The sequence below is a fragment of the Cydia pomonella genome, unplaced genomic scaffold (genome assembly GCF_033807575.1).
Source record: "Cydia pomonella isolate Wapato2018A unplaced genomic scaffold, ilCydPomo1 PGA_scaffold_161, whole genome shotgun sequence".
Taxonomy (NCBI): Eukaryota; Metazoa; Arthropoda; class Insecta; order Lepidoptera; family Tortricidae; genus Cydia; species Cydia pomonella.
This window is the reverse complement of record NW_026907803.1, coordinates 488,142-716,446: the sequence shown is the minus strand read 5'-3', so window position 1 is coordinate 716,446 and position 228,305 is coordinate 488,142. Positions and strand designations below refer to the sequence as shown.

General features: G+C 35.9%; 13 protein-coding genes and 1 long non-coding RNA gene across 19 annotated transcripts; 9 read left to right on the top strand and 5 right to left on the bottom strand.

Annotated features, from left to right (window-relative positions):
* The first annotated feature begins 27,348 nt into the window (after positions 1-27,348).
* LOC133533383 (uncharacterized) lies at positions 27,349-37,679 on the top strand. The gene is made up of 5 exons (XM_061872355.1): positions 27,349-27,753; positions 30,120-30,225; positions 34,410-34,570; positions 36,646-36,885; positions 37,417-37,679. The coding sequence occupies exons 1-5, from the start codon at positions 27,364-27,366 to the stop codon at positions 37,573-37,575; spliced, it is 1,056 nt and encodes a 351-aa protein (XP_061728339.1). The 5' UTR covers positions 27,349-27,363; the 3' UTR covers positions 37,576-37,679.
* Positions 37,680-42,916: 5,237 nt separating this feature from the next.
* On the bottom strand, positions 42,917-56,105 carry LOC133533392 (polycomb group protein Psc-like). The gene is made up of 11 exons (XM_061872362.1): positions 52,543-56,105; positions 52,407-52,413; positions 51,317-51,479; positions 50,416-50,509; positions 50,061-50,235; positions 48,779-48,945; positions 47,948-48,104; positions 46,785-46,923; positions 45,678-45,993; positions 44,926-45,012; positions 42,917-43,276 (listed from the first exon to the last, which is right to left on the bottom strand). Exons 1-11 carry the CDS (start codon positions 55,902-55,904, stop codon positions 43,144-43,146), a joined length of 4,800 nt encoding a protein of 1,599 aa, XP_061728346.1. The 5' UTR covers positions 55,905-56,105; the 3' UTR covers positions 42,917-43,143.
* A 2,242-nt stretch (positions 56,106-58,347) lies between these two features.
* LOC133533384 (uncharacterized) lies at positions 58,348-61,227 on the top strand. Its single transcript, XR_009801864.1, has 3 exons — positions 58,348-58,507; positions 58,614-58,684; positions 61,154-61,227. It is a non-coding gene; the product is annotated as an uncharacterized LOC133533384 (long non-coding RNA).
* A 2,755-nt stretch (positions 61,228-63,982) lies between these two features.
* LOC133533381 (uncharacterized) lies at positions 63,983-66,078 on the top strand. Its single transcript, XM_061872354.1, has 3 exons — positions 63,983-64,138; positions 65,067-65,266; positions 65,846-66,078. Exons 1-3 carry the CDS (start codon positions 64,028-64,030, stop codon positions 65,955-65,957), a joined length of 423 nt encoding a protein of 140 aa, XP_061728338.1. The 5' UTR covers positions 63,983-64,027; the 3' UTR covers positions 65,958-66,078.
* Positions 66,079-67,601: 1,523 nt separating this feature from the next.
* On the bottom strand, positions 67,602-79,121 carry LOC133533372 (dnaJ homolog subfamily C member 7-like). 2 transcript variants are annotated; one of them, XR_009801863.1, is made up of 8 exons: positions 78,959-79,121; positions 77,889-78,139; positions 75,734-75,932; positions 74,829-74,967; positions 74,189-74,306; positions 73,259-73,676; positions 71,214-71,480; positions 67,602-69,157 (listed from the first exon to the last, which is right to left on the bottom strand). XR_009801863.1 is itself a non-coding variant. In XM_061872340.1 (8 exons), the coding sequence occupies exons 1-8, from the start codon at positions 79,024-79,026 to the stop codon at positions 69,045-69,047; spliced, it is 1,485 nt and encodes a 494-aa protein (XP_061728324.1). In that variant the 5' UTR covers positions 79,027-79,119; the 3' UTR covers positions 67,602-69,044. The 2 variants fall into 2 exon arrangements, 1 of the variants encoding a protein (XP_061728324.1); XM_061872340.1 differs by having other exon boundaries at positions 71,302-71,480; positions 78,959-79,119.
* A 1,829-nt stretch (positions 79,122-80,950) lies between these two features.
* Positions 80,951-94,404, top strand: LOC133533378 (dolichyldiphosphatase 1-like). The gene is made up of 6 exons (XM_061872349.1): positions 80,951-81,171; positions 81,405-81,505; positions 82,002-82,180; positions 83,468-83,695; positions 85,157-85,291; positions 86,597-94,404. The coding sequence occupies exons 1-5, from the start codon at positions 81,075-81,077 to the stop codon at positions 85,287-85,289; spliced, it is 738 nt and encodes a 245-aa protein (XP_061728333.1). The 5' UTR covers positions 80,951-81,074; the 3' UTR covers positions 85,290-85,291; positions 86,597-94,404.
* LOC133533380 (uncharacterized) lies at positions 94,357-96,894 on the bottom strand. 3 transcript variants are annotated; one of them, XM_061872353.1, is made up of 6 exons: positions 96,760-96,894; positions 96,550-96,684; positions 95,644-95,844; positions 95,139-95,205; positions 94,742-94,812; positions 94,357-94,538 (listed from the first exon to the last, which is right to left on the bottom strand). In XM_061872353.1, the coding sequence occupies exons 1-5, from the start codon at positions 96,838-96,840 to the stop codon at positions 94,775-94,777; spliced, it is 522 nt and encodes a 173-aa protein (XP_061728337.1). In that variant the 5' UTR covers positions 96,841-96,894; the 3' UTR covers positions 94,357-94,538; positions 94,742-94,774. The 3 variants fall into 3 exon arrangements, with proteins under 3 accessions (XP_061728337.1, XP_061728335.1, XP_061728336.1); XM_061872351.1 differs by lacking the exon at positions 94,742-94,812; XM_061872352.1 differs by lacking the exon at positions 94,742-94,812 and having other exon boundaries at positions 96,766-96,893.
* Positions 96,895-96,934: 40 nt separating this feature from the next.
* LOC133533379 (protein Dr1-like) lies at positions 96,935-99,249 on the bottom strand. Its single transcript, XM_061872350.1, has 3 exons — positions 98,878-99,249; positions 98,501-98,664; positions 96,935-97,783 (listed from the first exon to the last, which is right to left on the bottom strand). The coding sequence occupies exons 1-3, from the start codon at positions 99,116-99,118 to the stop codon at positions 97,634-97,636; spliced, it is 555 nt and encodes a 184-aa protein (XP_061728334.1). The 5' UTR covers positions 99,119-99,249; the 3' UTR covers positions 96,935-97,633.
* A 157-nt stretch (positions 99,250-99,406) lies between these two features.
* LOC133533402 (coiled-coil domain-containing protein 25-like) lies at positions 99,407-104,073 on the top strand. Its single transcript, XM_061872373.1, has 4 exons — positions 99,407-99,575; positions 99,705-99,796; positions 99,898-100,044; positions 103,733-104,073. The coding sequence occupies exons 1-4, from the start codon at positions 99,503-99,505 to the stop codon at positions 104,042-104,044; spliced, it is 624 nt and encodes a 207-aa protein (XP_061728357.1). The 5' UTR covers positions 99,407-99,502; the 3' UTR covers positions 104,045-104,073.
* Positions 104,063-107,252, bottom strand: LOC133533400 (queuine tRNA-ribosyltransferase catalytic subunit-like). Its single transcript, XM_061872371.1, has 6 exons — positions 106,861-107,252; positions 105,971-106,268; positions 105,442-105,685; positions 105,037-105,205; positions 104,465-104,659; positions 104,063-104,241 (listed from the first exon to the last, which is right to left on the bottom strand). Exons 1-6 carry the CDS (start codon positions 106,984-106,986, stop codon positions 104,074-104,076), a joined length of 1,200 nt encoding a protein of 399 aa, XP_061728355.1. The 5' UTR covers positions 106,987-107,252; the 3' UTR covers positions 104,063-104,073.
* Positions 107,253-109,430: 2,178 nt separating this feature from the next.
* LOC133533399 (uncharacterized) lies at positions 109,431-151,763 on the top strand. Of its 3 annotated transcripts, none has more exons than XM_061872370.1 (34): positions 109,431-109,645; positions 115,823-115,948; positions 116,033-116,176; positions 116,514-116,822; positions 123,276-123,419; positions 123,782-123,979; positions 124,484-124,627; positions 125,102-125,320; positions 125,749-125,892; positions 127,080-127,292; positions 128,014-128,157; positions 129,118-129,330; positions 130,576-130,725; positions 131,425-131,607; positions 132,145-132,288; positions 132,566-132,724; positions 132,894-133,028; positions 133,355-133,528; positions 133,900-134,080; positions 136,024-136,133; positions 137,395-137,541; positions 137,757-137,932; positions 139,913-139,955; positions 140,058-140,310; positions 141,166-141,247; positions 141,330-141,505; positions 142,018-142,213; positions 143,198-143,389; positions 143,490-143,589; positions 143,686-143,842; positions 145,281-145,475; positions 145,791-145,954; positions 146,669-146,815; positions 148,103-151,763. In XM_061872370.1, exons 2-34 carry the CDS (start codon positions 115,871-115,873, stop codon positions 148,262-148,264), a joined length of 5,376 nt encoding a protein of 1,791 aa, XP_061728354.1. In that variant the 5' UTR covers positions 109,431-109,645; positions 115,823-115,870; the 3' UTR covers positions 148,265-151,763. The 3 variants fall into 3 exon arrangements, with proteins under 3 accessions (XP_061728354.1, XP_061728353.1, XP_061728351.1); XM_061872369.1 differs by lacking the exon at positions 109,431-109,645 and adding an exon at positions 114,258-115,625 and having other exon boundaries at positions 116,514-116,597; XM_061872367.1 differs by lacking the exons at positions 109,431-109,645; positions 124,484-124,627 and adding an exon at positions 114,258-115,625.
* A 139-nt stretch (positions 151,764-151,902) lies between these two features.
* LOC133533401 (cAMP-dependent protein kinase catalytic subunit 3-like) lies at positions 151,903-191,521 on the top strand. Its single transcript, XM_061872372.1, has 7 exons — positions 151,903-152,399; positions 174,757-174,925; positions 176,992-177,101; positions 183,075-183,320; positions 185,858-186,039; positions 188,383-188,460; positions 188,688-191,521. The coding sequence occupies exons 1-7, from the start codon at positions 152,225-152,227 to the stop codon at positions 188,811-188,813; spliced, it is 1,086 nt and encodes a 361-aa protein (XP_061728356.1). The 5' UTR covers positions 151,903-152,224; the 3' UTR covers positions 188,814-191,521.
* A 4,533-nt stretch (positions 191,522-196,054) lies between these two features.
* On the top strand, positions 196,055-200,452 carry LOC133533370 (alpha-tocopherol transfer protein-like). The gene is made up of 7 exons (XM_061872336.1): positions 196,055-196,845; positions 197,331-197,487; positions 197,889-198,018; positions 198,297-198,428; positions 199,249-199,359; positions 199,439-199,544; positions 200,120-200,452. The coding sequence occupies exons 1-7, from the start codon at positions 196,707-196,709 to the stop codon at positions 200,269-200,271; spliced, it is 927 nt and encodes a 308-aa protein (XP_061728320.1). The 5' UTR covers positions 196,055-196,706; the 3' UTR covers positions 200,272-200,452.
* Positions 200,453-200,564: 112 nt separating this feature from the next.
* LOC133533391 (uncharacterized) lies at positions 200,565-227,970 on the top strand. Its single transcript, XM_061872361.1, has 21 exons — positions 200,565-201,128; positions 201,630-201,786; positions 202,217-202,346; positions 202,579-202,710; positions 203,482-203,592; positions 211,279-211,423; positions 211,828-211,984; positions 212,484-212,613; positions 215,162-215,293; positions 216,060-216,170; positions 216,489-216,594; positions 217,367-217,515; positions 217,699-217,714; positions 220,369-220,388; positions 220,896-221,043; positions 221,789-221,948; positions 224,160-224,289; positions 225,079-225,210; positions 226,129-226,239; positions 226,340-226,442; positions 227,514-227,970. Exons 1-21 carry the CDS (start codon positions 200,990-200,992, stop codon positions 227,663-227,665), a joined length of 2,571 nt encoding a protein of 856 aa, XP_061728345.1. The 5' UTR covers positions 200,565-200,989; the 3' UTR covers positions 227,666-227,970.
* The last annotated feature ends 335 nt before the right edge of the window (positions 227,971-228,305 follow it).

Genomic DNA, 228,305 nt, shown 5'->3' with positions numbered 1-228,305 from the left:
GGGCCTTCGGCCCTACGCGGAGCTCGGCCTTCGGCCTTCGCAATATAGTTACTTTGGGGGTTGAAGGGAAGTTGGAGCGTAAACACGACCCAATAGTAAAAGTGTCTTGACAAGCTCACGTCGGGCCTACGGCCTTCGGCCTCCGGCCCGCCGTTTCGCTTGTCTAAGACACTTTTACTATTGGGTCGTGTTTAAGCTCCAACTTCCCCGCTGGCGAACTTCGAAGGGGACGCTTCGGGCCTTCGGCACTACGCGGAGCTCGGCCTTCGGCCTTCGCTAGCCTCGACGCTTCGCCGTCGGGCCTTCGGCCCGCCGGCTCCGCTTATTAAGACAGTTGACTTGTTGCCGGTTCGCTTTATAACTTTTCCCGTTATTTTTGTTGTTATTAATATAAAGAAGATTTGTTTTCCAAAGGGGAAAGTTAATGCGGTTGTACTTCCGCTTTGGGCCGCACTCTCGCAGCTCGGCCTTCGGCCTCGCGTGCTTGGGCGATCCATTGGGACGCTCCGTGCCTTCGGCCCTACGCGGAGCTCGGCCTTCGGCCTTCGCTGGGTTTCGAAGCTCAGCGTCGGGCCTTCGGCCCGCCGCTTCGCTTATTAAAACAGTTAACTTGTAACCGGTTCGCTCTATAAATGCATTTTTCCCGTTATTTTTAGTATAAAGAATATTTGTTTTCCAAAGGTGAAATGTAATGCGGTTGTACTTCCGCTTTGGGCCGCACTCTCGCAGCTCGGCCTTCGGCCTCGCGTGCTTGGCCGAACCAGTGGGACGCTCCGGGCCTTCGGCCCTACGCGGAGCTCGGCCTTCGGCCTTCGCTGGGTTTCGAAGCTCAGCGTCGGGCCTTCGGCCCGCCGCTTCGCTTATTAAGACACTCGGGGAGGGTTGGTTTCGCTTCGGGATTAGTGCGGGAAGTTGGAGCTTAAACACGACCCAATAGTAAAAGTGTCTTGACAAGCTCACGTCGGGCCTACGGCCTTTGGCCTTCGGCCCGCCGTTTCGCTTGTCTAAGACACTTTTCCTATTGGGTCGTGTTTAAGCTCCAACTTCCCCCTCTCAGGTGACGCTTCGGGCCTTCGGCCCTACGCGGAGCTCGGCCTTCGGCCTTCGCTGGCCTCGACGCGTCGCCGTCGGGCCTTCGGCCCGCCGGCTCCGCTTATCAAGACAGTCGACTTGGTAGAACGCTTGGGAGCACCGTACGCACGCAGCTCGGCCTTCGGCCTCGCTTTTAGTTACTGGGGGTTGCACGCTTGGGGGTCGGGGTGAAGGCTCCGGGCCTTCGGCCCTCCGCCGGGGTCGGCCTTCGGCCTCCCAGCCTGAAGCTCGCCCTTCGGGCTCGCTTAACCTACTTGGAAATTTTACTTTGCCCCTGTCCACCGCCATTTTGGATTTTTCCAAAAAACTTTTTTTCATATGGTAATCTTGGCCCCCCAGGCTCGCCGCATGCAAAATCTCAGCGCGCTCGGACCAACATTAAAAAAAGAAAAAAAAAAAGTCGGCCATTTTGAATTTTTTTTGATGCAGTTTTATTTGTCTCGGGGCCCTCTATGACATTTGGTCGAGCACCCCCCACCTATCACGCACCGTTTGAGAGTTGCCATACAAAAGTAAACTGGCCATTTTTCCGCCATCTTGGATTTTTTCCAAATTTTTTTTTTTTCCGTACGAGTCATTGGGGCTCCGAGATACCGCGACCAAAATTTCAGAGCGCTCGGACCTTTTTGAAGTTTTAGAAAAAAAAAAAGTCGGCCATTTTGAATTTTTTTTTTCTTATTCAGATTCCACTCGGAGCCCTCTATGATATTTGGTCGAGCTCCCCCGACCTATCTCTCACCGTTTAGCATGTGGGGGATTCGAAAAAAAATCCCATACAAATTTTTTTTCGAGCTAAAAAAAAATAAAAAATTTTTTTCGAACGCGGGGGCCCATATGTACCCACGTACCGGTTCTCGGCGCTCTCGGACCGTTTTGAAATTTCGGCGCCATTTTGAGTCGGCCATTTTGAATTTTTTTAAATGCCATTCCGTTTGTCTCGGGGCCCTCTATGACATTTGGTCGAGCACCCCCCACCTATCTGTCACCGTTTAAAAGTTGCCATACAAAATAAAAGTGGCCATGGTGTCCGCCATTTTGGATTTTTTCCAAATTTTTTTTTCCATACCGATCTAGAGGGCCCCGAGATTCCGTGACCGAAATTTGAGCGCGCCGGGACCGACTTGAAAATCGGCCGCCATTTTGAATCCGCCATTTTGAAAAAAAAATGGCGGCCTCCGAAACTGCCCGGGGTCCTCTGTGACATTTGGTCGAGCACCCCCCCACTATCTCCCACCGTTTAGCCGGGCCGTCAAACATTTTTCTGTCCCGATCCGGTAGACCGAATGTCGGATTTTTCCGGAGGTCACCGGACCGCCCCCTGTACGACCGTACCAAACTCGAATCCCCCCCGCGCCTCCTTCCGGGAGAACAATTCGTGTCGATTAATGTTCGGGCTGCAGCTTTATATAATATAGATTATTTAAACTAAGCATTTAAATGTTGTATTTCAAATTAGTATTAAATTATTTACTTACGTGCCTTCTTTCGCCAATAATATATTTACTATTTATGGAACGTTTTATTTTACTGGCGACACAGTGGTAGATTTGATGGAATTTAATTATAAATCAGGGTATAATATGATGCCAATTTTGAGTTGTTTCCACATGATGGCTGGTGGAATAGGATTTTCACTCGGAAGCAAAGTTTGTTTAACCCACATGCCTTGAAACCTTTTTCGCACCACTAGTTACGAGTATAGTCGTGAGTGGTTACTGGTTACGCTCTTACGCTCATAGTTCAATGTACAACGAAGATGCAATTGTACCTATGCAAACAAAGTCACGGACAACTAATAGACCGAACTGCTTTTGTATGAATATTTAACATTAGTAGGTATTATATCAATATTTCTTGCACAACCGGCGGCGGGTTAGGCGGTGCAACCTATGATCACATCAAATGCAATTCACATTAGTTTCGCAAAATATCGTAAACGACTACACCAGTTTCATTGAAATTTTTTGTGTGTATTCGAGTGGGTCCAAAGCAGCGGTGGTTTAGATTGGTTATCAACAGTGTGTCGTTCTCAAGCAAAAGGTGGTACCTTGTCGCTTGCTATAAGGATACTCTGACATAAAGATATGTATAAGACGTATAAATATACGAGCAAAGGGTGTAGCAGGATAGCCTAGGAAAAATTGCCCCCAGCGATTTTGGGCCGAAACTGTAATCAAACGATGCCTTTTGGGGAGGTTATACTCTGCACAAAGTTTCATCCCTCTGTTACCCCCTGGGGATGAAAAACACCCGATTAACCCCAAAACTGTTTTAATTATTTTTTCCTAAACTATGAAAGCGACGAATTTCAAATTTTGTATCCTGCTACACCCTTTCGTCCTTATGGCACTGACCTATCACACATAGACAGTTAGTCCTCATGAGGCTAATCTGCCAAAAGTGAAGCCGAAACTCGATCGATGTGTGCGTGCGACGCTCGTGTCTTACGCTCAGCGACACACACATATATACAAAAATGGGTTGCCAGAGTTCATTTATTCCCCTTAAAGTAGATGGATTTTAACCACATCCTTATACTTGGCTATCAATCATTTGGGAGTGTGTATGTAGATATTAAATTTGTAGCAAAAGCTTTCAAGGTTTCTTTTAAGGACTTTGCATTTCTGTACTTTGTGAAATAATGTTTAAATAAAAAAACGTTTATTTTTTTATTTTACAAATGTGCACAGATAATAGCTGGTAGAATTGACTTTGGAATAATGATTTTAAATGATAAATATTTAATGACGATCATTTGGATTTGATTTGGTTTGATTTTATTTGACTAATATTTTCTTCGGGTTGGTGTGGTGAAACGTTTTGTGTTTCACTTGGGGCAAAATTTGTTTAACTCTCGTAACTTGAAACCCTCGCAACGCTCAAGATTCCATTTTTCGACATTTTGGATCTTTATTTAGCTCGAGTAGCAATATTAGCACGAGCGGTTAAACAACAACTTTTCCACTTGTAAAACAAATAACTATTTATCGTCAGTACTAGTAATTGTACCTGCAGGCCTAGCCAAGGTGGCAATCGCTATTGCTTCGAACAACGAAACGCTTTGAGTCTCTCTATCAGTCTTCCATATAAGTGCGACAGTGACAGTTGCGTTTCGTTTTTACAGACCTTAACTGTAACACCTGTGTTCCGCAAATAAAATTTACTTTACTTGCTCATCAAAATGGCGAGAGCATATTCGACTATGTTTAGTCGGTTTCCATATTGCATCGTAACTATTTAATCTAATTTTTTCCGTCCATCTCGCAGACAGAAGCGGATCAGTCGGAAATCTAAAACGAATATCACACAAAATAAAAATATGAATTTAAACTGTAATTTTATAAAAGACAAAACATAATTTGAAATAAAAAAATGAAAAAATAAAAAAGAATATTTTCTATAGTCATACAAGGAACTTAAAGTAAGCATATTAATTGTATCAATGTAATCGTCATGCCTCATTTGGAGGAAAAAAGATTCATATCACCTGGCAACATTTATAAGTAATGGCGGCTGACCAAAATTTGGATTTTTGTATTTACAATTACGTAAAAATATCACATTAAACTGGATACTTACGCGTGAAATGTTATATCAGGCGGTTTGTTTTTATTCACTGATGTGTTGTGACACCAATTCACCGCACAAACAACCATCTTTCTTGTATTTTTTAATTTATATCCGGGAGGTGTACACAAACCAACTCGACCTTGAGTACTGCGAGGGCCGTTCGGATACGATGGCACGAGGGCGACATAATGTCGCCCTCGAAATGGCTTCACTAGGGATGTACAGACTAGGCATCTAGGCTAGTTATAAATCTATGCCTTATGGTAATAAGCGACGATGTGGTACCTTTTACTTGAGAACGTCAGTTATTAATTAGTTTTACAATAAACCGGCCAAGAGCATGTCGGGCCATGCTCAGAGTAGGGTTCCGTAGTTACTCTTCCGTCACAATAAGCTAAACTGGAACTTAAAGTATGGTAGATTGTTAACCAAGGGATGAACTGTGGGTGTACGTCTTTTTACTATGAAGGGGAAACTTTTTGCGATAACTCAAAAACAGCTAAACTGATCATATCCGCTATAGTTTTCATTTAATGTCTTTCTTAAGCTCTACTTCCAAGATTTTTCAATATTTTTTGGACCTATGGCTCAAAAGTTAGAGGGGGGCAGGGACACATTTTTTTTTTCTTTCGGAGCAATTATCTCCGAATATATTTACTTTATCAAGAAATGTTTGTTGAAGACCCCCATTGTTTTTGAAAGACCTTTCCAACGATATCCCACACTGTAGGGTTGAAGCAAAAAAAAAAATTCACCCCTACTTTACGTGTAGCGGAGGTACCCTAAAAAAAATTAAATTTTTACATTTTATTGTACGACTTTGTCGGCTTTATTGATTTATATATCCATGCCAAATTTCAGCTTTCTAGCACTAACGACCACGGAGCAAAGCCTCGGACAGACAGACAGACAGACAGACAGACGGACATGGCGAAACTATAAGGGTAGTTGACTACGGAACCCTAAAAACGTCAACTCCTCTAATAAACGGCATGATCTGTGCCCAATGTACAAAATATCCCAAAAGCTTATAACAAAATTCCTCGCACGCAATTGAAGATTCGCGACGCGTTCTCGTTAAAGTGAAGTTGTGAAATGTTTACCCTTAAAGGTCTTGCTTGTTACAGGCGTTACCGTGGTTACATAATGCCCACGCGTTCGGTGACCATTATAAACCACGCCCATTGCAAATTTTTACAGTCACGGATATGACGGCGGTTCATCAAACATTTGGTTTGCTGTCCATCCTGACCCCGTAGAGTGAATATTTATGACGGGTAAGGCATGGTGCCGAGAAAGCGTGTTGCGACGAACGTATCGTATCGCTCCGTACCGTACCGTACGGTACGCTAACGCGTTATCAACAAAGTGGTGTCTTTCCCATAACATTTTAATAACACTTGATTGAAAAAGATCTTATTTCGTGCAGGTGTACTAAAGGACAAAGGTCTATATTGTTATTATTGTTCCCGCGAGAGTTATGGATTGTGAAAAAAAAGCTTTAGCATTTTTAGGGTTCCGTAGCCAAATGGCAAAAAACGGAACCATTATAGATTCGTCATGTCCGTCTGTCTGTTCGTTTATGTCACAGCCACTTTTTCCCGAAATTATAAGAACTATACTGTTCAAACTTGGTAAGTAGATGTATTCTATGAACCGCATTATGATTTTCACACAAAAATATTAAAAATAACCGGCCAAGAGCATGTCGGGCCACGCTCAGTGTAGGGTTCCGTAGTTACTCTTCCGTCACAATAAGCTAAACTGGAGCTTAAAGTATAGTAAATTGTTAACCAAGGGATGAAACGGTACCTTTCGCCTGAGTTAAACAAATAGGCAAATTTGCATAATCAGTAGGTACCTAATTAAAATAAGTCTTTTTACTATGAAGGGAAAACTTTTTGCGATAACTCAAAAAAAAAACTAAACTGAATAGTTTGCGCGAGAGACACTTCCAAAGTGATAAAATGTGTGGTCCCCCCCCCTGTAACTTCTAAAATAACAGAATGATAAAGCTAAAAAAATATATATGATATACATTACAATGCAAACTTCCACCGAAAATTGGTTGGAACGAGATCAAGTAAGTAGTTTTTTTATCCGTCATAATTTTTTTTTCATCAAACCCATACGTGTGGGGTATCTATGGATAGGTCTTCAAAAATGATATTGAGGTTTTTTCTAAACTGAATAGTTTATGCGAGAGACACTTCCAAAGTGATAAAATGTGTGTGTCCCCCTGTAACTTCTAAAATAACAGAATGATAAAACTAAAAAAAATATATGATATACATTACCATGCAAACTTCCTCCGAAAATTGGTTTGAACGAGATCTAGTAAGTAGTTTTTTTTTTAATACGTCATAAATGGTACGGAACCCTTCATGGGCGAGTCCGACTCGCACTTGGCCGCTTTTTTATTCTGTCACTAATTCAAACGAACCATGTACGATTAATTTTAAAATAGAAGAAAAAACATGTTAGGGTGGTTCCCGTATACCAAAAGTGGGGATGTTTCTTTTGGTTCAACCCTATATTAGTGGAGTGCCGTTGGATAGGTCTCTCAAACCTATACAAACAAATACGGTCCTTTATTAACCATTTTTTGATAAACGTCATATTTTCGGAAATAATTGCTCTGAAAGAAAAAATAATGTTTCCCCGTCTACTTCCTTAACTTCTGAACCATGGATCCAAAAAAACCATGAATGTAAAGCTTACTAAGCTTAAGAAAGACTTTCAAGGAAAACTATAGCGAATCTAATCGGTCTAGCCGTTTTTGCAAAAAGTCTATGTTGACGGACGGGTAGTAGGGCGGATCATTTTTCTAAACTTAAGAAATCCTTTAACGATGGGTGTGGATTTGGTGCTCTATAGGGTGCAAATGACTTAAAAAAAAAAAACAAATAATGGGAAGTGCCTCCACAACGCTATCGAAAAATAAAAAAACTAACGATTTTCGCACCTGAAGCTATGATTTAAAAAATAAAAATTAAACTCTTAAAATAACAGTTAAATTTTTTTATATTTTAGAATAAGATTCAATGTTCAAATATAGCACATAATAACTCAGAAAACTTTTATAGTAGTTTTGGAAAAAAAGTAAAATATTGCGAAAAATTACTAAAATTATACCAATTTAAAGTCTTTTTTGCTCTCGAACTGAGGCATAATTTTTCGACTTTTCAAGCGATTTCTTATATACCCGTCTCTTCTTAATGGACTACATACTGAGGCCGACGCTTCGGTTACAATTTTCACGCATCTTTCGACGGCTTGAGTGTGGCATGGGATTTTATTTATAGTTGGTCAAACCAATTTGTCAGTAAATAAGAACAATAAAAACTATACTCATCCTTTTCTTTTGGATGCTAGTACTAGTGTAAGACAAAGATAGTATGACTCCCTCTGTCTATGTTTGAAATGAGATAGCCCTTTGACAAACTATATCTTGGATATCACAACCTCTTCTACCATCTCTGGATTATTTATTAACGTGTTTAACTGTTTATTTCATTCTCATCAAGAAATTTTAGCATCGGCGGGGTTGATATATCTTGAATTGGAACCATATCAATATAATCTTGGGCTGAAAAATTAAATTGGGGCAATTTAAATGTTCTTACTGCAGCAGATGGCTGTGACAGTGCCTTTAATTTTTTAAATCTTTATTTAAAGTTTTCTTAGAGCCAATATCTTAACATGTTGGCGATCATCAGCCTCATAACAATATATAATAATATCTAAATAGTTAGGTTCCAAAACACCTTTTTTAAATGTATTTTTCGCTTTGTGGAGGCACTTACCAGTACTTGATATTTTTTTCATTATTTTTCCAAGTATGGCCTCCACAAGAGGCATCAAAATCGCACCCATCGTTTTCGAAAACCGTGAAATTTTTTTTTTTCATACATTGAGCGATCCGCCCTAACGGGTAGAGTCTGTGCGGAAAGAGTTGTAGGATTTGAGGGCATGCCAGCTAGTGCTATTTTATGGTTTTTGTTATGCTGACACGAAATTATAGTACGACATTAAAAATCATGATACTTGAATCCCGTTATCTCGGCTTTTTGCCACAGCTCACTAAAGGGAGCCTGGTGTCGGCTCGGTAACCGAATCCTATAAATTAGCACAGGCACTAGTTTTCACGGTTGTGTCTGCCATTTCACCTTCTACCCAACTTTAGTTAATATGTTCCAGGTACTAAAGTGACAGATAATAATTCTGCCCAATCCAACTGCCAGTTTAGTACAAAACCAGATAGAATCAAATTTATATTCTGATCTGCCCAGTCCAATAAATCGTTATTGTGCAGTCGAACCATCAACTTAGTGTTTATGAGTGCAAGAGTATGTCATTTGGGATTCTCCCGGACCTCTCCGGTTCTCTCACGATATTTTATTTTGTCCAAAAGCTTCTGCTAAATACCTATAAATTAATATTTCGTAACTAACAGCATCACCATTTCGGTGTACCATGTCATTGCAGAAGAAGAAAAGATTTTTAGATATACTACTACTACTAAGGAACTACGGAATCAACTTTATATAACATTAGCACAACCTGTCATGAGCTAATGTATTACTTTTTGGAGGTTGAGAGAGGGCAACGCTGCCTGCTTAAGGTGAGTCAAGATTTGTGTGGGGTTTAGCACAAGCTTTCTCCTCAATAACCTGCCATATTGCATAATCCAGGGGGTTAAGGTCCGGGCTGGAGGACGGCCAGTCTTCGTGGGCAATAAAGTCAATTTTGTTCCCTCGAAACCAGGCATTGTTTTTGCCTTATGTGCAGGAGCTGAGTCCTGTTGAAAGACCCATGGCTGGTTTTGAAATAGGGTGTGGCTTAAGGGCTTCACTATTGGTTCGAGAACGGTTTCCTGGTAAACTTTGGCCCCAGTTTTCACAGAAATGAACCTGTGTTAGCCCTGAGTATGACACACCCAGTCAAATCATCACATAAGAGGGATGATGGTCTCGTTGCACTCTCGGAACAGCCGCAATCGCCTCTTGCTGTTTTTTGCACACTCCGTCAAAAAAATTTTCATCTGTAAATAGTATTTTTCGGTGGCCATTTTATGTTTACCGCTTCAATAGCACGCTACTTCTCTCTAGCCTCATAGTCTTTAATCGTCCATTAAGCAAATGACCTTTTTGTCTGCGGTAAGCGTGTAGTCCAAGGTCTTCATTGATAACTTTTTTTAGGGAGCTTCTCTTCACAGACATCTGTATTGCCAACAACTTTTGCTTCCGGACGGGGTTTCTTGCAATTCTCGCCTTCACTGCCTTTATTAGAGCTGAGGTCCGAACGGTGCGTGGTCTTCCAGACCTCTTGCGGTCGTCGAAGCTTTGAGTACTATTGTATCTATTAATTGTGCGATAAACAAATTGTTTGTCGATTTTTAGGTTTTCAAGCAACTTCAAAATCATGTTTGGCGGGTGCCCACATTTGTGCAACGCAATTACTGCGATACGATTCTCTTTTAGGCCCCAATTCATTATATGTACGACGAGATAAGCGTAATGTGTGGTATATAATTATAGCTCACAAATTCATCACATTATGTCATTTTTTATTTTTTCGGTAGTATTTGTTTTAACGGAAATAAAGAGGCTGCAAATCGAGTAACAGAACTTAGTAACCAACTAGGTACACTGAACATGACTAGACATGCTCTTGGCCGGTTTTTTTTTTATATTTGCTCAGCAGGTGACTAAGCTTGCTTATTCAAAACAGAAAAATTAAGTTATGATGAACAATGACGAAACAACGACGTTTTCTTAAATCGTCTATCTTAATGTCTCTTTGTTAACTTAAACAGCCTGTACCTATGTAGATCATAAAGTATTGACAGTAGAGAAAAAATAAACAAACCAAATATGAAGGGAATTTCATGTAAAACTTTTGTCCGCGTGTTTTCGAGATATGAGCAAAAATCTGAAAGAGGGATCTATACCCTCAACCTTACCCTCATGGACTTGTAGTATGTTTATCTGGAGACCACAAGGTATAAGTTTTCAAAACTACATGAATTATTTCCCCCTATTGCCCATATTCGGGTTAATTTTCTTGTGCTAACCATATTTCCTAATTTACTGATAAACATGTTTTCATTTCTCATGCTCTGAAAGTGGGTAGTTTTTGTTCCTAAAAGTGTGCAGAAAATGATACGTATACATATTTACCTCTTTTTTTACGATAAGCAGTAAAAATTTTCGTTTTCAATGGATTTGTTGTACATTTTCCATTCTGATAATTAACTCTCCAATCCATAAATAACGATTTTTTTACGTAAATTGTTAATTTAAAGTACTTACCCTCAAGAAATACTACTGAAGTTTATACTTAGCCGTGTGTTTTCAAATGTACATGTTCTTTACTTTCCTCGTATTCGAATTTGAAAAGTAGAGTATTTAACTCGGATCAAAGGCACCATTTCAGTCTCGGACTATTGGTGCTACTATACCTTGGCCAAACTGCCTCTATAACAATGGGCGCCTTTCATCCCTTGGATTACCATATATTTCATCACACTTTCTCATAAAGCGTGGTATTTCATGCAGGTTTAGCGAGAATAATACCCCATCGCAATCTTGGCCATACATCCCCTATTATTGCACAATGTACAATTTACAACGCTAACCACTAGATTTTGAGAAACTATAAAGTTTAATTTGTCCATCCTCGGTATGATGAAGAAATAACTTACGTTTAACATTGTATACAAATGTAACTCCCTAACCACACAAAGCCCATCGTAAACCTAGTTACTCTCAAATGTTGCCTTGAAGAAGCGCATTTGACAATACATAAGGATAGGTACAAATCATAATGATGCACTAGGTAGAGTAGGTAGGTAGGTATATAGTTATCTTATTTCGCAAGTGCTATGCAGACACCAGCCTGAAGCTCTTAAAAAGTCAGGGTCGCTCTACTTAATAGTTGGGAAGAAATACATATCTCGTGAATAATTAACAAAATGTTGCACAAATATGTGCAATACTTTGACTGCTGTTTTAGAGTCTCAAGCGAAAAACTTTCAATTTAGAACCTTGAGCCTCGTTTGAGCTGAGCTGTAAAAATATGTGCTCTTGTGTTGCACATACATATTAACAACTTATCATTCCAGCAGCTCTAAAACTAATTAAATAATAGAAGCAAATTTCACGTTCAAGATTAGAAGCTAAGTGGAAGTCACGCCTCGGAGTCCCCGACTTCCGATGTCACAGAATCCCGTAATCGCGAAAGCTACGAGTCCCGCAATTTCGAAATATTTAATTTGATTCATATAATAGCCAAATAATTAAAATATTATTATTATTAAGTATATAATTTTCAATCATGGCTGAAAGCCGAATGAGTCTGTGCATTCGATGCCTTAACCCGTCAAAAAATGTCAATATGCCGGACGAATGTTTGAAATGTCGCCGTATTTAAGAATTGACAACATTTCAATTTTCTGACCCTATCATTTTATTGGTTCTCTACATTTTAATTGAAACGAAGAATACGCTAATAGTTTATTTTTTCCACTAGGATTTGTATTTAATTTATTATAATTTTTTTAATGTTTACTTATTCTAAATTGTCGTAACTCCAGTTCTACACTAGAAGCTAGGTCTTATCTCGATAGAAAAAAAAACCGGGCAAGTGCGAGTCGGACTCGCGCACGACGGGTTCCGTACCATTATTTATAAATCGGCAAAAACAAATATGTTTGTTGTATGGGAGCCCCCCTTAAATATTTATTTTATTCTGTTAGTATTTGTTGTTATAGCGGCAACAGAAATATATAATCTGTGAAAATTTCAACTGTCTAGCTAAAAACATGACTTAATTAATCTGACGTTGTCTGTCAATTCTGTCATTGTCAATGTTTTAAACTGGTCCGTTGTTGTTTTAAAACAATTTTGATTAAATATCAGATTACTACGACGATTACAATATTATAACAGATACTGATACACGAATACGATACCAGGGGGCCTACCGGGAAAATCGAAATTCGCAAATTGCGGGGATCTTTCTCTTTTACTCTTACTAAGGCGTAATTAGAGTGACAGAGAAAAATGCCCGCAATTGACAAACTTAGATTTTCGCGGTAAGCCTCCAGGCTTTCATACGGATACGACGGATCGACGGATAAACACTACACGAATGTAAAGTAATTAAATGTTTGTACCGATATCTGCGACGAAACATTTATTTTGCTATTTTTGCAGTAGGTAAGGGACGAAACAGTATTTGGTATACTTTGGAGGAGTATATACCTCATCGATTCATATGGCTTTGCCCATTTTAAAAACGATTAGTAGATAGAAACTTAATTATAAAATAAAATTTTCTTTGTTTTGAAATTCAATCAATACGTCGTATTTAATTGACAATGTCAAATCCAATATTATGACAGCTAATTTTTTTTCGTGATGAATGATAATGGCATTTCACCTATTGTGCCGTAGAATTGGTAAAATCACAACATTTTTTAAATTATTTTGTATTTTTTGTATGTATGTATGTATATACTTTATTGTACATAGAAATAAAAACACGAAAAACACAGTTACAGAGTAAATTAAATACAACAAAGGCGAACTTATCCCTGTATGGGATCTCTTCCATTCTCATTCATTTTTTTTTTCTTCTTTTATGTAATAAGCCATATTAAGGCGCGGTGTATAGTAAAATGCGCTATTTTTAAATCGATATTTACAGGCTTGTACAAGGATTTCATCGATTAGGTATTTTCTAGTATGTATAACTTCAGTCTTTGAACTAGCCGTATGCTTGTCAGAAACACGATGGCTCATCTTTTTCTCGATAGATTTTTGCTTTGAAAATATGCTTAAAACTGTATTTATTTCGATATTTTAGAAGTACTATGATGAATATCAATATGAAATTTACTTCATTCAATAGCTTTTAAGTAACTCTAACATTTTGCTTGTCAGTTTATCGATGCGTTAAATTTTTCATTCATAATTATGAATTCAACATTTTGTCTACTAAACTTTACCCCGCGCGGCAATACCGTCAGTACGCCAGTACGCCCGTGACCACTGTCAGCGTCGGACCTGTGCTAGTTTAGCGGACGTTACATAAAATAGATAATCACACAATAAATACACAAATATGTTATACACACAATATTTTCATCACTCTTACGAAGAAAAAACTAATTTTTAAGCTAATTGATTCTTAAATACGGTTACATTTCAGACATCCATCCGTCATATTATATTTTTTGACAAGTTTTACACACGCACCTGTCCGGCATACAGCCACGATTAACCAAATGATGAAATGGTGCCTTGCACCCGAGTTAAACACTCTACTTTTCATTTTTAATACGAGGAAGGTAAAATACATGTACATTTTAAAAAACATTGCTAAGTATAAAATTCAGTAGTATTTATTTCGTGAGGGGTACCTACTTTTAATTATCAATTTAGGTAAAATAATATTTTAAATGGCTATTACAGTAATAATCAAATTGAATACCTATTTTTAAACGTAAACAAATAAAATTAATCCGCTTGTTTAATTTATATAAGTCACTCCTTATATTGGAACAGCTTCATTTTTAACACATACAGGATGCAGGAGATATACTGGATTTAAATATGTGGGATTTAAATAGTGCTTAGTGAAAGGTACCATTTCACGTTTTTGTAGAAGTGCTCAAATGGCTAATAGTTTATGTTATAAGTGTTGAATTTGTTTGGTATTTCTGGTTTATTAACTTTCATATGGTATACACTTAAGACTTTATTTACAACATTTATCAACTATTTTATTTTGTAAGGTGAGCAGGAGTGATATTTACCCTTCAAATTCCATTCAAAATTTTGCAAGTACTCGGTTCGGAAGTTCGTATATATTTGTACCTCTCGCCAATATTTTTATTTCACTGGTTAATTATTCTGTAAATTCAAGAATGTCACTAAATTCCATTTTTGATAATGCTAAACATAAAGTCCTTTGTAAAAGTTTGGTATAATACTTTTAAACCATGCTATTTCTGTTTTGTATGAAATGAAAACTGGTGACATTTTATTTCTTTTTTCAAGTATAAATTTCGATGACACTCTGCCGTCAATTTCAGGTCTCGGCCAATGTTACCTTCTTCTTTAAAACCTTGGACCTTGTTATGTCTTTGTGATATGCTTTTACTATTTTTCCTGCCAATACAAAATATAAGTGGAAAAATCGATCGAAAGTTTCGCAAAATATATTTTCTTCATTTTTGCATTAGGGTGCTTATGTATAATATGTATATATTAAAATAGTTTATTTTGAAATGAATCACTAGTCAAGGCCTATAGTATATCCCTTCAAGTGGCAGAAGCCAAAACGTAAAAAGTAGTCACGTGGCGGGGCCCCGTCGGGTGTTCAGCGCGGCTTTAGAGAATATTACAAATTCAACTATTTAAGCTTATCTATGTATAAAAGTATATATTGAAGCATATATCGTTAAAATAAGCACTAAATACACTATTCGAATAGAACAATTAAATTATTGTCTTCTTCTTCTTGGTCCCTCAATGCTGAGGATCGTGACATCATGTCCTTCTGTTGAAGTTGTCCTTGTTGTTGTTAAATTATTGTAATGTTTATGCATTTCGCCACATGCACCTAACTAATCAAACCTAGCAACAGTGACAGTTTTCCAGTTTCCTTATTAAAAATGACTACCACCACAAAACAAAGTTATGATTGGAGGTAATTGTTAATTAATTTTCTACGTAGGGCTTAAAATTCAAAGGTTAAGTCATAAAAAGTGTCCGTGAGGAAACGGATTTTTTTTTACCACGTATTCCTGAGGTCATAAGAACAATTTCATGTACAAGTTTAAGTCAATTCCGTAAAAAAAAATTGTTTTTTTTTTTACTTTTTGTATGTATTTAAACATATTAAGTTCATGTTCTTGGAAAATTTATGGATTAATATAAATTGGTACATTTTTTTTCGTAAAAATTAGTCTATTCAAATGGTACCTTGTGACTTTGATATCTGTCAAGAAGGTAGTCTAGACTAGGTCCCAAAGTGGCGACTGGCGACATAGCCATCAAAAAGGCGTTATGCACTAAAACACAACGAAAAATATTTTTTTAAATTGGTATTAACTCTGAAACCAGGCGAATTAAAAAAGTTTATATGACATTTTTGCCTCTAAATATGATCCGGAATATACTGTTAAAATCTTTCCGTTTCCTCGAGGGTACCGTGTATTTACAAAATAACCTCTTTAAAAATCAAGACAGAACTCGACCTGGACGTTCGATCCCGGATGAACGGTCCTTAGCAACCAAGCGTTAACAAGCGTGTGTATGTATGTTTTCCTTGTCTAACTTGCTAGCTACTTTTGGGCGCTAGAAGAGCGTAAATATACTTCAAAGCCTTTAATTTTGCCACTAAATATGGCAACACCTCACTAACCACCCTCTGTTGGCCGACAGCTTTCTGGCTATCGCATCGACCCGTGAGTGGTGTGCCACCACTTGAAGGGATAAATAACATAGTTGACGATAAAATAATTTTGTTCATCGGAAAGTTTTGTATGTTAATTAACTTTACGGAACAGGTCTTAACTGTACTTCTTTCCAAAGGAAAATAATACTCATTGAGACAAATCTAACAACCTCAAACGCAATTTGGTTGCGATATTTTGACACAGAGTTCCTATGGCCACCTCCTCTTTCATGCATCAGATCAGCTCGATGGTACCATAATATTTCATTGTCACCCTACTTACATATGTATGCAGATTTTCAACTTCATCTGAAACCTCAGTGGGTCAAATATACTTGTAATATTTGATTACAGACAGAGTAGACAGACAACAGACTGATTCTTTATTAGACATTAATTAAAGTCAGTCAATTATACTCATTACTATATAACTTCGAAGTAGTAGTAGTAGTATAAGTGCATTTTTGCCATTATAAACTTTAAATAATAAATAATAATAGCAGTTTTCTCGACTTTTGCATTTAAAATTTATAATCGTCTTCATTGTCGTCAATTCAAAAAATAATATAGAAATAGTCGTTACAGTTAGAGTCATGGTTCTTTTTTGAGAAGATAGCATAATTTATCTACTTTTTGGAGCTACATATGCTTGTGCATACCTTATGCTTATGTTTTCAGTTATCTCAATACCAGCAAAAACATGCTACCTTTTTACGTTCACTTCCACAAATTACTTAGCTTTGCTAGTATTCTTCCTTTTTTCACTACTTGCCCGAAATTGACTTCTATTGCATTTTTAAGGTCAACTAAGTTTTGAATAGGTATCTATATATGATTTAAAGCAGACAGTTGTAACTTTTGTCTGAATTAGTAAGTAATATTATTTCGACACAAAACGATTTGGTATCATTTTACTAGATTCTCAATTTGCCGCGGTATACTCTAGTATTATATATAATTATCTAATTTTTAATTTCATTAAGTTTAAATCATAATCAATATAAATTTCCGGAAAAGATCCCAGAACTAACAAACCAGAATACGGATGGCGTCAGAATAAGGACGTAGGCTTGCTGCGAGCGCGGCGCGCAGGGCGCCCGCCTGCCTGCTTTACCACTTCGTCTGCTTCACCCCCTCAAAAACCTAAAATCTGTCTATAAGAGCGCCTTAAATTTTATTAATATATTGCAGTGTTCAGGAAGCCAAATACTTCCAAGTCATATGTAAAATTTCAGGTTTTATAAAAATGAAATGTTGTTGTTAAAACTTGGGTTAGAATTTAGTTTTTTCTTGGCAAGTGTGATGAAAAACATTGTGTAACTCCAGGGGTAAGAAAATTGCAAATTCGGGTGTTTAATTCCCTCGTGAAGCGGTTCTTCAGCTTAATTGCTTTATGAATAAGTTTAGTACGTTTATACGTAACTTTAAACTATAGTGTATTCGTAGATTGCGAATGATTATAACTAAAGAAAACCTTATTTAACAGTGCTCACGATATAAGTTGGGGTGAGTCACTTGGCTTACTACCGCGTAGGGGCTGTTGCGTGGAAACTTTTCAACAAAACTTCTAGGTTTGATATTACTTAAATGAAAAAATTCACCCCTTTCGGTAGGACTTGAACCTCCGACTTTTGGAAACCGTCCAATCGCTCTTAACCAATTGAACTACGGAAGCCTATCAGATGCGCGCGAATCTTTCTATTCCTTCCTTTATTGCCTTTATCGCCTTGGGGTGGCGCCTAGCGACATCTACCGAAAAACTATTTCATCTTAACGGCACTGGCCGCGTAACCAACTATGCCAATCGCTTACGCTCCATGGTGATCGAAACGCGTCAGTCACTGTCGCACTAATATTGGAAGAGTGATAGAGACATAAAGCGTATCGTTGTCGTAGCGATAGCGTTTGTCACCTTGGCTAAAATTTCAGTCCGGCTGTCTGTCCGAAAAAGAAACTATAGCCGAAAGTTTATTTTTTGGCCGAAACTGGCCGAAACCGAATCTTCGGTCGGACACTAGCTGCTAACCCATGACACTAGTTAACAAATTGTTACTGGTGAATTCTCAATACAACTTGAGACACCGGTGCCGTTAAGATGCAACAGTCTTTCCATAGATGTCGCTAGGTGCCACCCCGTGACTGGTCGCGGTCGCAGGTTCAAGTCCTACCGGAAGCAGTGCTTTTTCCATTTTTCCTTTAATATTATTATTTTTTATTAATGTTATTAATCGCAGGCTGAATACGAACGAGATGCATGGGCGAGTGATGTCAAAATGAAACAATGAAACTCTCGGACCTTGGTAGCGGTAGATCTACCAACACCAGACACGATAAGTCTAATGGATCCTCTACACGATTGCCCAGCGCAGGCCACTCCAAGGGAAGCATTTATGCGTTAGAGGGAGTAAGTGATATTGCTATCTCATTCCACCGCATAGCTGCGTCTCTAAGACTAGCTTAGGCTAGGCCATCGTGTAGAGGAGCCCTGAAACCACAAAATAAAACTATCATCTGGTTGTTAGGGATGTTAGTGACTAGCGACACATTAGTGTTGACATGTTGAAAGTGTTGAAACGTCAGTCATTGTCATGACGATTATACATATAGGTACAGTTTTCGTCTCACTCAATAAAGTTCCATTAAGTACTGTCAGGGTTCAGCATCAGGTCTATCTTGGGTACTGCTCTCCCAACTGCTCATCAAGACAAGTTAGATGACCGAAACAGCGTGTGCCTAAGCTGCACCAAACCTGAGTTCCATTAGGTACTGCCAGGGTTCAGCATCAGCTCTATCTTGGGTACTGCTCTCCCAACTGCTCATCAAGACGAGTCGGATGACCAAAACAGCGTGTGCCTATGTTGCACCAAACTTGAGTTCCACTAGGTACTGCCAGGTTTCATAAGGAGGATGAGTAATATATACTCGAAACGAAACTTATATACGTTCAGTCTTGCAGACCTTTAATCCCTTGGACGCCTTTTATAAAATTACGATATTTATTCTTGTTAAATATTAATCACATTTTTAATTTTCATTAACAATTTATTTAATTCTTAATTGTTTCTGAAGCAATTGATGTTAATGCAAATTAATGTTAATTGCAATTAATAATTAATTTCCCTTAATTTTTAATGGTTTATTTTGATTAACCTTTTTAATGGTTAATGACATTAACGTTTGGCCAACACGGGTAATTAGCGCGCAACATGCACGCAACGAACTAAGATCTCGCGATTCACCAAAACCGTGCAAGTGAAAAAGTCTTTTGACCACAAAATTACATGTATAGAGAGTGGATTCATCACTTTCATCAGACATCTAATTAATTTTCAACGCGATTGAATAAAAAAATATTTGTTTAATTTTTTTTTCCAGTAGTTACCACCAAAATTTGGCTAGCATTCAATACTATTAAATACAGTATTAATATAGAGTGCTTTAATCGATAATTAATTAAAAGTCGAATTAATTAGAAGTAATTACTTATTAGTTTAATTATAAGTCGATAAAGTCGATTACTGTTTCAGTGAACTGTCTTAAAAGTGATCAAAAATAGCCTTAGCGTCCTGAAGATCCAAGTCAGTTTTCTAACCCTGCCGATGGTCAGGTCAATATGAGCATACCAGTTTAGGTGCGGTCTAAGGTACTTCCTAGATATTTTGTTTTGTTTGCAAACATCGTAGTGTTTTGATCCATTTGCACTCCAACGGAATCACTTTTCACATGTAAATACGATAAATACTATTTATTTGTAATAAAACTATGAATTTAACTTATTATAAAGATTTTCATCCATATAAACTGTCGCTTGATTCACTTCAACAATATTCAACATATTGCATTACATTGCTGTTGAACAAGGTACATTATTGCAAAGTCAACTGTTTACGCCGCAATAAATAGGGTACAAAACAAATAGGGTTGTTTCCATCTACAAATCTTAGGACAGAATTGTATCCCAATAAATTCTTTTGAATTATCTTGTACTTCTATCTGTACATATAATGCCAGTGACTACTTATTGGAGAATCGTTTTTTTTTTGACATGAAGCACGAACATTTGTGCAAATATTTTTATATGTATATGTAGTGGGAATTAGTGGCTACTCATGCATATTTTTTTTGGAGGTGTACCTCCGCGAAAAGTAAAAAAAAAATTGGAAGGGAAAAAATATTTTTATTTTTTGCAATGAAGTTTAAGGACAGGATGCTGGTAAAAAATATGCATTTTGTAGTTTTTTTATTGTTATCAAATATAATTTTGTTTGGTTCACGTAACTTGAATCGTTTATAAAATATGACACTTTCAATGATACCCTAATTATTTTACGTTATCCTGAATAACTCGCAAACAAAAGAGAATCGAGGTCTGATGTTAAGCATGGAGGGTCTTTAGGACCTAACAGTACACTACCAGAAATATCGACAAAATCCGTCGTTGGGGGCACTTCTTGTTCGCTTAGCCTGCTAGACCCTTTAGGGTACCACGGTTCACTTCGAGGGGTCCTAACTCTTAACTAGACGATGACAAGGCCAAATTTTGGTGGGGTAGAAGTAAGGGGGAGTTTTATCATAAGGTTTAGTTTATTAATTGGGAGTAGTGATAGTGACAAATGTGACTGTGTATTGAGTTTTGATGCAATTGTACCTCTGGTCATCATGCGCAGTCGCATACTTCTCACATACGAAAAGTGATTTACGTAGTCCGCAAGCTGACGCGCTGAGCAAAACCATGTCGTCTGCATAGCTTATGTTATTAACACACACTGAGTCAATATGGCAATATATTATTTACCTAGTAAGTACTCGTATCATGTTACACAAAAATGGCGTAACGATCATATTTGCTATGGTTTTAATAGGGAATATTACGCGAAATTTTGCGTAAAGGGCGCCACTACCACAATCCATCAAAATCTGAGGGTCTACCGCGAAACAAGAAAATCGAAATTTCGTTATCTAACTTCTCTATCACTCTTTCAATTCAGGCGATAAAGACGCAGATAACTAAATTCGATTTTAGCGTTTCCTGGTAGGCCCTTTATAAACAAACCGCCTTGATGCATCAATGTCATATTTTAATATCTGTGAAAACTTGTCAAAAAACAGTATGTTTAAGTTACTCTATGGTTTACCATAGGTAATAGTGCTACACTCCGGCGGCAGAACATTGCAGTAATACTCCCTATTGAAAGTGTTTATTAAACTTTCTTTTCAAGTTTTTTTTATTAATATTTTTTGGACCCATGGTTCAAAAGTTAAAGGGCCCCATATTCTTTCGAAGTGAAGTGAAGTATAAAAATAGTTTTAGAAAACCTGTATAAATAGCACATACTTGTTTTGAAAGATTTATACAACAACGAACCCCACACCATAGGGATAACGCAAAAAAAAATATTCTAACTTTACGTCTAGTGGATTTTATTTTACCACTTTGTCGTGAAACAAATTTCATTGAAAGACTTCAGTTTGTATTACTTAAAATAATTTAATTCTCATCCAATATGTATCGATACATAAAACATGAAAATTCGAGAATCAATAGTGAAAATCAACAGGACAACTTTTTTAAAACATCGAAATTGGCGCCAAAGCAAACCTTTAAAAAAAACTAAAACAATTCTCGCTGGCATATAAATTGCCTAAATATAATTAACAAACTTATAATAAAATTTAAATCTGCTGTAATAATATTATTAACAATATTTTGAACATTCTGATATTTATATCAATCTTATTTATCCAATCAATTAAATATTTTCCATTGTAACTTTTTTTTAAGTAAACCATCATTTACCTATGCCAGGATATTGAGATTTGGCTAAGAAAACATTGATCTCTATTTCTATGACATTAAGGTTGTTTTCACATTGATAACAATAATGGTTTAATAAGTTGGTTGTTACTCAAATATAATATGAATCATATACATTTGATTGACAAAACATGCAAGATTAATTAATCTAGAAAAGAAATACCATAAACTTTTAACAATTAATCTTAGAGTTGGCATCATTGATCAAATTGCAGCTTTCCAGTACTAACAATCACGGAGCAAATACGCGGACGGACATGGCGAAACTGTAAGGGTTCCCAGTTGACTACGGTGTCTGCTAAAGGTCTGTATTAATCGCGTAGTAGACCCAGTAGACCACCTTACGCCAGCATCTCCGCGCATCATGGCATGGCAATGACTGACATTGTCCATGGGCACTCGTGCGGCAACACTTTACAAGCCTATCGAACGATTTCTATGCCGTTGTACATAAGCCAGTTTCACTACGACACCGAACAAATGAGAAACGTAGGTAATTTCACAAAACAGCCAAAAAAGAATATCTGTAAGTATTTTTAGCACCTGAAGTTTAGGTTAGCATTCAATTATGCAATTTTAAAGAAAGAAAGCTTTACTTCCAAAATGTACGCAATAAAAAAAAAATATTGTTATTCGAATCGTTAAATTCGAAGTTTACGAGTATGTCAATGACACAACTATTTTTTAAACGTAATCTGTCTTTCCACGCATTCGCCAAACCAATATCAACGAACCAAGTAAATAAGTTGTTAGCAAAAAGCCGCTAAACAAATGTGTTGTTTGACTTTCACTTATATCCACAGTTATCTCACAGCGGTGGCCCGGTACCGCGACCCCATCAGTCCCAGTGACAATTCAATTGCATACAACTATTATTTTATGGTCTTACTTGATAAAACGCCCCTATATTCAGTTGAGGCGTTGAGGTAAACAAGTAGATGCCATTGACCCAAAGCATGCCTTTTTAACCGTTAAGAGTTAAGTAACGATCGTCTTAATGTCATAAACTGAAGTATTTGCCAAATATAAATACGAAGGAAAAAGTTGACCGAGGCCTCCAGTGTCCAAGACAGGAATCCACGTCGAACCTGCGACTTCCTTCACTACTTCAGCAGGCTTCTTCGCGGCTGACGCCATAACCTTTGGACTACCCAGGTCACGGCATCATCTCTTTCGCTAACAATATATTATGTAGACTTCGCCCGAGATTTCGTCCGCGTAAAAGGCGTAAAAAGTTCAAAAATAACTTTTTTAGAAAAAATAAATATGTGTGTGTTTTAATTTCAAGGTCTTACTTTTATCAGAATAGTGTGTGCGTGTCTGTACTCGTACTATTTAACGGAATTGTTATATGCAATACATATAGCCAGTGAATTTCCTCCTTGACATTCACTAGCTTAATTGTTTGGCATCTAAACGGGTCTGTTTATACCTACCTTCTTCGTAATCGAGAAACCTTAAACCTGGTGCGTGATTTTAGAATCTGGAACAGCAATTGGCAAGGTCACGGCGCAGCAGTGTTGTCACACCTACCAATTTTTCGGTAGATCTACCTATTTTGCCTGCGTTCTACCTATCTACCTCCCTCGGCCTGAAATCTACCTATTTTCAAAATGGTACAATTGCAAACAATTCTCAATACATGTGACGGAACATTACTTAATTTCTACCGAATTTAGATTAGATTTAATGAAAACTTGCCAAAGAAACAGATTATACAAGCAGGTTTATTACCTACAAACAATGGAAATCCTAACTTTTGTTTCAATTTCTTTAATAAACACGTGTACTAACGTCACGATATTAAACACTTATAAATAATTCAAAACATTTTATACACATTTTTAATCATAAAAATGTACTTCTAATGAGTGGTAGAGCTACCTATTTTTCATTTTAAACTCCACCCATTTCTACCTATTTTTGCACCCTGTTCTACCATTTCGCCAAAATTGTATGTGACAACACTGCGGCGCAGTCTACCTCTACACCCAAGCGCAAGAAAAAAGGGTCCTTTTTTATGACAGAGGGACCCTGAGTATGGAAGTGGCAGTATATACGTCAATGATGAGCATATACTACAAAGTGGGGGTCAACAAAACCGCTTTCACCGAATTCGAAAAAACCGGGTTTGCAGTCAATTGTCAAAACCGAGTATCAAGTTTGATCAACTTTTTCGAGTTTTTCGATTAATACAGATTTTTTACACAAAGTTTAATGATTTTGATGAGCAACAAGCAGTTTACAACAGTTTACTCTTGTATTTAGCAGATTACAAATATTACAATACTTACATTATTTATACGTATATACAACGTTTTTATATTTATAATAGCGCTCCCACACTTTGAGGGACTATGTAATTTCAGGAGATTTCATGCTCTCGGCAAATACATAAAAATAAGAAATTACAACATCAGTTTTTTTTAGAGTAGCAGAATATCATCTACTTCAGTTTTACATAAACAACCCGGTCCCTGCCGTTCCCAGCGGTGAAAAGGTGCACATGCTGCTGATGGCATTTCCCGAATGGACCTACAATTGTATACGATTTAATTTAAATACATATATGAATATAAATAAGAACCGTAAAACCACCCAACTATAGTCCAAAGCTCCCAACTATGGTCCACAAATAAACTCAATTTTTCTCGTTCAGGTGTGTATTTTACTAAATTTTTGTAGTTCTAAGGCAAAGCATGTTTATAAATGGAAGGTAAAACTAGGAGTAAACCAAAAAAACATTGGTATAGATACTTAATTTCCTTTTGAACTTGTGGACCATAGTTGCAGTATTGGACTATAATTGGGGAGTTTTACGGAACCCTTTATCGCCGATGTTTTTATTCAGTGAATTTCGACTTCTAATTACCAGCCATAATTCAGACAGCTACGCTCCGAATCAAGTAGGTAGGTACAGAACTATATGGAATCAAGCATATCTATAGGAAGTGAAATATCTCATTGCGACCGTCCGGAACCATCACGAACTGTAAACAAGTGAGCCGGCAGTCGTAATAGACGCCGCTTTATATATGATAAAAGAAGTGCGCATTCGAATATCGGAGCTTTGCTGAATCATGGTCAAAGTAACTAATCACTCCAGCTAGCCTCGCCGCCGCCGTACGGGTACTAACAACTGTCATCACGAGGTCAAGAATTCTGCTCATCTCCTAGTCATTCACTGACCTCAATTAAATCGAGTGGCTATTTTAGATTAGGTAGGTATGTTAGCATAAACAGAGTTACTAATAATAAGTACGTTAATTTAGAATTTTTCTAATGCACTTTTGTTACGGTTTACACAAGTGTTTTGCCTACAATTACTTATATATATATGCAATACGTTTAAGATCATTAAAACTCAAATTTTTACCTAAAAAGTAAGATTATAACACTTATACCTGCTGCTGGCAGACTAATAGCGTTATTCATCACAAACGCGATACAAACCTCAATTAGGTAATAATCGTTTGTCCTAATCGGTCATTTTGCTTTTGTATTTGTAAGAAAGGGATACTTACACAAAAATACACACTGTATAATAAAATAATTTAATTAATTAAGAAATAAAATAAAATAAATATGGCAAATAGAAATACTACTACTTTACTTACTGTTTGGCTCAGCGGTCCAAAAAGGATCTTGGCCTCCGAAACGAGAGACCGCCACCTGTCCCGATCCAGCGCGGTTTCCTGCCATGAATTGGCATTCAACCGACGCTGGTCCACCTCCACGACATCACACCAGCGGTACTAGGGCGCCCGATCGGTCGACGGCCGGTTGGTCGCCGATGAGCTACTTATTTCCGGAAAATATGCAGGTGTTGTAACAAGACGTATCATTTTTTTCTAAACTGAATAGTTTGCGCGAGAGACACTTCCAAAGTGGTAAAATGTGTCCCCCCCACTGTAACTTCTAAAATAAGAGAATGATAAACCTAAAAAATATATGATGTACATTACCATGAAAACTTCCACCGAAAATTGGTTTGAACGAGATCTAGTAAGTAGTTTTTTTTAATACGTTATAAAATAAAATAAAATAAAAACATGAAACCCATACGTGTAGGGTATCTATGGATAGGGCTTCAAAAATGATGTTTAGGTTTCTAATATCATTTTTTTCTAAACTGAATAGTTTGCGCGAGAGACACTTCCAAATTGGAAAAATGTGTCCCCCCCCCCCTGTAACTTCTAAAATAACAAAATGAAAAATCTAAAAAAAAATATGATATACATTACCGTGCAAACTTCCACCGAAAATTGGTTTGAACGAGATCTAGTAAGTAGTTTTTTTTTTAATACGTCATAAATGGTACGGAACCCTTGCAAACTTAGTAAGTTATACAAAAGTAGTTTTTTAATACGTCATACCCTTCATGGGCGAGTCCGACTCGCACTTGGCCGCTTTTTTTTATCATTTTCAACACCTACCTACTAATATACAAAAAAACTTTAGAATTATAGGTACACATAGGAGTAGGTGTGCTAAAGTTATTTGGCATCGTCAATTTTTTTTAGGGTTCCGTAGTCAACTAGGAACCCTTATAGTTTCGCCATGTCCATCCGTCCGCGGGTTTGCTCTGTAATTGTTAGTGCTGGAAAGCTACAATTTAGCATGGATATTTAAATCCGTCATGCCGACGAAAGAAAAAAAAACTAAGAAACGAAAATTAGTGTGGGTACCACCCCTATTTCGCTCTAACCCTGTGGTTTTTTTTAACTACGCCGGTGGCATACAAGCATACGGCTCGCCTGATGGTAAGTGGTCAGCGTAGACTGTCCATAGACTGCCTGCAACTCCAGAGGTGTTAACTTTATTTATTTAACTTTGCGCATTGCCGACCCTAACACCCCGCACCCTCGTTGAGGTGTGTTTGTAGTGACATACAAATATGCCCCCCCCCCCCCCCCCGGCCCCTCTCTGCCTTAGATAACTATTGAGCCGGTAATAGGTTAAGCCGTTTTTGTGTTATCGCAATTAATCTTCCCTACTTAGTAAAAAGACGTACCAAAGTGCTGCAAAGAGTGCGAAGGTTTTGATTGTAATGTTCAAATGATACTTACCTACTAATAGCACCCGTTCAAGCCAGCCTATTGTGGCCGATGCCTTGGTAAAGAGGATTCCTCTCATTAATAAAAATAAGGTTTTTTTGAGTACATTAAATACTACTGACAATGTAGTGATCTAGTGATGCAGGATATAAAATCATGTGAAAATCATTTTGACCACTTCTGAGTGCGCCGGATAACATAGAAGTCTACGTTGGCGAAAACCTACTTAAAAATATTAAAATAATCAAATAATTTTGCCCCATCATGTCCACTTTGTTGAAATACCTATTATCATTGTTTTTCCTACGCCTACTAAGGAACTTGTCCAATGCCCAACTTTACGCTTGCCTGCGTCATGCTATGGTGCCCATAGTCGCCCATAGTGAGGAAGTAATCATGCACGGTTACGCACTATGTCTATATGGATATCGAAGCCCAAATTGCAGTTTCAAAATTGGGTACAGGTTACAGGTTTGTTATGTAACCTCATTTGTTTCCGGCTGTGACCTCCGAAGGTCTCTGTGTCCCGAGCGACAGAGGCGCGGCGTTGCGGACGAGTCTTTTCTCATATTGGAAGTGAAAGTGAATGAATGGGGCGGAGGCTTAATTAGAGAAGAGACCTGCGCCTGCGCCAGTCCCTCCGACATCACCGCGCTTCGCACACGCGTGTTTACTGCACCTGCCGACCGCGCCGCGCATCAAGTCCCAGCTTCACCCACGTCGCCCGCACGCACACGTACCACCACCGAGGTATTGCTGCAGCGCCCGCGCGCAACTGCGCAGGCTTTATCACTCAAAATCGTGACATGAAAATAAGTTTAGTTTTTTTCCCTCAAAATAAGCATTGGACGTGTGTGTTAAACGGACGACACAAAGTGGTGCACGAATATTTTTAAAGGCATTTTTTTCTTGGTTGTGATAAGAATACGACAATGTTTATTTTGAATTGATCACCATAATTTGATTTACATACAATTTCATACGGGTATCTTTAGTTGATCTTTAATTCGCACGAAGTATAAAACCGTTAGTGTAGGTACTTTTACAAGTGTAATTTAAAAATATATATCTTAAGAACGTATGAAAGCCTGGTATAAACAATAATAAACAATTAAAAGAGTAGGTACAGATTTTTAGGATAATCATTTAATTGGCGCCTTAAACATAGTTTAAAATTAATGATGCAGTAGTGACTTTCCTACAAGAATTTTGGAGCCAGTGACATTTCTTATAATGGTCAATTATTTAGTAATTTAAAGTTAAGCCCACTATGTACTTATGTACCCCAGTTAAACACTAAATGCCTCGCAGCCAAATTTTTTTCGTAGCCATAGGTATTTAGCAAAACCACAAAACATAATAGGTAGGTAATGAGGTCCCGTTGCGATTGTTACCAACTGTCTATTACCTAATAGTTAGCGTCGCTGTAACACCACTCTGTAAACATTGTAACGAGAAGAATGAATCAGAGACGCAGCTTTCGGTTACCGTAAAATGCGTCCCAAATCGTCGATTTCTCGCGTTGGGCACCATTTCACGCAAACGTTTAACTCGCAGCAAGGAGGTCAGCAAGGCGGGTTTTGCTTTCACAAATACAACAAAATAAATTCATCTCACGTATCGATTGTCCTCGGGCAGTCGAAGTCTACATAAGTAAAAGAAAGCGAACTCGTAGGTTGATAAATACGGCCTGTTGGCTCACTAAGTAGCTACTTTCGTCAGTGCGGAATGCTTGGTGACACTATTGGGCGGCGTCAAGTGCGGTGCAAGCACCCCTTGGCCCGTGACACGGAGTGCAATAAAATAATAGGTATATTTTTTGTGGCTCGTACCACAGCCGATATTCGTTTTACTGGTCCCTTGGTTTGGTTTTTCCTTCAAAATTCTAAACTGAATTTAAGGCAAAATAAAACAGGCGGTCTTATCGTTAAGAAGCTATTTCTTCTAAATAACTTTCTCCATTTAGAGAGTAGGTATATTACCGTAATTTAATAATGTTGAATCTAAAATGAGAATAAATAACCTAAGAACCAATTCATCGAGTACCTATTTGCTCAAGAGCAAGATGTACTTAAACTTTCGTGGAGCAATTTGCATTGTAATGTTATTCGCAATTTAAGTACCTAAACTATTATCTTTAGATGTAAAAGGCAAGATTTTGCAGATGTAAAAGGCATTTAACATATTTACCTAGAAGTGCATTTGCATATCTAACTGCCCGCTGTCATTAGTTCGTACATATCTTGATGCCACATGCAGTCATGTTTGAATTGTTTAATAAGCTTTTCATTAACATGCTAAACCAAAATATTATGCAGCAAGAGAACGCAAAACACCAGGGGCATTTGATTTGATGAAGCTTTCCAGTCGGTACGCTATACGAATAGATAGATAAGAATTTAGATAGTCTTTACGTTATATGTAAGTATAAAGGTCAAAAGTGAACTCACAGTATAACTAACGTCTTAAGATTATATATATCTGCTGAAATCTGGATTAAGTTTAGCACGCTATGCCGCGTAATAGGATAGTCAATCGGTATTACCGGACCGGTATTACTAGAAATACTCGTACTAGGTAGTTAAATATTACAAGTAGTAAACGCTTTATGTAATTTAGGGCTTTTATGCACTAAGACCAATTTCGCGTGACGTTTAGACGTATTGCGTTTGACAGATTAATTTAAGATTTGCGCGGATACCAAAAACAAAGAAAAGATACTTATGCCTATTATATTATAGAGTCCGGTTTCATCGGTATGTTCATAATTTAATTGGAATGTTTTTTCCATGTACCTTAAATTATTTCATATCTGCTTAAGAATATATATTATATGACTGAAATGCCATAGGCTCGCATGGACGTTCGTATGTTCCGTGTTTTGTACGAATAAATTATCTTTTTAGTACGTCTAGTACTAGATAATTGAATATGTAAATTAATCTGTCCGGTAATTAAGCATCCGCGTGTCGGGCTTAACGGGCTGCCTAACACCCAATATCCCATTGCATCATTTCTCAACGTTTGAGGTCGTAGGTCGAACCTCGAGTATGTAATTTCTCCGCATGGACTATGAATGTAGGATAGCGTGTAACTAATGTTGTTGTTCTGTTCAGATGAGCCGGCACTCCTGCCTGGCAGCCGCGGCGCTGCTCGCCGTGCTATGTGTCGTCAATGCCCAGAGGAGGCTTGCTCTACCAGACCCCAGGAGTTGCGCGAATAGTAAGTACAATAATTGTACAATAAGTAGACCAGTTTGGCCTAGTGGGTAGTGACCCTGCCTACGAAGCCGATGGTCCCGGGTTCAAATTCTGGTAAGGGCATTTATTCGTGTGATGAGCATGGATATTTGTTCCTGAGTCATGGGTGTTTTCTATGTATTTAAGTATTTATAAAATATTTATATATTATATATATCGTTGTCTAAGTACCCTCAACACAAGCCTTATTGAGCTTACTGTGGGACTTAGTCAATTTGTGTAATAATGTCCTATAATATTTATAATGTTAAAATCTTTAGGTACTCACTTTAATTACCTACTTTGACGTAAAGTAGAACCGTATTTACACATAGGTAGTAAATGTATTTTAACATGATAGGTAAACTTGATATAGAGCTGCTAGCTGCCAAACCTTTCAAACTAACTAGGAATACGAAGATCGCTATGGGAATGCCAATGAAAAAAATTCCTTACTTCGGATAGCCTACTGGTTGGGAGTATTAGTTTCTTATCCTGGTCAGCTAAGCCGTCCTGTGTTCGATCCGGTCTCGAAAATTTTCAGCTTGGGCATACCCGTACCTAGGAACTATATGAAAAATATTTTGAAGCTCTAATTGTAAAAATACTGAAATCCAGTATTTATATATACCTTAGTCTATCTACTTATAAATACCTATTGTATAACTCGTGCAAGTGTACTTCGTGGTACGAAAACTATTCCCCTGATCACGGAACACGCGTACTATATGCCTGTACCCGTAAAGGAATACATAGATTCGTATAGGCCCGAGGCCGCCCTTCAATAACAAAAAAAACATATAGTAAACACCCCTATAATGGACGTACTGGACCCCTATAAATCCTTTGAAATAAATATTTATCATCAGTTTTTTAAAGCTGGCAAGATTTTACCATAAATAGGAGCCATAAGCTTAAGTTTTATTTTTTATTAATTTTTGCTAGTTTTAAAATTAACGGCGCCATACATTCCATGACTGGAGCAAAATACAGTTTTAATTTGTTAATAATATTAAAACCAATTGCAATATCAATAATTATGATCGATTACGCCTAATTTTATGATCGGCAGCCGGAAAATATTAGGACTAGGGAATGTAAGAAGTGTAAGTCCTGACTTGACATCGTAGCATTGAATCGTACAAATTGTAAAACCTTATACGTCTCATTGTCATGTGAGCTTATATCCAGACACTCCATCAGTCCAGACACAGCTGGTATTTACTTTAATAGCTGCTTGCTTGCAACATCTTCGGTCAATAATCTCATATAGACTATTCCCATCCCAGCAAAGTAACTAGCTGTTTACCTTGTCTTTAATTGCTTGAGGTAAAGCTGAGTCCTCTTTGATATGTAGTCACGAACTCTTCATACGGTATTATCGCTTACTTGTAATTAATATTTTTAATTTACGTACATAGTTGCGTCGCTTACTAATGCTTAAGCAAAAATTTTACTACCTACGACCGACGCTAAAAAGTAGTGCCTGCCTCTCGGGGTGATTTCCTCCTCATTTAAGCACTTTCTCTGTTGCATCCTAAAGGGAATCCATCCCTGGTGGCTAGAAGTCACAGACATATACAATATGAGGTACCTATAATTACTTCTAAAAGTTGTTTCTATATGCGATCAAGTACCTAAAGCCCCTTCAATTAAATTTTAATCGTAATAAATAACAGATCTTGTTAGTAATCTAAATGGGTTATCTTTTCGCGTACGGCTCTTCACAATTGCTAGAGTGACCTCTTGCCTTTGCCTCCATTCTATTTAATGTATTCATTGCAACAGTTGCTTAAAAGTGCCATTTATCCGCTTTGGTAATCGTAATTACGAATACTTTTTGTAACAAGCTTCAGATTCAACGTGTCAATGTAAAAACTTAAAAGTGTCTAGTGACTTTTGGTAACATCATAGGGAGTGCTTTACAGATTCAACGTCTCAACCACTCGACTACTCTTTTATGTTTATCCCGATGACCTTTGTATCTGTTGCTCTGTTATTTGGAAAGTTCGAATTTTAGCATCTCTGTGCGAACATGCTATTTGTAAATTCTCACTTGAAAATATTTGACCTTCAGTATTTATTTTTAAATAATTTTAGTTGCAAAATACAGATACCCGTACTTTGCAACGTAATATTTGTGGTTCGGTTCTTATGGGAAATAATAGCGTTTTCGCAATGTCGGAGGCATATGCGGGGCTCGGCTCCTGTACGTGACGACACGCCATGTGGGAGTGCACTTTGTGATTACAATCAGCATTGAACTCGTTTACAACGCAACAAAGGTCCTTTATGTGCACATTTATTGTTAAAAGTGTACGTGTACATGTACGTACTTCCATATGTAACGCACCGTTTAGCCCAGTGGTCTCCAAACTACGGGCCGCAGACCAGATCCAGAAAGGGAAACGGTACAGTCGAAGTCTGCGGGTCTGGGTGCCTAGCCAAGGTGACAATCGCTTGCTAGCGCAACGACAATGAAACGTTTTGTCTCTCTATCACTCTTCCATTAGTCGACAGTTGCGTTTCGCTTGCCACGAAGCATAAATGATTGGCATGTGGGCTAAACGCACCCAGGGGTTTGGAAACCCCTGGTGTATTTATAATTTCGCCTCCAACTAGTTAAGTATTGACAGGGAAATTTTTGAAAAATGACGATGTGAACGGCAAACAGTCTGCTATTCGAAATGCAAAGAAGTAAGTCATTGCGATTGGTGTCGGTAGGTATATGATTTATTTTATCACAACTAAGTCACAACATTTTCTATAACTAGTAAAGCAGCTCCCTAATGTAGATCTTGCAATATCCTGTGACCTTATGAAATAAGTAAACGAAGTCGTATAAACCACTCCTGTGTACGGTATATCTAAACTTTAAAGGTAGATGTCTCTAGTCTCTACATTAACTTTACTCGAACCGTTTAATTTTTTTTTTTAAATGATTAATAAATTGTTAACTAATGAAATAAACTCGATATCATGTGCATATTCTTTTGTCTGATATTGATAACATCAGAAGAACGTCTTCTTTTGTTCTATTCTTGAATATGTAGCAATAAAAAGCGAGAATTCTCTAATACGTAATACGTAACGCGCGGTAGTTTCTCACGACTTGACATGTCAATATCAATAAGCAATGACATCAATTCTCTTTCTCCTTAATTACATAATTTCTATGAAGAGATTATTAAATAATAACTTGAGTAACCGACTAGTTAGCACCAACTTCTTTGATGCCGAAAATAGCTACTAAGTGTTAGTGCTTTTTAGGATTCCGTGCCAAAAAGAGTAGAAAAGGAACCTTTATTGACAACTTGCAATAGCTATGTATAACACGTGTGAACAACCACTCAGCATAGCACCGGAGATGAGTTGGTGAGAGGCATGAAATAAGCACTTTCTAGTTACGAAAGACTGTCGCTCCTGTCGCTTCATTGAACGGCCTGACCATTACGTTTGTTTTGATTGCACGGCATTTCACGTACGATGTCCCCTATTACCACGACAGCCTTACATGAGTTATTTAGCCTATCGAACCAAAAAAATGATTGGATAATTTGTTAGACTGTGGATTACGTTTGCACACGTTAATGACAAGCGTATTTTATGCGTTTGCATGGGCAAGGGATATGTGATTTGTGTAATGGGTTGATAGCATTTACTTTTTGTAAAAATAATGTTATACAAATTACTGTATCTGCAGCTAATGGCCCAAACAATGGCACTATGAGAAACGACGAAAATGGGTAACCTTGAGCAAAGCTTTGAGCGGAGGATCGTTCGAATTTAAACTCTTGTTTCGAAACGTGACTATATCTAGGTGTCGTCACCGACGTTCAATAGATGTACCTGCTCTGTTGTATGAAGCTACACGGACTGGTAACATACTCACCCACATCCTATATGGCGTGTATGTCGTAATGTACGTCCCAACGTGTGTATGTATTAGTTGTTTGAAACTGTTTTGTTCCTTGTGGCACAATTTGCTAAGCCATGCCATTCTGCACTTCGTATTAATCTTAATGAATGTGAGCATGTCGTAATGGTGCTAAACTTATTCACACGGTTACAATTAAAATCTTCATTAGCCATTAATAAGAACGCGTGTTCCTGCGTATTGGTCCATGTAATGATGTCACGTATTCGCATTAATTACGTTGTTAACAGGGGTGCGGCACTCGACGTACCGCGACGCGCGCGGCGTGTTGCACTCGTACTTCTTCAGTTGGGAGCACGCGCCGACCCGCAGCCTGGAGGTGGACTGGCTGGACGCCAGGAACATCTGTCGGCGCCACTGCATGGACGCCGTGTCGCTGGAAACTCCTCAGGTACTTACTTATTTTTATGCCCTTATGCCACTGATTGAGGATCTGTAGATACCTGCATATATTTCTTCCAAACCCTTTAATCCCGTTATCTCGACACTGATTTTGTTTAAGTAGTATTCACATTGTTTGACATTCAACACCTGCATCTACACAATTTCATCACATTTTCCTTGGATTATCAATTCTAGAATTTATAATACGAATTTAGAATAATCTGCGACTGAAAATGGTTGTATGGGTACCTATATCTCATATAGGTACCAATGGTCCTTCGCAACGACATAGGTATCTAGCTTGAAGTTACCACCATAAGCAATTTAGCTATATTTATATTTATTTATATGGGTTATATTTATTCTGAAAAAATGATTATTTATTTTTATTTATTTACTTATATTATTAAGCGTTAATTACAATTACGGCCAGTTATTGATAGGTAGGCAACTCTATTAAGTATACGTACGTATCTATGATACATAGAACATTCCTATGTTTACGCAATTATTTCTTCTCAGAGCGTCGTCCTTTCAGTCATGATTTTGTCCGGGCCTTGAGATGGCTATATACGACTAGGTAATCCTCTCGCAAATTCGAATAAATCACGCAACAGGGTCAGTCGTGATGCTGATGCGTTCACTTTCCCAGGTATCAAACTGTATTTAACTTGTAGCAATTTAATCTGCAATTTGTATGTCGTAACCAAAAAATTACTAGAATCATCTCGCTTACAAGATGATGAACATCATGCATTCCGATTTAATGGCCGTGTCACGATGTAATATTTTTTTATCTATCTTCGATGACCTTAACTTACTTAAAAGATTTACTTAGAATGATTAAGAGTTGATGTCGAGGTACAGTTACGGACTTTAATTGTGGGTTCACTTTATATTGAGGATCTCATAGTGTTAGTATTGACAACCAAATTGGCGTCAACAATTAATGTCTGTCACTGTACCTAATACTACCAAATAGTAATAAAACCCGGACCTTTTTTAGTAAGTTAACTTACTCATTAAATTATAAGGTTGGGCTCTTTGACCATTAAATTTAGGCAAATTCAAGCAATATTATGAAGTTCGCATATAAAAACTAACACAGTGCTCATCAATGTAGATACATTTGCATAATGATTGTGGGAATACCAAGTTACCAGGCAACGACCATTCTGTCTGTAGTTACGTGCCAATCGTGTTTGTTAGTCGCGGATGTGCGCGGCCTGCCTATATCCTATTGTCAACAACAACATCACCATCCGGGTAGTGGGAAATAAATAGATGCCTAGTCGAAGACGCTGTTTTCTCTAAACATTTCCTGCAGCGGTTGCGGGATGTCAACGAACGCGTACAGCTCCGCTCGTCTATTGTTTATAGCTCTTGGATCCGGAATGGCGTGCCAGTAGATGCAAATGACGCCTTATTCTGCGAGTGAAGCTATAATAGCGACGAGGTATCAATATTTATAGAGCGCTTTATAGAGCGTTAAGGCGTCGCGTGAATGAGAGGGGTGCAATGGCCTAGAGCCAGTGCGTCACGACTTCACGAGTGTTGCCGTACGGCCGCTAGGACCGCTCGCCATGTGGAGTGGAGCACGACACACATTCCTGCTGCAGCCGGGCCGCCGCCCACTTTTGACGGCTATGGTGCCGGACACGCGCCGATACTAACTTCCCTTTCCAATTAGGTTGACATTCCGACTTACCTTATTCGACTATATTTTCTGTGTTTGTAGGCCCCGCGATTCTATTAAAGCAATTAATTATTAATGAGGCGTTGATCTTTATAAATTACGGAGCCCGTGGCATACTAACCTTGGAACCTTTGTTTGCATAAGCATGTTGTCTTGAGTGTTGAATCGATTTGATTATTGTAGTTTGTACCACAACTGCTTATTATAATGCCTAGTCGTTGACCGACCGAGACCGTGGAACGCCGAGGCATGCGGCAAATCGAATAGCGGATCAAGTCGTTGCCAGCGCAATTATACTAATTAGTAGAGCGTCGTACGTCACATTAGCTTACTTATTATAAATTTGACGTATTATGACGTTACTAATTACGTATTTTACGTTACAGGAGAACGAATTCATAAAGCAGAGGATCGCTCGCGGTAACGTGCGCTACATCTGGACGTCTGGCCGTAAATGCAACTTCGCGGGATGCGACAGGCCCGACCTGCAGCCCCCGAACGTGAACGGCTGGTTCTGGTCGGGCTCGGGCGCGAAGATTGGGCCCACCACGCAGCGCAACACCGGCGACTGGTCCTACACCGGCGGGTACGGACAGCCCCAACCTGACAATCGTGAAGCTGCCCAGGTAACCTTTATCATTTTACACAAGCATTTTTTTTTATAGAAATACCTCTTTTTTGGTAGTTTGTTTGAAATGTAGTCTAGGGCACATAAATAAATGACACAAATTGAGCAAAAACACGCAAGGTAATTTTAAAGGTGGATATCATGAAATGGATATATAACACATATACACAAGCTAAAATCATGGCTCGTAGTCATTGAATGTCGTATAAGTGAATTATAGCTTCTGTTTTATGGGACTTCATTCAGTCGTGTCATTGAAGTATCAGGCATATTTTTTGTCATTTCGGATTCAAAGTAAAATTCCGCCGTCAACTATTACACAATAGTCGGTATTTTCCTGCAATCTAAAAAAAATCCCGGAAGTTTGAATCGCAGAGATTGCACCACGAGAAAGTTGAAAGTTGTTTGTAGAAATTTACTTCGTGATTCATCTTTGGAGCGTGAGGAATTTATTACTCGCGTCTGTACTCTGTATCGGTTCAACGACTTGCGAGGTAACGTTTTGCATAATCGCGCGATTGTTTCGCAGGGCAACGACGAGTCATGCCTGGCAATCCTGAACAACTTCTACAACGACGGCATCAAGTGGCACGACGTGGCGTGTCACCACGTGAAGCCCTTCGTCTGCGAGGACAGCGACGAGCTCCTCAACTTCGTGCGCTCGCGCAACCCTCAGCTGCGCCTATGAGCCCCCCATTGAAGCCTCGCCCTCTAATTTAGATGGCTGACATTGTACAAAACTGAGTGGCTATCGATTTAAGTTATTTATTAAATTAACATACTTCAACATTATCTTTTGGGTACCTTTTTGCAGATAAATAGTATTTGTAATCCCCGACAGCCAGTGGCGGATTAACCGAACAGCAGAAAAAGCATATGCTAAGGGCCCCGCGCTTAGGGGGGCCCCGCGCTCCGACCCTGACCATGCGATTTCGGCACGCGGAACCGGCCAAGTTCAAGTAGAACTCGGACTCCGCGGATCCTGTACTACCACATTTTATTTATGATGTATTTTTTTTCGTAAGTCAGTTACAATATTGATCAATTATTATTATTTGTTATTATCCTGTCTATTTTTCTTTATGACGATACCAAATTTAAAGAATTTTTAGGCTTGCGCAAAGACCAAGAGCAGAGTTTAGCAGAAAACCGAAGGTGCAGAGTGTCTCAAACCTTTTGTGCATGGCTAAGCTGCAGGAAACAGAGCTGGAAACGAACAAAAGAATCTTCTTTTACAGTATCTACTGTGTTTATAACATATTAGTGAAAAGCAAGGAAGGATGATTTATTTATTAATTATTATTTCAAATAACAAATTGCACCTTACAGCTAATGCCTAATGATGATCAGCTTTGAACCCGTAGTAGGCCAAAGGACGCGCTCCTCTACGGCTGGCCGGGCGCCCAAAAATGCCGAGTTGCTGCATAGCCGTGATACATATGATCTAACTGTCAAAATGTTATAAAAAGAAAACAGCTGGCCCCCTATGCAGGCCTTTGTATTCGCATAGGCCGGATGTAAAGCCCTACACAGGCCTCACATTGGTTCAATTCTAAACTCTGTTCTCCTACAATTCAGCCTTTGCATGGTGGCGCGCCACGATAGAACGCTCCGGGCCTCAGCCCTTATACGGAGCTCGGCCTACGGCCTCGTTCACACTCTGGCATTGGTTTCATTCGAGGCTCTGCTTTCCTGCAGCTTGGTCTTCAGCTTCGCTCGGGAACGCTACGAAATCGGGTGGTCCGGATATTCAGCTCGTGGAGCTCAGCCTTCGGCCTTGTTTTTTGGCTCACTTTGCCATTTGTTCCCACTTCTTAGGTCCTACTCACTTTTCACCTATTTTTACAAGCTTTTATTAAACTTAATAATATTGATGTTGTTAAACAGTATCCCTACATGCTTTTATTTAACTTGCAATACTCGTAAGTTGTTTTTAAAATCTGCAAACCATCTGCAAAGTGCAAACCATTTTTTTGAACATTTGTCAAAATTTGGCAAAATCGACCTAATCTGATGATGAAAACTTGAAAACCGAAGGTAAGGAGGAAACATATATAGAAGAAAGGAACTGTGATAAAATAACACAACTCCATTAAGATTAGGCTCTTTTAAAATACGGAATAAAAAAACAGACTAAAAATACACTGCATAACATGTTAAAAACTAATCGAGAACGAGTCGAAAAAAATTAAGACATCGTAAAAATGTTGTGATGGTACTGAATCCTCGGGGTGCGAGTCCGACTCGCACTTAATCTTGTTTTTTCAAACCAGGGGGCCCCGCGAGCTATTGTGCTAAGGGCCCCGCGCCTTCTTAATCCGCCCCTGCCGACAGCACCCCTAAGTCGTTACTAAGCTCGCTATCCAAAGATCAGATCGTTTCGACGTTCGTCGCTGTCGCGCCTTGTGGTCAGTCATCTTGTCTTCTGTACAGAGGTACTTCACAAAAAAATGTAAAAAGTCTTGTTTTTGCACAAAATAGGATTAGTGTATAAATGTTTAAGAATAAATAAAAAATAATATTATATCAATGTTTATTTATTTCCCAAATCATTATCATTTAATAAAAATCCTATGTATAAAGTCAGTCCCGTGTAAAACTACAAATACAAATTGATATAAGTAAAAATAATTATTATACCTAAAACAAACGCCTTACAGATTAAAAATGGAATACTGATCAAGGCTCGGAACCGGTTTTTTCTTCATACAAAAAATTACGTTCTTTTTCGTTCTTTGGTTTATTATTAAATTTTTAATGGGATTATCTAATAATGCGAAGTTGTTACCTAAATACATGATCCAGTCCTACGTAAAGAGTATAAAATAATTAAAAACATTGGGCTATTTCGGGATTTAAAAATAAACCGGTTCCGAGCCCTGATACTGATAGACTAACAAAAGAACACATTTCTCTATAAATGTATTCCTAATAAACAAAATTGGAAAAACAATTTCATCTTTTTGTCAAAGTTTTTTTTTAATAAGAACACTGTAGTGCTTTGGCGTCATAAATACTCGTTATTTATAACGTTCTGCCAGACTAGTTGTCGGCTGGCTGTTATAGTAAATGAATTAAAAAAAATAATAGGTCTGGTACGAGATCTACCGGATTTTAAGAAAAAATAAAATAGAGGATTTTACAGTATTAGGCTTGAGTCGGTCAGGACCGAAGAACTAAAAGGAATGAAATCCCACCACAGACCGAAAGGAACTAGTTCATCTTAAGCGCTCTTAATCGGTCTCGGTCCTTTAGTTCAGTAGTCGGTATGTCAGCGGGCCACCGCGAACCACGTTCGACGGGTTGCCTCCCTGTCACACTTACGTACGAATTTACAAGTGCGACAGAGAGGCAACACGTCGAACGTGGTTCGCGGTAGGCCCTCAGTACCAAGTAACAAATCGGTCGGGAGCGAATGATCGGAATGAGTCAAGGTCAAGAAATTCGCTCTCTCACGCTCTCGCTCTGTTTATTTGCGAGCGAGAGCAAGATATAACCTAGTCATACTCATTCAGATCTCGAGATTTGCTCCTGAACTAAAGGAACTAAAGGACCTAAAAGAGCGAACTAGTTCGTTTGACCGATTGACCGAGATCGGAGCGCTCTTTTTAAAGACCGAGCGGGCACAACTCTATACAGTATAGATGTACTTTAGTAATTTAGTGGTTTTCCGCAGTCGTATTTTGTACATCGCGTTGTCGCATTCATCTGTATATTTTTTGGATTGCGCTTTAAACCAATGAGATCTGTTAGAATTAAAACAAATGCCAAAAAGCGTACAAATTAAGCCGTGGATGACCTCTATTCACAACACATTCATTATATTATCTAACTCAAAAGGTAAAGGTAAGGTAAGGTTCAATTACCATAATATCAGAAATAATTCATAGATTTGATATTAGATATTACACAACATGTATTAAGTATTAATAGATTCAAACATAATTACCTAACATTACAAAACACTAACTCACCTTAACAAACATCCATACAAAACATGTCAAGGCACTTCACGCTCCTTTCGTTAAATTAAACAATTTTGAAACAGGCTACGATTTATAAAGAACCGTTACATTTTTATGTTGAACAGTAGTTAATGTGAATACAATTCCATCCATGATCATGCGAGGTAACATTCAAGTCAGTGTAGGATAAAATGGCAGAGTAATACGTAACCTAAAATAAAATGTAACGAAACTTTATACTTGAAAGCCTAGGTAATATTATTGTGAATGTAAAAACAAGTAAATCGCCAGTATATGTAAACCACAAGCCACAAAACAGTAAGGGTACTTTTAAAAAACTAATGTTATGGTTGGAAGGGAAATGACCAGCGCAACGGCATCTCACAAACAACGCCATCGTCACGCTTCATCACTTAAGTTTTTTACTTTTTCGGAAATTTTAACTACTTCAGATTATGTAAAAAAAAAATTCAAAGATAAGCCAGATACAATTACTTATGACAATATCAGAATAAAAATTATGAAAAACCTGGCATACAATAACAAAATTTCATTATCAACGTGCGTTTTAATGCAAAAAGAAAATAGGATTCTTAATTAATCACAGCATACATCTTCCCAGGGTCAACATGTTATACCTACACAACTCACTCAGAAAAAAAACAATTATATATCTTACATTTAAATGCTAATCATTAGCAGCCCTATTAATGTAACGAAACGTAGCAGCAGGCCGACTTCCCGTTGTAATTACGGAACCAGGAAGGGTCTGAGCCTTTTAAAAGTGTAGTTTTAATTAATAAATACCTATACGAAAAAAAAAGTGTCACTAGGTAAAAATTGTTGTTGCCGTAGGGACTGTTGCCGAAGGGACGAACACAAGTCGGTTGTACCCTTAAGCCAAGGATAGACCTAGGACAATTTTCCCACGAAACGGGCCGCAAGCGACGTCGGGTGAAGTGCCGCCATGTTGCCGGACTTCGATCGACATGTCGGGCAACATATGTAAGGCGCGCAAGAAGTCCGGCAACGTCGCGGCACTTTAACCGACGTCCCTGGCGACACGTGTCGTGGGACAATTGTCCCTAATCTAACCCTGGCTTACCATGAGTTTCTCGCGGTCTTCGGTACGACTTGAACCAATGGGTAATGTCGAATTAGTGATTTAGATCACTCGTCAAGAATCTACGTACCTCAGATTACAGTTTTATTAATTTAATTTTGCACTAAGAAGATCCGTCTGTTAATTACCTATATCATAAATTTAATTAAATAACATAAAAATGGAAAAAAAAATCTTTAGTCTTGGTTGCTAGCAAACAACTATTACTTATGGAAGAGGTGTAAAAAAAAATCGTGCGCTCGAGTTTGACACCTGAACTAAATTGCATTATACATCGCCATACCTATAGGGAGAGTGGATAAACTATAGGGGGCAGCACAGGAAACGTCAAAATTTTTGGAGCGAGGCGTAAATGTGTACGGTTCATAAATATGTACATTGACACTTCACGCCAAAGCAAGTGCTGCCATCTACTCGTACGTTTTCTTGTGCATAGTAAGTTCTGCCATCTTGTGGGCTACATTGGAAGTATACATTTCATAATTACATCTCGCGCCAAAAATATGGTGTCTTCTGTGCTGCCCCCTACAGTTTACGCAAGCTATCTACACTTTGTGGCAATTGAATTGTCAAACGTCAACTTTTGACAGCCGCATAATGTATGAGGCCGTACAGCGATATATATTTCAGCTGTCAAATTCGAGACACATTTTTTTCTTGGACTATTCCTCTACCCAATAAGACCCAGTTTCCGTTTTAGGTTGCAAAGTCTGATGGCAGTCACTTTCGTAAAAACTAGTGCTGACACCCATTCTTAGAAATAGTTGCCAAGCGAGCCCCCGGTTCTCATGGGCCGTAGCAAAAAGGCGGGACAACGCTAGGATGACTATTAATAACCCAAGAGTCGCGAGTTAGAGACTCGTGCCGTATAATTATACTAGATTTGGATTTTTCCAGTTTTCGTTTTATTTAAACACTTTCGCTGTCAGTAACAGAGTCAGCGTTGTTAAGCTTACAAATAAATATTGTCGAGGTACTGTCAGCGAACGCATTAAGGCCAAAGCACACATGCTGCGTGTGTGTAGACGGGCACGGTGCCCTAATGTTGGAGCCGTGCGTGCACACGTCACGGAAGCGGTGGGCCATCTCTCATAAGGATCTGTATATTACGAGGCGTACGTGCAAGTCTACGCACACGCATGCAGTGTGCGCAGGGTGTCAATGAGTACTAACAGTTGGGGCGGCAGCCGGCTTCGGCGAGGATGGCGGCCATGAGCGGCTTGTCGCGCAGCGCGGCGCTCAGCTCCGCCTCGTCCCACTGCAGGCGTAGGCGCCGCGTGCGCCCCGCGGGGCCCGTGCATCTGATCAAATAAATACTACATTGTACAATCGTGATATAATAGAGAGCTTTTCAGTCGAGTGCCGTGTTTAGGCAGGCCACGAACCTTTAGTCGGTTCCCTGAACGGAAAAAAGGTGCCTTTGATGAAACCAGCACCATATTTTAGTATGTTGTTAAACGTGGTTAAGTCACCGGTTATGACTGCATCAAAATGGCCGCTGCCGGGTTCAGAATATTGCGTATACCACAGAAAGTATGTCACATGTAAGCTTGTGTGGGGAAAAATCCCAAAAAACAATCCGTTTTTTTGTTTATCAACTTTACGTAGTGTCCGACCGAAGTTTCGGTTTCGGTTTCGGCAGGTTTCGGCATAAAAATCGTGTTTCGGCCGAAGGTTCGGTTTCGGCACAAAAACTGCCGAACCTTTCGGTCGCACCGAAACTTATAATCTTGTACTTTCGTGTAAATTTTTAGTGTAAAGACTGTTCAATTTACCAAGTGGACACCCAAAATGGTAATATAAATCAATTAGTTGGTCTAGAAATGGAACCCAACGATATAGAAGAGAGAATATAACGTAACAAAATTGGTAAACTTTTCGAAATATTATCGGATGCGCCGCATAAATGCCTGTTTTCAAAATGTTAATGGAATTTTATAGCTTATTAATGTAGCATTCATACTTTGATACAATGTTTTACAATAAAGTTGATAAAAACAAAAAAACGGTTTTTTTTTGGGAAAATTTTAATAAAAGTTAAAATTTCTTGCAAACTATGGTATTCACAAGGACAAATGTATGAATAATATTGTAGCGCATTTATTTTTTCCTTTTTTTTACACCCTACACAAGCTTACATGTGACATACTCTCTGTGGTATACGCAATATTCAGAACGCGGCAGCGGCCATTTTGATGACGTCATAACTGGTGACTCAACCACGTTAGAAACTATCTCCCGATGGTTTTTTAGTCAGAATAACATGTTTAAATTGTTTAACAACATACTAAAATATGGTGCTGGTTTCATCAAAGGCACCTTTTGGGCCCTATATGACTCTAAGGGAAGCGACTACTTGCCGAGTGGCCTAAGTAAGGTACAAGGTCGGACCCGGGTACGTCCTTAAACTACGTCCACAAGAGAGGTATGTGCATTGTGAATGTCATCTCGCTCTGTGTGGTAGGGCACAGCACAGCGGATGTCATTCCAGATCAAGAGCAGAGCCCAACTGGGGAAGTACCTCCACCAGAAAATCGCAGCGAAATAACACTAGACCCTACTCATAGTGTTGTGTTCCTGCCGGTGAGTAAGGTTGCCAGAGCTCAACGAGGGGTGGGAGGGGGTTAGGGTCGGCAACGCGCATGTAACTCCTCTGGAGTTGCAGGCGTACATAGGCTACGGATACTGCTTACCACCAGGCGGGCCGTACGCTTGTTTGCCACCGACGTAGTATAAAAAAAGAAAGATTAAAAAGCTTGATTATATCACTATTGTATACAATACTTGATCACTTTTTATTTCGTATATGACATTTACATCAGTTTACAATGAATAGTATTTCTACTTAAATAACACCCAAGTTAAAATATTTTAATTAGAATAGTTTGTGTTTCGTAGAATCTAATATTTATTATTTGTCAAATAAATAATTCGCAAACATCCAACTCACCGTAAGGCACCGCGCGCTTCAAGTAGAGTACACGCGCTTGCCATCTCGCTCATGTCGAGCGGCGCGATGTTGCGAGCTGCTGCTACTCTGTATACAGAAAGATCACTGTCTTAATGTAAACCATTGAAAGGTAAAGGAATTTTCAAGCAGAAGGTGATAACCTCTTTTTTATAAATTTATAATGCAAACAATGTAACATCACCTAATACGATCAAATTCAAGGAGCCAATTGGGCTGCAAAAAGTGCGAAAGTAATAAACCCCTGTAATAATGTATATTTAATTCGTCAGAAAAAAAACAGAACGCCTTGCTTTGCCGCCAATTGAAAGTGAAATATTCTCTATATTCAAGTGAAGCTTGTAAGTTTCAATAATAACCAAACGTTTTCCTAACAAGGTCGGTCATTGGTCAATAGACTGCTATGACTTCATCCAGTCCTGTCATCAGACTAATCATGAGCGCCGGTAGCATAACTGGTTAGTAGCGCTGGTTGGGCGTTAAGAAGTGAAGCTTTCAAACTTATGTACGAAATTCAGTTAATTTTTATCCACCATCATCAAGGGAAACCGGCCTATTTCCAATAAGGCCTAGTTTCCCATGTGGATTTTAAGGTCACCAAACCCTTTCGTAAGATTTAGTGCCTGTGCCAATTCTTTGGAGTAGGTTTTCGGGTAGATCATAGGCTCCCTTAGTGAGTCTAATGATAAGTCGGCACAACAGATGATAAATAATTAGAAATAGAGTGTACTCACTTTTTATAAACATCGTGTAATTTCCCCATAACAATGTCCTTATTTTTTCCCTTGAGCATAAGCATAAGACTGCAAAGTATCAACTTCTGTTGCATCGGGAAACCTTCATCAACATCAGACTCGATTTTCTTGGAGCCTCCGTACACATCGTTCAGTACTTCCAGGACTTGCTTGAGTTCCACTGTGACCGTGCAGTCTTTCATCATGGTGTCCACGGACTGGTTCTCGGCAAATTTACTGCGTTTTGCAAGCTCGATCACTCTACGGCCTATGTCTAGGGCTCTTCGCATGTCTCCAGAAACGGCAGCAATTTTAGCTAAAAGATACAAAATAAAAATAGTAGAAAGGCTGATTTAGATATGATGAACGAATTAATTTGAAAATGTGTCTATATTGATAGCATGATTATTAATTGGATGGAAGAATCTTTCACTCCTGTGAAGTATCTGAGATGCATTTATATTAAATTTCGTTATCCCCTACTTATGGACACGTTAAATTTACTACTAGCAGTTTTGCAGGTTGAATGTTGACTTGGCAATTAAAAATTTCCATATCCACAATAAATAACAAATTGATAGTAAAAATCTAAGTTTTCTTTTATGATGTGAACAGATTTTATAGTCAATTATCTACTTATATACATTGCCTATTGTCTATTTCCCATTTACATTTGTCATTTATAATTTGAGTTTTGCAGTTCGCATCTACGATCATCTCACAATTCTCACAAGTACATATAGGTACAGTCGGTATCAAAAGTAGCGGATCAAATAACGCTTCATAAGTATCTACCATTCTGTAACAGCTTAACAAAATGTAATGTCTTTAATATATAACAACTAACACTGTAAAAGATATATTTTTGAACGCGAATTTTAGGAGATTATCTACATTTGGAAAAGTTATACGGAATATCAGATACTTTTGGCGCGTTGTTTCATCCGCTACTTTTGATGCTGACTGTACGAGACAAAGCCAAAATAAAAAAAATCATCTCATTCAGATTAATTAGTTTAAAATCGACAAATACATCTATTATTAATATAAATAAATGATAAAGAACGAATGGTTCCAAAATATTATTGAACATGTATAGATGTATACCTGCCAACATTTGTAAGGCGACAGGTGAAAACACGTTGGTTTTGTCAGCCTCGCCCAATATCTTGGAGAATATGTTGATGATCTGCTGCTTGGTGTACGGCGCGAAGTGCAGGGTGCGCGGCCGCAGCGAACAACGGGCCTGGAAGGGTAAATATATTATGGAATAAAATAGTACTTACAAGGAAGGGTACCCAACTGTCCGGCTCCGATTTGATTTATTTTATATATAGAAGTCTATAGTCTGTTGATAATTAAGGTTCAGGGAGCGGAGTTTTTGAAAAATCGTTCCGCTCTTTTAGATAACAATACGGTTGCCAAAAACAACAATCTTGAAAATTTTACTAGGGACTTCAACGATTCGAAAATTCAAAAACATGATTTCCGCGGTCACAAGCACACACATCCATCTCCCACTCCACGAACTATGGGATCTTAAATTATTCAGCAAGCAACCACAATAAGACATTGAATAAGTGGTCAGCATACTAAAATTTACATCATAGTTGGTATGACGTCTGTGGGTCATGCTAGCAATAAATACACGATGTTCACGAGGAACCCGAAAGATTTTAACAGTGTCGTGTTCCTGATTACATTTAAAGACTAATATGTCTTCATAAACTTTTCTGGAACTCTTTAGTTTCAGATAAACTTTTCTGGAACTCTAGTTTCAGAGTTAATACCAATAAAAATAAACATATTTTACTATTACTTAGTGCAAAACACCCTTTTTAATGGCGATGTTGCTAACTTGCCACTAATGGGACTGGAACCTAGTCTAAATATTCTTATTAATAGATGTCACCTTGAAAAACTAGGTTTTAGGAAAAAAAAGCGAAAATTTATTTAAGTGACAGTTTTACCAACATTTACTATTTATGAACAAACATGCATTCGAAATATAGAAAATAAAACAAAAACATTTTTGACATAATTGTCCTACGCTCATATATATTTTATTCCTTCTTTTGACCTCAGAAATGCGTAGTTAAAATCTTTCCGGTTCCTCGCGAGCATCGTGTATAAATCAAGTTGTAGTCGACTGATCTGATATGTAGATGGTCATTGGCCACGCCAACCAAGACCAGACGAGAGCCCGCCAGCGCCGGCCACTTAAAGATCGTATAAAGCTCTCAGTACTTAACCCATTACTAATATTTTACCTGCAATCGCGGAAGTGCGCGCTCTGTCAAATCCAGAGCATTGGCCACGCCGACCAAGACCAGACGAGAGCCAGCCAGCGCCGGCCACTCAAATATCGTGTACAAAACTGACTGGCGTTTGCTGTCTAACTGGTCGATCTCGTCCAACACTAGTAAGCTGGAAACACATACATGTTGAACACCAAACAACACACAGTGTTATAAACTAAGATGGCATAATATTAAAAAAAAAGTGACAAAGCCCCACAATGACCTAGACCGAACCGGCGTCTTCAGCTTACGCGGGTAATGCCATTACCTCTAGGCTACCCGGTCACGGCGGTAGTCGTCCCAATGTCTCGAGTAGGTATCTTTGAAAGGCTAGGCGCTTTCGTACACAAATAATAGTAGTTTATGTGACTGCTACATAATAAAAGGCATTCAGATTTTAAACGAACGAAGGGAGTTTCTTAAAAGGATTACACGAGTGTTTTAATGCCTAATTATGTACAGTTACATACACTATTTTATCTACACACATATAAACTTTCTATGATATATTCACTAACCCAACTATAGCCAACGTTGAGGCATCGTTGCTCTCTTGGCGGAACTCGCGGATATGTGGTGCCGTCACCGAAATATTTTTACCGCATAAATTTTTAGTGAAATCATTCCGAGACACTTTTGAAAGCTATAACTCACGAGTGAGCTATAACTTTTTTTTACAATCCAAAACTCCCGCGGGAACAATATAGGCCTTAGTCCTTCAGTACACCTCATACACCTGCATAAACGATAATTTTTCGAGCAAGTGTGATGAAAATGTATTAGTAACATTCAATTACTTACATCATCTTGTGTTTTCTATTCAAATATTTTTCTATGGCAGCCAAGCATGCCTTTTCTGTTGAACCTGAAGTAGACAGCTGCAATTCTTTGCAAATTCTGCTGTATATGCTCGTGGCGGACTTCATCATAGTGCAGTTCACGTATACTTGTTTGAAGCCTTCTTTGATCTGTAAATAATTTTTAAGTTCAAAATTAAAGTACCAATTAACAAAGTACCAATTTTATTTTTTAAATTTAAAAAAAAAATTGATTTAGGCAACAAGGCCCATATTAATAGTTATTTTTTTTAAGGTCGAGATTCGGCATTTTTGGGGAAGTCTTGGTAGCTCAGTTGGTAGAGCGGCGCACTTGTATCCCGGAGTCAGCACTTCGGGTCCCGCCTGATGCGGAGAATCTTTCATTTGAAATATAACGAGTTATTGAATAATAAATATAATAATAATAATGACATTAAAGCTCTCCAAGGGGCCTCTACGTGTTGGATCTATATCCCCACGCAAACCTATCAAAAGACCGGGATTTATAGGCCCGTGAAATCCAAGGAGATATAATAATAACAGTCGGACAAATCTTGTCTAGGAAAATATGTATCGTTTAAGCCTAAACTAATTGACAAAAGAGATCTTCGAATCAGCATTAAATTGTTTGCCCATGATGGGTTTTTGACCATATCCTCAGCCTAAGCTGAGAGTTGTAAACATGTAGCTTCATAAATTGAGCCACAGAGATTAGCAAAGCTCAGACTTTCCCTTAAAGTGGGGCGGGCCACTAGGGTCAGACCAACATAAGTTGGCAGTGATTTTGATAGCCTAGCCTGTGCAAGTGTTAAGTAAACGTCATAATTTAATAGAAGTTTGACGTTTAAAGTAATACTTGCACTGTCTAGGCAGCCAATATCGCTGCCAACTTATCTTGGTTTGACTCTAGCGTTAATAGCAAGGTGCGAAGTCGGTGGAGGGAGTGAATGCTAGCGGAAGTAATTTAACTCCATAAGATTAAACGTAGAAAAGCCCACAAAAGGGCAGCACCAGTCGTGCACCTAGCGAATAGACTCGTTTGCTCACATCGCGCATATAGTATTAATTACCTACCTTGATTGAGAAATATTATAATCTAAGATTTCAAAGGTAATAGGCCCGTTCATATAATGCCCAGCGAACATGCGAACCAGAGAACATGTGCACAAACGCGATTTGCGCACCAACGAACTGCTAGCCTACTTCGTAGTGACCGTAAGGCCCGTCTTTACGAAGTATGTAATATATAAGTCAATGAAGTATACCTTTGGCGAATTCAATAAGCATGATAAGGTTGCCGTTTTGCCTGTGCCAGGTTGCCCAGAAACATATAACGAAGCAGATTCTTCTTTGTCAAGGCTCTCTAATAGGAAGTTTTGCAACCATTCAAATTCTTCTTCTCGACTAGGAAGCGGGCCTGAAGTAACAGCATGTCGATTTCTGAAAAATTACAAAAACACATACGATTGTTAATCATCATCATCTGCTGGCCCTTGCCGATGTTAGCCATGGGGACTGGCTAAACGGTCAATGAAATGTTTTGTATGTACTCTATGTACGTCAATTCTTAACGATTTCTCGTTTGTCATAATTATACCATGTTTTTATTGTCATACAAACCTCTCGTCAAAGGATTCTTCACATTCATCTTTAGACTCGACGACTGAAATAGACTTCAAGGTTTTTCTGGATATTTTGGGAGCAGAACAAGAGTCTGAAACAATTAATCTAAATGAATATAAGATCTAAGTAGACGAATCAATCACAGCATAAATGTATTTTACTTAAGTTTAAATAATGCTGAAGCGCTGGTGGCCTAGCGGTAAGAGCGTGCGACTTGCAATCCGGAGGTCGTGCGTTCAAACCCCGGCTCGTACCAATGAGTTTTTGGGAACTTATGTACGTGTAATATCATTTGACATTTACCAGTCGCTTTTCGGTGAAGGAAAACATCGTGAGGAAACCGGACTAATCCCAACAAGGGCTAGTTTACCCTCTGGGTTTTTTTTAATCTTTATTTAACGAGCTTAGTCTAAAAGACGATGCCGCTCAATAGTACACATCGAGAAGTGTTCTTACACTAAAACATTTAAAACCTAAACAGATCATTATTTTCGTCTTCGGATCCCCACCATCACCATACTGAACAGAGCTCTAGCCTCCCTACCCTCTGGGTTGGAAGGTCAGATGGCAGTCGCTTTCGTAAAAACTAGTGCCTACGCCAAATCTTGGGATTAGTTGTCAAGCGGACCCCAGACTCCCATGAGCCGTGGCAAAATGCCGGGACAACGCGAGGAAGAAGAAGACTTAAGTTTAAATAATATGTACTCAATTCTGAGTCATTTTCCCCAGACAAGTCCTATAACATTTGGCGATTGTCAAACATTATTCGCAGTGTTGAAACTTATATTTACCTAATGTGCGATACTTGCACACCTGCAATATGGCTTTTGGCATGTCATCTGACCGGTTGCTGTCCCAATTTGAAGAAAATAATATTAGTAGACATTAAATATCTTACCATTAATACCATTGTCAAAATTATCTTTGAGATTTAAATTAATGTCTTCTGGTAACTTCATTTTGTTAAGAATATTTTCATTTTCATTACATTCTTTGTTCCTCTTATTCATGTAAGTCCTCTTACGGGATTTAAAGGGAATAGCAGTTTGAGCAGCCGACATCTGAAATGTAAAACCGAATTGAACGCCAAAAGAAGTTTCCAAATAATATTTGCAATCAAATATGTATTTAAATAAATTATATACCTTTTTAAATCTCCAATGTAAATACTAAAGGACAGGTAATAGAAAAATAATTACATAATTGCCACCATTTATTACAAATTACAATTCCCATCTTAAGGTCAAGATTTCTTAATCACAAGAATACAGTATGCAATGTATGTAAATTGAATACATAGGTTATGACAACCTAATATGTAAAAGATAAACTCAGTATTAAATAAACTACATATTGTAACATGCTGTTCAATAGTATGATGCACAAAATATAGAATTATAGACTTTAATATTATATATGTAGATAAGGTTGAAAATAAAACGTTGAGAAACAATATGTCAATCACAAACCATAATGTAAAGTATATAACTACCATTTAAAAAATTAAATTCATGATTTTAGATACAACAGTAAAGCGTTGGATTCATTTGACAAAAGTACCTACATGTTATTTGAAACAGAATTTGATATAAAAATATGTTTCTTCTATTATTCAAGTATGTTTATGAATCTTTGTAATACATTAATAATGTCTACTCTCAGCATCAAAATAAGTTTACAAATGAATTTAACACCCTTTTACAGCTGATCCTACGTACATACCTAAATTACAGTTATTCTTATGAATATCTTATTTACACACAACTTACTATGTTAATACAGTCAAAGAGAATTTGATATAGAGGTGGATTGTCAAAGAAAACTTTGTAGCCACAGTAAATCTACTGCCATCTTTCAACACATGATTAAAACTTTTAGAACACCATTCAACTTTGATCCTTATTGTTTCAAAGTTTTAATCATGTGTCAAAAGTCGGCAGTAAATTTTTCTTTGACAATCCACCTCTATTTCAAATTCTCTTTGATACAGTTAAGCTGAAAAAAGAAAAATGTAAAATATAGTTCCAAAAACAGGGAATATTATATTAGTAACTATATTATGATTTCATTAAATAAATACAATATGAATTAACAATTATTTATCTTACATTGATATTTCATTGCTTATCTTTGTTATTAAAATCATGTTGATTTTGATGTACGGCATTTGCCATACTTTTGAATAGATTAGCTTTGTACCAACTCATTTCCATTTGATGCCTTAAATGTGCCATTGGATGCTGTGCAATCAGCTGCTGAGATGTCATATAATCTGGAGGAAGATTCATACCAGAGTTGGACTTAATAGTAGGGGTTATGGGCTGGCGAATCCCAGACAGTTTTAGACCTGATGATAATGGTTTCATTGGTTTCGGACCTGGTTTAGAAGGCCCTGGGGATGCCTTTGGAGATTCATTTTTTAAAGTGTTAAGGTTGGGGAGTTGTGTGCTCGATATTTGATTAGATTGGTTAATATTCTGTTCTGATGAACTACTAGTTGCCTGTTTTTCTTCAGCAATTACTAATTTAGGAGAAGAACTAGGAGACCGTGTCTGAGATCTTGGAGAAGGCTGTGCTGGAGTGGGAGAATTATGTGACTGGGTTTGATAGCTAGGTGACATTATAGAATTGCCACTGCCTGCTTGATTCATATGAAAAGGTTTGTTACCTATGTCATGCCTAACAGGAGTCTGAGATCCACTGGGACTACCTTTTTCATGCTTTACTTGGTTCATACTCGAAGAAGGTATTCTCAATGGACTTGCACCCGTATTTGCAGGTCTATTAGAAATAGGTGAATAGACATTCCCTGGATTCATATTTGCAGGCAAAACTTTTCCTGGAGGGTTTTGTTTTGTTGCTGCCAAATTCGCAATAGACTGCATTTTTTCTAAAAGACGTGATTGATTAGGATGCTGTCCTATTTGACTTTGCATATTATGGGGAGTTGTTAAGTCTAGAGCAGCACTAGGCTTATTTTCTGGAGTCATAGTTACACTACTGGGGGACTTATTGTTTGGATTATTCAGTTTATTTATGGTATTGAATGTTTTTGGAGTAGCTGGAACAAGTTTCGGCACTTGAGCTTTATTTTTTGGGAGTTTCGTTTTTTTATCTGATGCTAAAGTTTGTAATTGCTTCTCAAATGTTTGCTGGAAAGTAATAGGTGAAGCAAAGTTGCCACTTTGCTTTCCTAATTTAGTGTCAGCTATAGGTTTTAAATTAGGTATTGGCCCTTTAGCGGATGACTCAGAAGATTTGCCTGGAGGCTTTGGTGATGCAGTTGAACTTTCAGATTTTGCTTGTGGACTTTGCTTGGTATCAGTATTGCCTTCAGCTTTCATCTGTTGTTTTTTAGGATTACTATCTGGTAACTTTAATATTTCGATGTAGTTGTGAACAGGTGGACTAGGTACTTTATGAGCTGTGCTACTATTTGCGGAAACTAAATTTTTATTAGTAATATTCTTTTTCGGATCACTTGTGGTTGGCTCACTAGGACTACGTGGATCTAATTTCTGGTCTGTTAAAGTAATTGATAATGATGAAGGGATGTTAATTTTACATGAATCTAACAACAAAGATTTCAGTGGGTCACCCGAGGTTTGGCCAGCATTATGAGTGGCACTAAGAGATGACTTCACCTGTGATAATATCTTACTTCTATCTATTGTAGGATCACTGTTATTGGCTAACAGATCCATCCTCACTTTATTCATTGGTTGTGCTTTGTTTTGGGTTGTTTGTGTTGTTGGCATGGTAGGTTTTAAGTCAGGCATTCTTTTTGGAGGAGGCTTTGGACCTTCTGCAGGCTTTGGGAGAGAAAATTGCTGTGATTCCATTTTGGGTACTTGTAGTTTAAGAGGAGAAACCGTTTTAGGCTGTGAAGCATGCTGTACTGATGCCACTGGCTCATTTGTTGCTTTTCGTTTTGGAGAAGAAACATTTGTTGTACTAGGAATGGTTCTTTTTATTCCAGTACTTTCTGAAGTTGGTTTAGAACCCACTGTAGGCATCTTTTGTTCCTTTGTTGGTGGAGATGATGATGGGGTGTTTTTGACAGGGTGAGGGCTAAGTTTGTTGTCAGTGGTGTCTTTTGTTTTTGTCAAATTATCAAATGCAGTCCCAGACTTGTTAAGAGGTTCTGACACTCCAGGAGATGAAGCAGAATTAGAGTTGGCTGGTTTAGTCAGACCTTGGGGTATTTTAGTTTTTTCTAACTCAATTTTGAGTCTTTTAACTTCTGGTGCTTTTGGTGGTGTCTGTGGTTTTCTCTTCAAAGTATCATCATCCTTTGGAGCTTCTTGACTTTTAACTGAATTATTAATAGATGATGATGATGTCTCTAGCACATTACCTTTTACAGGAGATGATTTAACTGACTGGCTATTACTTTTGGCTGTTAACTCAAAAGAGTTCAAAAACTGTGACTTTTCTACTTCATCATCATTTTTCTTAGCTGTAGAGTTACTGTTGGCGCCTGACCTATTTTGACTACTGTTATCCTTGTTGGACTGATTATTCTTGTCTGTAGTTGAGGAAGTGTGTGACTTTTTGCCACTGTTATCTTCTGGCATGGGACTGTCAGTACCAGATGATATTTCTGAACCCTGATCATTCAGATTATGTGCAGGGCTGCTAACATTTGTATCTTCTGTTGGTGTGGGGCTTGATTTTCTATCTCGAAAATGAGAACCTTTCCTATTGATATCAAACAATCTGTTTCTGATAGCTACATAATCTATAATCTGGTAGAAAAATCTCATTGGTTCATTCCTCTTCCAATTGTAAATATAAGCAATATCCATCAAAGTGTAGTAGTCTGGCAAAGGCACCCTTTTATATAAAATGTCAATAGCAAATTGAGTGCTATCAATATCAAATTTCATACTCAAGAATTTCTTCAAATGACTAATATTGACAACCGCAGGACACTGTAGAAACCTCCTCGTGGTACCAGTTGGTGGCTGAGGTTCATTGCTGTCTGATGATTTGCTCGATATGCTGTCAGTGTCTGTGGCATCTGCATATTCCAAAGAAAATGAGATAACATCTTCAGGACTGAAAATTATCCTCTCTGTATCTTCACCTCTTTGCTCTGGCGTCGCTGAAGCAGCCGGACCCGGTCTAGACGAGTAAAACTGTTGTCGCCTTTCCATTTCTTTTTGGAAAAGCCCTGGTACGAGTTTGTAAACAATATCTTGAAGTGCTTTGTCTAGCCTGAAATTTGGCTTAGCGACATTTATCTGCACGTCACAGACCGGGCAGTAACGACTAATTTGCAAATGCTTGATGATGCAGCTGCGACAAAATGAGTGCAAACATTCGACGATCGTGGTGGCGTCGATGTAGTAACCACGACATAGCGGACAAGTAATTTGCTCATTTACTTCTCCTAACAAAGTTCTTTGGGGCACAACCGTAGTATTGTTCTGTTCAGCCATTTTAACGACCTTTTTATCAAGTAATTTGTTGGAAGTTACCATCTTTACAGATGCATGTCCAGCGTCATTAACATGTATAACACAACTGTTGTTGTAGCATCTTAAACAAAATATTCACTGTACGTTACACTAACTTTCACGTCGCAATAATAGCGTTTTACATTAGTATTATTTGAAATGGCCTTTTATTAGCAAAATATAACAATCAATATTAAAACGAAGCCCCGTGCCGTGCCACAATGGAACTACAAACGACATTACACTTTTTTTGCAGAATGTTGGTAACACTGTCAAACTAAACGACAACATAGGTTATCCGTAAGCTAAATACATACAATTTACTTATAATACTAGTGAAAATACAGTCAAGTACATATTAAGGAAACTTACCTTCACTTATACTAGATCTTTCTCGATCAGTTTTCCAATAAACCTAATTATATTAACAATATCTCGATAAAAATAGATTTGGCGCGAATACGTCTACTGCAGTGATCGAATTGTGAAATTGATTGACAGACCATTTTTTTTTTCAAGGCAAGTGTCAATTTATAGTGTTACCAGAGCAGTCACAACTCACAACTGAATATCTAAAGTGACCCATACATTATCCAGTACAGGGATTTGGTCAATAGGGTTGTTTCCATCTACAAATCTCAGGGCAGAATAAAATTGTATCCCAATAAATACTAAAACGTAGTGATTATATGCTCTTTGATAAATACTTTTGGATTATAAGAACATGTTAAACTACTTTTAGGGGACCTGTAATGACCATATTTTTGTAAATATTAAATTTAAAATATCTTTTGGCACACGTCACGTGACCAAACTCGAAACGTCATTGAAGATTCTGGTGACGTCACAACTCTCGGATTGACACTGTTGAGAGTTAGGCGATAAACAACAAATGACAGATGTCAGTTGATAGTTCGTATCTTCTGCGTGTGTATGTAGTTATGTGTCAAAGCGTAAACTGTGACGTCACACAATTTTCAAAGAGCGTTTTGGGCGCGAAAGCATCTTTCAAAATATATTTTGTTAAATTAACATATTTAAAGCCGTTTTTAGTATAAAAGTTGAATTTTAGGGCAACTTTTAGTTAATATAGAACGTAATACAAGCGTTTCGAAAAATTAGAAACAACCCTATTGGCAGCTTGGCTAGACCCCCTGACCTGCGTGTTGGTCAAAAATGTCGACTGCTGAGATCGCTCAGCGAAATTTAATAATATCACACCTGTTATATAGCCTTCCTGGCCATTTCCGTCATTAGTATAAAGCGGAAAATTTAAAAAATGTAGGCATGAAGGGTTATCGTTACATAGATAATTTCATTATCGCACCTTTTTTACTGACACACTTGTTTGACTGACTATAATAACAAGGAGGTTAAAATTAAATACACAATATGCATATTATAACACAATAGAATACTATATAAGAAACTGTTGCTACGACAGCACTGCACTGATCTGGGCTCCTACCGGGAAAATCGAAGTTCGTCAATAGGGTTTGTTTCCATTTACAAATATTAGGGCAGAATTGTATCCCAATAAATTATTTTGAATTATAAGAACATGTTAAACTACTTTTAGGGGACCTGTAATGACCATATTTTTGTAAATATTGAATTTAAAATATCTTTTGGCACACGTCACGTGACCAAACTCGGAACGTCATTGAAGATTCTGATGATGTCACAACTCTCGGATTGACACTGTTGACAGTTAGGCGATAAAGAACAAATGACAAATGTCAGTTGACAATTCGTATCTTCTACGTGTGTATGTAATTATGTGTCAAACCAAAGTCGTAAAACCAAATAAAAGGCGAATTTTAGGACAACTTTTAGTTAATATAGAACGTAATACAAGCGTTTCAAAAAATTGGAAACATATTGCGGGCATTTTTCTCTGTTACTCTAATTACGTCTTAGTAAGAGTAAAAGAGAAAGATCCCCGCAATTTGCGAATTTCGGTTTTCGCGGTAAGCCCGCTGATCGGGCATTGGATCGGTACACGTACAAACTTGTCTAGAGCGTGTTCGTACCCTTTTTGATGATCGGGGAAAACCGACTCGAGATGGATCGCGGCGTATCACGCATCCGATCATAAACGCGTATCATGATACAATGTTAAAACACATCCAGACTTACCGATCATGACGCCTATCGAAAGAGAGTGTGTGGGGTACTGAATAACCGTGTAGCAACATGGATTGTGCGCGATCAAATACGGCGCGTTAAATAATCGCGATCTTTTTTCGTCCATACTAACGATTATGATGCGCGTCGGAGCTACGCGACAGAGATACAATACGGCATAATGATACCCAGCTTAATAGTGTTTTGGTTAGGCTGGTACGCCCGTCTGTAAGGGCTTTAGTAATGTGATTTCTGTTCATTGTCAAATACTAAAAATGCTTTAATTAATTTTATCGCCTGGCAATAAAAAAAAACAAATTATTTATGCATCTGGTAACTTCAGAGTTCAGTTCTTTACTTCTTTCTTTATAGATTTTGCACGGGCCCGCTCGCATGTCGTAGCCGGTCCTCATATTGTATCTTCAATTATTGCAACGATCATAAGGCTATAAGCGGTCTCTCCAAAGTAAACTTTTAATCTCTTCGGTATGAGAGCCAAGGTATTGTATATTTTTATATTTCTTGTGTTCAATGTACATTATTCTTACTTTAACACATCAACCTTACACATTCGACACATTTTATGATTTTTCTTTTCTGTTTCAGTGGCGTAAGAAGCGCATGCGAAGGCTAAAGCGTAAACGCAGGAAGATGCGTGCGAGGTCCAAATAATCTGGGTAAGCTAATTTTAATTTAATTTTCTTACACTTCGATAACCTTTAAAACAAACACGCCTTTCCTAACGCCGATTAATTATTGAAAAGGTCAGGTCTTGGTTTTGTGTTCTTATAATGAGTTGACTATTGATAACTGAAATATATTTCTTACATTATGTTTGATTAAGTAACGATCTACACAATTGACTAATGATGCCTGAACCAGTGATTAGATTGATTGGTAAATCGATTGTATTAAAAGACTAGACTAGATGGACTTCAGTCATACAAATGAAGATCTATATTTTGGTTACTTGTGTAAATTTGTACTAGTAACCACGTGTTCATGTTTAAATGAAAATATTATATCTAAAAGTAGTGAGGACTCCTCGACATGTCACTATTTTATCAGTTTTAATCTTGCTGACCTGCCTTTAGTTAGACACAGTTCTATTTAAGTATATTTACTTTCAATACCCATCATGGCTTGATGAATATTTGTTTGTTCACTCATTTCATTAGTTTTCTTGCAATGAGTTCAATGTAAAGTGTTTGTTATTAAACACTAATTGCTAATTTAATATTTGAGGTTAAGAGAAGAGTATCCATGATTCCTAATCACATCAATGACTGCTATGTGCAAATTCAAGAAAACTCATTTCTTGAGTCAAACCTTACAGGAAATAGCCATATACACTGAGCTAAACTTTAGAAACTATGTACAGTCAGCTGCAGAGAGAGAGGTGACCCCCCCCTGCAATAGACTGATTGTATGCAAACCCCCCCTCTGCAGCTGGCTGTACATTTTCATTTCAAGCAGACACTGGTAGTTCATGTATGTGTTGTAAAAGCAAGCATATGGTTATTTTTTTTCTCTGTGCCCACCAATAATGCTACAAGGACTTGACAGACAACCGAGGCACGCCTACTGGCCGGTTTGTGGCCTTTCACTGGAAAAGAATACTGTTTTTTAACATTTATTAGCACATTTGGAGCTTACTATGTTTAATTCATACTTTGGTAATTATTTTACAGTAAAGGAAATTAAGAATACACAAATTAATTCTCACACCAAAAACCCTTGTTGGTATATGCAATGCATTGTGCATGAAATTTTTGAGTATGACAAATAGCTGTCAAAAGTTCAAAACATTTTACTGATAATTGTGATTCTAAATAATTATAAATTTCCAATTATAATAGATCAAAGAATAAGTGTGTAGCTTTTTTTGTTCAATTAGGTTTATGGCGTTAGTCAGACCAAGCTAAGTCTGCACCGATTTTGATAGCCCAACCTGTGCAAGTGTTAAGTAAAGTGAATGTCATAATTTCATAGAAGTTCGACGAAACAAAATGGAAAACACCTTTTTTACGTGTAATCCAAAGAGTAGTATAATATATAGGTCAGTGATAATTTCATAGAAGTTTGATGTTTCAAATAACACTTGCACTGTCTGGGCTTTGAAAACCGCTACCAACTTATCTTTGTTTGACTATTCATAAATGCATGTTAAGTCTAACAAGCCTTTGATAATTGTTTGGTCTTAAGCCATTTTGACATTTATGTTTGTAAGAAAGGGACAAAATTTAACAAGGTTTGTTAAATTTTATGAATAAGGGGGTTAGTGTGATTCAATTGTTGATGTTGGCTAACTCTTTCCCTGTCCATTATTTCATAAATTTGAATGTCCTTAATTGTCAGTTAACACTACTTATCATTCAATTAATTCATCAAGTCCAATCTAATATCAATATGCCAATTGGGTACTTAACACATGTTGAAACATAACTACAAAACAAAACAAAATTTAGTTAAATGGATAGAAAATGAGCCATGAATTATAAAAAAATGGAATTAAAAAAATAATTATTGAGATTATAAAAAAATACAAGGCTCGGAAAATCTCAAAAAAAAAATTTTTTTTTGTCTTTTAAAAATAGAAAAGAAAATGGTACCATTCCATTCCTTACATTTTATTGAAAAATATATTGTATGACAACTATACACATAAACGCAATATTTCAGGATCAAAATGGTAATTTCCTTGATCTTCCATACATTTAGGACAGACTTATTATGATGTGACGTCACATCACCTTATCATTTTGTTAGAGGCGTTTCAATCATTTCTGATCTTTGTGTCGCATGTATACCATGAGTCCTATAAAAGACATTTGATCCTCAGGAAAATCAAGATCGTTTGACATTATTTACAAAAAACAGTCAAGTAGCCAATTGCCATTGGCACACACAAACTAAAGAGAACTCATCCTCATAGGTATATTTTTATCCCTCCCAGGCAGTCATGTTCTTTTTATAAGAATTATGCAAAGAATAGGAGGGTATATTATCTTGCTTACTCCACCCATTCAATACTGGATGCATTAGAATGGACTAATACGTGGCATACAAAAAAAATCTACCTGCTGTTTACATTCAAAATGTAAAATTAGGTATTTAAAACTAATTATTTTTTCTTATTGTTACAGGTGCATGGGTGCTGTAGAAGACTTAACATCTAAAACTCACTTGTGTATCAAATAAAAAAAATGCAAAAAGAATATCTTTTTGTTTTTGTAATCAAATTACCCGAAACGTAGGGTTTATTCCCACTAGTTTCCAGCAAGTTGTTGAAATAAAAATCTGGTTATTCCCACTAGTTACCACCAAGTTGTTACCAGTGGTAACTACTGGTAATTTTTTTACCACTGGTAAAAGGTGGGATTTTTTTTCCATTAGTTACCACCAAAATTTTGTTAAAGTTCAAAACTAATAAAAACGGTCTAAATAGAGAGAGTATTAATGTTTCAGTAATCTGAAAGTTATCAATATCATAGTGATCAAAAATAGTCTGTAATCATCCAGACGTTAATTTCTCTGATTATTGTTTTTGCACACTTTTTACACATACCAGTAAACCTGATTTTATTTTTATCATCCCTTTTAACCTTTGAACGCTTTGTCATAAACACACCAAGGTGAGAGTCAGAATCGCGGGTGTACCTAAATAAAATTAAATGAAAACCATACCATATTTTTGTACCTAATTTGTACTATTTAGTACCTCGTTTAAAAAAATTTGTACCTCACGGTACGTAAAGTTATCATCAAAAAACAGGTCACCCGCCATCCTGACAGTCAGAATGGCGGGTGTACTTTATTACGCTATGTTCCCGTGGTTATTGATAAATTCTATAAAAGCCAAATTTTTGTACCTTCATATTCAATTATAATATGAGTCATTTTATTTGTGCTTTCCCAGTTTTACTCATTTTATATTTTGCTTGCTATTACAATTTTGCAGGCGTTATAATTTTTCAAGTTATCGATTTAATTTTTAAGAAAAAACGCTAAGGTACAATTATTTTTATTACACACTATAATATAACAGATTAAACATTAAAGGTACTAAATCCTGGCGTAATAAAAATAATTGTACCTTAGCGTTAAAAAAGGCTAGGCGCCAATTCAAAGATATCTTCCTAAGAAAAATCATTTTTAAGACATGATTTTCTGAGTTATTTGAACTTAACAGATTAAACATTAAAGGTACTAAATCCTGGCGTAATAAAAATAATTGTACCTTAGCGTTAAAAAAGGCTAGGCGGCAATTCAAAGAAATCTTCCTAAAATCATTTTTAAGACATGATTTTCTGAGCTATTAGAACTTAACAGATTAAACATTAAAGGTACTAAATCCTGGCGTAATAAAAATAATTGTACCTTAGCGTTAAAAAAGGCTAGGCGCCAATTCAAAGATATCTTCCTAAGAAAAATCATTTTTAAGACATGATTTTCTGAGTTATTTGAACTTAACAGATTAAACATTAAAGGTACTAAATCCTGGCGTAATAAAAATAATTTTACCTTAGCGTTTTTTCTTAAAAATTAAATCAATAACTTGAAAAATTATAACGCCTGCAAAATTGTAATAGCAAGCAAAATATAAAATGAGTAAAACTTGGAAACCACAAATAAAATGACTCATATTATAATTGAATGTGAAGGTACAAAAATTTGGCTTTTATAGAATTTATCAATAACCACGGGAACATAGCGTAATAAAGTACACCCGCCATTCTGACTGTCAGGATGGCGGGTGACCTGTTTTTTTATGATAACTTTACGTACCGTGGGGTACAAATTTTTTTAAACGAGGTACTAAATAGTACAAATTGGGTACAAAAATATGGTATGCTTTTCATTTGATTTTATTTAGGTACACCCGCCATTCTGACTCTCACCACTAAAGCTACCGGGCACAAGCGAGCTACAAAGTCGGACCAAGATTAGTAGCTTTGGTTAGTAGGCAGTGATATAGCCCAGACTGTGCAAGTGTCAAGTAAATTTTATAGAATGCATTGCGTCTAGGCGCATTTACATTCGCGTGCGGTGGCGCGAGCCGAGCCACGAGACGCGTATGTAAACGACGGCTTGCCTCGCGGGGGACGCGCGCTTGCTGTTTACATTAGCGTTCGGCTTTTCATTCGGTTACAAACCCTATACCGTGCCGCTTTGTGCTTAAAATTGATAAGCTCGACGAGGCGAGAGAGATGGATGGTTATCCTTCGATAGCCGTGTCCGGCTGTCGCGGGTCGCTCTCCACCGACGTGGGGAGGTCAAACCTCGTCGTTTTGTAGACGATGTGGCTGCTGGTGGCCAGCTCATCATTACCCAACCCCACGATCCCTAGCCTGGTGATGCCATTTGAGCGGGGCCGCGGTGAAGGCGACCAATAGCTTAGGTGGCGTGCTGGTGAGGCTGTGGAGGCGAGTGTGTACATTAGCTCGAACAGCTCATGAGCTGTGGCCGAGCCGCGAATGTAAATCCGCGGTCTGGGCTATCAAAATCGCTGCCAACTTATTTTGGTTTGACTCTAATGTAAACCTTAGTGTGAAGTTTATTTTGACAGCGTACGTCATGACACTTATAGTAGTCGTTGGCGCTGTGGGCGCGACTAGTAACAACGACTTTAGGGGTTTTTGGCTTTCAAAGGGTTGATAAGGCCGTTTACTGAAACGAATGTAAAATTTGAGCTGATCACATGGGGCGGGGACAAATGGGAATACACCACTCGGTCGAACAGGCTTCTGATCGTATCAAGACTACCAAGATCAACAGCTTTTATTCCTCGCAGTAGGACTCTTGCTAAAGTACGGACAGCATATAAACCACTTTCATTACGCCCTGTGCAAGCTCAATAATAATTATAAAGCAGACCTATTATTAGGTAATAAGATTGCCGGCCGGTTTACGTAAATAAAAGCAAAATTAAAAAAATCATAGTATGCCACATTGACAGTTTACTGCCGTTTTTAGGGTTTTGTTCATTATAGTACCAGTATAATACAAATTATTTAAATATGGGGCGAATGGGTCAAATTAAATGGGAGAAAGCTCAACGATGTGCTCCAGTACATAATATTATTTCTTCCGATTTCCCCAGATATAATCCTCAACCCTGGAAATTTATGGTAAATGTAAAAAAAGCATACATATAGTTGCGGTCGGCCGAATCGATATTGTCTTTCCATTTCTCATGCTCTGAAAGAGGGTCATTGTTGTTCTAAAAAGTCTGCAGAAAGTGATACGTTTCTGTACTAGAGCATTTTACTTTCCAAGTACGATTTTTTAATGATAAGCAATTTATATTTGGTTTTAAATAGATTCTTCATACAAGTTCCATTCTGATATTTAACTCATCATTCAATAAATAACGATAAGTATCTACTTTTACCTAAATGATTAATTGAAGGTACCCTCAAGAAATGCTATAAAAATTATACTTACAATTAGTCATGTTAAACACATGTAATTTTCTTTTCTCGTACCTATTCGAAATGAAAAGTAGTGTCTAACTCGGGTGAAGGGCATCATTTCAGCCTCGGTCTAACTACCTTGGCAGAAATGAGAGCTTTTATCTTTTGATTTACAATCTACTATTGCTCTAGGTAGTTAAACGATACAATTAAATCGGATTTACCACCGGTTATATTTATATCCTTCACTATTCAAAGAGGGTAGAGTCAGACCAAGCTAAGTCGGCAGCGATTTTGATAGCCCAGCCTGTGCAAGTGTTAAGTAAAGTGAACGTCATAATTTCATAGAAGTTCAACGAAACAAAATGGAAAACACCTTTTGTATGTGTAATCCAAAGAGTATATAGGACAGTGTAATCACTGGATTATAGGCGTCCGTACCTATGTGTTGCCATCGTTGTTAACTGCAGTTACTTGCGGCCGGGGAGCACCCCAACAACACGAAATCCGGCAACCTGGTCAGAAGCGCAGGATACTTTGGATGCAGGCAGCGCCCGAACCAACGTTAGATCCTTTGGGAATGACTTTATCCTGCTTAAGCAGCATTTCGGATAATATGATAATTAAACCTCATGATTTATAGGAGGGTAAATCGCGCATAGGATGGCTGCTCTCATACGAATACCAAAGAATGTGGATTGCCGAAAGAGACCTCTGGAAGAAACGAATGTATCCTGAGAACATCGCTGTTAACGTCGACATAGTAAAAAGTTATGTCTTGAGCTTCAAGAATGCCCAGCAGCCCCCAAAACCTGAGAAAAAGAAAATGTTTAAAATGAAAAAGTAAGATTCATACTTAAATTTTACGTAAAGGTCGTAAAGGTAAAGACCATAATTCACAAACATCGTCGTTGTTGTAGATAAGCTCAAGACGGCCCATTTCCCTTTTCAAATTGATGGCTTTTTCTCTGCTTAGATAGACGGCTATTTCTCTGACTTTGAAAACTAATGTTGAGGTGCAAAATATGACTAAAATTTATTACGTCGTGTGGGAACTGACGTCTATTTCTGTACGGTGATTCTTTTGAGAGTAATTGTAATGTCGTATTCAGCGTATTCTCTTAAGAGAGAAGAATAGCTTTGCGATCCTTCCTATTTCGGGAGAAAACTGTTTCCACTAACTAAATCTTGATAAATCACTTTGATTTCGATGTCGATCGTTCAGTTGTGATTTTTTAAGATTTATTCAGTGGAAACCGTTTTCTCCTAAAACGTAAATTTTATCAAAAATGTACGTTTAGGATTGCAAAGCTATTCTTCCCTCTTAAAAGGAGTTGAGCTACTTTCATAAGAATCACCTACTGGTGAGAGGTACTTAAGAAATATTTTGCTAGGTCTTAATTAATTTTTATTTTTGGTCAGGTTTGAAGGTATCGGCAGTAAAACTACATCTAAACGCCCCAAAGATGACAAAGCGATGAACTACGAGAAAGATCCGAAGAATAAGAAGCCTGAGAAAAAAGAAGAGGCCTGAACATTTGATTAAATTTTGGCTAATTTCTGAGCGGTATTTTAACTACGATTTGTTAATCTAGTGAAAGCTGTTAATAAAGTCCATTGTGTGAAAACTAGTGAAACCATTTTCATATAACAACTGTTTAATTTTTATTCATTATTTTTATACGATTTTTTCGGATATTTTATATATTATTTTAAGTTTTCTATCATTAAAACCTTCAAACTGTATGTAGCTCGTTTCTTTTTAAAAATTCCCCGCACTGGCAAAACCATCTCTCAGTTATAAAGTCAAAGAAGTTAGGTGAGAAAATTCAATGTAAAAGTTAGGTGAAACAATTCAATGTAATTTGAACGCTTAATCAGGAAATATAAGGTTGAAAGTCGTAACAAACGTGTTCGAAACGTGTATAATAGAAATTGCAAATGTAAACAAATCCATTTACCCAAATTTAAATAGGTAGTATTACTGAAATGTTCTGCCGCCAGAGTGCAGCACTAGCACCTCTCCTAAACCATAGAGTAACTTATACATACTGTGCCTTAGACTGTTTTTAGGGTTCCGTACCCAAAGGGTAAAACGGGACCAAAGAATATAATACTCACTAGGAGGTTATCTCCCTCTTTATCGCTCGAATACCTATGCAAGAGTGATAAAGAGGTTAGATAACGAAATTTCGATTTTCTTGTTTCGCGGTAGAGCCTCAGATTGTGATGGATTGTGGTAGTGGTGCCCCCTATGCAGAGTTTCGCGTTATATTCCCTATTTTCGTGAGTCATACCACCCCCAAACGCAAAACCGCCCCCAAATGGTTATCTTATCGCACTGCCCGGCGGGCAATACGCGAGTTAAACCGTATAATTAGCTTAGTAATCCAATTTACCTTCATTCCTTCGTAATCTAGCACTTTTTATGGACAACTATGATTTTATATAACAGTGTATATAATATTTTATTTATATCAATAACTAACTAAAATATAGTTTTGATAATTTCAATTAAAACAACCATCGTAAAACTTCTAGGTGAAACGCCAGATGCTAACAAAATATGTTATATTTGTTTACATTTATTTTAATTTCTATTGCCCTTCACTTTACCTGGAAAAAGGGTTTTTATGACACCTCGGTGCTTCAGGTCACGCACATTGTCCGCCTTTGCAGTTTAATATTATCAAAATACCTTTTAATACTAACCCTTTTCCAGGTTGTACCTATCTAGAAGGTTTTCCCAACAAATCCAAATATACTTATTCCAAATAGTTACGTTTTGGTGATTCATATGAAGACAAGTCACATTTTCCGAACGACCAATCTAATTTGAACCTTGTGGGTGTTCTCTTTGTAATTAGGTTAATTTTGTAAATATTTTTATTATTTCTTTCTAATTTTGTACACTTAATTTTATTTTTAGGTTTAACTTTAGTTTTACATTTTATAATATAATAGTTAGTTTTAATTCCATAAAAATGAATTACTTAGTATAATTTTGTTAATAAACCTGGCAATTATTTTAACATAAAAAAAAGAAAAAAAAAATAACCTTAAATCAGATTGCTTAACCTTAAATTAAATGCACAGGTATGTGGTCGATAAATCGTACTATGCGTGGATAAGGGTTAACAATTTAAAATTGGTATGAAAACGATTAATACAATCCACATTTGGCGTAAACTTTATTTCTAAACCATACCGATAATAAAATGAAGTACAATTATCAGTTGGCAATCTTATATCCGGCAACAACAGCATAGATGTTAATTGTTTCGCGTATTATGTAGCTTATATTACAATATAAAATCCGAACAAGTAGTTTCAGATGGTAAATTATGACACCAACCAAGTTATAAAAGCGGTACTTTGTACTGTAGGTACTTGTAATTATTTGAAACAATCCCATATAACATGCTATAGTGTTAATCTTAGCAGAAATCTCACCAGCACATCTAGCACATGTTACCGCAAACCGCGACCAGACACATGTAGTCGCGCGAGTCTTCATAAAACGTGCTAGATGTGCTGCACAGTACAATCAGCTTCAAATACACAGTAACGGCCAAAGTGGCCAAATATATTGTAACACACCTTTTTATCATAAAATTAACGATGTGTGCCTACCGTATATTTGGCTACTTTAGGTGTCACTATTTATATGATACTTATACTACATCGTTTTCTTCTTTCATGTTAGACAAATACTTTCAATAAAATAAATCTATCACTACACAGATTTTCCGCCTAATTATATAATTTTAATATGAGAGGCCCATTTTACGAAGTTATGTGAATTGTAGCCAGACATATAAATATAACAATGTTATATTGGGCTTCATTAAATGAGAATAGAGTGAGACAAATTATACATGAAATTATTACAAAATAGTAAATTTATATTTTTCATCTAGTAACAGAGCTACACTATATGCATATCAAAAGGGTTGCAATAACTATCAAAGAAAACAAACATTATGTTTCTAAACAGTTACTGCTTCACTTGAAGAATGAAAAGTTACTTAACCAAATCAGTCGATAACATTACTATCTCTATAATATTAATTAATTATGCAATTAACATAAATTTGCCATTAACCATCTTGTTATTAAAAGGCGTTAATGCACCCCATACATTTAAGGGCATTGAATAGATTCGTCACTTCAAAATATTGCAGGTACTAAAATGCAACACTATTTTTGTAAGTATAAATATAAAATATCATTAATTTTATCAGAATGTTACACTCCTCACAGCATAATTTTAACATTGTAAATTTTCGGTTAGTGCTAAATCATGAGTAGGTACAAAAAAATCAGTAGAATCGTGGGTAGAGTCAGACCAAGCTAAGTTGGCAGCGATTTTGATAGTACAGACTGTGCAAGTGTCAAGTAAACGTCATAATTTCATAGAAGTTTGACGTTTAAAATAACACTTGCACAGTTTATGCTATTAAACACGCTGCCAAGTAAGCTTGGTCTAACTCTAGCACGCTACATGATCAAATAAAGTGCACTAATTTGGTTCATATAATTTGGAATGGCAATGAATTGAATTAGTAATTTTGTGTGTTCTACCTGGGACATTGTTTTGTTTTGTTAGTTTACCTATAGATTAACCGAACTGGAAGCTAAATGCGGATCCAGGGAAGCCACCTCCCGACTGGAAATCAAAGTGTTGGCCCCCGCGGTTGAAGAAAGTCTGGAACACTACGTTCGGGTCGATATCTGCAACAAACAAGTCAATGGTCAATTGCCGCTTACTTCCAAACTTAAATGAAAACACAAACTAACATATAACAGAACTATCTTGGAATTTCGAAGTGACCCTTTAGAGAAAACGGTCATGTGATACAGGTATTTTGTGAAACTAGTTTGTGATTAACAGACAGTTTAAACCCATTGTCTACCTTAACACAGACAAAATAAAGTCAATATTGAATACATACTGTACTATTTGTAATTTTAAAAGCCACCAAAGTTGCGTGGGCAAGCGGGCTACCATAATGATACGAGTATACAAAAATAATTTACTGTCATATTATAAAAGAAACAACAGTTTGAGTTTAAGAACGCAATTAACATCCCCATGCCAATTTTTGTGTAAGGTACTGGCAGAAGACCAGCGATGTGGCTTGCTGCATCATTATGCTGAGTCAGCGCCTTTTCTGTGCCACGACACATGGCGTATTAATTAACTAAAAAAAGTTTTTTATTAAATTAAGCTTGCATGTTTTTATTTTGCATTTTTCTTTTTTGTTTGTTTTGATGCCAATGCCATGTATGTTGTGGGTATGAATAAAGAATGTATCTATCTATCTATCTAATTTACTGTTCCGATGAATGGTTCGGGAAAGTACGTAACATTGGCACGATGTGATCGAAACTAGACCACCGCGGCCTCCGTCAAGGTTACGTTACGATCGACAGTATCACTTGTATTTTTCTGTATATCTTAGGCTCTGTTGCACCAATCATGTTAGACGAACATATAAGAGCAAGTCAGAACAGAATTATTTAATAAGTGAATTTTTTTTTTGGTCCACCTAGCCCTTTCAACCGTACAGTGGTTGCTAAATAAGTTTCTAACGAATATTTCAAGTTTCAACTAGGCGTGCGCCCCGCCATGAGGAACCAGCGCGCCGCTGCCGGTAGTCTAAAATTCGCGCCGAAACAAGGTTGTTTTGGCGGTCGCCAACCCCCGTTTCTCAACCTTTGTGCAGGCGTTATTAATGCATTCTAGCAACTAGTACTCCAATTGAAAGATCCAGGATCCACGTTTCTGATTCTATGATGTATAGATACACTCCGAGCATAGCTCTTTTCATTCCACGTTGAGTGCCTCTGAGCCTCTTTCTCTTTATAAGTCACATTGTGAACGACAACGTTTGTGATCCGTTAGGATATCACTGGCAACAATCACCGTTGGAAGACTTTGGTCTTCAGAGAGAGAAGCTATGTCGTATCTTCCCAATTGCTGCCCAATCGAGTTGGATTCGCCGATTGACGTCCTTTTTGAAGTTAGATTTGCCTAACTGGACTACTTGTCCCAAATATACATATTCGTCAACAAATTCGAGAGCAGAGTTCCCGAACGATTATCGGGTAAGGTACAACTGGAGATTCGCAATAATTTTCGTCTTGTCCGAGTTTATTTTTATACTTAGGTACTAGGTACCTGTTGTGAAACTGCTACCTTCTCACGAATAGCGCTTGTTGCTACAGTTGCTCCAGCGACTCCACCATCGAAAATTGTCGAATAGAGCTACGCTGAGCGACATCAGGTAAATGAAATGATTATATTGGTTCTAAAAAAGCATATTGCTCGCTACATATCGTTACGAAACGCAGAATTTGGGATCATAAAATAATATTTATTCATGACAGTCACAAATTAAAATTATTATTTTATCAAGAAAAAGTAATCGAATTGTCTTTTGTGTTATTATTTTTTTTCGTGGTGTTTCATTATATCTACGTGTTATTGAACCCCTTAGCGAAATTTAAAAAGTTGAAAAATCTCACTCGCGCATGTCTAATATCAACACAAGACCGTATCGTCAATTGCGCTTTTTATCGACAGTCCTACCTGATCAACAAACATCGGTGACTCGTGGCAATGGGGTTGGCAACTGTCAAAGGTTTGCATAGTTGCCATCATAGCTTGCGCCTTTCTCTAGCTTTGTTCTATGAAATTTCGCGTAAAGGGCTGGCATCCAAGCTATAAAATTCCAAAAAAGCTTTAAAGATTGCGCAGAGGGACATGATCGCCTTCCATACCGACCACCGAGACTGGGAGAGGTCGAGGCAGTATTGAGCCAGCAGAGTCCTGGGCCTCGCAGGGGCGGTGCACCGAGTGGGACAGCACTAACCGGCCATGCCGCCGCTGTCGTCGTCCATGTCGTGGCCGTGGTCGTAGCGCGCGCGCTTCTTGGGGTCGCTGAGCACGCCGTAGGCCTCGCCCACCTCCTTGAAGCGGCGCTCCTGCTCGCGCCGCTCGCCCTCCGGCGCGCCCGCGTGCCGGTCCGGGTGGTGCACCAGGGCGCGCTTCCTGCGGAAACAACGTTAACATGCCTACGAGTACATTCAAGGTAGAGGCAAGGAACAGAAACTCCTTAGGCAGAATTGTTGCAAAAGTGTCCAGCTGTCAGCTATAAATAATAGTTCCAAATCTCTCCAGAGTAGCGCTTGAGTAACTAAGAACCTAGGCGACCTAGGCGTTATTGACGGAGTGAAGTGCGCTGTCTATGTTTAGATTTTTTTCTCAAGTATTCTAGGTATTGTAGCGCCACCTATTTTTTTATTTATGGTTTTTTGTCGGACACTTCTTGGTATATGGAGATTCTGTTCCTTGCCTCTACCTTCCGTACTACATTTGTAACATTTCCAAGCAGAAGGCTACTTATTGTCGATAGTCAATAAGGCGCTCCTGTCATTAAAACGCTGAACACACCATACATAATCGTCTTAACTAGGATCTTTACAAAATATGCTCCTAGTTAGAAGCCAAACTCTTACTAAATGCGGTTACACCTTTAGGATTTAGGACTCCGAAGACCGGAGTATTTTTTTAACGGTAATGCTTTTCTAGATCACAATACGGTTGAAAAAAAAATAAGTCATCTTATCCTAATTTTTTGACATATTAAATATATTAAAACGGGTCACCCACGTATTTTAAGACGAAAATTGCTCGACACGTTTCACCCCGTTTTGACGAGCATCATCGGGAGTTGGAGTTGGCGGACCGGCGCAGACTGCGGGCTGATTTTTTGACTTACGCTCGATACAAAAAAAAATACGCACTTTAAAAATTTGTAATAATATGCACAAACGCTAAAAACAAGAAAATTGCTTCTAAAAATACATACCTAATTTGATTTTTGACTAACTCATCAACTAATTTTTTGTTACATATTAAAATGCTAAAACATGATATGATAAGATAACCGCGGTGCCGAGCACGCACATACATCTCGCTCACTCTTACGCTCAGTGAGAGTGAGAGAAGAACACGAACCTTCGGGGCCTTTAGTGAGATGTGTGAGGCGCCTTAGACTCGATTAGTGATCCACCTTATGGACGACCGACAATTTGGTACCTTCACATTCAGTGATGTTTTCGGTGTGTTTATTTGTTTCCAGTTTTTTCTCATCAAGATTTGTTCCGAGACATGTTGCTCTAATGAAAAATTATGTTGGTGTTTCGCTAATGTCCTCATAGTTAACCTTTTATAAAAAATAAAAGCTTTTAAAAAGTAAACAGTACTGAAGTCGAGTCCAATTTAATCAAAGTTGTTTTACGTATGTCGCACATGGATTGAACCGAGCGATTAAAACTCGCGAAGATTCTCATCATAACATGTAAAATGCGTAGTGCGCTATCGACCGCAGAAAACGACAGTCCTGTAGACAACCCCTAGCCAAGATAACAAAATGCTAATCAAAACTTAAATAATTTATGCAAATAATTGTCGATGTATAATTGTCAGTATAAACGCACCCTTATGTTATTCTACAGTTGTTTGTGAATTCGTGGCGTGGGAACTGATTCATATATATTGTAAATAAGTCAATTCTGTATTGAATTCTCGTATACTCGTCTGTTTCAATACAAATTCTAATGTTAGTGTCATTTTATGGGATCCCCATACCCGCGTACGAAATTCCCCTTAATCAAATTTTTACTCTGCAAGCAAGTTACTAAATTCGTATTTCAGAAAAAGTACCTACCTTATTATAGACAAATAAACATATATTTATTTAATTTTTATATCAAGTCAAATTATTTGCAACTATAATTTACATTATGATCCTAATCATTCCATACCTGTAAGCCTTCTTAATATCATCTTCAGATGCAGATTTCTCAACCCCAAGTATTTTATAATAGTCTTTGCGTTTGGACTTCTTAAGAGCAAGTTTGGCCTCTTGGAGTAATATTTTGTTTTCTTTGCTTTTATCAATCTTGTATAGTCTCTCATAGTCCTTGACTGCCTCCTCAAATTCTCCCAATTCTGTGTAGCATTTGGCTCGGCGGAGAAGGGCCTTCACATAATTTTCATCTAATTCAAGAGCAGCGGTGCAAGCTTCAGCAGCTTCTTTAATTTGGTTGAGCTTGGCGCATACTGTGGCCTTGTTGAAGTAGAGCTTAGCATTGACAGCTCTGTTGTTTTTGTCGATGGTGAGGGCTTCGTTGTACAGGGTGAGGGCTTGCTGCCAGCGGCCCATTTTGAACGCCTCATTTCCTGAAAGAGAAAAAATATAGACATAACAGTGTAACATCATCTTACATATTTGGGCACTCAACTTTTTATGAAAAATTAACAGTGCGCTTTATTTACGTGTCTTTGATATATAATAAACAAATTAACATCTCAATAGTTACTACTGTAACAAAAGTCATTGAGACCTCATATCCATACACGAGTTGTTAAGATGCTGAACTTGATTTCAGGTCAAAATCATTTCTATTCTAACTAATAACTGTACAACATATAGAAAATAGTTTTGAAAAAATACTCTTAAACATCTTACATCATCATCATCAGACAAAATGAAACACTTTGTGTCGTAAAAAATCCACGTGGTCTTGTGTCGAACGTTTTAGCAGCTACCGACGTCTGGACGCTACCCCGCACAAATAAAAAATGAAGCAAGAATCATGGCAGACGCCAGCTAGACCTTGAACGACCAGAAATAGTGAATGTATTACATCTGAAAAATAAAGTGACCAAATAGAATATATTAACCTTCTTACCTTCTTCCTTCTTTTGCTTGAGCAGTTTAGCTTTCTTATAAGTTTCCATTGCTTTCTTGTGGTCTGGTGCAAGACGCAACACTTGTTGGAAATGCTTGAATGCCTGGTCATCCTTGTCCTAAAAAAATAATTGTTTATGAATTGAGTCCTGATTTATGTTTTTCCAATTTTGTGAGGTAGCGAGCGTAATAATCAACTTTTATTATGGAACCAACCTGGAAATCACTAAAATAAAATTGGCTGTTCCACACGCTTTGGCTGATCAGATGTCAAAGTTTTGTATTGAAAAGCCGAAAATATGTTTTATAGTACATATGGTGCTACTTTACCGCACTAGTGCGAAAATTAGCATATTACGTTACTGTGTCGAACATATAAAGGGCCATATGTACTGTAAAACGTTGTACGATACATGTGCGAATAAGTAATTCGCAACTCGTGTAGATTTAAAACACTCCCTTCGGTCGTGTTTTAATTTATCGCCACTCGTTTCGAATTTTCTACTTTTCGCACTTGTATCGTAATGTACTAATGTTGGGTTAGTATGACCTATATATTTAACTCGCAATGTTTAGCTAAGCGTTGGAAAAACTCCCCAAACATAGACATAACACATATAATTTATGTATGTCGTACAAACCTCAAAATAAAGACAGAGGCCGCGCACAAATATGGCCTCTGCGTCCAAACTGTCATTTCTGATCAAGTCATTTGCAATTTCTTGTGCTTCTTGGCAGCGTCCAATCATAGCCAAGCATTCTGCTTTGGTCAATTTCGCCCTGCAATCATAATATAAAAATAAATTCGTTCATGAACGTAAACTCTTGACAACAATTCATGATAACTTGCGAAAGTCTTGGCCTACGTAAGGCTCAACTTATTTCTTGTCATAAATAGGTAAATATGAGAATTAATAAATATATCACCATAAATATATATTGAATGATCACAAAGGAAGAAGAAAGAAAGTTCTCTCGTCATAATGGGGATATTATTTTTTATTCAAATATTTAGCATATTTTTTAAAGAGTTTGAGTATTCATTAAGATTTTTAAAACCTTACGGTTTTCAAAGTCAGAATAAATTTATTAAGAAGCTTGCGTGGAATTGTATCAGCCGCGTTTTTTTTGACCACGAATTTTGATAGGCTCACCTCAGTCCAGTAGATGCTATAACAACTGCTATCATTTGTGGTGAGACTTATCAACACAGCTACATTAATTTGGCTAATATTAGGAGGGTTAGGTATTTAGACAGCCTTTATGGATTCCAATGCCTGGGATCTTACACCTACTTTATTCGAAATTTTAAAGATCATCAGGAAATAGATCTCATATTACTTGTAATTTTAATTAAACAAGACGCCAACAAATGCTGGAATTTAACTCATAATGAAATTAATCCCTTATCTTTGTTTTCTCAGCTGGAACCTAAACAATCTTCAGGATCTGCAAGTCGTTGGCAATTAAATCCCAACAGTGTTTACGAAAGTAAGACAGGTAAGTCTAAATACTCTAGATATTGTTAAAATGTGATATTAGTTACTTAGAGCTGGATGGACTGTAGTCAAGGCAGCGGTCCATGCAGAACACAGCGCGGCGGTAGTCTTCGGCCTCCATGGCGCGCTGGGCGTCCTCGTGCAGCCTGCGCAGGGACTCCAGCGCGCGGCGCTCGCTCGTGGCGCAGTCGGCGCCGCCCAGCTCCGTCGCTCTGCGCACTGCTTGCTCTCCACCAGAGATGTCCCCTGAAAATACAATACAATACTCTTTATTGCGCATCTCACACAATTTACAAAACAATACAGTAAAATGAACTATTAGACAACTAGTCACCCATAGGTATATAATACTTATAAAATATTATTATTATAGCCTTTATTGATGGACACTAAACTAAACTGCAAATCATTGTTTATTAGTTTTATCTGTTTTTCTTGATTTAGTGTCCAGTGTCTTGTGACACATAAGCCAGCAGCAGCTTCCAGCTTCTTCCATTTCTCTCTGTTCTTTTTCTATTTTGGGCCATTCTGTTCCTCCAATTGTATTGATGTCACTCTCCATCTTTTAAATTGGCCACCTTGCTTCCTTTTTCCGTCTGGTGGAGACCAATTTGTAATAATTTTTGTGCATTTTTTTCTGCTATCCCTTATCATATGTCCTGTCCATCGCCATTTTAGCTGCCTTACTTTCTTAAATATGTCTTCTACCTTTGTGATAAATCTTATGTCCTCTGCTCGTTTACAATCTAATAGCCTGACTCCTAGCATACTTCATTTGATTCCTCTCTGGCTAGTTCTAAGTTTTAAGAGGTGTTTCTGAGTCTGCACCCAAATCTGACATCCATATGTTAGGCAAGGTAGAATACATGAGTTGAATAGTTTTCTCTTGGCTGTCATAGGGAAATGTTGGCTTTTGAGTACTTCTTTACGGCGCAGGGTAGGGCAAGGCATTCTCCATACAAACCTTGTGTAAGTTTTATTCGTTAGTTTTGGCACTATAGCATTTAATTTCAATTTTTGCTTGTATATATTGGATATTTATTGAAATTAAAAAAAATTATACATTAAGCCCTAGCTAACAGAAAAATAAGCATATTTACCCAAAAATAATAACTGTAGCGCAAACACAAAAGAAGAATAACTCGCACAAAGTTTGCATGGAAAGAGCTTGCCCTAGCTTCGCCTTAAGGGACCAGAATCTATTCCATGCGGAGGCAACTGTTCTTTCTATTTCGATGCTTATTTGATTCCTAAAGGATATAAATTGCCCCAAGTACACATAACTTTCTACATATTCAATATCTTAATATCGAATATATATAAGAATATATATTCGATATTAAGATATATCGAAATTTATCGAGAATATATAACAAAAAAAAAAGAGTTATAAAATATACATTAACACTAAAACCCCACATTATCATTAGCAGTGCCATGGGCCTTGGAACTGCTGGAACTTGACACACTTCCGATAAAACTCCTTGTTGCTTGATGATGTTCAATCAGCAATGAAAACAATATTACATGTGAAGCAATAAAATGTGGAAAAGGGAGTCTGTGTCTGTTGTGTTTTTAGATAATGGCAGGTAGGGGGCACAACAGGCAAAACTAAACTGAAAACTTTTTGTTCCTTTTCAATGCTCTGCATGCAGGAAAGAAACAATACCATTTGCCAAATATAAAGCAGTAATCCTTCAATTTAATATCAAGCCAAAAAATTAAATAAGAGATATTTAAATAAAAAGTACTGCACAACATATATGAGTGTCTTTTTATAAGGGCTTATTTTTGTACAGATTCCATAGACAAATAAGCTCTTAGAGCTTATTTATCACATAAGTTTTGTAAAAAAGACTTTAGCAATTTTGTTTCATTACTTTTAATATACTGGAAAATATATAAATCTAATATACTACCTACTAGGCGAACGGTCTGGCTTAGTGGATAGTAACCCTGCCTATGAAGCCGATGGTTCTGGGTTCAATCCCCAGTTAGGCCATTTATTTTTTCCTGGGTCATGTCATGTCATGTCATGGGTGTTTTCTATATATTTAAGTATTTATAGGTATATTTATAAATTCTTGTCTGAGTACCCACAACACAAGTCTTCTTGAGCTTACCATGAGGCTTAGTCAATTTGCGTAATCATGTCCTATAATATTTATTTATTTATTTATATATTAATATCATTCTTCTTACCAAGAGCAATGCAGCATTTTGCAATTCTGATGTATCCCTTAGTGAAAGTTGGATCCAGCACAACAGATTTTTGAGCATCCTCTAGGGCCTTCTTGTACATGCCCAGCATCATGTAGCAAGCAGATCTGTTGCCGTAGTAAGAGGCATTCTCCGGGCATAGCTGGATGGCCTCATCATACATAACAAGGGCACCCTTATAATTTTTAAATTTGTACAAGTGGTTGCCACTCTCTTTCTTCTCCTCAGCCAGACTGAAATGTGTAAGATCAATAAATATTTCATATTCATTTTCATTTAAATAATGAACAAGTGCTTTTGATGTAACTATTATAATAGCTTTACAGTAATTTTGAAAATTATAAGACTGTATATAGGCCATGCATTGTATTCAATAGTAACTCCTTAGCTATAACATAATGAATGATAGAGGAAAGCAAAGGAGATGTTAAAAATGTTTCCAGAGTGTAAGAGTAAAAAAAGGGTAAGATTAAAAATAATATTACTATACAATATATTACACAATTATTCAAACTAAAAGGCAATGTGTCAAAAGAAGTGGTTATTAATTTCTGCATTATTATTTTACCTTGTGCAACAAAGAAAAATTATTAATAACTTATTATTGATAAAAGGTAATAAAAAAATAACTTGTACTTATTTAATTCACTTAAAATCAGTCATGATAAGTGTTTGTGTGTGAGTATAATATCATCAAAATATACATTAGTAAGCATTGTTATTTTCTCAGCTGTTGATGAATTACTAAGTCAGTAAGACATTGCTATCAGCTGTACAAGTTGTTTATATTTAACAGAGACTTTGTTCCTTGTAAAAAATTGATCGACGGTATATTTTGATCCATACAAGTAGGTCAAATGTCAAGGTACTATAGCTACTTACTCCTACGTTATTGGCACGTTGCAATCTAATGCACGTGCTCAAAGAAAATCTAGCTAAATAAAGAACGCTAGCGCTCTGCAAATAATCCATTCATTAATCAATACCTAATTCTGTGCATTTTAGTTCACGAATTCAATGCAACTTATATGTATAGATTGCATTTACTTTACCTTTCTGGACTTTTAGGAAGTAAATCATCAATTGTAAGGTCCGCATCCACTATTTCCGATTCTGCCATTTTTAATTTTTATAATTTTCGTGAAATTTTTGATACAAAGGTCTCCTTTATTTTGACGACGGTTCTACAAAAGAAAGACCTAGGTCGGTGTGATTGTCACAAAATAGAGCCTCGATTAAATAAAAAAATCGGTAATATTTGTCTATGGTTATTTGTGCTAAGGCTCAAAACACACGGTATCGAGTCGAACTTTGTCCAATCATGTCGTGTCCACCGATACACGTGGCTTAACTCGTGTGAAATAGGTTTTTCAGACTGTTTCACTTGTCCTACTGTAGTCTCTACTTTAAAAAAAGTTGACCAGGCCAAACGTCAAATCCAGGCTGACGCAACAAGGAACAAAATAAGTTTTGTATGGAACTTGTTTCGCAAATCTTTGCCAACGAAGAAAAATAAAACGTCAGTGCTATTTATTCTGTCAAGTTTACATCAAGTCAACTATCAGCCTAATTGTTTTGTTTGTTATGAAGGCTTCAATGTTTTGTTCGGGTATTTCGTGCAATTTCTTTATTATTTAGTGAAAATATCGAAAATAGTGAACCGTGATCAGAGTAAAGAGCGACTTTGTTATAATGCCACCGAGAAAATGGTTTACTAAGTGTGAAATATGTGACAAGCGAGCCACTCGAGAAAATCACGAAAAAAGGGATTTTATGGCGAAATTTCCCTTGGATAAAGACCGGTACGTATTGCTTTAGATACTTTTGACCTTATTTTGGTGCAGCAGGCTTTAAACACATCGAAAATTTGATATTTTATATTATTTTTAGTTGTGAACTAGGGATGTACTAAAACTATCGATAATTGTATGTTTGTTTGTATATCAGTGTAAGTAATTAAATAAAATATGTGAAATTTCCTGAGAACTTGCATGCAATATGACACAAAATTAATTCATCGAAGATTTTCAGTGGAAAATTATGTATCATCTATGCATTAATGGTCATTATTTGACATATTTTTTTAAATCTAGTAATTATTTAATATATTAATCTGAAATGTAAGTAAATTAATCTCTCTTTTTGTGATCAATAAAAATATTATACGACATTATTACACAAATTGACTTAATCCCATAGGAAGCTCAATAAGACATGTGTTGTGGGTACTTAGACAACGATATATACATATAAATACATAGAAAACACACATGACTCAGGAACAAATACGCATCACACAAATAAATGCCCGTACCATAATTTGAACCTGAGACCATCGGCTTCATAGGCAGGGTTACTGCCCAGTAGGCCAGACCGGTTCTCATGACAGACATATAAATACATAAAAAGTTAGAGCATTGATAAAGGGTTGTTGATAACTGGATGCCGAAAAACATGATTTATAGATGCATATTAGCACTAAATAATCAGTTGATCATCTCATTAACAAATACTTGGAATATAAACTGTAGATAAAGTCATGTTTGTCCAAGGCTGTATGTTTTCAGATGCAGGCAGTGGGTCAAATTTGTTGGGAACGAAGACCTGACGATACATCTTCCCATAGAAAAGTAACATTTATTGAAACATGTATGTGCAGAACATTTTGAAAATAAATAAAAAATACACGACTTAAAAACTGTATTAAAATAATTCGGGTCCACATTAAGCCCGACCACTCAAAGAACTATCCACTATATAACATACAACTTAAATGTGGACTCGATGCTAACCTGATTTCGAGTACAAAATTTGTAGACAGGAGCCTATGTTTCAACCCTCCCCATTTTATCGATATCGATAAGAATCGCAAGCGTGTAGCGTACTACACTATTTAAATCGGTTATGTTGGTATTATGGTTCCTTGACAGTTCTTTGTCGTAGATTATGGTAATGATTTGCGAAACAAACCGAGTCCACTCGCTAGTACGGAAGTCCGTCTCTTAAAACGTAGTGATTATATGCTCTTTGGTCAAATCAAGCAAAATTTGTCAATCGTTGATAGGTATCGCGTATCGTGTACCTATTTTATATAAATTTATAACAAAAAGGATGTCAATTCTATGACGATTTCTATCTTAAATTCTATATAGTAATAAGCGTAATATAATGGAAGAAGAAGTTTCATCGTTTAGCGATACAATGCAACTCAACGGTGAGATCGAATGGCAACCACTAGCTCTTACTTTGGTTGAATATCCAAAAGGTATGTATTATTTTATTACCACAATATATTTCGTCGTCATATAGAACAGACCACAAAACATAATATCTAAAGAAGAGTGATACTAAGTGTTTAAATACAATGCAAGCCAGTAAATGCTGCTAGTTCATGCGTGAAAGTTGCACCGATTTTGCTTTACCGAAGACAATAAAACGATTTTAACAGCTCCTTTACCGGCTGAACGAGTATCACGTATATCGTTAATTTTTTTACAGGTGATTGGATAGGGAAGTTCTTTGCCTTTATTAGCCTGTCGCCTTTTGGAATTGGCGCCGGATTCGTCACGCTAGTGTTATTTCGTCGAGATCTTCATACCGTAAGTTATACTTGATTTTTTCTCTTCATCCAATTCAATCACTTCATACGGTAACATGTTATTCAGAACTTTATTTTAAACTATTTATTATATTTTATAATAAAACCCTTTATAATGCAAAATTAAACCCTATCAGTTCGAAATAGAGTTCAAAATCAGGTGAGAATTATATTCCCTCTGCCTGATAAAGGCTTAGCTGGACTGGTTTGTTTTCTGGAGAACATACATATGCCTTAAGCAAATTTTTGGAAATTTACTCTACATAACTTTCTCTCTATATAATGAAAACTTTCTATCCTCCTGAGTCCCAGAGGCCTTTATAAAGGACAAATTCCAAAACATTATTTTTAACTTTCACTAAACAAGACATGGTTCCAAATTCAAAAACTAAACATCCCTTCTGGGGTCTAGGAGGCTATAGTGTCTAAAAACGTCCGGTCCCTTGAGTGTCACTATATAGAGTTTACACTGTATATATATATATTTTTTGTTTCAGATTGCCTTCTTCTTAGGCACACTGGTCAATGAAGTATTAAACATAATATTAAAGCACATAATATGTGAAGCAAGACCTCTAGCGAGAGGGCATCTGTACAATGAATATGGAATGCCATCTTCACATGCTCAATTTGTTTGGTTCTTCAGTATATATGTACTGTACTTTGTTGCTGTAAGGTAAGTTCATTGGATTACAATTTATATTAAATTATTGTTATCTTTCACTACCATAACAACAATTTTACAAGCTTTCATTTAACTTGCCCTGTTAGTATGTACAGTTGTGTGCAATATAATAGCAGTACATAAGAAAATGTAAATTAAGGGAAAACTATAACTTTAGATCAATAATATTGTATCTTTTTATATAATTATTCTGCATTACTTGATATTGTTTCAAAATTAACTGTAACCTTTACTTAAATGATATTGGAAGTAAACAAAAAAATATCATGAAAATCGGCTGAGTTTTACTAAGTTGCGGAAATTCCTATAAAAACGTAGGACCCTACGAAAAAAATACAATTGTGTACTATAATTGTAATTTAGAATCTTTCCTATTATTTCCAATCAAAGCTTGACATCTAAACCCAAGTCATAAAAAAAAAAACTTTTCTATAAGACGATCTTCGTCGCAGAGTGTACTGCTATTACAGTTGTGTGCAATATAATAGCAGTACAATATAATAGCAATCCGCCACTTAGTAAATCAGTCGATTTTCATGATATTTTTTTTTTACTTCCAATATCATTTAAGTAAAGGTTACAGTTAATTTTGAAACAATATCAAGTAATGCAGAATAATTATATAAAAAGATTATAGCTAAAGTTATAGTTTTCCCTTAATTTACATTTTCTTATGTACTGCTATTATATTGCACACAACTGTATGTGTGGGTCAAATCTTGGAAGCTAAATTTTATCCACTTCCCGGTGTCTGATTGAACTGAAATTATGCATACATATGTAAGTCGGGTGGCAATGGAATATTATGGTACCATCAAGCTAATCTGATAATGAAGCCAGGAGGTGGCCATGGGAACTCTGTGATAAAACAACGCAACCTAATTGTGTTTGGGGTTTTTAGAATTGTCTCTATGAGTATTAGTTGCCTGTGGAAAGAAAAGTACAATCAGCGATAAAAGCTTGTACCAAAAATGAAATTTTTGCCAAACACTTATTCTTATCAGAAGCATGTCCTCTAGCTGCTCAGAGGTTGCAGTAAAAGGTGTTCAATTCCAATATGTTTTAAATCTTTATTTTGACAAATCAAAATTGTATTTGTCTTAGCAAGTTTTGATCTCTGTGTGGCCTAGAGGCTATTATAAAATATATCTTCCCATTATATGTAAAAGTGATATGACCCAATCTTTAAAAATGTTTCACTACAGTTAGCATTTGGGATCACTATTTATCTATGGATATAATTTGAAAAGGATAGTAAACATGTTCATATTGTTTCAGATTGCACCATATAAACAATAATAGTATAATATCTGCATTGTGGAAAGGCATCATAGTCAGTGGGTGTTTAAGCCTAGCCGTGCTGGTGAGCATAGGTCGGGTGTACCTACACTACCACACGTCCTCACAAGTCATAGTGGGGGCCCTTGTCGGCTTCCTCTTTGCTACAATATGGTTTGCCGTGGTGCATAGAGTTCTGACGCCATTATTTCCTCATTTAGTTTCATTGTAAGTATATTAGCTTTGCATCATTTAAATTGTGTACCTAATGTTACTTTCTCAGTAATATATTTGTTAATAATCATAATCAACAGTCTTATTGCATGTTTAATATGATAAACTATATGGGTTATACTGAAAGTTCGTGAAATGAGCCACTTGAGATGGGGCAGTGAAAAAAAACCTTTATTGTTTGAAAATAAAAATCTTTATCAATTTTTTGAGGTACAATTCATTTGGATGTGATGTGTATTTTAGGAATGATGGCAGTATGAAAATTGTATAAAACAATTTTCGTGTTAGAATTTTAAACTACTTTCAATGTGTCTTCAGTCAACAACAAGTTTATATCAGGCTTTAAATATTATCTTATAATGAAGCCCAGTTCTTGTGCGTCTATTTGTGGTAGGTTTTATAAATTTAGTTGCTGTTTTTATTAATCTTACATATAAAAGTTTCTCAACAGCTCTCTCCAAACTTAAATCGCATGTGTGTGTTCTATAATAAAAAGTTACAAAAAAGTCGCATGTCAGCAGATTCAGACAACCTTAGGAATCCAAAAGAGTCGAGTAAAAAAAATCTTACATACACATGTATACGTCTTCTTCCTCGGTCCCTCTATAAGCCATATGGGACACGCAGTGCATGTTGTATGCGTCAGACAACATGAATCTATTTATACCGCAAATGTTCCATACAAAATCACTGAGGGGCCAAATTTTCTTACAAAAGTGCTTGAGGAAAAATGAGCCATGTATTTTTCAAGATGACTCTATCGTAAAAAAAATATCGGAAAGAATGAAGAAATCGAATTATAAAATAAAATCTTAAATATCTAGTATAGTTTTTCAGATTATATAAACTTTCAGTATCACCTGTGTATGTGTGCTGTTTTTGTCTGTTTCCCAAAGGTTTTAATAACTAAATCATAAGTAAATGCATAAGTTCTGCATAATTTTAGTTTTGACCATGATTAGTAATAGGACATTTATTGAAATACCTCCTCAACATATTTTCAAATTCTTTAATGTAAATGTGTTACGTAATTCACAGATTCTTTACAATTTACATAGAATCACATTATAACTTATGACCTGTCAAGTTGTCAACTTTAACAATCCAGCTAAAAGCTAAAAATAAAATACATTATAGTACAATACGTTTTGTAGTACAATAAATTAGAGATATGATTAGTTGTGAGTTTTAGAAAAAAATGTTTTAATCTTAGTATGCAGGTCTCGGAACCGGTTTTTTGGAAAAACTTTGAAATAAACATATATTTCGGTTTATTTTATACTCCAAATATAGGACTCGGTTGTGTTTTTAGATAACGACTCGGTCGTATTATTAGATTGCCCAATTAGAAATGAAATAATTTTAAATTTCGTTCCCATACAAAAAATACCGGTTTCCGATCCCTGTTAGTATGTTTCACAATGGCTTATGTGAAAAAAAATCCTTATATTTCAGAAAAGTCTGCGAGATGCTAATGATCCGTGATACGACGCTGATCCCCAACGTGATGTGGTTCGAGTACACCACGACGCGGCAGGAGGCGCGCGCGCGAGGACGCAAGATGGCGGCGCTCAAGCCCGCGCAATGACGGTTAGTTAGCTAAATATAGCATTCAGGGGAAAAGCAACATTACACGCATTAAATTTTAGGGTCGGCAACGAGCAATGAACACCTCTGGAGGTGCAGGCGTCCATAGGCTACGGTGATTGTCTACCAGGCGGGCCGTATGCTTGTGTGTCACCGACGTGGTTTATAAAATAAAAATAAATGCTCTATATATTAGGTTTAAAAATGTGGAAAGAGTTAATGTTATCCTTTTTCCTTTTATTAAAAACATATGACCAAAAAAGGAGAAGGGTAATTAGTAAGGAATAGGTAATTCGAAACTCCTGTCGTATTTTAATATATGACCATTCGTTGCGAATTTCCTACTTTTCACACTTGTATCGTAAATAACTATTTTGATACAAGTACAAATGATATACTAGTATTTTTCCTGTTCCTCTACTCTTACCTGCCATTTATACATTACACACAAGTGCTGTTATGAGGAATAGACAATATAGACTTTTCTTGAAACCTTTTATATTCGTGTTAATGAATGTATAAATGGCAGATAACAGTAGAGGAGTAGGAAAAAGTATGAATAAAATAGTTTATCTACACACATATCATAAACCCTCTATGATACCTTCAAAATCCGTAAATTATGGCCAACATTACGATAAACAGTTTTGTTACAACAAATTTCTTATCTGTGATAATGTAGCTTCATAACTACATAAAAATCGATTTGGTTATGCATTCAAATTTGGAACATCTCTGAAAAAAAAAGCAATTCGATTTGACCTCTATTCTAATATCAGTCGAGATGCCTTTTTGTTCGAAATCAAATGTCAATTGCATACAATTTTGACATATGTCGCATGTGTGTTTGTATCGAATGATACGGAAATAGGCCCCCGATTCTAGTTTGTATCTGAATTAAAAAAATAACTACATGCGTGAACAAAGCTTTAATTTACCGCCATTTGACGTACAGTTTATATTTGAATTAGTTTTAAGTTTAAAATGAATGTTTTGTTGTTTTTAAGGTAACTATAGCAAAAGTTTCGTGTAAAATAAGCGCTAAAATATTTCGGTGACGCCACCATATATCCGCGAGTTCCGCCATGTCCCAACGGAGGCTGTAATTTGGGTTAGTGAACATTTCATAGAAAGTTTATAATATGTGTGTAGATAAAATAGTGTATGTAACTGTACATAATTAGGCATTAAAACACTCGTGTGATCTTTTTAAGAAACTCACTTCGTTCATTTCTTAAACCCACACTCGTGTGTTTTAATGCCTTTTATTATGTAGCAGTCACATAAAGTAGTAATATATTCGTGCAGGTACGCCGCGCCGGCGCCGGCGCCGCGGCGGCCGCGCGCGTGACTGCTGGCGGCGGCGGCGCTGGCGCTGCTCGGCGCCGCCCTGCTGGCGCGCTGCTCGGGCCAGCCGCTCGTCCTCGCCCTGCACCCCGCACGCTTGCCGCGGTACGATACCTAGACGGTATTTTAAACGATTAACTTGTAAAAAATAAGCTAAGGAAAAATGTTACATTGGTCATTTTGGATTTACTGTGCCCGGGATCTAGTGCGGGTTTGGTTAATGGGGTTGGCGACTGTCGAAGGTTTTTATAGATGGCGCCGGCATAAGTTTCTTCTGTTTTTAGTTTTATAGTGCGATTTGGCTTAAAGGTTAGGTCCGAGTCATAACATTCCAAAGAAAAACAAGAATTTGAAATTTTTGGTAAGATATAGATCTATACTGGCCCATCCGTAAAAAGATTCGATCGGCCAATCCCCAATTCTGTTGTATTTTTTATTCTAAGCAGAATACGCCGTAGGTAGATACAATTAATCAGTTTTTTAATCTCCCGAGCGCTACTAAGTATCATATTTACATGTTCAGGATATAGTATATATTATGCCAGATGCAGATGCCAGCCTAGTTTGAAAAGCGAGAATCGCAAAGCGTGATGTAAATTCTTTTTTTTTTTTAACGGGTTATCCATTAAATAACGTCAAACTCTTGACGTAAAATTACATAAATAAACGTGTGACGTAATTAATGGATGACCCTAGTTTAGGTACACCTTAACCAAAATTACATAACACCATTGTAATTTTTCCGCTTTACTGTTTAAAGTACTTAGCTTGATTACTACTTTATTCGGTGCCAGTCGGTAGACCTAAAACATTAGTTGTGTTGTTTGCAGCTTACATTATTTTTACGAAATACCTATTAGTTGGTATATTTTGAGTGGCGCCAAATTTTATGAGCAAATACGATTTCACTTGTTTACTCACCGATGACTGAGGTTGTGAAACAGACTTCTTTCATTAAACATCCATAACCAGTTATTATAGTTGTGAACCATTACTCAATATGCATATAATTAATTATGCAAATAACTTTCAAAGAGAGTAGCTATGAGGTTTAACGCGCAAAGCTCAACACAGATGGCGCTGTTGTATAACGATTTTTAGTGATTGGCGGGATTTTATAATTTTGAATTCAATTTCAGGCTTCAAATAAAAAAAGATATATTATATCTTGTTTAAGAGCCTCGAAATAACCCCTAAAATTAAAATTAATGTTATTGCAAATTTGATGTTTTTCAAAAATAAATTTTAAAATACGAAAATCGCAACTATATTTATAATAAAAAGCAAGCAACAACTTGGCGCTTTACACCTTTCCCTAAGCGCCCTCTGTAGTTAGCAATGAACAGCTTAAAAACCTCAGTACCTACGAGTACATAGAGCTATACAAATTATTACATTTACAACTTGCTAGTACATAGCCTTTAGACTGCCAATGGCTGATTTAATTATTGAAAACTTTATGTCTTATTACATAATTGTTTGTGTATCATGTAAAAAAGACGTAAATGGATTGTAGATATTAAAAACAATTTGTTTGAGACAATGTCAAGGAAAACACTTCTTAAGTGTGTAAAAACTTATGAAATAAGGTTTTATAATAGTATGTATGTATTTATATTTGTATTAATGTTGTTAAAATGTTATAAGGAATAAAGGGAAGCCACTTTTAACAAATGATTTGTTGCCAATTCAAAACTTACTTATGGTATTAGGTTATTTCTTTTACATGAAGAAATAAGAATTGTAAATTCCGTACGAATAGTACAATCAATGCAAAGATCTCTGGCCCCCTTTGCATACCAATTGGTATTGTAAATTTATTTTATAACGTAATCAAAAAATATTGAAAGTTAATCTAGTAACTTTGTCGCCTTTTGTAACGGTGTTCGTTTGCGTCAAATCCGGTAGTTCTGATTTTTTGCAGACTTGTTTTTGTTTATAATCTTGGCTTAATGAATAATCCGAGTTATATGGAATTATTCCTAAATTATATGAAAATGATAATAATTTGCCCTAGTTGCTAAGAGCAGGAAGACATATTGATTGGACCTGGGGAGCCGTACCTTTCCCCTCCTTTTTTGGGGGGCAGGCACGGTACGATCTCGTGGCTAGCGGGCCAAATCAGCTTTGTTTGACCTTAGGAACAAGCGTGCCAAGCGGCATCTTACTTTGTCTACGAATACCAGATCGAAAAAATTATAAATTTGGAAAGACTTTATCTCGAAAATTATTAGACCTACAGAGACAATTCTAGTCTCGTATTGTAGCAAATTTAGTCTACTTTAAAAACGCCCAGAGAAGGTGCTATCAAAAACTAGTCCTATAGGGTTATAATCGCTTAAATAAATAAAAACCTAAACATTCGCTGTTTTTGCGATTTTTGGCAAAGTTGCGTTTGGCGCTCGAGGTTACAAACTTGCTGGTTTTTTCATTGGGCAAACATCATAAACAAGTCTGCAAAAAATCATAACTACCGGATTTAACGCAAACGCTAATGTATAAAGTTTACTATCTGTATGACCATTACCAGATTGTTGTTGTGATAAGTAGGTACAGGTCATAGAATCTAGAGGGGAATGGAAAATGATGAACTCAGGTAAAATCTATCGTGAATAAATTTCAAAATTTAATATGTCGCTAAAGGTTTCATATCTTTACCTCCACTCTGCTCTATTCAATACCTAAAACAATATTTTTTTCATCACACTTGCTCGAAATCTTATTTAATGCAGGTAGGTATACTGAAGGACAAAAGCATGTATTGCTCCCGGGGGAGTTATGGATTGTAAAAAAACTTATAGCTCTTTTTTTTATTGTGTCACTAATTCATACGAACCAAGTAGGTATGAATGAGTTTTACTTTTTAATTACTATTTTACAGTACATATGGTGCTACTTTACCGCACTAGTGCGATAATTAGCATATTACGTAACTATGTCGAAAATTTAAATGGATGTACTGTAAAACGTCGTACGATACATGTGCGAATAGGTAATACGCAACTCGTGTCGATTCTCCCTTCGGTCGTGTTTTATCACCACTCGTTTAGAATTTCCTATTTTCGCACTTTTATCGTAATGTACTATTACAGTACATATGGTGCTACTATCCCGCACGCGTGCGGAAATGAGCAATTTCCGTGCATTTGTCGAAATTTTAAAGAGCCATATGTACTGTAAAATATACGATACACGTGCGAATAGGTAATTCGATTTAAAACACTCCGTTCCGTTCGGTCGTGTTTTAATTTATCATCACTCATTGCGAATTTCCTATTTTCTGCACTTGTATCATAAATAACTATTTATTGTTTAGGAACATTAAAAATGTATTTAATTTGATTGATTTAATAGCCGTTAAAAATATTTTTACGGAATTTTCAATCGTGGTTGACATGTTTTTTCTTGGACGGACACATCTTCTACTATCAATAACTGTTTTGAAATAGTAACCTGTAGCGGCATTGTATAGGTTGATTCACAAAAGCTGGCACGGATTCTATATGAAAATTTTGTCAATTCATGAATTCAGTACAAATCTCGCGCCAGCCTTTTATGAATTTACCTATACAATCGGGCTACAGATATAACCTACTTATATATTCTCGATGACCACAGTATACCTACCTACCTGAAGTAATCAAATAATTATAAGCCGCTTTTATAACATTCCCCAAATGTAAGTAATAGATCGAACATCACGTATTCACCTTCAAACCTAGTTCATACGAATGTGTTCAATGACGCGAAAATATATAATAAATTATGTAGGTACTAGGTTTTTTATTTCTAGTCTAAGATAGCTTTTGATAATGTTTAAATATTTACAAAAGCAAGGCGTGTGGACGTTTCTGGCTAACAATATTCACAGGACACGATTGATTAATGTAAATTGTAAAATTCATTTTTCCTAACTTCTTGACATTCTGTAGAGTCGGAAAGCAATAAAAACACGTGCATAACATGCATTAACACAACTTATGAGACTTATGTAATCGTAATATACAATTGCAGTCCCTATACGGTTCTCTATGTAAATTTTACCGTACGCTTACCTACTATTTCATAGTCGGTAATTAATAGTACATAACAAACCGCAGTATATTTTTTAGCCAAGGAATTTTAGTAGAATACAAATTGATACATATTTTAGGAAATAGCTTCTGTGTCGCAAAACGTACTTAATTTGAATCACCTAGGTGTTGAACTGAAACAAACTAATTTTATTACTCGAATGATATAGGTACCTAATTTGTATGTGACTATTTAAACTTCAAGTGCGCAAAGTACTCTCAACAGCACACCTGCAGACGCAGGCAGGTTATCTACGTAGAAAGTTTCAAAATGTACTGTACGTTATGTACTTATTGTTATTGTTAAATTTTAGGTTCTTCGCTCGCTATTTTTGCTGACAAGAGTCGATAATATCGTTGATTTTTGTGATGTCCCAAAAAAAAACTTTATATTTTCTTAAATTTTATTGATACGTCATAGACTGCGGGCCAGGAGCATATCTTATCGTCTCCCGGCTCATACTTAGTCAGATAATAATTAAAAATTAGTCAGCCGGTTGTATCGCGGTGGAAAGACCGTCAGCTGGTTACATGATGTAAAAAATATGTGCCTTACCACTTGGACATAACTATGCGTAATCCGTTTATTGAAACGCCTGATGGAATCCTACATGCAAAGTTTCATGATTTTGTTATCACTATCATAAAAAGGTAAAGCGCTTATTTTTTACATGTTCATGCGACCAGCTGACGGTCTTTCCACCGCGAAACAACCGACTGACGATTTTCTAAATTCACAATGGCGTGTAAACTATCATCTGACAAAGTATCAAACGGTGGACGATGACACTTTTTTTTTCGTGTTTCGGTGGCTGCCATATACATACCCGCATTAACCACTATACGAATTTCCGCCGGGAAGGCGATTAGTCATGGAAATCTGTGGCTGGCTCGCGGTCTATAATAAGATAAACCATGCACAAAAATAGAGCCTAAGAACCTAACTATGTATTTTTGTGGCTCAGAAATTAGATATTTTATCTACTTAATTATATGTTTTATCTTGTTAAAAGGAGAGTAATGTTTTTCGAGCGTATGCATGTATGTATGTCCTTTTGTTTAGCCCCGCCCTACAGCCCAAACGGTTGGACGGTTTTTTACATATGAAGTTTCGTTGAATTCGTTAGAATTGTGGTAGTGACATAAAAAAAATCCGATTTTTTTAATAATATTGAGAAGGATAAAACTGTTTTTTTTTTCTTACCACAATATGGGTATCAAATGAAAGCTAGTGAAAAGGCCATTTCAAAAACATATTCAAGTAGTAGTCGGGTTTTTTTGTTTTTTAATTAATTTACTTGTTTGTGTTTACAGTTGTGTGCAATATAATAGCAGTACATAAGAAAATGTATGGGGAAAACTATAACTTTAGATCAATAATATTGGATCTTTTTTATATAATTCTTCTGCATTGCTTGACATTGTTTCAAAATTAACTGTAACATTTACTTAAATAATATTGGAAGTAAAATATATTATGGAATTTGGCTTCTTCAACTTCCGGAAATTCTTATAAAAAACGTAAAACCCTACCTAATTTTCATTTTCTTACTCGTATTGAATATACTATTATATAGCACACAACTGTACATATAGGTATTGACCACATACTGTCAATAGAATTTCATCCTTATTAAGTGTATTTAGACTCCTAATTATGATCCAAAAAGATACAAGAAGAATTAAAACAAATCTCACAAAACTGTTAGTTCAGTGCACATTATTATTGGCTGGCCAATATTGTTTCATTATACATAAAACAAGTTAAGTAAACATTTACTTATCTAGTCTTATTAAATGGTGTTTTAATCTGTCCTAAACTTATGTTATGCCTTATAAAACTTATTAATAAATTAGAATATAAGATTGTTTTAAACCATGCTCAATAATTTTATTTCTAATGTATTTATCTGTATTCATCTTTTTTTAAGTATTGTTAAGTCAGTCAGTGTCTATAGGCCACACAAGATAACAGTTATTTCTGTGTTGGCTATCTACGACAAACATAATAAATAATATAATACACCAATAATACTAATAACTGATAAATCGTAGTAGGTACCTACGTGAATAGTGACTTCCTCTCGGAAATAGCGTGGGATATGAATATGAAATAGATAGATGCCCTAGATTGCAGCCTACATCGTGGCATCAGCTAGATAGACTTGCAATTTACATTATATACCTAATATGAACCGGGAACCGGGACACATATAAACTAGAACCTAAGCAATGTTATCTCATTGTCACAGTATTGTCATATCCTATCAGTGGCGAGGTGTTTGTGAAACCCACTTCTAATTTAATTCTTTGAACGCCGAAAAACGCTTAAAGTCTAAGTGACTGTGAGTTCTGCCTCATAAGTGATGTATTTATTTATTATGTACCTTCTGGCTTTCATATGCCCCTTTGTGTGCGGGTGACACTTTTGTATATGACTTAAGGCGTTCAACGGGCATTTAATTGGCTATGTTAACACTACTCCTGTCCATTTATCAAAATACATGGATCGGTAAAGTGTTAAGATGCCGGTATCATACGTTCATACATACGTCGCTTTATAAAAAATTGGTCAAGTGCGAGTCGGACTCGCGCACGAAGGGTTCTGTACCATCTATATAAACGGCAAAAAAATTACGTTTATTGTATGGGAGGCTCCTTAAATATTTATTTTATTCTGTTTTTAGGGTTCCGTAGTCAACTAGGAACCCTTATAGTTTCGCCATGTCCTTCTGTCTGTGTCTGTCCGAGGCTTTGCTCCGTGGCCGTTAGTTTTAGAAAGCTGAAATTTGGCATGGATATATAAATCAATAAAGCCGACAAAGTCGTAGAATAAAATCTAAAAATATTTTTTTTAGGGTATTTTAGTGGGGTAGAATTTTTTTTTTGTTTCAACCATACAGTGTGGGATATCGTTTGAAAGGTCTTTCAAAACTAATAGGGGTCTTCAACAATTTTTTTGATAAAGTGAATATATTCGGATATAATCGCTCCGAAAGAAAAAAAAACGTGTCCCCCCCCCCTCGACCTTATGAACCAGACGTCAAAAAAATATGAAAAACATCGTGGAAGTAGAGCTTAAGAAAGACATTAAATGAAAACTATAGCGGACATGATCAGTTTAGCAGTTTTTGAGTTATCGCAAAAAGTTTCCCCTTCATAGTAAAAAGACGTACAGTTCATCCACAGTTCATCCCTTGGTTAATTATCTACTATACTTTAAGCTCCAGTTTAGCTTATTGTGATGGAAGAGTAACTACGGAACCCTACTCTGAGCATGGCCCGATATGCTCTTGGCCGATTTTTTAGTATTTGTTGTTATAGCGGCAACAGAAATACATCTATGAAAATTTCACCTGTCTATCACGGTTCATGAGATACAGCCTGGTGACAGACGGACGGACGGACAGCGGAGTCTTAGTAATAGGGTCCCGTTTTACCCTTTGGGTACGGAGCCCTAAAAAAGCAGACAAAATTAACTTCGGCTTACCTTTGTGAGACGCCTCGCCATTGCTATTGAATCACCTCCGCCGAAAATGGCATCATATACGATTAGTGACATCATTTCCCCAGAATGATAGAAATTGAACAAGTGGAACATGAAAATAATATTCTTGTACGGCTCGATTGGTAATAAAACAAAATATGTAAATACTTTTTTCTGTACAAAAATTGTAATAAATTTTTAATATTATATCAATGGTATTTTATTTTATTGCGGTATCTTCTTATTTATTTAGATCTTATGTTGATATTATATTACTGTCATAAGTTCTTCTATTTCTTGGCTTCTGTATCTTCCATGGAGTCGTTGTTAGAATTGGATGAACCTTTTGAAAAAATAAATAATATTAAATCCTGCAAGTGCGGTAGATCGAAAAGATATAGAAAATAGGTATTGCCATCCCACTCTATCACCACTTAGCTTCCGCTCTCGTACAACTGAGTACTATCTAGTTTTAAAAGGTATGAATTGAAACTGCTTTGATACCTACGCACGTAAAGTACGGCCGAATGCGAGCCACACATTCACCTTACTATAAATATGGTTGGCCGGTCGAAGTATTTAGCAGATAGCGCCAGTACAGCTTGAACTGCCAATCCCTAGAATTATGTGAGATTCTTGATTATTTCTTGGAATTTTATATGCCAGCCCTTTAAGCCGAATCATATTAAACTAAACTGGGAAAAGCTATGATGGCGCCATCTATACAAACCTTTTACAGTTGCCAACCCTTTTGTATGAACACGTGACCGTGCGCCGTAGTGGGCTGCTTAAATTTAACTAGTTGCCGTCCGAATCAGAAGGCACTCCTCAGTACGCTACCAATATCATATATAAATCTTGGAAAAATACTAGACGGATAATTTTTTCAAAACGTTTTTTGAATGGGTTATCAAAGTGAAGGGCTTTCAAAGGTAAAGCTTACCGCTCACACCGGGGCCCATTGAAGAATGGGAACCGGTATTCACTTCGGAAACGCTCTCCAACCATTCCTGAAAATACATTTAATATTTAAGTTACGACTGACTGTGGCAAAGATTAACACAGGTATCCAGGTATATTAAGCATAAGCAAGTACTTAGATGGCAGCCTGGATACTTATCTAAATTATCCCTTCGGTAAGCGGTTACCGTAGTCTACCTTTACAGACGTCTGCAACTTTACTTCTGGGAGGAGTCAGAGGTGCGTTATCGAATCCTTTAAAAACCTTTACATATAGGCATAGGTAAAAAACTTAAGTAAGTCACCTGTTGTATGTAGTTGTGACGTGTTCGAATAGACAATACTTGTTTAAAAGACACACACAAACAAAACAAATGTCTATTCGAACACGTCACAACTACATACAACAGGTGACTTAAGTTTTTTACCTATACACTCCTTTTAAATAAAAAATAGGGCTCCCACTCCCACCTTAAATGTCTCAGTACCTTGTCAAGCGGAATGAGCCTGCTAGATTTTTTCATATACTTGAAGTTTGCTTTCTGTCCGAGATCAACTAAATGCTTGGTGACTTCTGTGGTCGACATGGCCTTGGTCAGCATGTTTTGCAGAGTCTGAGGGTCTTTCGCGAGCAGTCCTGGAAACATGATTGCTAATGGTTTCGTTTCCCGACCGTCTTCCGATTCTACCTATAAATAAAAGGAAAGGATGGATAGTAGGTTACGCGTAGTTTGTCTTAGTTGTGCCTTAGACAGTCGTTTCCAGCTTTTTATACCTGTGGGCTGGTTATACTCATAAACGTTACAGCGCCTGCGTGTTTAATATAAGAGTGATGACGGGGCTGCCCAAATTCTGTAGTGCATCGGGGATGTCCGCGAAAGCGCGGGTAGACCGACATGCGCAAGCGAGCTACATCGCTTGTGCGCAGAGTGAGGGCCAGCTTCAACAGCATTCTGAGTATGTTAGCAAACAGATTTGATTGCATGTAAGAACAACTGCTTCTTGATAAAGGCACGCAATAATAAATAATTATACAGTTATTAAGTATAGTTATGTATAAGTAGTTGGATAAGATTATTTTACTAACACATTATTATTATTGTACCCCAACAACACTTTGTTTTGCAATTAAATTTTTTTACGAGTGTGGTGAACATTTTTGTATTTCACTCGGTAACAAGTTTGCTTAGCCATCGCAACGCTCAAGATTCCACTTATCAAACCACTCCTTCCGCTCATGGATCACACATAATTCGCTCGCTCTGGTATCAATTAGCATGAGGGGTTTAAACAACAACTTTACCCCTTATAAAATAAATAACTATATTTTAACTATTCATATCAATCTGTTTAATGATACCTACTCTCATAACACAGATATATCAGAATATTACCTCCTCGGTGGATTCAGAGGACATGGTTCTATGTGGTGTCTGTAAAATGTCTACCCATTCGGAGTCTTTGGCTATCAGGGGACAACATGGTTCCTCTAAATCATTGATATTACTATCGCCGGGTGGTCTGGAACCCTGAAATGTTCATAATAAAGCTAATCTGCAATCATATCAACAATGGACAACTTTATTGAACTTTATGAAATTTACTGATGCCTGAGAATTGTTCCTTGGTAATGTTTTAGTTTTAACTTTTTTAGCCTTTTTCTTTTTAGACTCATTGGTATTCATGTTGCAGAAACCATCATGTAATTGACTAATATTTCTTGAATTCCTTAGAGGTGTTCATTACAAAATATATGAGAAATGAAATTAAACCAACATGACAGTAGTGACAAGATGATTTATTGTATTGACAGTCTAGATTTTAGTGATCCCAGTACAAAATAACAAAAAAATATAGGTATATAAACTTAAGAACTATCTTAAGTCTAAGTACACAATTGTGTATAGGACTAAAACCGAATTTACGTCAATATGGACCTTTATAGAATGAACATGGTCCTATCAAATCAAAGAATTACATTTCATTGAATAATAAAATTAACATAAGGTTATAAAGAAAAATCTGTCTTATTTGTTTACTATTTCACCATTCATAGAAACTCGATAGGTATTTCTACATCCAGCAGGGTTACTTTTTTTATTCTTGAATTTTCGTTTCGGTTTCGGGTTGAACAGTTTCGGTTTAATTAAAAATTTGTTATTATATTGAAAGTGAAAAATGGAGTACACCATATTATGTTTAGCATCCAAGTTTCCTTAGCTAATAAATACTTAGAGTTATGAGGCAGACATACATATTTCTTGCTTTAGTCTTATTGTGGTATGGTAAGTCCAATACTTAATATAATTGGGGAAGTCTATAAACATATCTTAGTGTTCCGATCAACCAACACAAATTCTATAGATGTATAGGTAAACATAACATATTTTATAGATGCAAAGAAATTATTAGTCAAATTCATGTAAAAAAAATGGAATTAACCACACAATATTGACCTATTAGAAATAAACATTGATCCTATGAGTAGTCATCATCTTCATCCATGTCACCCTTAGGTCCAGTTGGTGGTGGTACGTAAGGCTGTGCCGTCACGTCAGAACCCACTAGCCCCTGTTGCTGCAGCAGTAGCCATTGCTGTTGGTCCTGCTTTGCTTGTTCTTCACGAGCCTGGAATGAATACAAAATATACATCAGCTGGTTCTCCTGAATTGCAAAGGTGTACACTGATGGCTGATGGCTTTTCATCAGAAGGAAGTGAGTAGCATCTGCTAAACAGAGTGTGCGGCAGCTTTAACGCCATGCTGAGCATGTTTACTGAGCGCTTGGACTGCCCCATGACAAAACACTGGGCAGAAATCATCACTGGCCAAATAAAGTGATGATTTTTATCTAGTGCCGCTAATAAATAAATAATTAATGAATGTATATAGTGATTATGTTTGTAGCATAGTAATAGTGTCTAACTGTAATGTATATTTTTTTAATTTTTACTTTTTTCATTTTATTTTGTCTTGTGATGGATTTTAATATCTGATATATGAGTATTTTTTTTTTATTGATTGTCTATGACCAGAATAGATGCCTGCCTTTGTCTACAAAGCCTAGCTAACCAGTGTTTGATTAAAAAGATATACTAGTGGGAAACTGTGCATATTCTACAAAATTCATATTTTATTTTATCAATAAATTTTACCTGCTATATTATTCAGGTTAATATTATTATTTTGATAATACTTATCTATGTTCCAGTCTATTTCAATTAAAAAGTTATAATTTTTGGGTACTAAACATAATGTAGCTCACCCTAGTACACCCTTTGTCCCAGTATGTTTATTTAATTAGATAAACAAATTAAGAACAACAAACAATTAAAGATTTGGTTACTTTTGCAAATAGTGCCTGTTGCTGCCTGAGTAACTCTTCTTCTGGAATTCCAAGGTTTTCCAAACGGGTGCTCTGCCTTCTTCTCTTGGCCGCTACAGCCTTACAGTCTTTTAACACTGCTTCAGCTTCTATTGTGTAGTCATTGAACCCCAACCTGTCTAGAGCTGAAAAACAGTAATATGTTTAAACACTTACAACCTTTGACTGTAAAACAAAGTATTGCTTTATTGGACAGTGCCAAAATTAGAATGTAGAACCAGGACATGTAACATTAGACACTGATTAGGCAATTGGGTTTCATTTTCAATAACGCTGAAGACTAAAAACCTTACTTTTTACAAATACACATATATATCACATGAGAAATAAAGACATACCTGTGAGTACATGTTCAGCATTAATAGTTTTCTTATTACTCTGATTACAAACTTCATTGGCCTCAGAGCTGAGCAAGTGTATGAATTCGGTACAACAATTAAGTATTAGTTCTCTTGACTCAAATGCAACCCTAACGGAAGGAACCAACTCCTTTATCATTTTGTTAATACTTGCTCTAGGTAAGGTTAACTCATCTTCTTCTGATGGCGGTGGACAGAGCTCTTGTTCTGGGCTACCCATTGCAAATCTTGAATGGAAACCAAATTCTAAATAGATCGAAGTAAATCAACTGCTGTTTCCTTTTCTTCTGTCATACATAACATATGTCAAAATCACCTTGGATTTTCATCTTTAGGCAATGATTTTTGGATTTTAATGATGTGAATACATTGCATGATTACACAAGCGATCTTTCATGAGATGTGCAATAAAGTCTTAATTTTGTCCGACAGTGTGATAAAGTTACAATCATTATTTATTTCTTTGCAGAGGCAACACATGACTTGGCAACTGTCATTTGCTTGCTCAGTTGTCAATGTCAAATCAGCTGTGTATCGGTTGGAAATTTAGGAAGGATTTATTTAAATAAAATAAAATTAAGCTATTTCTAGGAAAACATCAAAAATGGTTTTCTACTTTACTAGTAATGTAGTATCTCCGCCTGTAACCTTATTCATGGGTGCTGACAAGCATGAAAGTATGTAAAAATATTATTCCTTAAATTTCGCAATATTTCCCTTATATATTTTTCACTAGAATAGACACTGATCGCCATACTCTACATGTACTAATTTATCGATAAATCAACTTATCTCTTTCGTTTCAGACGAAGATTTAATTAAATGGGGCTGGCCTGAGGATGTGTGGTTCCATGTCGATAAAGTATCATCTGCTCATGTTTACCTTCGTTTAGAGCCTGTAAGTACAAATAACATAATACATAGTGAGGATGCATCATACATCATAGCGTCCAAAGGTGGGCCAGTTGCAAATTTGATATCTACTTTTTTTTGTTTTAGGGTCAAACCATAGATGATATACCCAATTCAGTTCTTGATGATGCTTGTCAGTTAGTAAAGGCCAATTCTATAATGGGAAATAAGATGAATGATATAGATATCGTCTACACCATGTGGTCAAATTTAAAAAAGACCGCTGCTATGGAGGTAAAGTATTATGTTCTAAATGTTCCAAACTCCAAAGTTGAAAGACTAACTCTTAGTTTTTTGTTAGGGCGGCGAATAGGGGAATTTTCGGTAATACTCGAGCGTGGCAGTTTAAGATATGAGAGATACCTTAGACCTAATAGAACAACCTTGTAAAGTATTTAGCTCTATATGTAGTGACGCGCGCCTAGGATAGACGATCAGATTAGTAAAAAAAAAACGATAGTCTGAAATACTCGAGCGCGTCAGATTAAGATATTGGGGGTTGATTTTAGTGTTTTAAGACTAAATTTAACTAATCTGACGATAAGTCCTTGACGCCGCCGAGTTATATGGTCGCGAACTTCTAAAAAAAAAACGGCATTCTCGAGCGCGATTTTTTTATTTTTTATTTTGAAGAATATAATCTAAAACTTACTAAAAATACAAAATCTGCCGGTTTCCGCATGACCGGAAGTGTGGAGGAGCCATTTCGTCTTCCGAAAAACGCGTTGCGGCATATAAGTCGCGAACGATACATTTTACAAAAAAAAAGTTTAAATAAACAAAAAAGGTAATTTTATTTTACACAAAAAAGGTCTCTTTACATTTTTGTCCAAAGTTAAAACTTTTTGACTTGAAGCATCATAAAAACTCAAACTCCCGGTTTTTTTAGTATATCTCGAAAACTGAGGGTGTTAAAAAAATTGATATGAAATAACGATGATTAAATTATGTGACTTTTATTATATCTCAATTTTTATTTTTTCTAAAGCTTCTCGACAATTTTCGTGGACTCGGAAAAAGTTACGCGTATCTGTATACAAAAGTATTATTAACATGTACAGTTTCATGTATGTATATTATTCAATAGCCTGTTGATCTTCAAATTGTTTTTTGGACGTACCGTAAGCAAAACGAAGTGAAGAATTGAAGCAAAAAAGAGGAATTTGCCATAAACATGTAATACAGACTGAGCGCTTCGCGGAAATATATTTTTATATCATTTCATTTTTTTATACAATAAATAATACAATTCGTACTACATTTCATCTACATTTACGTTGGTTGCATCTATCGCTTTATTGTCATTCTTAAAATCCCCGTTTTATCAAGGAGAAAGAAAGGAAAAAAAGAAACCAAAAAACCTTTTTCGGTCAGATTAAGAGAACCCACCAACATTTTTGACAGATTAAGAAAATATGCTTTCAGGATACCGAGATAAACCTCCCCTATGAAAATCTGACGCGCTCGAGTATTTCAAAAAAACTTTTTTTTTTTGCATTTTCAAAAATTCATTGTAACTTATCGTCACGCCGAAATCGTCAGTTTTTTTTAAGGGAGCTTCCTTGGGGCCTACTTAACACCCCTTCCGAAAATCTGACGCGCTCGAGTAATTTTTTTTTTTGCATTTTTGAGTACTTTATATTCCTACCCCCACCACGCAAACCGGCAGATTAGTAAACCGTTGTTATCAGAGGCACTTGGGGCATACGTAGTATGAATATCTGACGCGCTCGAGAATGCCCAAGTAACTGTTTTTTTTTTACATTTTTGAAAAACCGTACACGCCAAACCCACCGCTAAAATGGTTTTTACCATACGAGCTTTTCTTTTCGAAATTATTTTATCTTTCGATTTTGATAGGTCTCGACGGCGCCGTTGAATTACGCCATTTAGCTACCTCGCCTCCCTAACTATAATTAGAGTGACAGAGAAAAATGCCCGCAATTGACGAACTTCGATTTTCGCGGTTATAGCCCAGGGCCGCGATAACGGCAGTTATATTTACATGCTGCTTCATTTGAATTTAAACCTTAAATACAAACAGGTAAGATTTATCTTGGAGAGTAATGTTTGACAATTATGAATCGAGTGGCCTTTGCTTAATATTGCCATACAGAAATATTGAATTGAATAAATGGGTAAAATTGTATAGTATTGTACTATCATTAAAACAAAATTTTGTAAAAACCTTTAAAAAAAAGATGAATTTAAAACAAAATACAAAATCCAAGAATCTTATGTTGTCTCAAGTTTAATAATTTGATAACGAACGTTTCTTCAAAGAAAGTACTGTTTGTAGGTTTGTAGTAATAGCTTTTAGAATTCGTGGGTGAAAATGGAATAATGTTATGATAAGGCTTGTTGTTATTATTAGAGTTTTAAATTTTTCATGTGATTTGACTTAGTTTTGTGCACAAATTTATATATAAAGTTACTAAACCAGTGATATTGTGTATGTATAATAGTATGGCAAAAGTAAAAGTAGGGCGGCTAGGCAACTTGGAAACCACAAATAAAATGGCTCATATTATAATTGAATATGAAGGTACAAATAATTGGCTTTTATAGAATTTGTCAATAATGAGAGCGTGCACGACTGTCACGCAACCTAGTGTCCGCAAGTCTAGGGGAAAACGTCAATTCACTACATCTTATAAAACTACTCCAAAACTAAAAACTACTGAACGGATTTTCGTACGACTTTCATCTATCAATAGAGTGATTCTTGAGGAAGGCTTAAGTATATAACTTGTTAAGGTTTTGTGTAAATTTGTTGAAATATAACGATGTTGTCGGAAAAAATCACGCTGGCTAGGAGCTTTCATCGAAAACGCTGCCTAATCCGTTTGAGCTATAACAACACAATGTATGGTGGGGTTGTTTCTCATTCATAGGTCTACAAAAAAGTCCGCGATGTTAAATGTCTATCTTTTAAGGATAACTTACTATACATATTCGTAACTTCTAGAAAAAGATCACGTAATATGTGGCATTTGCAAAGCTATTTACATGGATACATTATTAACAATTATCAAAATAAATACGTTAGTTATATTAAGCATTTCATACAGCTTACAATGGTCTCTTACACCATACAATTTAAATGAATATTTCAGGAGTAATCGTAAATCAAAAGTTTCATTTCGAGCCATATAATTGTACGAAATGTTAAAGACGCTATCCGCAATTAGTTCAAATTTTTACCACCTTATGCGCTGGGATCGCTTTACTTACCCCCACCATGCACTTCGCACGGTCCCATCCCGCCATCGGCCATTCTGAATGTCAGGATGGCGGGTGTACTGTTTTTTGGTGATAACTTAAGTAGGTACCGTGAGGTACAATTTTTTTTAAAGGAGGTACTAAATAGTACAAATTAGGTACAAAATATGGTATGGTTTTCATGTATAATTTTATTTAGGTACATCCGCCATTCTGACTCTCACAAGGTGGTTATACACTAACTGCAAAAGGTCGCGCCCAAGGACACACTTAGCGCACGCTTCACTTTTATGATTTATCATGAAAAAAAAGTATATAATGTTAAGGTGTTTTTATTTTTGTTCCGAGTTGCCTAGCCGCCCTAGCCAGAATTTCCACACGCCGCTACTGGTACTTAGACAACGATATAAATACTTAAATACATAGAAAACACCCATGACTCAGGAACTAATATCCATGCTGATCACACGAATAAATGCCCTTACCAAGATTTGAACCCGGGACCATTGGCTTCATAAGAAGGGTCACTACCCACTAGGCCAGACCGGTCGTCAAATAGAATAGAATTCACCGGTGGCCAGTAATTGATGATTTACCCTATCTGTGTGTTTTTAAGTTTTATACCCTTTATTATAAATACCTACTAAATTGTCAAACAAGGTTTTATAGTCTGAAGATCAAACTATTTCTTATCTTGCAGGCTGGCCAAGTTGCATTCCACAAAGATAAAGATGTAAGAAAAGTCAGAGTGGCCAAAAGACATAATGAAATTGTAAATAGACTTAACAAAACAAAGAAGGAAGCTTTTCCAGACCTGAGACAAGAACGAGAAGAAAGGGATAGATCTGAGAGAGAAGACAAAAAGAAACTGCTAAGAGAAAAGAAAGAAAAAGAAAAGGAGGAGGAGAAAAAGAAAAAGGAAGAAGCAGAACTTAGAAGCTACTCAACCCTTATGAAACCAGAAAACATGAGTACTAATTATGATGGCAATGACTCTGATGATTTCATGTGATAAGGAAAATAAATCATATAATTTAATAATTAATTTTTATTTTTATCAATATCTATGCCGATTCCAACAGAATTAAGGGAATTAATCACCCATGTAGGGTAGTTTCCGTCAGGGAACGCTTCTTTTACAAACTGCTTTACAAATTCTGGGAAAGTTCCTTTTTGTATGCAATCTCTCATGGTTCTCATAAGACGCATCTGTAAAAGAAAAAACAAATTCAAAGATTAGATTAACAAAGAAGCCTTGTGCAAAGTAGCTAATTAAAATGTTAGCTAACAAATTCAATGATGGCACAACACAAACTCAGTATGGCTAGCACAACTTCGCAGTCTCACTTCAAGCAGCCTTGATTTGTTCTCACCTGAGTCCCAACAAGACATGCTAGCCATGTATATCATAATATATAATTTTATTACATACCTGATAAGCAATATTATGCACTGACAGTAAATGGCAAGCAACTGTCTCCACAGTGACAATGCAGTGCAGATAAGCTCTAGTGTAGTTTTTGCATGTTGAACATGTACAATCCTTGTCAATTGGATTCAAGTCAGTTTCATACTGTTTTTGTTTAAGATTAAGTTGTCCTTTATTGACAAGTGCACAACCAAATCTCTGAAATTGATGTAATAGTTGAGTTATCTTACTTGCAGAACATATATTTTATAATGGCTAATTCATCATGAAGCCTAGTGTGTAGTATTTTTTACTTAAAAATGTGGCAAAACATTTTGAAAGAATATATTTATTTATAGTCTTATATCATAAATACAGATATCCTGATAAGAGATGATCCTTATAAGAGATAGCCTTAAGCCATAGTTAAGTTACATTTTAAGTTGTATTGCAGTGCCCTACAGGGTTTCATAGCTGAACAAAATAAAATGTAACATCTTGTATAGTATAACCTATGATGAAAGCAATAAATATACTGATTACTGATTACATTTATTTATACTATATATTAACTGTAGCTAAATGGATCAACTTACTGCAGTTCTTGTTGGGTACACACAATCAAACATGTCCACACCCAGGGCCACACAAACCACCAGGTCTATAGCTACTCCCACTCCCATTAAATAACGAGGTCTATTTTTGTCCAGGATGTCGGTACTCAAGGTAACCATGGGCCAAAAATCATCTTTTGATTCACCCCCACTGTAAGTTAACACAACGTAAATCCATCAGAGATAAAATTTATACAAAATAACAGCACAAGTACCCAAGTTTTTACATCCTAAATATTTTGCCACTTTGACACTTCTTCACACACAAAATTTGAAAAAAAAGTTCTTTCTCTTGAGACTCGGAAGTAGTTGTTTTGTTTTAGAATTTGGAACACTAGAATATGTATAAAAAATGGTATGCACATTAAAAGTTATACTTTTTTTCACCTAAGTCCTCCAATAGCAAATCCATTGACATCCTTAGTCATATGTTCTTTGGCACTCTTTTCTCTCAACTCCGCATTTAACAAGCCCTGAACAATGGGAAAAATATTTTGTTCAGTGGGCCTCTTATGGGCTTTTAGACACCGGTCTAGCCAGCGACTAGTTCTTTCAGTGGCCTCCTTGATTCTATCATAGTCATTGAATGTGGTTTGGACAACATCATCCAACTGCATTATAATATCTGCACCTGAAATTGTATATATAAGCTATAGGAATGTTAATGTTAATATTGTCAACCCTCTATTTATTGCAAACATTTCAGAATTGGAGTGAAGGGAAACTAGGAAATTATTTAGAGATGAACGAAAAGTAACAATTTGTGTGGTGGTAAACATATTGGGTGTAATTGATGATAAAATCATTAATAAGAGCTATCATATCTATTATGTTCATTGTCCATGCCCTGTATATAAGGTCTACAGCAAGCTTCCATTACAAACATGTTAAATTAAAAGAAGCAAGAAGCGCATACCTATACAATTTTGTATCTCAATAGACTTCTCAGGGGTCAACATGATTTCTGAATTATCATATGGTGATCTGAACTTGACACCTTCTTCGGTAATTTCAGCCAGTTTTAGAAGAGATACCATTTGAAATCCACCAGAGTCAGTGAGCAGAGCTCTGTTCCAGCCCATGAACTTGTGAAGGCCTCCGGCTTTGCTCAGCACTTCTGTACCTGGGCGGTTGCCCAGGTGATAAGTATTTCCTAATATTATTTCACAATCTAAACTTTCCAACTGTTCGGGCAATATACCTTTCATTGTTCCCTGTAAAATAATAAATTTGTTTATGAAGTTATAACAATAACAATGATGGTAGAGTCAGACCAAGCTAAGTTGGTAGCAATTTTGATAGACAGCACAGACTGCGCAAGGGGTAAGTAACAACACAACAATTTCTTAGTTTGACATTTAAAATAACACTGACTGATAGTGTGATGTGCTATCAAAATCGCTGCCAAATTAGCTTGGTCTGACTCTAGCAGTTTTACTTACACAACATATAATAAGTATTAAGTCCAATCTAGTAGTTTTTATCTTATCACTTATCTATTTCATTATTATAAATATTGAGCTATTTTTCTATAAAATAAATGTTAACCCTTCAAAGCGCAGTGGTAACATATTATGTTTGATCTTATTATTTTTGACCCCCTTTTGATTATTCGGTATTCGATATATTAGAAGGGCGGTCGTCCGAATTATTTGGTTAGTGCTGCAAATATTTAATATTATGTTTGTCTTGTTGCAACACTGTAAAATGTAAGCTCCTCCGGAACTTTTAAAGTACTATCTTCCATCAGGTTACGTTTTCCCATTGTCATTAAAGCACAAATAGTTTATTTTTAATACAACTAACCTGTGTTCCAACCGGCATAAAGACAGGAGTTCTTACTTTATAATGGGGTAGCTCCATCAGTCCTGCTCGAGCCTTTGTAACTGTACATTCTGCCTGAACGGTAAAAGCTAAGGCTTTAGAACTCATATTAAAAATTAAATTGTTTTCAAAGTGACTTAAAAGACCTGCTGCAAGATATAATAAATTTTATTAAGGCTAGTCTAGTGCAATAGTATTATTTTTTTGATACTTATCTTTACTCCATCTAAGAATATTACAATCGAAAGATGACTATTCAAGTATTCAGTAAGTATAATTTTAACAGTTATTTAGAACACACAAAAATGCATGCGGTTGGATTCAGTTTAATTACGGGAATGGTCCTTTTGGCGGATGTCAGTTTGACGTTTGAGAAATGAATGAGAAGTGATAAGGAGGAGCTTACCGCTTACATTGAAAATCGAAAATCGCTATTTGCTTCTCTGTTGCTCTTGGTTTAAGCAACCGAGAGGCAGTAACGTATTTCAATTTGATTTCAATACTTCGATTAACTTCGATGTGGCGGTAGGAATCGTTCCAAAGAAGATAGTCTCGATTGATATAATTGTATATTATATGATGATAATAATTGTATATTATTATTTTCAATTGTAGTATCGTTTTTTTTTTACTTGTAAACCGTATTATGTCCACCACAGGACAGGCTATGCCTAGTGTGGGGGCCAGCATAAATGTAATACTGTTATTATTTTATTTAAGAGACGGGACTTCCATACTAGCGAGTGGAATCAGGTTGTTTCGCAAATCATTACCAAAATCTACGACAAAGAACTGTCAAGGAACCATAATACCAACATAACCCATTTAAATAGTGTAGTACGCTACACGCTTGCGATTCTTATCGATATCGATAAAATGGGGAGGGTTGAAACATAGGCTCCTGTCTACAAATTTTGTACTCGAAATCAAATAGCATCGAGTCCACATTTAAGTTGTGTGTTATATAGTGGATAGTTCTTTGAGTGGACTAATATCTGGTCGGGCTTAATGTGGACCCGAATTATATTAATACAGTTTTTAAGTCGTGTTTTTTTTATTTAAAGCTTTATTTTCAAAATGTTCTGCACATACATGTTTCAATAAATGTAACTTTTCTATGGGAAGATGTATCGTCAGGTCTTCGCTCCCAACAAATTTGACCCACTGCCTGCATCTGAAAACATACAGCCTTGGACAAACATGACTTTATCTACAGTTTATATTCCAAGCATTTGCTAATGAGATGATCAACTGATTATTTAGCGCTAATATGCATCTATAAATCATGTTTTTCGGCATCCAGTTATCAACAACCCTTTATCAATGCTCTAACTTTTTATTATTTATATGTCTGTTAATCATGAGAACCGGTCTGGCCTACTGGGCAGTAACCCTGCCTATGAAGCCAATGGTCCCAGGTTCAAATCCTGGTACGGGCATTTATTTGTGTGATGCGTATTTGTTCCTGAGTCATGTGTGTTTTCTATGTATTTATATGTATATATCGTTGTCTTAGTACCCACAACACATGTCTTATTGAGCTTCCCATGGGATTAAGTCAATTTGTGTAATAATGTCGTATAATATTTTTTATTGATCACAAAAAGAGAGATTACTTTACTTAAATTTCAGATTAATATATTAAATAATTACTAGATTAAAAAATATATATCAAATAATGACCATTAATGCATAGATGATAGATAATTTTCCACTGAAAATCTTCGACGAATTAATTTTGTGTCATATTGCATGAAGTTCTCAGGAAATTTCACATATTTTATTTAATTACTTACACTGATATACAAATAAACATACAATTATCGATAGCCTTAGTACATCCCTAGTTCACAACTAAAAATAATATAAAATATCAAATTTTCGATGTGTTTAAAGCCTGCTGCACCAAAATAAGGTCAAAAGTATCTAAAGCAATACGTACCGGTCTTTATCCAAGGGAAATTTCGCCATAAAATTCCTTTTTTCGTGATTTTCTCGAGTGGCTCGCTTGCCACATATTTCACTTAGTAAACCGTTTTCTCGGTGGCATTGTAACAAAGTCGCTCTTTACTCTGATCACGGTTCACTATTTTCGATATTTTAACTAAATAATAAAGAAATTGCTCGAAATACCCGAACAAATCATTGAAGCATTCATAACAAACAAAACAATTAGGCTGACAGTTGACTTGATGTAAACTTGACAGAATAAATGGCACTGACGTTTTATTTTTCTTCGTTGGCAAAGATTTGCGAAACAAGTTCCATACAAAACTTATTTTGTTCTTAGTTGCGTCAGCCTGATTTATACTTTGTCTCCACCAGACTGGTGATGAAATGAAATAAAAAAGTGACCAGATGAAATAAAAAAAAGTATTCACTTTGATTTCAATAAATTATAGCATATCATAATCCTTTATCTATCTTTATCATCTTGTTCTGTTAAAATTTTAATAATCTACAAACAACAAAAAAAAATCTAATGACGTGCATGCATTATGATGTGTACTGGGCGTACTGGCAAAAAAATCAGCATCCAGTATGATAAAAGTCAAATAACAATCCGACTAATTAAAAAAAATATCCTAACCTATTCTAAGTTCAGAAAATGTTGGGTTTTCTTAAATAACTAATTTAAGAGCGTAGTATATCGCAGAATAACTAAAATATTGTGAAGTTATTTTAACTTATTTACAGATATTGGACATTTCTCAAAATGTAAACATTTTATGCGATTCTCCGATCATTCAGGAAGATTGTAATTCAGGTAAGTCGCAATTGATTTATTTTTTGGTATAACATCCTTATTTTACTATTTTTATAACTTTATTTTGGATGTTTTACAAAAGGTATTGAAAATTTCGGTAGAAATGACATTGTTCTTTTTAGCTCAGTTGTAAAGTGGCCACGTGATTTTAGTTGTGATGATCATGGACCATGGTTCGAATCCTGACGAGGGCTATCCGTACAATGTATTTTTGTTTTTCTTTTCTTATATTTTAATTAGAGCCTGTTAGTTGTTTAGACAGTTAAAATTACACACTGAGCTTGAACTGAAAGTATAAAATATATATAATTTTTATATTTTAGTTGAATCTGTCACAACTACGTTAAAATTCCTAAAAGCTATATATACCTATATATCTAGATACATACTGAACTATGTTATGAATGTGTGTACCTATGCTGACAAAATTTTGAAATATTTAGGTATTTCATAAGTTTTTTCAGTTGCCACAAAAATATGCATAAGTAAATTTTTCACATTTTTATAGTGGAGTCAGAAATGTTAACATGTCTTTGCATGCATTTTGTTACAAATATAATAAATTATTATATACCTAAATTAATTTTAATTACACTTACCAACATTCATTTCATAAAATTTTAAAAATAAAACTAAATTTTATTTTTCATTACTTACAAATATTTAAGTTAATAATACTTAAGTTCAAAAATGTCCAAAATGAGTTAAAAACAAATGACCATAAGTTAAAATAATATCAAAAAGTTTGACAACCATTCTGGTCTAGTGGGTAGTGACCCTGCCTATGAAGCCAATGGTTCTGGGTTCAAATCCTGGTAAGGGCATTTCTTAGTGTGATGTGTGATTATTTGTTCCTGAGTCTTGGATGTTTTCTATGTATTTAAGTATTAATAATGAATATATATCATTGTCTGTGTACTCACAACACTAGCCTTCTTGAGCTTACTGTGGGGCTTAGTCAATTTGTGTAATAATGTACTATAATATTTATTTATAAAAAAAATAGTTTTGAACTTATAGATAAAGTTATTTTTACTTTTCATCATGTATATTTAGTTATGCTAACTATTTCTTGGCATTATTCTGTTTTGTCAGCCAGGGGACAGCTATAGAATAGTTTGTTAGGATTTTTTTTAACAAATCCCACTAACCTGCTAGATGGCTCATTATGGAAAGGGCATTATATTAGGTATCACGAAAGGGCATGTTCGGTAAAATGAATTGATATACAATCACTGTTTCACAGAGTGACCAAGGAGACATAGCCATGGCAATAAGTGGCAAGAAAAAGTGGCTCCACCCATCTATATTACTATTTTCCTTGTTTAAAAATCTAATTGAATATCACATTGGTATCTAATTAGATTTCATGTGTTAACTTTATTTATATTTAATTCTACCACAGATTTTTTTATTATTATTAACTCCTGGTGTGGGTATACTATTTATTTTCACAGTAACTAATATTCTTTATAGCAATATTTTTTATGTTTTTATTTATTACAGTAAACTGGGACTAGTCAGTTCATTTTTTGGAGTAAAATATCAATTACTCCATATTTTATATCAGTAATAAATGTTTCATATTTTTAATGTATTAAACGCATCTTTCTTCATCATTGTATGTACTACACATGTTTGAATTGTTATGGAATTGTTAACACAGAATGAGTAATAATTTTCTAAAGAGGTGTTCCCAAATACCTTGGGTTGGGGCTTTATGGAAATCGATGGGCCCTGGTTTTGACAGTATTTTGAAGGAACCTTATTTCAGATTTTTGCTCATATTTTGAATATCTGTACAAATAGCATTATAATTCCTTCGGACATTGGTTATTTTTATTTTTACTCTACGATCAATACTTTACAAGAGACAAAAAATAGACGATTTAAGAAAACGTCGTTTTTTCGTAATTGTTCATCATAACTCAATTTTTTTGTTTAGAATAAGCAAGCTTAGTCACCTGCTGACCAAATATTAAAAAATCGGCCAATAATCGACTCAGTGTAGGGTTCCGTTTCCGTAGTTAAGGACGGGTAACATAGACTTTTTGCAAAAACTCAACAATGGCTAAACCGAACAGGCTCGCTATAGTTTTCCTTGAAAGTCTTTACTAAGCTTTACTTTCACAATTTTTTACATATTTTTTGGACCCACGGTTCAGAAGTTCGGGACTATGTTGACGGACGGGTAACTATGGAACCATACACTGAGCATGGCCCGACATACTCTTGGCTGGTTTTTTTTTATATTTGGTCAGCAGGTGACTAAGCTTGCTCATTCTAAACAAAAAAAAATTACGAAAAAAACGACGTTTTATTAAACTGTCTATTTTTTGTCTCTTTATTAACTTAAACACCCTGTAGCTCCTAAAGTATTGATCGTAGAGTAAAAATAAAAAACCAAATTTGTAGGGAATTTTATGGTAAATCTTTTGTCCGAAGTAATTATACTACTATTTGTAAAAATATTCAACATATGAGCAAAAATCTGAAAAAAGGTACCTTAATAGCAGATATGAACGTACTTTTTGTATATATTAAGGTGCTAGTTCTCGAAAGTACCAAGTCTTACAAAACGAATGCGGGTAAACGAAAGAAAAATTAGTATGTTTCCCCCTCTACCTTCCCTAACTTCTGAACCATGGGTCCTAAAAATATGAAAAAAAATCATGAAAGTAAAGCTTTGTAAAGACTTTGAAGGAAAACTATAGCAAACCTGATCGGTTTAGCCGCTGTTGAGTTTTTGCAAAAAGTCTATGTTGACGGACGGGTAACTACGGAACCCTCCACTAAGCATAGCCCGACATGCTCTTGGCCGGTTTTTTTATATTTGGTCAGCAGGTGACTAAGCTTGCTTATTCTAAACAAAAAAAATTAGTTATGATGACCAATTACGAAAAAACGCCTTTTTTTTTAATTGTCTATTTTTTTGTCACTTTGTTAACTTAAACACCCTGTAGCTCCTAAAGTACCTATTGATCGTAGAGTAAATATAAACATAATCAAATTTGTTCTGCGTAATTCTAACTGCATGGCGCACAATAAAGAATATTTACTTGCTTACTATCACTATCTAATACTAAATGTTAAATTCAAGTCTATAATTCGTTGTTAGGTACATCATGTGTTGGTTCTCCCATTATTTTTAATATTTTATAATGGTTTTCAGTTTGCAGTGTAAGTTTAGCCCATGATTTGTTATTGGGTAAAATAAAATAAAAATGAATAAAACAAAGGTCACAACGCGCAAAGGCTCAAAAACCAAAACTAAAAAGGAATCTCCAGAAGTATTTGTCTTGCCTCCAAATCTATTGGAAAAGTTGGGCATTAATTTAGGAAACTATGGATCACCAACAGGAAGTATATCCAACTCTCAAATTACAGGCAAGTTTTACCATTACCGTTAGTAATATTACCTTGCAAACAAATTCGGATAAATTTATATTTTTGTAAATGGTAACCTATTAGATATTTTTCAAGAAAATGCTTTCTTAAAAGTAATATTTCTATGTTATTACTTGCAGATTTAAATGAAAGTTTCAAAGAAAGTGTCCACTGTGAAAATAAATTATCCTTTAAAGAAGATTTCGATTCACATGTCCCCACTTCTGTCATCCAATCATCTTCAGAAATAAAATCAACGTCAATTATAGAAACTGCAGAATTGATGAAAAAGTCAGTTTTTTTGAGTCCAACTTTTATTTCCAACAATACAAGCGTTATCCAAGGAGAAATAGAGATAGTTGGAAATGTTTTAGTAGAAAGCACAGGAATTAGTGCTGGACTTTTAATTGATGAACATATAATTGAAAAAGCTGACGAAGTGTCCAAAGACATACACAGAGAACATGTTTCTTTGTCTAACGTACAAAAATTGAGTCCAAATTCCTCAACTACTCAGGAGAATAAACAGTGTGATCAGATTTTTAATGCCAATATAAAAACGCATGATCTCGAAATTCAAACACTTATCGATGATCACGCTGATGAAGCCTATTCTTCGGATTGCAGTAGCAGTAATATTGGATGTTCTGTCAAACATGATTTAAGTAAATCCAATGAAAACAAAATTAATATAATTTCAGAGGAAATAATTTACCCATCCCAATTTTACAAATTCAAAAATATATATTCACCAAAAGAAAATACATTTATTCATGTTCCGATAAATACTACGATAAAAAGTCACAATAAAAATAGCGTTCCACAAGACGATTTAATTGTGGATTTAATACCAAATGAAATTGGAAATATTGAACTAGCTGAAATGGCTGGTTTTAATGCATGTGAAATGTTTGAGCAGAATTTAAAAAAAGAAGATGTCTTTTCCAAGGAAGATTTTGTTATGTTACAGAATATGAACAAAATTTCTCAGTGCGATTTTTTGCACGCAACTGAATCTGAGTTCATAATGACCACTCAAAATGAGGTAAACCCTCGACAAACACAAAAACAAGAAGTGATTATAAAAGACCAAGTGACAATTGATAATACTATAGTCGTGCCGTGTCATACTGATTTTGTGGTCGAAAGTAATTTATTGATAGAGCGGGAAAAATATAGTGCCCATAGAAATACATGTTCTGAGCATGGTGATAATGCAGTAAAAGAATCTTTTGAAGTAAACGCAAGTTTCTTTGAAAACCATAAAAATAATGAAGGTATTTTTACTAAGGCCATATCAAATGAAGATAAATCTGAAATGTTTCTTGATAAACATAATGCAACGTTGCATATTATTGAAGCTGTAAATGAAATTCCAACTTCGTCTGGAAGTCAATACTCTCTAATTAAAGCTTGTTTACAAGGTGAAAGTGCGCCTAATGATAGGGACACTTGCCAGGAGGCACTTGAGAGTAGGACAGTTGCTAACATATCAGAAAATAATAATGATGAACTACTGAGTATACTGCAAAATGGAGAGGCCGATTTAAAAAACCCTGATAATAATATTTCTTTCACGGATGATCGACAGGTTTCGTTTCGTCTATCAATTACGAACAATCTACTTAAAAATGAAGGTAAATGTCAACAGCGGTCTAAATCAACACGGAAAACCTCCGACGAAAATAAAGCGAGCAATCCTATAGAAACTTCACTAAAAAGTAAACACAACCAGGACAAAAATAATGCCCTTCAAGAAAACAAACATCTACAAGAAACATCTACAAAAAGTCCCATTGTATATTTCAAGCATTATAAGAAGCAAGTTTGTGAAAAAAACGAACTTGTTGAAAACCGAAATGAACAAAAAGATAGCGAGAATGCACCTCATGAATGTAAAGATAACGGGTCTCGAGAGATAAATAAACTGGAACTTCACCACATGAATAAAGCTGCTATTCATGAGGACAAAATTAGAGAAATAGCTAAATACTTAAGCGAATTTGCTGACTTAAAAAAGAGACATCACGTGATGGAAAGAAATAAAGTGGTTAGGGGCAACGCAGTGAGTAATAAGAAAAACACAACCTATTCGAAATCGTCCATTCAAGGTGTTGAAAAACCGGGTGGTTCAGGAATAATCGAAAATATTCAAAATTACCTGCCTACTAAAACGTATGAACGTAGGGGTAGACAGGTCTGGAAAAATATTCCTTTGTCCACTTTTAAAGGATCTAACACATCTACCCAGTCTATAGACCTGCCTGATAGTACCACTAATATTTGTAATGAAATAGAAGTATGTCTTTGCCATGATTTTGGCCGATTAATGTCGTATGATGATGTTAACAGCTATGAACATATTCATTTCTGGAATAATGCAAGGATGGATTGTACGCCTGATCTCATATTTAGTATTTATAGTGAAGATGCTACTCCTGTAACCATTGATGATGATATAAAAGACTATCCTATTGATGTTTGCAATGAAATCTCCTATAAATTGTGTTGGAACGAAATTAAATCTATCAATAAAAAGGAAACAAAAAACAATGTTACATCAAGTGTATATATTGAGATGGTAAGGAAAAACGTAAGTATTCGCTTAAATTTTCTTCATTCACATTCCTCCATTTTACGACGAGTTGATACAATTTGTCATATAATTTTGCTACTTTCGCAATACCTTTTGTAAACCTCTCCAGACTCCAGATTATCAAATTTTGTGTTAGATTTTATTTATACACGTTGAATATATTTATTCACATAGTTTGTTTAATTCTATTGAAGGAAAATGAAAGGCAGGAAGCTGAAGAGGAACATATATTTGAAAATACAATGCTAACTGTAAATATATTACAAAACTGCGAAGGGGTACCAAATGATACAGATGAACTTTCTGTAAAAACTGGACAGGTTCGTATAACTATTTACATTCTTAGTTGATGTATATAGTCTAAATTCAGTACGTATTATAATTTCAGTTTTTTCATATTTCAGAAGCGTAAACGTTCTGCTGTCGATCCCGATAATTGCGAACTACCAGCGAAAAATACAAAACATGGAACATCTAAACAGTTACCGGAAACTAAAGAAACACCTGCTTATATTAAGGAGCAACATACTTCAACGAAGTCTGTGCAGGTATTTTTTTGGATATACAGAGACCATTAGGCCTATTAGCCAATCGCTGCGTGACGAATATGTATTGTGTGTCATATTGAACTACGCATAATAATGAAACAACATTTATTTAGATTCAGAAATAGATATGTTACTAGTGACTTGTGTTAAATTTCCGCAAAAAAGGATTATTTTCTTAGTTTTCTCCTTGCACCATTTTACATGTCTCTGTTAAGTCATATTCTTCCAGTCAAGTGACTGGAAAAAAATGCCATTAGACTTAACTCAAGTCCGCTATTTGTACATTTTTTTATGTTGTGACCGTTTAAATAAATAAAAACCCTTTTTCATGTTTCAGAACATGTCTGTTAAAAACAGCCCTCTAAAAGACCCATCTTGTGGGAGTACGATACTTTTTGCAACTGGAGAACATCATACAGAGGTATGCATCTCAGCAAATGACACTACGGCTGAGCATTTTGATCCGCCATTAACTTCGATAAATGAGGTCAAAATTCACCATCAACGAAAGACTCAACTGTCAAGAGAGAATGAAAATAAGCCTATCATTTGTGGCGTCTGCCAACTAAGTGTTGAAGGCGATTGGATACAGCACATCTCTTCAAAACATGATTATCTGGCTTGGAAATCAGGAGACCCGTCGTTGGTATGTTAATGCTCATCTCTTTACAAAAATGTTGCTTCATTAGGTATTTATTAATTTTAATTAAAGTGGGCAAAAATTACTGTTTAATGGTAAGTACCTGGGCGACAACTATTTATTGTAATATGGTGATGTATAGGTGATAATCTTAACTACATTTTTTTACTAATTTAAACTTGTCTAAAACAAAAATATATATATATATATATATATATATATATATATAAACTTGAACATATAAAAAAAAACAAAAGTTAATCACCGGGCGAGATTCGAACCCGTGACACTCGTTTCTAGCCGTCCGCGTCTTAACCCGCCAGACGGACAGGGGCCGGCCACACGAAATTAGCGACCATATTCTGCGTCGAAAGAAAAACGCACTAAAACTCGAAAACACGCGTTTTCCCAAACATAAGACTAATCTAGATTGATTGTATACCCCCAAAAACCCCCATATACCAAATTTCAGCGAAGTCGTTAGAGCCGTTTCCGAGATCACAGAAATATATATATACAAGAATTGCTCGTTTAAAGGTATAAGATAATAATGATTAGCTATTATGATTATTTATCGAGGCCTTAAATTTATCCATACCAGAATCAGAATCAGAATCAGAATCAGACACATTTATTTGCTTTCACGTATAAATACATGCAAATACAATTGTAAAATATACTCTAAAGTACTTACATGCTAAAACTGATTATTCTAAGGTTAGGTATGTATGGGAGTTATGCATTTTAAATGTCCATAATGCAGTAATACCATAATGTCCATAATGCAGTGCCATAATTATTACAGATGTGACCTTGTGTTCTATAAATTATTAGAAATAATTCTTCTTTGAAATTTCAAGGGCGTGAACTTACGAATTATTCTCTGCTGTTACCACCAAGATGTTACCATTGGTAACAACTGGGATTTTTCCCACCTTTTACCATTGGTAACTACTGGGATTTTTTGTTTGGGAAAATAATCCCAGTAGATGCCAGTGGTAACCACAGTGGTTACCAGTGGTAACAGGTTGGCGGTAACAGCTGGGAATAACCCGAACTTATTAACTTATTTTTGCGAGGGTTGCAGTTCTAACCTAACTTAACCCACTTTTATGGTAGCAGTTCGTTTTTTGAAAAAAAGCACTGGTAGCTGTAAGAGCGTGCGACTTGCAATCCGGAGGTCGCGGGTTCAAACCCCAGCTCATACCAATGATTTTTTCGGAACTTATGTACGAAATATCATTTGATATTTACCAGTCGCTTTTCTGTGAAGGAAAACATCGTAAGGAAACCGGCCTAATCCCAATAAGGCTCTTGCCCTCTGGGTTGGAAGGTCAGATGGCAGCCGCTTTTGTAAAAACTAGTGCCTACGCCAATTCTCGGGATTAGTTGCCAAGCGGACCCCAGGATCCCATGAGCCGTGGCAAAATGCCGGGACAACGCGAGGAAGAAGAAGTTCGTTTTTGCAAGGATCGCAGTTCCAATCTAACCTAACCCACTTTTATGGCAGTAGTTCGATTTTGCGAGGGTCACGGTTACGGTTGCCAACCGTCCCGCTATACGCGGGACGTCTCGTTTCTGGGGCCCTAGAGTATGCGTCGCGCAATGGGCCCGTGCGGGACGCCGATTGTCCCGTTTTCAGGCTAGACTAGATTTTTAGCACGGATACGGATATTCAGTTGCAGAGTAGGTAACTTATTTGAGAGCGGGTGATTTTAATTTGAATATACCGCGACGCGAGTAACGAGCGAGAACACCGTGCTCTCATTCGCTCGCTCGGCACTACCCTGCCTGTTTAATTTTTCATGCTTTTCAAATCGTTGACGGTCAATATACCCTACCCAGCTCACAAAATGAAAGCCCAAAATAATTTGTGTATAAGCGAATTTTGGCATAGTTGTAGTCGTTGTAGATAAAGAGGCCTAAAACAACATACTGAAAATACTGATATATGGGGGTGGTGCTAACCAGTATGGACCCCCCCGATTTAAAGGTATTTTTTTAGTTTTAAGTAAATAAATCGTAATCGGTGGCCTGTAATAAAAAAATATCTAATAAATATGTAAAATATGTAATCTGCATAAAATTGTCTACAAGAAACATTCATACAATTTTCTGCTAGGTTCAATATTCGAAGAGATATTAACGCGGAAAAGTTAATTATAATATATTCTAAGGTCTCTTTTATTTGGTTTTCGTAAAAAACTCCTAAATTTTAGTTATGGTTCATACTTTACAAATTATTTACGAAAAACTTAAAAAAGGAACCTTAGAATTGATTTGAATTAACTTTCCCTCTTCAATATCTTTTTAAATATTGATTCTAGCGGAAAAGTGGGCTGAATCTTTTTTGTAGAAAATGTTGTGTAAATTATGTACGAGGATCGCAGTTCTAACCTAACCTAACCTATTTTTGACAGCAGTTCGTTTTTACAATAGTCGCAGTTCTAACCTAATATAACTTTTGTGGCAGCAGTTCGTTTTTGCGACGGTCACAGTTCTAACCCAACCTAACCCAATGGCAGGTTATTGAGGAGAAAGCCTGTGCTAAACCCCATACAAATCTTGACTCCCTAAAGCGGGCCATAGTTAAGACAGTGACGGAATTAGACATGACAATCGTGCGTGCCGCTATTGATGACTGGCCTCGTCGTTTGAGGGCCTGTGTCAAGGCCAGAGGAGGCCATTTTGAATGATATTGTCATATGTAATTCCTGATTTTGTGTACTTCATTTTAATATATAGTTTATTCAACTTTCGTTCGTATATTTTATGTAGATAAAGATTATTGCAGTATCAGAATTTAGTAACCAACTAGGTATACTATGCCTTAAACAGCTTTTGACAAGTTTGCACAGATTATTTGTTAGGAATAAATATCACATTGATGCATCAAGGCGGTTATTTTACAGTTTGTGCTAGTGGCGCCCTCCCTACGCAGAGTTTTGCGTAATATTCTCTACTGTCCATTTTTCTACTCGAGTAGGTACATGAACAGGTAAAAGTGACGGAGTGTTATTATAAACGTCATATTTTCTTAGAAATTTGACATTGATGATGAATTTTGACATGGCCACACTTTGTTATTTCAAATGTCATGCAGCTATTAATCGACAAGCTGCTATTAATCGTTTGTCCCTTTCCGACGTATAGGTATGATGGAAAGGGACAAAGGATTATCAGCGGCTTGTCGACTTTAGTAGACGTTTATGAATAACAGGGTTAGTTTTTTTATGTTTCACTACTAGTGGCTGTGCTTAGGGCTTGCAATTCGATTATTCGAATATTCGAGATTTCGAATATTCGCCTTGTTTTCATATTCGAATATTCGGCCGCTCAGTTTTCGAATATTCGAATATTTTTTTATTACTCGAAAAAATCTATTTTATCCGCTATAGTTACAGTTTCTGTGTGTTTTGCCGGGTATTTTTTTTTACAGTGAATGAGGAACAGTAGGTATCCAAATGCGAAGGAAATAATATTTTCATTGTATTCTTCTCGATAGGCTTCGTGAAATTACAGCTAAACCTAACTTGATGTCAACGAAAATAAAATCAAAAATTGTTATTTTTATTGTGCGGCTAATGCTTTTTGTAGGACTGTGGGTACATAGCAACGTTACGTAAGTTTTAAGATAAAGGGTCATTCTGTTTATTCAGTAGGGTTACTACAAGCGTAAACGCACCTGCCCGACTAATTTAACCATGCACCTTCAGGTGACGAATAATCTACCCAGTAGTCAGCCAACTTTTTCCCTTTAATATTCCAATATTATAATAGCCGACCATCAGGAATCAAAACTTGCCAAAACAAATAAAGCTAATGAAAATTCAATATACATAGACACATACAATACATACAATCACGCCTATTTCCCGGAGGGGTAGGCAGAGACCACGGATTTCCACTTGCTACTGTTTAGGGTGTCTAGACCAGGCCTTTCTTCAAGATTTCCCCGATTTGATCAGAGAAAGCCTGCCGAGGTCTACCCCTTCCAGCTCCGTCTTCTACAGCTCCATTATGTATTTTGACGACCGGTTTGGCCTAGTGGGTAGTGACCCTGCCTACGAAGCTGATGGTCCCGGGTTCAAATCCTGGTAAGGGCATTTGTTCGTGTGATGAGCATGGATATTTGTTCCTGAGTCATGGGTGTTTTCTATGTATTTAAGTATTTATTAATATTTATATATTATATATATCGTTGTCTAAGTACCCTAAACATAAGCCTTATTGAGCTTACAGTGGGACTTAGTCAATTTGTGTAATAATGTCCTATAATATTTATTTATTAATTATTATTATTTATTTATTATACACTCTCTTTATTAGCCTTCTTCCACTCATTCTTTCCACGTGTCGAATGATTTGAGATGGTATCTCAACATACCTTTTTCAATTCTTGTCACTACGAGTACATCTTCATTCAGTCAGCACTTTTCCTCTATCACACTGTTCCTAATTATATCTTGTAATCTCACACCACACACACTTCTCAACGCTCTTGTTTCCACTGCATCCACGTGGCACTGATGCCTCTTCTGCTATACCTAACTTTCGCTACCATACATAAGTGCGGGCACCAACACCCCTCTATGCACAGACAACCGTGCTTTTTGTGACACCTTCTGGCTGCTCATAAAAGCGTTAAGTGCCCCATCGACACGACACGATTAATTTCCAGCATTTACTCCCTTTCAATGTCTTTATCATGCTTACCGTCTCTAGTAAACAAAGTTCCCAGGTACACAAGCTATTTCACTTGTTCCACTCTTTCTTGACCAATAAAAAATTTCACAGTTTGTCATATTTCCCCCCTTTCCAAATACCATTACTTTCGTCTTGATTACATTTATTTCATTATTTTCTGCTGCAACTCTTCACCCGATGATGCTAGCAATACCAGGTCATCTAAAGAAGACATCTGACAAGTAACTCACTCCTTCTCAACCCACATTCATCATTTCTCAAATGATGCAATGCAAACTATTATCCATGAGTAGATAAACCAGCCACGGTGACGCTACACATCCTTGCCTAACACTCTTTTCGATGCTAAGCCACTCGGTGTACTATCCGTTTACTATCACACAACCACTGGAATAGAGCGGAACAAAATACAATTGAATGAAAGGCTTTTTATAGGCAACTGAGTGACTAAAAATAAATATTAAATTTAAATCGCAAAAATAATACCCTACTACATTTTTTTCTCTTACGTGTTTGGATGCTTATATGTAGTTATAATAGTATTCATTCACGCAACGATGCATTTATACTAAAAGTTTTATCTACAAATATTGAATACGTCCATTTTTTGCGTTTCGACTCGTTTTATAAATGTGGGCATCACAGTAGGATGATAAAACTAGTCAATTAAGTAGATTTCTGCAAAATATCATTAGTTTTTGCAATATTTGAAAATAGTTTTTGAATAAAACGATTTAAAAAAAACCGATTCCCGGTCATTTTCTTATTTCTTTAAAATATTCGAATATCTCGTCAGAAAAAGTAGAATATTCGAATTCCTGAAGGTTTCGAATATTTGCAATCCCTAGCTGTGCTACAACGGAAAAGACCGCATACATATCTACATCGACGATTTTTGGTATACAGGTACTTTAGACCAAAACATTTAATTTTTCCACTAGTCCCTAAAAATCCACACTTAGGGGGGGAATAATGACGTCAATTTATGTATGGGATTTGAATTTTTTTTTTCAAAACCTATCGTGTGGGGTATCAAATGAAAGAGCATTAAGAGACGATTCTAGAAATATATTACACTCTTACCTTTTAGCCACCTGTTTTCTAAAAATCTAAAAAACATTTTCGAAACATGGCAAAGGGCTTCCCCGGCCCGGGTGAGATGTGGCTCGGTGATTTTTTCCAAAACACACTCCAAACGTCTTGGTCATATCCTCACATCAAATAAAATAAAGCAATTTGTAAAATAATAACTATAATAGGTTTTGAAAAAAAGCCCCACACGATAGGTTTTGAAAAAAATAAATCGAATCCCATACAAAAATTTGATGACGTCATTACTCTCCCCCTAATGAATGAATAAATGAATGAATTTATTTTATTTCAGACTTTTTCAAATCCATATTTTTGTTAGTAGTTACACATGTAGAAAAATGGTTAGTAAACAATGATGACTATCAATAAATCAATTAATTAAGGAACTAGTGGAAAAATTAAATATTTTGGTCTAAAGTACCTGTGTACCAAAAATCGTCGAAGGAGATAGGTATGTATGCGGCAAAGTAGCTGTTTTTCCGTTGTAGCACATCCACTATACCGTACCACTTAATTAAGACAAAACTGATAAAATGTAATCATAGTAGGTACCTACTGTTCGTTTAATACAGAAAATATTAGTAAACTCTGTTAAAACTGTCTGTCTGTTGTTTTTGAGAGTTAAATATATACGTATAGGCCCCTCTTTAATATTTCCAGGATATCCACGATGAGGTTGCGGTTCGTGAACACTTGAACGAGATCACGAAGACGGGTTGTGGACTCACGTGCGGTAAATGCGGACTCACTAGAAAATATGTAAAAGCTTACTTGAGCCACGTGAGAAGATGCTCAGGATCGAAAGTTAGTACCTTCTTATAATAGGTGTAACATTTTTTTTATTTTACCAGGGATTCTACGGCAAGATCTATAACACGCGATCACAGAAAGTGACAGGTGTTATAGAAAAACTTTCAGTAACATCAATAGATGGCGTGGCTCGCGAGTTTTCCTACTATAACACTCGACCTATTAACTTATACGTTCTATTAAGATATTGAAGTCAGTCAGAGTCAGAATCACAATCAGAATAATCTTCAATAAATAAATTCAGGTATCTTTATTTTAACTGTAGGTGTAATAAACAATAAATAACTCTATAACTTAAGTTTACGAGAAACATACATATATTATTTCGTTATTTTTATGAGAAACTTATGTTACAGGCCGAGTGTTCATCTGAACTGAGGTCTAGCGAAGAACAAGTAGAATCTAATGTCAAAATTAAAGAGCCGCCTGCCGACGAACGAGACGGCCTAGTTATATGTGGCGTGTGTGAGGAATCTATGCAGGACTCAGAATGGAACGAACATAGAGCCACTCGACATGACTATCTTGCTTGGAAATGTGGAGAGTTACCTTTGGTAAGCTTATTTTTGTTTGTTTATGAGAACAGAACATCGAACGATGTAAAAGTAGTGGCTACGCCATAATTCATGGGCTAGTAAAGATTCAGACGATGAATTTGAAATAGTGTACCCAACACATTTAAGGAGTTAAACAATGTAGGGAAAATATTGTGAATATTCCGAATACCTATATGTATTTATTGGCCATGTAAATTTGCACATCAACTTTTACTTGTTAATCTATGTATCATTATTTCCTGACTGGCTAAAAATATTTTTTTGGGAAATTAAAATCACCAAACCATCCATTTTTCTGTAAGTTACAAGGCCAATAATGAGCTCACACTGCAAGGCCAATAACTACTTAGTGGGTCAATAGGATAGGTTACAATATTATGATGCAACTAGCTGGCATAATTTTGTCTCCTGGCTGATGGAACAGAATAACGACTGTAAACAGTTAATCCACCTTAATTTTGTTTATTTACTTCAGACATAACGTTAAATTATATTTATCAGGATGTGACGGATGAGGCTGCAGTTAAAGCACACTTATATGAGGTAACGAAGGCGTGTGGCGGACTGACATGCGCTAAATGTGGGCTCACCAGAAAATATGTCAAAGCTTACTTGAGTCATGTTCGAAACTGCACTGGGTTGAGCGTTAGTATAAGATGAACTATTGCATGCAGTAGTGTAGTATTAGCTGGTTAAAAACTTTTTTGCTTCCTTCACTTAAAGTTTAAATTAACATATTCAACATTACATATTCGTTAGTAGTTATTTTTTCTTTGTATATCTTATATATATGCTTGCAGTGTTTAAATATTCATCCACTTTTTTTGATGTGTAAAGTTATTATCCTTTGTAGAGGCAGATAACATGCCGCTTAACTAGTAAGAGTTTCAATAGATGGCGTTGTAACGTTAACGTGCTATACAAAATACATATACAAAAATAAGAGGTCGAAATCTGGCATATACTGATGCTATCTAAGTAACTCAAAATTATCTGACCATGAGACATGCAATATAGCTGCTATAGCGAGCGGAAAATCCGGCGAAAATACCGTTGACGGTCAAATGATTTTGACGCAGTTACAGTGGAAAATTGGTTGAGAAGGAAGTTATTTTTTAGGAGTCCCAAAACGATGCCACATACAACGTGTCATCGGAGATAATGCTTAAAGTGGAATATAGTCCTATTAATGAAGAAGCTGATGAAAATGGTGCGGATACGAATGCTGGTCCAATAAAATGTGGGGTGTGCGAAGAATTAGTACAGACGGAAGACTGGTATCATCACATAGGTTCACGACATAACTATTTAGCATGGAACCATGAAAATACGCCTTTGGTAAGTAACTTGTTTGGTTGGTTACTGTAGGTACACGAAACGAAACGATCGTCCGATATGTTTACTTTACAGAAACGATAATTGCAAAACCAAGCCAAAATACGAGCTAGATTGTTTTTACTTGCTATGCAGGCAAATTAATTAAAACGTGTGTATATAAAGTTATATTTCTCCTTCTTGCGGAACTGTTCTGAACGAAGCTCACCTTTAACATCTAGTCGCCCAGAAGTTTCTAAAAAGTCTCCAATACCATTATATTTTGATTCTGGTTTTGACATATCAGATTTCCATTTGTCTTGGTAAATATTGACGGTGCCCACAGGATGACGATATAAATCTCTCTTATTATTCCGTTTATTACACCCTCAGTTAATGATTCGGAACTAAGGGTCAAATATTATCTAATATTTCTAAAAATACCATTTCAGGATGTAAATGATGAGGAGGCAGTTCGAAATCACTTGTACGAGATCACGAAGGCATGTGGCGGCCTCACCTGCTCCAAATGTGGACTAACCAGAAAATATGTTAAAGCCTACTTGAGTCATATTAAGAGCTGCAATGGACTTAACGTAAGTTAAATATATGTCAATCTTTTATTTTCACAAATGAATGTAAGAAGAGGTTTTGAACTTCTTTTTGACAAGTGTCTGAATATGACGTCTTTATGTTAGCACTGTAGGGACTGCGTCCTACATTCGCCCAAGCTTAAATGATATTAAATAAATTAATATTAATTTCAGCTTCTCCCGTTATACGCAATGTGCATTTATATAATAGCATGTAACTGTTTATTATGATCGTTATAGGTACAGTCGAGTTCATTAATATGTATACATTTTTTCACCTTATTGCAATGGATTAAGGTGAAGAAATGTATTTATGAACTTGACTGTATGAGCTTGTAAAAGCATCGTATAATCAATATCCTTTCCTTTGTCGGGACTTACGTATTGTTTAAATCTCTTTTATTGTTTGTGTCCGAATATTGTTAACTAAGACAATAAACTCGCTTGTAGCCAGCGTGGGAAACGCTTTTAGGATTGGCATATGCGAAACCGTTGTAGGTTCTGTACCGCTATTCCGATGAACCTGATGCGTACCAGCAAAGTTACGGTCTTCGGGATCGCGGGAATTAGGAATCGGTTCGTATTCAGACGTCAACTCGACAACTCGACCATATCACAAGTTGAGCTTGACAGCGTATTGGTACCTATTATTTAAGGGTCGAGCTTGATTGCTCCTTACTTATTATTGTAATTAATGTTAGTTTAGTCTTCAAGTAGTGTTAATATAGATTAATTATTGTTACCGTGTCTGAACTTTTATTTCAACAATCTTAACACCTTAGTATATATGTATACCAAACCCCACTGTTTAAGCACAAATACGTCAAGTCCTAGGAATAAATAACATGTCTAGGAAGAAATTACCTCAAATTCTATCCCTCGGTTAATAAAATGCGAAAGTGTGCAAACTGAGTGAACGCTCAATAAGCGGTTTGCTCAAGTCCAAAAGTATGCGAGCAACCAGATTGCACGCTGCACAGTGTACTGTCCCCGCCCCGCCGAACGCTCCGCTAGAGGCTTAGCTCTCAAGTTGTACAGAAATAGCTGGACTTAAGCTATACTCCATATTTTCACTTCTTAGTGTTGACCAAAACCCGACAGCAGTGACGTTGTTACGAAGTTGATGTTATTTCAGAAATGTATTATTTTGAGTAATGTTATCTAATTATATACCTATATTTAAATTACAGGAGTCACAAAATGACAGTACATATAACGTTTCATTCCATGAAGTGAAGTTAGCTGAAAAGCCAAGTGATACAAAAATCTCATCTAAAATAGCAAATGCGAATGACTTGGTGAAATGCGCGGTGTGTGAAGAATCTATGCAAGAAAAAGACTGGTTTAGCCACATAGCCTCACAACACGATTACTTAGCATGGAAAGTTGGAGATACAGCTTTGGTATGTTAAGCCATGTTAATTGTAATGTTGAATGTTATAACTTCTTTTTAACTTAATTACAAAGTGTTTTATTTATTTATGTAAACATTGTTGAACAACTTGGTTACAAAATATATAAACATACAAATGACAGACTTAATGGTTAATGATATTCTCTACCAGTCAACCAAAGCGAGAGAAATAGAGACATATACAGAATGTAACAAAAATAGAGGGAATCCGTTTAAGGTTATTTTCAGTATCATGTTCAGATTAGGAAAAAAGAGAAAAAAGAAAATTTTTTACGCGATTTTTTTTCTATGGGGCAGGTCGTTCAAATCGGCCAACGCACCATACAAAGGACGATTCTTTTGCTACTGAATTTTTTTTTCTACTTTTTCCTAATCAAAACACGATATTGATTATACCGGGATCCTCACTAATTTTTTTTACAACTTGTATAAATGTTGCAAATAGAAAATATGAATTAGGAATCATTGCGAACATCAAGACCTTATAAAATATATGGTTTGAAAGGCCCCATTCTCCTCAGAACTGCATGATGGTGGGATCCGTAATGATTCGACAATAATTCCCAAATATTTAAGAACAATTTATTCAATGGTTTAGATTTAGTGTAAGCACACTTTTGTTTTGCTCTCGATTAACATCATGTTCGTTGGCGATCAAATCGACCAGACCCATGGTCCGTATTTTTATCACGTCAATTATGACATTTCAGGATGTGCAAGATGAAACCGCCGTAAAAGATCACTTGTATGCAATCACGAACACATGTGGCGGGCTCACGTGCTCAAAATGCGGACTCACCAGAAAATACGTCAAAGCTTATTTGACTCATTTCAAAAACTGCAGTGAAATTGATGTGAGTACTAAACAGTATTTTAAGATTGGTAGCGCCTTAGCTAAAATTTAGAGCGTTTTTTCCAATGTAATCTTCTTTCTCGCGTTGTCTCGGCATTTTGCCACAGCTCATGGGAGCCTGGGGTCCGCGTGACAACTTATCCCAAGATTTGGCGTAGGCACTAGTTTTTACGAAAGCGACTGTCTCTGACCTTCCAACCCAGAGGGTAAACTAGGCCTTGTAGGAATTATTCCGGTTTCCTCACGATGTTTTCCTTCACCGAAAAGCGAGTGGTAAATATCAAATGATATTCCGTACATAAGTTCCGAAAAAGTCATTGGTACCAGCCGGGGCTTGAACCCGTGACCTCCAGATTGCAAGTCGCACGATCTTACTGCTAGGCCACCAGCGCTTTTTTTTCCAATGTAATAAATAAATAATATATATTTTTAAAACGAAAATGTCCATCGATATAAAATATAAAAAAGCGGCCAAGTGCGAGTCGGACTCGCCCATGAAGGGTTCTGTACCATTTATGACGTATATTCTTTCACTGATATGTGATAATTTAGTTAAATATCAAAAAGTGGCGCTATCTTACCGGGTACAACCTAAAGGTTATGGCGCCATCGTACGAAACGATGTCACCATACCTTAAGCCTTTGATCTATTAGATGGCGTCACTTTTCATTATTTCGCAAATTTAACACATATCACTGAAAGAATAAGGATCAAAGTCAAATGGCGTTCTAAAAGTTTTAATCATGTGTCGAAAGATGACAGTAAATCTACGTGGCTACAAAGTTTTCTTTGACAATCCACTTCTATTTCAAATTCTCTTTGATTTGACCAAGCTAAGACACGAGCTATATTCATGAAATACTCTGTGAAATTATCATTAAAGTCAAATAAAATAACATATAATAATTCCTAAATATATAGAAATAACTGCTATATGCTCAAATTACTCAACTTTTACAGGAATCACAGAATACGACTATTTCCAACACTTCAACCGAGAAGTCTGGTGTGGACTTGGTCGACTTCGCTAACAGTTCTACAAGCAATCACAAACTACAAGAGTCTGTAGTAAAATGCGGTGTTTGCTCACAGGATGTTCAAGAAACAGAGTGGAATAATCATATAGGCTTTCTTCATAATTATCTGGCTTGGAAATGTGGAGAGGAGACTTTGGTATGTTGTTTTTATAGACAGTAATTAGCTCGTCTATTTAAGGCAATTGAATATCAATAAAATACTCTATTGCGGCGGGGTTGACCGGGATATCCGCATTGTACGCTTTGGCTTTAGACTCTAGTTAAAATTTGAAAAAAAAAAAAACTGACCCTTATAAGAGGTGCTGCCCTTTGTAGTCCGTGTACATGTCGTTTTATGAAAGCTGGTACGAATGGAATGAATGAGGGAATGAAAATATTTGTGTGTATGACATTAACCCATAAAATGGTGGCTCTGACTGTATGTGTACCGATACATGTGTCTCTCATAAAATGAAAGTGAATGACGTTTCCAAGGCAGCCCGGAGGACCGCTATACCAATTTGACACCGGACGCGATCGATTGGCTGCGTGGCCTGCTATTACTATAATATATTGCCTACACTGTTACGCCATACGCTTAATTAAATAAAAGTTTCGTTCCATTGGTGCCAGCTTTCGTGAAACGACCTCTAGCATAGGTGGCCAATAACGCGGCGTGTGTCGACATGACAGTGTGGATCATCAATGCGTTGTGGCGCCTTTTACAGGCTAATTCGAACATACATTGATATCAGAATGACATCTAACTGATGTCATTCAGTTAATGTGCATTTTGTTTCGGTCGAAAAAAAATATTCTTTAGCAACTTGCGGTTCAAGTAAATTTGGTTGTACATACTTATGTTAAGAGCTGTCCAATGTAAAGTGAACCGTAAACTGGTAATGAATCAATTGCCTCAACCGTACTTGTCCGTGCCTGTTTTTTTTATTATTATGCGTTATAATTTTGGGTCCAGTCCCCGCGAAGTTTACGGGCGGCTGGATCCGTAAGGTCATGTGGGATGTTTTATATCTCTAATGAATGATGTGACACTGGGGTGATGTTGTGTTGTTATGAAAGGTGATGGTGGTAATGAATGTTAAGATGTGAAGATGGGTGGTGTAGATGTGTTTTTTTAATGTGTTGTTGAACGTTTTTAGACTGTTGATTATGGTCCTGGATAGTTTGCAAAATGAGGTCAAAGTACTTTCTCTGCTAATGAGGTCTTGCCTGGTCCGTGCCTGTATCGGCGCGGGCGAGACGCACAATAACTAAATAACATGATTCATCAAATATCATTTTGATGTCAGTGCACGTTCCAATCGGCCTTTTATTAATTAGTATTCGTTTAACGTTTATATTAAAGAATTGAATACATTTTTGAATTTGTTTCGATTGTCAGGATGTGGCCGATGAGGAGAGCGTTCGTAAACACTTGATACGCATCAAAAAGAAGATCGGCAGCCTTACGTGTGCGAAATGCTGCAAAAATATAAAAACTGTAAACAAATACACGAGACACGTTAAGTCATGCGAAGGAATAAGTAGTAGTGTAAGTCTGACATATTTTTGGTACAACGTAATTTGAAGTAGACCTAAGGTTTTTATTTTATCTGAACTGGTTGTTCTATTTGACCTGGCTTCTGTCTTTCTAAGTTAAAATCTTAAGTTATTCTAAAGTTATTTTATTTTAAACTTTTTTGCATATAAAAAAAAGCTATAAATGGTGGAGATAAAGCCTCATGGCATTCTCTACCAAATAGAAAAATTTCAAGATGGGTGCAGTGAGAACCGTTTAGAAGCAAAGAAGTATGACAGAACCTATAACTTATCCATGTCATAAGATATAAATATAATATGTGCATATTTATATATATGTGCACGTGCTTAAGTGTTACTAATACGCTGTTTTTTTAAGTCCGTTAATTTCTAAGATGCTTCCTGAGTTTAAATTAAGTCACTTTCTCAAAGAAACCGGTATTCTAATTAACTCCATTTTGGAGATATCGATAATTTATTTTTATCTGATAAGGCCCCTACGAGTATGTACACTTGCCTTAGGTTTACATATTTATTAGTGTTTATCAATTTACACATTTGCTACTAAACGCAAGTACTATCTCGGACGATCGATATTCGAAATGCCTCGCTGTCATAGTTTTCGCCGGAACTATGCAATGAGTTTAGACTCGTTAGAACCGACTGTGCAAAGAATAACGCAATGTTTGACACTATTTTATTGCTTTACCAGGATTTGAAAGACAGCTCTCTGGATCTAGTGGTAGAGAGACAAGTGCAGGCGCTAACAACACCAGCAGACTCCGCGCTGGTGAAGTGTGGGGTGTGCGGGCAGTACTCGGCGAACGAGGACTGGACGCAACATATAGCCGCCAGTCACGGATATCTGGCTTGGAAAGACGGCGAACCTCCTTTAGTGAGTAATGAATATGCAAATCTTTGCTCTTGTTTACTGTCTCCGTGTTTTATGATCCATGTTTTCATTAGGTTACTCAGGTATAACTATCTTACTATAGTTTGGTAAGAGTTAGTTGTCACTGGAGCGTAAGTAGAGAGTATCATGCTGTGTTTTTCCTACACTTGTAATATCACGCCAAAAATGGGATATCTATAACCGACAGGTGAGAAGTAAAACTCACTAATTACCACCACAAGTTCATAGCCATAATGAACCATAATACTACTAAAATAAGGTTGATTTATGTTTAATTGTTTTTAGTAATTATTAGTGAGTTCTGCTTGTCACCTGCCGGTATATATAGTTCGTGTCATCCACGATGACGGGCTGATTTGTCAAATCTAATCTTCTTAAAACATGTCATTACGAGTCAAGGCGCCCGTCTTCGTGAATGACACGATCTATAGTTTTTACATTCTACTGCTAATGACAAAATTGATTTGCTACTACATAAAAATATTTTAGTTATATATTTATAATTTTAATAATTTTCAGAATATAAATGATGAAGAGGAAGTACGAGTGCATATGCGTAATATTATTATTGAAGTCGGAACTTTGACCTGTCAGAAATGTGATCTGCCGTGCAAATCTGTTAAGTCATACTTACGTCATCTGAAGATTTGCGAGGGCGTAGAGGTTTGTGAAACTTAAAATAAATAATAATATAATAATTTCTTTAGAATCTAGGGCAGCTTGGAGGTTGGGATCCTGTGTTTAAAGAGAACAAAAAATATATAGGTAATCATTGTAGCCAGTCTACCGTATTCTGTCCGACATGCCTACCGCAAGATATTTTACATTTAGGTAATAGTTTTGAAGTAAAGTAGAGTAGTCTTTGAATTATATAGTGACTGTCGGTTGGCCTGACTTGATTCACAAGATGTTATTTACGCATTTAATTTACATTTGACAGGAGGACAAGAACGAAAATAAGACTGAAGTGTCAACAATTGAAAAAGCGGATACTTTGAAATGTGGAGTTTGTGACGAAGTTGTTATAAGTTTACTCTGGTCACAGCATTTGTCTGAAAAGCATGATTACCTCGCTTGGAAGGCAGGGGATGCTCCTGTGGTAAGTTACTATAAAAAGTAATTAATGTTTTTTTTTGTAATATACACAATAAACAAATTTACAGCTTTGAAATTTCGCCAAACTGCAGAACAGTTTGTTGGCGTATGTGTGTGTTCTAATAAGCATCAAAAATTTATATATAACGTTAATATCTTTTTTATTATTATAGAATTTTGAGGACGATAAAGAGGTTCATCAACATTTGACAAATTTCACTAAAGAATTTGGGAGTTTGAGCTGCAAATACTGCGGAATAAATCTGAAATACGTGAAATCCTTTTTGCAACACATAAAGGCCTGCAAAGTCAGTATAAGTACATTAGTTACAATACTATTCATCTATCAAGTCTGGAATCAATTTTCCTGGAGTCTTCCTATCTCCGTAGGATATGTGATCTATCTTTTTGTGATGTTTTATATATATTTAAGCATTTTTCAATTACATACCTAGGTCTAGGTATATTGTAAATAGTAGTCTAGTACTTAGGGGCTAGGCCGATTTGTGAAAAATTGTCCTATGATATTTATTTATTTTAGTGTAAAAACAATAATTGAAACCTTAGTTTGGACTGAGTTTTTCTGTATGACAATTGGCAAGCAGATTTTAATGAATAAAATAAACACTTCTAGATTGGTGGTATAAGGGAAAGAGTCCCAGCATCCGTTGTTGATTTCGATGACGTAGACTTCGCAAGCGGCGGAACCTGCGGCGTTTGTGAAAAGGAAGTGGAGGCCGGCAAATGGATACACCATACGCAGAAAGAACACAACTACTTAGCATGGAGAAAAGGAGAAAGGCCTTGGGTGAGTTTTTATTAGATGTCGGTAAAGAATTTTAATAACTTTACAAATGTAAAAAGTTTTTTGCAATATTTAAATTGGTCTTGTCACAATCCGGGTATACACATTATCCGATAACACGTATTTTCCGCTTTGTAACGAAAAGCGCCTACGAACAGAGACCTCGCCGAAGGTCCCTGGCAGTGAATATGTAAATTGTTGACATTAAGATGACTTGAATATGCAAAAGGACTGTGTTGTATACATATTTGAATGATCTACATTTGGGTTATGTACACTAAGTACAGTTGGCGGTCACAGGTGGCGTCGGATCCTATAATATATCCAGCTTAAAAGTAAACATTCATATTTTCATCATATCTTGTATCTTTCAGAACTTGGATAGTTTTGAAGACGTGAACCAGTATTTGTACGTAATCTGCAAAAGAATGGATGGCTTAACCTGTAACAAGTGTGGCTTAGTGAGAAAATATGTGAAGACTTATTTGACACACATCAAAGATTGTAATGTTATTGACACGTCAGTTGCTGAAGGAATCGGGCCTTCGAATAAAGGTAACATACTTCCAACTATACTTTAAACTTTAATATACTTAGGTCATAAGTTCTGACACAAAGATATTGACTGATAAAAAAGCTATAGGTACATTCCTTATTATTCATGTAATGGGTTGAAAATTTATTTAATGCTGAATTACATGCAATAATAATTTTTTAACGTAATTTGATAACAGTTTTGCATAATTCTATGTAATATTCGGAAAAATGACATAAAAAAATATGCAATAAATACGCGACTTGTTCAAGGTGATTTTGATCCCTATTTATTTATTTTTCTTTTTTACATATTTAATCTTACATAAAATAAAAACCGGGTGTTTTATTTTTCCTAGAATATATAATTCATGTGTATTGGGTTGCCAAAATTTGCAACTGAACGTGTTTAACCAAACCTACTCGTCAGATGGCAGTCAACAATTCGCATCTCACTGAAAAGTACCCTAAGTTTGAAGGGTAAGCTGAATTAAAGACTTGTCGCAGAACTAAATGCTGGCCCCTATTTCACCACGGCTACAATTGTCAGTGACATATGTCGAGCGACAATTGTCAAGCGACAGGTGACATATTACAATTTTATAAAATATTTTCTATAGAAATGCTTACAAACATGACAGGCATTTTGCTACAATTGTATGTATTACAATTATGTTGTGAAACAAGAATTACTTTTTCTACTCGACATATTTGTAGAATTATCGGTGAATCTTGACATGTGGTTGAAGCTGTGTCGAGTTGCGTGACAATTGTAGTATGTCGTGGTTGACATACGCGTAATTCAAAATGGCTCTCCATGCGAGTAGTAGTGACGCTAGTGATAGTAACAGTGATCTTGATGATTTCGCATATAGAAGAAGATTTAAAGAAAGAATCAATTTTTCTTTTATCTCACGGATATTTCATTTAAGGAAAAATTTCGTGTTAGTAAAATTAGTGTAGAATATTTATTAAATAGAATCGGTGCACATATTGAACATCCAGCGACAAAAAACAAAGCTTTAAAGCCTTGCCAACAAATTCTTTGTACAGTGCTGCATTGGATGGGGTCGGGTTCTCAATATCACGTTAGCGGAGATAATCATGGAGTATCAAAGGCTACCATTCATCGGTGTATAAAAAGAGTTGCAATTGCAATTGTCAATGAAATGTTTGGGAGAGAAGTACGATAGCCGGAGAATTCCAACGCTATCCCGCATTTATTTAGAGAAATTGCAAATATTCCAAGAATTGGTGGAGTCGTTGATGGATCTTTAATACCCATTGAAGTTTTTAAGCGTATCAAAAAAAAAAAAAACAAATTTGATACATGTTTCCCTATGTTTAGTCGTTACAATTGTTTTCTACAATTGTCGCACCTGTCACCGTGGTAAAACCGATAATACTACATATGTAATATTTTGTGACATTTGTCACACCTGTCGCCGTGGTGAAACAGGGGCCTGGTGATAAAATAACGAACTAAAAAAGTGGCGGTGACATAATCGGACAGACAGACGGACATGACGAATCTATAAGGGTTCCGTTTTTTGCCATTTGGCTACGGAACCCTAAAAAGTAGGCTCATACGTATTTTATTAATGTGACATTGATTTTACTCCCTTTTGTAAAGTATAATTTTTCACAATCCAGCCGCGTATTTGCGTCTAACGACAATCCCAAAGTAAACAAGTAGTAAATAAAGACGCCATCTAACTTTGAAACTAATTATATTACGTTTGTATAAAACAAGTTTTCAAATCATGGCAAACCTGTTTAATTAAAAGGTTTGTATTACATTTTATTAGTCAAAACCTTTGTGACAGAACTTATGACCTAGCTAAGTATAATATACAATTAGATACTCGTTTAGGTAAAATGAGCTATTTGCTAGATTTATACATACAGTCATGAATTTAGTTTTGTGTTTACAAGTGTATAATTTCTTAATTTTGGGTTTCCAGATGAACATCAGTGCGCTATGTGTAACCAAGTGATAAAGTCGCAAGATTGGAAAACTCACGCTATAGAAAATCATTACAATGTAACCTGGATAGTTGGCGAAACTCCTATTGTAAGACTTTAATTAGATTTCTAGTTGGCTTACGTACTTAAGGAAAGATCCTAAGGTGGTGGTGGTGGTGTGGTAAAGTGGTTCAGTAAAAAAGTGTCTTTAAATCTAGTATCTTGTTAAATGTTTTACTAATGATGGAGTAGTTTATTTTTTTCAGTAATCTGCAGATAAAATACTATATAATAACAATAAAATCATTTTCACAACTAGTTGTATGCTTTTAGGAATATCATCTTACGAGTAATTTATACCAATAAACTGAAGTTCATCTTCGGTAGTCAGGAAGTCTCTCCAATCTAACCTTGACAGAGGTTTTTCTATGGCAGACAAATTTCTGTAAAAATCGCAAATACACAAAAATGGAAATTCCATGTAACTACCTCAAAGTGAAGTCAAATCAAAAAATTTAATAATGTATTAAGTAGCTTATCAAACTTAAAGAAAAAACTGTGTTTATGAGAAACACCTCATAAGTTCTCTCAGAAGACGCTGTTCAAAAAGTCTTAGGAGACATGTAATATAAAAGGTGAACACTTCAATTCGCCCTTTTATTTTAACTACGATTGTATTTAATTGTATATAATAGTATGTAAGGATTAATACAATAATGCGCTATTTAACAATTGTAACTAAATAAAATGAAAAATCCACATAATGTGCTGCTACTTTTTTTCTGAACCACTCCTTAAAAATACGTAGACGGATATGGGAGTCGAGCCCCTGACAATTTTAGGTTTATATATCCGTCGCGCTCACGAGGGCGGCTACTAAAATTAGTGCGGCGTAGGCGAAAAATCCTGTATTCAAAAATTTCAAAAGTCGAGGTTTCGTACTCGACTGTTTCAACTCCAAAACAAATTGTTAACCAGTCGTAACGAAATTTTAAAATCTAAACGGTAATGAAATTGTGTGTGTCGGCCTGGTTTGTTTTATGGGCTAATTGATATCAGTTTTTTTTGCGGCTTAATCGATTTGGCTGTTTTTGCGAAGTATGAAGTGCACTAGCGCTTAAAAAAACAAAAATATTTAAAAATAACAAAACAGTCCGACACAGATATTGTTGATAATATTAATCTGTGTTGATAAACCACGGAGGAAAAAGTGGAGTACGTTTGTATGGAGAAATGACCACTCCCATATCCTCTTCCCTATTGTTAACTGTATAGTATTCTATACAGTTTATATTGCTCCTTAGTATACCTTATATGAATGATGAAGGAAACCTTAATTTTTATTATATTTTGTTATTTTCCGGTTTCAGGACATCAAAAACGTTTACGCTGTAGAGAGATTTTTAAAAGAATATAAACAAATAAAGGGTAATTTAAAATGTAATGAATGCGGAACCACCCGAGCGTCTTTTGCTGGCTTTTATGCGCACATCATAATGTGTAAAAAAACGGAGGAGGTACTTTAGTGCATTTCTTTCCTTCATTTGTTAATAAGTACATCCGTTTTTAAAAGTATCTATCTATATAACTATAGGTATTTTTTGAGCTTTATTATACATAGAAACATATTTTGACTAAAAGTATCAAATAATTTGACCTTTTAAAAACCTTTATATTAAATAATAGAATATATAATAATAAATAATATGTAAACAATAAAATTGGATTGCAGGAAATAGACATGTATCGAAGCCTGTGTGATATATGCAATAATAAATACCTCTGTATATATAAGAACCAGCATGCGATGATGCACAGGGTACAAACGCTCACAGCGCAGGCCAAAATAAAAGCAATTGAGGAAAAGCAAGAAATTCATATATCGGGCAAGAGGCGTGCTGCTGTGAAGTAAGTATCAACGTAGAAGGCATTTGTCGTATGAACCTTTCCTATACTCCCTATATATAGAACCTATACTCTGTATAAAGATACAAATAATAACTAAAGAGATATTTAAATAAAAGTAAACAAAATGTATCCTCAAATGGCTCCTTAAAATAGTTGAGGGTAGATGAAAACATTACATAATCAAATAATGTAGGTTAGAATCAGGTCGTTCAGTGACAGACCCAAGCGGTTTTGTATTTGGTTGGTTAACCAATAAATGTTATAATTACCCGAAAATGTACAAATTGTTTGTTTACTTTTATTTAAATACCTAAAGATACAGACTATAGAAGGGCACCATGTGCTTTCACCGGTCTTCTTCATTTTTATACAAGTATTCCAAACCACAACTTTCTATTGTCATTTTCATAATTTTAAGTTTTTATAAAGCAAAATGTAGAGTCTTGCTTTACACTTACAATGTCTTGGCACTTATTTGTTAAATAAGAAAACCCCTACCCATTGACGTATTAAAAGAATAGGACACCCAATGCGAAATAAATATGTCAAAATATATGGAGCAAACTGACATTAGGCAATGCGCTCTGGTAGATGCTAATAACGCTTCTTTATAATTTTAGTCAAGGTAAGTATTTCATACAAAAGTAAACTTAATGCAATACAGTTCAAATTTGCAAATGGCCATTTCAAAACATTGATTTCTTTATGGTTAAATGACGTTTTCGTAAGTTGAAGTTTCGCTATTTATTTTGATTGTATAAACGTCAAAATAAATAGCGAATGAATGGAGTCGCTTTATGTATACAAATTATTTTAATATTATTGTTTATAAATAAAAATATCAAAATCGGAAATAGAATATATATGTATATTTTTATTAATAACTAGATTGAGACATGCAGTCTGCGATTGCCCTGCAGGAATATACTACTTTAGACGAACATTTTACTACGTACATAAATATAAAATAAAACGACTTAAAAAACACCGTTTCCTTGAAATAAATTCAATTTGTTAAAGCCCGACCAGAAATATATGATCATTGTCAAGAGGGCGCTGTTATTCTCATTTATAGGGTGACAGTTCAGTTTAGTATGAAAAATTTAGTTCCAGTGAAATTCCGCATTATGGCGCGTGATCATATATTACTGGTCAGGGTTTATATAATTGTCTTTTTGATCTACATTTACTTTTGGAGCTCCCTTTTTTCGCAATGTAATGTAAACTTACAGTTAGATACAGGTTGGCTATCGACTTTATTACAACAATTCTATGATTGTTGTTGTGTTCATCTTCTGGTGGTTATGACGTAAAAATGTTTACGTGCATGAGTGTTTTCAATACATTAGATGCTATTATAGAATTGGCATGGTTTGTTCCCCTTCGCATGTTATGTCTTTAAAAAGTTTCAGTTGTTTTGCAAGCAGTAAATACATTTTCAGACGCATAAAAAAGATCACCCATGTACAACATCAAAAAAAAACGTGTCGGCAACGCGTATGTGACACCCTGGTGCTTCAGGACTCCATAAGCTACGGTGACCGTTTGCCACCAGCTGAGCCGTATGCCTGTTTGCCACCAAGATGGTATTTAAAAAAAATCGAATGTAGACTCCATAGATTTTTGTTCCGTGACAACCGTTAATTTGTATCAACAAAATGAATGATTAAAAACCATAAAATTATGAAGAATTCACATAAGTTCTGTTAAAATATCAATTGAACTCACTGAAAGAAATATATGCCATCCCTTTTTCTTGTTGTTTTGCTATTATAAGCGCATTTTTTCACGGAAAACATTCGTCATATTTGACAGTTGTCGTTGTCGACGGCCGAAACGAGACTGGGAGCAAAACTGATGCTCAAGCCATTCGAGCATTACTTTTGTGGGGCCATTTTTTTCGGCTGATTGTGAATCCAGTTAATTATACTTACATCAATGCCCCTACCAAACTTATGTGTATATTCCCTATATTTTCAGGGCGCGATCTGTAATCGAAAACTATAGTGACAACATGAGTAAGGTGTGTAATACAAAGTCAGATCTGTAAAACATTATTTGAAGCTTACTTAGATATTGAGTAGTAAATTTATAAATATTATACATTGTTTTTTTCTACTTATAGCATACACATTCGTGCCGGTCGTGTGGATTTGGTACGGATTTCAAAGAGGAACTAACGAAGCACAAATGCGAAGTGTCAAATGAAAAAGACTTCAGTGGAGACGAGGATTCAGCCGCCGAGATAGGAAGCTCGGAGGACGAATCGGAAGATACCGACGTCGATTCCAATATTTCGAATGAGGTGAATGACGGTCAAGGCGAAGGTGATGATAATGACGAGCTTCAAGCAAAAAAGAAACGGTATAGAGATCCTGGTAAGTTGTGCTTCGATATTAAAGGCTATTTATGCTTAGATAATCTTATCATACTTCTTAGTTAAATAATAAAGCGGCCAAGTGCGAGTCGGACTCGCCAATGAAGGGTTCCGTACCATTTATGACGTATTAAATAAAACTACTTACTAGATCTCGTTCAAACCAATTTTGGGTGGAAGTTTGCATGGTAATGTACATCATATATTTTAAGTTTTATCATTCTCTTATTTTAGAAGTTACAGGGGGGGAAGGACATTTTACCACTTTGAAAGTGTGTCTCGCGCAAACTATTCAATTTAGAAAAAAAAATATATATTAGAAACCTCAATATCATTTTTGAAGACCTATCCATAGATACCCCACACGTATGGGTTTGATGAAAAAAAAAAAAATGTTGTTTCAGTTCTAAGCATGGGGAACCCCTAAAATTTATTGTTTTTTTTTTCTATTTTTGTGTGATAATCTTAATGCGGTCACAGAACACATCTATTTACCAAGTTACCAACAGTATAGTTCTTATAGTTTCGGAAAAAAGTGCCTGTGACTTACGGATGGACAGATAGACAGATATGACGAATCCATAAGGGTTCCGTTTTTTGCCATTTGGAACCCTTAACATGAATCACACAATACAAATCCTCTTTATTGCACAACCTCTGAAAAAAATGCACATGGAAACACATAAAAAACATGAAGATAGAGGTAAACAACAGGCGGCCTTATCGCTACAGAGCGATCTCTTCCAGACAACCTTTACGTAGTACATAACATACATATACACTGCATATTTAAAATTTCGTATTTCTATTAACAATTATCTAACAATTATTAAAGATACATTACTCATTTTTCCAGCGCCACTGTTGTCGAAAGTGACACGTATTCCCTTCAAAGTTGAAGATGTCAATTCATATATCCGAAATGGTGATGAAGATTTGTAAGTACGCCCTAAGCTGTCACTATTCTTCTCGTTACGTGAAGAAGTAAGATTTTTTTTTTAACGAAACCTATATTTTCAGTTGTAATACTCATTTGACCGATGAAGTATTGTTTCCTCGATGGAAATGTCATCACGAGCCCGTACTCGAATCTGAACTGACAAGATACATGCCACCATTGGAGCACTCTTGTAAATTCAAAACTGTTTCTGCTTGGACAACTTTGGAGAGATTCCAAGCTCTAGAGGACAACAGTGGTAAGTCGTTTGCACCTTTATTATCCTTAGTTTGTGATTGACATATGGTTTTTATACACTTGACATCCGACCTTATATGAGTAATAATTGCTGTATGTAGGTACATAAATATGCAAAAAACATAGTATTGAGCGGGTGTTTCAAATATGGACGTTATCCCGGTCGTGTTAAGGTAGAAAATCTAATGTTTACAATATGTTACATATCCAATCACAATCTTAACCTTAAGGTATATTAACCTTGACAATAGTTTACACTGGTAAAATTTGACTGCTGTCACTGCTGTGCGTTGTATAAATGTTAAGGTCTACTGCAAAAATCTTCAACACAGGCCAGTTTAAAATAATTATTGTTAATGTCAGAAAAGCAGACTTGTTAGACATGTAAGAGTTTTCCTCACTGTATCTGTATGATATTTTGACATCTAGTTATTTAACAATATTGCCAAACAAATTTTGTAAGGTGTTGTGCATTGTGTAGCTATGGCAGTTGAAAAATATTGAATATTTTAGGTACCAGTATATTCGTGGGTGCAAGCATAGTGTGTATCGCCTGGGTGCCGCCCCGAGTGGAGGATATGTTTGACGGGGCCTCCAACTTCTTGGCGATAGCCTGCCACAACGGTCCGGACTGCCCGCGTTACCAAGGCGGAGAAACGCCCAAACACGAAAATCTAATACAAATATGGAGTTTCAACAAGTTTCGAGGGTAAATCCTCAATACGATATATTGTAAAAATATATAATAGTGTATAAACCAAACTAGTCAAATTAATGTAAAAATATATTCATTAATTTGACTAGTTTGGTTTTTTTTAATCCCGATTTTTCCCTTGCCGAAAGACTGACGAAAACGCCAATTTAAGTGATTAGTTTTCCTTTTTGGAATAATATGCGTAAAAAACTGCTTTAAGCCCTAACCATAATTTGACTTTGACCGTCAAAGACAGACACGGATGCACACAATTACAGTTTAATACCTATTTACCTTCGTGCATTCCAATAAAGTTTTCGATGGGGCGTTTTACAGTCCTCATCAAAAGTGGCTGATCAAAGAACGCGTCAAAAAATATTTACCATTTTGTAACAACTTACCAAAAAGTGATGGTTCTATTTTTAGAACAATTAAGACTGTAAAAAATATACTTTTGAACGTGAATTTTAGAGATTTGTCTATATTTGGACAAGTTATCCGGAATATCAGATACTTTTGACGCGTTGTTTCATCCGCTACCTACTATGCTGACTGTACCTATTATGTAATAGGCGTGGCGTTCAAAGTTAGCGTAGGAAAGTTATTTTGAGTCGATCGTTAGTTAATTATATTTATTTATTTATTTATTTATTTATTTATTTAACCCTTTTCCAGACAAAGTACGATTTATCGACCACATACGCGCCAATAGAATTTCAACATTACCCATCCGATTTAAGGTTCTAATTAGATTGCACTTTCGGAAAATGTGACTTTTCTTCAAATTAATCACCAGAGCTGGATTTATTGGAATATGTTTGAATTTTTTGGGAAAATTTTGTAGATTGGTGCGGCCTGGAAAAGGGTTAATAGATAAGACCGCCTGTTGTTTACCTCTTCTTTTTTTCCGCATTCTTTGTATTGTTTTCTGAGTTGAGGTGTGTAATAAGGAGTATTTGTATTGTATTATATAAATACTTAGTATTTTTATTGGCACAGATTACCGGAGATAGTGTTGGGTATAGCACACGACTTCGGGACGGTTTGGTCGATGGACTGGTGTCCGTCGGGTGCGAGGGATGCCATGACGGCCGAGAACGCAGCGAGTCGTCTGGGGCTGCTCGCAGTGGCGTGCTCCAGCGGATCCGTGTACATTTTTGCTGTTCCCTATCCGTCCATTGTAGTTAAGAAGTAAGTTGTTTACTTAGTAACTTCGTAATACATGATTAACTTGTATGTATATATTTTTGAGTCGAGTTAGGCAAACATTTAAACACCTTTGTGATTTCAGTAATCAAATTCTCCAGAAACTGAAACCAGTCGCCGAGTTAAGAATGACTATGGGCAGTAACAGGAAACTATATCAGGCAACTTCTGTATCGTGGTCTAAAGTAAGTCAAATACTGCTGGTTCAGTGGTTCTCTAAAATTCAAACTAATAAAATTATTAGTTATAGTTTTCTAATGTTAATATTTTATTTTTTCTAGCAAAAAGAACATAATCTAGTATTAGTCGGTTACGCGGATGGTTCAACGGCCTATTATGATTTACATACCGACTCGCCATTGTTGTCGGCGGTAGAAAATAACGTTCAAGTTTTTCACCCGTATTACGACGAACGACCACACAACACCTGCATTACAGGTTAGTTTTATAAGAATTACCGATTTTTTTTTTTTGACTTGAACGAAATTGCAATACGAGCACTTAATGATGTTTTCATCACACTTGCTCGAAATAGTTATTTACGATACAAATGCAGAAAATAGGAAATTCGCAACGAGTGGTGATAAATTAAAACACGACCGAAGGAATTATCTCCTTATCAGTACAAAAGTACCTTAAGAATGACACTGCGTTATACGATTAGTATGTTGTTGATAATGTTGATGGTTAGAGCGGATATTGTTCACCGCGGGTCGGATTTACAATTCGATATGAATCATGGTGGATACTCTATTAATACTTTATACAAGTTGTTTTATGTGTTAACATCGTTGTTTGCTGGCAAGTTAGTGCGAAAAAATGATCTTCATTTAATAATCGTAGCCAGTACTGACCATCTGGGCGAGATGTGTTAAAAATACGAGATTTCGCACATTAAAAAAAAAACGTAAATGAAAGCTTAATTTCGTGCCCAAAAAATACGAACTGACATTCATAGTTATTTGTTTTACAAGGAGACGAAGTTGTTGTTTAAGTTGTGGTATACATATTAGCACGATGTTTATACCTGAGCAAGCGAAAGATTCAAAAATTTAACCACAAGCATAGTGGGTTCGAAATGTAGAATCTTGACGGTGCGGTGCGAGCGTTTCAAAGCACGAGGGTTAGACAAACTTTGCTACCGACTACAATTTTTTTCACCACACCAACACGAGGAAAATACTAACAGGAAGACATAATGCTAACAAATGCAAATGAAATGCTATTAAATATTTGGGTGATTCTAAGTTAAAAGGTATTAACGATGTCCATGATACATATCCGTACTTTAAAAATATAATATATCAATTATGTTAGTATCCCCTATTAGATTGCATTTACTTTATGGACACAGTGGTCTGGCCTGCCCCTTTCCAGTTTTTACACTGAATCAATAATTATATCCAGGTCTAAATCTCTTACATCTGTTAAATTTGGTATATTTCATAAATTAATATAAATATTGATTGTACTGTTATTAATAAAGCCCTTTAAATTTTTCTTTTTCATAATAAAAATACATGACAAATTTTGTCCCCCATACTCTGTGTCTCCCACCCTGGCCATTTTGTAACTGTAAAAATATTGTGTTTATGACTTTATTATTGCAAGTTTAATCCTAATCGCGATGCATTTGATTAAAAACTAACAAGGCGGTTTGTTTACCATAACATTTTCATTTGATCTTATGCTTTTTCGTCTTTGGCTGGTTAGGGTTTGGTAGAAGATTTATAATATATTTCAAATTATAAAAACGTTTCAAAATTGAGATTGAAAACCAATGTTACTAAATGTTAAAAATCTTGTGGGCGATAAAATACAGTTAAGATGTCAGTGAAGTATGAGGAGTACATTCAGAATATCGTTCTGTCACCAGGTACGGATCTGTACCCGGTGTCCGGGGACGCGGCCGGATCTGGCAGCGGCGTGTGGACGGCGCCCACCGGCGCGGAGCTGGCGGCGCGCGCCGGCACGGGCGCGCCGGGGCGCGCGCGGCTGGCCACCGCCTCGCTCGGCGTGGCATTCGCGCCCCAGGCCTGCACCGCCGTGCTGGCTGGAGACGACGCCCTCAGTAAGTTGTTTGTTCTTCCATCAGACACTAATCATTGATGCGGCGACGCAAAGTCTCAGCCAAAGCTGTGGTGGATCGTGCTTGGCTAGTTCTTCGAGCACCACGCAAGCGCCGACGACCTCAGTAATGATAGATAGAGACGCAGCCTACGGCGTCAACCGTAGGACAAGGGTTAATGACATTATCAGGATTTGTATGAGGCTTTTAGTGATTTGAGACATAATTCGCTTTATTTTTTGTTGTTGTTTGATTAGTTTAATTCTTACAAACTACAAATGACTTCGCCAATTCTTACTTTCTGTATTTTTTGTTCAGAGCAAGCGTCTGTAAGCGAGCTGGTGTGGGTGCCGCCGGGGCGGCGGCTAGGCGGCACGCGCTGCGCGACTGGCTGCGCGCGCTGCGGCCGCGTGGCCGCGTCCATGCCGCCCACCCTGCGCATCATACGCATGCACCCCTCCTTCTGTGACGCCAAGAAGCAGGTAGGTACATAGGTACTAACAGGAACACTGACCCGAGGGCCACGAAAAGCACGCTCAGAGCGTTAGTGGCTTGCTCGCTCGACGACTATGTAAAAATAACATTATGGCCGACGAATGTTTGAAATGTCACCATATTTAAGAATTATTTCGCTTAAAATATAGTTTCTATAATTCTAAATAATTTCTTACAAAAACTTCGACCTCCCTTATATTCTCATCGTTTCTTCTTGAACATGGCCGCTCTGTTTGTTTAATGTTCGTGGTCTAACCAGTTTGCTCGAACTCCTCCATACAAGATTTAATTAAATGAACACTGGGATACTCACTTACACGGCGTAATCTGTATTCAGTTCTTAACAGGCGTCGTACAATAACGTAGGAAATGTTGTTTTTATAAAATTGCTCAACACAAAAAGCACGTTCTTGTCCCATGAACCGCTTCAAAAAAATTGCACGATGTGACGCATACTTTCCCGCCAACTGCCCGTCACTAACTAGCTCTGACAGTTTTAGATAAATTAAGTTTTTCTATTTGCACATGTTTTTGGCCCACCCTGTGTTGAATATACAGTGACCCTGTGTTGAATGAAGAGAAAGTGAAAATTGGTACTTTTCGCTATTGGTCCTGTAAATGTTATTGTACTTTTGATCACCAACCATTTTACCCGACCGAATGTATTTTTGTCTTGTCTTGATGGATTTTCCTTTCTTTAGGTTATTGGAATGTTAGAAATGACACACCTCGCGAAGAAGAGAAAGAAAGTCAACGATGAGCTATCCATGACCATAGAACCCTTGACTTATGATGACGCTGTCAGCAAATATGGAATTGTGTTCACGAGAATCGCCAAAACTGATAGGGTAAGTTTAATATTTACTTTTAGGTCGGGTTGGGCCCGACGGAACTTACATCTTTTAGGGTTCCGTAGCCAAAATAGCAGAACCCTTATAGGTTAGTCATGTCCGTGTGTCACAGCCATGTTATTGGAAAACTGTAAGCTATTCTTTAATTATATTTCGAACGTTGGTATATTTTGACAGTCGCCACTTAGTTTAGAAGTTAAAATAAGGGTTCCTTTTGTACCATTTTGGTAAGGAACCCTAAACATGTATACATGTAACTTAAAATAAAATAAAAAAATTTAAACCTCAATATGTGGCACATAATTCGATAGGTCTTTAAAAATAACTTGAGGGTTAAAAAAATAAGTAAATATATTAAAAATAAGTGTATCGAAAGTCCATAAACCCCAAAGAAATAAATAGCTTAATAAATACACGAAATTGGTTTTGAACATGATTGGGTGAGCTATTAATGAGTTTTTCCAAATATCTTTTTGATAAAAGGACGTAGGTTCCGCGATATCGTATGAAGGTACGAAACCGACACGTATTCGGCCAGTTTTAATTTAATATCTTAATATAGATCTTTTTTTTTTGCTATCCATCCGCTATCAATCTAGTTAACAATACATATGTATAATATTTTTGTTTAAAAAAGGTTTTCTTACTAGCAATTGTTGATCACAGACTTGTGATCGTAATCTACGTATAAACTTGCAATTGTTAATGTATGCCACCATACATGTTATTAACAATATCAAAACGTCAAATGATAAAAGATTTTTTTTACAAATAACCTAGCAAGAAACTTGCGGACTGAATGCTTTTCAAAATGAAATTTTCAGATTGTGATAAAATGAAACAAAAATTAAAAAGGCGAGTATAATTTCAAGTTGTATTGTTATATACATAATGTTACATACCTACCTACTGTTATAATCAGGTCGATGCGGTGAAGAATGGCATATAAAATTGTTTCTGGGTATAATTTCAAGTTGTATTGTTATACATAATGTTACATACCTACCTACTGTTATAATTAGGTCGATGCGGTGAAGAATGGCATATAAAATTGTTTCTGGGGAAGACCGTCACGGCAAATACTTTCGTATTTGTATACGTACGTCGCTCAGGCATAGTCAGAAAGGAAGAGCTTCAGTCCTGCTCAACTTTCTGTAAGTGAAGTATGCGTACAAACTTACAAACGCAAAAGCTAAAAGCGACGAAAAAGCTTGAAGACGGTCTTCCCTTATAGATGGTTTTCTCCACATTTACCTTACTATACAATAATCCATTGATTCACAGGCAATGCAACAGCAATGTTCGGCGAAGCCAAAGACGCGTTGCCCGGAGCGATTCCCTCTAGCAGATGTTGAGTCCATGGCCTTCTGCCCGTCCAAAAAGTTTCATGACAAACTAGCTGTGGCTACACACTCCGGTATACTGTTCCTAATTACCACACACTAATATGATATTTTAATTGTTGTTGCCTCCAAGTTTTAGTTTTTTTTAAGGAAGCTTACGGCTCGTGCCAATAATTAAAAGCGACATGCCTGTTATATCAAATTGAGATCAATTTGTAAAGTTCGGAGAGATCTCTTGCTACCGAATGTTAAAGGTTATACGTACTGTTCATCTTGTTGCGCTTTCTCGTTTGAAGTATAAACCCACGATTAAGTGTAACTATGTCTAATATATGTGTAGGTATATAATGAGAAACGTTTTAAAATGTCAATCTCTATCCGGTATTGATATAAGGGTTAATTCACCTGGTCCGTGGCAATATTTAGATATAAATACAGATCATAATTTTTTTAATACTACGTCGGTGACAAACAAGCATATGGCCCGCCTAATGGTAAGCAGTCTCCGTAGCCTATGTACGCCTGCAACTCCAATGTTAGTCATCGCATGTCTTTTAGTCCGGTATTGTCTTTAACTATCAAAAGCAGGAAAAAACTACAAATTTAACTTTATGTTAGCATTCAAAGTGAATAGTATTTGCCCAAACATTCGTGTTGCATAATAGAAAGCAAAACAGTTGGAGAGCTATATTTGTGCAAATATGTAAGGTGAGGTGAATTGCCACGACTAAATAAAAAAAAAACGAATAATAAATGCATAGAGTTAGACCAAGCTAAGTTGGCAGCTAGCTCAGACTGTGCAAGTACCTATTATTTTAAACGTCTAACTTATGACTTTTTTAAATTTTTAAATAGCGCTTGCATACTCTGGGGTATCAAAACCGCTGCCAACTTAGCTTGGTCTAACTCTAGCCGTGTCTTGCCGAAAGTATACCGGTTGAAAAGTTAAAGAGTTGTTATGTAATAGTACATTACGATACAAGTGCGAAAAATAGGAAAAGTGCGAATTACCTATTCGCACATGTATCGTACAACGTTTTACAGTACATATGGCCCTTTAAATATTTGACACAGTAACGTAATATGCTAATTTTCGCACTAGTGCGGTAAAGTAGCACCATATGTAGATAATGTAATAGTACATTACGATACAAGTGCGAAAAATAGGAAATTCGAAACGAGTGGCGATAAATTAAAACACGACCGAAGGGAGTGTTTTAAATCGATATGAGTTGCGAATTACCTATTCGCACATGTATCGTACAACGTTTTAGTACATATGGCCCTTTAAATGTTCGACACAGTAACGTAATATGCTAATTTTCGCACTAGTGCTATAAAGTAGCACCATATGTACTGTAAATAATGTTATGTTATAGGTACTTGTTGTATTTAAAGACCGGTTGTCGCAGAGCTATGGCTCTATCGATAAGCCGATTGGGAAGCTGTTATCGTATGTTTGAATATAAATGTGACCGCGGCCGGCAAATCGTCCGACTTTGTCGATTGCCATAAGGACGCCTTGACAGGTTATTCGTATAAAGATATAAACAAATCTCGTCCTGGCAAGCGACAAAGTGGGACGTTTTGCCGGCCGCGGTCACAAATAGAAGTTGTAAATAATGTAAGGCTTAATATATAATTGTTTACCAAAAGAGATGCTGTTATGTTGTATATAAGAGATAAAATTATGGATAGTATAGGTTTATACGTAAATAAAGCGCTGAGATGATAGTAGAATAGCTGGCAATACACGAAAGTAAGAGCACTACAGTAATTTGAAGTGTCCAGAGATAGTCACCTTTTCACTTATCAGTTATCACAATATATCTATGTACACGTGGCTGTTGAACGTTGACGACTATAGGTGCATATTTTTACCTATAACAGATAAGATTTCTATCGCGCTCCGCTTGAAATGTGTATATTTTGTTTTTATTTGTTTACAGTATGTAAATGATGCATACCTATATGACTCAAAAATATATCAATGAGTAGGTAATGAGTAATTCTTAGTTACACAGCGAATTACAACGCACATGGCGCAGGCTAGTACTATGTCTTGGTTGTATTATTCTGAATATTTTTTATTTAAATAACTGGGCTTTAACGATTTTACGATTGTTTTGTCTACTGAGAAAACGTTTTAAAATTGTGGATTATCTTTCTCATATGGAGTGTTTATTTTTACTGAATTATGTATGTGATGATTTCAAGAAGTGTACTCAATGTCGGCCATAAATAATATTAATAATTTTTGTCTGAAAACGTCACATTTAGTTTAAGTACGACTTTACTGTACTCGCAATCACGTTGTATAGGCGTGATGGCGTTAAAGTATTAATTTATTACTGCAATATTTTTATTATATTTTGAACTTCGGACTTCTTCTCATTTACTGATAAACCGTGTTGTAATGTTAACCTTTTGGGTCTGGGGTCATGTTTTATTTTGTTTTACTTTTTAACCAATTACTGGTCTTGTAATAAAGACTGTAAACAGGTATATTACCAAAACTGTTAACGTAATAAGTAACTTGTCTTTCCATTTTTAAAAGTCCTATATCTTTTAACTAGGTATCATTAGCTAAAAATTAATAACACGCAACAACTTTAAGCTGGTTATACACTGAATAATATAATCTCGTAGCAATACTTACGATTAGTTTCAAGAACCAAATAGTGCATAAGTGGAATGCCCTCTGATGCCGCCAATACTAGTTACCGAAAAGCTTACCCTACATCTGGTTCTCTGCTGTCTGGTTTTGATGTCTAATTAAAAAACATTAAACACAGAGTTCCAGTTCATGTAGCTCACTAACCAGAGCCCGTCTAAGCTTACTCTGCACCGTACAGTGTCATTATAAACGCCATTATTCATAGAAATTGATAAACGTCAATTTCTATGAATGTTGACATCCTTTCGTTCATGTTCATGTTCATGTTGAGTTTCCGACTCTAGTAGGTAGTGATATACTCATATTAAACGTTTAAACTTTATTTTCGTATACAAATACTTATATATATTTATTATTTAATGATGCGCTGTAAAAAGCCTTGTAGGTAATCGAGTCCACAGGATTTGTTGAGTTCCCTAATACTCGTAATTTAAGATCGCGTGTTGGTGGCGTATATTGGAGGGCAGCACGCGATTTTAGTACAGTTCTCATGACGTTTGATACAAATCACTCTAAACAAGTAGATACAGTAGGTAGGTACAGTCAGCAAAAATATTAGCTTAGCAGCTTGCTTATTAATGTGTATACAGGGGTGCCAAGCTAATAGCTTTGCTGACTGTATATTCAGGAGGGAAAGAAAGGTTACTGTATTAGTACCCCATTATGTCTTATATTTTTTACTACAAAAACTTGTAAATATAGGTTGTTATTGTATGTATATAGTAACAGATAATATACATACCTACACATATGTTTTGTATATTATTAAGGTAAAGTTAAAATTAGATGTAAAAATATTTATTCCTTTAATAATTAAGTACATATATATCGGATTTCACAGTGATATTAATATTAGGTTACATTTATAATTATCCTTGTATATTTCTTTGTACCGCGCTTGTTGCCCAATAAAGTTTAAACTTTATATTATCTTTTATTTGTTTTGCAAAGGAGAGAGAACACGCATGATCACACGATGACATTTCTTTGATAAGCACAGGAGGTAGCATGGCGCATGTGGAAATGAATCTCCGTCGCCTACAGTAGGCCCGCGGCGCGCCGGCTACCTACTGTTCGTTTTGATCCCTGAGAGCGGTCGGGCGTCGGGTGAGCGTTCGGTTCGGGCCAGTAAAGCGCTAGCTACCGGTGAGAACGCGTGGTCGTCGCGATTTCTCTTATAGTTTTCCGCGCGCTTTCATCGTCTTTACAATAAAGTTGATACTTAAAGAAATAAACCTGTATTAAAAATCATTTTAAAAATTGTATTGAAATAAAATAACATTTATTCAGCAGTGAAAAAAAAAAACGTCGATTATGCTGAAAACGAATAACAATTGACTGGTACTGAAAAAGTTAAGGGATTAAGTTGGTGTAAAAAAAATTAGCATGATGATGGCCAGTGCGAAGTTGGTCCGGGAGTGCAGCTCGGACCTGAGCTCCGACGTGCGCTCGCTGTCCATGTCGTCCACGGAGGAGCACGACTCCACCACCACAGAGTCTGAGTTTTCTGAGGAGGAGAAGGAGTATGAGCTGGATGACCTACAAATCCTTAAAACCATTGGTAAGTTTTTGGTTTCTATGATCTTGACTTTCAGGCAAACAGTAGCTTATTTCTGTATAAAATTTTGGTAGTATTTATTGAAGAATAATCAATACCTTAATTAACTATATAGTTTATTTTTTAAGTGCAATTCAGGATTCAACTTCAGGGGTTATGTAATTGTTACACGAATATCCAGTCGATTTTAAATATTTGTTTTTTGGCGTACATTCTATGCACATGCATTTAAAAAAAAATTCTAGTATAATTACCTATCTTTAGAATTAGCTAGCGAGGCTATGTACGGGTTACACAAAACCTATACACCTAAACCTTCCTCAAGTATCACTCTATTGAATGATGAAAACTGCATGAAAATCCGTTTAGTAGTTTATTAGTTTATCGCGAACATACATACAGACAGACACAGGGACTTTGTATTACGTATAAGGTGTATAGATAAATAGATAGCGTAGGATTTTTGCTTCGATAGGGATATATTTCGCTCATTATATTAAATGTTGCAACTTTAATACAGTTAGAAACTGCGTGATTCGTATTTGATATAAATCATCGATTTTCATTTAAAAATCTGGATCCTTGAATGGACTCTATAGTCTCTTGATAAACCTATCATAAATCGTTGGAAATCCTCAAAATATTTTAGATACACACGTAATGGGTTTTTTACTTGTGACTCATGTATCTGCTTTTAAAAACAATCGTGTCTGGATTGATAAGGAGGCATAAAAATAGTATATATATATATATATATATATATATATTTTTTTAATTCGGTTGTATCTATATTTAAGTTCATATAGAAGTTATTGGCCATGTCCCATGAGTGGCAACAGAGAAAGCCCGTTTTACTGCACATCCGCAAATGACCGGAGTCATTGAAAGCCTGGAAAGCTCCTCACAATTACCTGCCGTGACTTAACGTTGACAGACTGTTAGCTAAACACGAACACTAACAAACATTACTGATTTCAATGGACTACGTTAAATGTAATGTTTACAACATCCGGTGTAGTAGAAAGTATGCAACTGTAGCCGAACGTTTAGGAGAAACATCCTAATTAATAATCAAAACAATGTGATTTGAGTATGCATAAAACTTGTCTTTCGTCGAGTTATATGAACTAGATATTGACCATAGTATCAACTCAGGCATTATGGAAAACTGGACTGTAAAATAAACTGTTATTTTGTTCATTTGATGTCAAACTGTTATTTTCTTTTATTCATAAACTAGCTGTTGCCCGCGATTTCGTACGCGTGGATTTGTATGTTGGTGGTTATATATTCTACATGAGCATAGAACATTATGCAACAATAGAGTAGGGACGGTCAATTATTTGTTAATAATTATACGCATGAGATTTGTCTGTTAAACAAAGTTTCAAGTCCCTAACTGAAAAAAAAAATGTTCTCTATATAATCTCTCTCAACTCCCTAAGACTATTTACAAGTCTACTATTGAAAAAAATTAATCGATCAATACAAACTTTAAATGAAAGCCATTTAACTCCCTTAGGGAATAAATTTCTAAAAAAGCTGTAGTCTTTTTCTTTGTTTTCGATTAACGTGTGTTTTTACGACATTCCAAATTCACTAAGTATTTACAAAAATTTCAACCCTTTTTTGATCAACTTAGGGAATTAATTTTTATAAAAGTTGATATCAGTTTTCGCCTATTTGAATATAATGCCCTTTTACCAAGTTTCAAGTTCCTAGCTTAAAAAACGCGTAGCACATATAAACATTATAAACTTATGTACCCTTTTTAACCCTCTTAGGGGTTGAATTATCAAGAACGTTGAAATAACTTTTTTGTTACCTTTTATTATGCCTTTCTTAGAAGTTTTAAAGTATTTGTAATGGATTCAAACCGTCAACCCCTATTTAACCCTTTTAGAGGATGATTTTTTTAAACGCTGAATTAACTTTTCTTGTATTATGATAATATGCCCATATACAAAGTCTCGCACTCAAAATAATGTTTAACCTCCATACATATTTTCAACCCCTTTTTCACTACCTTGGGGGATGAATTTTCAAAAACGCTAAAAGTAGTTCTTCTTTTTTAATAACGTTCCTATTTACGAAGTGTCAAGTTCCTAGCTTAAATTAAATTTTAAACCTCATTAACCATTTTAGAAGATGAATTTTTAAAACGCTGGAATTACTTTTCTTTTCTTCTAATAATATGCTTTTATACAAAGTTTCAAGTCCCGTACTCAAAAAATGTTTGACCTCAATGCAAACTTTCTACCCCTTTTTCACCACCTTGAGGGATAAATTTTCAAAAACACTTAATTTTTTTCATTATTATAATAAAATACTTTTTTACTAACTTTCAAGTGCCTAGCTCATAACAAAACTGAAACCCCATTCAAACTTTTTAACCCTTTTAGGTGATAATTTTATTAAAATTCTGAAAATACTTTTTTGTTCTAATTATATGTCTTTATACAAAGTTTCAGGTCCCACACAAAAAAAATTGATCTCCATGCAAACTGTTAACCCCTTTTTCACCACCTTGGGGTATGAATTTTCGAAAACGCTGAAATTAGTATTTTCTTATTTTAATAAAATACCTTAAAGTTTTAAATTTGTAAAAAAAAAAATATGATAACCGTATTTTCCGTAGAATGAATGTTTTGAACACAAACATTCACTACCGCAGCGATTTCAAGGACGATGCAATTAAAAAGTGAAGTTATACCTGGCCATGTAAACTAATGTGTAACCGAATCAGGGTTACTAAAATTATGCTAAGGTTTTTCGTCAGGTAGCCATAGCGCTGCTGTCTCATCAACAGGTAGGGCTTTAGTATAGGTAGGTAATAGGTACCTACTTGACGATTTAGCTACAAAATGTGCAATAGGCTTCTAAATATACAATCATTCTAAGAACAGAATATGATAATAAAAGCTGTGTAAATTATTATTTAACAATTTTCACTACTTTAGAGGGATGATTTCGTTGAATGTATTTATTTATTTAGGTCAGGTTTGCCAACAGGTAAAATAACATTTGCTTACATTTATCGATTTATTTATTCGAGTACGTAGTACGTACCTACAGGTTAGTATTTGCTTCTCAATAACATAGTTATTGCGTAAAACAACCATACATCTATCCTCACAAATTCACGTTTATAATAAGTACTTAACTAAGTAGTATATACTTATCTTTTACCTTCAGTCAATTTATTTCTTATTAATCAAAATAACATTCCTAAATTACATTCAACCCAATAATGTTGTCCTGCAATGTTATTTGTTTGCGTAATCGGAAATTGTTTATTAGTATTATCATCGAGCGCATAAACTCGATGCAATTGGAAGGCACGAGGTCTAATCAACCTCTCGACCTAGTTTTGCGGGCCAGATATGGGCCAAGGGCGATCGACCTGTACAAGTAGGATAAAAGGCCCCGTGACATTTCGCTCTAGTTTTGAACATTCGTCCTTCGGAATAACGCCCCGGTAAATTCGAAATGGTACAATTAATCAATTAATGTTATGATACCTACTGTGAAGGTACAGGTACTGGCACCTATTTGTCGAGAAAGCATATAAATACATAAGTAACAATATAAGGATGTCTCTTAGTTTAATAATGCCCTACTTACTTATAAATTAGCGCTATCTGTCCTAAAGGGATTGTTTTGGCAACCCTAATGCTAATTGACGCGGGCATTAAGTATATTTTACGAAAGCGACTGCCATCTGACCTTCCAAACCGAAAGGGAAACTAGGTCATATTTGGATTAGTCCGGTTTTCTTAGGATATTTTCCTTCACTGAAATGCATTCCAAGTTCCAAGATACTCAGTAGTCGTTGTAGGTAATCAGTTTATCGTACACAACACAGGCTTACAAAAATAAATTACAGTAATGAAAGTACAAAGGCGACTTTATCCCTATAAGGGATCTCTTCCAGCTAACCTTCGAGTAATCGTCGAGTTGTTAATGTTTGTGTGTTTGCAAATATAATATTACTTTCATTTCTTTCTGAAACGCGATTAAATACAATACAATACATTTAATTATTTATAATCAATTAATACAATACATTTTAATATGTACACGGTCGAAATCAATGCACCTGATGGTCCCGTGATTTCATTATTGCTCTCTTGGGTTATCGCATACCTACCAACGATGTGCAAACACATTATGACCGTGTTAAATTATTTTATGTAATATTATTTTATTCTTGCAATAGCTTACTTATGTTAAAACCAAGTAAGTATTCATGTATAGGTTTAGGTAGGTATAATAAAGTTACAGGTATGGCATATAAAGAAAACGTGATGCTTAATTTGGAAACAGATTGGCGAAAGTCGCACCAAAATTACAAATAAAGATCAGAATCGGAGCAGGTTTGTCCATTAATTTGGTTGGAAGACACGCCTTTACTTTCAGTAATTTATGGAGAATTTTAGTTGCGTGGAGTTTCGCAGTTAAACTCTACAAGAAATACATGAATCACACACAGGCAGTCCATAGTCGGCTTAGGTAGGTACATAAAAAGTGACACCGGCTTCGCCTGTCTAGAATTATTGTGAAGGTGAAACAGAGCACAAATCGTCTCGCAGTTAGAATACAGATCTAGTTTGTGTATTATATTCACTCGACGCTCTAGTTACAGCAGTAATGACTGCAACACGGCGGCGCGGGCCCAAGCTAATATTAGGTTCCGCTGACAGAACGCACAATTAAGAGTCCTTGAGACCAGTTATTAAGGAAAAGTCACTTTGCAAATTCTTCATAGGAGAAAAGCAAAATATACGTTTAATGAATGTGTAACGTTTACTTAATAAGTTAACGCACGCGAACGATTGTGTATTGTCACGCGCGATTAGAAACAGATATGTCGGTTAGTGTGTCGTGGCAAATAGAGTAAGGAGTCGTAGGTAACCGGCAAAATATTTATTTAGCAAATGAATTTTATCACTGAGCCGATGCCACCTTGTTATCTTACACTTTCGATGTGAGTGCTTTGATTACCCCGCGAGATAATGCAATTGGTGTCTGTTCGTTCACATTTATTTGCGGAGCACAAATTCTACTTCAATTCGGTTATTTATGACTTATTTGTCCTTCTAAATAGGTAGGTATATGAGATAAACTAACGTTCTTGGCTAAACATTGAAACTTCATGCGTGAGACGTTATTTGGGATTTGTGTTGTTTATGCCAAAGTCATAAAATTATCCTTGCTCTATTAAACAGGTGCCACAGCGACTAGGTTGCCGCGATCTGCTATTAGGTACCTATTACCCAATGTTTTATGTATATGTGCGGATCAATAAAACGTTAAGTAACTGTCCGAGTTATTGTTTACTCGTACGAGTTTTTTTAAAAGCAATACTCATTCTTGAAACAAATTTCAGCACGAGGCAAAGAAGCTGATAAGACAAACTTGTTTTGAGATTGTTCTGTGCCACTGTGCATGAAACATAAAAAAATACACTACATTTACACGTGTAGGTAGTTACAGCCGCTCTTAAGGATAGATAGAGAAATAAGAGAAAATTCTTAATGAGATCTTTTTGAGAGAAATTTATTCTCACAATGACTATGTAGTCAAATTAAGATAAGAAGAAAGTAAAAGACAATGCGGTGTAAGCGAATCGCCCGGCGCACCGACGTCCAGACGAAACAGGGTCATGCGCATCACGCCGCTGCTGAGTAACTTTATGACTCTCACTAAGAGGCGAGACAGTTGGACAAATAGGTGCTTCATGAGATTATGTGCCCTCAAAATAGGTTTGCAAGTGATAAGTTATAGGTACTTGATCTTATTCTAGGATTAGTTAGATTTTTTGTGTTATCCATAAAGGTCTGTCAAATCTAACAAACGGTTGATAATAATTTATTTCTATCCGTCATTTTGACATTTGTGTTTGTTTAACATAGACAAAATGTAACGGAGGCTTGCTAAAATGTATTAATGTAAAGTGTAGTAATGTAAGGGGGTTAATCATATGTTTGTTAATATAGGTTTGTAAATATTTAGTACTGAGTTTTTAGTTGCATTTTACTCATTTTAGTACATCAACTCCTTGGCCGTAATCAGTCGCAATCTTCGCTGTTCATTACTTTTGCCGCTTGATGCGGCTGTCGGTGACGGGTAGGTAATGCGAATGAGTGACGGACTCAAGTGTTATAAATACCGATCAAAGCACGTTTAATTTTGAATAATCGCTTATAATATTATAAGTGCGAAAATGTCTGACGGCAAAATTTACAGTTGACTGTTGACAGCTTTCATAGCCGTCGTTTGTAAAACTTATAGGTAACGCACCGTAAAGAGTGGTCACGCAAGCAAACAACACGTCATGTAAGTACCTATCTTAGTTAAAAACTATCAGTGCTATTATATTTTCGCTGTACTTTACGTACGTTTGTGTTAAATTCCTTGAATTCATTATTCGTCCATTTTACCTCTATGTAAATTGGGAAACCCGGGGGAATCCAGTTTTAAAACACCAAATCACAGTATGTGATTCATTCGTAGATTAATGGCTGAAGAGCATACGATTATTATCTATTAATAAGGAATAACTATGCTCATTAATTTGTATTAAAATAAAAAAATCGTACTTTGAAAGTAAAATGCTCTTGTGCAGAAACGTATCACTTTCTGCACACTTTTAGAACAACAATGACCCTCTTTCAGAGCATGAGAAATGAAAAGATGTGTACAGTCTCCATCAAATATATCGGACCATATTTGTATTCTAGAGCAGGCTTCTTCTCAAAAAATATAGAATCGTATCTCAATTAGGTACAAGAAATCTTCATTTCGCACATCAGCTAACGACAAAAGAATAAGAACTCTATAAGAAACTACAGTTTTAGTATTTCACGGATGAACAATTAACGTGCTATTGGCAATGTTAATTTACATACTTTAGGTAAAAATGAATTCGTTTTCGTAAGTCGTTTGTTTTCCTTTAGACGCGTGAAATTGTTTACTGTTAGTGCGTAGCCCTCATACTCAGCAAACTTACATAATGCCAAGGAGCACTTCCACGCTTTACGCGATCCGACTTAATACTCCGCAGTCGACATCCACTTTCTCTGATTAGTACACCAGCGACATTACTCTCGTCTTCGGAATATAGCCAATTGTAAATAATATTGTTAAAACGGTTATACCTACCAAATAATATTAGCATGAAATAGTGACATTTGTATGTGGCTTGGGGACATTTCGGTAATAAAAACAAAATGACTGACTGATAGGATAATGCTATTGGCACGAGGTTTTTTATATACGGTGCGATATAAAAATAATAATATTATATAAGTATGTATTTAATACATATAATTTCGAGAGAGCATCGTAATTGCTAACGGAACAGGTTTGATCTTTGTGTCTTGGATTTGAAATTGGCGTTGTAATCGATTATCAATCGTTGCGTAAGACTACATAATTGAAGAACTCGGCCAAATGCTGGCGGTGACGGAAAAGAGAAATGTTTGGGAGAGACACTTGAAAGAGAAGACAGGCAACGTCACCGGAAATTTGTATTGCATTAAATTTCTCACACTTCCATAAAAGAAATGTGCGTTCCATTCGATTTCGTAATGTTTGATTCTCTTTTAGTGTGATTGTTATATTTTGAGTGTCATAATATGTATGGTAATTTAAACGAAATAAACGCATTGATTTTGCAACTTATACAGGCAGTATAAGTATATGAGTTTTATAACAACCCATACCCATCAACAGACTATTTTCATAGCATTATAAATAGGTTTCGATCAAGTATCTACTTACTGGCATATTGTCGATAATCGCGTATAATGAGGTTGACTTGTGCGAACCGAAAATAGCCAATATAATATAAAAGGGGAGCTCTTCCTTCCGGCGAATTTAGGCGACCTACATACGGTCCCACGTGGGTAAACGCCCACACTTCTGGGAAAATGCTCGTCATCTTTTTAACGTTATATAAATTAACAAGCAAATTACAGCGACGCGCGTTTTATGTAGTTATATTTTTGTAATTCTCATTGTCCAGCGCTACGACGATATTTTACTACCAACGGCTATCAAGAATTCTTGTCTTAATTAATCTCATTAATCAAACAAAGTTGCGAAAATACAATTGTATTCAGTGCTGACTGCAGATATTAGGTACTGTATGGACGCTGAATATAACTATAGTTATACCTAGTAAAATTAATTAATTTGGCGACAAGACCCTTATTTTAGCCTACAGTTTGGCATACTATTATCATTAAATGTTTACGAATAATAATAAATAATAATAAATATTATAGGACATTAGTACACAAATTGACTAAGTCCCACAGTAAGCTCAATAAGGCTTGTCTTGAGGGTACTTAGACAACGATAAGTATATATAATATATAAATATTTATAAATACTTAAATACATAGAAAACACCCATGACTCAGGAACAAATATCCATGCTCATCACACGAATAAATGCCCTTACCAGGATTTGAACCCGGGACCATCGGCTTCATAGGCAGGGTCACTACCCACTAGGCCAGATCGGTCGTCAAAATGCTTTTAGTCATTTCGAAATATATCTCTTACCGATACCGAGTACCGAGTTTAACTACATTAATACAATTGCAATTTTTCTTGTTATACCTAAGTTTTTTTTTCCACGTTGACGTTTACGATCAATATGACGCATTTAACGACATATCGTAGATAGAGTAATTTTCCAGAAGCATGTGTATAAAGTGGACACGCTTTGTTTTAGACATTATTTATATAGGTCAACTATGTCACCTATGGAACTTTAAAATTATTTACAAAATACAAAATATAGTATGGCATGAATAAATAATCAAAATATTGATTGACATCATTTATCAAAAGATGACTGTTATAGCGGCACCAGCGCAACAACTGGTGTATTTTTCTTGGAACGATTTTAGTATGAGTGTGGATCTGACGTACGATATGGTATATCTCATGTTCAAAATTAACAGATACCAAAATAATCATATTCAAATTTAAGCGATGATTCCGTTTTGGCAATATCATAAAAAATGCATTAGAAATTCAGTAGTGCTGTCCATTTGTTAAATTGACACTACATTACCATAACGAAAGTTAAGAAGCTGGGTAGAAACTAGAATTCCAAATATTGCAAAAATGTTTGAGATAATTGGACCATTTTTTAAAGTGCTACGGTTAGAACTAGTTTTATAACAATCTACTCATAATGGCAATGCAATGGCTGAACGAGTAGATCATTTCAGATCAGACCCTTACCAAACTCTGTGCTTATATTTTATATTTATACCATCGCCGACACAGTTAATTGACCATTCTTGAACTTTATTGCAACGATTTAATGTTAGTATTATATGTTACTGTTAATTATCGAATGTATTAACATATCAAATAAAGCCAAGAATCATTGATTGATAGCATCTACGTGTATATATATTCATGCTATCATATCCTATACAATATAGACCGGAACAAAATACTACAGATTTAATTTTCTAGTTGCGAGTTCAAACAAGGATTGTATGTATGTATATATAAACTCTTTATTAAACAAAACACATAAAAACAAATATGGTACAGGATAGGCAGATTGTAGTTTTATATTAAAGTAAATTATCGGAGACTGCTACATTCTAAATGCCACTGGAGAAGCACTAACGACGTCGTCGTGACATAGCCGATGCGTCGATAATTCTTTCGTCGAAGCCATAATAATACAGGTCATCCTTGGATAGGTTTTCAGAATAAAGATTATAGTGGGAGGAAAAATGATATATTTAACATTGTTATGAGTGATTTGCGTAGCAGCCAACACGTGCCCGACGCGGGTCCGGTGCAGAGAACTCTAGGGAAGTCTTACCAGTGTAAACAGGGATTTTGTTTTATTCAAAGATACGTCATAACACTAATAACCGTTTATACTAGCAATAACATCCAGAGATTATCATAACATGCTTCTATTTGTGTTATTTATAAGCTATTTGAAGTTTTATAAAATTAGGAACGTATATACAATAGTGGCAATTTAGACTTATTTTTAATAAAGAGCAGTTAATTTTGACTATTGTATTTGAAAGACGAAAGCAGGTTGAAGTAACACATTTATTAATAGGCTTAGATCGAACGTAGTACTAGGTACGAAACAGAATCTGTGCGCGAATATTCTAGCCTGGCACTGGCCCTTAGTGTAGGTAGCGAAATCACCAGCTGCTAAATAGCGAGTTAGTGAGCCAAAATGTAATTAGTACACGCTTTTGGCGATAGGAAACAATCTAATAAACCTTTACAGTACATATGGGGCTACTTTATAGCACTAGTGCGAGAAGTAGCATATTATGTTACTGTGTCGAACATTTAAAGGGCCATATGTACTGTAAAACGTTGTACGATACATGTGCGAATAGGTAATTCGCAACTCGTGTCGATTTAAAACACTCCCTTCGGTCGTGTTTTAATTTATCGCCACTCGTTTCGAATTTCCTATTTTTCGCACTTGTATCGTAATGTACTATTTTATTCCAGGGCTAAACAGACAATAGCTTTAATTCAAGTGCAATGAACTAATGATTCAATCGAACGACAACCTCGCATTGTAAATTGACATACTAAAGTTAATAGGCTGGTGAACTGTTGGTATGTTTGATAAAACTTTGGGTCTTAAGTTTCGGCACAATATAATAATAGCTATTTAGATCTTTCGTTGAAGACACTAAAGAAAGGCACTTATTTACACGTACCTACATAAATTACGTGAACAATGCGCGTATCCGATTCCGCATGCGTTTAGCTAGCGGTGAAACGAAACTCTGGTATTTGTCGGGAAACGCGGTAAAAATGTCTTCTTAAAGAAATGTTCTCACCGCACCGGATCTAAGGCTTGCCTGCGCATTGTATAATACGTAATATTATAAGTCAATATCTTTGAGTAGGAGTTAACTTCCGAAAGCTCCGAGCGCTTTGTATGTTATTATAAAAAAAAAAAAAAAATTCAAAAATTTATTCTGTAAGTAGGCCTCAAGGGTTCTTTTACAAGTCAATACATCATATAATGACATGAAAAATACATAACAACATTTATAAATACAACAGCCAATACCTGGGTAAACATTACATTATAATAAATCTTAAAATAAATAATTACTATAATACAATAGAGATGTATAGTCTCTATATTTAAAAATACTTAATTATCTTTGTTTCACAGTGATACCATGTAATAACCTACAATGCAATTTATATTACTTAATTTGTGTAATAAATAAACATTTTATTTGGGAGTACATGATGGCTTATCCGAAAGAAACCATGCGACTCCCTTTTATGTAAATGCATTCGTTACTATTATGTTTTTTAAAGGTTTTTTTAAATTGCTTTTTCATTTACTAAGGTTTCGGCAATTATAACTAGGTGTAGGTATATTGGTGTTCAATGCAGAGTGATAAAAGCCTGTTGAACCGCTGTAGGCCGCACATGAATATAAATCACGTCGCTACTGTAGACTCATTAAACATTCATTGTTTACCCGGCCGTTATTAGCATATTAGGGACTCACTTGCATACAACTGAGTGCACAGACACATTGGCTTATATAAACACAATTTATGAATACTTATTAAAAATATATATAGGGAAATTGGTAAGTAACAGTTGAGAACCTGCGACAGCTACAGGTAATCTATGTCGCGGGTTCTAAATTGTTACCTAATACTGTCTATAAGATTATGAAACTGCCAGGACTCTTCATTTTTAAATTTTTTTCTTAGTCAGCTTTTAAGTACTTGTGAGATTTTAAGTAAGTAAGTGAATATTCTTTATTGCACCAATAATTATACAGTTTACTTACATGTAAAACTACAAATAAATTTTAAAGATTTTACTATACGATGAATAATTTACAAATATTTCAGCGTTTATTTTACTTCAAATATATTCTTCTGTCCATTAAGAAAACTGGCTTTTTCACGGTAGTCTTGAACTTGATTATTGAGGAGTATAAATCTCAAGGCCGAGGTTGAGGTCATCGGTTCAATAAGTTGTGAGTCAAGCATCGCATGTGGCGGTCACTCTTGACTTTTTCCTGATCTACCTGGCACGCGATACATGGAACATGAAAAAACCTTTAAAACCTTCACCTTCGTCACGAAATTGACTTCCGCTAAAAAAGTCAGTAAAACCTGTTAGAAAAACTGAAAATCATTTTACGGGTTTCTTGTCTCGCTTACAGTTCCTACTTCGTGTATTGCCCTGAACCGGTTTTGTAAAAATAATATTAGTTTGAAAACAACGAGACTATTTAAAATATACTGTTACCTATTGTTATCATACTCGTACTTATCCTGTAAGTAAGGCCAGTCAGGCAAATGGGGGGAAGTGCCCTCATGGGGCACCGTGTACTAGGGAAAATGCGATCACGGTGGCATTGGCAGTGCTGTAACCCTTACACCATATAAAGGTATGGTCACCCACTCGGCTTTACTGCGAATACAAAAAAAAACTTACAAAAATATTGTTTTAACTTAAACAAGTATAAGTGCAAACAAACAGTGGGCAGGTACCTATCTAATGTAAACGGTGTAGGTGTCCTATACATATATTATACTACTCTTTGAGTGTAAGTCTAGGTTAGAAATCGACTTATACTATATTATATACCTATATTATAAACTGTATATTAGACGGATACCACAGGCTTAACGCGACTTGCTGTAAGGTAATCGCTGTTATGTCATAAAACGTAATAGACTTGAGTAAGGTAGTCCACAAGCAAACCATACAGCGTGGAATTTGTTATGTTTGACCATACGCTGAGGGTATATGGGTCAACTCTACTTTAACTATAGGGCCAGCCACGAAATTGCGAAAAAAAAATTCAGCTGTTCCATAGAAAATATTGGCATGTGATTCACCATAATGCATGAGACATACCTAGAGAGATAGTAAAAGTTGTTCAGTGTGACCTAATATTCACCCCTCAGAGTATGGTCAAACATAACAATTTCACCCTGTATTATTAGTTATAGGTATGTACAATTACATGTTTCAAATATGATATTATCTATTTAGTTTCATATTTAATTTATACTTTTATAATTTAAGGCGATGGTGGTGCGCTGTGTTATTTTAGTGGCTTGTGCCATTTAAAACCAGACACTTTGCTTTGAATAATAGGCTATGTACTTGGTAGCCGATTGAAAGGACTGGCCATGATTTTGCCGTCGATAAGTTATACGCTTTATTATTAGATCGCTGATTAAATTGGCACTTGTTTCCAGTGAAGCATGAAGATAGACTTGAAACAAAATTACTTGTGTTTTTCGTGGCAGCGCTCAATGTAATTCAAAACCTTTTAAATCCAGAAACAGCTGACATTATGTTTGTATAATTAAATGATTTTAAAAGTAGTTCTTTATGCATTCAAGCACTGGATTGGCATATTGGACTTGTTCCAAATGTATATTTTCCTGTTCATGGCGATACCTACGATTCGGAAGGTACGTAAGTATGCGACTACTTTACAGTCCGGAAATGCCTTGATCCAAGACCAAAATGAGGCCGTTAACCCCCGAGGATACCTTGCTAAGCAGGGTCTTTAGGAGTAATAAGAAAGTCGACTACAATTTGAATCTAACTTTAAGCATTTCTTTGTAAAGCTTTTTTAGTAGAGGCTATGGAAAAAAAAAATGATTATGCGCTGTGGAGTGCAAAATTTTGCTCTGTTAACCCGGTGTAACCATGCCCTAAGAAGAATCGGAAGAAACAATACTATCGTATACCTACAGCAGGCGGTAACGTTGCGGTTAGTGCAAGGCGACACCTGCTTATTTGTTTAAGTATTACTTAATTCCACTCAATGGTAATCATACACGATCAAGTACATAGTTAATAAATTTTTATTGATACGTGGGCAATATTGAAAGTTCTTATAATGAGCCACTTAGAGATGACGCAGTGAAATAAAACCTTTATTGATTAAAAATAGGTAAGTATAACTCTTTATCTGTTTTTCGAGGTACATTGTATTTGAAAATTTGTCGACCGTTTTTTAAATTTTTACTGGTAAAAAATCGTATTAGAATTTTATACGACTTTCGATGTGCCCTCAGTCGACAACAAGTTTATATCAGGCTTTTTAACTTTTATACTACAATAAAGCTCAGTTCTTGTGCGTCTATTTGTGGTTTATACATTTAGTTGCTTATTTCTTAGTCTTACGTATGATAATCTAGAAAGAAGTCCTCCAATAGTGATTGTCCAAAATAAAATTGCTGCTGTGTGCTTTTAATAATCATTCAGACAATTTCAGGTATCCAAGTGAGTCAAGTAAAAAAAAAATGCTCATGTATATTCCAGATAATGAACTTAACGATACCCTAAAAGCTCGATGCAAAATCCCTGATGGCTGAAATTTTTATACAAAGAGTGCCTCTAGAAAAATGGGCCTTGCACTTTTCACGATAAAGAAAATAATAATTATTATTTTAAAGAAAATATGAACGGAGTGTTAGCAAGGATTAAGAAATAGAAATATAAAATAAAATGTTACATACCTACTGCAGTTTTTGAGATTATAAAAACTTTCAGTATGACCTAAGTAGTATTTCTTATCACAAAATGAAACTTATACTTAATAGATTGTCATGTTTCAATTTATTATTTAAATACTTTTGTAAGTATGTAATAGATAAAGATAACAGAACTTATTTAACAGTAGCAAGGCATCCATAGAACGCAATTTCTACTGGCTCGCATTCTTAGGATACCACCTTTGACGGAAATCTGTGTGAAACAGGCTCTGAGTTACCGAAAGATATTTTCATACGCTATGTCGCCGGTCGGTAGCCATAGTGGGTGTGGTCAGAGACTGACCAGCGATTAATGTGTTAAAATAAAAGCTTTTTAATAAATGGCACTTGTCAAGCGTGGTTAGGTAAATAAGTTTTGTCGAGTAGACAGAAGCAGTTGCGTACATACGTCACCAACTGGAAAGAATTTTGTTTATTACTTTCGTTTTTTTCTTCTAAATTACTTTACTTTTTTATTTATTCAGCATCTATTCAAAGATAAATTGGGTATAAAAACCATGGCTCACACTGTAGTCCATAATAATTACCTTCTTGGGAACCTTGGGATATGCTGTTGCATTGCCCTGCTTAGCAGAGGCGTAGATGAGATTGAGCCGAAATTGATTGAAATGGTGTTAATATTTTTAAAATAACGAAGTCGAAAGCGGAGACCATTTTGTAATAAATAACAAATAAATGCCTAATGTATGGTGATGCATTAATAAACTGACTGATTCATCATCGCACAACTGAAACAACAATAGCTAGAAAGTTGAAATTTGCACATTAAGTTGCATTTATGTATAAAGTGTACAAAAGATAAGAAGCGATATTATTATAAGCTAGAAACTTGAAACTTCGTGTAAAGGTGTTATATTAAAATAGAAAAAAAGCGATGTCATCACTCATCATTTTTAGAAATTCATCCTCCAAGGGCGTTGAAAGAAGAATGAATGTTAATATGGGGATTTTTTTTTAAATTACAGCTAGGAACTCGAAATTTCGTATACATAAAATAGAATAAAATTAATTTAAGCGTTAAAAAAAATTAAGCGTTTTAGGAAATTCATCCCCTAAGGGGGTTGAGGAGGATGAAATTTTGTATGGGAATCAAGTTTTATATTAGGTTGAGAACTTAAAACTTCGTAATAAGACATCACATGAAATACGAGAAAAGTAATTTCAGCGTTGTTGAAAATTTATCCCCCACTAGGTACCCTATTAAAAGGGGTAGAAAGTTTGTAACGAACACAATTGAGTAGGGAGGGAAATTCGGAGGAAGAAACACTCAATATGAGATAGGCTGCGTTGACTGCTTACCATCAGGCAGGCCCTATGCTTGTTTGCCACCGTCGTGGTATATAAAGGTAGAAAAAAAAATGAAGTGCTTTTGAAAACTCATTCATTGGCTTCACTCAGTGGCTCATTATAAGAACTCTTTATAGGGGTAAAAAGGTTAAAAAGGGGTTGAAATTAAAGAGTGTATCGGGAAATAATAAATCCACGCAAACGAAGTCGTGGGCAACAGCTAGTAAAACATAAAACTAGCAATAGATTTTTGTTACTGTTATTGAAACTATCCTTGGCAGAGTATCGGTTTATGCTGTAACGCGGGGATGCGAGTCGTGAGACATTTGCGTCAGTGGCTACTGATTTGCGATAGCAAGACGTTAATAATATAAAACAAAACAATGTATGTAACATATGGCAGGTAATTCATGTTTTAATTTTATTTAATAAGTGTGACATGCCGTTGGCGATACAATAATAGCATTTAGGAGGTTTGTCACCACGACGTGTGCACGTGGCGGTTCATTGTTCATTGGAGACAAAGAATAAAAAAGTTGATTGAGTGGCCTTGCCCCTTGTAGCCATTGGGCCGGTGCGATCGCCTTGTTGAATCAATAGACTGTATAACAAATTTACTTGAACAAATTGGTTTATTGTTTGATTGGCATTGCAAATGTGCGCTTTATTTAATTCCATTTAAATACACTTACTTCCTTACTTAACTTTATTCAATTATACAAACGGCTATCGAAAACGTTGTCGACCTTTTATAGGAATGTGAGGATTTATAGTGATGACATATTAAGGACAAATAGAGGTCCGTAAGTAACCCTGGGAGCTAAGCATCAGAAACAGAATACGGGAGACTGTGGCATGGTTGTGCCAGAGGTTGGTGGTCACAGCAACCATAATAAACAACTAAACGAACGAATCAGTTCATCTACCGGTGTCTAAAGATTGCAAGAGGCTTCTTTCTTTTTGTAATATATAAGTCGATAAACTTTTTCGTTCGTTTAGTGGTCGTTTAGTATATGTATATGGTTGTATACCCGGCCTCCCCTACTACATACTAATGGGGAAAATACCTAATAGTGATATTATTAGGTTATTGCCATTAGTATATAAGATGAAGGTACGAGTGCTTACCCTCAGTTAGGCTAATTCGATCGAAATGACATTGCTCTGTGCTTTTTCTTTCCTATAAACAAATAACACATAATATCCCATTACATATTAAATCCTATATCCTCAACAAATTACAGGCGTAATTGAATTTTCGATATGTTTCCGATATGATAATGATCTGTCAGTGTAAAAAGCGATCAAAAACGTCACTTTTGATATTGACAGATCAGTAGATATCATATCGAAAACCGATCGAATAATTAAAATTCGAATACGCCTGTTAGTGGTTATAGCTACAAGCAACAAACATAAATACCGATTGACTCAAGTTAATGTAATGCACAAGAGCAGGTATACTCATAGGCAAAACATTTTTATTTTGTAAACCTATACGTCATACGTAGAAATATTGTTTGTTTTGAAACGCATAATCACGCACGGCGGCGTACAGTTTTGATCTTTAATGATCATAAAAATGTGCTGTTTATGTATTTTAAAAGTAAACGAATTACCCGTTGTAGCAATTAAGATTGGGCTACAGACTAGGTACAGATTAGCACATCATGCTCTCTGTGTAGGTATGTTGTTCATACTTCACGGTCGAATCTCCGCCTCATTGTCAAAAGGCTTATGGGCTCCGACGCGTACGTAATCTGAGTACAGTGACGTAAATCACAGCGAACGCTTCTCGAAGCGTGTCTTCGGCGCCCGCACTGCGCCGTTATGAGTGCTCAGTGAAAGTGGTCCGGCAACCCACGGGGTCGTCTCGCCGACACTCCCACCGTGCCTAAAAATCTCACATGTTAATTATTTGTTGACATGGGACCACTAATGATGGAAAATATTTTGGTTACGTATATTGAATTTCTTTCATTGTCAACTGGCTGCGTAGGTAATATAAATCCAATAAACTTTGATGATGTGCGAGTTGGACTTATAAAGCAGCTTTAGAACATTAAAATTGATTTATTAACATTAGGCTTTTAGCACTACTTATCTGCTATCAAGAGCAGTAAAAATGGGTCATTTGTAAGACATTTCCAAAACGGAAATCCTCCACACACACATACACTACTCACTGAGATGAATATACCATCCAACGGGATGCGTTTCATATTGCTAACTGTACTTAGTTCTGGGTCTTATTGCCAACACTGCAAATATAATAAAATAGATGATGCGTAATTAAGGTCAGAGCTTTCAGGGGCACTAATAATAAATTAGTGAATAAATACGACAGCTGCAGAGCAGGTTATATTTTCTGACATTGGAGGTTTAGGAAATATGGTAAAAACGTCCTCTGTGTTGACAGTTACTCGGCACCTAAATACTTTGAAATGAGTTCAGGAGCACGATTTTGATTTTTATTTCTTGTTTTCGCATAAAGTACCTTCTAATCTTGGAGGTTTAGGAAATATGATAAAAACGTCCTCAGTGTTGACAGTTACTCGGCACCTAAATACTTTGAAATTAGTTCAGGAGCACGATTCTGATTTTTATTTCTTGTTTTCGCATAAAGTACCTACTAATCTGGCTCTACTCTGTCTAAAGTGACATTTGTGGTCCAGAAATATCACATTTGACAACTGAAAGATCAAAACCATAATAGTTTCAGAACAATAAATTGAAATCCGAATCGGGCGCCAGATTAGTAGGTACTTTATGCGAAACAAGACGAGTCATTTGTGTTATTGAATACGATTAGACAACAAGAATACATTAACAATTTTAAAGATCGAACCAAATTTATATTACAATTAACACTACGGAGAGAGTTGTCATTTTTACTTTGACTCAAAGCTCGGGCGGGTTGGATTGAGAAATTGTTTGGTATTAACAAATAGATCTTTACAAATGTGCCAGCTTAATCAAATGATCGCTGCAAAGATAAAAATGACTAACGTGTCATGAAACTACTCAATGTCAATGTGTAAGGCGTTTGTCACATTGGTTAGGTACATTGTGATACAAGTAACAAATGAATAATCATCTGATGAATTTGTTTTACTAGGAGAATTTTAGTAAGTACCATCTTTAAAGAGTCTCCGGCAAACTCAGCCGAATTTCACCTTCCCATACAAACGGAGTTTCGTTCTTATGTTAAAACTACGTGTTGGATTGTATACATATAGTACATAAACTAATTACATCACTAGATATACCTTATTTTAGTGTAAGTACAAAGTTTCAGTTTCAGAGCAATCTAGCTAGTCGTTTTAAAATGAGAGCGTAACTACGTTTGATGGAGAACTGAGCTTGCTGGGTACCCTTAAGAGGCTGTCAACACCCAATGTCCTTGAAATTGATGTTACTTAAACAGTTTTTTAAGAAAGACTATTTGTTTTAGTCACGTAAGAAAAATATATGTTCATATTAATTATATTTCAATGACCGTGGTTGTACTCGATACATGATTGAACAAAATCGGTTCGATAGAAAATAATTGCAAAGATTGGTCTTAAAATCACAATTAAACGGTTCTATGTCTTTATTGTTTTGACTTATGGCTCTGCAATTAAAATCACAATTTCAAAACATTTATATCTAAACCGCTATTGAGTAAAATATTACACTAATAATCCACTTTTTTTTATTTAAATATTTTTCTTATTATACCGTTGCCCAGGCCCAGTAACATGCGACAGTGCTATCTCATTTACTCCGATACAAATAGACAGTGTGCGCGCTTTAGGTATTGACAGCCTCTTAAGTGGATGCTTAATTTAATTTTTTATTTTTGGTTAGGAAAAATGAAGGATTTTTAAGTACTGGCAGTTACAAAGAAAAAGGTACGTAAAAAAAAAAGGTAAAGGTGTAGGTAGGTAAGGTCGTCATTTATCGATGTGTGGTGCGGTTAAATTTGTTCATGAATGATTAGTGTTACTGTTTTAAAGAATTACTTTTATTTGGCTTCTTCCCGAGAAATTGAATACTTATTACGTTATCTTATAATTTGCTTTAGTATTGCATTACGTAGCTAATTGAACACTTTTAGATATACATAAACAGCAATATTATTGCTGAAATAAAAACCGCAAGCAATAGCAAATAAGCAAATTATCTGGGTGGGTTTTACGGATAATTTTTTTTTATCAGTTGATTTTCATCAAATGCATCTCGTCAGGATCAGAAATAATCGAAATCAATGACCTTTAGTCAATGTTTTCTTTGGAACGTTTCGTTGAGCCATCATTAGGTAGTTAAATTCAAATCTCAAATGCGTGTTAAGGTCTGCTCAACTTTATTTACTGAATGTCTAAATTATGTTTAAGGCCCCGTAGGATCATGTTCTTCTTCTCTTTTCTCACTGAGCGTAAGCGTGAGCGAGATGGATGTACGTGATCGTGATCGAAGATATCATGTTTTTGAATTTTAATTTGCTGTAAGTTTAAAATAAACAAAAAGGAATCGCTGAGTTACAAATTTTAAAAAGTGCGCTTTTAGACGTATGCTCGTGATTTTTAGGGTTCCGTACCCAAAGGGTAAAACGGGAGCCTATTACTAAGATTCAGCTGTCCGTCTGTCCATCTGTCCTTCTGTTACCAGGCTGAATCTCATGAACCGTGATAGTTAGACAGTTGAAATTTTCACAGATGATGTATTTCTATTGCCGCTATAACAACAGATACTAAAAAACAGAGAAAAATAAATATTTATGGAGGCTCCGATACAGCAAACGTGATTTTTTTGCCGTTTTTATACATAATTGTACGGAACCCTGCGTGTGCGAGTCCGACTCGCACTTGGCCGGTTTTTCTATCGAGCGAAAGTCAAAAAATCAGGATTCGCAACGCTGAAGTCCTTAGAGGAAATTCTCAAGAAAGCTAATTAAATTTTTGGCAACTGTATTGTTATCTAAAAAAGCGGTACGATTTTTCGAAAACCCCGCTGTTTGAACCTACGGCACCTTAAATATATTTTTTCTAAAAACGAAAAATAGGGCAAGGAGATTAAACATATTCATTTGTTAACGGTTCATATGTAAAGCGAATGGTTTGCGCAAGGGCTATCGAACAGGGCGCTATCATTCTCATCGTTTACTGGCCTATCTGAGGCGAAGCTGTAAGGTATAATCTCGATTACAAATAGCTGTTACTGATGTTGACGTCCAATTTATGCTGGTTTTTCTGAGGCTAGCGTTCTGCGAAGGGGAGTGTATATATGGCTAGTAATATGGAATCTTACGACACACTCGCGTCACGGGATCTCGAATTAACAAGTGTTACGCAAAATGTACACTCGGTTAAGAATACCGATGATATTGGGTTAGCAGGCCTTCGGGTTTGATACTGTGTATCTGGCAACAAAATTTATACATTCGTTAAGTCTTAATGTTATTGTTAAGTATAAATACGTGTAAGCAATGTGGTTTTGATCCGTGACAACAAAACAAAACCACATATAGAAATAATTGTTAAGTTATATAAACAATCAAATAAGTAAGTTGTAGGAAGTTGTAAATAAATAAACCAGTTAATTACCTACTTGTCGATAACATCGCCAAGTATTAGTGTAACCGTTGTAAATACTATTAAGTGTTTAAATTGTACCTACATGAAAGTGAGTTTTAACATCATTTGTAACCAGGTAGATCACTAACTAGTTAGCTAATAGCCACTAAAGTTCATCGAACGGACGGTCGCTTACTCCTAGATTATAATTAGGTCACTGTATAATAATTGTTTTTGCAAATGTTACTGAAATAAACCTCCATAATAATGTGGGCTAAAATTAATAAATCGCTTAGGTCTTAATTGGCTTTATCGTTAATTTGATTGAGCTCATTTGTTCCAGTCACTGTAGAGGTTAATACACAGGTCAAACGATCTAGACAACTGGTGATTTTGTATAAAAGTTTTTAGTTCTGTTTTTAACCGTCGAGAGGTCTCTATACGGATGGGGATTCTGTACAGGGATAGCGCCCAATTATCCAGTTTTACCACTCTGTTCGTGAATATTAAACTGTTCACTTTAGTTTCAAATAGCATTTGCATATAAATGGAACAAAACCGAAATACACCGTGTTGCTAAACAAGAGTAAACTTATCAGATGTCTAAGAATACCGCCGTGACTCACGCTTTATTGATAGGTAAAGAAAAGCCGCGTATTTCTTTCCTCTGAACTTTTTGTAGATACAATTTATTGCTACGTTTACGTATCGACCGATACGATACGAAACCTAACATCATTTTTTTAATTGCTACTCAATCGGTCTGCGAATCCTGGAATTGTTTTTTTTTCTTTATTTTTACTTTGAGGCGGATACAATAAAGATCACTCGTACTGAGGTCATAAATTGATCACCTTCATTTAGTGCTTTGTTAGTTTTATAGTCCATAAAATGAATCACTAAAACAATCAGCATTGTTTTTTACAGGCACGGGTACATTTGGACGGGTCTGCTTATGTCGCGACAAGGCCGCGGACGAGTACTTGGCTATGAAAATCCTGTCCATGGCAGACGTCATTCGCTTGAAGCAAGTGGACCATGTCATGAACGAGAAGAACATCCTCGCGGAGATCAACCACCCATTCATAGTAAATTTGTAAGTGCTTGTTCATTCGTTTTTATCAACCTTAAGTAGCTGCAACTCATGTGGAAAAGTTTCCAACAGCTGGCAGCATGACCCCACAAGTCGTTCGTTACTCCAATAAATGTAACGCTTGTATAGGCTGTCAAAAAATTAAACCGTGTCATGGGATATTATACCGATAATGTGTTAATAAAACAAAATTATATTTTCATATTCATGTCATGCATTGGCTCATCCCATGGTCAAATGTTAAGGTTATTTATGTATTCAAATTGTACCAAAACATTTGTTATTCTTCTGGTACTTGTAATTAAAGTACAATATAGAATTGCTATCATAAAATAAATCACTGCGTGCCACGTGTCACTTACCTACTGGGATGGATCTTAGGCGTTGAGCCAGACCGGCTTATTATATCTGTAAGGCTAAGATGGTCGGCTCTTTATCATTTGTCACCATGCCTGTCACGTTCTAACAAGTAAGTAAGCGCGAAAGTGACGGGCATATTGACAAGTGATAAAAATGGAACCATGCTGCCACCGCTGGATATAATATGCGGTGATGTTTAGCAGTGCGCTTTATAAGGCAAGCAGGTTATAAGTAATTAAATTGAGGCACTGCTTTCAATTAATTCAAACTCGTGTAGATGCTATGGTAGGTCAAAGACACTTAGATAAAAATATGTAATTATTTAAAAAAGTATAAGGTTATAAAATATAAGTAGTGTTGAAAAAAAATGCAATAAATGAGAAAAAGGAGCAAAATGTACAAAATAATTCCATGCTTGGACCCTTGATTATTTAAAAGAAATAGAAAATGATTTTATGATTATTTCTGTAATAATAGAAATTAGGCTTTTTATTTATTTATTATGAAAAGATTAATTATTACGCAGTCGTTTAAAAAGGTATGTCCCTAGATATGAAGTTATGCAAGACTGATGATTACCGGTCTTCCTGTGATTTTGTTCAAAGTAGCTAAGTCTATAATAAAGTAAAATCACCTGTTCTTGTAGCAGTAGTTTAATTGGAAATGAAATGTACAACACAACAACAATATTAAAACAAACAAGTCTACTATTAGGCCTAGGCCTAATCATGTATATCATCGTTGGGAGTTTATAGCGCCGAGCCTGAGCCAACTGCTTGCCGTGCCGTCACATTTCAATCGCATGCCTTGCTGATTGCGGTCTGGCAACTTATCGAACACACTTTTATTTGACATTACGTGTAGTGATCTATTATCATGCAATTGCGTACAAAGATTTCCTAAATAAACAAGCAGGGTTCAAAGGACATTACTTTAAATAGGTAGATATTTTGGCTCATTATTAAAGAAATCAATTGAGACTCGGGCCTTATTAGGCTGGACACAATATCTCACGTACGGTGGCTGTCTGAATGCTTTTACGCTACTGCACCGAGTACAGCATCCAACTACAGTAAGTTCCCTATATAGTTAAATACGTAGCGATAGACACTTAGGCAGATTATAAATGTAAGACGGTGCGTAAAATAGAATATTTAATTTTCGCCTTTTACCAGTAAAAGAGCCTTTAAGAATATTAAAAAAAAATCTTTATTCAAGTAGGCCTAGCAAAAAGCAATTTTAAATCGTCATATACAAATATCAGTATTTACATTGTAAAAATTAATCACAACAACTAATCTCATTCAAAAACACCTCTCACAGTTGCAATTTAAGTTGAATTATTTTTTCTCTCTACAGCCACCGTGGCAATGATACCGTGGCAACGTGGCAACGTGGCATTCACCCAATAATTAAAAAAAATGTTTTAGTGAAATATCGTAACATAAGACATTTTATTTATATAATAACAAATAAATATTTAATTTATATCGTTTAATAATATTCTTGGATTTAATAAATGTGTAATGGCGAATAAAGTTTTTTGGAATCCAAACTCTGTGGTATGGACGTATGGATTACGTTCAGAAATAAATTTATAAAGTTGGAAAATTAGAAGCAAGCAAAAATCAACTTTGCGAACGCTAACAGCTACGTAAAGTAGGACTTTCAGAGCAACTGTATAAAAAAAAAAACATGTTGTATTGCAGACGGTGGTGGACGCACGATGACTCGTGTATTTACATGCTGTTCGACTACGTGTCTGGTGGAGAGCTGTTCACATATCTGAGGAGTGCAGGACGCTTTAGCAATACTACTGGTAAGTCATTTGTCGTCTGTTGAGAATCCTGATGTTTTAGGTCTGTTATTAAACTATGATTTATGGCTTCCCGTACTCAGCTATATCTACAACACAAAATGTTTCGGGATGACAGATGCGAACGAAAAGTCATGTGATAATTGCCATATATTATTTAAGTTGAATTAGCATTTTTTATTAACGATCATTAGTACGTCCCTAGGTGTCCCAGAAAGTGACATAAATCGAAATCGGCTGTTGCTCTGTCAGCTCGTTATCAGATAGTATAAGTAGTTTTAAAGATATTGCAATTTCACTTTTTTTTTTGGATTTTTACACCCGTGATACAAACACTCTTAATTTTATTATGTCTTTATTCTATTTCTATCACTACAAATGGTCCACAACAATAAAATTAACAGTTCTTTGTTACGCGGTAACGCGGACTAAAATGGGCATTGGGGTTGATTGTGTGAACTTATGAGCTATTCTGTCAGCCGTCTTTGTTTTGCCGTCGTATGTTTGGACACCTTGTTTAACGCTACATCCTTTAGATCATACTCATGGTAACGTCTTGAGAAATTGATGTCACTAAAGTTTTACTCACTATCTAGTTAAACTATAACTAGTCGCAGGAGTAAATTAACTAGGTAATTACGGGAAGTCATTATAACGCGGGCACTAATTTATTCATGTCCACTGACATTTGATTACGGCGATCAACCAGCGGCATGATTACTCTTACCGATTGCTCTAATTCGATATAAGTATGTACAGTCAGCGTCAATGACACATGAAAGAATGCGTCAAAAGTATCTGCGACCCAGGAATACTTAACCAATAGAGATTAATCTCTACATTCATTGTTCTACATACAGATACATATCTTATTTTGTTAAACTGTTAGCGAATGGTAGATACTTTTGACGCGTCGTCTGATTCGCTACTTTTGATGCTGACTGTATATTTAGTATAAAAAGTAGATCTAGTTATAAAGGTAGATAAAATTCTGAAAATATTGATTCAATAAAAATGAGGTTGATATGATATCAAAGTATTTTTTTTGTGTGGAATATTACCCAAGTAAATAAATTAGACGAAACATAATATATATAAATAAATGCTGGATTTACGCCAAAGTAATGTTACGTTGAATGTCCAGCTCCGTGGCCCGTGCAGCCACACACGATGCGATGATTGATATTGCAGATATAGACTAATTTCCAGTTGCATTGTTAGACTAGAATTTAACTAAATCATTTAAATATCCAATTCAATAATATAAAATAATATAGATTAAAATAAAAATAATTAATACTGCAATTTATCATTATAAAATAAACTAAACTTAACTAATAAAAATTTTATAAGATTAAATTATGACATGGGAATACACGTTAATTAAAATTATATAATATATAAAAATGCAAGCAAATAAATGTTAATACAAAATTTTGAAATTTAATACATATTTTAAATAAGGGTTGTGGCAGTCAGTAAGTAAATGTGGCGAGTAAAATGTCCTTTACTACAAGATAGTTGAAAGATTATTGACACCGGGTTGTTTATGCCAAGTGTCTTGAATATTACTTTTCCTTGTTTTCCGATGTTTACTCTCTGTAATATTCGATCTAAACAACTTTAAATGATAATATATAAGTCAAAATAACAAACGAAATATCACAAGTCAAATATAATTTGTTTGCAGTGACGCTTTCTTTGACGTCATAGTTTTCACCTCGTGCCAGTAGATACGTCTTATCCGCAGATCTAAGCTTAGTTTCGATAGTCGGAGTTGGCTCTCAAATGTACATTTCAGTCTAGTAATTGGCGCCTTTTGGCATGACAACGCAAATGGTTTAATGGCCGTAGTAATTTGCGTTTCAAATGCAGCGTGTACTGCGAATACAGTGTGTAAGTTTAGATATAGTTGCACTTGATATTAAATATAGATATGTATTATAACTTAGTATTCATGCAACTACAGTATAGTAACTCAGGAGGTAAATAATGAATTAACCCAGATATAGAGTCAGACCAAGACAAGTCTTCAACGATTCTGATAGCACACGTAGTGTAAGTGTTATTTTAAACGTCTAATTTCTATGAAATTATGACTTATAAATAACACTTGGACTGCGTGTGCTATCAAAATCATTGCAGACTTGTCTTGGTCTGACTCTAATTATTATATTTCATTAACACTTAATCGTTGGTTGCCTGCGGTGTATTCACGCCACTACACATTTGTTTTAATATTTCTAAACTGCGTCTATGTGTGTAGTGAGCATCAAGAGTACCTAATTGATGAACCAATGCGCCGAAAGTGTCTGACACCCCATTAGTTTTACAAATAGAGCTACAATTCGCCTTCATGTACCCACATATGCCACAATGTATGTAATTGTATTATATAGGTATAGAGACATATCGCCGCATTTTTTAAAATGGTTGGCTTGGCTAAAATGGTAAATATTTTTGATGCATAATCTCATTGGCTGCTATTAATGCTGACTGGGTGTATCCAGTAGTGAGGAAATGTTTTAAAGAAAAATTTGGGTATAAAGTTACTACCTAATTAATATAAATGTATTATCATCCTCCTAATACTAGTCTTATCCTAGTATTAAAAACGTTTTTAACAAATAAATGGAAAATTATCTTAACGAATGATTGCTTCATAATTGAAACGTCTTAAATAATCAGTTCGTGATTGACGCAATTAACTTCACGCTACACCTAGTTATGCTTCTAACGCGTTTTAAACCATTCCACCAAACAACATTAATCAGTTCGTTTGTGTCTGTATTTCTGGAGAAAGGACATGAATGTCAAAGCGTACAGAAATAGTCGGTCAGTGACGCGGGCACTGCCATTGGGTGTTGAGAGGATTGTCGTTGTTTGTGCGTTTTTGTCGGCGATTTCCATAGTAGTTTGTCGGCAGGGAAGTAAACTGGCGATCACACAATATGTCTGATCCGTGCCGTCGCCAGACAACGTGACGCCCGCGTGCGTCCTGCTCTCATTCCAATATTGTCCGTAGACTTGCCTCGTGCAGCTGGTATTTTTACTCTTGTATCCAACGCAATTTTTTGAACCACGAGTAGGGTTCATTAACGCTTAGTAAAATGTAATTTAATAGCAGGGGTCACCAAATGGCGGACCGCGGTCTGTATATTATTTTTTTACTTATTTAATAAACTCAAGTAAAAACGGACCACAATGGTCATTTTATTTTAAAAACTGGACCCCTGTAGAAACTAATTGGTGACCCCTAGTATATAGTGTATATGTATGTAGTGAAATAAATGTAATGTTATGCCTCGATAAAGTAGTTGGACCGAGATTTATTTATGAAATTTTCGCATCTGAATCATATGACGATAACACTATTTCTCTATAAGAAGGTATAAAATCAAAATATATATTATATTAAATAAAAACTATCTATCAATTTCAAACCAAACAAACGTCTTACGCATGAAATTTCTTTCTAAATATAATTTTGTTCATAAGCTTTTTATTCATTGACTGAGCTGTAATTAAAAATAAAACAACGCAACCTTTTCATAATCGGCCTATGGTCTCTATCATTAGATAAAGTGATTTTACCATAAGTTACGTAGGTATACAAAAACTTATAAGATTTGATTACAGACACAGGAAACAGTAGGTAATTAAAAACCTATAAAAAGCGAATGTATGGAATATGGGTTTATGTTTTGAACCTTATGTTAAAATTCAAAGCAAATATGTATAAGTTCTAGAGTGTATTATTACATATTGGACTATTTGCAGCATTCCATGGAATTGTCTACCATTGTCCCGTACAAACGCAAATGATCTGAAGATTTGCAGCCATAGGAGTTTCTTATTCTTTGACTTGGTTAAAAATAAGACCAGACAAATTGAAAAAGAATCATCGGCTTCAACCGCCGAAAAAACAGTTCTAAGACACGAAATAATATGCGCTTGTACCGTTGCCATCAGATATTTGGGAGCACCCGGGCCGCTCCGATATATCTGATGGCGACTGTACGGGACAGCCCGTGGAATGCTTCATTTGGTAGTCCAATATGGACTACGATTTACTTCAATATGACTAACATACCCCAAAACTTGTTTCATGAGGAAACAAGTTTTGGGCTATGTTTCCCATTAGTTATTTGTATACAGCCCCCGGGTAATAGTTGAACAAGTACAAATTCAATTCGTATTTTTAACTCTTATAGGAAAAAAATAAAATTACCCTAGATCTTACGAGGATAACGTATTTGTGTCCCTTTTATTTCTCGGTGTATTTTATTTATTCGCTATTTTTACAATAGTTAATATCCTACTAATTTACACCTAGCTTGTTGGAAATTTGAGTTTTACATGACATCCTGGAGACATATATAGAGCAGCGGATTAGTTCTAATATAGGAAACAAGTCATCATCGCCTATTATGATGCATCGTGTCGGTTGAATGATCTTGGGCTGGTGAGGTCATGCGCAGGCGGCGCGGATGAGGCGCCGAAGCCTGCGCGGTTCCGCGATCACGCCGCGCGCCGTGCCGTGCGCACTCGCCCACTAACTTCTTTATGTCCTCCTTTTGTCTCGGTTCCAACTAGACCTCGCTAATTTATTGCGACAACACAAAAACAATACTAGACGACTTCTCAGATAGGTTAAATACACCGACCGAGTAATAAATTGGTGTGTTGATTTCGCGGTGATTTTTAAATACTGGCATTAAATCAAACTATGAAAATTAAATCGAAATTTGAAAGCCCGGACGTATTTATTCTGAATATGTTCTAGTTTCAAGATATATAAAATATTAAATCACCCTACTTTAACACGATTAGAATTGTGTTCCTTGTATCAAGAGGCCATAGGTATTTAGACACGCAATGTATATACAATGTATTTAAGTACTTTGTATATCGAACTTACTTTTAAATTCTATTTTATCGTAGAAAATATGTAGTTCAAACTATCACCATCACATGACGTTTTACATATATCTAAACTATTTGGGTGAATACGAATTTTCTATATCTATTTAGCAATAAATTTCTGCTCCGAGTTTCAGGCGTCAATAAATTAAATCCAAATAGTTCGTCTGTACAACAGGCGTAAAGTAAATAATCCGCTGTATTGATGCTACCGCAAAAGTGACAGAGCTTTCCTGTGGCACTGTCGTGTCGGGCCGACAGTAATACTAATAATACTGGTGACGGCAACACTCGCTCCAGTGCTGACTTCTAACACCCAAAATAAAAATGATTTCTTCATACTCTCACTATTACACCGACTAGCTAGCCAATTTTTTACGATTTATTAAAATCCCACATATCTGAACTGTGATAATAGTTCACGTTCAGAAAACAATAAATCTCTCTGTCCGTCAGATACAGGAAAAGTACAAGACTATTATTTATAGCGATGACTGTAGAATGTTTCCATTAAGTAATTTGATATTGGAAAGGTTTAAATGAAACAAAAGATTACGAAGTTAAAGGTCAAGCGAAAGACACGCTTTCTAATTTTATTGACGGGTTTCACAGTCATCGTTTTTGGATTGATGATGCTACGCATCATAATATTTATGACCTTATAATTCATGCTGATAGATATGCCACCTTCGGACATATTACGAGAATGTCTAGGTTGTGAAAGGACTTTTCGTTGAATTTGTATGTTAAAAGTACCTATATATGTATATATTATCTATACAGACTTCTAGGCGTCCGTGAGATATTAAGACCAGTTTTTGGATATATATTCTAATTTCCGGTTTCACGTAGCATCAGAGAAAGGTGCTACATATGAAAGTGGTTCAAAATCTGTAATTAATAAAGTAAACGAAGACTTTTTCTGTATCATTTGAATTTATTGCCCGTTGATTAATGGATACCCAATTTTTTCCTTTATGGGTCCATAAAGAAAGTCCATCTTGTTTATTACGTTAGTAGTATCAAATTTGAATGTAAATTTAATTCTTGCAGGTAATTTTTATGCCGCGGAGATAGTATCGGCTTTGGAGTATCTTCACGCGCGGAACATCGTGTACCGCGATCTGAAGCCCGAGAACCTGCTGCTGGCGAAGGATGGGCATTTGAAGATCACGGACTTCGGGTTCGCGAAAAAGCTCACGGACCGGACGTGGACGCTCTGCGGCACTCCGGAATATTTGGCGCCGGAAATCATACAGAGTAAAGGACATAATAAGGCTGTGGATTGGTGGGCGTTAGGTAAGGCTTCCTTATTTAAAACCTTTATTTTAAAACTAGGTATTTGTTGTTAGGGTAGTCGCATCGTTCCATTTCGAGTTCATGTCTATATAAACGAGTAAATACATATGTTTTCTTGGTTTTAAAGCGCGCGGTTGTTTTATGCAATAAACGCAGCGTTGAACGCATGCGTTAACAAAATGTAGGAAAAATGACAATGCGCTTACCGCTGCGTTTACCGCGTAAAACAATGTAGTGTCATTACATTATCTGATGTAAAATGGGTGTGCGGCAAGCGTATTCTATTGAACGCTGAGTTTATCGCATAAAACAATCGCGCGCTTAAGATTTGATTATCACTAGTCATTGTATTACTAATTAGTGTTATTGTATATAATATAACAAAAACATATATCTACCTACTTTAAAATAGCTCCATTAGCCGAGTACTTATCGCTAGAGAACGTGTCATTATAACAAGTTAACTGCTATCAACAGTCACGCGGCAGCAGCTGTTGTCCTATGCGACGGCTTTTTTTCTCGCTTATCCTTAATTATTATTGAAATATATAGTTACCAATATAGTTTTAGCTTTATTTACTTAATTTTTAGGGTTCCGTAGCCAATAAAAGTAAATATTCTGGGGGATGGGTTTTCACTCCATATAACTAATAGTAAAAAACAGACACACACACGCGCGAGTCAGTTTTACTTACAATTAATAAAATTTGAATAGCAGTAGCCCTCACACCAGATCAATAAGAAAATAAAGTTGAATTAACATTCCATTATAATTATTTTGAACATGTTCGATTGAGCCATTACTGAGATTTTCCAAAATAAATTGCTTATTATTATATGACTTAAGTACCGCGAATATACTTATGACCCTTTGCTTGTATGGCATTTTTACATAGTATGAAAGTACAGAACCCTCCTTTATGTGTGGTCCAACACGCGATTGGCCGTTTTTAGAAATTTGCTGATGAAAATGACATACTGACATTTGAGACGCGACGTCAATGGGTGAAATAAAATTTGCAAAAAAATATAGGCCTAAAAGTCGAAAACTGAAGCGGAGCCGGTTTTACTCGTATGCTTATGTATGTTTCCGCGATTAATGTCTTGGTAACTGCATAATTAAAATACGATTCTTTATATTACCCGCTGCGATTATGTAAATTTTGGCCCTACTAAAACAAACACACACAAAGCCGTTTATTTAATAAACAATGTCCCAAGAAATTTGACAAGCATAACTAATCGAAACATTAGAAAGTAATTACAACTTTTGAAATCTATGAGTTAGCATTCAGTTAACAAAAAGTATTTAATCAATATAACCAAATAATACGTGATAGCTTATAAACAAGTTAAATTTGTGAAAGGTCTTTCGCCGAATTCGATTTTCGATTTTACAGATGTCATTAGGTTACGATAAAGGTGACGTTCGGATGTCAACTGCAGAGCTGCATTACTGTTGCGGCGTCGTTTTTGTGGAGTGATGCTCGCTGCCCCATTACTACCGCGATTATTTCGTTAATACCGTCACTCATTTTATCAAGGATATTGACAAATACAGCGCCGGCAACAAGGACGCCGCAACAGTAATGCAGCTGCAGTCGACACTCGATCGTAACCTTAATGCTACTAAGCGAAGAAGAAACGGCTTCTTGGTCTAGTCAGTGGTAACCAGTGTGACCCTGCGCACGAAACTGAAGCTCATTTTGATTTGTGTTGTAGGCGTTGAGATCGATTGGACGTAGCAATTCACTCGTCGCGCTGTGGATATATATAATATTCATTTACCACTCTTGCCTGCTGCCACCGACAGTTTAATGCGGTGTTTACATTACTATTATTTAGTGTTGGGATATATTCCCTTAGATCCTATCTTTACCTACTGAGATAATGGAGCTGGCAAGCAATTTGTCAAAACAAATTTACTTACATGCAATGTAATGTGTCTTGTCGTTATTTAAATAAGGCAGCACTACTTAAGTTCTAATTAAGTACAACAACTTAAGGATCATGGTAATCATTTATTACCCTTATTTTAGGGTCCCGAACCTCAAATGAAAAAAACGGACCCATTATAGAATCACTTTGTTGTCCGTCCGTCCGTCTGTCAGTTGAAATTAAAACCATATACCTAGGTACTCAAAGTCTAAAGCTCCTTGAAGCTGTAAAAAAATCAAACTTCTAAGATAACGTAAGAAAATATATGATCGTTTATGTCGCGAAAAACGTATAATTTGACAGTTTAAATGGATTCAAAATCCATTTGGTGTTTCCCGTTGACCTAGAACTATGAAGTTAGGCAAGTAATACCTTTTTACACTATAGGAAAAAAATCTCAAAACTAGGTTTGTAAAAAAAATTGACAATATGTTACATTTGTACGGAACTATCCGTGGGCGAGTCCAACTCGTACTTGTCCGGTTTCTATAAATATACTTACGCCATACTTCCATACATTTATGATTTTCATGTCAATTATATTTTAGTAAATTGGGTTCATGAGCGCGTTATAATGTGCTTTTGTCGCTTATTTTCAGGTGTACTCATTTACGAGATGCTCGTTGGTTACCCGCCGTTCTACGATGAGAACCCCTTCGGAATCTACGAGAAAATCCTCAACGGACGGGTGGAGTGGCCGCGGCACCTCGACCCTGTTGCGAAGGATATTATAAAGAAACTACTCGTACAAGACAGAACTAAGAGACTTGGAAATATGAAGGTAATTTATCATATGAAACTGTTAACAAAATCGTCTACAAAAATAACTGTAGTAATTCGGTTGCGACAACCGTGTGTGTAGTTGTAGTAAACTGTATATTTCGACATTCAAATCTTTTGATCTAGCAACGATGCTTTGTAATGAATGTTGCTGAAAATCAAATATAACCTTGTGTAAATGAAATGGTAGGTATAGAACGCCTAAAGACACAGTAACATCACAGATATGATGAAGAAACTCTTTGAAAGAAGAAGTGGCATAGTTATTACGTGGTTATTGCTGTGTACACACACGCGTGTTTACATTGGGGCGGAAAATATCTAGCCTTGCGCTTGACCCGTTGTCTTAAAATTACCTATGCGCTGCGAGAATTATCGGTGTCTAGGCGGAAAGATGATAGGTTGTTGTCTTTTGTATGCTTTGTACTTTCATGTAAAAATCGGGTTCATGTGCACTAAAAATATTTTTTTCGGAGCTATGATGTTGGCCGCTCTCCAGCCGATTCCATATATAACTTCTAATCTTACACTTGACAACTTGTCTGTAGGAGTTTTTTAAAGGTTGATTTAGACTCATCTGTACAAGGTCTTGATAAGGTTGATATTAGTCAAACTCACGTTTATAAACCAGGCATTCGTAATTAATCCATGGAAACTAATTTTATTTTAGTATCTAAAGTATATAGTATTTTTTCATGTATGTAGTTTCATCATATTTATTAAAATTACTAACTAACTATTGTGGCGCAGTGATCCAAAGAGGGTCTTGGCCTCCAAAACGAGAGAACGCCACCTGTCCCGATCCTGTGCCACTTCCTGCCAGTTATCGGCTTTAAAAAATATATTTGAAAAGTCGTTTTAATAACAATCTTACACAAATCGACCTAGTGTCAAACTAGTTACCTACAAGTAGTATAGTAGCAGCAGTAATATTTGTGTTTTGATAAATGAAATATTGCACATGTATTACCTAAAGTACTTAAATACACACGAAAACAAACATTTGGCATTGATACGAGTAACATTACATTAAATGTTGCTGAAAGTCAATTGTAGAAAAGCCCTGAAGAAAAACCCGTTCATTCGAGTTAAATAATCCAACACACCAATCCAAATATTAAAAAAATTGAATAATTTTATAATAACTAAGGAACCATAAATATTTTACGTATTATTTTTCTTTAGTAATTACATATACGACATCTATTACAGTTTATAGTTTTGTACGAAAGTTATAAGAAATAAAAAATAAATATTACTTATAGGGAATATTCACACACAAATAGAAGGCTTGTGGTGTGGGTACTCAGACAACGATATAAATATATAATATACAAATAAAAAGTGGATCCAGTACATAGTTGCCTATATTTTAGAGATAAAAATAAAATCGGTCAAGACCATAACATAACTCATGGAAAATATCATTTAGACATGTAGTAAGCTCGGCATAAACCGGAAAAATACCTACTCAATTCCAAAGAAAAACTTTCAATTTACCAAGTCAATGTAATTAGATCATTCTATTCCCATCGAGTGAGGTCCGATGATCGTTAGTTTGGAATCGGCTGCAGTTTCTAGTGGTTTGTTTTCTCCGAGCTTTTTGCCGCGGGCCGGTTGCGCGTCACCGCGATGTCGCCATGTCGCCACGATGTTTAGAAAGCCATCCATCAGGCGGTTAGCGGCGACATTAAACAGTCGCCACTACCACTGACTTATGTCTCGACGCAAATACGCGCACCATGTTTCTACCCAGCCAATCTAGATAAGTGAGCTAGCCATCAGCAAGGTGGCCGCCCCGATGGCATGCACAATTCAAAACGGGTTCAATAAACCACGGGAGAGAGCCACTGGCGGTTAGCTTGAGGCGTCATTAAATGATAAAAGTATAATATTGTTGGACATGACACACGTGTCGTTGTTTATGAATCTTTAGCATCTAACTATTAAAAACAAAACAAAATAAACACACAAACAAATGTACGGATTTTGGCAACAAATACAAATATTTTATTAAAAAAATTGTTAAAACAAAAATGGCGAAGAAAATGTTAACTATCACTCGTGCAAACAAGACGACTCAGCTGTGACTAGTGTCTCATAACGTCCTCGATAGGCGCATTCTTATAAATAGTAATATATTACGTCACTTCGAAGTCATCCGTTTTATTCTTATTTACGAGGCTAGTGTCCCGATAAACAATGATGCTCTAATTCCTTCAGTCGTAATCGAGCCCGAATCTGTGGCAGTGATTGTTTAAAAGATCAATACAGATGACTTGATTTATGACTTTTGGAGATCTTTCTTAGTTTGTTCTAAGTGTTTGTTTTCTTCATATTGCAGTGCGGTTCAGAAGATGTAAAAAGACACAGATGGTTCAAGAATATCGATTGGGCCGATGTGTTCATGAAGAAAATGCAGGTAATTAGTTATTTAACATCACCTGGTTTTTTTTTATATCGAGTCCATGTTTCTCTATATATTATTTATAATTGCATTACGTATTATATATAGGTACCTAGTCTAAAGGGATTAGAAGTCATTTGAAAGTAAATATAATTTCAATTACCAAGATAAAATTCCAGGCGAATCGAGTAATTTATAACATTAGATCAACATGTGTCTCCAACCATATTGTTTATGTGCAGCCTCCCATCATGCCGACGGTGTCGTACGAGGGCGACACGTCCAACTTCGATGAATACACCGAGACGGACTGGAAGGCGGCGCGCGCGCTTGACCCTGACGAACTTAAACTCTTCGCGAACTTCTGATCTCCTGCGCATAAGCAGTCCAATGGAAACTGTTAGAATCCTTGTAGTTTTGGCTACCATACATAGGTATATTAACCCGATAGTTCCAAACGGAAATTGTAGATTTTCGTTTCCTAATAGGTTTTATTATAACTGTAGGTAGGTATGTACTTAATTTAAGAGCTTAAACAAGTATTTACTGATGTAACATTTTAAGTCATATAATGGCAGGTATGATATTTATTTATAAATCTGACAAAAATATTTCGTAGCCGTTAATTCATTATTTAGAAAAATAACTGTAAAGAACTACGGATGCAATACCTAAATATTATAATTTCATAACAAAGTAGATTGTATAACCTTATTTTGTGGTTCGTATGATTTTTTTGGCAAAATATCAAACGAACCACACTTTATGGTGACTCAGTATTGGTGTAAAGTATCTTAATTTATGATATTGTAACTGATGAAAAAGAAGGTACCTAATAATTGTCAAGAAATAATATGCATTTATAAATTGTTAATCAACAAATTGAATAGCCGTTTTCAAATTGTATTTGTTCATATTTATATTTTGTATATTTAAGTAGGTAGTGTATGTATACTGACGCACTGATAAACATTTTGGACGTACATAATTATATACACGACCAATTTGCTAATTTGTATTTGTTTTCTTTTGCTAAGCGTAAGGTGGGTTAGACGAACGTAGTTTATTTTGCTCGAGGCAAGACAAACAGTATGAGGATTCCATACAATTGTTTGTCTTGCCCCGGTGATAGTCTTACCCCACCTACTTACCTTTAGTCTTACCTTATTTAGCATGTAAATAGCAAAGACTTGCATGCTTTTTAATATTTGTGTATGAATGTGTAGATATATGAAACTAGTACCTAGTGAAACTAATGCAGAGCTGCTAAAGTAATTGATTGTTAACCTGTTTCTATTGTGGATCAATTTAGTAACAGGGTTCAACATTTTAGTGAAAACTCACTTAAAATTATTCCAATGCTTGTTTATTCAAAGAGTAGTTTAAGGTATATATCTGTTAGTAAAATCAGCTTCGCTAAGATGCGATGTCAAATTTTTGTGATTTAAGTTTAAAATAGGCCTTAAAATATCTTAAGTTCAAGCTGTATAATATATTAAGTATTTATTTCAATCTTATTCTTTGAGTAACCACCATTGCACCTTTTTTTGTGATATAACTAATATAATTTAAAGATCCTGCGTTTAGGCAATTGAATTATTTTAGTCAAACATTATTTATGAATTTAAAGATTCAATACTTAGTAAGTTAATATTACTTTACTCGTCGTCCTAACTAAAGCGACTACGCGATGATGATGCGTGATGATGCAAGCAACGCGCCATTTGATTTAGTCTCGAATGATCGTATTAACTAATCTGCAAGGTTTGTTCAAAGCACGCGTTTTTGATAATAATATAATTAAAATAATATAGCTCTATGTAAAAACGAATAATATCACTATATGTTTCCTTTGTCACTTTAATGATTAGATCACAAAATATCACTATTAAAAAGGTGTTAGAGTCAAATCAAAATATATTGCAAGCGGTGCAAGAAAACGTCATAATTTCATAGAAGTTTGACGTTTAAAATAACACGTTCACCGTCTGGGCTATCAAAATCGCTGCCAACTTATCTTGGTCTGACTCTATGCATTGATTCATAATGAATCCTCTAAATCATATATTACCGGGAATATAACCTTAAAATTGCGATGTACTGTTTACGCACTTCATGCCTTCCTCAGATGTACCCACGTGGTTCTACAGTCCTTCGAAGTGCGTTAATCGCCCTTCCTCAGATGTACCCACGTGGCTCTAGAGTCGTTCTAAGTGCGTTAATTGTACTTCCTCAGATGTACCCAAGTGGTTCTAGAGTCGTTCTAAGTGCGTTAATTGTACTTCCTCAGATGTACCCAAGTGGTTCTACAGTCCTTCTGAGTGCGTTAATCGCACATCCTCTAGTGTACTTCTAAACTAACTTTGCGTCGTGAATAGAACAACGTTAGGAGAATAAACGTCATAATTTCAGAGAAATTGATATCAATCATGACATGGTCACAATTTGTCATTGCATTGCCATGCAGAGTTATCTTGGGTCGACTCTAGCATGGTGGGATATTTAAAGAAGGGAACGATAAAAAAACATTATTTATTTGTATAAATGAGTAACTATAGATTTACTTTTCATGTTCTTTTGTCGTTTTGTTATCGTGTAGATTTTTATCGGTAACTGGTTAAAGTTAGCTAAATGAAGAATACTTATTCAATGAAAGAAATAATATGTCTATTTTGATAACTGTTTTAAATTACATACTCTTTTATACGAATTGCCTAGGTAGTTAGGTACAGGTTACGGTTTAAAAATTGGATTTTTTATGCTAATTATGGTTCCTTATCCAAAATAACTGTTTGTGGATTATTAAAAACGAGGTACCTAGCAAGATTATAGGTATGTCGAAGAGTCTTCTTGCCGTTATTTTTCCGGATTGCGGCGTAATTAGGCCATATAATATTCTCTGTGATTTCATTTAGTCGTTAAGTATAAGATAATTAATGTTATTACTAACTTATTTCAGTCAATGATCACAGAGGCGTAATGTCATTGAAACTTGCCTACTTTGTAACCGTCAATAGTTTACTAAGAAACAACAGGGTTGTAAAATATAAAATAAATGTACATTTACCAAAATAAATGTGTTATAATTCTATGCTCTGTGCATATTAATATGCACCAGAGACCTACAATATGTCTACACTTGTGCAATATGTTATAAATATCTGATAAAGTTATTAAACGGAAGATAAAAAAACAATAACTTCAACAATAGTACATTGTGCAACGAGGGGGTTAAGTGAAATTATGGATTCGAGGGTGGTAATTTCCGACAGCCGCAATTTGCAATATTCTTACCCCCGGAGTTACACACAATGTTTTTCATCACACTTACAAAGAAAAAAATTAAATTTTAAGCGAAACAATTCTTAAATACGGTGACATATCAAACATTCGTCCGCCATTTTGTAATTTCTTGGCAGGTTCCTTTTCCAGGCAGGCCACGATTGAAAATTATTTAAACATATTTTAAACGGCTGTTAAATTAATCAAATTAAATAATTTTAAATATAAACAAAAATATTAAATCATAAACGTCAGTATTTTAGATGTAAAACTCATTTATGCTACTTGGTTTATATATGAATAAGTGACATAATTAAAAAAAAGAAGCTATAACTCCCTAGGGAGTTGCCTTTGTCCTTCAGCACACCTGCATGAAATAAGATCTTTTTCGAGCAAATGTGATGAAAAAACTTAAACCGAACATACATACATACATACGTACATTTGATACTCGTAACTACTTATTATAAAGGCATCCATGATTTTTTTAAATGGAATCCCTTATTTCGGAGTTTCTATATTTTAAGGTACCTAAATAGGTACAATAAAATTATTGTACTACATGAAACTGAAGATAAATCTTTATTGAATTTAGCAAGTAAATCTTGCTATTTTCAAACTAGTAAGTAAGTAAGTTATAATGCAAGTAGGATGAAAACTATTGAAACCTATTAATCGACCGAGCGAAGTAAACTATATCTTGAGTATTGTTTGGCCAATGTTCATGAAATTGGGCAGGATATATATCATGCAAACATGAGAAGGATCGTTCTGGAAGGTACGGATCTAATGAATATGGGCTTTTACAATCTTTAACAACTCTTCACAGGGCTTCCGCAAAACATTAAAGTTGCATTCGTCCTTGACTTCGTCCACGTAGACGTTATCGGCTCACGCTCATTCGTGTCCGGAAATGCAATTAGGAGCAGTCAATAGGCATCTCTCCGCAATTATGTGAGCGTGTTACACACGACTCAAGTGGTACCAAAACAATATCGTTATCAAATGGTTAAAATAGAATCGGCCTCAGTATCTGTTGCAATTTTTTTCGATCCTGATTGAACATTACATTAGGTATGTGAAAAATTCACAATGCTGAGAAATTGACATACGACCGACAGACGACCTGTCTGGCCTAGTGGGTGGTGACCCTGCCTACGAAGCTGATGGTCCCGGGTTCAAATCCTGGTAAGGGCATTTATTCGTGTGATGAGCATGGATATTTATTCCTGAGTCATGTGTGTTTTCTATGTATTTATGTATTTATAAATATTTATATCGTTGTCTAAGTACCCTCAACACAAGCCTTATTGAGATTACTGTGGGACTTAGTCAATTTGTGTAATAATATCCTATAATATTTTTTATTTATTTATTATTTTATTTTTTGACAAGGCGAGGGCACTGGTGTTGGTACCTCGAAGAGAGGCCTATGCTCAGCAGTGGGCGATAAAAGGCTGATATGATGATGATATTGATGATGGTCAGGTTAGATTAGACCTGTGACCTTCAAACAAATTACAAGAGTCACCCGTAGTGTGCATACGGGTGAGGAAGTATTTGCAGGCGTTGAAATATTGCAAAATATCTGTTTAGGACGAACTACTAGTTTAGTAGGTACATAATTCGCACAGAAAACATCGTTATTTAAATAACCCGACTGCCACCTATAGGACTATCTAAGTAGTACTAGCATAAGCTAAAGTACCTTAAGAAGTCAAAACAGAATATGTGATGTTAAGTCTATTTTGTATTGTCACCACGTAAACAGTTTTGTGGTATTTTTGTAGGATGTAATCATGTCCATAGTTATCTATATAAATTCACAACCCCCGCCAAGACGCGTCATGCGAAGCGCAAGGGCCCTACCTACCTTTTCTCGAAGCGCTTCGTCGTTTTTTTGAACCCTCATTACTTAGGTGAAGATTATCCCAGATAAACAAAATTCTCGGGATATGATGTCAATAGTAGACCTATTAAATATAAAATTTTCAATTGCATGGTTCTTATACTTTAGATTCTATTGATATCTAAACAACCCCGATTTCATCTCTGACTCATTTATTCACTGATGTTCATCAAAACTTAGGATACAGTTAAAATATGTGGCTTGGCCGTTTCGCTACCATCACATATGGGCATAAGGTAAAAAATTTATTCACTGTTCAATTGTTCATTAATTTTCTGTTCTGTTATACAATTCGTTCTTGTAGTAACGAAATGACCAAGTTATTTTTACAAAGGTGTAGAGTTTGTGAAGATAATTTCTTTTCTTGTTTGTGTATATTTATACTAGCTTATAAGTACATACCAAATTTCAACTTTCTAGGACTTCAGGAAGTACCCTAAGAGTTTTTGAGAGGGCGTGCCTTATGGTTTCTTCTTGGCAACATTTTACATGAAAATATTTCTATTACATGATACATCAGTTATGAATAATGAAGACTTGTTTATTCAATTTCAAATATTAGTATAATCTACGTTGTTTTCTGATTTAGATCAAACAAACACACGCGTGAAAAAAACCATGGTTTGGTTTGATTTAAGATATGTTTAAAATAAACTTTGTAACTATTTTTAAACTCTTGACGTAATTTCAAAAAGAGGCTTGGCCGATTAAGTGGTTCACACGTTTCAGTTGTGTTCCGTGCTGCATAAGGATTCACGCATATAGAGCCTTGTATTATAAGTAATTATCTATGTATTTATGAAAAAGTTTGTTTACTAATTGGTTAACTTACTCATTAACGCTGAGCCGATACTAAATATTTATTATGATATTTATGATGGAAAGTTACTATAATGTTCAAGATAAGTTACTTTCATAATGTAGAAAAGCAATGAGGTCTGTCATAAACATAAAAATGAAAAAGAATTAGAATTATAATCAGTTTAGTTTAGCTTTTATGATGACACATTCTTTTTAGTCTGCTCTTGTCCTAAGCACCAGGTAAATAGTCTGGCAAAAATTTGAAGTACATGATTTATGTTATAAATCTCTAACAAAATAAAATTATCAACTCTTTCAAATGACGTATTTAATTTTCTATTAAAATGCCACTGATAACGAATATCCTAAAGTAGATTGCTATAATGACAGTTACAGAAGCTCTCTATCTATAAATATATATTTACTTTACTCTTCGATAAATATTCTGACATAATTCTGATTTTAAAAATATGACAACAACTTTTAGGCAGGTACTATTGGCATCATCATCAATTCATCACCATGTATACACCGTGTTTTATTTCATGGCTCGGTCACAGGTTAAATTTCCCAACCGTTATCATGTACAGTCAGCATCAGTCAGTGTCAGTAGCGGATGAAACAACGCGCCAAAAGTATCTGATATTCTGGATAACTTTTCCAAATATAGATAAATGTCTAAAATTTACATTCAAAAGTATATCTTTTACCGTCTTAATTGTTCTATATATAGAACCATCACATTTTGTTAAGCTGTTACAGAATGGTAGATACTTTTGAAACCTTGTTTGATCCGCTACTTTTGATGCTGACTGTACTTGGCACAAAACCTATTAATTTCGGTTTTGTTCTTAAAACCGTTTTTAACCGGTTTTGATGAGAACATTTCCATAAAAATCTTGTCAGATTAACCGGTTTAGAACAATAAAAACCGGTTTCTTCCTATTCGGTATATCGGTTTCTTATTTTACGCGGGGCACCACCGGCCAGCCGGCTTTCTCGTTGATCATTGAATAAACCGGTTTATTTATGTTACGTACAGTAAAGTTTTTAAAACGTTCGAGTTCTTATGTAAGTTCGGAATAAAACCGAAATAAACCGGTATTCTACTTCTTCTTTCTTTTCATCCTGTTACCCCCAGCTGGGGGTATAGGGCTCGAACAATTTTCTTCCACTGACTCCTTTAAAACCGGTTCCGGTCCTTGTTTTTTTTATTTCCGTTAGTTTCAAGGGTGCATTCCTGAGTTTAAATTAAGTAACTTTCTCAAAGACACCGGTATTCTAATGAATTACATTTCCGAGATAATAATTTATTTGTATCTGATAAGGCCCCTACGACCGTGTACACTTGCTTTAGGGCCTGTTTACATATTGATTAGAGATTAGTACGAGATTATACATTTGCTACAAAACATAAGTACTATTTCGGACGATCGATGTTATTATGTTATATTAATATGTTACACTTTTCAATTGTTTGGTTGAGTTTAATGTAATGCCCATGTTACAACAACATTATATGCAACATTTAATTACTTTATATAAAAATGAAAACATTTTTTTTTATTAACTAGGTATGCCAAAGGGTACTTCACATACAAGATTTTTTTGCTTTGACCGAATAGTGTAAGGAATCGTTGGAGAGGTCTTCAAAAACGATTTATTGATAAATTTAATATTTTTGGAAAAAAAGGCTCCGAATGAAAATAAATATGCTTCAACTTTCTCTTCTACAATGGTCTTTATGAAATCGCATTATAACATATGTACGACTACAGATAAACATAGAGCATTGTAATAAGGCAATAGTTATGCCAAATAAAGCTTTCTATACAAAAAAAAATGCCTATTCAAAGCAAGTACATCTGGGGTTATAGCATTGGGGGGTTAAAGCATTATATGGAAGCGAAATCTGGGCCAAGCGGCCACGAGATGGGCAGAGTCTGGAAATCTTCAAAATATGGTGCTGGTGGCGGATGGAATCGATTAGATGGAAGGAAGAGAAATCCAATATAGTGGTTCTTGATATGGTAAAAGAGAAAAGGTGCCTTTTGAAAACTATAGAAAATAATATTATAGAATATACATACAATTCATATCAGTATCTTTATCTTTATACTAGTTATATCTTATATCAATGATAGTAAGCATTAAGTCACCATTATCGAGTGCTTAAACATACAATGACAGATAAATGACAGATATCGGATTACCGTGCAAGATATCTTACAAATTAAGTTTATTCGTTTCTGAAAGTTAATTCAGCAATATGTCTGTGCGACCTCTGCCTCCAGTGCTTGCAGAAAAGGCTCGAAAAGAGCTTAATGAAGATCCCCAGAGGCTACCCAATGACTTGCAACATATGAAGGATTGGATAGCCAAGCAGCCGCATCTTAAAGCAAGAACCGGTATGTGCAATAGTAATAATTTTAAACGAAAGTGTAAAGTTTTTGACGCTGATAATGTTAAAAATGTAATTGCTTTTTTTACTTACATTAATTTCGAACTATGATTTAATTTAAAGTAAATTGGTAAAATATTTTTTATCAACATAAAACGGATCGGACTGAACTTGTAGGTATAGTCTAAGTAAAAATTGACTTGTACTATTAGGTTGGTACTACGACACCAGATTTCTTTCAGCTTACGCCAAAAAACCTGCGATTTTGGGAAATTTTGGAGACTAAAACTGTTAACCTACGTATTCGTGTAGCTATTTACTTACAGGTCTGAATACAGTAAATCTGGTCTGGTGCTCAATCAATGGTTTAGTGAACTTTGGTTTAACTTATAAGTAGTGTTTGAAGCTAATTTTATGATTTTATCAAGTGGGTGCTTCTGTGATGCTTGATAAAGATGAATTTACTAACGTGTGTACGTTGTTTATTTCTAGATGATCAATGGCTGACTACATTTTTACGAGCATGTAAATTTAGTTTGGAACGGGCGAAAGTAAAAATTGACTTATACTATTCGGTTCGTACTACGGCGCCAGATTTTTTTCAGCTCACGCCAAAAAACCAGCGATTTTGGCAAATTTTGGAGACTGGGTAAGTTCATCAAATACAAAGTTAAAACTTTTAAATGTACCAACTTACATATAGTACGTATACAAATCTAAAAGTATATAATATGATACTATCTATTGCACATTTCAATAAAATAAACAGTATCCACATAAAAAAACAATTGTTTAGGGCCTGTTTCACAATGTGCAAGTGAAGTCCTGAATAAGCTACTTGCCACTTATCTGAAAATTATACTCATTTTTGACGTTTCACAATATTCAAATAAGCTTAACTTAGGACTTTATCTTCAGTGCTAAGTTTTGCATGAAGTTTTATCTGGCAGTTAATTTATTTCTTGGACATTGTGAAATAGGCCGTAATGGGGTCAAGGTAATATGTACTTCTAGATTTGCTTGGATAGAGAATACTGTTGATTTTTACAGGTCTTTTCTTCCTTTACCACAAGTTGCCGCTCCTGGTTCTCCTAAGGTATCAATTATCAGACCGGGAAAATATGATCCCGAAAAATTCACAATATCGGAAGTGTTGTCAGTTTCGAATACGTTAGAGAAGGTAATGGACTTACTCGTATTAACCTTTTGAACGACAAGAACACCTAAAGGCATCGTAAGTAGTCGTGCCCACAGCGCCATTGACAACTATAAATGTTATGGCGTACGCTGTCAATGTAACCCTCGCACTTTCAAGTAAGGTTTAAATTAGCTCGCTTGCGCCCGTGATTTTGGCGTGTGAGTAACGTTTTTGTTTATGACGTAAGCGTTCAAAGGGTTAAAAGACGCTTAAGATAGTAGGGTTGACTGGAACTTAAACAATTTGATGTTATTTTGCAGATTATGTATTTGGAAGATGATGATGCTGTCGTATCAGGGGTGATGGCCATACTTGACTTAGAAGGAGTTACTATGGGACATTTCTTACAAATGACCCCACTACAAATGAAAAAGATGACGGTTGTGGGCCAGGTAACATTTTATAGCGCTTTTAAAACATATTATAAAGTGTCAATCACAATAAAAAAATCAACGATGATCAACTCTGGCCAACGTGGGACTCAAATACAAAGATGTGTATTCCCAGTCCAAATCCAAAAACCAAACGCTAGGTCTGCTAGTAACGAATGGGTAATATCCTTATTCAGTTTTTAACGGGTAATCTTAACCAATAATTGTACCAGAGCACAGAAAATATATCCTAAAGAAGTAGCTTCGAACAATTCTTCATCGAGCTGGCGATGTGTCTAGACCGAGCCCGGTCCGTAGACTGAAGTCAGCAATGTAGGCGTGTCTCGAAAATCGAGTAAAACTGCCGTATGCGTGGCAGAGGGGGTAGCGCGACTATGCTAGGTCTTGTGACGGCTGTCAGCCTGTCACAGACTCGTTAACGCTCAGTAGCGTAGCGTTAATATCACTCTCCCATATTAGTGAGTATCAGTGACAGTTGCGTTTCCTTCGTTACGGAGTTTAAACGATTGGTTACGCAACCTGATACTTACTTGCCCCAAAGCACATTGAGGACAGAACGTACGCAATACGTCGAAATTAAAAACAATTTCTACGTAATTTAGTCGGATTCATTGTTACCCACCAAGCACTGGTAGGTAACAAACAATAAGTTAATTATTTTGACATGACACTTAGGACTTCTTGGAACTAAGCAGAAATAAAAAAAGCGTCTACGACAAGGAAAAGCGATAATAGCGCGTTCTGTGCTCCTTCTCTCCGCTTCGCTTGAGTCTCGTTAGCAATTTTGCCCATACCTCCCTTATTGTACTATAACTTCCAGGATGCGACACCATTCCGTATGAAAGGAGTTCACTATCTGAATACGCCAACAGGGTTTGAGACTATTTTTAACGCGATGAAAGCACTCCTCAATGAAAAAAATAAAAACAGAGTAAGTGATCATGAGTAATTTACAATGAATAGGTAACAATTGACCCAGAATTATTAAAGTGATATATTAAATTTTTCAGTTATATGTCCATAATAAAAACTATGAGGCGATGTACGAACATATTCCAAAACATATGTTAACAGTGGAGTATGGTGGTAACGCGGGAACTGAAAAAGACATCATAGGTACGTGCATGTTATCATAAAAATTCGTTTCAAGTTAAATACTTCCCTATTTGAGTTCCCCATACTCAGTTTTCTTTAGTGTCTTGAACTGAACACTGTTTTTCAACAAGTGTTCTGACTAAGGAACTTGTTTTGTTGAAATTACTCAAAAGCTGCTTGGGTATTATCTAACAATCTATCAAATACATACAGGTAGTCTTTATCTGAATTGAAGGATCTCCCACAAAAATAATAGTAGGAAAGGAGTTTTATTCGATTAGGCAATTTTTTATGTTATTTGGTACAAAATGTATTGGAAGAAAAAATTTTACGTCATTGAACGATGTTTACGACGATTTTATGCAGTTTTTTTTATGCGAGAGGTATAACTTTTCCTATTATTAATAAATATGTATGTTCTTTAAGAAATTATACCCGTCGCACTGAAAAGGCAACCGAAAAGTTGACACTTTTTCTGAAAACTACGATTTTTCTTTCTACGATTTTTTCGGAAATCCTTGTTTAAATAACATTATATAATAATTATAATACATATAAATATATAACTTGTTGCTAAAATTATAAACATCTTGCAGATTACTGGAAGAAGAAGGTCCAAGAATACAGTGAATGGTTAGAAGAAGATATGCAGTATCGCACTGACGAATCCAAGAGGGCCGGAAAAGCAAAAACAGCTGAAAGTATGTTCGGCGCTGAGGGTTCCTTCCGGCAACTTCAATTCGACTGATTGAAAAATACTCTTTTATCTTTTTTTTCTCACTATCTTTCTCTCTCCTTGTCATTTTTTATTCCCATCTGATGGTGGGGCCTACCTTCCTTGTCTTCTAATGCCATACTTCTTTTGTATATGAATCAATTTCTTTTTGAATAAATATTGTTTATATCATGAAAAGAAAAACAAAGAAGTAATTGATGTTTATTTTACCTAACCTACCTACTGTTTTTTGTTTTTTTTTAATGAAAAAATAATTGTACTTTAGATTTAAATAGTTACAAAAATATCGGCGCAGTTAACTACCTCGAAGGTAATACGTTATAAGACTTATAAGTCAATCATAGTTAAAAAATTGACTTTGAATCTTACAGATTTTGTTTCTCCTGTGATAGATTTACGGAGTTATATTTTTTCAAAAGACATAATTGAATGTTTTTATTGCATGATCTCTATAAGTGGCACATTCTAAGTACTCCCATGTATCATCCAAGTCATCCACGATGACGAGCAGATTTGTCAAATTTAACCTTTAATAGCATCACACGATCTACCTATATAGTCGTTCAAGGCTTATAATAAAAAAAACCTATACACTACAATCAACAACTGATAACACGTTGTCCAAAGTTCAATATATCGATATTATCAGAAAAATACTAATCAGTGTGATAATATTAATTTCGGGGATTTATAATAATTAGAACCAAATGTTAATCGTCTGCTTTTAACGATGGCGGTCCGCCCTTTGTCTCCGGAATTGGCGGAAAAAGCACGTTTAGAACTAAACGAAGATCCTAAAAAACTTGAAGATGGAATACAACATCTCAAGGAATGGATTGCTAAGCAGCCACACTTACGTGCCAGAAACGGTGAGTTTGGATTACTTTGGATTATGATAATGAAGTTGATAATGATAACTACTATTTTTTCAATTTTTATTATGTTACCTACCATTCCATATTTTTTTTCCCGTCAATGTCTGGAAAGCAATATTTGAAACAGTGTATATGCTCGTAGGTATCGCAATTGAATAATTTTGGTACAGATAAAGTTTAACAGTACAGACAAACTATTCTTACAATGAACCCCTTTCCTGAGCACTAAAATAATCTTATAATCTGTGTTATTAAAGTTGACTGGTAGAGAATGCCTTATGTTATTATGTCTGTCCATTGTACGATAATGTATACCTACACTTACGATTTTCTTTTCTACAATAAAGAATAAATCAATAATAGGTAAATAGACGAAACACCGTAAATGTACCTTAACGCAAAACTTTTATGTCTTGTACTCGTATTTATTTTATTATGGTGAATATGAATTATTTACTGTGTTACACCTATGTTTATTCCTAAAATGTTTTTAAGATGATCAATGGTTAGCTACATTTCTGAGGGGATGCAAATTTAGTCTTGAGCGAGCAAAAGAGAAAATTGATCTAAATTACTCTTCGAGGAGCACTGCCCCCGAACTTTATACTATAAACCACAGAAATCCTAAGTTTAAAGAGATTTTGAATTTAGGGTAAGTACGTATTATTGAACACCGTAACTTAACTTCCAAGACCGTCCTGTACCCCTAGTGTAAATAAATTCGATTTTGAAACGTGACGTACGCGTTTGCGTTTAGTCTCATTTTGTATTGGATTTAGAAAGAGCGCGCCAAGCGGGACGTTTTGGAAACTCAAAATCCTATACAAAATGAGACTTAACGCAAACGCGTTCGTCACGTTATGATGTCGATAAAATTTACACTAGGGGTACTGGTTTATTTCATGATATCACACTGGACCGCCTTATTTGGAGAAAATGATTTGCTTTTGTTTTGCTACATTTTGCAACGTATTCATTCATGGGTCATTCCATTACATTTAATTTGATTAAATTATGTGACCTCGTATGACATTTGTACTAACCTGTCAATAATGTTAATGCTTTTGTGTATTCTGTTTTAGCTCCGGTCTCGTTTTACCCAAATCACTGAAGCCCACAGATCCAAGAGTAATATTAATTAGGCCGGGTGCATATGATCCCGCCAAATATTCTCTGACTGATATTATGTCAGTTATGGGTACTATAATGCGGGTAGGTATATCAGTTTAAGGTTTACATTTATTCTAGTTATTGCAAAATATTTATGATAGACAGGGAAAAAATGCTTTCGTATTTTTTTTACAACCGATTATCAATATTATCATAAAAAATTGTGGGCAGGTTCGATATGGTTTTTTTTGTTAATTTTTTTATATGGTGAAGCCTTTAGGCTATATAGGTCTACAGCTCACAGAGCCTCTAGTTATGGATATTTCATTTTCAGATAATGTATGTAGAAGACGATGCGTTTGTGGTGTGCGGCGGGGTAAATATAATGGATTTACAGGGAGCGACTATGGCTCATGCTGCACAGGCCTCGCCGGCTATGATGAAGAAAATGGCTGTTCTTGGCCAGGTAATGCGTCATTGGTCTAAGATTAACAGTGATCTACAGAAATAGTACATAGTGATACAAGTGTGTTAAGTTGGTCATTACACACGAGGCGATATTGTGCGCGCTAACTGCAAGTGAGCGCGCAATAAGAAAGTCCATGTGTGTAATGACCATAGCACACGCGTTTCATACGACGTTGTTCAACACACTGGCGAGGAAAAAAGAAACTTTCATATTAATCAAATGTTAATTATTAAATCGGTTAGTGTGTTGTGTTGCATCTGTCATATTGCCTGCCGCCCCTCGTCCCGCCGCCGGAGGCCGGCTCCCGCCGGTCCACGTTGTAAAATCTACTCGACCAATTTAAGAAGGCTCGGTTTCCATACATATTATTAGCAATCAGTAACCTTTTTAACTCAGTCGGATAATATAATGAAAAAGCACGAGGGTTATAATATATAGAAAAAACACGAGTGCTATAATATACAGAAAAAGCACGCGTGTTTAATATCTAGAATTATGAGCGAAAAATCGGTGGAATATAAAGGCCGTTTTGAGCAAGTGTGTTGAAAAAGAAATAAAAAACAGCAGCTTAAAAAAGTGTGATTGCAATACATTTTCGTGAAAATAATTATGAGAGTACTTAAAATACTAAAATACCTATCCTATAAAAAATCAGCTAGCCAATCCTATGTATTACGTATCACAATCAGTTTATGAACAGAGATATTTGATATATGGAATATTAGCAAACGAAGATAAACATAAATTGTGTGTATTCTTTAATTTCAGGATGCTGCTCCCACTCGCATAAAAGGTTCTCATTATTTAAACACACCTCCAGGGTTCGAAACTATACTCAACATCGGTAAATCATTCCTCAACGAAAAGAACAGAAACAGGGTGCGTAAATCTACTGCCTACTACAATTATTGTGATATTGATAATTAACGTGAGGTAAGGTAAGGTTTAAAATTAAAAAACCGACCAAAATGTACGCCCGTTTATAAGTAACAGAAGATTTTTTATAATAACTGAAAAACGAGTAGACCCATCATGTTCGCTATAGGTTTCATTGAAAGTATTTACTTAGCTTTTTTTTTTCACGATTTTTTTCATATATTTTGGACCCTTGGTTCATGGACACGTTTTTTTTTCTTTCGGAGCGACTCTTTCTGGAAATATTAACTTTATCAAGAAATGGTTTCCGGAGACCTGTATTTGTTTTGAAAGACCTATCCAAAGATACCTCACACTATTGGGTCAAAGCAAAAATAAAAAAAAACATTTGTATGGGAGGTACCCTACATTTTTTGTAGTTTTTTTTCCGTTCTGTCGCCATGAATAATTTATGTACCAAATTGCATAAGTATATAGATAGTTATGTTGCAGCTTTCTAGCACTAACGATCACAGAGCAAACCCGCGGACGAATGGACAGACGGACATAGCGAAACTATAAGGGTTTCTAGTAGTCATCACGATACACATGTTACACGCTGACACGGGTACCCGTGTTCTTAAGCCCGGCGGTACTCGTACTAAGAACCCGAACTACACGAACCCGCCCGGTTTCAGAAACGTTTACACGGGTACCCGCGTACACGGGTACACGGGTACATAGATACATGAAATAACGGATCTTATTTACCCGCGGGTTCGACCCTTCATTTTCGTGTAGCAGAGATTTATGCTATGAAGAGATACGATTGCATATAAGAGAGATTAGTAACATTCGATTACTTTGCAGTTTTACCGGATTGATTGGTAATGTCAATAATAAGTAGGTACGTAGACTTTGTTTCAACAATTCATATGTTTAGCTTTACTCTAAATGAGATTAATATTAACAATACCTTAGTGACCGCTGACTTCATTGATATCACTTTCTTCATTGATGTAGTTTTTTGATAATGAAAGTAAACCTATTCTTTATTGTATTGCAATCATGCTCATTATACAATTTGAGGATGGTAGTTACATGACACCCTATTAGGGCTTTCAATATGTCTTATGTCTAGGAAGGTATATGCATTTATTAGCAATGAAATCTAAATTTAAAATTTTATATTTAATTGACCTAAATAATTATCTAACTATGACAAAAGTATAGATAGTTATGTTCACTGAAACTACCATTAACGGGATAGTAACAAAATGGGATTAAGTATTTTAAATGGCCATATCCTGTGCAAAACAAAATACATTACATGGATAATAAACAAAGTGCAGGTGTTTCATTCAATAGAACGTGTTTTTTTTTACAACATGCGTTGGCACTTTTGGTCTTATCTCTTTGTGATAAGATCAACACATCTGCAAAAAAAATACAACAAGTAACCCTTCAGGTAGGATTATTCCTTTGTTTTGTTGCCGCGCGGCACTAAAACGCATTTTACTAATGACAGAGACAGCAAACAATGAATAATATCTATGGTTAAGATTTATAAAGTATCTCATAGAACTTTAGTTAGACTCCAGTTAAATTGGTATAACACAACACATTATCAATCACATTGAAAATCCATTAAAACAGTTAAACAACCGTTGCCTCTACACGGCAAGGACGGGTTAGACGCGCGTGTATTTAAGGTCCGTTTCGCCGTGTACACGGGTACATGGATACACGGATCTTAACTACACGTGAACCCGACTACACGTGTACTTAGGAAACGGGTACCGAACACGTGTACACGAAACCCGGACACGACCGCGAGCCCTAGTTTCTAGGTGACTACGTAACCCTAAAAAGAAACCAAGTGACTCGGTTGTTAGATTAATGTGGTACAACATCTTGTATCTATGAAATTATGTCATTGGTGGAACGGCCTAGTCACGTATTTTTTTTTTGTTTATATTATTTTAATCTCTAGACCTCTCTTAACCAAAAGGGCACAATGTACATTATTTAAGTTTTGAATGAAATTGACTTGGTTTCAAATAATAACCGTTTATACCAATTTATACATTTGTTGTTAAAACTGATGGGTTTACATTTCAGTTGCACGTGCACAACAAAGATTTCGAATCGCTATATAAGCACGTGCCTCAAGAAGTCCTACCCGCGGAGTACGGAGGACACGGAGGGACTTTCCAGGACATTATAGGTTAGTTTCTAATGGATGTCTACCCTGCACTGCTGAGTGCGACAGTATGAACGTCATCAATTAAAGCTATGCCGGCTCTAACCCTACACCTCTGACCCGAAACTATTTTAATCCCTCCTAATTTGTAGGAGGGTATCCCAATGTGGGACCGGCAAGAAACTCGGGGGGACATATCTTTTCAAAACATTAAATCTTATTATATTGCTAACAAGTATTAAATAAAAGAATACAATTAAAAAAAAACGTAAATATTACTTATCTATAGGCTATCTAATAGGCTTAGCACGCACTGCGATTAATTTCTTGCGGTCTCAGTCTAATTTCTTGCGATTTCAGTCTCAGTCAGTTGCAAGTGCGTGCGCTTATGAAGCATGTACGACTCGTACGTTATAAGTACTTTTTGCGGTTCTGAAACCGCAAGAAATTAATCGCAGTGCGTTCTTAAGCTTTAGATAAGTAAATTTTAGCTGAAATTAAAGAAAATCGAATTCTCGCGAATAGTGATCACGCTTCACTCTGACATATTGATCATCAATCATTCTTTTCTGTCAGAGTAAAACGTAAAATTGACAGCGATTAATGTTTTCTTCTATTTCGGTGGGAAACCTTACCTTCTCTTCCAACTCGCGTTTGTCCCGGTATTTTGCCACGGTTCATGGGAGCCTGGGGTCCGCTTTGCAACTAATCCCGAGAATTGGCGTAGGCACTAGTTTTTACGAAAGCGACTGCCATCTGACCTTCCAACCCAGAGGGTAACTAGGCCTTATTGGGATCAGTCCGGACTGCAAGCCTCGCGATGTTTTCCTTCACCGAAAAGTGACTGGTAAATATCAAATGATATTTCGTACATAAGTTCCGAAAAAGTCATTGGTACGAGCCGGGTTTGAACCCCCAACCTCCGGTTTGCAAGTCGCACGCTCTTACCGCTAGGCCACCAGCGCTTCTATTCGTATCTTCTTAAGTACCATATTATTATTTTTCTTCTTTATTATGACATTTAGATTACTGGCAGAGGAAGGTCGAAGAGTACAGCGACTGGCTCGACGAGGACCTGAAGTACGGCACGGACGAAGCCAAGCGGCCCGGAAAACCCAAAACAGCCCAGGACATGTTCGGCATCGATGGCTCCTTCAGGCAATTGGAATTCGATTAAACATATCATTGCCATTTACCCATGGGCCCTTGCTTCGTTTTCGAGTGCAAAATTGGCAAGCTCGTGGTCTGGATTCGGCCTGCAGTATGCCAAAGTAGCAATGCGCCAAAGAGAATTTTCTTAAACTGAAACTACGAGACACACATGTGGAAGACACTGTATACGCTGCTAAGCTACGCTGTATAATTTTTTTAGTTTTTACCTGCATTGGAAAAACCATGCAGAGACAATATGTTCGAAATTGGATAGATTTGTGTTTGCCTTGAGAAAACTTATTAAAACAGTCTCGACAGAAGCTGCAATTACAGCCTACTACGGCCATGTGTCTTCTACTTTAAACTACGGTCTCCTACTCTGGGGGAACTCTGTACATGTCGAGGAAGCTTTTAAACTACAAAAAAATGCGTCCGCGTAACCGCAAATGCATGGATAACAGCCAGTTTCATGCAATATAATATTTTACCTTTAGCATGCCATGTATACCAGAAAAGTTTGTCTGTTTGTCAAAGCTAATATGAAATATTTTAAGTTACGCTTTGATGTTTTTAAAGGAAATCAACGAACCCTACAAAAATCTGCTTTATCAACCTCCCTGTCATGCTGCCATTTATAAGCGTAATGCATGCAATATAATTATTGAAATATATACGAGTAGGTATTAAGCTGATCATATCAAATTATTGTATGATATAGAATTTAAGACAAAATTAACGAAATGGCTTCGGGAACATTGTTTCTACTCTGTTAAGGTGTATCTGAACATGTAAATAATTTTAATACTGTCGATATTCCTAAAAGTTGCATGCCAAATGGCTGAATATTGTTACTTACTTATTTATAAGGACACCTTTGTACATACATATTCTTGCGAATAAATTATTCTATTTTAATCGAGTGAGAGGCATTGCAAGTAATCTTATATCATCAATGTTACAGTTAAATAATAATTAATTAATAGTTATAATAACGTGTTATTTTGACTATTAATTATTTGAAAGGGTTTTAAAATAATTGAACATTAATTATAAATAAAGATATTTAAAGAAATACATGTCTGTGGTTTTATAAAAAGAGACCCCGTATAATACATATGTTTGTCTAGACTTACGCGACGTATCGTACATAATATTGTTAGTAATTGTAGACAAGAACGAAATAATTAGCTCATTTATGAATAGGGTCTGGGGTAAAATAAGGGGTTGACCTAAAGATATGATTACTTTTAGTATCATATCTTGCTAATATTAATTAGGATATTTTAGAAACTTTATATATTTGGATGTTTAGATATATATTCCTAAATTCTCAAATTAATTTATTGTAGATAGTAAAGAAGGCGCTGAAGATGTATTTAGAAATCCTGCATATCGACAAATGATAAAGTAGCTTTTACGTACTTACTTAAATACGTCTCAAAGTTGTGAATTTACATACTCATAACTATAATTATTATATTTATTAATACGTTGTTTTTTCGTTTTCTGTAAAAGCAATACCTGGTCCATCAGATATATATGTAGTTAGTTACCTACAATAATTACAAGAAAAACTCTTTTATTACTATGTCCGAGTTTAATTCGTCCTAAATATCAATTACTAAAAGGAAAGGAGGGTTATCAGCGAGATAATGCGCGGTATCGGCAGCTATAACAAAGCTTGTTGATCCATTTATAATCTTAGTGTTCCTATCACATTTTACAATAATCGTTGTGCTGTTATTTTTAACTATTGTTAAAACTTTATTTAAGGTAGGTAACTATTTCACAAGGTTTGCCTCATTTTTTATATTACTTATTTCCAGTTTATTGCTTCCTATATTGGATTATAAAGGATGGCTAGAACATTCCGGGTCCTGGCTCTTCAGTTTTTTATAAAAAAGTGTCTCGTGATCACTGATCGCTCGTCATAAAAAACGAAGTGTTGGAAGCCTCGGCCCGGATTCGGACTGTTTTATGGTAAATATTAACATGTTTGCATAAGTTTCTTTGTGCGAGTGCGCAACTTTCATCACACATCCTTACTGCAAAAAGACGTAGTTATGAAAAGTATACGTATTGCCCAATTTTGTTTATTTTTTAAAATTTTATATCTATTATGAGTATTGGTGTACTATATTGTATTATGAATCCTTTTGGAAGGTAATACTCTTTCTCACATACGTGTACTAGTGCTAAGTGGCAAAAAAATGAAAATGCATCATGTATAAGCTTTAAGAAAGTATTAAGTGAACGTTGAGTACCGTCCTTTTTTAAAATTTTAAGTGAAAGTTAAGCGAATGAACGTTATCTATTAATTTTTTCACTGATTTTAAAATCTCAAAAGAGGAAGTTCTTGATTCCCGATTTCTCAAAGACGGATGGACCGTATTGGAAAATTATTTCTTTAAAGATTGTTCACAGTTGGTCACGTTTTCATTAAGTGTCTAATTATGGGAATCTGGATCCTTAGATCTTTTTCACATAGTCCGATCTGATATCGGATGTCGGATGACTCTTGGAGAAAGTTACTAGAGAGTGGGGCATAAAAAATAACTAAAGGAATAAATAAATATAAAAATGTATTTTTTATTTTATTTTTTTACTTCTTTTTGGTCATACAGAATGTGAAAACGCTCTTATATTATAGGTGCATCTATAGTGATTTCAGTATTTTTATAGTAACTTATACGGCTCTCTATTGTTTCCTATAAAGTTTTAAGTCATAATGTAATGTATCATTTTATTTTTCTCAGAAACGCGTAACTTTTCAAGATTGGCATAAAACAAACCTAACCTAACCTAACCTATCTATAGGTTAATCTAAGGAAATTCCTGAAAAGTTAACGGTTTCAGAATTATGACAAATGATAATCTGACTACCGTTACATTATGACTTTCAATAAATATGCCAAACAAAGGGATCCGAACTTATGCATTTACTTTCAGAAAGCTTTATTTGATAAAAGAGGAACTGCCGTTGAAGACCATAAAATGACAGCATTTTTTATTGTTTGCGCAAATATTAATTGACGACCGGTTTGGCCTAGTGGGTAGTGACCCTGCCTACGAAGCTGATGGTCCCGGGTTCAAATCCTGGTAAGGGCATTTATTCGTGTGATGAGCATGGATATTTGTTCCTGAGTCATGGGTGTTTTCTATGTATTTAAGTATTTATAAATAATCATATATTATATATCGTTGTCTAAGTACCCTCATCACAAGCCTTATTGAGCTTACTGTGGGACTTAGTCAATTTGTGTAATAATGTCCTATAATATTTATTTATTTATTTATTATTATTTATTTATTTATTTATTTATTAATACGTAGTTTTTTTTATAAAGGTAACTACTGCATTTTTGGATGGCGAGACTTGTAAAATCACTGTTAAAAAAATGCCAAAAAACATAAGAAAACGATTAAAAAACTAAAATATCGGGACATAAAATCATCGACAATAACAAAACCTTTTTGGCCTGCGACACAGGTACTTAGTATCGAATAAAAACTATACGTTTCAAGTAACACTACTTTTTGCGGCGGTAACTTTTTTCACACAAAAAATTGAGACTATCTGACATAGTAAAAGTTTTACAACTTAGAATAACCTATCCAGTGACATACAAATCGCTTGCCCTTATTGGTCAAAGGGGCCAATTAGCCCACCCTCCTTTTTCATACAAATGTAAATCAGATGATAATGCAATATTATTATGACATGGAGTTGATCTGATGACGGAGACAGGAAGTGGTCATGGGCCATGGGAACTCTTTGATAAAACAACTCAAACTAATTGTGTTTGGGGTTGTTAGAATTGTCCGTGGAGAAAAAAGTACAGTCCTGATTTTTTTATCTATTATAGGTACCCCACTAAAAACATTTTCATGTAAAATGTTGCCAAGACGAAACCATAAGACTCGCACTGCCAAAAAGTTATCAGATCTCTTATAGAGCCAAGCTTCTCACTCTACAAACCTTAACCTACCTTACCTTACCTTTGCCTTGAGTACCCTCCTAATATTTTGCGAATTCATTGTAAATATTTGTTGAACTAATAGCATAGCATTATAGACTTATTACAGATAATGAAGTTCATAATGAACGGATGAATGAAATAAGTGAGAGATCATAAATATGGCCCAATATTGGTAATGATGGTCGTGAAGCGTGAAGGTGAAATATGAAATATGGCTACTTGAAATACATTCTTTAAGCATTTATGACTTAGAAACCTAAGCTTAAATATGATAATAAGGCGGTTTTGCCACTGGATTCGACGTAACAAGCTCTCAAAGAATACTTAATGCATGTTACTCAATTTAAATATATTTTTAAAAGACCTATATTTTAGGATAAAATGCCAGTCCGACATTTGTCTCCCGAGCTGCAAGAAAAGGCTCGCGTAGAGCTGGGAGAAGACCCGCAGCGGCTTCAAGATGGAATACAACACCTCAAGGAATGGCTGGCCAAGCAGCCTCACCTTAATGCTAGGACAGGTAATCCGAGGGCGATCTAAATAATCCGGGCAATCGGAACAGTTCCTCATACTACAACTGCAGACTTACTATAGTGTAAACTCTATAACCATTCAATGAAGTGTGTCTTTTGTTTCTGTATATCTAGTCTACCTGCAATAAGTAAACATATATTTGGACTCTCAAAGCGATTATTTTAAAAAGTATTTACTTAATAAAAATAAATTGTTGGACTACAGGCACATGTATGGACTACCCCCCCCCCCCCCCCCCAAATATATATATAATTTTAACCTCTAAACTGGGTGGCTTACGATAAGAAATGTAACGTGTGCTATGATTTGTAATCAGTCTTGTCCAGTAAAGACTGTAAGTAGAATATTGTATTATACGCCCACGATTCCCGACACCTACGTTATTTTCAGATGACCAATGGTTAGCAGCATTTCTGCGCGGATCTAAGTTCAGTCTAGAACGGGCCAAAGAGAAATTGGATCTACACTATTCAGTCAGGACAATTGCTCCTGAGCTATTCAGACTTCATCACAGGGATCCGAAATTCAAAGAAATTCTCAAAACTGGGTAAAAACCATTGACATATATATCTAAGGACGGGCCTTACGAGCAATAGTTCAGTGGTGTCACTCTCGAATTCGAGCCAATCGTGCAGTCTAACGGAACTAGTCGCGACCAATCGCGCGCGTGGTGCGAACTCATCAACCAATCGCGTTGCGGCGTTAGACTGCACGATTGGCTTGAATTCGTCTGCGTGACACCGCTGTACTGGCCCCATTCTTATTGCTCGTAAGGCCCGTCCTCAGATATATATGTCAATGGTAAAAACTTGTTGGAAAAATTACTTGTTTTTTTCCCTCGTGAAAAAACTGAAACAGGTGACGTGGTTATCAGGTTGCACACTGATGCGGATTCGCACGCGGCTTCCGTGTATGAGCGAGACAGCGCTATGCACATATATAGCGATGTGAGTGCGAGTGATACCGGAGCGACGTGTGAATCCGCAATTCCGTATCCAATGTTAAAACTAACTTAATTTACCTAAAAAGACGTTGTATGTTTTCAGCACGTTTGCCATTATACCGAAATTAGCAAGTCCAACGGCGCCTAGAGTTTTCATAATGAGACCTGGTCATTATGATCCTAACAAGATATCTATCCTTGACATTATGTCAACGATTAGTGTTATCGTGAAGGTAAAATATTTGACTATACCGGGTGGGCTCTGTGACAGAGAAGTAATAATTAGTGGGCTATATACTCCTCAAACTGACCAACCATTTTTCAGCGACTAATATCAGCGAATATTGTAATGTTTAAAGCGTTAATGATGATAGCGTATATTGAAGATTATTAAAAATTGATTTGTATGAAAAATAGGAAGTCTTAACACATCATAATTTTTAAAAGTTGTTTTAAAAAAAGTTTTATCGTTTGAGGAGAATAATATGTTTTAATTATTTTCTCGAGTTACAGGGCTCACCAGAATTACAAGTAGAATTATACTAATTACATTATTTCTGTCAAGACTAAATACAAATCATTAAAAAACATTGTATAATTACAAAAAAAATTACATAGGCGCATGACACACTGCATCCGATTCGCACGTCGCTCGGAAGTTTGAGCGAGAAAACGCTATGCGCGTATTAATGGCACTGGATTCTCTGACCCGCCGCACGCGACCGGCGGCGTGTGAACGCGCGTCGCACGCTGTGCCACACGCCGTCGGTCGCGGATGAGTGGGCTTTCTGACTCTTGGTAACCCGTCGCCGGCGACCGATGGTATAGAAATCATATGCTACGAGTATGTCGCGCAGTGTCTAGTTTTTGAACTGTTGTGTCTTGTTTCGTTGAGCAAAATGGACAAAAACATACTTACATTGTTATTGTTAGAAGAAGAAGATGATGAAATATATATCTCATAAAAAAAAGAGCCAAGTGACATTTTTAAAAACCGACAAAAAGAAGGTGCATTTTTTACCCTCATTGTGAAACACTTGCAGTGCAGTGAAGAAAAATTTACATCGTGCTCAGACTATCTCGAGAACAGTTCGCAAAAGTATTGAACTTGATTGAACGTGATATTACTACGAAGCCAAGTAATAAATATCCCGAACCCATTTCCCCAGCTCAAAAACTAGCGGTGACTATAAGGTATGTACATATAATAAAATAAATCGAAACAAAATATAACATTTTTGAAAAAAAAAATCAGTTATTAATTGTAAGTGCGTAAATCAGTCTGACGTATCATTTTCATCCTTATTACGAAACATAACTTTACTTTAAGTTATAAGAAATAACGTGAACATAATATAAGTATGTACTTCTATCTTACTTACATCTTACTTAACTCAAAATAGGATTACAACGAATTAATTTTATCAAAAATTCATCGTTATCTTTTGTGAAAAGAGTCATTTTTCAATATCAACACGCCACCCGCCGTCCGTCGCTATTCTACAGAAATGATACCGACCGACGCGTGCGGCGTGTGAACTTCGCACGCCGTCCTACACGCCGCCGGCGACGTTTCAGAGAAACCACCCTCAAACATTTCCGAACATAACATTCGAACGTCGCCGGTCGCGGACACGCGTCGGTCGCCGGTCGCCGGCGGCGTGTGGTCAGAGAAACCATAGCGACATCCCGCTCGCAAGTCGGAGCGGCGAACCGGATGCAGTGTGCCATGCGCCTAATCTAGTGTTATACAGGTTGTTTATTTAGTCACCTGCAATAATTTACGGACTAAATATACATACTGAGCAACTTTTACTAAGGGACCAACTCCGAAATCGCGAAAAAAAATCTACTCTTCCATAGAAAATGTCAAGGTCAGACAGCCAAAATGTATGAAACAGGCAATTTTTATTCGCGATTTCGGGTTTGGTCCCATAGTGAAAGTTGCTCAGTATGACGTACATATATATTTACCCCGTAAATTATTGCAGGTGACTAAATAAACATATTTACATACATTTGGATAATAAAGGCTTTTTAAAAAATGCGATACATTATGAAATGTACCTACTCACCTACCGAAGTGAAGTGCATCGTGTGGGAAAAGTTACCTGCAGAAGATACTTGCCCAGGCCAAAAGTATGAAATCAACGATATTATTATCGTCCATTGGTTATCAAAAAAATACATTAGGGAACCCTAAAAGCTTAAAAATACTTATATTCTAATAAATAATCGGTAACATGTTTCTGATTAGGAAAAAGAAGAAAAAATAATTGACGCAATAGATTTTTGGTCTGTGTATGGAGGGTTGGCCAACTCTGACCGACGAAAAAATAAATTATTCGCTTCAAAAAAGATTTTCTGCTACTTTTTCCTAATCAGAACACGATATAGAATATGTCCTTAAATGGATCTCCACTATTTTTGTTACATCCTTGATCCTGTATACGTACTATAAAAAAGATAAAAAAATTAAATTCGGAAAATGTCAGATAGCTATCGCCCTTTTTAATTGCCAAAATGTTGAACTGGCAATTATCGTAACCGGAATTTTAGTTAGGTGGTATTTTAAAGTGTTCTATTATCATTTTGAGTGCTTTGTTTTCCAATTTATGTAACATCTTGTAATTCACATGTTGTACAAATAAAATTGTCTTCATAAAAATTCATCGATTGAAAATTACAGTTTTTTTATTGTCATAAATATATGCTTGTTTCCATACTTTGGCCTGGGGTGTAGGAACATGTACTCATCAAGAATAATAAAATATTTTTCAGATTGCATACATGGAAGACGATTCGTACATGGTATCTGGTGCAGTTAGCGTTATAGATTTAGAGGGATCTACGATGGCTCACTTTGGGCAGATGACGCCCTCACTCATGAAGAAGATGACTGTTGCAAACCAGGTATGTTACCAATAAAGTACTTTCTTTCTAGCAGTGACTGTTAACTGTTGTTATCATCTCACAAGTATATTTTTTTCGATCTCTAATTGAATTTTTTATTGATACAAAATGCTCGAATAAGTAAAAATGGAGTCGAGTGCAAGTGCGAGTCGGACTCGCACAGGAAGGGTTCCGTGCCATTATCTATAAAAACGGTTGGATGGGTATCCAAGTACTGACCACGCCCGACGTTGCTTAACTTCGGTGATTGGATGAGAACCTCGAGATTGGAAAGAAATATTTATTTTATTCTGTTTTTAGTATTTGTTGTTATAGCGGCAACAGAAATACATAATCTGTAGAAATTTCAATTGGCTGACTATCACGGTTCATGAGATACAGCCTGGTGACAGACGGACGGACGTACGGACGGACAGCGGAGTCTCAGTAATAGGGTCCCATTTGACCCTTTGGGTACGGAACCCTAAAAATGAAGATTACCTGCCGATATCAATATAGAAACAGGTAGGTAGGTATTTAAAAAGTCGACCTCATCTTTATTAATATAGTTGTTCAATCGTATACTATAGTGTTTGACAGCCTAATTATAATGAACGGCCCGAGTTGACCCAATTTTCTGTTTCCGATTGAGCTAAAAAACCATACCTTCTACAATTCCATCAAGCTGATTTGATGATGGGGACCAAAAACGGCTGTAGCAATTGTATATTAATAAAACTACGGTTAGGGAACAAAACGGTTTATACAAGCACTTTTAAATTTTCAGGATGCGGTTCCTGCTCGAATTAAGGGAGGTCATTATCTGAACACTCCATCCTTCTTCGAATCGGTATTAAACATAATGAAATCTTTTATGAATGAAAAACTCAAGCAAAGAGTAAGTGTTTTGCTTATTAATTCAGGATTATCCTAGTCTCGGCGCTTGCAATCATATACGCCCCTAACTTAAAATAATATGCATGACATTGTAATCATTAATAAAAAAAAAACTATTTTTTTTTCATGAAATTATAAGAGAATCATAAGTAAGCTTTTTTTAAGAATGGAACGTTCTACTTGCTTATAGTTTTAATTTGAAACATCCCGATTTATGATAGGTTCATACAACCTATGCTATGTAGCTATGTATGTTTATTAAGCTTCACCTGACATAAATTATTTGCCAAAGTGTAACAGTTGCCTGATTTTTTTAAAGATACATGTCCACAATAAAGATTATGAAGGATTGTATAAACACGTACCAAAAGAAATACTACCAGCGGAATATGGAGGCAACAGCGGAACATTCCAAGAAATAAACGGTTAGTTTCCTTCAGCTAGTTGACTTAGTTATTCATTAAATAGTCAAATCATATAATTTGACCACCTATCAAAACCGTATTAATTACCTGTAAAGAGTTTTCCTTACAGAGCTATCGCTGCTTCTACTCGTGGGAGGTGATAGTATCCCTTTTTTATGAATTTAAGTGTTGATATCTAATTGAACGAAGAGCCTCAGGAAACGCTAGCCTAAGTGTTAACGATTTGTGGTAAGAAGGCACCATTAGTGCCGTCACCATAATGCAGGCCAGAGACCGTCAGTAACTAATAACCTTAAATAATGACATCACTACTGACAGTGTTGCTAGTGACTGTACCTCTAGTGTAAATTTATTCGATAGCGAAACGTGACGTACGCGTTTGCGTTAAGTCTCATTTTGTATGGGATTTAGAAACAGCGCGTCAAGCGGCACGTTTTGGAAACTCAAAATCGCTATCGAATAAATGTACACTAGGGGTTCTGAAACTATATCAAAACAGGAATATAAAGATGACATGATAATGACAATATTATTCATGTCAATTCTTACTGACGTTATGAACCACATTAGATGAGTATATAAAGTCGTCAACCATTATCAATATATGCAAAATTCTGTAATTGATTTGTAAAAAGGAAAAAAATACATTTATATTTAGCTTTAAAGGGGAAACCCCGTCATGTGGATGCCTTTTTGGTAGGTTGAAACCGCTTAGAAAATATAGCATATTTTTTATCTTACCATAATATATCTTATTTTAATATTTGTTCAGAATATTGGATAAAGAAGGTCGAGGAGTACGGCGCCTGGTTAGATGAAGACCTGCAGTATGGATCGGACGAGAGCAAGCGGCCCGGCAAGCCGAACACGGCCGAGGACATGTTCGGAGTCGAGGGTTCCTTTAGACAACTGCAGTTTGACTAATTTACTCTAAGTAGTACAATCCTGTAAATAAAATCTAAAATTGTAGTTGTGTTTATTTTCCCGTACACATTGTGATTAATATAAATGAAGGAACGAGCCACTTATCACAGGTAGATAATAGGTAACTACTTAGTTCCAAATAAAATATGATTTATGTTGGTCGATGTTTTTTTTCCTTAGATTTTGATAAACTTTGGTAAGTCTATGCGGAAAAACCACGAAATCCCACTTTGTCCCAAAAAAAGGTGATTTTCCGTTGAGTCATGATAATTCCATACGGTTTCGTACCTCAGAGGAAGATTTTTTAGGACATACTTACGATAAAATTGCGCTTAATAGGGAACTCTATCTATTCACCATATTTAATAACATCTGAAGAAAAAAACGAAAAAATTAAAAATCGGCCCGTTTACGATGTAGGTATTAATAAGGAAATAAACTATTAAATTTTTTTATACTGTTAGATAGAGTATATTTATTTAGTCACGATTTAGATTAATTTGTTTTATAATAAATTAAATAGAAAAATTGTAAAAACATACTATGACTAAAGAGGGAACATAAAATGAAAATATATAATGAAATTTTAAATTTAATGAGTTAACTAATTAATAAAACTAACTATTTTAAAACTTAAAATTAACTTATAAGTAAAAAAATGCTCCCTAGGTCGCTGTTATGTGTTATGGGTAATGGTGCCCAGAAGACTGGCAGCATTACCTCTTGAATGTTAAGTCAAGACTTAGTCTCTGGCCGAACTAGCTGCTAGCCCTCTGGTCACCAGAGGCATCTCTCTTATTATTTATAATAAGTGATGAAATAAATATGTTTCTTAGCTGTTTGGGTACATTTAATTTCGTTCATACAAGTAATTAAAGCAATCCTGTAAAAACATTGAAACAAGAAAGGAATAATTTTATTTGTAGTTTGTTTCTGGCATGAAGTATCAAAGCTAATATTTTGATTTTAATATATGTAGTAGGTCTATGGATGGCCAATTCATGAAATAGTACCTGGGCAACCGAGCTTTGCTCGGTTCTAACTATTTATTGTAATATGGTGGTGTATAGGTGATAATCTTAAATACATTTTTTTAGTAAATTAAACTTGTCTAAAACAATAAAAATTAAAAAAAATATATATAAACTTGCAAACATAAAAAAAAAAGTTAGTCACCGGGCGAGATTCGAACCCGTAACACTCGTTTCTAGCCGTCCGCGTCCTAACCCGCTGGAGCAGACGGACAGTGGCCGGCAGCACGAAATTAGCGACCATATTCTGCGTCGAAAGAAAAATGCATAAAAACTCGAAAACACGCGTTTTCCCAAACATAAGACTAATCTAGATCGATTGTATACCCCCAAAAACCCCCGTATACCAAATTTCAGCGAAATCGTTAGAGCCGTTTCCGAGAACACAGAAATATACAAGAATTGCTCGTTTAAAGGTATAAGATAAACTGTAGGTGCCGCTATACCAGACCAAAAAAAAAAAAATTGACAAATTATGGTTTCCATTATTATGACATATATTTGAACTAGTTTCAGATAATATTTTTTGTTGTGATGAGTTTTAATAGCCTACCAAAAAATCAAATAAATCGCAAAGACCAAATTCAAGAAAATAATTAAAAAGTGAAAAAAAAAAAACAAACCGCCATATTATGAAAACTGACAAGTGTACATGGTTCTTCTTTTGGGAACAGAGCTTTGCCTACAAGGAGTATCTAAAAATAAAATAACTAGAACATTTGATTGTAAGGCTAATTTTGTATAGAAATACGGCTACAGCCTTTACAATTTTTTCGAACTTGAATTAGTAGGGTGTGCAAGTGCAGTGAGTATGCACTTTTGTTTCTGGCGATGCTGTTTGGCACGATTGTTCCTTAGGTCAAATAAAGCTGATTAGGCCCGGTAGCTAAAAAATTGTACCGTTCCTACCCCAAAAAGAGGGGGGAACGGGTCAGCTCACCAGGTCCAATATATGCTATATTTCGTCCTGCTCTAAGCTGCTAGGGCAGGTTGCTCTTTTATAAACTTTGAAAAGCTTTAAATATTTCGGAAACTATTAAGTCTACAGAAACAATTCTAGTCTCGTACTGTAGCAAATTTCGTCTACTTTGAAAACAACCCGAGAAGGTAATATCAAAAACTAGTCCTTTAGGGTTATAATCGCGCAAATCTAAAAAAAAACGAAATTATTGCCATTTTTTCGTTTTTTGACAAAGTTGCGTTTGGCAGTCGAGTTTACAAACTTGGATTATTCATTAAGGTAACATTATAAACAAGTCTGCAAAACTACCGGATTTGACGCAAACGAACCCCATTACAAAAGTCGACAAAGTTACTGGATTATTATGCTTATGCGTTTGTTTTGCAAATACACAACTACACGCGCAAAGTTTTAAATCTATAACAATTAACCAACACTATTGTAACCTATCCTCTGTACTGGGTTGCAAATCTGCGAACAGAAAAACTGAAACAATGTAAATACCTCGACATTGGCACGTTCTTGGATTCAAACAGAACATATTTACTGCTGTCAGCCAGCCTACATTTGATAACGATAGCAATCTTAATATTTATCAGTTAGTCGATACACACCGGCAAACACCGCGGTCGATAGTGATACGCGAATAATTTTGGTCAATTGTAAGTTTTCTAAAAAATAAGCGATCTGTTTATACCTATATGTGCTTGTACGTTTATATCGTTAAAAGTTTATTGTATTATCATATAAAAACAGTTCAAACATCAACACTATTAACTGTGCATCGGTGAACCTTATGCCTTTTGTAATAAGGTCCACCGATGGATAGTTAAAAGTGTGGGCGATGTTACCTACCAGAAGTCGTAGTTTTTTGTCATGTGAGTATACGTAGTTAACGGTTTTAAATGCCGTAGTTCTTCTCAAAAAAAAATTATATTTTATTTTTTGCATTTTAATAAAAATAGGATAAGGTAAGCATATAGCGGTGTTTTAAAATGAAGAACTGTGACATATCAATGTCATTTCGAACATCGATCGTCCGAGATAGTACTTACGTTTAGTAGCAAATGTATTAACACTTACTAAACACTAATAAATATGTAAACAGGCCCTAAGGCCGGTGTTCACGATCGTAAGGGCCTTATTTAATAAAAATAAATTATTGATTATCTCCGAAATGGAGTTAATTAGAAGACCGGTGTCTTTGAGAAAGTTACTTAATTTAAGCTAAGGAATCCACCCTTGAAATTAACTGAAAAAAAAAACACGGTGTAGATTAAATCTACAATAGTGGTACCGTACAATTCTTAAGCAACCCTAAAAAAATCATAATTTAAAATCTTTATTGCACTTCACGATAATTTTCATTTTTCTTTTATTTCCAGTATTACACGAAGATGATTCGTGAACTGCCCCCCAATTTAGCTAAGATAGCTAAAGACGAGTTGAGTGAAAATCCAAAAAGGTTACAAGAAGATGTGCAACACTTGAAGGAGTGGATTACAAAGCAGCCACATTTGAAGGCTCGGACGGGTACGTGCTTTACTTATCGTACTGTTTGTAAATGATAAATATCGATCAGATTTTATTATTATGAATACGACGACACAATCAAAGAGAAAATAGAAAGTCCTACAGATAAGAAAGGGCCAACTAAAAGGTGTTTAGTGTAGGTACGTAATTAAGATTTACTATATCTAAGTAATCATCAGGCTCAGATCAAGTTATGCTTCGGCACGGTGAATGTTGTCACAGTTATTCGAAGGCCTATTCGACTCGTTATTCTCAGGTGCTGAAACTGCCGCCATTATGTTTAAGCACTTTTGTTATAAGGTTATATACAACTGTCACAGTGGACAGTCATGTTGTCCGGCGGAGTATTAACAACCCCCCCCCCCCATGCTTAAGGACCATAAGTCTCATTATACTCATTATTCTTAAACTCATCTCGCGCAATATCTAATTACCAAAATATGTTTTTTGTTCAATGTCACTTACGGTTGTTATGTGTTGTTGTTGTTGTCCTAAAGCACCCCAGAGGTGCAGAGGGCCTTCACAAGTTCGCGTCACGCCTTCCTACCTTCAGCCTCGGCCCTTCTGGCCTCGCTCCTGTTCAGCCCGACCGCTCGTAGCTCGTCACTCTCGACGGACCGTCGCCAAGAGTGTACACGGCGCCCGGAGCCACGACTTCGTTGTTATTTGTTTGTTTGTGTTGTTATGTGTGGTGGGGCATAATAGGTCCCCAGAAACTTATGCAGTATTGATTTGTTATTTATAGATGATCAGTGGTTGGTAGCAGTCCTGAGAGGCTGCAAATTCAGTCTGGAACGAGTTAAGAAGAAATTGGATTTATATTACACGTTGAGAACAACAGCACCTGATGTGACTCTTCGCCTAAAGCCCACTGAAAATAAGTTTCTGGAGTTTCTCCGACTTGGGTTAGTTGTATCAGAATTATTGTTATCCAAACAGAGTTCGGTCAGATTATCGCAAAAACAAATGCGGTAATAGAAAAAGACGCAATTTTTGGATAATTATTGGTTTCTACAATATTAGAAAATTTAGAAATTAATAAAAAAAACACTGTAAATAACACGACTTTATAACATCTTGTTCTATTTTCGAGTTAGAACTATTTTGCGATGATCTATCTGAGCTACGTTTATAAGATAATATAACTGTTTATTTGTTCGTTATACCTATTAAATTGCCTTAATGGATTTCATATTACACATTTAATAAAAATTAAATAATTAATCTGCAGATTGAATTAATCTGCAGGGCAGCTCTCACCACAAGCTGCCCTGCAGATTAATTGCACCACAGATACTGTTGGGGAGTAACGACCCCACGGACCGGTGCCCTATTGATTTTCCGACAAACAATACGCCGATTTTCGATTCGCCGACAACGATTTGCAGACGGGTTCTTTGGCCGAGTAACGATTGGCAGAATGTCATTACGCATAATAGTCGTTTGCACGAGTAGTCAATACGCAGAACATTGAATACGCATATTTACTTTTCGTAGAATAATCATTTAGTAACTCTCACAATTACCCGAGAAACTATTGGTCGAAACACAATAGGTCGAATAATCACTTGGCATTAATATTGATTAACAAAACTTCGCTCTTTATGGCTAGACTAGGACATGACTAACCTACACAACAACTTTTAGATTGAGTCTGATAAACATGGTTTTGATAAATTTAATTATATACTTATTTTCATTAACACAAATGACCATAAAATTTTATGCCTTGAAAGGAGCAATTCTTGTATATATATATATATATTTATACATTTCGGGGATCTCGGATCGGCTCTAACGATTTCGATGAAATGTGCTATATGGGGGTTTTTGGGGGGGCGAAAAATCGATCTAATTAGGTCGTATCTCTGGGAAAACACACATTTTTGACCAGAGCAAGGCGCGGTCGTCTAGATATTACAAAACCAATATTGCATAGGTACGATGGCCCACACTGTAGCTGTCCATCGGTGGATCTTATTACAAAAGGCATAAGGTCCACCGGTCGACAGTCAAGAGTGTTGCTGTTTGTACAATACCTACGCTTTTGTTCATATTTAAGTTAAACACTGATTGAAATCTAAACTATGCTTAACGCATATACTTAAAAAAGGTCAATATTTTATTTCATCTTTTCTTAAGTCAGTTTTTTTGTAAAATGACTTTATTTCGAAAATAGCGATGTATAAAATGTGAAACGTTATTCACGTACGTAAACGTTAAACGAAAAGATTACTCTGCCAAATAAAAATCGTCCAATAATAGTTCTGCTTGTTTACACAGAAACGAACTGAACTGTATGTGAACCAAGACTCTGCGTAACGTTAGTCGACCAAAAGTTACTCTACAAATGAATCACTCTGCGAAACGATGTTCGGCGAATCGTTGTCTGTGAATCGATAATCTGCGAATTAATTGTCGGAGAATCATTAGGTACCCATTGTTGGTCCTGTGAACGGGTTCCAGCAAGTGAAAGTGCATGACATTTAAGCTCTCCAAGGGGCCTCTACGTGTTGGATCTATATCCCCACGCAAGCCTATCAAAAGACCGGGATTTATAGGCCCGTGAAATCCAAGGAGATACAATTAAATAATTAATAATTACTATGGGAAAATCTTACACAAATCAACCTAGTCCCAGTAAGCTCATTAAGGCTTGTGTTGTGGGTATAGAAATGCATTCCTGAGCTTAATTTAAGTAACTTTCTCAAAAACACTGGTATTCTAATTAACTCCATTTCGGAGATAATCAATAATTTGTTTTTCCGATTCTATTGTTTGGCTGAATTAAATGTAATCCCCGTGTTCCAACAACGCTGTATTCATAATTTAAGTAATTACTTAAAAAAAAAGAAAAACATTTTTTTTTGGTAATTAATACCCATACCCTGGAGTTAACGGAATTCAATAAAAACACACCGTGTTTAAAACACACCATAATGGATAAATAGATATAGATAACAACTTAAATACATGGAAACATCAATAACTCGGGACCAATCTGTGACAAATAAACACCCTCATCAAAATTCGAACCGGGGACCGCCTGCTTCGTAGGCAGGGCCACTACCGACTAGGCTAGGAGGCCGTTTCTTATCTGGAACATTATATTTCAGAACTGTTGTCATCCTTCCCGAGGCGATTCAAAAGTTGTCGCCTCGCATTATACTCATCCGCCCAGGCTCCTACCACCCTAACACACATAATGTAGCCGACATCATGTGTATCTTGATTTATTTGGTGCAAGTAAGTGATTATTTTGTCCAGACGTATAAATTAATTATACGTCTGGACCAGAGTGAGGTCCTTTATTTTACGTACCTACTAATATGTATAAATAAAATAAAATAAGATGTATAAATAAACTAATATGTAATAATTAAGTCTATGAATAATAATGATTTCCGTAATAAAAACTAACATACCTACTTATATCCTGCCCCTGGACTCAAAATATATCTATAGTTACCAAATATCATCTAAATCAGTTCAGCGGTTTAAGCGTGAAGAGGTTACAGGCAAACAGATAGGTTTTTTTTTTTTAATTTAACAGACGTTCGATAAAAAATGGGTATAACAGGTATCTAATTAGATTATCAAAGAAATTCATTTATTTACTACGTAGGTACCCATTGAAATGTTAAAATACAAAATAACTACATATTATTACATTTCAATACTATATATTATAATAATTCAGCCTATATACGTCCCACAGCCGGGCACAGGCCTCCTCTCATGCGCGAGATGGCTCGGGCTATAGTCCCCACGCTAGCCCAATGCGGATTGGGGACTATACACATACACCTATGAATTTCCTCGCAGATGTATGCAGGTTTCCTCACGATGTTTTCCTTCACCGAAAAGCTAGTGGTAAATATCAAACGACATTTCGTATATAAGTTCCGAAAAACTCATTGGTAGTACGAGCCAGGATTTGAACCCGCGACCTCCGGATTGAAAGTCGGACGTCATATCCACTCGGCTGCCACCGCTTTTTTTCAATACTAACGTTTACAATAATAATGTTTTCAGATTGTGGTCGTTGAAAGCGATGCGGCGACAGTCATGGGAACGAAGATCGTGGTAGATTACCAAGGAGTCACAATGGCTCACTTGGCACAGGCCAACCCGACATTACTCAAGAAAATAGTAGCTGTTAGCCAAGTATGTAAAAGAGAATATAATTTAGAATCTTGGGCCTAGCAAGGGAATCTAAAGCACGAGATGTAAATAACTTTGAACTCGTGTAGCACACGTTACCAGTGAGAAACGTTTTTATCCTTCTTCATCACTTTTTTACGCACGTATTCTTTAGGTATACAAGAATTAATTTCATTATGGCAATAAAACACAAAAATAATGCGAAAGTAATTTCAGTGAAAGAATATTATGCAAATAAGTAACAAACATACGTTGACAGCACAATCCAGAATTTTCTTTGAAAAAATATTTTCGAAGACACGTTCGGAATTGTGGATATTACAATTTATTTTGCATGATAATCTTTATATTTTCAGTAATATTGTAATTTATAAAATATACTGTAAATTTTATCAAAAATGAAATAGTTTTTTTTTTTCATTTTGCGTTATTTATCACAGAGCTCCTATGGCCTAGTCCGGTCTCCATCATCAGATCAGCTCAATATCATAATAATAGTACATTGTCATCGATCTTTCATAAGTATTCTCAATTTTAGCTTAATCTGAAATGAATGAGTGGTCCCAAAATGGTTTGCAAATTTTGAAGAAAACTTACATAAATAGTCACATAATTATGAACATCGTGACTTCTTGAATAACTTCCGATGCGCACACGAGATTTTCTGTGACTTTTAAATGAGACAGTGGAACGCCCTCTACGTATACGAGTTACCAGATTATTAACCTTACTCTTACTTTAATTTGCCCTTCATTACACCAAAATAGCTTAGGTTTTGGGAACAGAAAATACGAAAGAGATCTAGACACGGGATTCGGAAGCAGTTTCAGAGATTTAGTTTTATTTTTACATTGATTCCGCGGTTTAGATACCTTATCTAATCTAACCTATCCTAACCTAAGCATTCGTTAACATTTGCAGGAATCAATGCCTCTACGGTTAAAAGGCAGCCATCACGTGAACTTGCCCGCTGGCATTGAAGCCATTTTTCAATTAATCAAAGGACTTCTAAATGCAAAAGCTAGAGACAGGGTAATTACAGCACCAATAAGTACCTAATCAAGTAATCACAATCATATTTGATTCATGTACGTGTAGATTCATTGTAATATGTCTTTATTTCTTTTTTAAGTTGAAGATACACAAAAAATACGAAGAATTAAGGGAATTCGTACCACAAGAATCATTACCAATAGAATACGGAGGCAATGGCGGAAGTATTGCGGAAATAACAGGTAAGATTCAAACCCAATAATGCTACTGACAGGTAAAAGCTAATTTTAGATGATGCCTTTAAAGAGAATGGTGAATTCAACAATGCCACGAGTAAACAAATATGTATTATGATTTATCTCACTGTGACTCATTGTATTTTTTCAATAAATATTTAACGCATATCAACTTTATACGAATTTTTAAATTGTTCCAAAGTTTGCACGCATGTTAGAAGCTGTCATACATTCATTCGTGATTCGTGAAAGAGTTGTAGTTAGTGGTCGTAGTTGTATGGTAAAGTTATTATGATCACAAGTCGGTATCACTATTACGGGTAATATCGAAACGAAATTTGTTTCGTGAGCAAATATGGACCCAGTTTCTTAATATTTTACATTACGAATTCGCACCATGGAGACTACGAAGACTCGATGTTTGCGTCTATTTATGTGCGTCGAAAGTCGAAACACCGATGGGAGTTTTAAAACCACAAATGTAATCATTGCATGCAGAAGAGAAGCGCTGGTGGCCTAGCGGTAAGAGCGTGCGACTTGCAATCCGGAGGTCGCGGGTTCAAACCCCGGCTCGTACCAATGAGTTTTTCGGAATTTATGTACGAAATATCATTTGATATTTACCAGTCGCTTTTCGGTGAAGGAAAACATCGTGAGGAAACCGGACTAATCCCAACAAGGCCTAGTTTATCCTCTGGGTTGGAAGGTCAGATGGCAGTCGCTTTCGTAAAAACTAGTGCCTACGCCACATCTTGGGATTAGTTGTCAAGCGGACCCCAGGCTCCCATGAGCCGTGGCAAAATGCCGGGACAACGCGAGGAAGAAGAAATGTAATCATTGCATACCCTTTTCGCAAGTGGTTCAGTGGCATTCGGTGCACCCACATAAGCATATGGGTATGAATTCGTCATGGAAGAATTCGTAATTAAGAAATTATAATAATATTCAAATAAATTAGCTAGCTTATATTAAGTATATACTGAATTCTTACATTATTTTCGTGAAACCTGTTATGCCCGTATTTTAGATGTTGTTGAACGTTCCAATCAGAATGAAGTTTTGAAATTCAATTTACAGAAAAATGGGTGAACAAAATGGTAGAATACAAGTCATGGATGCAGCAGGAAGAGACCCTCGGCACAGACGAGTCGCGACGCGCCGGAGAGCCGCGCACGGCCGAGGAGATGTTCGGCGCGGACGGCTCCTTTAGAAAACTCGACATTGATTGAATTTTCCCAGTTATAGTTTATTTGAAAATGTATATTGGAGGTCATATATGCACGCAGGAAAATAAGATTACAAAAGTTAATGAATTGAAAAAAAAAGGCTATATTAAATAAATACAGAATGTTTGGATTACATATAAATAATTAAATTTTACCTTTCACATAAGACTTAATTTTAGTTTCTTGTTCTATCTGAAAAAAATATGATCTATCGAGCGCACATTAAAGTGATTTTCATTAAAATTAACTGCTTTATACAATATCAACAAATATTTTAAAAACAGTAAAATATAAAACAGTAACGTGTGCTAGACTTCTTTTATTGCATCTGGAACACCTACTGACATAACATAACATTTTTAATTCCGCTACCTAAAGGTTGTCTGGAAGAGATCGCTTTGTAGCGATAAGACCGCCTGTTGTTTACCTCTTCTTTATGTGTTGTATTATTTGTACTGTTTCTGTATTGAGGTGTGCAATAAAGAGTATTTGTATTGTATTGTAACGTTAACTGTTTGAACATTTATATAGTCCGTTTTATTTAGCACTAGGAAAAAGGTAAACAATCTTGGCATGTCTTTTTATTGAAAAGCGCTTTGTAAATTTAAATTAATAGTTAAAAAAATAAAACCTAATCTTGGTC

Excerpts from the sequence above, each read along its gene's own strand:
- LOC133533383 (XM_061872355.1), top strand. The coding sequence starts at position 27,364 with ATGGTGCCCATAGTCGCCCATAGTGAGGAAGTAATCATGCACGGTTAC. Across the intron at positions 27,754-30,119 it reads GCACACGTACCACCACCGAG|ATGAGCCGGCACTCCTGCCT; the intron begins GTATTGCTGCAG and ends TGTTCTGTTCAG. Across the intron at positions 30,226-34,409 it reads CCCCAGGAGTTGCGCGAATA|GGGTGCGGCACTCGACGTAC; the intron begins GTAAGTACAATA and ends CGTTGTTAACAG.
- LOC133533392 (XM_061872362.1), bottom strand. The coding sequence starts at position 55,904 with ATGGTAACTTCCAACAAATTACTTGATAAAAAGGTCGTTAAAATGGCT. Across the intron at positions 46,924-47,947 it reads GCGCACTTCCGCGATTGCAG|GCCCGTTGTTCGCTGCGGCC; the intron begins GTAAAATATTAG and ends TTACCCTTCCAG. Across the intron at positions 43,277-44,925 it reads GAAGCGCGCGGTGCCTTACG|ATGCACGGGCCCCGCGGGGC; the intron begins GTGAGTTGGATG and ends TTATTTGATCAG.
- LOC133533381 (XM_061872354.1), top strand. The coding sequence starts at position 64,028 with ATGGGGCGAATGGGTCAAATTAAATGGGAGAAAGCTCAACGATGTGCT. Across the intron at positions 64,139-65,066 it reads CTCAACCCTGGAAATTTATG|GAGGGTAAATCGCGCATAGG; the intron begins GTAAATGTAAAA and ends CATGATTTATAG. Across the intron at positions 65,267-65,845 it reads AAAATGTTTAAAATGAAAAA|GTTTGAAGGTATCGGCAGTA; the intron begins GTAAGATTCATA and ends ATTTTTGGTCAG.
- LOC133533372 (XM_061872340.1), bottom strand. The coding sequence starts at position 79,026 with ATGGCAGAATCGGAAATAGTGGATGCGGACCTTACAATTGATGATTTA. Across the intron at positions 75,933-77,888 it reads AAAATGCTGCATTGCTCTTG|GGGACATCTCTGGTGGAGAG; the intron begins GTAAGAAGAATG and ends TTGTATTTTCAG. Across the intron at positions 71,481-73,258 it reads GATATTAAGAAGGCTTACAG|GAAGCGCGCCCTGGTGCACC; the intron begins GTATGGAATGAT and ends TTGTTTCCGCAG.
- LOC133533378 (XM_061872349.1), top strand. The coding sequence starts at position 81,075 with ATGGAAGAAGAAGTTTCATCGTTTAGCGATACAATGCAACTCAACGGT. Across the intron at positions 81,172-81,404 it reads TTTGGTTGAATATCCAAAAG|GTGATTGGATAGGGAAGTTC; the intron begins GTATGTATTATT and ends ATTTTTTTACAG. Across the intron at positions 83,696-85,156 it reads TTTCCTCATTTAGTTTCATT|AAAAGTCTGCGAGATGCTAA; the intron begins GTAAGTATATTA and ends CTTATATTTCAG.
- LOC133533380 (XM_061872351.1), bottom strand. The coding sequence starts at position 96,840 with ATGAATACCAATGAGTCTAAAAAGAAAAAGGCTAAAAAAGTTAAAACT. Across the intron at positions 96,685-96,759 it reads GGAACAATTCTCAGGCATCA|GGTTCCAGACCACCCGGCGA; the intron begins GTAAATTTCATA and ends TGAACATTTCAG. Across the intron at positions 95,206-95,643 it reads GGCTCATTCCGCTTGACAAG|GAATGGTTGGAGAGCGTTTC; the intron begins GTACTGAGACAT and ends ATGTATTTTCAG.
- LOC133533379 (XM_061872350.1), bottom strand. The coding sequence starts at position 99,118 with ATGGGTAGCCCAGAACAAGAGCTCTGTCCACCGCCATCAGAAGAAGAT. Across the intron at positions 98,665-98,877 it reads TGCTGAACATGTACTCACAG|CTCTAGACAGGTTGGGGTTC; the intron begins GTATGTCTTTAT and ends ACTGTTTTTCAG. Across the intron at positions 97,784-98,500 it reads AACAGGCACTATTTGCAAAA|GCTCGTGAAGAACAAGCAAA; the intron begins GTAACCAAATCT and ends TATTCATTCCAG.
- LOC133533402 (XM_061872373.1), top strand. The coding sequence starts at position 99,503 with ATGGTTTTCTACTTTACTAGTAATGTAGTATCTCCGCCTGTAACCTTA. Across the intron at positions 99,797-99,897 it reads TTTACCTTCGTTTAGAGCCT|GGTCAAACCATAGATGATAT; the intron begins GTAAGTACAAAT and ends TTTTTGTTTTAG. Across the intron at positions 100,045-103,732 it reads AAAAGACCGCTGCTATGGAG|GCTGGCCAAGTTGCATTCCA; the intron begins GTAAAGTATTAT and ends CTTATCTTGCAG.
- LOC133533400 (XM_061872371.1), bottom strand. The coding sequence starts at position 106,986 with ATGAGTTCTAAAGCCTTAGCTTTTACCGTTCAGGCAGAATGTACAGTT. Across the intron at positions 106,269-106,860 it reads TTATGCCGGTTGGAACACAG|GGAACAATGAAAGGTATATT; the intron begins GTTAGTTGTATT and ends ATTATTTTACAG. Across the intron at positions 104,660-105,036 it reads TGTACCCAACAAGAACTGCA|AGATTTGGTTGTGCACTTGT; the intron begins GTAAGTTGATCC and ends CATCAATTTCAG.
- LOC133533399 (XM_061872367.1), top strand. The coding sequence starts at position 114,351 with ATGTTTCTTGATAAACATAATGCAACGTTGCATATTATTGAAGCTGTA. Across the intron at positions 131,608-132,144 it reads AAGACGGCGAACCTCCTTTA|AATATAAATGATGAAGAGGA; the intron begins GTGAGTAATGAA and ends AATAATTTTCAG. Across the intron at positions 145,476-145,790 it reads GGCTGGAGACGACGCCCTCA|AGCAAGCGTCTGTAAGCGAG; the intron begins GTAAGTTGTTTG and ends TTTTTTGTTCAG.
- LOC133533401 (XM_061872372.1), top strand. The coding sequence starts at position 152,225 with ATGATGATGGCCAGTGCGAAGTTGGTCCGGGAGTGCAGCTCGGACCTG. Across the intron at positions 152,400-174,756 it reads ACAAATCCTTAAAACCATTG|GCACGGGTACATTTGGACGG; the intron begins GTAAGTTTTTGG and ends TGTTTTTTACAG. Across the intron at positions 186,040-188,382 it reads AGAGACTTGGAAATATGAAG|TGCGGTTCAGAAGATGTAAA; the intron begins GTAATTTATCAT and ends TTCATATTGCAG.
- LOC133533370 (XM_061872336.1), top strand. The coding sequence starts at position 196,707 with ATGTCTGTGCGACCTCTGCCTCCAGTGCTTGCAGAAAAGGCTCGAAAA. Across the intron at positions 196,846-197,330 it reads GCATCTTAAAGCAAGAACCG|ATGATCAATGGCTGACTACA; the intron begins GTATGTGCAATA and ends GTTTATTTCTAG. Across the intron at positions 199,360-199,438 it reads ATGAAAAAAATAAAAACAGA|TTATATGTCCATAATAAAAA; the intron begins GTAAGTGATCAT and ends TAAATTTTTCAG.
- LOC133533391 (XM_061872361.1), top strand. The coding sequence starts at position 200,990 with ATGGCGGTCCGCCCTTTGTCTCCGGAATTGGCGGAAAAAGCACGTTTA. Across the intron at positions 202,711-203,481 it reads AAATGGCTGTTCTTGGCCAG|GATGCTGCTCCCACTCGCAT; the intron begins GTAATGCGTCAT and ends CTTTAATTTCAG. Across the intron at positions 215,294-216,059 it reads AGATGACTGTTGCAAACCAG|GATGCGGTTCCTGCTCGAAT; the intron begins GTATGTTACCAA and ends TTAAATTTTCAG.